General features: G+C 43.8%; 7 protein-coding genes across 15 annotated transcripts; 3 read left to right on the top strand and 4 right to left on the bottom strand.

Moving 5' to 3' along the window:
* The first annotated feature begins 5422 nt into the window (after positions 1-5422).
* Positions 5423-11325, top strand: traf3ip2a (TRAF3 interacting protein 2a). The gene is given in 11 exon segments (XM_029676984.2): positions 5423-5656; positions 6012-6028; positions 6193-6714; positions 8003-8150; positions 8396-8493; positions 8496-8600; positions 8847-8935; positions 9031-9099; positions 9847-9951; positions 10258-10332; positions 10463-11325. Coding segments are annotated over 10 exon segments (1374 nt in total). The 5' UTR covers positions 5423-5656; position 6012; the 3' UTR covers positions 10610-11325.
* Positions 11326-13605: 2280 nt separating this feature from the next.
* Positions 13606-68532, top strand: LOC115139499 (DNA polymerase zeta catalytic subunit-like). 2 transcript variants are annotated; one of them, XM_029676982.2, is made up of 32 exons: positions 13606-14562; positions 43101-43290; positions 43653-43727; positions 44584-44747; positions 46456-46588; positions 46784-46878; positions 47928-48032; positions 50036-50120; positions 52044-52189; positions 52636-52764; positions 52997-53231; positions 53494-53636; positions 53774-57632; positions 57834-58717; positions 59094-59182; positions 59444-59569; positions 59675-59867; positions 60016-60127; positions 60423-60538; positions 60732-60850; positions 61043-61161; positions 61343-61484; positions 61925-62169; positions 62282-62390; positions 62531-62737; positions 62862-62971; positions 63073-63187; positions 63319-63456; positions 63670-63860; positions 64518-64764; positions 65730-65945; positions 67341-68532. In XM_029676982.2, exons 1-32 carry the CDS (start codon positions 14424-14426, stop codon positions 67485-67487), a joined length of 9123 nt encoding a protein of 3040 aa, XP_029532842.2. In that variant the 5' UTR covers positions 13606-14423; the 3' UTR covers positions 67488-68532. The 2 variants fall into 2 exon arrangements, with proteins under 2 accessions (XP_029532842.2, XP_064882490.1); XM_065026418.1 differs by lacking the exons at positions 13606-14562; positions 43101-43290; positions 43653-43727; ... (2 more) ...; positions 46784-46878; positions 47928-48032 and adding an exon at positions 48113-48252.
* Positions 68533-70077: 1545 nt separating this feature from the next.
* Positions 70078-75525, bottom strand: mfsd4b (major facilitator superfamily domain containing 4B). The gene is made up of 4 exons (XM_029676981.2): positions 74517-75525; positions 73079-73247; positions 72502-72618; positions 70078-72384 (listed from the first exon to the last, which is right to left on the bottom strand). Exons 1-4 carry the CDS (start codon positions 74808-74810, stop codon positions 70973-70975), a joined length of 1992 nt encoding a protein of 663 aa, XP_029532841.1. The 5' UTR covers positions 74811-75525; the 3' UTR covers positions 70078-70972.
* Positions 75526-80788: 5263 nt separating this feature from the next.
* On the bottom strand, positions 80789-138041 carry slc16a10 (solute carrier family 16 member 10). The gene is made up of 6 exons (XM_029676978.2): positions 137441-138041; positions 97396-97540; positions 95993-96422; positions 83087-83230; positions 82404-82632; positions 80789-81142 (listed from the first exon to the last, which is right to left on the bottom strand). Exons 1-6 carry the CDS (start codon positions 137781-137783, stop codon positions 80901-80903), a joined length of 1533 nt encoding a protein of 510 aa, XP_029532838.1. The 5' UTR covers positions 137784-138041; the 3' UTR covers positions 80789-80900.
* A 1064-nt stretch (positions 138042-139105) lies between these two features.
* On the bottom strand, positions 139106-150053 carry rpf2 (ribosome production factor 2 homolog). Its single transcript, XM_029676980.2, has 10 exons — positions 149946-150053; positions 141980-142112; positions 141839-141876; positions 141565-141604; positions 141263-141344; positions 141075-141151; positions 140553-140652; positions 140218-140320; positions 139840-139984; positions 139106-139669 (listed from the first exon to the last, which is right to left on the bottom strand). Exons 1-10 carry the CDS (start codon positions 149966-149968, stop codon positions 139484-139486), a joined length of 927 nt encoding a protein of 308 aa, XP_029532840.1. The 5' UTR covers positions 149969-150053; the 3' UTR covers positions 139106-139483.
* Positions 150054-153444: 3391 nt separating this feature from the next.
* LOC115139494 (S-adenosylmethionine decarboxylase proenzyme-like) lies at positions 153445-181923 on the bottom strand. 4 transcript variants are annotated; one of them, XM_029676974.2, is made up of 9 exons: positions 181595-181923; positions 162308-162394; positions 157904-158030; positions 157612-157756; positions 157370-157475; positions 157081-157225; positions 156308-156400; positions 156060-156215; positions 153445-155910 (listed from the first exon to the last, which is right to left on the bottom strand). In XM_029676974.2, the coding sequence occupies exons 1-9, from the start codon at positions 181702-181704 to the stop codon at positions 155767-155769; spliced, it is 1113 nt and encodes a 370-aa protein (XP_029532834.1). In that variant the 5' UTR covers positions 181705-181923; the 3' UTR covers positions 153445-155766. The 4 variants fall into 4 exon arrangements, with proteins under 4 accessions (XP_029532834.1, XP_029532836.1, XP_029532835.1 ...); XM_029676976.2 differs by having other exon boundaries at positions 157370-157412; XM_029676975.2 differs by having other exon boundaries at positions 157612-157714.
* A 796-nt stretch (positions 181924-182719) lies between these two features.
* LOC115139493 (cyclin-dependent kinase 19) lies at positions 182720-259570 on the top strand. 5 transcript variants are annotated; one of them, XR_003865117.2, is made up of 14 exons: positions 182720-182991; positions 193955-194030; positions 220251-220361; positions 222542-222682; positions 235066-235123; positions 236252-236383; positions 243823-243966; positions 244217-244286; positions 244465-244537; positions 244740-244837; positions 245186-245264; positions 250207-250446; positions 252794-254109; positions 254236-259570. XR_003865117.2 is itself a non-coding variant. In XM_029676973.2 (14 exons), exons 2-14 carry the CDS (start codon positions 189715-189717, stop codon positions 252908-252910), a joined length of 1371 nt encoding a protein of 456 aa, XP_029532833.1. In that variant the 5' UTR covers positions 182902-182991; positions 189655-189714; the 3' UTR covers positions 252911-259570. The 5 variants fall into 5 exon arrangements, 3 of the variants coding, with proteins under 3 accessions (XP_029532832.1, XP_064882489.1, XP_029532833.1); XR_003865118.2 differs by having other exon boundaries at positions 252794-254113; XM_029676973.2 differs by adding an exon at positions 189655-189746 and having other exon boundaries at positions 182902-182991; positions 252794-259570.
* Positions 259571-268128: the final 8558 nt, after the last annotated feature.

The following is a 268128-nucleotide window of genomic DNA, read 5'->3' as shown; positions in this document are numbered from 1 at the left end:
GTGTTTTTATTGTACTGGTAAAATGCAATACATTTAGTTGACGTTTCGACACCTTCCACAGGGATGCTGGCCCATGTTGACTCCAATGCTTCCCACAGTTGTCAAGTTGGCTGAATGTCCTTTGGGTGGTGGACCATTCTTGATACACACAGGAAAATGTTGAGCGTGAATAAACCAGCAGCGTTGCAGTTCTTGACACAAACCGCTGAGCCTGGCACCTACTACCATACCCCATTCAAAGGCACTTAAATACATTTTGACCCTCTGAATGGCACACATACACAATCCATGTCTGAATTGCCTCAAGGCTAAAAACCTGTCTCCTCCCCTTCATCTACACTGATTGAAGTGGTTTTAACAAGTGACATAAGGGATAATAAGGGATCATAGCTTTCACATAGCTTCCCCTCGTCAGTCTAAGTCATGGAAAGAGCATGCATTTGCACTCATATACACTATCGTTCAAAAGTTTGGGGTCACTTAGAAATGTCCTTGTTTTTGAAAGAAAATAAAAAATGTTGTCCAATAAAATAGCATCAATTTGATCAGAAATTCAGTGTAGACATTCTTAATGTTGCAAATGACTATTGTGGCTGGAAATGGCTGATTTTTAATGGAATATCTACATAGGCGTACAGAGACCCATTATCATCAACCATCACTCCTGTGTTCCACTGGCAAGTTGTTAGCTAATCCAAGTTTATAATTTTAAAAGGCTAATTGATCATTAGAAAACCCTTTTGCAATTGTGTTAGCACAGCTGAAAACTTTTGTTCTGATTAAAGAAGCAATAAAACTGGCCATTAGACTAGTTGAGTATCTGGAGCATCAGCATTTGTGGGTTCGATTACAGGCTCAAAATGACCAGAAACAAAGATCTTTCTTCTGAAACTCATCAGTCTATTCTTGTTCTGAGAAATGAAGGCTTTTCCATGTGAGAAATGTTCAAGACATTGAAGATCTCGCACAACACTGTGTACTACTCCCTTCACAGAACAGCGCAATCTGGCTCTAACCAGAATAGAAAGAGTGGGAGGCCCGGTATACAACTGAGCAAGAGGACAAGTACATTAGAGTGTCTAGTTTGAGAAACAGACGCCTCACAAGTCCTCAACTGGCAGCTTCATTAAATAGTACACGCAAAACACCAGTCTCAACGTCAACAGTGAAGAGGCGACTCCGGGATGCTGGCCTTCTAGGCAGAGTTGCAAAGAAAAAGCCATATCTCAGACTCGCCAATAAAAAGAAAAGATTAAGATGGGCAAAAGAACACAGACACTGGACAGAGGAACTTTGCCTAGAAGGCCAGCATCCCGGAGTCGCCTCTTCATATATACACACTACCGGTCAAACGTTTTAGAACACCTACTCATTCAAGGGTTTTTCTACGTTTTTACTATTTTCTACATTGTAGAATAATAGTGAAGACATCAGCACTATGAAATAACACATGGAATTATGTAGAAAACAAAACATTTTTTTATTATATTTATATTATATATTATATCTCAAATTATATTTATATTTGAGATTCTTCAAATAGCAACCCTTTGCCTTGATGACAACTTTGCACAATCTTAGCATTCTTTCAACCAGCTTCATGAGGTAGTCACCAGGACTGCATTTAAATGAACAGGTGTGCCTTGTTAAAAGTTCATTTGTGGAATTTCTTTCCTTCTTAAGCGTTTGAGCCAATTTTTTATTTATTTTTTTACCTTTATTTAAGTCAGTTAAGAACAAATTCTTATTTTCAATGACAGTCTAGGAACAGTGGGTTAACTGCCTTGTTCAGGGGCAGAATAACAGACTTCTACCTTGTCAGCTCGGAGATTCGATCTTGCACCCTTTCGCTTACTAGTCCAACGCACTAACCACTACGCAAACTGCCGCTCCAAATCAATCAGTTGTGTTGTGACAAGGTAGGGGGTATACAGAAGATAGCCCTATTTGGTAAAATACCAAGCCCATATTATGGCAAGAACAGCTCAAATGAGTAAAGATAAATGACAGTCCATCATTACTTTAAGACATGAAGGTCAGTCAATACGGAACATTTCCAGAACTTTGAAAGTTTCTTCAAGTGCAGCCGCAAAAACCATAAGGCGCAATGATGAAACTGGCTCTCATGATAACCACCACAGGAAAGGAAGACCCAGAGTTACCTCTTAGTTCATTAGAGTTACCAGCCTCAGAAATTGCAGCCCACATAAATGCTTCACAGAGTTCAAGTAACAGACACATCTCAACATCAACTGTTCAGATGAGACTGTGTGAATCAGACCTTCATGGTCGAATTTCTGCAAAGAAACAACTACTAAAGGACACTAATGAGAAGAAGAGACTGGCTTGTGCCAACACCAGAAATGGACATTAGACCAGTGGAAATTTGTTCTTTGGTCTGGAGTCCAAATTGGAGATTTTTGGTTCCAACCGCTGTGTCTTTGTGAGATGTGTTGTGGGTGAATGGATGATCTCTGCATGTTTATTTCCCAACGTAGAGCATGAAGGAGGAAGTGTGATGGTGTGGGGGTGCTTTGATGGTGACACTGTCTGTGATTTATTTAGGATTCAAGGCACACTTAACCAACATGGCCACCACAGCATTCTGCAGCGATACGCCATCCCATCTGGTTTGGGCTCATTTGTTTTTCAACAGGACAATGACCCAAAACACATCTAGTCTGTGTAAGGGATATTTTACCAAGAAGGAGAGTGATGGAGTGCTGCATCAGATGACCTGGCTTCCACAATCCCCCAACCTCAACCAAATTGAGATGGTTTGGGATGAGTCGGACCACAGAGTGAAAGAAAAGCAGCCAACAAGTGTTCAGCATATGTGGGAACTCCTTCAAGACTATTGGAAAATCATTCCAGGTGAAGCTGGTTGAGAGAATGCCAAGAGTGTGCAAAGCTGTCATCAAGGCAAAGGGTGGCTATTTGAAGAATCTAAAATATAAACTATATAACTATATTGTCACGTTCTGACCTTTATTTCCTTTGTTTTGTCTTTATTTTAGTATGGTCAGGGCGTGAGTTGGGGTGGGCAGTATATGTTTTGTGTTTCTATGTCTTTCTATTTCTGTGTTCGGCCTAGTATGGTTCTCAATCAGAGGCAGGTGTCGTTAGTTGTCTCTGATTGAGAATCATACATAGGTAGCCTGTTTTTCACTGTTGGTTTGTGGGTGATTGTTTCCTGTGTCAGTGTTTGTGCCACGCGGAACTTTTTTCGGGTTTGTTCACATTTATTGTTTTTGTATTTTGTGTTCATGTTGAGTTTTTCTTATTAAAACATGGACACTTACCACGCCGCATCTTGGTCCGATCCTTGCTACACCTCTTCAGAGGAAGAAATCAGCCGTTACATATATAAACTATTTGTTTAAAAAAAAAAAAAAAACAGCAAAGGAATAATTAATAACCATTTATTGGACTTTGCTAAATGGGCATCCCAGGTATAAAAAAGAAAGTGATGTTGGTGCTATACTGAAACAGCACAGGTGAAATTGTATGTTTCCTAGTTCCAAGAAAACTATTATTGGAACCACAGATATATGATCAAGATAACAGCACAAATTCATCTTTATGTCCATGTCAATACATTACCACACAGTCATTTCGATCCTTACAGTATATAAGCCTTTCAAGGTCATATGTACACAAGGGTCACGCTGTTATCCTATGCTATCCTATTCTATAGAGACTTCACATGCGCATGTTTCAGGTAGTCAAAAAGCCTTTGTCTGTTATTGTGTTAGTAGTCATCATCAGACATACGATGCACCCGCATCACAATTATCAAGCGTGATCAAGATGTCTGACAAACCTGTTTCAACGGTGTTCCCCTTCCTCATTGAAATGTAACCTTAACAACATCCTGTTGATAAATAACCAACTCCAATCACAATATATCCATAAAGGCCCAGTAAAAAACAATGTTTTAAAAAATAAATAAATATAGTGCGCTTATTAATCTGTGATGTAACCCTTCTTGGTTCTTACCCATATATTGTTTATGTTTATTACACTGTGCTTATCTCTGTATCAATAATGTCCTCCCATCCAGCTATCCTAATGGGTTTATTGCAAGGATTACCATCTCTACTATTGCCTGGTACTGAGGATTAGGACTGAAACATGGAGGGGGCCAGTGTCTTAATCACTGTTCAGAAGGTCAACTACCCTTTGCTGTGCATTCTGGGGATCCCAGGTGTGTGTATATCCTATATTTTTTGTGCTGTTTCCTAAATCTATATGTGTCTGTGAGATGTTTCAGAACGTGAGTACATTTCATATACATTTCAAAGGAAATGTCACTACTCCAAACAGGATGCCACTGCTTTTCATTTCTTATTTCTCCGCCAATCTCTTCACGTTCTACATGATCTGCTTCCGTAACTGTGGGATGTCTGACACGGCCATCATCTACCTGAGCCGCCTGGGCCATCGTTGGACACCTCCTACCTGGTGTCAAGATTACCCGGCTGACCTGCGTGGGGCTATCATCCTGGTCTCCCACCTGGCCTCCGTGCCCATTGGCTGGACCAAGGTGATGACGCTGAAGAATTTCACCATAGAGGGGAAGAATGTGACTCGTCCCCGGTGTCACTACAGGGACCATATCTAGTCTACCGTCCTGGTGTGGGTTACTACGATCCTCTCCGGTGGTATCCCCATCACCCTGGTCATCATCTTCAACTCAGTGATCGGCCAGCACCTGATCAGTGCCAGCAGGTGGCTCACCAAGGAGGAGTGGCGTGTCATGCAGGGGTGGAGCACCAAGGGTGTGGTGCGGAGGACTATCTTCCTGCTGGGCACGGTGTCTTTGACCTTTGTGGTGCTCAGTCTGCAGCACTTCGTGGCCTACTGCATCCTGCACACCAAGTACAACCACGATTGGTTCGACAGGAGTGACGACAAGAGAGAGACTGGACTGTGACTGCCGCGACTGGACTCCAACTAAAGCCTCTCTACCAGATGCTAAGGCCGTTCTCAAATAAAACTCTCTGTTTACTTGTGAATATTATTATTTTTTTTTTTCAAATGCTTATTTTCTTGTTTTCTTCACTGGATAACTTTAGAGTTATATAACTTGAGCTTTTTTCTATATTTTGTAAGAGTTTGTCGGGTCGTTCTGTGTTTTTTTGTTGTTGTTGTCTTTTCTTAGCAAAAGCAGCTCATGAATGTTAAAAGCGTGTTCACTTTAATGGGCTGCACACTTTCCGTGAATCAAGTGCCCTCATGTCTGTAGGTGTGCTTTTACTATGACAACTCAATCCACTTTAAATGACAAGGTTCGCCCTGACTGGTTGCAGAATTCCTGCTCTGTTTTCACAACAACCTGATTGGTGGACGTGAACTGCATGCCCCACATTATTTGCATAAATGGCGAAGGGGGACTCCCTTGCTTTGCCAGCACTGATCTCTTCCTCTAGACAAAAATTGTGGGAATGTTTCCTATTCGCTCCAGGGCAGATTTGCATATAGAGGGTGGAATACACGGCTCTGACACAGATAGGAGCCGGGGTCAGGTTTAACTGTTCAACTTGACTGTAAATGGCACCTGTGCTGTATGTTTTAACTTGTTTTCATTGCTTGAAGTCAGGAGAATTTAGTAATTGACTTGTTTTTGCATTATTCCTTCACAGACACATTGCAGGTAAGTTAGTTGCTTGACTGGAGGACAAAGTTCACTTCCTTGGAATATACGTAATGTTTGGTCTGACTGGTTTTCGCTATGTATTATAGTGACTCTGTATAGCCAAAAGACAGCTTTGAGTTCTGTAGTCATAAGGGCTTTCCGTCGATCTGCTACATATCATAGCTTTCGTTTCTTTTCTTTTTTACCCGTAAAAGAGTTTGTTTCACTTGTGAATGCAGTTTTTCTAAAAAAAAGTGTTGCCAGGAATGTCATGTCATTCTGCTATCCACAGAGCTCAGCTTTCATTCCTGTTAAACCACATTTGTTTCTGTTTCCTTTTTACAAACAAATCTATCCCTCGTCCTGAGAGAAGAATGGACTCTTTCACAGGTACGCCATTGACAAATACAGTACACACTACCACACCTATCGAAAAGGAAAGTTAACCTTACGATAAACTCACTCTTACATATCACATCATTTTGTCCCCCTTCTTTACTTCTCGTAAATGGCTTAAGCTGAATAATATTGTCTGTTGTTGTTGTTGTTGTCAGATTCCTGTCGTCACAGAAGTATTCCGGTGGAGACAGATGAGTCAATGACATCATCAACGCTGAACCTAGCATTGCCCTTGGACTGTGGGCAGTGCTCAGAACACAGAAAGAGGCCAAAGGAAGAGGCCTGGTTTTCCCCTGAGGTGACCGTCAATGACGTAGGCCAGGTGGAATACCCCAAGGACTCCTGGAGAACCTCTACGGAAGACCCTCTGGGTAACCTTCGACCCCAGTTCAGAACCCCCTCCCTGCATCAGAAAGACTTGTTCCCACACACCCCTGACCCTGTCGACCTCAGGTTACACTCCTACAGAGAGAGGGCTCAGTGGACTGAGGATTTCTCTTTCTCTGGGATTCACCGGCGGGGAGCGGAGGGCTTCCCTGGTCCTCCCAGCTGGCCTCTACCTCAGGACTGTAACCTTGAAGGAGCAGAACACTTGGAGTCCCCTCTTTCTCTCAGGTCTGACTTAAATGACATCCACTGTGTCCCTCCGAGATACCCACCACACACGCCTCCTCGATGTAAGTAACGTGCTGTATATGACAACTGTATTCATATAATTAAATAGAAAAGATATAGATAAATTAATCCAAATGATACTGGAGCTGGGTCATTCCGCGAATAGAGTGCCTTTTTGTCGTCAGATTCCCGTCGTCACAGGAGTATTCCGGTGGAGACAGATGAGTCAGAATGACATGACCCTTTGATATTTTAAGTGGAAATGATGTACTATTATTGAATTTTAAAGCATTTTAAACCACATGGACATTTTTATAAATAATATGAATAGAGACTTGCTAAAGTGCCAAAAAAATGTCAAAGCAATTTATATTTATTGAACTGTCCTTCGATATAAACCACATGGACATTTTTATATATCAGATTTTTAAAAATTGAATATAGACTTGCCGAAATGCCAAAAATCAGAATTTTGAAAAGTCTGACTTTTTCTGACTGAACCCACTTAACCCCAAACGTTTGCCATGTTGTCACCATCATTGTAAAGCTCTGGTTATTTTGTTGCTTTGATAAAGTCATTTCTGAAGATGATTATTTAGTTTGTGTGATTTCTCCCTCGTTTTAAGGTCAACCCTGTTATGGGAACTGAACTCTCATTTTAATATGTTGAAACTATTTCTTGTTGAACATTGAACATCTAATAGTCAAATCAGTGTGAAGGCAGATGAGCTGGTTCTACTCTTTTCGGCCATTGGTGTTCTTGTGGATAAAAACTGTGAGTGTCAAGCATAACACGACAACCCCTGTTACCCATATATAGATTGGCTATAAATGTTTTAACGTTTTTTTATAAATATATATATATATATATTTTTTTATATATATATTTTTTTAGCTCGCACTCTATTGCCTGTTGAAAACAACATGCTTCCATTCCTTCTGTCACAATGGGAGTTATGGCTGATATAAGATAAAATTGTCACAGTCAACCCTGTTACTTTAATTAGCACTTTTCTTCATTTTAATTCTTGAAATGGGAAAGCATGTTTTTACGAAGGGGAACATTATGAGCTCTTTATGACAGCAAATAAAAATGAGGTGAAATAAAACTTTTTACATTTTTTTTTTTTACAGTTATCCCACCCAAAAGGCACTATTTTTTGTGGAAAGACCAAGCTATATAACATTTTCTGGGTCGTAGGTGATGCTTTTGTTTAGGTTGTTGTTTATATTGCTGTCTGAAATATAGCCTGGATGATCCACGTCCTATACTTCAGATAGGGATTATTTTAATTGGGAGCCCATCCAAGACAGGATGTTAAGAGCATGTCTTCTCACGTCCCTCTACAGGCCCTGATCAAGTGCACGGCAGGTGTCCGAGACTGTACACATGTCAGAAACCCGTAAATCAAACCTGTCCCCTCTATAATCGTCACCATTATAACCATCTTCACCCTACGGAACCTCAGCGGGAGCTTCAGCAAGACCCGCCATCCTGGTACACTAAATATCCCTATAACCTACTGGTCTAACATCAGATTATATCATTAGCCTAGATATCAAAACCAATTGGATTTCGCAAGTTCCTAGTGCTGCTTTGTTTACAGTTTAATAGGAAATGTTTGGTGGGGATCCAGTTTTAGCACTAATGTCTGCTGGTGGGCATTACAATATACATATAATTCCTGTTTTATGAGTGTTTGGAGCAGACACCCAAATCTTCTATACCGTTTCCCTCTCTAGGACTCACACGGCTCAAAACAGACTATATGGACAAGGAGCTCTAAAAGACCCCAGCCGGAATCTTCCTCAGCGTGTGGCCCTCCCAGAGAGGTGATGTCTGAGGTCAGTGTGGTGCCCTCTTACCCAGTGACCCCCGGCCAACCAGGTGGGGGAGGAACAGCTACACAGGAACAGAGGAAGACCATCAGTTTACCTGAGGAGTGCAGTAAGTGCATATCATTCTCCATCCCTCAGCAAAAACTTTATCCCCCAAAAAAATTATATTAAAGTTTATTGTTCATTAAACAGTGGATTTTCTGTGAATCAGAATAATTGTGTCACCTTATGGCCTTGGCTTGTAAGAGCTCAATATTAAGACTTAAAACCAAGTCTAACATCCACTGAAATGCAAATAGTTGTTTGAGTGCAATTAACATTCATGTGGATGCCATGCTTGTCTGTTTGATTGCAGGGAATGTTTTTATTACGTATTCTGTGGACACAGCCAGTGAGATGTTTACCTTCGTGAAGTTTCTGATAGATCAGGGCTTTAAACCAGCTGTAAGTTTGCAAACTGTATTTTCCATGGTCTTTTATTCAGAAATGTCCCAATATTTTAAACACTATTTTTCATACATAATTCCTTTCTCTGGCAGATTGACATTTTTGATAATGCAGTCAGAAGAATGGACATCAACAAGTGGATGGACACCTATTTAAAGGATGTATGTCTAAGCGGTCAGCATTTTTAGAGCATAAAATTGAGCTATTTAATGATGAAACTATACAGAAGCAAATGGGTAACACTTTATTTTAAGGGTCAGTAATAAACAATTTATGAATCATTACTCCCACATTTGTAAATGTAAATAAACGAATTCTTCACAAATCTATATATATATATATCCCATAAATATCCTGTGTTGTGTGCTTATTATTTTACCAGGTACTGCTGGAATGTCTACCAATGGCGTGCCCATCTTTTTGTGAGAAATTACACTGGTCACTCAACGTATTTATACAGCATAATTAGTGCTCACTTTAGATTAAAGGCTGCAAACAAAAAACATGTTACTAATGATTAGCGAATGGTTTATAAATGTAGGAGTAATGATTAATACATGGTGAACACCCACTTTACAAATGCCTGATGAACAGTTTATTACAGACCCTGAAAGAGATATTGCCAAAATCCCGAAGTACTTCTCCAGAGTCAGATAAACTTGTGGATACCATTTCTATGTCTCTGTGTCCAAGTATGAAAGAAGTTACAGCCAATGAAGGAAGTTCGAGGTAGTTTCTCGAGCCAATGCTAACTAGCATTAGCGCAACGAGCGCTGACGCTAGTTAGCATTGGCTCGAGCAACTACCTCGAACTTCCTTCATTGGCCTCATTGACAAAATCCTGAAGTATCCCTTTAAAACGAAGTCTCGTCAAAAAACTGAACTGACTATGAGATGCTGCGTTGCAGAAGTCAGTGCTGATCATCGTGGCCATCAGTCCTAAGTACAAGGCAGACGTGGAGGGATACGGGGAGGATGAGCATGGTCTCCACACCAAGTACATTCACACTCAGGTAGGCACTTATACATGCACGTGTAAGAATATATCAAATGAATGTGGGTAGCTACTGTCTTTTTTTATTATTATTATTATGGAGTCTCAAGATTAGGACAGTGAGACAAAAGGTTCTGGGCCTTGGCCACAGCCCCTCCTTGTCATGATGTAGCATAGGTATAAAACACTGCTGTGTAATACAAAGGGAAACATATACTGTACCACAGCCATGTATAGTTTATGTACAGTATGCATTTGATATGCAATGAAGACAATTCATAAAAGCACCAGGCGTTTATCTTTGAGCAACCTTTTCCCATTTTAGATCCAGAATGAGTTCATCCAGCAGCACTGCCTTAATTTCCGACTGGTGCCCGTATTATTTCCCACTGCTACCAAGGTGAGTGGATAGTGAGATGTTATCTCCATAGGGATAGGATTCTATAGTGTTGTGATATCCTGTTATATCCTCATGAGTCACTCACACCGTGGTGTAATGTTACCTATCCCAATCCTGTCTTGTCCTCCAGAGACATGTCCCCGCTTGGCTCCAGAGTACCAGGATCTACCGCTGGCCCCAGGATACCCAAGACTTGGTTCTCCGTTTGCTAAGAGAGGAACGCTACATCGCCCCCTCTCTGGGGAAAGAGATGACCCTCTCTATTCGGCCCCTCTGAGAACTGCTAAACTGCTATAGACACGTTGTTTCTCTGGTACGTAATTGACTTGGATGTTTATATGGCAAATGATTATAGCCTTTTTTTTGTGCGCAACTGAAATTGTGTGTGGGCGGAGGCGTGTAATTTAGCACAATTCTCAAATAACCACAAGGTGGCAGTATTTACTTTTTCACGTTTCAAGTCCTAAAAATGTGCTTGCTTGACATGTTAGGAGTTAATAGTTACGCCTGACATTGTATGGTGACTGTGTTCCTAATATTATGTGATCGGAATATATATTTTAATGGAAAGTAATAATGGCCTGTTGACTGTGAGGTTGTTGAATTTACATGCCACACTTTTTAAAATATCGTAGCCTATACTACGTAGTTACTACTGTATTACCCAGAATAGCACTAAACAATGAGCAATGTAAAGGTCTCACACTTCTTTGGGTTATAGCAGATAAATAGAACAGGATGTAAAGGTGCTTTTAGGGGCCCCTATTCATCCATGATTTAAGATCCACAGAGGGGCCACAGGAAGAATCTGTCACTAAAACATCAATCTTCTGCAACAGAGGGAGGGGCTGGGGTTCACACCTAACCTGCTCTTTTCACTTGTATTTTATCTGTGGTGGTTACATCATCCTTTGATTAGCCAAACAAAACTATTTTCTGTCAATAATGGCAATCATACTCCACTGTAAATAACAATAAAGTATTAAAATGGTTGGTACTGTATTTCTCTGTGTTATGAGACATATGTCTGCTATTCTCAAAAAACAGCCAGTTGTAAATGTCACTATCAGCCTAATGCATTCATTAACCATGAGAGCTTAGTTTCCTGCACCCATAAATCAGTTGCTTGTATGATTGTTCCAATACTTGCACCACACTATACAAAGCCTTATCTGGCCAACCCAAAGCAACCACAGGGTTTGGGGAAGGGGGAGATGAGATACTCTCCTGCAGGTGGCTTGGTGTGTGAAACTGAGCCTGTCATCTTATCAGTGAGGTGAGTGATTGATTAACCTGGGCAAACGGGGCTGTGCCTCCAGATTAGAAGTGGAAATTCTCCAACCATCAACAAGGATACAATTCCCTTCACAAGAGAGCTGTGTTAACTGCTGTATGTGAATACTTACCCAGAAATATATAGTTTAATCAGCTGTAGGCTATCCCAGATTGTGATGCATATGCCTAGCTCTCAGCAGAAAACTGCTATTAAAACAGACTCACCTCATTTTCACCTGCGCTGATTGGTTTCCAGAGAACGGGCCAAATCTCACTCAAGGTCAGAGCACACTCCCATTGACAGACGCTCCCACTCCATCCAGATGAAATGCTAACGGTACATTCTTCGTCATCAGGGACCCATTGAGTGTGGCTGTGTCCCCAGTCTGAGCCGAGTGTTCGGAGGGGTTTATGGGCCTTTCAGTGGACGAGAAAAGAGTGGGCTCTGCCCATCCACAACTACAGCCTGGTTTATTATGGAAATCTAGACGGAATTAAATTGACCAATGTGAAGCTTTAAAATTCTATGACAGGGCAGTAGAAAGTAAGTGCAAAAAAAAATAGGCCTATAATAATAAAACAGACCATATTTTTTATGCAGCTGTGGCAAATATTGTTGTGTGCCACAATGTTGTGTGGACTGACTGAAAGATCTTGTGGAATTTCTATTATGTTTGTCTATCTTGTCTTGTGGTAAATAAACATGATTTAGAACTAAGGGGAACAGGATTTAGGAACAAAATTGCATTCATATGGATGTAGGAATTATAGGGCCAAAATGGGGTACATTTATCAAAATATGGTAATTGTACTGTAATGATGTACTGTCCTGTAGTGAGGAACTTCTAGAAGTGTTCAAATAAGGACATACTAGAAAGTGTGTTAGAGCCAATCACAGCATAGTGAACGTTAAAGTGATCCAATCATGCACGAGAGGAAAGGGTCTCGCCAGTGTCGTTTGGTTACGCAGAATGTAAACATGCTTCGGGAACTTGTCTTGAGCATGTATAGTAGTAGTATGTGGAAGTTTTGTTCTATAAAAATGTTATTGCGAAAGTCATTGCAATCGAAATCAGTTAATTTCAAGAGCATTTTGTAAACGTTCCTCATTGGAAGGCGTCATTTCTATGGGTTTCTTTTTTAAAATAGTTTAGATCAGTGGAGTAGTATAATGAATTATTCGAGGACGTTAAGTCATTGAGGAGATTCGATTTTCTGGCCCGCGTTACCCCGGTGGATGGAGTTTGATTCGGGTCAAAAGTGATTGCATTGGTTTTGGAACGGTGCTTCCTCCCGTGCATGAGCCAAGTGCCATTCAAAACTCATGGCGAAATTCTCTTAAAACCAAAGTGAGGTAGCCCGAGGTTGATTAACCACGTGGAGTAATGAGGAGTCTGTGTTATCACATGCTAAAGTGAATGTTAAAAAAAAAAAACGCTTTATCTGCTGTCTCAGTAAAAACCAGTTTGAAAATTCAAACCTATATATATATATATTTTTTAAATAGACCTTGTATGTTTCTGGACGATGCGCCATGCTGACTTGTTAACAACATGACCGAGGGGCGCATATTTGCTGTTCTAATTGAGAAGGGCGTTCCTCCCTCGCCGCTTTTGCCCGCTCACGTCACGTGCCATATATTGTTGCACAGCGGCTCCAGTTAATAGAACTCCCTTATTATAAAACGGGTTGTTTGGATCCTGGATGCTGATTGGTTGATAGCAGGGAGCTATAGCTCCACAATCTCCTTATTCTCAGGGTAATGCCTATTAACCGTTCCATTAGATGTATCAATGCGCATCCACTGTCCCATAGCCCAGCCGTTCAATATTCACAACATTTCCCAACCAAATAGGAAGATTTAAAAAAGAAGAATACGATTTTGCCTTTCATACCCATGTCCCGCCTAAAGATTTGTAAACCAATTGAAAACCTAACTTCCACTTGCGCGCTTGTAAACGGACCAATGCCAATCGTGAAATTTAGGTGGTTCTAACAGCACAATTTGGGACTGGATCTGGAGTCTTCTGACCCGTGTTGCTGCAGTGTGTCAGTAGCGAGCAGCTAACCAGTAGCGGCAGAGACTAGGGGAGGGTCTGCCGGGGGAGGAATGGTGTTGCCTTTGGGTTAGTGTTGTGATCATATTACAGACGAGAGGAAACCTTGTCCGCAGTGCCACATTGGAAGCACACATGAAACCACTGCAAGAACAGCCACACTTGATTCTCTTCACAAAGCGTTTTTGTTTTCAAGTCAAATACGTGCAGGAAAATATTCTGTCTCCGCAGGAGAGTAACTCAACAATTGCCATTTTTCCCGGATGGATATGCGGTAGCAACACCCGGATTCGGCGAGTGGAGAGAAAGTGGTTTTGGTTTCGCTGGTTTAACTAGCTATGGCCGCTCGAACCAATGAAACGTCTCGTGGAAGCCCAGGATTGTGTTATTTTTGAAGGGACGGGTGGGCAGCTAGTTTCAGCACCGTACATTCAGAGAAGAGTGGACTATGTCAATAGTAACTGAATCACGGGGCACCTCCATTAGTTACGGTATGGTCCCCAGTAGCTGCAGCTCAGATTACTCTTCAGTTTCTAGCCTGCAAAACTAGGTGGAATATGGGCAACTCCGCGGGCTGCCTCGATAAACAAACAAACGAGACGTTGGTTTATTGCTAGGTCGTTTGTGTACACAACTGATTCCCTTTCGTCGGTTTCTACATTGTTACAAAGACAATTTATTCTTATGTTCCTAGATGTTGCCCCAGATCGTAATTTAGCTAGCGTAGTTGATTGAATCATTGAATCCAGCACAGCAGTCATGTTTGCTGTCCGCATCGTCACCGCTGACTACTACCTTGCAAGTCCCCTCAAAGACTTGGACGTCTGTTATAACGAATTCAGAGAAAGTGACGTGAAGAAAGTACCAGTGGTTCGAGTTTTCGGGGCAACACCAGCAGGTATGTTCATCTGGTTTTTAATATACGGTCATCCTCTGCTGCTTGGTACAGTACCGCCACGCGGTGCACGGATGTAACACACACATTTACAAAAGCAACCCAATTCAAAGTATAACAATACAGAAGCGGTCTTTTGAATGATGTTTAGTGAGGTGAGACATTGTAACAAACCATACACCAACTCGCCACTGTTTCCAGCATGCAAAAGCGATGCTTCACGTAGTTGCTGTTTTCAGTCTCGTGTTCCATTCCAGGGCTGTGGACAAACAGACAGACAGACCTTCACCACACCTACATCATCAGCATTTGGCACATAAACCCACTTTACGATACCTTCAATAAAATAAACGAAGTATCTTTTCTGTGCCCAACAACCTGAGGAATGGTGCCACAGCAAGTTGGAATCACAGCATGACAAAGTTTCTACAATGGAGGTGTGACTGTCTGTCTGATTTAACTGGTTTCCTGCAGCACTCACCGGAAAAGTGGTTGTAATTTCGAGCCAAATATGGAGGACGGGACGCGCTTTGCCTTCTGGTATGGCTTATGTTTTGGAATCGGACCACACAAGGAAATATGTTAATGTGTGGGTCAGGGTGTCAATCAAATGATGTCTGTTAGTCCCTCACATTTGCAACCCCCCCCAAAAAAAAAACTGGATCCCACTTATCATATCTACACTCAGACAATGTCCCTGCACCCCTCACTGACCAGTTTCATTACAACACTGTAGTGTAACGAGTGGATGTGGGTTGGGTTCACCGATGCCATGTAGACTTCCTTTTGCCACTTCTTTTTGTGTTGTGTGGCATAATCTGTTGAATCATGTTAATGCTTTCTAACCTCCAGGCGATTAGTCGACACGAGGTCACACTCCGAGAGGCAAGCACAGACCGCCGTCATTTTACACACGCATTTCGTAGCTCTGTATCCCGCGGGAATGTGCTCGGCACATTGTTTTACCCTCAAGGTATTGTGAGGCCACGGCTTTGAATAACAACACAACACGGCATCTGTTTTGGGATTAGCAGTGTGCATTGTTTTTACAGTAACTCTCCTGCAGCTCCACTGTGTTACTTGTGGCAAGCCTAAATCAGTGTTGGCTCAGTGTTTCCAATGTGCAATTGCGTCACAATATGGAATGCTTTGACTAGAAACGCAACTCCTTTATTTCTCCATTTTGAATAGCTTTTGCTGAAGTGTATCTTTAACACTAGAAGAGCCTACAGAGTCATATTGACTCGTTTACTTTTTAAATTGCTCTGCCATTTTTGTTTGTTGTCTTGACTCCCGTCCTTGACTTTTCCTAAGTAATATCACGAACACTTGTTATAAGCAGTTTTAAGAGGACAAGTCATCACACCCCACCCCCCCCCCCATCTGTCATTCACTGGCTGATGATGGCCCATCGAAACTTCACCTGAATTGTTTAATTAAATTTCACGTGCATATAATAGTCTAGCTTGGAATTTACACAGGAGGCAGGGAAATGAAATGCCAAAAAGTGGCCTTTTTTATGTCTTTATAGGAGAGCAGATTCTGAACTTTTGAAATCCCCTCAAATATATTTTTCCTTATAGCATTACTGCAACACTCAAAGCGCAGTAATATTTTTCAACTCCAAATGTGCCATTCTGTTCTTCTGAAATGCATTTTCTTAAATGCATAATGTTCCGTAAGACCTGCCCTAATAACAAACTAATAATGAATGATCTTTGATGGTGTTTATTTAATCAATTTTAACACTTGAATTGTGGTGTTTTTAGTGTTTTTAGTTTGTACATATAGCCAACACTTACATAAACTAATGAAAATGCTATTTTGTTCTTTTAAAGTAAATAAATGTTATTTCATATTCTAATCAAGCAATAAGGCCAGAGGAGGTGTGGTGTGTTTGTCCAACGCGTAGTGCCTGGACACAGCCCTTAGCCGTGGTATATTGGCCATATACCACAAACCCCCGAGATGCCTTATTGCTATTATAAGCAGGTTAGCACCATAATTAGAACAGTAAACAGACGTATAAGCAGGTTAGCACCATAATTAGAACAGTAAACAGACGTTTTGCATCCATACCTGTGGTATATTGTCTCGTATACCACGGTTTTCAGACAATCGGCATCCAAGGCTTTCTAGTGTTAAAAAGAATAGCCCGGAAATGGGTCACACAGACACCCACACGAAGGTAATACAGACATCAGTCTTGAATACATGCGTCAGGGCTGAGCTATAACACGTTGGGCATGTCTCTATTTCTCCCTACACGCCAATAAATAGGCTAGTCTACATTTATCTGTAATGCTTTCAAAGCTGTCATGTAACCTAAACACTGATCTCATTCTATGGGAGTTGCTGGACTAAAAAGTAAGTTGTGTGTTTTGCTCGGCTGCGTGTGTGTGTGTGTGTGTGTTTACATGCGTGGCCCTGTGTGACATGCACCTGGTGTTTCTCTAACCCCTCCCTGTCCTCTCCTGACACGGGCCATGTGCACAGAGCAGACACGAGAGACACACCATTCTGCCCTCTGTCACTCGACACCACACTTCCTGTTTTCACTTAGGCTGCTTGCTCTTCGTTGGCCAGCCCCTGAGGCCCAGTCCCGGCCCTAATAGAGCACAGCGTTCTAGTGGTGTGCTGCTGTCTGGTTGCACAGCACATGCTGTAATGCACTCCTCTATAGGCCTTCGCTACCTGTCTACGTCCGTCAGGGACCCATGTGCATGACGGAACGCTGGAGACGCTGATGTCGTTTCGTTTCATGGTTTCTGTTGCTTTTCCGCGCGCTCAATCGTTGCTCATTTAGGCCAAATGATAGTGCTTGGGCACAATATGCAGTGGTAATCAGTAATTCATTGCATATGTAAGAGGCCAGCAGCAGCCAGCTCCAGCAGCACTGGCAGGCTTGATTGAAGTTTCCATGCATGGTAAATACAGAGTCTCTCCCACACGGCTGGGAGTTGCAGTTTGCTGCAGTCTTTGAGCTCTGGCAGCATTGATCCTGCTTGATGTCTAGCAAGGCTAGATTTACTAGATCCAGCAGGCATTCTCACTGCCTCGATGCCTGGGAGAGGCAGCCAGGAACTGTTTTTTTTTTGTGTGTGTGTGTGTTTGTTTTGCTCGACTGTGTGTTTGCGTGCGTGTGCACGTGTTTGTGTGTGTGTGCAGTGGAGGGGAAACTTGCATGACCAATTGACCTGAATGAGGGGTCAAGCAGCGAACAGCGGCGAGGGATAAAACACGGGCCTCCCTCCAGCCCTCTCTCCTCCTGGCCCCTGCCTCCTTCCTCCCCCTTTACCTCTCACCAGGGGAACTCTAATGCTGTCTAAAGGAATTCCTCCTGGAACCATTAACAGGATAATGGGGGATTCAAAGACTGGGCGTCTCATTAGTCAAAAGGTCATTTTTCTTTTGATTTGCTACCTCCCTTTTTTTTATTTTATTTAAACATTTTTGGACTCTAGCATTCTGAAGATGTAGCCTGTGTTTCTTTTTTAGGCTAGTTTAACATGGATACGGCTATCCACTTATTTCTCATGTTTTGTAGCCACATGGCTGGCTGTCTTTTGTGGGCCTAGTCCCTTTACCCTCAGTTGAATCCATTCCCTTCCAGGCTCATTCCAATTTCGACTAGTTTTGATGCCAAGGGAGGAATGCCTTGCTCTGTGAAGAGAGGAGTTTGCTGTGAATGCAGAGAGCAGCATGAACCCTGGCCCCTGATAATCCTGAGGCTGTGATGTTATTGTCACAAGACACTGGGGCCCCGGGTCTTTTTTAAAAGCCCTTCCGTTGGGGGGTTTCCAGTGAAGACACACACACACACACACACACACACACGCCCCTCTCAGCCTGTCCAGGTCTCATTAACCATGAACAAAAGCCTGTCGTTCTTTTGTTTGTCATGCATTCCATCTCTTTGGGCTTTCCCTCCCTAGTACGTCAAGGTGGTCCAATCAGTGCCCCTCTCATGAGTAATGGGAGACAGTAATGGCACCTCGTTGTGTCTTTGTGGCCGTGAAGAAGCAGCTCCATGCCATGCCGTGTCTCTGTCGTAGGGGCCTCACATCAAGCCAGGAATTCCAGGAGTGCTATCTGGTTTCAAAGAGTTCCGCAGGCACATGATGGACTTTGAAAGCTTAGAAAACTCCCCCCCCCCCCTCCATGTAACGGGTGAAAATCAGTGAGGTTGTTTTTGTCCGTTGAATTCTTTAATACTGCCTTTATGGAGGATTTACAGTGCATTAAAGCTGAAGAATGGGCCCCACCCCTTTCTCTGGGTGATGATGACGATCACCTGCTGCTGCTGCTTCTAGCCTGTGGCTGAACGGTTACTGGGGGTGGTAGGTTTCTATCACAATGAACTTTCAATCTATAACTGTACTGTAGCTAATGCCTTTACCGCATAGCTGAGTTAGCCTTATAGCCTCACACATAAAGCAGAACGGAATAGTCTGTACTGTGGCCAAGGCGATATACCTTTTAGCCTTTACCCCATAGCTGAGCTGTAGACTACGTGCTTACTCTTAAAGACGCCAGCGTGCTTCAGTTCGGAGGGAGTGTGCTTGCATGCTCCCTCAAAAGACCGTCGCTTGATAAATGAGAAAAAAGCGGCAACAGTACTTTTTGTCCATTTTTGAGACGCCAGTAACACACTTCCTCAAAATAGTCTGTCGTTAATTTTGACGTTTTTTTCTGAGATCTTAGAGTCGCGCAATTTTTGCATCTAGCTAAGATGTTTGGTGCAGTGTTTCCCAATGAAAAAATGTGCATGAAAACAAGTCGTCTCTCGTTGAATGACAACAAAGACTTTATTGAAGAATCCTTACTGTTGACCAATCACCGACGAAGGGGCGTAGACTTATTTTTATTTTTACCAAAGTCCAAAACGAACAAAAAGGCCACAACGTCGTCATAATATATGCACAAACTCTTCTGAACTGTTTAAACTGGGAAGCATGCAGACACCTTAAAATCTTTAACCTGTAGCTGATCTGTTCTAGGCCTACCTTTTTTAGTCTGGCCTGTAGCTGAACTGTTCTAGGCCTACCTTTTTTAGTCTGGCCTGTAGCTGATCTGTTCTAGGCCTACCTTTTTTAGTCTGGCCTGTAGCTGATCTGTTCTAGGCCTACCTTTTTTAGTCTGGCCTGTAGCTGAACTGTTCTAGGCCTACCTTTTTTAGTCTGGCCTGTAGCTGAACTGTTCTAGGCCTACCTTTTTTAGTCTGGCCTGTAGCTGAACTGTTCTAGGCCTACCTTTTTTAGTCTGGCCTGTAGCTGAACTGTTCTAGGCCTACCTTTTTTAGTCTGGCCTGTAGCTGAACTGTTCTAGGCCTACCTTTTTTAGTCTGGCCTGTAGCTGAACTGTTCTAGGCCTACCTTTTTTTAGTCTGGCCTGTAGCTGATCTGTTCTAGGCCTACCTTTTTTTAGTCTGGCCTGTAGCTGATCTGTTCTAGGCCTACCTTTTTTAGTCTGGCCTGTAGCTGAACTGTTCTAGGCCTACCTTTTTTAGTCTGGCCTGTAGCTGAACTATTCTAGGCCTACCTTTTTTAGTCTGGCCTGTAGCTGATCTGTTCTAGGCCTACCTTTTTTAGTCTGGCCTGTAGCTGAACTGTGTGCCTTTTGTGTAGTATGAGGGGAGGTTTTTCCTGAGTGCTCTCTTTCCCTCGCTCTCTCAGATTTCTCTCTCTCTCTCTCTCTCTCTCTCTCTCTCTCCTGAGGTTTTTCTGTACAGTACACATATGCCCTTGCTGCAGCGCCTGGGCCTGGGTGATTGATGGCTTTAATAGCTCCCTCCGGTTCTACGGTGGCATTTTGAATGCGTCGCCACCGCCGAGGGCAGAAATGTGGGGCTGCAGCACTAGTCATTGTCCCTGCCATCCTTTTCTGTCGCCCAGGTGGAGTTAGGTGACACCCTGGTCTTTATACTGTAGGGGTGTACCCACCTAGCCCTCAGACTTCACCTTAGAAAGGTTTCAGTGAACAGAAAAGACAATCACAGCAAAGCCTTTATTTCAGTTTGTCAATTGACTAATGACTTACAGGGGAACATTTACGCTCATCTTTGCCAGGTGATTTGTTTCAGCTGAATTAATGGCAGAATTTTGTGGATCTGGTAGAAGGAGAAGGAAATGTCTGCAGTGCCTGAGTGAGATGGAACCTTGGTGGGGTGGCCACGTTGATATTTTTTGTCGGGCCGCATATCTGTGTGATGGATGGTGGATTCATTAGCACAGGGGAGTTGAATGTGACTACACAGCCACTGTAGCCTGGCCTCTGGGTTGCCTCGCCTCAAGGTGGGCTCGGCTGAATCTGAGACGGTGCTGCAGACAGGCGTGTGTGTGTGTGTAGGACTATGTGCTGTCGGTCTTGATTGGTGTTGGGCTTTCTAGTTGCGGTCTCCTCTTCCTCAGGCCTCCGGCCATGCCAAGGTCACTCCACCAGAGGGAGTCCAGGATCTCCCTGCCCCCCTGGTCACTGGATGCTGCGTCACAAATGGCAGCCTATTCCCTTTTTTTATAGTGCACCACTTTGGACCCGGGAACCTGTATACAGGGAATAGGGTGCCATTTTGAAAGCAGAAACCAGCCACCTCTCCTCTCTGGTACTGGCACCTGTCTGAGGAGCTCCACCTTACTACTGCAGGTGCCGCGCCATGCCTTGACGGTTCACCCAGCCTGCTCCGCGCCACTGTTTTCATCTCCCACCTTCTGACAGGCCACTGCTGGATGGTTAATTGTCTGAGTGAGCAGCTCTCTTCTGCGCTGTTTGATTATTGCTGGGTCTAATCAATAGGAGACACGCTGTGTTAATAACACACACAGAGGTGGAGGTGGCCAGCCGCGTCTACCGCTCGCTGCTGGTAAATCCGTCTGCTGGCTGCAAATCCCACTGACTGACTGAGCCACAGACATGCCTCCAGGCTGAGGGGAGGTTGACGTGACAGACAGACAGACAGACAGACAGACAGACAGACAGACGGGTGGACCGACCAGCCGAGCTCTCTCTACCACACCCGGGACCATAGCAGACATGGGACTTTGTCCTTAAACGCCTGCCCTAACCACATTATAGGCAGCACTAGGGGTGTGGGGGGATATCAGTGGGCTGTTGTTGCTCTCATCAGTAGGCCTCGTATGTGTATTCGGTCAGCTTTTTACTGCTGCCTGGCAGTGAGGTAATGCGATTAGTCCCTGAGTGAAGCTGGGCTGGATTACTTGCGTTGGTCGCTAGCGTCAGGCCAGGAAATGTCATTCCCGGTACTTTATGAAATACGCCTGTGTTCTTCTCGTTTGATGTGGAGTGCTCACTAACTGTGGGCTGTCTCCCTGCCAACGGTTGTGTTGGGATATTAAGTGGATTTGTGTTCTTTGAATGCGGGGGAGTCCCTAAAAAGCAGGATACTGCCTGTGTGGTCCCACTCTGGTCCAGGGAGCCCAGTGTTGGCACGTGGAGTTGGGTCACTTTGGTCCGCTGATGAGTGTTTCCGACCCTTCTTCTCTTCTCCGGGCTCTTTGTCCCTACGTTAGAGAACTGAGGGAGAGGGGCCCTGCTCGGGCCATTCAAGGCTGTCTCTCTGTTCCCCAGGCCACTCACTGTTGTAGGGAAACTGTAGTGTTTCAGGCAGATCTATAAGATCTTATTTTAAAAGAATGGAATCATTTGGCAGAGAACTGGAATGCTTTTGAACCTGTTATGCTGTGCCTTCAATCTGGATGTTGATAAAAACATACACACACACACACACACACGCGCGCGCATGGATTAAATTCTTTATCAGTAGGTCTTAGGTATCTGCCATTGGGGACGGAGAAGTAGGACTACAGCTGTCTGTTTTGAAGCTGTAGCTACGACAGGAAAGCCCTGCTTTCTGAACACTCCATTCTACGCTCCCCTCCTTGTGAGGACCCGCATCTCAATTTGCTTGTGAAGACCAAACGGCATGTCTTGAGATCAATTTTTAATTCCACAGTTCCACTGTACACAGTGTGTATGAAAGCAGGCTTATTAAAGGGGGATGGGGAATTCTGGCTGGCTCTAAAAATAGCCGGGCTTGTTTTTTTAAGTTTTTTTAAAGGCAACCGAGCTTGCTTCTTTCTGTTCTGTCAGTGCTGGAGGAGCACAGTGAGGGGGGGGTACATGAAACACTGAGATTCTGGGTCGACCAGAACGTAGTCTTCTGTTGCTGCTGTCTTCATTTTAGAAGAGATTCATGCCTGCCCTCTTTGTAAAAGGCATCAGTTTTTTTTCTTTAAGGGAAATGTCTAAACCTGTTCCCCATATCCCCTTTGTTCTCCTAGCTACCTTATTTTCCCTCACAGCACTATATCGGCTGCAATTTGGTTTGTGTGTGTGTGTGTGTGTGAGAGGGAGGAAGGGAGTCTCGCTCGTCTAATGCACCAATCACGCCTCCCCAACGCTGTGTGATGTGTGGCACAGAGACATGCCGTGAATATCAAATTTCGATGTGCTGAAAATGGGCACGCAGACCTGTTAAGGGAAAATGTCCTGTTGTCTCGCTGTGTTTTTATCTTGATCAGGGCGTCTGGACACCGGCAGACACTGGAGCGTAAAAACAACGTTGGTGACAACTCCGATTTGGATGTTGATGGCTGTTGTCGTGGTACCTTGCTCTTTCTCTCCCTCCCCTTCCTTTAATTCTCTCTTATCTACCTGTCTCTCACTCTCTCTCTCCCCCTCTTTCTCTCTCCTCACGCTCTCTTTTTCTCCCTCTCTCTCTCGTTTTGTCTCTCGTTTTGTCTCTCTCTCTCTTGTTTTGTCTCTCGTTTTGTCTCTCTCTCTCTTGTTTTGTCTCGTTTTGTCTCTCTGTCTCTCTCGTTTTGTCTCTGTCTCTCTCGTTTTGTCTCTCTCGTTTTGTCTCTCTGTCTCTCTCGTTTTGTCTCTCTCTCTCTCTCTCGTTTTGTCTCTCTCTCTCTCGTTTTGTCTCTCTCTCTCTCTCGTTTTGTCTCTCTCTCTCTCTCTCTCTCTCTCTCTCTTTTTGTCTCTCTCTCTCTCTCGTTTTGTCTCTCTCTCTCTCTCGTTTTGTCTCTCTCTCTCTCTCTCATTTTGTCTCTCTCTCTCTCGTTTTGTCTCTCTCTCTCTCTCTCTTTTGTCTCTCTCTCTCGTTTTGTCTCTCTCTCTCGTTTTGTCTCTCTCTCTCGTTTTGTCTCTCTCTCTCGTTTTGTCTCGCTCTCTCTCTCGTTTTGTCTCTCTCTCTCTCTCTCGTCTCTCTCTCTCTCTCTCTCTCTCTCTCTCTCTCTCGTTTTGTCTCTCTCGTTTTGTCTCTCTCTCTCTCGTTTTGTCTCTGTCTCTCTCTCGTTTTGTCTCTCTCTCTCTCTCGTTTTGTCTCTCTCTCTCTCTCTCGTTTTGTCTCTCTCTCTCTCTCTCGTTTTGTCTCTCTCTCTCTCTCTCGTTTTGTCTCTCTCTCTCTCTCGTTTTGTCTCTCTCTCTCTCGTTTTGTCTCTCTCTCTCTCGTTTTGTCTCTCTCTCTTTGTCTCTCTCTCTCTCTCTTTGTCTCTCTCTCTCTCTCTCTCTCTCGTTTTGTCTCTCTCTCTCTCGTTTTGTCTCTCTCTCTCTCTCTTTGTCTCTCTCTCTCTCTCTCTCGTTTTGTCTCTCTCTCTCTCTCTTTGTCTCTCTCTCTCTCTCTCGTTTTGTCTCTCTCTCTCTCTCGTTTTGTCTCTCTCTCTCTCTCGTTTTGTCTCTCTCTCTCTCTCTCGTTTTGTCTCTCTCTCTCTCTCGTTTTGTCTCTCTCTCTCTCTCGTTTTGTCTCTCTCTCTCTCTCTCGTTTTGTCTCTCTCTCTCTCTCTCTCGTTTTGTCTCTCTCTCTCTCTCTCTCGTTTTGTCTCTCTCTCTCTCTCTCTCTCTCGTTTTGTCTCTCTCTCTCTCGTTTTGTCTCTCTCTCTCTCTCTCTCGTTTTGTCTCTCTCTCTCTCTCTCGTTTTGTCTCTCTCTCTCTCTCGTTTTGTCTCTCTCTCTCTCTCTCTTTTGTCTCTCTCTCTCTCTCTCTCTCGTTTTGTCTCTCTCTCTCTCTCTCGTTTTGTCTCTCTCTCGTTTTGTCTCTCTCTCTCTCTCTCTCTCGTTTTGTCTCTCTCTCTCTCTCTCTCGTTTTGTCTCTCTCTCTCTCTCTCTCGTTTTGTCTCTCTCTCTCTCTCTCGTTTTGTCTCTCTCTCTCTCTCTCGTTTTGTCTCTCTCTCTCTCTCTCGTTTTGTCTCTCTCTCTCTCTCTCGTTTTGTCTCTCTCTCTCTCTCTCGTTTTGTCTCTCTCTCTCTGTCTTTTGTCTCTCTCTCTCTCTCTCGTTCTGTCTTTTGCCTCTTTCTCTCTCTCTCTCGTTCTGTCTTTTGCCTCTTTCTCTCTCTCTCTCGTTTTGTCTCTCTCTCGTTCTGTCTTTTGCCTCTCTCTCTCTCTCTCTCTCTCTCGTTTTGTCTCTCTCTCTCGTTTTGTCCCTCTCGTTTTGTCTCTCGCTCTCTCTCTCATTTTGTCTCTCTCTCTCGTTTTGTCTCTCTCTCTCTCTCTCGTTTTGTCTCTCTCTCGCTCTCTCTCTCTCTCTCGTTTTGTCCCTCTCGTTTTGTCTCTCGCTCTCTCTCTCTCATTTTGTCTCTCTCTCTCATTTTGTTTCTCTCTCTCTCGTTTTGTCTCTCTCTCTCTCTCTCTCTCTCGTTTTGTCTCTCTCTCTCTCTCTCTCTCTCTCTCGTTTTGTCTCTCTCTCTCCCTCTCGTTTTGTCTCTCTCTCGTTTTGTCTCTCTCTCTCTCTCTCTTCGTCTTGTCTCTCTCTCGTTGTCTCTCTCTCGTTTTGTCTCTCTCTCTCTCTCTTTGTCTCTCTCTCTCTCTCTCTCGTTTTCTCTCTCTCTCTCTCTCGTTTTGTCTCTCTCTCTCTCTCTCTCGTTTTGTCTCTCTCTCTCTCTCTTTTGTCTCTCTCTCTCTCTCTCTCTCTCTCTCTTTTGTTTGTCTCTCTCTCTCTCTCTCGTTTTGTCTCTCTCTCTCTCTCGTTTTGTCTCTCTCTCTCTCTCTCTTTTGTCTCTCTCTCTCTCTCTCTCTTTTGTCTCTCTCTCTTTTGTCTCTCTCTCTCTCGTTTTGTCTCTCTCTCTCTCTCTCGTTTGTCTCTCTCTCTCTCTCTCTCGTTTTGTCTCTCTCTCTCTCTCTCTCTCGTTTTGTCTCTCTCTCTCTCTCTCTCTCTTTGTCTCTCTCTCTCTTTGTTTTGTCTCTCTCTCTCTCTCTCTCGTTTTGTCTCTCTCTCTCTCTCTCTCGTTTTGTCTCTCTCTCTCTCTCTCTCGTTTTGTCTCTCTCTCTCTCTCTCTCTTTGTCTCTCTCTCTTGTCTCTCTTTCTCTCTCTTTCTCTCTCTTTCTCTCTCTCTTTTGTCTCTCTTGTCTCTCTCTCTCTCTCTTTTGTCTCTCTCTCTCTCTCTCGTTTTGTCTCTCTCTCTCTCTCTCGTTTTGTCTCTCTCTCTCTCTCGTTTTTTGTCTCTCTCTCTCTCTCGTTTTTGTCTCTCTCTCTCTCTCGTTTTGTCTCTCTCTCTCTCTCTCTCTTTCTCTCTCTCTCTCGTTCTGTCTTTTGCCTCTTTCTCTCTCTCTCTCGTTTGTCTTTCTCTCTCTCTCTTCTGTCTGTCTTTTCTCTCTCTCTCTCTCTCGTTTTGTCTCTCTCTCTTCTGTCTTTTGCTCTCTCTCTCTCTTGTCTCTCTCTCTCGTTTTGTCTCTCTCTCTTTTGTCTCTCTCTCTCTCTCTCGTTTTGTCTCTCTCTCTCTCGTTTTGTCTCTCTCTCTCTCTCTCTCTCTCGTTTTGTCTCTCTCTCTCGTTTTGTCTCTCTCTCTCTCTCTCGTTTTGTCTCTCTCTCGTTTTGTCCCTCTCGTTTTGTCTCTCGCTCTCTCTCTCATTTTGTCTCTCTCTCTCGTTTTGTCTCTCTCTCTCTCTCTCGTTTTGTCTCTCTCTCGCTCTCTCTCTCTCTCTCGTTTTGTCCCTCTCGTTTTGTCTCTCGCTCTCTCTCTCTCATTTTGTCTCTCTCTCTCATTTTGTTTCTCTCTCTCTCGTTTTGTCTCTCTCTCTCTCTCTCTCGTTTTGTCTCTCTCTCTCTCTCTCTCGTTTTGTCTCTCTCTCTCCCTCTCGTTTTGTCTCTCTCTCGTTTTGTCTCTCTCTCTCGTTTTGTCTCTCTCTCGTTTTGTCCCTCTCGTTTTGTCTCTCGCTCTCTCTCTCATTTTGTCTCTCTCTCTCGTTTTGTCTCTCTCCCTCTCTCGTTTTGTCTCTCTCTCTCTCTCTCTCTCTCTCGTTTTGTCTCTCTCTCTCTCCCTCTCGTTTTGTCTCTCTCTCGTTTTGTCTCTCTCTCTCTCTCTCTCTCGTTCTGTCTTTTTCCTCTCTCTCTCTCTCTCTCGTTTTGTCTCTCTCTCTCGTTTTGTCTCTCTCTCTCGTTTTGTCTCTCTCTCGTTTTGTCTCTCTCTCTCTCTCGTTTTGTCTCTCTCTCTCGTTTTGTCTCTCTCTCTCTCTCGTTTTGTCTCTCTCTCTCTCTCGTTTTTGTCTCTCTCTCTCTCTCTCGTTTTGTCTCTCTCTCTCGTTTTGTCTCTCTCTCTCGTTTTGTCTCTCTCTCTCGTTTTGTCCCTCTCGTTTTGTCTCTCGCTCTCTCTCTCTCGTTTTGTCTCTCTCTCTCATTTTGTCTCTCTCTCTCATTTTGTCTCTCTCTCTCGTTTTGTCTCTCTCTCTCTCTCGTTTTCTCTCTCTCTCTCTCTCTCTCTCTCTCGTTTTGTCTCTCTCTCTCTCTCTCTCTCTCGTTTTGTCTCTCTCTCTCTCTCTCTCTCGTTTTGTCTCTCTCTCGTTTTGTCTCTCTCTCTCTCTCTCTCGTTTTGTCTCTCTCTCGTTTTGTCCCTCTCGTTTTGTCTCTCGCTCTCTCTCTCTCATTTTGTCTCTCTCTCTCATTTTGTCTCTCTCTCTCTCGTTTTGTCTCTCTCTCTCGTTTTGTCTCTCTCTCTCTCTCGTTTTGTCTCTCTCTCTCTCTCTCTCTCGTTTTGTCTCTCTCTCTCCCTCTCGTTTTGTCTCTCTCTCGTTTTGTCTCTCTCTCTCTCTCTCTCGTTTTGTCTCTCTCGTTTTGTCCCTCTCGTTTTGTCTCTCGCTCTCTCTCTCATTTTGTCTCTCTCTCTCATTTTGTCTCTCTCTCTCTCGTTTTGTCTCTCTCTCTCTCGTTTTGTCTCTCTCTCTCGTTTTGTCTCTCTCTCTCTCTCGTTTTGTCTCTCTCTCTCTCTCTCTCTCTCGTTTTGTCTCTCTCTCTCTCTCTCGTTTTGTCTCTCTCTCTCTCTCTCGTTTTGTCTCTCTCTCGTTTTGTCTCTCTCTCTCTCTCGTTTTGTCTCTCTCTCTCTCTCCCTCTCGTTTTGTCTCCCTCTCGTTTTGTCTCCCTCTCGTTTTGTCTCTCTCTCGTTTTGTCTCTCTCGCTCTCTCGTTCTGTCTTTTTCCTCTCTCTCTCTCTCTCTCTTTTGTCTCTCGCTTTCTCTCTTCTCTCTCTCTCTCTCTCTCGTTTTCTCTCTCTCTCGTTTTGTCTCTCTCTCTCTCGTTCTGTCTTTTTCCTCTTCTCTCTCTCTCGTTCTGTCTTTTGCCTCTTTCTCTCTCTCGTTCTGTCTTGCCTCTTTCTCTCTCTCGTTTTTTCTCTCTCTCGTTTTGTCTCGCTCTCTCTCGTTCGTTCTGTCTTTTTCCTCTTTCTCGTTCTCTCTCTCTCGTTCTGTCTTTTTTCTCTCTCTCGTTCTGTCTTTTTTCTCTCTCTCGTTCTGTCTTTTTTCTCTCTCTCGTTCTGTCTTTTTTCTCTCTCTCGTTCTGTCTTTTTTCTCTCTCTCGTTCTGTCTTTTTTCTCTCTCTCGTTCTGTCTTTTTTCTCTCTCTCGTTCTGTCTTTTTTCTCTCTCTCGTTCTGTCTTTTGCCTCTTTCTCTCTCTCTCTCTCGTTCTGTCTTTTGCCTCTTTCTCTCTCTCTCTCTCGTTCTGTCTTTTGCCTCTTTCTCTCTCTCTCTCTCGTTCTGTCTTTTGCCTCTTTCTCTCTCTCTCTCTCGTTCTGTCTTTTTCCTCTTTCTCTCTCTCTCTCGTTCTGTCTTTTGCCTCTTTCTCTCTCGTTTTGTCTCTCTCTCTCTCTCTCGTTTTGTCTCTCTCTCTCTCTCTCTCTCTCTCGTTTTGTCTCTCTCTCTCTCTCTCTCTCGTTTTGTCTCTCTCTCTCATTTTGTCTCTCTCTCTCTCTCTCTCTCTCTCTCGTTTTGTCTCTCTCGTTTTGTCTCTCTCGTTTTGTCTCTCTCTCTTTTGTCTCTCTCTCTTTTGTCTTCTCTCTCTCGTTTTGTCTCTCTCGCTCTCTCTCTTATTTTGTCTCTCTCTCTCATTTTGTCTCTCTCTCTCTCGTTTTGTCTCTCTCTCTCATTTTGTCTCTCTCTCTCTCATTTTGTCTCTCTCTCTCTCGTTTTGTCTCTCTCTCTCTCATTTGTCTCTCTCTCTCTTTTGTCTCTCTCTCTCGTTTTGTCTCTCTCTCTCGTTTTGTCTCTCTCTCTCTCTCTCTCTCTCTCTCGTTTGTTTTCTCTCTCTCTCTCTCGTTTTGTCTCTCTCTCTCTCTCTCTCGTTTTGTCTCTCTCTCCCTCTCGTTTTGTCTCTCTCTCGTTTTGTCTCTCTCTCTCTCTCTCTCGTTTTGTCTCTCTCTCGTTTTGTCCCTTGTTTTGTCTCTCGCTCTCTCTCTCATTTTGTCTCTCTCTCTCATTTTGTCTCTCTCTCTCTCGTTTTGTCTCTCTCTCTCTCTCCCTCTCGTTTTGTCTCCCTCTCGTTTTGTCTCTCTCTCGTTTTGTCTCTCTCTCTCTCTCTCTTTGTCTCTCGCTCTCTCTCGTTTTGTCTCTCGCTCTCTCTCTCTCTCTCGTTTTGTCTCTCGCTCTCTCTCTCTCTCTCGTTTTCTCTCTCTCTCGTTTTCTCTCTCTCTCTCTCTCTCTCGTTCTGTCTTTTTTCTCTCTCTCGTTCTCTCTTTTTTCTCTCTCTCGTTTTCTCTCTCTCTCTCTCTCGTTCTGTCTTTTTTTTTCTCTCTCTCTCTCGTTCTGTCTTTTGCCTCTTTCTCTCTCTCTCTCTCGTTCTGTCTTTTGCCTCTTTCTTTCTCTCTCTCTCTCTCGTTCTGTCTTTTGCCTCTTTCTTTCTCTCTCTCTCTCTCGTTCTGTCTTTTGCCTCTTTCTCTCTCTCTCTCTCGTTCTGTCTTTTGCCTCTTTCTCTCTCTCTCTCTCGTTCTGTCTTTTGCCTCTTTCTCTCTCTCTCTCTCGTTCTGTCTTTTGCCTCTTTCTCTCTCTCTCTCTCGTTCTGTCTTTTGCCTCTTTCTCTCTCTCTCTCTCGTTTTTTCTCTCTCATTCTCTCTCTCATTCTCAAATTCAAATTCAAGCTGCTTTATTGGCATGAAAAACATTGTGTCAATATTGCCAAAGCAACAATGTATACAATATACATTGTAACAAAATAATAAATGATAGCAAATAATAATATAAAATGGTAGTAAATAATCTTGAATGTCTTCAAGGGAAGACATTTGCATATTATATTATTTCATAGCAAAGTTCAGTTCAGATTCCGACACCGTCGGTCTCCCTTTGTTCTGTTGACCGCCGTCGAACAAGGGTAGAACAAGGGTAGAACAAGGGTATCCATTTGTCATTATATTTAGAATTTCACAGTCACTCTCCAGTCCAGACTGCTTGGCAGTTTCTGACTAAATGAATATTTACGTTCTCTAACACTAAATGTGTGTGTCTTTTAATTGCCTGGATTGGAATATTTGGACTGCTTGTTAGTACAGAAGCGCCCAGGCTAATGGTCAACCAGCAGCATGTGTGGTCATACATACTGCATGATTGTGTGTCCACGGTGATGCTGTTCATTCCCTGTCGTGTGTGTGTGTCGTAAGGCTAGTCTACACACTTCTGTCAGACTGGGAGCTGCTGACACAGAGGATACCCTGCCCGCTGGTCACTCTTCTCTCTCTCTCCTCCTCCTCCTCCTCTTCTCTCTCTCCTCTTCTCTCAGGGCTTTACTGGCATGGGAAACATATGTTAACATCGCCAAAGCAAGTGAAGTAGATAATAAACAAAAGGGAAATCAAAATGAACAGTAAACATTACACTCACAAAAGTTCCAAAAGAGACAGACATTTCAAATGTTATATTATGTGCAAATAGTTAATGTACTAAAGGGAAGATAAATAAACATAAATATAGGTTGTGTTTACAATGGTGTTTGTTCTTCGCTGGTTGCCCTTGTGGCAACAGGTCACAAATCTTGCTGCTGTGATGTCACGCTGTGGTATTTCAATCAGTAGATATGGGAGTTTATTGAAATTGGTTTTGTTTTTGAATTCTTTGGATCTGTGTAATCTGAGGGAAATATGTGTCTCTAATATGGTCATACATTTGGCAGGAGGTTAGGAAGTGCAGCTCAATTTCCACCTCCAGGCTGTGTGCACTCTGCCCACAAAATGTCTTCTCTGGAGAGCTAGGTCTGCCTACGCTGGCCTTTCTCTCTCTGTTCTCCTCTACCCACTGTGCAATCTTTTCCTACAGATCCAATTTCTCTCTCTCTTCCCTAATTTCCCCCACGTCTTTTGTTCCTTTTCCCACAGCTACTCCCTCTCTTCCAGTGTCAGAGGTGACCTGTCCCTGCAGGTGTCATGTCACATTCTGCTCCTGTGTCCTGTTTAGGGGGGACCCCGGTCAGAATGTGACTAGGTCAGATATGCATGTGAGACTGCAGCTGCCCTCCCTGTGCTCTACTCTCCCTGACCCTGTCAAGTTCACCCTGAGCCACAGTCACATACCTGAAGATGCAGGGAGAGAAGTCATTGCCTGACGCTGTTCATTCCCTGCCGTGTGTGTGTGTGTGTGTGTCGTCAGGCTAGTCTACACACTGCTGTCAGACTGAGAGCCGCAGACATGGAGGATATCCTGCCCGCTGGTCACAGTCTGTGGCGCTCTTCTCGCGCTCTTTCACTCTCCCTTCCTCTCTCGCTTGCTCTCGCATTCGTTCTTTCTCTCGCGCTCTTCCCCTCTCCTTTGTCTTGTTCTTTCTCTCGCTCTTTCTCTTCCCGTGCTCTCCCTCTCCCCTTGCTCCCTCTTCTGTTCCTTTGTTCTCCTCTACCTACTGTTCAATCAGTTCCTGCAGATCCAATTTCTCTCTCTCTCTTCCTAATCTCCCCCCCACCTTCCCTTTTCCACAGCTACTCCCTCTCTTCCAGTGTCAGAGACAAGTGTCATGTCACATTGTGTTCCTGTGTCCTGTTTGGGGGGGGGGCTGGTCAGTGATGCGTGTGGGACTGGAGCTTCTCTCCCTGGCCTCTACCCTCCCTGACCCTGTCAAGTTCATCGGCCTCTCACCCTGACACCCCTCCTTCATCACCCTGACACCCCTCCTTCATCACCCTGACACCCCTCCTTCATCACCCTGAGCCACGGTCACATACCTGAGCTCCAACACGGTGGCAAACATTAGTGAAGATTCAGGGAGAGAGAGAAGTCGGTGCTTTCTAATCTGACTGGACAGGTCGTTTGGATGTGTGGCCTCTACCTCAGTGTTGGCATACTAGCATACTGCACTTCACAGCCCCCTCTCTCCACTCCATCTCCTCCTCTTCCCCTCCTCCAGTTGTCATCGCATCTACAGTGGGTTCTGTCCTGCTGCCCTCAGGCTGTTCTGGTCTGTCCTCCTCTGACGCTCCTCATCGTTAAGCAGAGTGCTTGGGTCTGTGGTCAGACAGATGTGGCTTTGTGTCTGGACTATGTGGGAATGAAGTCGCCCTGGTGGCAGAGTTCTTCAGCCTGCTAGTAATTCTCTTCCCCCTCTACTGTAGCTAGCGGCAGGGAAGGGGGGCAGGCTCAGAGGGCCACTGGTATTAGTGAGCCACAAATAAACATGGAGTAGGCGAGAGGACTGGACCACAATAACACACAGAGCGGCGAGGGAGCGAAGGTCAAACCACAGAAACCACATCCTGGTTCAGTCTGTTGGTCTCGGGACTGGGGTTCTGTGGACTTGCGCGTGTCACTGCGATGGTCACACACTGCAGTGCTAGTGAACCGGACTGTAGCCCCTCTCCGTCTCTCTTCCTCCTCCTCTCGCTACCGTTCTGTCATTCTATCCCGCTGATAAAGACACTCCCCGTGGAATGTTAGTCATTTGGCCTCCTCACCTCACCTCCTCAGTGTTTGTGTCTTATGGCTCACTTGCTGCCGTCGCTTCTTGAGGTGGTTGGACGTGCAGACTTTGATTGATTGAACATGTTTGTGTGAGCACAGCCAGAGCTGGCAGGACATCGATCGACAGGCTGCCGTCGCACTAATCGCACAGGTCTGGCAGATACACACACACACACACACACACACACACCCTTCTAGCCCACCTGATTAATGCGACTGGTTGAGACAGGTGTGCCGGGGTGCAGGTGATGCTCATTGAAAGGTCCTCGATTTGTCTCTCTCACCACGTCTGACATTGGGCAGCTGTGCAGCGATGACTCGCCCTGGATGAAGAAGCGTCCGTACAGGCATGTTGCTACGGCGACGGTGGTCTTAGTGGTCCAGCTGATGGACCTACTATCCTGCTTTTTCCTCAGTCATAGTATTTCCTTCCCGCTGTGGGACGTCTCTGACTGCTTGGCTGTATATTCCTGTTCCCCCAGGGTTGTTGTTGTGGTGTGTGTTTGTGTGTTTCCTCTGGAAATATGTGAATCAGTGGGGGAGAAGGTCACAGCATTTTTATGGAGAAGGAATGACAAGCTCCCTTCTGCTGACTTTTCACTCCAAAATGAAATGAGCCCAATAACATATTGTTAAAATTGTTTGCTAAAATCATTTTAAAGTATTGGACCATGCATATAGCTAGTGATTTTGAGGGGGGTGGATAGTTACATATCGGGATATCATTTTTGACGATGTATCATTTTGACAATATTGCAATATTATTTTTGCGCTAGTTGGCTGTACCTGCACCAAAACGCCAGTATTTGTCATTCATAGCTTGTTCTCCATCTTCTTTTTAAAATTGAGGCTAATTTGTTTTCAGCACTTTTGTTTCCATGACCGATCAAAATGTGATGTTCTCATGGTTCTCTCTCGTCCCTCTGCAGCAGACATGTGATGAGCAATAGGGTTGGAACATCGAATCGCAATAAAATCACAGTATCGAATCAGAATATTATATAGAATCGGGAGAATCTCAATACATATCATATCAGCAGCAAAGTATCGTGATAATATCGAATTGTGAAGTCCCAGGCAATTCCCAGCCCAACATATAGCCCATTCATATTATCAGGTATACCATAAGCAATTAGCATTATCACCTGTGGCCCAACTGATGCAGCAAAGTGGCTATAAATAAATATAATTGAAGGACCGAGTTGCCCATCTGCATTTACCCTATTGGGCTAATCATTAGCTAGATCCCGATTGTGATCTTTTTAAAATATTTTTTTTTACCCTTTTTTCTTCTCAATTGGTAGTTGCAGTCTTGTCTCATCGCTGCAACTCTCGTACGGACTCAGGAGAGGCAAAGGTCGAGAGCCGTGCGTCCTCCGAAACACAACCCAACCAAGCCACACTACTTCTTGACAAAATGCTCACTTAACGCGGAAGCCAGCCACATCAATGTGTCGGAGGAAACGTATTGGTGCTGTGGCGCCCGGCCCGCCACAAGAGTCGCTAGTGCGCGATGGGACAAGGACATCCCTGCCGGCCAAACCCTCCCCTAAACCTGACCCAATTGTGGGTCTCCCGGTCGCGGCCGGCTGCGACATAGCCCGGAACCCAGAATCTCTAGGGGCATAGCTAGCGCTACGATGCAGTGCCTTGGAACACTGCGCCACTCGGGAGCTCCCGAATGTGATCTTTTAACTAGTTAGCATCATATTGATGAATTTTATGTTCCAAAAAATTGCATGAACGTGGGGTATTCTGCCACCAAGGGTAAAACACTGTCTGTACTACTCCCAGATACCACATGTCACCATTCTCCCCTGAACACTTTCCCTGGTTGCCACTCTTGCTCAAAAAAAAACAACTAATTTCTCATCACAATTGAAGTTACGCCCTCAAAAATATATTTGAGGTATTGTGGTGTTTTTACCCCAAGTTACCCTACAATAGACACGTGTTACATTTAGCCCCACTCTCCCCTATGCACTCAGGAATAAAGTAGGATCTCCCTCTTTTTAGCAAAGGCCATTTTAAAACGTCTGTTTCTCCCGTCATTGCATTGAGCCTCGTTGTGCATGGCATTCACAACTGGAATACACCTCGAGAGGAAAAGCCTATTTCTCTCACTTAGCACACACAACAACAAGTTGTCTAGGTAAATAGATATACTATTCTACTATTGGGGTCATTTGTTTTTTTCTATTCTTTGTTTAAAGAGGAAAAGTCCATGTGGACTTCACTGTTCTCGGATCTTCAAAATATTATTTTGTGCGACGTATTTTTTTTGGCCTTAGTGGCAATGATTTTTGCCGCGGTGCCGCGCCACAGCTAAATGACTGCAGCGCAAACACTTTTATGTGCATGTGTACGTGTGTGCGTGCCCCTGCTTTGACACACCAGAGGGCATGGAGGCCAGTACTGTTAATCCGCTGTACCGGGATCATTAGTGCCATCATCACAGGGTCGATGGATGAATGAACTGGGGCCTGTTATCGCCACTCGTATCCCACACCGGAGATGGATGGTAGCGGAAGGGGGCCCCTGCTCACTGCCCAGCCACCTACATCTTCCACTAGGATGGATTCTCACAACATAGGCCTATACCCATGAGGTGTGGAGAAGAATGTGCTGTTGTGACACACTCCTCAGTCAGAGACCAAATAAAACGTGATATTGTATTCTGCTGTTTTTCCGTGGGTGGGTGGGTGGGTGGGTGTGTGTGTGTGTGTGTGTGTTTGTTTGTTTGTTCCCGCGTGAGGCTAGGTGGTTGGCCATCTGTTAAGACTCCTGCCTGGCACTGGTTGGCAGGGCCGTCTGGTCTGTTTGTTCCTCAACACGCTGAAGTGCCAGGGATGTCTTTACTGAACCCAGCAGGAGACCGCTTGTTCCCGTCTGGAGCTTCACAAAGAGTTCGAGGTGTTTCATGCCTCAGTCAGGACTGTAGATAAGGTGCTGTCTGGGAGCGATCTATGAATCCCCTTGCAGAGATTTTCATAGAGACTTTTGGGCCTTTGTCTGCCTCAGGACTGGACTGGGTACAGGACATGGGAAGGAACGACTGGGAATGCTGTAGGAAATCCCTCGCTGAGAGCCGGGAATCGACGTCCAGTGACTTGTTTGCTCCACTCTGTGCTCAGGAGTCAGGCGGTCTGCCAGGACGGGCCTTGGCTGTGGAGAGGGAAAACACAGCGCAGTCACAGGGAGGATTCTGCTGTCTGCTCCAGGTTTGGCCCTGGGACCACCACAGTCTCTCTCCCAGCATGAAGTCACCTCAGCCAGGGAGGCTTCTGGCTCCTAGCGATGACACAATGGAACCTGTGACACACTGAGAGTGTAAGGGAAGCATTTCACGGCTTCCCTTCCTATTGGAGGCCTGAGGACACAGCTGATCTGGGTGCAGTCCGTGGTGAATACGCCTGGTTAAACCAGCTGTTCAGTGTTCAACGAATGGAGAACGAGGCCTTACAGAACAGGGTGGTCAGTGAGTGAACAGCCGTTCCTGGTTTTACCACTCTGGAATCTCAGGCAGGACCGGAGAGGTTTTTGTGTCAGTCGTGTCGGACTCAGATCCGGAGGCCAACTGTGGAAAGCAAAGAACATGGAAGAGTGCAGAGCAGGAAGCTGCGGCAGTGTACTATTCTGAGTGAAAGCGGATGAGGTGCCCATAAAGAAACGCGCCTACCCTCACACCTTTGTTTATTCTCTAAAACAAAACAATTTGCATAGGCACTTTGAAGGATGTAGGATGTACCTAAATTGCAGTGTGTGTGTGATGGAGGGGGTTTGAGGAGGATGGTGTAAGGGGAGGAGGGGGTGGCAGTGGGCGGGTATCCAAACAGAGGGTAGTTAATGAGCAGCATCCTAACACACGCGTACACAGTCACACGTACAGTACAGGCTATACAGTGGTGTATGAATGGAGCACAGGGCTAGGTAGAGCTGTAAATAGATCAACATGCTCATCTCCTTGCTCAGCAGCCCCTGTCTGTGTCCTCTCCACCTCTGCTCTGCTCATCAGCAGACTCCCTCCTTGCAGCGAGGCAAGGCCAAAAATAGCAGCACCCCGCCTCGATGTCTGCCTCTCTCCTCCTCCTCCCAGAGTGTCTCTACCACACACACACACACACACAGGCACAGGCACAGTGTGATCAGAGTCTCTCCACAGCATGGCAAACACACTGTTTACTCCTCCTGCATGCCACCAAACACCACTTCATAAATTGCTGTCCTGGCAGCATTTCAATAGTCTCACCCAGGACTAGCATTACGTAGTGTCTGCTAGAAGACCTGTACACCATGCTGGCCAGTTATACTGAACAAAATATATAAACACAACATGGAAAGTGTTGGTCCCATGTTTCATGAGCTGATATGAAAGATCCCAGAAATGTTCCATACGCACCCAAAGCGTATTTCCCTCAAATTTTGTGCACAAATTTGTTTACATCCCTGTTAGTGAGCATTTCTCCTTTGCCAAGATAATCCATCCACCTGACAGGTGTGGCATATCAAGAAGCTTATTATAGCATGATAATTACACGGGTGCACCTTGTGCTGGGGACATTAAAAGGCCACTGTAAAATGTGCGTTTTTGTCACACAACACAATGCCACAGATGTCTCTAGTTTTGAGGGAGGGTGCACTTGGCATGCTGACTGAAGGAATGTCCACCTAAGCTGTTGCCAGAGAATTTAATTTCTCTACCATAAGCCACCTCCAACATCGTTTTAGAGAATTTGGCAGTACCTCCAACCGGCCTCCCAACTGCATACCACCTGTATGGAGTCGTGTGGGCTAGATGTTTGCTGATGTCAACATTGTGAACAGAGTGCCCCATGGTGGCGGTGGGGTAATGGTATGGGCAGGCATAAGTTAGACAACAAACACAATTTGAATTTTATCGATGGCAATTTGAATGCACAGAGAAACCGTGATGAGATCCAGAAGCCCATTGTCGTGCCATTCATCCCCCGCCATCACCTCATGTTTCAGCATGATAATGCACGTCCCCATGTCACAATGATCTGTACACAATTCCTGGAAGCTGAAAATATCCCAGTCCATCAATGGCCTGCATACTCACCAGACATGTCACCCATTGAGCATGTTTGGGATGCTCTGGATCGACGCATTTGACTGCGTGTTCTAGTTCCTGCCAATATCCAGCAAATGCTCACAGCCATTGAAGAGTGGGACAACATTCCACAGGTCACAATCAACAGCCTGATCATCTCTATGCAATGTGCTGCATGAGGGAAATGGTGGTCTGATCCACGCCCCTACCTTTTCTTTTTTAAGGTATCTGTGACCAATGGATGCATATCTGTAGTCCCAGTCATGTGAAATCCATCGATAAAAAAATTAAATAATAATTTAATTAATTTATTTATTTATTTTGTGTGTGTTATTATTTATTATTATTTTTTAGGGCCTAATGCATTTATTTCATTTGACTGATTTCCTGAAATTAACGGTAACCCAGTAAAATCTTTGACAATGTTGCATGCTGCGTTTTAATATTTTTGTTCAGTATAGTTTATAAAGCAGAGGCATACATTTCTACCCGCCCCCCCCCCCCCGCCCCCGCCACCAGCGGGCGACTGGAGTAAATCCCTCAGACTAGAGCGATGTGATTTAAAGTAGTCATTCGTCTCTTCTCTCTCTCCTCTTCCCTTCACTGCAGTCTCTGTTCTCTCCCTCCTCTTCGAACAAGTATTTTTCCCCTCTCTCTCGTGTCGTGGTGCAGGATCGCGTCTGTAGTGAACCCGCGGAACTGAACCGTCGCGTGAGATTCGACACGCGGACACCCTCCCTCTCCCATGGGTGGCTCCATGTGCCCGATGCAGACCGGAGACAGGCACGCCACATTGATATTCCCTCAACATAGTCCCGTTTCTATTACCCTGAAGTCTAATGTAAAGGAGCCCCCCCCCCCCGGCGTTTACTGTGATGTGTTTTAGAACGGCCGTGTGTCTGTGCGAGGAGTTATGACGCACCGCATTTAAAACTCATTAGAAGGACGGGAAGATAAATGATGGTGCAGATCTTTGCTAAGCAAGCAGAAGCTTTATTGATCGACAGTATCTTCATGCGGCACCCATTAGTTTGTTCCTGCCATCCGTCCCTTCTTCTCTCCATACCATACAGGGCTATGGGAAGATGTCTGCTCAGTCAGGCCGCTGGTGGGTTGGGCTGTGAGGTTCTCTCTCTTCTTTGTTTTGTTTGTTGTTGTTGCAGGTGCTCTGGCAGGGATAGAGGGAAACCGTGACTCTTGTGAAGCAGCATAATGGGTCGGGGGTTAGATTTGATGACGCCAGGTGCGTCTCTTCCTCAGACAAACTTGCTCGGCCTTTCCCTCTGATCGTCCTCTCTCTCTTACTCTGTTTCGCTCTTTCTTTCTCTCGCCCCCTCTTACACTTCTCTCGCTCGCTCTCTACCTCCCCCCTCCTTCCATCGCTCCCTGCACCCTCGTGCCCTGGCATTGAGACGGACGATGCAGGAGGCTCTCGCCAGATGTTGAGATACCGGTGTTGGGTTTCCGTAAACATTTCGTCTCCCCCGCTATCCTCCCTACAGTGTTAGGGGGACTCGGTACATGACCGGGCAGATATTATGTCCTCGACATGGGCTCAGGCTGTGTTAACGAGCCTCTCCTCCACGGTTCTCAGTTCTCAACTCCATTAGAACATCTTGGCCTTGTTTTCTTGTTACTGCAAAACTCAGTAGGTATTTTGTCCATAATCCACAGTCCCAATCCCTAACCAAGTTTTGTCCATGTTCTTTATTACTCTGGCCCAGAGGCAATAGAGGGGATGCCCCCCCCCCTACAGGCCCCCATCTAAGAGGGACTTGCCCTCCCCCTGCATCCCTCGCTCCCTCCCAGATTCCCCCTCACTCCGAAGCTACATTCATCTGTGGGTTGTGCCTCAGGGCCCAAATTGTACAGAGAGAAGGGTTCTATACAGCTCCACACTCTCTTGTTCTGTGTGACCCGGAGCTTCCTGCAATCAATCAGGTCCAGTCCAGCGAGAGCATGAATGGGTATTCATCAAGATGGAGGATCTGAGTGGCTAGTTGCGCACACACGTGCATGCAAACTCTCACACACATACCCCCCCCCACACGGGCTCATTTCCATATTTATTATAAGTCCTGCTGCTGCTCCATGCAGTGAGAGGGACTCCTATAGACGTCTGTCCTGTCTGTCTGTTCACAGACAGCAGCAGTGTACAGTAGCAGCTAGCAGGCAGCACTCCGACTGTAACTCTACAGTACTGACAGGCTGGAGCTGCTGCTGTAGTGCTGAGTCATTCAGACCCGCTTCCTGCTGCAGACCTGGAGGAGGAGAGGAGATGGAGAGAGAATCATCATCGCTGCCTCCGTGTTCCTTCCTGTAGATGGTTTCTATAGAGGACTCTAGTGCCCTGCTTTAGCATGGACAGCACCATTTGAGGACTTTCACCATTCTGAAGTAGTTAACTGGGTGGGAATTCCTATTTATACTTGTGAGCAAACATTCCAGAACTGCGGGTGGCAGTAATTCACAAACTTGGGCTTTATTGCTGTTCAAACAATGCACTCCTCCTGGTGGCAGTGTGAACTCTTTCAGTTTGTTTCCCAACTCGTAGAAGAAGAATAAAATGGACTACTTCAAAATTGAGACGTCCTCAATTGTGCTGACCATGCTCTAGCAGATGCCGTAATGGGACGGCTACAATGTTGCGTCCTCTATCTAACTCTATGATAGGGCCCTGTCTGCAGTAGCCCCACAGTCCCTTCTCTTGGTCTGGTCCTCCCTCCCATTAACAAATCAGGGAGCCCCGCTCCTGTCGGGGGGGTCAGGAGCTGACGGGTGGCTGGGGACTACTCTCTACTTAGACAGGAAGAGAGAGAGGGAGAGAGAGAGAGAGAGAGAACAGCCCTAGAGCCTAGACCTCAGTCAGACACAACTCCCTCTTTCATTTCCTCTCTCTCCTTAGTCTCTCTTACTCTCTTTCTTACTCACTCAGTCTCTCTAAGAGACCGAGAGAGAATCTCAGTCTCTCTTTCTCCCTTACTCGCTCTCTCCTTAGTCTCTCTTACTCTCTTTCTTACTCACTCAGTCTCTCTAAGAGACCGAGAGAGAATCTGTCTCTCTCTCTCCCTTACTCGCTCTCTCCTTAGTCTCTCTTACTCTCTTTCTTACTCACTCAGTCTCTCTAAGAGACCGAGAGAGAATCTGTCTCTCTCTCTCCCTTACTCGCTCTCTCCTTAGTCTCTCTTACTCTATTTCTTACTCACTCAGTCTCTCTAAGAGACCGAGAGAGAATCTGTCTCTGTCTCTCTCTCTCGGTCTCTTTTAGAAAGAGAGACTCTCACTTTCTATCTCAATCTTTCTCAGACTCTCTCTTTCTAAAAGAGAGACTATCTGCCTCTCTTTTTATCTCTCCCTCTCACTTTATTTTTCTCTCTCTGTGTGTCTCTCTCTCTCTCTCGCTCTCTCCTTTCCTCTATCTTTCTTATTTCCTCTCGCTCCTTACCGGCCAGCTGGGTGGAAAGAATCACTTGTTTATATTTCCCCGCTGTCTGTCAGGGGCTTGTGCTGCTTGCCGGCTTCCGTTACCTAGCAACTGCAGTAGCAGCTTCACCAATGGCGTTGGCTGTGTGTGTGTCTGTGTGTTACGACCGTGTTCACTAGCAAGGCACAGACACACACACACACACACACACACGTCCTCAACTGTACCTAGCCTACCTCACAGCTCCTTTTGTCTGCCCTCTCCGCCCCCGACTGGCTCTATGCCAGTCTACCTGTCTGTCTGTCTACTGTCTGTCTACCTGTCTGTCTGTCTGTCCTTAGAGAAGACGCACTCTGCCTAGTGCACTTTTCCTGCCTTGACTGTCTGTTTCTGTGGTGGTGAAAGGATTGGATGTCAGATTAGGCCGTTCTATGTAGACGTGAAGGGTGATCCGTCGGTCTGGTCTGCTCGCCTGGTTGATGCCCGTGTGTTGAAACTGAAAGCAATTCACACGCTGCGTTGTTTGCCACTGTCGTCTGTAAGGGGTTTCCCTGGAGGGCTGCCTTTTTTTGGTTGGTGCGGTCTCGTTTGCCCCCCCCCACCCACCTGCCTCGCGATGACATAAACCCTATCTGTTTCTCTGTATATTTTGACCACTTCCTGAGTCACCCTCTGCATGGTTGCAGAGATATGCAGGATGTCGTTTTTGCGCAGGCTGTTTTCTCTCCATGATCCACAACAACCCCTCCCCCGCCCCTCCTCAATTCCCTACAAAACGTGATATTAAGGGGCCGTGTGGCGTTCTCTGCGGGTGCGTGAGCAGATGGGGCTGACGTGTAGGAGAGGAGAGGCTCTGTAGGTGCTGGGGCGGTGAAGCTCTGTACTGCCTCCTCCTGCTGCCAGTCCTTCCGTCTCATCTGGTCTGCATGGTCTCTAGTCCCCGTCCCACAGCCACATGGTCCCTATTCAGAGTAGGATGGTAATCGCATTACGTATCTGACATTAGGCCTGGACTAGCCCAAACCTGAACAGGACAGCCAGCGAGGTCGAGATGGCTTGGCTTCCTTGTTTTTAGTTCTGTCACACACAGAATGTAAAAAAAAAACACACACTACACAAGTTCATGATGACCTCATTCCATATCAGCCCCCCCCCCCCCCCCCCCGTCAGCGTCAGTCTCCCTCCCCTCATGGAGACAGTCCCCCGTTGGTTAGTAATGACGGGCTTGACATCGTGGTGGCGTGCACTCGTGATTCAAGGCTCCTTTTACAGACCTTTTTGTTGTATTTCATCAGTCTGTCTGAGCAGGGCTGGATGGCGGCATCTCCACCCGCGGTTGGAAACTGTGTACGAGCTATTTTACTGGACCCCCCCCTCCTCTCTTTCTCCCCTCAGTAGAGAGGCCAATCTGTCTCCATTGTGTGCATGTCTAGTATTAATAGTATCTTAGTAAAATCAGTCATGTCACTGGCAGACTGCGTCACCGGCTGTAAATATGTTGTTTAAAGTCGGCACGCTTTTGCTTTTTGGTAAATGAACTATGAGTCGGACTACTACTTGAATCTTTAGTTTTATATCGCTGTATAATGCAGAGTGGCTTTGTGTTTTTGACTCTGTGCCAGTTTCATAGTTGTTCCTATGGGTTGAGGTAACCAACTTTTTGGGGGGGGAGTTTGACACAGCAGCTCTGCCACATGAACACACACCGTCTGTCTGAAGGACACGGCGGACCAACGCGAATGGACATCCTATCGCCTCTGACCACAGAACGTTGTTTGTTCACTTCCCGACGATTCTACACGCCGAATGAAGGACTAGCCTACCCTACCACTATCTCAACCAGAATTGACTCTCTCTCTTCTCGCTCTCTCTCGCTCTCTTGCTCTCTCTCTCAGGTCAGAAGACCTGTCTCCACCTCCATGGCATCTTCCCCTACCTCTATGTGCCGTACGATGGCTATGGGCAGCAGGCGGAGAGCTACCTGCGTCAGGTAGCCTTCAGCATCGACAGGGCCCTCAACGTGTCCATGGGAAACCCCTCCTCCAACACACAGCACGTCTTCAAGGTGGCACTGGTCTCCGGCATGTAAGTCTCTGCTCCCTCTCTTTTAGCTAGAGCTAGACCACTGTTCCTTAGTAGGGTCACTAAGTACACGGCGGAGGCTCTTTCTCAATTTGGTTTTCCTCCCATCTCCCACCTGTTTCCTCGCCTCCTTCATCAAACCTCATTTGAGGAGATGACCCAAGGTTCCTCCCCTAGGGCATTCTCCTCCTATGGGTTTTGAGTAGGAGGCGAGGAGAGAAGACACGAGGAATCAAGAAAAGACACATTGAGAACGGGGCAGAGTCTGAAGGCTTACATGTTCATGTTAGAAGGTGAATGGTAGGTGAAGTCTGTATTGTGTTGTTTTCCCAAGAGGTTCTTCTGACTGTGTCTCCCCCCCACAGGCCTTTTTATGGATACCATGCCATGGAGAGGAAGTTTATGAAGATCTATCTGTACAATCCTCAGATGGTCAAAAGGTGAGGAGTGTGTTCTACTTTTTTTTTGCCTCCGCTTGCATTTTGGAGCTGTAATAGCCTATATGTTAACATTCGCAATGTGTTCCTGTTGTTAGAGAGGGCTATGCTCTCTGTCTGTAGGCTAGCCTGTGTGGACATGACTATGATGCTCATTCTGTTGATATCGATCGGCCCGCTTATGTAGTACAGAGCTCTAGCAGTGTGTGTGTGTTTTAGACAGTGTGTGTGCGTTGAGACGGAGAGACAGAGCGACTGTGCGAGAGACAAAGCAAGTACGTGTCTGTTTTGTGTAAGAGAGAGAGAGTGTGTGTGTGTGTGTGCACACCGGCTGTTATTTAGCTGCTGAAGCTATCAGTCACTGTGAGTGGGAGCCGTGCTACTGCACTGATTCCGAGAGACGGGACAGAGGAGAGAGAGCGAGCGAGTGATACTGAGGGAGGAGAGCGAGCGAGCGAGAGAGAGAGTCTAACTGGCACACTGTCTGCTCCCAGCCTGACTGACTGTTATGAGCCCCTGTCTTGTTCCAGATCAATCACTGAATCAATCAACTCTCTCCGCTCTGACCTTTTAAAGGGGAACTGTCACTGTGGCCTACATTATTATTATTATGGATATTGGACCGGCCAAAAGACTGGCGGGAAGTTTCAAGTTTGAAAAGTAAAATTGCGTGTCGTCACAGTTTCTTTCCAGCGACTAGGACTCGGTGAATGCGTTTTTGAATGAAAGCATATCAACTCTGGAATGAAAGCCTCTCCGACTCAATCATTTTGGAACACACAGCCTTTTCTGGACGCGAAGAACATGCCTAGCGTACAACAACGTATCATCTAATGTAAAACTGTGTGTGTGGTTCCAGGGTGTGTGAGCTGTTACAAGGAGGCGCTGTGATGAACAAGCGCTACCAGCCCCACGAGGCCCACATCCCCTACCTGCTGCAGCTGTTCATCGACTACAACCTGTACGGCATGAACCTGATCAACCTGGGAGCCGTCAAGTTCCGCCGGAGCCAGCCGCTCAGAGGTAAGGGACGGGCAGGAATGGAGTAGGCTGCTTTAGGAACCTCGTCACAAACCTGTGATCTGGCTGAGTGGTGTTGCGGGACACTTCTCCTCTTTTTCTGTTGCCTGTTAGGTGTGGCTGAGGGGGGCGCAGTATGCCCAGTCATAACGGTCTAGAGCTATGACTTGGGGGGGGGGGGGTGTAAGAGAGGAAGAGCTGCCATGCTTTTGTCGTGGTGTATTTGTGTTCTCTACGATGGCCTTGAGATGCTTCGGGCAGCCGCTGTAGTTCTCGTTCTATCTCACACACACACACATACACACACAAACCATATCCTCCTAATGCATCCTGGTCAGTGTGTAATTTTCTAAAGAGTGGCTAGCAGATAACACCCTTGCTTTACAAAGACCTGACAGGCTCTCCGTTAAAGAAAGAAAAATGGAAAAAAGGTGGACTTCTTCAAAGATGACACCTCACCAACACACGGAAAAGCCCTTTAGAGAGGAAGAAAAGAGTGCGGGAGAAGACTGGAAGCAATGGGGTCCGTGGCAGACCAGAGGAATAACTAGCATTCTGGAACACTGCAAAAGTGATGGTACACAGAAGATCCAGAATAGAACACCCCCCCCCCCTAGATTCTGTCACCCGATCCAGGAGCCTGAAGCATATTCTTGGTACTGTTTTTCCACCTGAGTTGGATAAACACCCAGCCATCAATCTAGAGAAATGAACAGTGAGGGCTTGAATATGGATGTGTTTACCCGTGACCTGTTGAACTCAGGCTGTTGATTTGAACTTGCACTGTACATCGCTGTTTAGTATTAATATTACGTCCCACATCGCCTCTGCCAACCCGAAACGAAACCACAGACGGCTAGCCAAGCGGGGACAATCGATATCTCGTTGGAGGGCCGCGGCGGTCAGATTTCCTCCCGTCTTCCCAGGACGGGAACCTGTGACTCTCACTAGGCCCCTCGCAGTAGCAGGGCGAGAGTGGTAGAACAGGGGGACGTTTCACAGTGGGCTTGGAGGAGCAGGAAGGTTTCCCTCAGATCTGAGGGTTGAACTTGGCCTTGGCTTCACACTGCGCCCGATGGTTGGGAATAAAGCGGTAGATTGGCTACTTTCTGTTTGATCTTGACTAAGGCTTACGAAGCGCTAATCCCGGGCCGCGCTGAGCCGAGATGGGACAGGTATCTCCGCTCTGCAGTTGTCTTCATGCCTGAGCGAGTCTCCTGGGCCAGGGGAGGCAGAACCCAGCGTGACACCACCACGCATGGAAGGGTTAATGAATAGGCCAGGAACCCCCCACCCCCGCTTCAGATGAACAGGTTCTTAACAATGTTCACGCAACACTCTCCCCAGACAAAGAGAGGGCAACTTCCTGGATTTTGACGCAATCAATGGAAAATGGGTTGCAAAGAACCAAAAAGTACAAAGGGGCTGAAACTCTGATAATGTTCACCTGTTTATATTCTCCTTTGTACAACACCTAGTTGAAAGGGAGTTTGTAATCTGGGATCAAGTGAAGACGATGACAAAGGACCTGGGATTCTAGAAAGCTGTGTAGATCCAAATGAATTGGAAATACTGAGCTGGTATGCTTTTCTTTTTGCATTTTGCTCTATGTTGAAGACACAATGTCTGTAGACTGGTTTACCCCCCCCAAAAATCAATTGGCTTCCATCACATGTTTTTGTGTGTCTGTGTGCACGTGTCTCTTGAACAGAGGGATTTCCCCCAGATCGCCAGGGCTGCAGCAGGCCAGGAACCAGCCCCTTGAAGAGCCCCTGTACCTCCAGACTGAGCGACAGTACGCTGGGAGGCATGTTTGTCCGCTGGGAGGAGGATGCCATAGCCTGGTGAGCCACGCCAGCACAGACCGGCTCCAATGACATGCTGTGGGCCAATGCAGCGTTGTGTTTTTAGGTCTTGTCTGTACATTTCTGTCCGTGTAGGATTTGGTGTGTAATGTGCAATCCGTGTTGTGTGCTCACCTCTTGCTCTCTCGCTCGCCCAATCTGCATGATCTCCTTCTCTCTCTCTCTCTAATGCAGTTCCCTGGTCCTGGAGGGTGTGGAGAAACAGAGCACATGTGAGCTGGAAGTGGATGCCGTGGCTGTAGACATCCTCAACCGTCTGGAAATAGAGAGTAAGGACGGCGAGAAACTGGGAAACAACATATTTTTAGTCATATATAAAAACCGACAGTCCGACAGACGCACGAGGAGAGACTGAGGGAACGGGTCGGTTAATGAACTCCACTGCTCTGACTGTGCAACACAGTCGAGGAGCCGAAGGCTTTTCCTCGTCAAACCTTGGTTGCGTCTCAAATGGCAACCTATTCCCTATGTAGTGCACTACTTTTGACCAGAGCCCTATAGGAGCCCTGTATATAGGGTTCCATTTGGGACCCCTACCTATGTAACACAGATGAGCGATGGAGGCCTTCTCCAGATCAAACAGTCTGTCTCGCACCCCACTGCCAGGTTCCTGCTCTCCAGCACATCCGAGCGTTAGATCAGTGGCCACCCGGGCCAAAACAAACACTGTCCACTCACCCCGTCTCTCTGTAGTCTCGTCTTTCTCCGACCTTCTGTTAGGGAGGGGGAGAGAAACAGGAAGACTGGAAGAGCAGATTGAACTGGGAACATGAAGCAAAAATAGAGCATTCTGTTAAAAACATGCGTGAATATGCATCTGCCATTGGAATGTGTTCCCAGACCTTGTAGTATCTCAATCCAGTATCAACTATTTCTACAGTCTTTCTGCCATTCGTGATAAATGTTAGGAACAGAATGACACAGCAGAAACAAAGTGCTTGGTTGTGTTTTAGATTAGCTGTGCTCAGAATACGGAGTGTGGGAAACACATACACACACACACACACCATTATCTGGCAGAAAAGGGGTCACGCCAGGGCAGTCCACATATGTGCCTTCAGCAAGTAGATTTTCCATTTGCCCAAAAAACAGACATACAAACTCGCTGTTGAGAAGGAAATGGTTTGAGGAATGATTCTGATTTCGAGCTCTTGTCCAGTTTTGAGTGGTTAGTGGTGATCTGAGCTCTTTAACTTTGTGTGCGTCAATGTACTCTTTGAAACAAAGGCCCTCATTCAACCAACTGTAGATGGGAAATGCAGAGGCCCTCATTCAACCGACTGATCTATGCCGACACTGTGTGTGTGTGTGTGTGCAGATCAGATTGGCAGCAACCCTGGCCTGCAGGCCATCTGGGAGGACGAGAAGCAGAGGCGACGAGAGAAGAACCAGTCATCTCAGATGGAGACCCCACAGTCACAGGGTGAGTGAACCAGTCATCTCAGATGGAGACCCCACAGTCACAGGGTGAGTGAACCAGTCATCTCAGATGGAGACCCCACAGTCACAGGGTGAGTGAACCAGTCATCTCAGATGGAGACCCCACAGTCACAGGGTGAGTGAACCAGTCATCTCAGATGGAGACCCCACAGTCACAGGGTGAGTGAACCAGTCATCTCAGATGGAGACCCCACAGTCACAGGGTGAGGGACTGACGGCTATATACGTCCTCACAGCCCATTCCTCCATTAGCCACCACCACAGTTAAACTTCCAGCAGGTCTATCTACCTACATGCGTATCGGCCCGAATGTAAAAGTGACTGACAAAATAATGGAAACACAAACCTAATAGGGAGTTGGGCCACCACGAGCCAGAACGGCTTCAATGCACCTTGGCATAGATTCTACAAGTGTCTGTTGGAGGGATGCAACACAATTCTTAACATGAGAAATTCCAGCGTTTGGCGTTTTGTTGATGGTGGTGGAAAAATGCCTCTTCGGGCGCCTCTTCAGAATCTCTCATAAGTTTTTAAATTGGGCTGAGATCTGGTGACTGAGACGGCCATGACGTATGATATACATCGTTTTCATGCTCGTCGGACCGTTGAGTGGCCAGGATGGAAGTGCTTCACCATAGGTTGAAGGCGATCACTCAAAATGCCTGGCTTTTGCCTCTCTCTCTAAGGGGTTGAGTTGACCTAACCCAGGGTTCTTCAACAGGTAGATCGCAGCCCGCTTATGAGTAGCTATCCAATCAATTCTGAACGTACGTGCATTTTTCCATCACAAACTGTCATAAACAGCTGATGTCGACTCAAAAGCCACATTGACATTTTCCCACCCCTGGTTAGCCACTATTAGCTTAAAAAGCCAAATGTAACGCAATATCTGCTAACTAATTTACAGCAATATTGTCCGTCCTGTCTGTCTGGACCGTGCTTTTGTCTATCACGCCGTATGTAGTCAGTTAGCGTTGCTAATGACCACGTCTTTTGGGTTGAGTAAACAGGCTTTCCACCAAAACCTTCTCAATTAAATGTGAACTGCAAAGTAGGCTTGCCTAGCATGACTGTTTGTTTCATTTGGGTGGCCGTTGTTCTGCGAACTCTGCCGTGACATGTAACAGCAGAAAGGTCATTCGACGGACACATTCTTCTCTTGCTAGATGGGCAATTGAAGGGGAATTCCAGTTTTTCCAGGCTTACATTTATTTCTTCTGATGTGATTTAAGCATTTACTCAGAACATACATTTTTGTTGTTTCTCTATGAATATTTGTTATATTGAGTAGGAAACATTTTTTTTTTTTTTCAGAGAAATCCAAATATCATTTTAAGGGGCCTGTCATGCCAAATAATGTGTACTAACCATTATTGTACCAGATATATTGACAGAAAACACATCTCTTGTACACCAAAGACCCAGGGAAGGGTTACAAGTTAAAGAAGAGAACAAAAATGAGTCGCTTGGGTTATGTTTTTTAAAGTAGCTCTCATGCTAGAAAAGGTTGGCGACCCCCCCTGACCTAAACCATGCCAGGAAAATGCAGCCCCACACCATAACGGAGCCGCCAGAACATCTACTCAACTGTTTTTATTATTTTTGCTGTTACCTGTAAGCCAATGCCAGTGGAGGCTGCTGTGGGGAGGACGGCTCATAATAATGGCTGGAATGGAGCGAATGGAATGGCATCCAACGCTTGGCAACCATCTGTTTGATGTATCTGATACCATTCCAACCTATTCCCCTCCAGCCATTACCACGAGCCCATCCTCCCCAATAAAGGTGCCATCAATCTCCAGTGGTCTATGTCCCATATTATGTGCCATCTGCTTGTTGGTACATGCATGGACCAGGCAATAAATCATCTAGGCTCGTCTCTGTCACGATTCATGCGTATCTGAGTCTGACTGCTGTCCCGTGTGCATCACACATACATCAAAGTGTAATAATTGAACCTCTGCCTGCCGTTTGGTGCTCCTCCAGATCGTGGGTTTGTCGCCTCGACGGAGAGCGAGAGGGCCTTCATGCAGAGATTCAAGGAGATCCTGAAGGAAAATGAGTTTGATGTGTAAGTAACAACTTTCCCCCCCTCAAGCTTGCTGTCTTTAAGAGGGGAAATGGCTCACCACAAGAGTTTCCCATGGTCCTTAGGGTAACTTGACTGTTAGTCATCGTCGGACAAACAGTTGCTCAACATTGCGTAAGTGGATAGCTGTGCTCTGTTTGGTTTGGGAAGTTGAGGGGGCGGCAGGGGTGGTCTTTGAGAGTAAACATCTGCTGCTTTCAAGACAAGATGTCTACCGCCAGAGAACACATAAGTTGCGTTTTAGAGAGAATCTACATCTGGTCTGTCTTTCATTCTTTATGTTAAAGCGGCTACTTATTTCCCCCATGCCTTTTTGGTTAGTGTATTACTGTCTTTGTCTATATGAGATGGTGACTGCATGCCTCTTCCTGGTTCATCTCAACACTGTCAGTGGCTGGGCCAGAGAGGATGGGGAGGAGGGAGGGGGTTAGTCCAGGGTTGATGGGGTCATTGCTGTCTAATATCCCAGGGCTCTCCCTGTTCCCCCTCCTTGCCGAGCAGAAAGAATTTCCTGTTATAAATAAAAGTACAGTTGGCCCGGTGTGTGCTGTTACATCAGGTCCAGATGGCTCCTGCTCACAAAGCTAAGTTGATAGCAATGGGAGGAAAGCGGGAGGAAAGTGAAACGGCTCTATCAAAGGCCAGGCCAGTATGGGAGCAGTTTGGGCTCTGGCACAGGGACCCGTTTCCTCTCACGTGATGGAGCTGTGGCTTGGCAGCACTGTGACACACACACATTCCCAGATCACAACTCTCACTGGTTGGCTGGCGTTCTCTCGCATGTAAACACATTGTCTTTGATTTGAGTCTCTCTCTCTCTCTCTGTCTGTCTCTGTCTGCCTATTGCACATCTAAAGGTGTCCACTACTCTCTTATGTGCTTTTTTAAAGCTATTATTTAGTTGCTCTCTCTTTCTCTCTCTCTCTTACTCTCTCTCTCTTACTCGCTCTCTTTCTCTCTCTCTCTTACTCTCTCTTTCTTACTCTCTCTCTCTTACTCTCTCTTTCTCGCTCTCTTACTCTCTCTTACTCGCTCTCTTTCTCTCTATCTCTTACTCTCTCTCTTACTCTCTCTGATTGTTACCACAGGCAGGCAGGCTGTACTGTAGTAAGTCCAGACGAGCAGAGTTTGCAGAGGGGAGGAGGGAGAGTCGGGAGCTGAAATGTTTTAATCGCTGCAGGAATCTCCTGGCACCTGCTGGGCTCCCTCGTTTAGCCACCAAAGTCATTAGCAACGAGACTAATTAACACCAGATCGAGACAGTCGTGAGCACAGAGGCCCGTCTCTGGAGCCCCTCTGCACTCCTTCATCCGCCCGCAATAAGAAATGAGACGTACAGAATAGAATATTGAATTATTATTTTTTTGGGGGGGGACTAGTACCTGCATTGCTTGTCCTACCTTTTCCACCTTGCATATTTTTCAATATTTGGTTGAGTTGATAAGTAGTGAGTTGCTAAGCAATGCAGGGGTGCAGCACGGGAGAAAGCGGATGGCAGAGCCTGATAGGGAGAGGCATCTGGAGGAGAGCCCAAAGTACTGCTGGCCACCTGCCAGCTTTCCATTCATACCTCCTGCACACACACACACACTCCCTCTTCTCTTTCTCTCTATCCCACACTCTTCTCTCACTCGTTCTCCCTCTCTCTCTCTCTCTCACGCACACACACACACACACACATACACACACACACACACACACACACACTCTCCCTCCCTCTCTCTCTCTCTCTCTCTCTCACACACTGCAGCCACATCTCCTGATTAAGACAATAAGGATTGCTAATAAAACATGACTGCTGCAGCGCTTGGTCTCAGGGACCTCGTCTATGACTCAAGTAATAACCTTAGCAACAGTCTCCCTTTAAACGGTCTTATCACTCTTTTTCTTCTTTAAAAAAAATAGGACTCAGTCTGGGTCTGTGGATGACGCGGCAGAGCAGCAGGATCCATCCCCAGCTGAACTGTCTCTACACCCTGATGTCCTGACCCCAGACCTGCTGCAGTGTACACCAGCCAACCTGGTGGAGGCGCATAGAGGCTCCCAGACAGGTGAGCAAGGCGTCTCCCTCTGCCCACTGGCCCTCTGCTAGACTGTCTGAATGCCAGAGAAGGTGGATCGACATTCGTCCAAATGATATCCTATCACTCCTACTGTGACTGAATTTCAAGTGTGACACAGTGTTGGTCTACATTAGCCTAATCTGCTCGCTCAGTCTGCCAAGTCTCCCGTAGGACCAGTGGAAATGCTAGGGAAGCAAGGCGACTGGCACACACGGAGACAGAATGGAGTACGGCCGGGCCTCATGCTGAACCACTCACTGTGGCCGTGTCCCAAATGGCACCCTATTCCCTGTATAGTGTATGACGTTTGACCAGGGCCCATGGGGTTCTGGTCAAAAGTGGTGCCCTGTGTAGGGAATAGGGTGCCATTTGGGACACGGGGCACTCTGTTTGTCAGTAATGATAACCTTCTCTCCCTCTCTCCCGCCACTCAGACACTAAAAGGAGCCGTGGTAAAGACCAGGAGGAGGCCATTGTGGATGAGGAGGCCATTCTGAGTCTGTTGGAGAGCAGTCAGACCTTTCTCCCACTCTCCCAGAAATCCAACCACTCACCCATACTAGGTAGGCAAACATACTGCACTGTGTTCATCGGATATATGGAGAACAGCTTATTCTACTGCTCCTATGTCCTTTTTGTTTTTTGAAAATAAATCTGCCTTAAATCAACTTATTGTTTATATAGCATCTCCAATGGCAGTTTTTAAACTCCGGGACCTAGTTATAACTCCAGGCCATAAGCAGAGCATCCAAGCCTGGAGAGGAGTCACCTCCAAGGTATTTCTGTGTGTTGCAGACAGCAGCCAGGACCATGCCATGGTGGACCTGCTGGCAGGCCTGGAGGATGATGGGTATCGGGCGGCCCCTATGAGGCAGAACTCCCAGCATTCCCTGCCCGGGGGAGGGAGCGCTCACTACAACAGTGATGAGGAGGAGGAGGGGCCAGAGCTAGAGAGGGAGGAGGCAGAACTCAGTCTTCTGATGTCACAGAGATGGGACAGCGACCTTCCAGAACAGTCTTCTAGACGGAGGTGACCGATTTCTTATTTTCTTTCTTTACCTCCGTACTTCTTTGCCTTGCTCAATATTAACTTATTAATTACGAGTTCAATATTAACTCAATAAAAACACCTAATTACATAATTCTCTTGTTTCTTGTGTTGTCACTGAATTCACAATGGTAAACGGTAAACACTTTTGTCAGTCAGATGAAGGTCACCTGCGGTGAGCCGTGACTAAACAGTTTAAGCGATGCCTCATTGTTAAATCAATGTGTCTTATCTCCCTCCGTAGACCTGGTGTGAAGGAGGCAGAAGAGAGCTTCAGTGACGAGCCCCAGGACTCGTCAGATGAGGAGATGGAATGGAGTGGGAACAACTCTCTTTTTGCCAACCTCTCCATTCCTCAGCTGGACGGTGCTGCGGATGAGAACAGTGGTGAGTTATAAGAACGTAATATAGAGGATAAAGTGCAGCTAACACACATCGACGACACATCTCATTGACTCCTGCCTTACATTCCTGTCACTGTATCGAGATGTTATGTTTCCTCTCCTGTTATATTTCCTCTTTAGATTCATCGGTAACGGACAAAGGCTCCAGGACCCACTCGTCCCTCACCGTCGCCGATAAGATCCTGGGGAAGAGGAACCCCTTTCCTGGGGAGACAGTCCACCTGGAGCCCCCGTCTTCAGCCAAGATCCTCCTAGACCGCAAACACCCGGAGCACCGGCAAGCCCTCTCACAGGACACAGAGGACACAGCTGATAAGCACTTCCTCTCCCTCAGCCAACACAGTCATGAGTGTTCCACAGGGTTCAAGGTGAATAAAGAGATACCTTACATCCAGCCGGTCAAACACCCCATTCCCTGCAACATCGCCAACCAGGCCGAGGTCTCTCAGATCTGTGTGGACAAAATGGACGTCGTTCGGCCTCTGTACACCTACGAGAAGAAGACGATGGCTCTGGATGAGTCGGATCTGGACGTCTTTCCGTTCGGCAACGGGAAGATCACCCAGAGCAGGAAGAAGTACAGCAGCATCAAGAATGTGGAGAAGAATCGTCTGTCCATCCTGCAGAACCACAGGAGCTTCTCCCTGTGTTACTCTGAGCTGAGGAACTGCCCCAGCAAGACAGAGCTAGAGCTGGGTCAGAAAGACTGTAAAAGCCCCGTACCGAGGAACAGTATAAACCCAGCCCCCTGCCCCATAGAAGAGGACGAGCTCATTGCCTCGAGGGAGGGTGAGATGGGCCGAGGCAGCGAGGAGGGGGACATGGGCGAGCTGAAGATCCGGTACGAGGACTATCAGGAGAACAAGACCGAGAGGACCATAGTAGCCCAGCAGGAGGCACACTACAAGTTCTTCCCCAGTGTCATTCTCTCCAACTGCCTTACCAGGCCCGCCAAGAAGGTGGTGGGCAACAAGTTGACTGACGGCTGCGCCAAGCTAGAGCAGGCAGAGCCACGCAGGTCCAGGCTAAAGCTGGGCAAGAGGAGGTCGGCAGCAGCAGCCCAGAAAGCTAAAGCGAACGCTGGGGAAAGCCTAGGCTCTGACAGCCAAGTGGGCATGGCCTTAACGTCCATCATGCCTGCCTGTCCTAAGAGCACGGACACAGTGGCAAAGTCAGTCATAGAGGAGACTAGACCCACAGCACCACTCCCAGAATTGCCTGCTCCTGCCCATTCCCCTGCCCTGGCCACTTCCCCTCTACCAGCCCCTGTCGTGTCCCCTACACCGGCCCCAGTCCCTGCCTGTCCCACTGAGGCGTCTGTGGAGGGCAGGTTGGCCCCACTGCCTGAGCTCCCTGCTAAAGTGACCGGCGCCAAAGCCTCAGGTCTGCCTGGCAGCAAGTACACCCTGAGGGCCAAGCGCAAGATGAGCTACGACAGCAGCGAGGACGGGGAACACTCGGGCACCTCTCGCGTGAAACACCCTCTGGCCCTCCGAGACAACTACGTCCGCTTCAAAGACAACTATATCCTCAGCACGCAGGAACTCAAGTACCAGAAACGACGGAAGATGTCCAGAAAGGAGCCAAGGGAGCCACCCATCATCATCAAGTACATCATCATCAACAGGTTCAAGGGTCAGAAGAACATGTTGGTGAAGATGGCCAAGGTGAGTGCTGAGGAGCAGCGGGTGGTGCTCACACCAGACAAACTGGAGACGTACACTAAAATGGCCCCTCTCAAGTCCTTCTGGCCTAAGGTTCTAGAGTCTTGTGCGGTCAAGTTTCCTCTCAGTGAGCCCAAGGCTAATAAGAAACAGCCCAAACGAAAGGTTAATAAGGTCAACACCACCACCACTAAGAAAACGGCCAGTGGCCCACCCAAACCTCGAGTCCGAGTCAGGCAGGGGGGCGAGAGGCCTAGAAGGACTAAAGGCCTCAGGAAAGCCTCGACTCGGCCCTCTCTGCCGTGCCCGCGGCCATGTTACTGTGAACTGGCCAATGACCACGCCACTGAGTACTCTGATGTGATGGTGGAGTTGGGTTATCTGTCTGAGAGATCCCCTAGCCCCACTGATTCAACCCCACCCCGGTGTTGGTCCCCCAGTGACCCCCTTATGGAAGCCATGTCCTCTGATGGGTTGATGAACCCATTAAATGATCCCTGTCTCAGTTCTGTGTGTCAGGAAACCCCCCCAGAGTCCTTAGGCCGAGGTGTGCGGAACCGAAGCCGGACTGCTAAACCTAGCAGCCCAAGAAGACGGACTAAGTCTGCTAATAAGCTTTCGGCGGAAGTCAAAAAGGAGAGTGCCACGAGAAGGAAAAGTACTACTGGGACTCCACGGAAGAGAAAGAAAGATCTAGAAACTGTTGATGGGACGAGTGTGGGTGGTGACTCTACTAACACCACCACAAGAACTCGAAGGCCTCGTAGGAAGAAGCAGGCTGAACAGCCCCCTGTAAAAAGCAGAGACTGTGACAGTTCCCAGCTCCTCTTCCCAGAGGATGTGTCGCCTCCTACTGAATCCTCTTCAAAGGCCGTACCACCCTTTCAGCAGTCAGCTAACAAAACCAGCCAGATCATTGACGGCTCCCATGGGGTCACTGGCTCTAAATCCCTATCCCAGTTCATTGAACCAAAGTCCGAGAACTATGAGACCTCCATAATGGAGGTGAACCAAAGCTTTGCTCTCAAACTCTTCCAAACGCATCCAGGCCAGCTGCCGGGTTGTGCTGTGAAGGCAGAAACTACAGTTGATGAGTGCACACCCCCTCAGGTGAAATCCCCCATGGTGGGGAAGAGTAAGGGCGCCCCCAAATCAGGGTCCCCTCACTCAGGCCTTAGGAACGGGGAGGCCCTACCTGAGGATACCTCTGGCTTGGCTGTTCTGAAGAAGCTCCTGCAGAAGAGGCAGCAGAGAGGTGGTCAGTGCCTCCCAACCCAGACAGTGGGCACAGAGATCTCCTCCTCCACTACAACACAGCCCCCTGGCCCCACACCAGACCCTGCTGCAGCCAAGCCACCAAGAGCCAGGAAAACTCCGTCAGCCACCCCACGGAAACCCCGGGTCTCAAGAACTACAACTCCCAAGGAGAAGAAGCCCAGAAGCAGGAAGGGTAAGGCGAACTCTCAGCCGGAGTTACCTGTGAAGCAGGAGCCACCAATGTCAGACGACAGCCCAGTGTTCCTGTCAGACCCAGGCCTGGACAGCTGCTACTCCATAGAGGACAGCCTCTCCCCAGAGCTCCCACACAACTACAACTTCGACATCAACGCTATTGGCATTGGCAGCCAGACAGAGTTCTCCAGCCTGTACATGGGCAGCCAGTTTGTTCTGACCGACAAGAATCTGCCTCAGAAGTTCCTGAGTGACATCACCCAGGAGGCCATCCCTGCGCTGGCGCTGAGCATTGAGAAGAGGCCTGATAGGCTGTCTGGGTCTGGGGAGGTGCTCCAACGAAGCTTGTCTGGACCTCTGAGTCCTGACCTCTTTGACAAGCCAGAAAACGGTGAATCTGTCTCCAACCATTTATCTTCTCTGGATTCCGAGAGGTTACTGAGGAGCAGAGAGTGGGGAACGTCCCTGGGCAAACTCCACGGCCTCAGCCACTTCCAGGGCTTTCACTGTGAGAGGAAAGAGCTGCTGTTCTCTGCCTTCGACCCCGTCTTACCGCTGCCTCTGAGCTCTGCGTCTTTCGCAGACAACGAAGGATCACCGACCGGAGACTTACTGGAGGGGAATGATGCTTTGACGTCGACCACGGCCAGTAGTTCTCCGCGCTCGGTTAACTCCGTATCCCAGGTGAAGACCAGCAGCCAGCTCCTCAGGGGGACAGGAGGGGGAGCCCACATCCTCAAGCCCCTCATGTCCCCTCCCAACCGGGAAGAGATCCTCACCACCCTCCTGGACCTGGAGATGTCTGAGGCCACCTTTCAGGAGCCCTTCTGCAGCAACCCCTCAGACGCTCCAGGGAAACCCAGGTAGGACCACGAAGCGCTCATCGCGAGATTATTTGATTTGATTTACTTTTTAAAAGCACTTTCTGACAACTACCGATGTGAAAAATACTTAACGCATTTGTATTAATTCAAGGGTTAAACGCTACACACAATATATGTCTGTGACTAAGGCTGTGGTGAGGCATGATGTTGTACATCATTCAATCATTTTATCTTCTCCAGGGAGGTTGGTGGACGTAAGTTGACGGTGGAGACCAGGTTGGCCAAGGAGCTGGCTGAGTTCAACGGGGACCTATCCCTGGAGGGGCTACACTTCTGGAAGACTGCCTTCTCCGCCATGACCCGGCCCGGCTCCTCTCACACCCTGGGAGCAGAAGCCACCAGAGACCAGGCCCAGCTCAGCCCCTCTTCAGCCGGGGACCAGAAGGTCATCCTGCTGCCCTGTAGGAGCGCCCCCAGCCGCGAGCGCGTCCAGCTATGGCTGGAGGCCAGGAAACAGTACGAGCATCTGCAGAGGGGCAGGAGAGACATGGGAGCATTGGAGAGGGGAAGGTTAGAACAGATAAGAGAAGAGCAGCAAACTGACAGGACTGAACAGCCCACTCTGCTCCATTGTCCAGCATTGAAGGAAGAGGAGGGGTTTGAGAAGCCCTCCGATATCAGGACTCAGAGGGACAATCTCTCTCTACATATATCACCTGTTGAGGGGGTGGAAACTCAGGACAGCCCCAGAGGAGTGAAGCCTGTATCAGACATTAACACCAGAGACTCTGAGGAGGAGTGTTATGGTAAATCCATCTCTCCAGACTCGCCAGACCTACCGCCCTGGCAGCAGCCCACGCAGCCCAGCCCCTCAGGACTAGATGGAGTAGAGGTGGAGAGGAGAGGGTCAGATCTAGGGTCACCCTTGTCCCCCAGGCTCTGCACCTCCCCAGAGAGGAGCGAGGAGAAGCACTTCCTCAGTCCCTCTCCCTTGCCTTCCACGAAGAGCCGAGGGGACAGGGAGAGGACCAGCCCCCACCTTCAGCTCCACAGCACCCCAGTCCTCAGGAGACGCAGGTGCAGGGGCGAGTCGGAACCCGTGTGCAGCACCCCTTTGACTGAAGGTAAGCCCCATCGTTCTCCGTCCGCAGGCTGTCGGCACCTATCCCTCTTCATCCTGCCTCGGCCGCTAACACTAACTCCGACCGTGGGAAATGACATTAGCGATGGCATCCGCTATCCTTCCCGCCGTAAGCTTTTCTTTACTCCCAACTTTCTTTCTTAACCTCGGTGTGAAATTTTTATGGCTGCTATTAACGACTGCATAATTGACTAATCAAGCGTACCAGAATTGTTAATCTGTCACAGTCATTTATTGAATTAGCTTTAATAGGAGGAAGCCGCCTGCATGCAGTTGTTTTGTCCTCTGGAATGTCATTATGCGTCGAACCACCCCGCCAGCACCCCGAATTCATTTTGGGGGTTTCTGTTCAATCCCAGACGCGGAGTCCCCGTCTCAGAGACTGCAGCACAGGAGAGGGGAACACACAGACACCCTGAGGAGAGTGCTACTCACCACACAGATGAAGGTCAGGACAAAACACAGAGAATTTAAGCTCCTGTTCATTTTAGGCCATTCGCTCCAAAAAGCCTCTTTTTAAAAAAAAGAAATGGTAATGTTGGCCTCTATACCTTAATGAGCTATGTATGGTTTCAGAATATTGATGAAGAGCATCAGACAAGTAAATAACCCAAGACACTTTACAGATTTAGCTTTGATCATTTGAATCCGCCCCCCCACCTCCTTTAACGTGATCTGATTGTGCATTCCCCTCTACCTCGGTCCCCAGAACCAGTTTGCTGCTTTGAACGTTGCAAAGAAAGACAACTCTCAGATCGAGGGCCCCAGCATCAGCAACTCGTACGGCTTCAAAGTCAGCATGCAGAACCTCCAGGACGCTAAAGCCCTGCACGAGGTGACACACACACACACACACACACACACACACACACACACACACACACACACACAGAGTAGTGGTACAGAAGGAATGTGACATGCTTTTCCTTTTCGTCTGTAGGTGCAGCACCTGACGTTGATGAGCATGGAGCTTCACGCTCGAACCCGGCGGGACCTGGAGCCCGACCCCGAGTTTGACCCCATATGTGCCTTATTCTACTGCTTCAGCTCTGACGCACCCCTACTGGACTCAGACAAGACGCAGCTGACTGGGGCCATCGTGGTGGACAAGGACTGCCAGGACAGTGGCCAAGGTGATGCGGTCACTCCCTCAGTCCCTCCCGCCATGCTGTGGATGGATGGACCACACTTATCTGACCTGGCTTCAAATATTGCCATTGTGTACACGGTCATTGTGCTTGGATCTGAAAGAACAGTGTTTTGTGTGTGTGTGTGTCCCAGGTGTCAGAGGAACAGCACCCCTGCTGGTCAGATCTGGGGTCTCAGGACTGCAGGTCACCTACGCTGTGGATGAGAAGCGGCTGTTCCAGGAAGTTGTCACTCTCATGAGGAGGTACCGTATTGGCTCCTGTGGTTTTGACCTTGATCCTTACATTGCGGAAAAAAGGAGAACTGAAGCACACCAGTGGCTTTGATGGACATCTGATCGGTTGTTAAATATTTCGCTGGGTGTTCATGTTCCCAAGACTGACAGCGCATGTGCAAATTCACTGTTTTTGATTTAAATGTATGTTATACATATTCATGCCTTGTTTCCGTTTCTATGAAATCGTATCTTTTCTGATTTGTTGAGGCCACTGTTAAACACGTGTACTGTGGCTGTTAACATCTCTGTTCGGTCGTGGCAGGTTTGACCCAGACATGCTGGTAGGCTATGAAGTCCAGATGCGTTCCTGGGGCTACATCCTCCAGCGGGCAGCGGCACTCAACTTTGACCTTTGCCAGCAGCTCTCCAGGGTGCCAGGTAGGGTAGCACTCACCCTTGCCCTCTCTGCTGCCACAACACTGTATTGTAATAGTATTGGCTCTCATACAGAAGCGTCAAGCAGGTTTCTCCCTGACATTCTACAGCCAGCCGTTCCCAGTCAAAGGAGAATGCGGCTAGATGTCGTCTGGCTGCTCCTCCGTCGGGTGTAGTGACGTCTGTCTGTCCTCAGGTGACGCCAAGGAGAACCGTTTCGCCGCGGAGAGGGATGAGTACGGAGCGGACACCATGACGGAGATACACATCATCGGCCGCATCGTCATCAACCTGTGGAGGATCATGAAGACCGAGGTATCTGTTGCCGCCGCAGACATCATCTATCGCTTAGAATCGACGCTGCCAAACCTTTCCACTGTATAAATAATTCAAATCAACAGTGTGTAGCTGCAGATCATTTGGCTATGAATCGTCTCGTGTTGGTTTCTGGGGTCATTTGTAGGAGTTTATTTCCTTTTTAATTTGTATTTAATTTTTTAAAACCAGGTAACGTTGAACAACTACAGTTTTGAGAATGTGGCCTTCCACGTCCTACACCAGCGCTTCCCCCTGTACAGCCCCCGCACCCTGTCGGACTGGTTCGACCACAACACGGACCTGCACAGGTGGGCACCGCACCCACCTACCTTCTCTTTTTCACCGTGCTTACATTATAACCATCGTCACTCTGTTTGGTGATCAACTCGTCTATTGGTTTTGCATAGCGATTCAAGTTGAAACTGAATCAAGACCATGAAACGGGGTTGTTCCGTCTTGCAGTATGACTCTGTGTTGTGTGCCTGCCAGGTGGAAGATGGTGGACTATTATGTGAGCCGGTTGGGCGGCACCATGCAACTTCTCCAGCAGCACGACATCATCGGCAGGACCAGCGAGCTGGCCAGGGTGTTCGGGATCCAGTTCTACCACGTGCTCACCAGGGGATCCCAGGTCAGGAAACCAGCGGATCTCAGAAATGTTGGGCTATTGGCTGCGGTGTGGATTGGCACGCTGTGTTGATGTAATGTTTTGCTCTGCAGGCGCTGCGTTCTTCTGGTGTTTCGCTCACTGTCTCATGTCTTTATGTGGTTTGACAACTGCCTTTCAACTATAAGAGGAGTTAAGAAAGCATATCGGGACAGTTTGAAGTCCAGGAGGAGTTTCTGTCTGGCTCACTTCTACCGCCTCCTGCGGTAAACTAGAAGGTGTTTAGGAATTGGTGATGGTCAGAACAAGTACTACATACCACAAATTAAAGGCAAGATGATCAAGGGGAAACGAGGACACGTTTTGTCGAGACTGCGCTAAACCGCATGGAGTACAAGTTGTCAGTGATCAGTCTGAGAAAGTCCACTCTGCCCTCTCTCCTCATCTCTCTCCTCTCCCTGCAGTACCGTGTGGAGTCCATGATGCTGCGCGTGGCCAAGCCCATGAACTATATCCCCGTGACGCCCAGCATTCAGCAGAGAGCCCAGCAGAGGGTGCCGCAGTGCATCCCGTTGGTCATGGAGCCTGAGTCGCGCTTCTACAGCAACTCTATGGTGGTGCTGGACTTCCAGTCGCTCTACCCCTCCATCGTCATCGCCTACAACTACTGCTACTCTACCTGCCTGGGCCACGTGGAGAGCATGGGAACGTAAGACACATACATGCATACATACATGCATACACGCATACATTCACCTTCTAGTTTGGTAGAGTGAGATGTCAGTCAAGGTACAGAGACCGATCACTGTGTCATGTTTCAGGCCCGATGAGTTTAAGTTTGGCTGCACCTCCCTGCGGGTCCCCCCTGAGCTCCTCTACCAGCTCCGCAATGACATCACCATCTCTCCCAACGGCATCGCTTTTGTCAAGGTACAACTCTTCTGATAGGTTCACCTTTTCCTTATGAAAGGAAGGTGGGTTTTGCTGAAATAAATGAAACTGTTATGGAACTATTGAGTTTAACTCTGTCTGTCTGTCTGTCTGTGCCAATGTCTCTGTTCCCTGCTCAGCCCACGGTGAGGAAGGGGGTCCTGCCCAGTATGTTGGATGAGATCCTGAACACGCGGTTCATGGTGAAGCGCTCCATGAAGACTTACAAGCAGGACAAGGCCTTGATGAGGCTCCTGGACGCCAGGCAGCTGGGACTCAAGCTCATCGCCAACGTCACCTTCGGCTACACGGCCGCTCACTACTCCGGACGTATGCCCAGCGTAGAGGTGAGGGGTCACGCTAACATCTGGCACACTTACCCAAAACTCCATGATATATCTTTCTCTCCCCCCGTCAGTAACCTTATCTCTGCCTTTTTCTCATACGTATCTCCATCTATTGTCTCTACAGGTTGGAGATAGTATTGTCCACAAGGCCAGGGAAACCCTGGAGAGGGCCATCAAGCTGGTCAACGACACCAAGAAGTGGGGAGCCCACGTTGTCTATGGTGACACAGACAGGTAGGGACAAGCCTAGAGAGTGGGAAGCGTGAGGTATTGGGCCCTCGGGTTTTCGGAGGCTTCCTCTTTTTTTTCTTAACCTCTGCTTGTGTCTCTTCCAGCATGTTTGTCCTGCTAAAGGGAGCGACTAAAGAGCAGGCCTTCAAGATCGGCAACGAGATTGCCGAGGCGGTGACTGCTACCAACCCTAAACCTGTCAAGCTGAAGTTTGAGAAGGTACAGTCCTGCTCAGTACAGTATGAGGTTGCTAGACTGGCTGTCTGTATTGAAGCCCACAGAATGTATGTATGAGTGTGTGTGTGATTTAATAGTTTTTAATTCCTCTCTCTGTGTGTGTGTGATCCCAGGTGTACCTCCCGTGCGTGCTCCAGACGAAAAAGCGCTACGTGGGCTACATGTACGAGAGCCTGGACCAGAAGGACCCCGTGTTTGACGCCAAGGGGATCGAAACTGTGCGCCGAGACGGATGCACTGCTGTTTCCAAGGTAACCGGGCAAAATTTGACCGATTCTTCTGCCTTCTCCGTCTACAGCCTTCACAATCCTGCCAGATTTCTACTAGCAGCCCGTGTTCAGATGAATGCAAAGCGCACACATGGGAATCAGTTCTATACCATCACAGTCAGCCTGGTCAACGTGTAGAAATAGACTGGTGTCTGATATGCGCAAAACCCCCCGTCCGTCCGTCCGTCTCCCTAGATTTTGGAGCGTTCCATCAAGCTGCTGTTTGAGACGCGGGACATCAGCCTGGTGAAGCAGTTTGTGCAGCGTCAGTGTGTGAAGGTGCTGGAGGCCAAGGCCAGCATGCAGGACCTGACCTTCGCTAAGGAGTACAGGGGCAGCGGCTCCTACCGGCCGGGGGCCTGCGTCCCTGCTCTGGAGCTCACCAGGTACACCAACAACACGCCGCCTGAGGGGAGTGTAGTCCTACTGTGTGTTTATGACACGACGGGGTTGAATTGACAGTGGCATCTTTGAGAAATCTTGAGTGTGGATATGGCAATATGGCAGTGCCTAAATGTCATTGCATGTCTAACTAGTGTGTTTCTGTGGAGTGGCTTGTTGAAGTGTGTGTGTGTGTGTGTGTGTGTGTGTGAGACCTTCCTCTCCTCTCATCTGGCTGTGTGCCCTTTGTGAAGCCACTTACTGATTCCCCACAATGTCCATTGTCTGCCTGCACTACAACGGGCCTAGCTCAGTGTACTGTACCTGAGACAGTTGCCTAGCAACCCAGCCCATAATGGGTGGCAAAACCTGATTTCAGAGACATGGTTAAAGGGGAAAAATATTCTGTGTGATTCAGGAAATGTATTACAATTTATTATAGTCAGTAGTACTACTGCAGTACAAAAACAAGGAGCAAATGCATCATATTTTATTCAGATATTTGTACTTTGGTTTAAAAAAACAACAATTGTGATAAATTAATCAAATGAAATCTGAGTACTGTATGTATGTGTGGTCCTATACCACTGCACATATTTGGGGTGCTAGATTATAATGAAACAGCCATTCCAATGCTCTGTCCTGCCCCCCCCCCCCCCCAGGCGTATGATGGCTTATGACCGGCGCCTGGAGCCACGGGTGGGCGAGCGGGTGCCCTACGTGATCGTGTACGGGACGCCCGGCGTGCCCCTCATTCAGCTGGTGCGGCGGCCCCTGGAGGTGCTGCAGGACCCGGGCCTGCGCCTCAACGCCACCTACTACATCACCAAGCAGATCCTGCCCCCGCTGAGGCGCATCTTCCAGCTCATCGGTGTCGATGTGCTCAGCTGGTACCAGGAGCTCCCCAGGGTGAGGCTATGAAAGAGGGGTGGGGGGGGTTGTCGGACTCTTAAAATGTGTCTCCCTCTGGTCTCACAGCTCTTCTAGTTAGTTACTGGGATTCATCAAACCGATGATAGATCCATGCAGGAGAGAGTAGACGTTTGATGACACACACACCGACCACTGAAGCAGCGGTGGTGTTTTGAAAGCTTTGTCCGGACTGTCGTGCAGACAGAGAACAAAAGAAAAAAAGGGCTACACGTCGGGAATCAAATGAGACAAATATCCAATCTCGTACCCAAGTCATTGTTAGGCATGTCCTTTTTGAAATGCCAATGATTCCATCTAGTGGCGAGTTGTGTAAAGGACATGCAGATTTCATACTGTTGTCTCGTTAGCCTGCTTCAGACTGAAGGGCACGGAGGCTCTTTTCAGACCTGTGTTTCTCAACTTCAGTCCTGCTGTGCCTCGTTTTTGTTGTAGCTCCGGACAAACTCGCCTGATTCCACTTGTCAACTAATCACCAAGACCTGGGTGAGTTGAATCAGGTGCGTTTCTCCAAAAACGTGTACAGTTGGAAGTACTGCAGGATGGCTTTGAGCAACACTTGTCTAAAAGAGCCATGTCTCCCTTGCCCTTCGGTCTGAAGCAGGCTAACGACAAACGTGTGCGGTTGGGGGGACTGGAGGACTGGAGGTGGCAAACACTGTTTTCTAAAACAAAGGCCTGTCTGCGGGTTTTCAAATTGATTACTAATTAGTGACCTTAATTCGTCAAAGAACTCCCCTCATCTTGTTGTGTAGGTCTTAATTGAAAGGGAGAAAAACACAAACCTGCAGACACTAAGCCCTCCATGAAATTAGTTTGACACCAGTTTGAGGCAAAAATAGTCTGACCTGTCAAATAGTGAATGTCTTTTTTTTTTTAAATACCTTATTTATCACCAGAAATCTATCCTAGTCCATGGCTCTAGACATGTCCTCTGTCTTCAGGTCCAAAAGGCGTCATGCTCCATGGTGGCCCGAGGGGAGGAAGTGAGGAGGAAGGGGACTATCTCCCAGTACTTCACCACGCTGCACTGTCCTGTGTGTGACGAGCTCACCCAGCTAGGGGTGTGTGCCAGCTGCCGTGCTGAGCCCCAACGCGTGGCCGTCACTCTCTACCAGGACATGCGCCTTTGGGAGAGCCAGCAGGACCAGCTGCTAAAGGTGAAAGATCGGGGGGGGAGCACACCATTGGCAACTTACACTATATATACAAAAGTATGCGGACACCCCTGCTGGCAGGTTTATAAAATTGAGCATACCGCCATGCAATCTCCTTAGACAAACATTGGCAGTAGAATGGCCTCACTGAAGAGCTCAGTGACTTTCAACGTGGCACCATCATAGGATGTCACCTTTTCAACAAGTCAGTTCGGCACATTTCTGCGCTGCTGGAGCTGCTCCGGTCAACTGTACATGCTGCTGTTGTGTAGTGGAAACTTCTGGGAGCAACAACAGCTCAGTGGTAGGCCACACAAGCTCACAGAATGGGACTGGAGAGTGTTGTAGCGAGTAGCAATCGTCTGTCCTTAGTTGCAACACTCACTACCGAGTTCCAATCTGCCTCTGGAAGCAAATCCAGCACAAGACCTGTTTGAGAGCTTCATGAAATGGGTTTCCATGGCCGAGCCATCGCACACAAGCCTAAGATCACCATGCGCAATGCCAAGCGTCGGCTGGAGTGGTGTAAAGCTCGCCGCCATTGGACTCTGGAGCAGTGGAAATGCGTTCTCTGGAGTGATGAATCATGCTTCACCATCTGGCAGTCCAATGGACAATCTGGGTTTGGCGGATACCAGGAGAACACTACATGCCATAATGCATAGTGCCAACTGTAAAGTTTGGTGGAGGAGGAATAATGGTCCGGGGCTGTTTTTCTAGGCCCCTTATTTCCAGTGAAGGGAAATCTTAATGCTACAGTGGCATTCTAGACGATTCTGTGCTTCCAACTTTGTGGCAACAGTTTGAGGAAGGCCCTTTTCCTGTTTCACATGACTTGCACAAAGCTAGGTCCATACAGAAATGGCTTGTCGATCGGTGTAGAAGAACTCGACTGGCATGCACAGAGCCCTGACCTCAACCCCATCGAACACCTTTGGGATGAATTTGAAAGCTGACTGCAGGCCAGGCCTGAATGCCCAACATCAGTGCCCGACCTCACTAAGGCTCTTGTGGCTGAAGTCCCCACAGCAATGTTCCAACATCTAGTGGAAAATCTTCCCAGAAGAGTGGAGGGAGGATGTTATAGCAGCAGGATGGGGGGTGCAATGAGATGTTCGACGAGCAAGTGTCCACATACTTTTGGTCATGTAGTGTACCACAAGCCGATGCTGAGTAGTCTCCAAGCACTGTCTGCATTTGAGTTTTAGAGAGTCAAGAGTACAGTGAGATGGAAATCGAGCTAAGCTTAGAGTTGTATTTTTAGCCCTATCATGTAATATTAGAGGGATAGTTCACTCCAACTGGTTTGTGAGGTTCTTGTAGATAGAGCAGAAGCTATAAAGATTCATCAGTGTTTAAACTCCATTAACCAATCAACCTGTTTTCCATTTGGTCCAGATCTGTCGGAACTGCAGCGGCAGTGCGGAGCGGCAGGTCCCGTGTGTGTCTCTGGACTGTCCGGTGCTCTACAAGCTGTCCCGGGTCAACAGACAGCTCACCAAGGCCCCCTACCTCCGACAGCTCCTGGAGCAGTTCGGATTGTGAACGACCCCGTGGCCCACTGCGCAGCACAGCTACTCTGGTGCTAAAACCAACGCTGTCTCATCCAGCCGTGTTTCCCTGTCTTTTCCTTTTTAAATGGTGCTTTGATTGAACCCCGTTGGGTTTTCATGTTGTCCCGTTGTTATTTGTTATACAAGTATTTCTGCTCTAAGTGCAGACCGGCTGGGTTTGGGCCTCCTGAAGGAGACGAGGGAGTGGTTTTCAAGGGCTCGTTCTCCCTCGCTCACTGTGTCTTCATTAGCTGCTATTGGTTGGTTGTGATTGAAGCTGATGTTTTTTTTTTCTTTCTTCGGGATGGATGGAGATATAGTCTCTTCTGTATCATAAAGATGGCATTAACTCTTGACCGAAGAGGCCCCTACCGTTTTTATTTTGTAGGCGCTGTAGCAATTTGTAAATGCAAGACTTAAAAAGTCTGAACAGTATTTCTAAGGAGCTCCTTACGACGCAAAGGTTGACTAAAGAAAACACTGTTTAACTACATTTCCTTTTTTTATATCAAATACAATCTTTGGTAAATAGTTCTTGTAAAGTGCCCATTTGAATTATCTGTGCATCGGCATTAAAAAATGAAAACAAATCAACTAGTTTTTATGCATTTTGTTTGTGTGCCATTGTGTCTCTTTTAGCCTCAATTTGTCAGTTATGAAAAAGCATATTATCATTATACCCTGAGGCACTAATGCCTATGAAAAGAGGATGGGGAGTATTCATTTCAGTTTTTACTTCTGGGACTGTTGCAATACTGTATTTTGATAATTTATGGCAAGAGTATATATTATTTCCTTGTGCATATTTGTTTTGTACACATTTCTAATGCTTTCTCCATGTTAAAACAGCATATGTCATCTACCCATGTCAAGATGGATTATATTATTTCTCAAACAACTATACACAGGATCTGTGTATTTGTATAAATGTAAATGTACAACAAAAAATATGAAGGAAGTGTTTCTTGCTTTGTTTTTAATGGACATTGCTGTGGGTGGAGGTTGAAGATTGATATAATAAAACTCAATGTATTAAATTCTCTAGTCTTTGTGTTTTAGTATTTTTCATGGCTTTGATTTGTTTTAATACAAAAATTCAAAACGTGATCACACATCTGTATGGAAAAACTACAGATTACTAGACAATTCATCACAGCACAAGACTTAAATAAAAAAATGTTTACAGAAAAGTGAGAGAAAAAAACATGCTGTGTTCATGTGCTATCGGAAACTCTGGAACCTCTGAGATAAAATGAATGTAACTTATTTGTGTAGTGGTTCCCACTGGGCATACACTGGTTGAATCATCATTTCCACGTCATTTTAATTCAATTCTGTTGAACCAATATGGAATAGATATTGGCTGCCCCCAGGTGGTAAGGGTAGGTAACAACACATCTGCCACGCTGATCATCAACACATGTGCCCCTAAGGGGTGGGTGCTTAATCCGCTCCTGTACTCCCTGTTCACTCATGACTGCACGGCCAGGCACGACTCCAACACCATCATTAAGTTTGCCGATGACACAACATTGGTAGGCCTGATCACCGACAACGACGAGACAGCCTATAGGGAGGTTAGAGACCTGGCCGTGTGGTGCCAGGACAACAACCTCTCCCTCAACGTGATCAAGACAAAGGAGGATTGTGGACTACAGGAAAAGGACTGGGCACACCCCTATTCTCATCGACGGGGCTGTAGTGGAGCAGATTGAGAGTTTCAAGTTCCTTGGCGTCCACATCACCAACAAACTAACATGGTCCAAGCACACCAAGACAGTCGTGAAGAGGTCACAACAAAACCTATTCCCCCTCAGGAGACTGAAAAGATTTGACATGGGTCCTCAAAAGGTTCTACAGCTGCACCATCGAGAGCATCCTGACTGGTTGCATCACTGCCTGGTATGGCAAATACTGACCGCAAGGCACTACAGAGGTTGGGGCGTACGGCCCAGTTCATCACTGGGGCCAAGCCTCCTGCCATCCAGGACCTTTACACCAGGCGGTGTCAGAGGAAGGCCCTAAAAATTGTCAAAGACTCCAGCCACCCTAGTCCTAGACTGTTCTCTCTGCTTGCAAGCGGTACCGGCGCGCGAAGTCTAGGTCCAAGAGGCTTCTAAACAGCTTCTACCCTCAAGCCATAAGATTCCTGAACATCTAATTAAACTGCATTGTTGGTTAGGGGCTCGTAAGTAAAGCATTTCACTGTAAGGTCTACACTTGTCGTATTCGGCGCATGTGACTAATAAAATTTGATTTGATTTTACATCTTTGCCCAGAGGCTTGATTCTGATACTTTCTAAGTGGGAAACTCGGGAACATCTTTCTACAACGAGTTAGCAAGTCTAACATGTTTGAGTTGCCTAGTTCCAACTAGCACGTGAATGCGACATATATTCAAACAAAGGTCTGACAAAAACAAATGATTCAAAATTCCTATCTTTAACGGCTGATAATTCAAATATTTACTAAATATAAATATGACAAAGAAAATGACGTCTTTAGGATATCTAAAGGAAAAAAACGTTTAGTGTTGCACTACTGTGAAATCACTAATGTAACTGTTATAATTCATTACCAGCAACAGTGGCAAGGGGTTTTAATGTTTAAACAAATCCCATTTCCACCACAGCGTACAGCTTCAAATGATGTAGGAGTGGGGTAAATTATATTGCACTGTAAATCTGTAGTATTAAACATTTACACGTGTGTTAAACTAAACAGGTCCGATTACAGTCACGGACAATCAGACATCAACAAGTTTTTCTGAAGAGAGCCATGGCTCTTCTAGAATACAGTAACGTCTTTAAAGCACTTGGAGTAATGGCGCATTTCTCAAGACTAGAGCCCTTAGGCCGGTATTCATTCCGATCGCACTTTGTGACAATGCACAATTTAAGGGTAATTTCGACATATGCAGCATTGACTGTAAACGTGGTCCCTGAACGCGAGGAAATTGCCTTTAAAAAGGTACATTGCAGACAAAGCACGATCGGATGCAATCCTGGCTTTAGGATTGAATCCCGGCCTTACTGTTAATCCGATTGAATCGCGGGCTCCCAGGCAGAGTGTCAGAGGTGGAACTGCATTAGAGCTGTCAAATCCACAAGTGGCTCCCGGCATTATACCTAAAGCGGATATTGCCATTGGCTGCACGTAGTCGCATTAAGAGAAATCCCATGCAGCTTGTTTACAAGTTGTTTAGTGGAATGTGAGATATAAATCTACACTTCGATTAGGCTGATAGACATCCTAATTTTGTTTAATGATTTTACATTTGAGCGTCATTATTTCTACATAATCTACACTTTCTCGTTCTGGACTTCTAACATGAGTGGGACGAGTATGGCTTCGTGACAATGACCACGAGAGCAGCAGCTCCGATTTGACAGCTCTAATGCAGATACACCACCAAAACACCAGCTATGGGGGTGTCGGCAATCGCCGGTTAATGCTTGATCTAACTGAATCTAGCCCCTAGTCTCTCTTCTGCCGGTCCAGGGAACGCAGCAGTTTCCGTCTGGGTGAGTCTCCCTGGAGAGAGATAGAGTCTGAGAAAGAGGCCCCAACTGTTGGCTCTAGGGACTGGAGAGTAGCGGGGACAGATGTGGCAGTGGTGTCCCCTGATGTCCCAGCAACATCAGGTGGTGGAAGCCCTTTGTTAGGAGATGACAACGCTTTATTAGGAGATAAAGAGAGCGCTTTGCTCGGAGAAGAGAGCGCCGCTTTATTAGGAGAGATCATAAGGCTGGCGTCATCCATCTCGATGACCTCGAAGTCGGCATCATTCCACTGGTCGGCCTCGTCATCCTGCTTCTGTTCCCGCTGTTGCTCCTCTTCCTCATCATTGGCGCCCGAGTCCAGCAAGGCTTGGCGGTACTCGCTGTCGTCAGGCTCCATGTGGCTCCTGGTGCGAAGTGTCCTACCGGGGCCGCTGGGGGACGAGGCCAGCCAGAACATGAAGGGGAAGAGGATGGAGGTGATGGTGGCGGTGCCCAGGGCCAGGTACATTAGCAAGGGCTGATCATGGATCCTTCCCAGTAGGAAGCCCACCAGGGCGGGCAGCACCATCTCCCCCAGGGCCGCCCCCACCACGAACACCGCAGCAGAGCGCCCGGTCACCGTGGTGTACTGCTCCACCCAGGAGATGCCACTGGGGAAAGTGGTCGACATGGAGGCACCATAGACACCAGTGCAGACCCACAGGGCCACCCTGTTGCTGTTGAAGAGGGTGAGGAACAGGGAGGACAGGGTGCAGCCCACCAGGCTCAGTAGAATCATGGTGCCTGGGTGCATGCAGGTCGCAAAGAAGATGGCCAGGCCCCGGCCGGCAGCGAACGTTCCCCAGAACAGGGAGTTGAGCCCTGCTGCCTGGGCCTCGTCCATATGAATGTAATCCTTAGCATAGGTGAAGATAAAGGAGCCGTACGCCACCTCGGCCCCCACGTACCAGAAGAAGAAGACAAAGAGCATAGCGATGAGTGCGTTGTGGTGCTTGGACACCAGGGGTTTCCCTGAGGGGGTCTGGGCCCTGCCACTAGAGGGGCTGTGGCGGGCGTAAAGGATGAAGAAGACGAGGGAGACGAACAGGATGAAACCACCAATCACAACATAGGCCCACATGGACTTGAGGGTGCTGCTACTGTGGACGAAGCGAATAACCGTAGGAGAGGACATAGTTTGGGGCACGTGGTCTGTGACAGATGGGGAGGTGGAGTTTGCCACCGAGGCTTCCATGCTGCTGTTTGTAGCCACGTCCAGGTCCGTTCCAAACAGCAGCTTGGCGATGATGGGCGAGGCGAAGGCCCCAGCAGCGAAGCTGAAGTGCAAGGCCTGCATGTGGGGGCCAGCCTGATCCCCCCACGTCTGCAGGATCAGGACATTACCGCCTACCAGAGAGGACAGTAAACAGCGTCAGAGACATTCACTGACTACCACTTCTTGTACTGTGTGCAGTAGATACATATTTACTGTCTTAGAGATAAAGACTGTGAGATTAACTGCACCTGTATCTAGAAAGCCCATGGAAACTCCAATACTGGACATCAGGGCAGTGAGGAGAAGGGCCGTCTTAGAGAAAGGGATGGCAAACATCCCAAACGCTGTGACCAGCATGGAGAGGCCTGTGGAGAAGATACAGTGTTAGGAGGAGTGGGGTGTATTCAACCAGCATGCACCATATAAAAGTCATGATCACCCACAAAAACAACCATTGGCATTCTTTGACAAGCAAAGGTGGTGCATTCACTGTGCATACTGTATACTAATATAATAATAACAACAACAACAAATGCATACTGTATACTAATATAATACTAATATTAATAATAATAAATGCCATTTAGCAGACGTTTTTATCCAAAGCGACTTACAATCATGCATGTATACATATTTCGTATGGGTGGCCTGGGCAGGAATCAAACGTATGATCCTGGCATAGCTAGCGCCATGCTCTATGAACTCATAGCCTCACAGGACCACAATAATATCTTAGAGGTTAAATGTAATGTTTTTCAGAGCCAATGGACACCATGTATTTGTATTTTAGTTAAGTCTAGGTATATTTTAGTCTGTTAGACATACCCAGCAGCAGATGGCTGTTCATGCAGTCAAAGAGAATCCCGGACAACACAGAGCCGCCTATATAGCCCATCGAGCGGCCTACGAAGATGTAGGAGATGTTGCTGATGTTCTGGTTGACGTTGATGGCAAGGTCTTGAAATGTGGGGCCTAAGACAGAGATACTCATCCCCTGGAACACATACATAATAAACTAGTACACTGTACTACAGGCAAGTATAAGTAAGCGCATATCTCAGAGCTTTCTCCAAGTTCTTAGGCAAACAGTGGTTACATTTTTCTAGGATATATACAGTAATATTCTAAGGTTATTTTGAACTTTATTTGTGGCAGCCAATGTTAAATAATATAAAGTGTGACATTTTGGGGTTTTATTTCCCTTTCGGGAAGGCGGCAGTTATTCGAAATTGTACCTTTGGACAGGTGTCAAAAAGTAAAAGCTTAATTACTTAACCCCTATAGGATTGGTGGGTTCCCCGCGGGAAGGTTGAGCTCACGTAGGCTAATGCGATTAGCATGAGGTTGTAAGTAACAACAAAAAAATCCCAGAACATAGACATATCTGATATTGGCAGAAAGCTTAAATTCTTGTTAATTTAACTGCACTGTCCAATTTACAGTAGCTATTACAGTGAAACATACCATGCTATTGTGCGAGGAGAATGCACAGTTATGAACTTGAAAATGTATTAATAAACCAATTCAATACAACATTTTGAACAGAAATGCAATGGTTCATTGGATCAGTCATTTCAAAGATGTTACAAAAAAAATACAAAAATGTATTTGTATTATCTTTTACCAAATCTAATGTGTTATATTCACCTACATTAATTTCACATTTTCAACAACTTCAATGTGTTTGCTTTCAAATGGTATCAAGAATATGCTTATTATTGCTTCAGGTTCTGATCTACAGGCAGTTAGATTTGGGTATGTCATTTTTGGCGAAACTTTGAAGGGAAAAAAGGGGTGGAACCTTTTAAACCTGTTCTGAAGTTGAAGAGCTAGTTTTACAGCCATGAAATGCAAATCCGGCTCATTCAGAATATATCCCTAACAAACGCTCATTTTACCTGAGAATAAGAAAGTAACCATTGTCTTAGTATATGCCACTAACCACAATCACATAACTAATGAACAAATGAATGAATCTTGGAAATGCTAGATATTATCGAATGGGAATAGGAATAGTTACTGACCATGTGAGACTCATGTAAAATTAGATGAAGCTTTAAAACACGTACAGAAAACCTATATTTTAGTTTTAGTGAAGATATGGTGATAGAGAAACAACCAGAACAATAATGTCCATGTAAAACAAACCATGCAATAAAACCAGAGACCCTATTCAATTCTCAGATATCATATGATGACAGAATGGTTCCAATCCAGTCCCTTTGGCTGGCCTACTAGCCTAATCAAAAGCATTCATCATTACCAGGCCGAGGAATGACGCACAGAGCGCTAAGGTGATCATCCAGCTGCTGCAGCCTCCAGAACCGCTGGCCCTGCCACCTCCATCGATGATTTCAACCTCATCATCGAACTCTGAATTCGAACTTCTCTTCCTCCCTTTCATTACACTCTTCAGCCCTCGTCTCGTGTCTTTCCTCTTGTCAAACAGAGTATCTTCCTCTTGGTCATCGTTATCATCATCATCATCCTCCTCCATTCTAGCGAAACGAACATGCTTCTTTTTAGCAACAGGATCTCTAGCGGCCGAGGCAGACATGGTCGAGCTGTCAAATTATGGCTAACGTCTTTGTCTGAATCCTGCTAGTTGGCAATATTGACAAGTTTGCGCCAGCGCAGTTGGTAAACAAACTACGCGCACTGACCGGGTGCGCCTTCAGTGAACGACACGTTCTGAAATCCTACTCTGTTATAGAGATAAATATTAATGGCGTCTTTTTGTATGCACCAACTCCGCCATGGTTCGTTGTACAAAATGAATGGAGTTTTTGTAGGGTTTTTGGATAAATGCCGAAAAATAAGGTATGTGGTAAACACAGGCTTAGGATATATTATTCGTTTTGTTCAGCTAACGTCACTTTTTTGTGCATTTTTAAGCGTTTATGAAGAAGGAAAAAAGCACATAAAAGTCTTCATAATTTTTAAAGGTCATATTAACTGACTGATATTATCTCATAGAACAAAACGTCTCCTAAACCTGTGCTAACCTCAGACTTTATTTTCCGCCTTTACCCCAAAACCATATTATTTCCTCATTCATTTTCCCCATGTGAATGGCTGAACGAGCCAGAGGTAACGGATTTCCGTTTTTTAGGACTACAAGTTGGCGAGGTCGATATACCCCTTCGGTTCATTCTGTCATCCGGGAGAATGGTGGCTGCGGGTAATATGCCGCGTTCAGATGCTAGCCAGAACTAGGAAACTCGTTAATTTCTGACTTGGTAACTGGTTGTAGTTATACGAGTTTCCTAGTTTTTCGGCTAGTTATGTGAACGCGGCAAAAGCCTAATACCACAGTGAGACAGATATATCACCGGATGTATAAATGTGAAGCATCCGCTTAGCGTTTCCACTCATTACCAAATGTGGTAGTGAGAGGAAGCCCACTGGCCGGCAGTAGGAGAAGATGGAACGAGAAGGATTTTGGCTGACATTCTGCACATTTTCTCATAGATGAAACATTTGATCTCAATACAGTTTTCTGTTCCTAAAACTACAATATGTTATGAACAGAGTTAACAAAGTTTTGTAGACTTTGCAATAAAAAAAAATCGCGTTGTTTAGGAGTGCAATGGTGAATCGAGCACACGCGCACTTCAGAGGACGCGTTCCCTAACGGAAATATGCAGATATCTGCTAGAACGCGCCAATAGGATCTCGCTAGCTCGTGCTTGGCTCTGCCCACCTAGCTGGTTCTGCCCACTATGACTAATTTGTTCCCATTGGAAACGACAGTCTGTTGTCCATCTTGGTTCAGTTATACAAATCTTTGCTTCTACGATGTGGTTCCATGGATGATTGGCTCAACTGACGCGTGAGCGTATAGGAAGTAGTAGTCGTATGATTGAAATTGTCGTCGGAAACAAGGACCTCTAGAGGTTATAATAGAAATGACGTTTTCCTTACGAATATTTTGCAAGAAAAGGTCATTATACTTGTAAGAATGTCTACATTTACTGAAAATGTCTTCACATCTTCTGAAGATTGCCCTTCTATACAAATTGTATTTGTCACATGTGCAGAATACAACAGGTGTACCGTGAAATGCTTACTTAACTCTTTTCTTAACTTGCATTATTTGGTTAAGAAAACATTTACTAAATAAACTAAAGGAAAAATAAATGTATACAAGTAACACAAAATAACAATAACAAGGCAATATACATGGGGTACAGAGTCAGTGGCTGAGGTAATTTGTACATGTAGGTAGGGGTAAAGTGACTATACATAGATAATAAACAGCAAGTAGCAGCAGTATAAAAAAAGGCGCGGGGGGGGGGTCAATCCGGGTGACCATTTAATTAATTGTTCAGCAGTCTTATGGCTTAGGGGCAGAAGCTGTTAAGGAGCCTTTTAGGACCTAGACTTGGCGCTCATGTACCGACTGCTTGCCGTGCGGTAGCAGAGAGAACAGTCCATGACTTAGGTGACTGAGTCTTTGACCATTTTTGTGCCTTCCTCTGACACCTCCTAATATATAGGTCCTGGCCCCAGTGATGTACTGGGCCGTACGCACTTCCCTCTGTAGCGCCTTAGGGTCGGATGCCGAGCAGTTGCCATACCAGGCGGTGATGCAACAAGTCAGAATGCTCTCGATGGTGCAGCTGTATAACTTATTGAGAATCTGGGAACTCATGCCAAATCTTTTCAGTCTCCGGAGGTGGAAAAGGTGTTGTCGTGCCTTCTTCACAACTGTCTTGGTGTGTTTGGACCATAATAGTTTGTTGGCGATGTGGACACCAAGGAACTTGAAACTCTCAACCCACTCTACTACAGCCCCGTCGATGTGAAACGGGGGCGTGTTCGGCCCTCCTTTTCTTGTAGTCCACGATCAGCTCCTTTGTCTTGCTCACGTTGAGAGGTTGGGGTCCTGGCACCACACTGCCAGGTCTCTGACCTCCCTATAGCCTGCCTCATCGTTGTCGGTGATCAGGCCTACCACAGTTGTGTCGTCAGCAAACTTAATGGTGTTGGAGTCGTGCTTGGCCACGCAGATTGGCCATCTATACTTGCTGGCTTGCTTTGGCAAGAGTCTGACTTCCCTGTATGACAGACATGTGAGAAACATGTGTTAAGAGGAAGGATGGTCCAGTATTGACATTGGATTACAGCAAACACTTTGTTTTTCCAGTGTGTGTACATGCATAAAGTAGCTTAAATAAACCAGGCCCTATAGGTTGAGAGACATTGTTAGGCTCAAATTAGGAGGTATAATTTTCCCATGATGCAACTGGAGAGTGATGAATGATGAGAAACCCAAGAAAAAAAAACTTCAACATATCCTTACTTTGTTAAAAATGTACTTTAATTTCAGTTGTACATAGTACCATGACATATTACATATCATACAATCAAATTAAAACATTAAATAATGCAATAGAATTATGAAGGCAATTAGAAAAGCAATAAAATGATGAAATAACTACATAAAGCAAAGAGATTTTAATGATCAGCAATATAAAGTGTATTTGAAAGACATTTATATATATTGTATCTGTAAAGAAATACATATATAGTGTAAAGAAATAAACTATCTGTGAACAACAAAATGAGAGAAGAACAATGCACATAACATGGGGTGAAAGTGAAAGCCGCAAAGTTGATATTTTTTGTGACATTACAGTGTGGTAGAACTCTAGTTGCATTAGGCATAGATATACACTCGGAATTACACCTGTGAAGAGCAAAAGAGTTTGAATAAAATCTATATATAACCTGCATATGTAACTAGAAACATGTTCATTGAATCATTTCAAACAATATGCTGTTGAATTTGGACTTTAGCCACTAAACAAAAAATATAACATGCATAAACTAAATCTTTAAATTCTCTTCATAGGATCTAAAATACTGGGACATTCCCAAAAGGTGACAAACTTCTTTGGATGCCAAGGAATTCATTCAGTACGAGATAATGTAATGAATAATTACTAAGATGTGTATGGCAAAGAGGTATCTCAGTAAAACCTCCAGGGTACAATTTCAGGAATTTCTATTACTTGAGAAATTACCTGAGGCTTTCATCGGTGAATTGTGCAACTGCGTATGTCTAGGATGTAAAGTAAGAATAATAATATAGCAATTATAACTAAAATATTAACTTTGGTTAGAAAAACAAAACAAAAAATGTATCCGAAACATTCCTTGTGACATGGGTATTATCTAATTCTCACATCGATAGAAGAAATAATACATCTAAACTGGAAATTCAAAGCATAAAAAAAAAAAAACAGATCATTCCCAAAGCAAGATTAAAGTTCAAGACAGCAACTTTTTCTCAGAATTAATCATTTATTTGCATTTCCCTGGTCACAAAATTCCACCGAAGTCCCGTACTTCTCAGACAAACACTTTTCTGTGGTACAGATAGGCAGCAATCCCGTTCAGAGCAAACAGTGATGGCTAGGAAGCCGGAAGACTCTTTTACAGAGTCCCTCCTAATGTTTGGATATCGACTGTATAAAGACACACAGTGGAAGGGAAATATTGCCCAAACAACACGTGATGGTCATGTTTTGTAATGGTTTGAACTGAAAGCCTCTTTCTGTCCTGCAAATACTGTGTAGGACAAAACACTAGAAATTTGTATGACATCCGAGGTAGATTGTGTCTTGCCTTGGTGAAACCAATGACCTACAGAGCTGGATAGTTTGGATTTGGATAAGTTATGACTTTTCTGCGTGCTTAGTGGTCAAGGGATTGTCGAGTCAAAATCCTACTCTGTAAAAGTTGTGGGTCTTCAAGTTCTCCAAGAGCAATCTTTATAATTATCAATGATTGTTGAAATTCAGGAGGGTGATTTGAAACATAACATGTTTGAAAGGCCTAATAAAACTATCCTGAGGGTGGTGCTTTGGCAAATAGAATTGACCATAGACAAGCAGCCATTTTCTTTACATTTCAAGGGCACACCCAAAATAATCAAGACAAAAGGTTGTTTTGGTCTTCAAAACGTCAAATAATATGAGAAAGGAAAGCACCAATTAATTATGGCATGACATCAGCCGCTAAACAAATTCTAGAAAAAAATAAATACAAATATGAAAAATATAATTAAAACAAATATATTTTTCCTAATAAAAGGCTAATGAACTGAGCACACATGGTCAATGGTTAACTTGACTAATGGTCACATTTGTCAATGATTACATATCAAATATGGTGGACAGAGTGAGCCTACTACAATTAGAAGATATGAAAATATAACATTGGTTTACTAGCCTATATGTGCTGGACAAAATACTGCCATCAACAATAGAAAATCTATTCATAATTCATTCATCTCCGTTTCATGTCAATTACTCCTTATATATAATCAACACTGACGTTCATCCTTTACTCACGTTGCATAGTCAGACAAGCAGACGTTCCGTTTGAGAATCCTGTTCTGAGCTGCTATAAATTAATGATTACAAAATGACAATGGTGGTTCTGGTTCAAAAACACTGAAAAGGATTCTCAGGCACTGTGTACGGCGCATTCAAGTTATACTGTATCAGAGATACTATCGACTGAACACAGCCTCAGGTAAAGTCAGGCTTATTTCAGGTCCAGAGTACTGCAGCCTTGAGATGACGTTTCATATTTCATGGGTGGGACGCTGTAATTGTGCTTCAAGCTGCTCCCTTGAGGTGCTCAAGCACCTTCAAGTTGACCTTGAAAACTAAGACAATAGTAAGCCCTACAACCACTAGGAACTAACTACCTCCCCACCCATTATCTCATAAAGCTCTTCTTGGAAGTGATATTGTATGGTCAGGTCATACCTCATTACTCACAAATTCACTCTCTTAAAACATGCCAAGATTGTATCAATCCCCCACAGATCACTCTGTGCTATAAACTGACTTTTAAAAAGCAGCTGTTTCCCCCCCCCAGTTAAATTCTACTTAGCAGTAGATTCTTTGTTATACTGTTGTCAAGACAAGCAACATCTGTGTCCCAAACACACTTTACTTACCTATACTACTTATGGGATATTTTTTATTTATTTTTTAGATATATTACAGTTTCTTTTACCATATATGGTTAATTATATGTCCCTAGCATTTATTGGAAATATATATTTAAATCTAGTTTGTTTTTCTTTTCAAAATTCTGCAAAGCCTAAAAACTATATTCAAGCTTGTATTGAACATTTCTCGGCAATGACGAGAATGATCCTCAATGCCCTTAAAAAAAAATATGCACATTGAAAATGAGGGAATTTTCTAGCGAGGCTGGCCACTGCTTATTCTCATGTAAATAAGTAGTTGCAGACTTCAAAGAGCACCCAAGTAAAGCGTGCGTTCCCTTGTAAGAAATATTAAAGTGAGATTCTCATTTTCCATTTTAACCTTCAAGTTAATTCAACAGCTGCAAGATTGTTTTCCAATCAGATGCATAGCTCTTCAAGATCACCTTCATGTTCAATTGTGTTTGTTGAGTATCTATGTGTTTAACTGATATGTAGTATTACTTCAGCATTTGCCCCACATTCTCCTGCAAAAGAAGCCATTAAAATATTGTTTACACATACACGGGTCAATACATATTTAATCTATACTTGTTTCATACAAAAATATGAGTTCCTGCGAGTGAATATGAATATGTCAAGGTGCATCTTTGTTTTGAGTGTGTTTTGGGAGACTTAGATGACAGATTCGGGGGTTGCGGTCTTCACTGCTAGTGCATCTCCCTGACCCCCACTGTTCCTCTTGAACTCTAGCATCTGCTCCTGGGTGCCATCTTTGGCTGCCTCCTCCTGCTCTCTCCTGATACGCCTAGCCTCCACCCAGGGGATCAGACACAGCACAGCCCCACCGACGATAGGCGGGATACCAGCCAAATAGAAGGCCACGTCATAACTCCCCAGCCTGTCCCTCAGGAACCCTAGAGAGAGAAAGAGACATAAATATCTGGGACTCGTTCATCCATTATCATTTCGTGTCCTAAAGACAAGGAACAACCCCCACAGGTCAGCAATAGCATGCCCCAGTCCTGAGTCCATAACCCCATAACTTCAAACCACAGTGAACACCTTTATTTGGTCCTTTCAGATATAAAACAAAAAGGTAGGCTTATCTGAGCTGGGACAGAGTGATACCAAGTACCCACTGGGCAGAGACGTCAGTTCAACGTCTAGTTTTGATTTACATTTGGTTGAGTTGTCAACTAATGGGAATTCACAGTGAAAATTAAATAAATCATGTTATTGGATTTAGGTAAAAATTTGGGTGAAAAAAACCCCCAAATGCCCTTATGTTGACGACGTTTTGCAAATCCAATCAGTTTTCCACAAGGATTCAACATACATCGTTTTGGTTGAAATTACATGAAAACAACATTGATTCAACCAGCTTTTGCCCAGTGGTAGTGGGTTAGTGTATACCCACTCTTTTAATACAAAGAGCTGATTATTACTGGCTAGTGAAGACGGAGTGGATTGGGGTCAGGGATATTTAGGCCCCTCTGTCTGACCCCCCCCCGTTGTGGATTGTGGTTTCCTTCCCTTAACATCACTAGGTTGCATGACTTCCTGCATTCCCTGCTTCTACCACCCAGTGTCCCTCTCTTCCTGGAATGCTAGTCTATTTCAAAGAAAAAACCTGATGCCTTTTTTTGTAATACAGTGCAAACAGGTTGCACATGACTCATGTGGATATGAATGATATCTAAATTAGAACGAGATTAACATAAATGGACATCTGTGCAGTCAACATTCCAGTGGTGAAATGTATGCATCTTCCACAAGGAATAGAACTTCATAAACAAGTATCATATTCACAAGATAATGTCTCTACTCATTTCAAGTTGTAATTGTAGAAGGTGCAAAGTTGCCATGTTCTGAATCGATTTCTTTAGGTTCCTTTGTGTATGGTAGAGTATGGAGTGTTTCACTTTCACAGTTGACCAGAAACACCAGGTGGAACCAGAGGTTTATAGAAAAACAACTAAAGCTCAGAATCATACTCCAGGGAGAAATGTTTTACAGCGTCAAGCTAAATGCTAATATCTTTCAAACAGTACAGTCTAACCAATTCAGTGGCTCTATGATTGATTTCACTTTTTCCTGCCTCATAATAACTTTCCTATCCCCCCCCGGAAGATGCCATCTCAGACACGGCTAACCGGCTTGACTGCTTAACTGTACCTGCAATAGGAGGCCCCACGGTCATGGGCACAGACATCATGCCCAGCAGGAAGCCGATGGCCTGGGACACGTTCTGAGAGCCCACCAGCTCGAAGGCGATGGGGGCCATGATGCAGATGAAACAGCCGTCGAACAGGCCCATGAGCAGACACACCGCGATCAGCCCCCCGAACACATGACACAGAGGGATCATCATGGACATCACGCCGATGACCATAAACGAAGACACCTGGGCGGGAGGAGACCGGAGGGGATGTCAGAGAGCTGACATGAATGTGATGCACACAGCAGCATTGCTTCTTTGCATTAAATCAGAGTAATGGTTATGACATGGGGTTCAGGCAGGGTAGCCTAGTGGTTAGAGCATTGGACTAGTAACCGAAAGGTTGCAAGTTCAAATCCCGAGCTGACAAGGTACAAAATTTGTCGTTCTGCTCTGAACAGGCAGTTAACCCACTGTTCCTAGGCCGTCATTGAAAATAAGAATTTGTTCTTAACTGACTTGCCTAGTAAAATAAAAGGTAAAAAAAAAGCCTACATCTGAAAGGACACCCTAAATTCTACACATAGTAGACTTTATGGAGAGTGGGGTGTCATCGGGCCAGAAGTAGTGCCCTATATGGGGAATAGGGTATCTTAGACCTAGTCATGACCTGTGCAAGACCAAGGTTAGTAGACTTTACCTGCAGGTAGACTTTGTTAACTCCCTGTACGTAGTCAGCCACCCGGCCGAAGATGAGGCGGCCCACGCCGGATGTGACGCCGATGCACATGAGCAGAACCTCCTTGTTGGCGTCTTCTCCGAAGCGCTCCTCAACATGCTTCATCTATGGGACAGACGCAAAGGACACAAGCGTCTCGTCAGTACTCAGTCACATCAGAACACGGCTGCCACATGCACTTATGGCCGAATCAAATGGCACGTCTAGTGGAAAACAGACACAAAAGGCTAGTAGATGCTTACAATTGATCACTTTCTAGACGTCATAAGAGCGATGGGTAGATATATGGAACATAGAACAATGGTCTTGGCACATTGTGTTCAATGTGCTATAAGGAGGATCTACATGTTTGTGAGAGTATACAGTACATGTTTGTAGTTGTGAGTGGGGGGGGCAGTCTCCTCATGTTTCAGGCATACCCCCGAGGAGTCCTCCCTCTACACCACACCTTTTTCAGAAGTGGGGAAGGCAGGGTGCGCCATTCATACAACTCAGTGAAGCCACCACCATCTCCCAGCCGCCACAGTTATACATACAGGGCCTTCAGGAAGCATTCACACCACTTGACTTTTTAAAAATGTTGTGTTACAGCCTGAATGAAACATTTATTAAAATTGTGCTTTTGTATCGCCTACACAGAATATCAAAGTGGAATTATGTTTTTAGAAAAGTTAACAAAATTGAATAAAAAACTTAAAGCAGAAATGTCTGGAGTCAATAAGTATTCAACCCCATTGTTATGGCAAGCCTATAGAAGTTCCGGAGTAAAAATGTGTTTAACAGGTCACATAATAAAGTTGCATGGACTCACTGTGCAATAATAGCGTTTCACATGTTTCTGAATGACTACCTCATCTCTGGACTACCTCATATCTATAAGGTCCCTTAGTCGGGCAGTGAATTTCTAACACAGATTCAGTTAAAGACCAGGGAGGGTTTCCAATGCCTTGCAAAGGGCACCTATTGGTAGATGGGTACATTTAAAAAAATTAAATTGAAAAAAAGCAGACATTGAATATCCTTTTGAACATGCTGAAATTATTAATGACACTTTGGATGGTGTATCGATACACCCAGCCACTACAAAGATACAGGCGTCCTTCCTAACTCAGTTGCCACAGAGGAAGGAAACCGCTCAGGGATTTCACCATGAGGCCAATGCTGACTTTAAAACAGTTAATAGTTTAATGGCTGTGATAGTAGAAAACTGATGGATCAACAACATTGTAGTTTCTCCACAACACTAACCTAAATGACAGAGCGAACAGGAAGCCTGTACAGAAAACAAATAATCCAAAACATGTATCCTGTCTTCAATAAGGCACTAAAGTAAAACTGGATAAAATGTGGCAAAGAAATTCACTTTGTCCTGAATACAAAGCATTATGTTTGGGGCAAATTCAACACAACACATTACTGAGTACCACTCTTCAAATGTTCAAGCATGGTGGTGGCTGTGTCATGTTATGGGTATGCTTGCCATCGGCAAGGCCCAGGGAGTTTGTTTTGTTGATAAAAAGAAAACGGGAGAGCAAAATCCTAGAGGAAAAGCTGGTTCAGTCTGCTTTCCAACAGACACTGGGAGTGTGGTGCCTGAAAAACAACAACTCACTCAACATCAACAAAACAAAAAGGAGATGATCGTGGACTTAAGGACACAGCAGAGGGTGCACGCCCTATCTACAGCGACAGGACCGCAGTGGAGAAGGTGGAAAGCGTCAAGCTCCTTGATGTACACGTCACTGACAAACTGAAATGGACCACCCACACCGACAGTGTGGTGAAGAAGGCGCAACAGAGCTTCTTCAACCTCAGGAGGCTATATAAATTTGTCTCGTCACCTAAAACCCTCTAACTTTTACAGATGCACAATTGAAAGCATCCTCTCGGGCTGCATCCCCGCCTGGTATTTGAAATGCACCTCCCGCAACCGCAAGGCTCTCCAGAGGGTGGTGCGGTCTGCCCAACGCATTACCGGAGTCAAACGACCCACCCTCCAGGACACCTAAAGCATCTGAAGACCAAAAAGATCATCAAGGACATCAACCACCCGAGCCACTGCCCGTTCCCTCCGCTATCATCCAGAAGGCGAGGTCAGTACAGGTGCATCAAAGCTGGGACCGAGAGACTGAAAAACAGCCATCACTAGCACATTAGAGGATGCTGCCTATAGGCAGAGATATAGGCAGAGAAATTACTGGCCATTCTAAGGAATGGAACACTAGTCACTTTAATAATGTTTACATACAGTTTGAAGTCAGAAGTTTACAAACACTTAGGTTGGAGTCATTAAAACTTGTTTTTCAACCACTCCAAAACATTTCTTGTTAACAAACTATAGTTTTGGGAAGTCGGTTAAGACATCTACTTTGTGCATGACACAAGTAATCTTTCCAACCATTGTTTACAGACAGATTTATCTTATAATTCACTGTATCACAATTCCAGTGGGTCAGAAGTTTACAAACACTAAGTTGACTGTGCCTTTAAACAGCTTGGAAAATTCCAGAAAATGTCATCATGGCTTTAGAAGCTTCTGATAGGCTAATTGACATAATTTGAGTTGTACCTGTGGATGTATTTCAAGGCCTACCTTCAAACTCAGTGCCTCTTTGCTTGACATTATGGGAAAATCAAAAGAAATCAGCCAAAACCTCAGAAAAAAAACAAGTCTGGTTCATCCTTGGGAGCAATTGCCAAACGCCTAAAGGTAAGACGTTCATCTGTACAAACAGCATGCAAGTATAAACACCATGGGACCATGCAGCCATCAAACCGCTCAGGAAGGAGATGCGTTCGGTCTCCTAGAGATTAACGTACTTTGGTGCGAAAAGTGCCAATCAATCCCAGAACAAAGGAGCTTCTGAAGATGCTGGCGGAAACAGGTACAAAGGGATCTATATCCACAGTAAAACGAGTCCTATATCGACATAACCTGAAAGGCCGCTTAGCAAAGAAGAAGCCACTGCTCCAAAACAGCCATAAAAAAGCCAGACTACGGTTTGCAACTGCACATGGGGGACAAAGATCATACTTTTTGGAGAAATGTTCTGTGGTCTGATGAAACAAAAATAGAACTGTTTGGCCATAATGACAATTGTTATGTTTGGAGGAAAAAGGGGGAGGCTTGCAAGCCGAAGAACACCATCCCAACCGTGAAGCACGGGGATGGCAGCATCATGTTGTGGGGGTGTTTTGCTGCAGGAGGGATCGGTGCACTTCACAAAATAGATGGCATCATGAGGGAGGAAAATTATGTGGATATATTGAAGCAACATCTCAAGACATCAGTCAGGAAGTTAAAGCTTGGTCGCAAATGGGTCTTCCAAATGGACAATGACCCCAAGCATACTTCCAAAGTTGTGGCAAAATGGCTTAAGGACAACATTCCGTCTCTCACAGTTGAAGTGTACCTATGATAAAAAATTGACCTCTACATGCTTTTTAAGTAGGAAAACCTGCAAAATCAGCAGTGTATCAAGTACTTGTTCTCCCCACTGTATATGCTTTAATCACAATTCTATCACAGAGATCTAGGGTCAGTTCCTTGGACTTCATGGTATAGTTTTTGCTCTGACATGCACTTCTGTGATATTTAATGGCAGTTGGCATCCAAAATGTTGCATTACTGCCTCCAACTGAACTATAGTATAGATATATTACACTGTGATACAAAATGAGAAAGGGAAACCGGGAAAATAAAGAAATAAAATACATTTTAATTACCCTACCAACTAACCCTATATACTCAAAACCCATCACCTTGTGGCCTCCCGAGTGGCGTAGTGATCTAAGGCACTGCATCGCAGTGCTTGAGGCGTCACTACAGACCCGGGTTTGATCCTGGGCTATGTCATAACCGGCCGTGACCGGGAGTCTCATCGGGCGGTGCATAATTGGCCCAGCGTGGTCCAGGTTAGGAGAGGGTTTGGTGGAGAGGGCTTTACTTGGCTCATCGCACTCTAGTGACTCCTTGTGGCGGGCCTGGTGCCTGCAAGCTGACTTCGGTCGTCAGTTGAGCCGTGTTTCCTCCGACACATTGATGCAGCTGGTATCCAGGTTAAGCGGGCAGGTATTAAGGAGCAGTTTGGCAGGTCATGTTTCAGAGGATGAGACCCCCCCCCGACCAAACCCTCCCCTAACCTGGACGACCTGGGCCAATTGAGCGCCGACCTATGGGACTCCCGGGAGTGAAGCTGCAACACTGCAATGCTGTGCCATAGACCTCTGCGCCACTCGGGAGGCCAACGCCCGCGCCCTCTGATCAGAAGAAACTACAAACAAATATCAAAGTCCACTACAGGTTACCTTAATAACAGATTAAATTGATCATGTCCATTGTCAGGCTCGGGTTCAGAGTTCTTCACCACACCTTCCACCTTACTTAACTCTCCCCCATTCACTTACATTTAACCTCTAGAACTTGGTCTGATACACGGCTCACTGTTTGCACTTGACACCAATCTTCTTCAACACCCCATCGCCATCTTCCTCAAATTTAAATCCAACTCTGCTTTCCTCATTCTCTGCCACCTCTTATTTTCCTCCATTCCTCCTCAGCAATCCACCTCAGTATCCCTGTGCCAATATTCCTCTTCTCCCATCTTTGCTTGCGGCCCGATGGCATCCCAGAGCAACTGTATCTCAAAACGCTCCCGCCCGGTCTGTCTCTACCCGCGGCATGAGTCCTTGATCAGAGGCCCTACACAGGATACATTTAAAACTACTATGGATGGCGCTTGACAAAGCCCAAGGGATACCTGCAATAATGTCACAGTAATCGCTAACATGCGCTGTCAACTGTAGGACCTTATATAGACAGGTGTTTCTTTTTAAAATGTCCAATCAATTGAATTGGCTACAGGTGGACTCTAACTTGTAGTGAAATCAAGGAAGATCAAAGGAAATTGGATGCACCCGAGCTCAATTTGGAGTGTCATAGCAAATAGGGTGTGAATACTTATCTAAATGAGATATTTCTGTATTTCATTTTCAAAAACAAATGTGCTAACATTTCTAAAAACATGTTTTCACTGTTGTTATGGGGTTGTGTGTGTGTAGATGGTGAGAAAAAATATATACTGCATTTAATACATTTTGAATTCAGGCTGTAACAACAAAATGTGCAATAAGTCAAGGAGTATGAATACATTCTGAAGGCATTGTATCCCTATATAATATTTATAGCAGCCGCTGCAACTCCTTCTGCTCAATTCACAGGCAAAGCGAAAGCACCATCGCAACTATTGTGGGCTGCATAGTTGCGGTCGTAGTGTATCAGCATGTGAAATGCGGGCCAGATGTCGATTCCAGGCCTCTGCCGGCCCCTCCTACACGGGAGCACCAATCGGTGTGGCCCAGAGCTGGGGAGGCTGCCTGGGAGGCCCCGGCCTGGTACCTGGATCCCTGCCAGTAGCTGCAGCCTCCAAGGACACCAACACCACAACACACACCCCTTCCTGCTGCGTCCCAGTCAAAGAGCCTCTATTCCACCTTCAGTCTGGTTTCACGAGGATATAGTACTACAGCCCACAGACAACATTCCCTCTAGTCCACAGGGTGTCCCACTCCCTGCTGGCTCAGATGCCAGGCCTGCTGTGCTTGGCCATTATACTACCAAGCAACACCTAGCCCTTAAATACTGCTAGGACACCTGCTCTCAGGCTCACTTGCCTTTTACTTACTGGCCAGTGGGCACCATCCCTCCCTATCAACCACATAACCTTGGGGGATGTTGACTCTTTCCAAATGCCACCCTATTCCCTATGTAGTGCACTACTTCGACTAGAGCACTAGGGGACCCTGGTAGTGAATATATAGGGGATAGGCTGGCATTTGGGCTGTGTCCCCGTCTGTGATCGTGTATTCTATTATGTGGCCTAACCACGTGACCTACTGCTTACCGACGTACCACCCACCAGGTGTCCCAGGAACATCCCACCCTCCTTAAATAAACACCCACACTGACCAGCAAACAATAAACAACCGAGGCACACAAACAACAGCGTCAGTGAACGCTGACGCACGTGCATGCGAGAGAGTGTGACATTGCACAGACAAACCAACAACACAACCGTCATGCTCGATGACACACCCCCCAGGCACATACACAATGCTTGTTAAACTATCTGCAGCTCAGCCACTATTTTACATTTGTCATTTAGCAGACGCTCTTATTCCAGACCGACTTGCAGGAGCAATTGAGCCCTTGAGCAAGGTACCTAACCCCTAACGCTCTTAACCATTAGGCTACTTGCCGCCCTCTCCAAAAGCTTTATGATAAACCTTTCCAGGCCAAAACACTCTTCCCTCCAGCACACAGCAGCTGGTGACAAATGAGTTTGTTGTTGTCAAAGTGGTGGCAGTTAGTCACTGCCACTGGTGAGTTTAACAAAGTGGTGCAAAACCAACATCAAAGTAAATGCTGAATAAACTTTCCAATTTGATAAACAGGTTTCATGATTGAATGTAATTAGGAAGCACTGAGAACGCTAGCCTGCACTGCCTCTGGTAGGCTACCTTAACACAATCCCATGCACTGACTGGATCTGCTCCCGCCTGCCCCGTTTCTTTGCACACCAATGCCATCCAGACTTCACACATATCCTGCAAAACATACAGTTCAACTTGTCCTTGGCAATGCCTTTCCCTTTTAATCAGACCTCTAGGAACACAGTCGTACGTGGTGAAATACGCTATCTAATTCTCCAATATGTGAAATACCTGGAATAGTGTGAGAGGGAAAGCTTCTTCAGGACTTTAGACTCCCAGTCTTCAGCTGATAGGGGAGGGACTTGGCTACGGATGAGGGGGAATAGGCACACACACACGGACTGTGGCACTAAAGGGCTGGACTCCGCACTTTGACCAGAGCAGAGGAGCTGAGGGAAAACAGAATCGCTCAAATATCCCACTAGGATTAGCAGCTCTGTTAGTCCCTGCACACTTCAAGGTGAGCACTCCCTTCCTGAAAGGTTAAACAATCCAGCTGTTCCCCAGTCTTCCTGATGATATCGAAGCGTCGGGCTGGGCCCAGGGATGGGGCTGGACGCTGACAGGGCACAGGGATGGGGCTAGACACTGACAGGGCCCAGGGATGGGGCTAGGGCTAGACACTGACAGGGCCCAGGGATGGGGCTAGACACTGACAGGGCTAGACACTGACAGGGCCCAGGGATGGGGCTAGGGCTAGACACTGACAGGGCCCATGGATGGGGCTGGACGCTGACAGGGCACAGGGATGGGGCTAGGGCTGGACACTGGCAGGGCCCAGGGATGGGGCTAGAGCTAGACACTGACAGGGCCCAGGGATGGGGCTAGACACTGACAGGGCCCAGGGATGGGGCTAGGGCTAGACACTGACAGGGCCCAGGGATGGGGCTAGGGCTAGACACTGACAGGGCCCAGGGATGGGGCTAGGGCTAGACACTGACAGGGCCCAGGGATTGGGCTAGGGATGGACACTGACAGGGCCCAGGGATGGGGCTAGGGATGGACACTGACAGGGCCCAGCAGTGGCCCAGCCTGGGTAGCAGACTAAAGTGTTAGGAGAACACAGAGGGCTGTCCCCAGGAGAAAGTGACCTCCCTCCAATAACAAAGTAATCTCCTCCAAATAAACAGTGACCTACTGAGCCCCAGGACAGATCTCTCCTCTCCGGCTCTCCACAGGAGATGTTTTCCATCCTATAAATGGTATGCAATACTGGAATAATAAGACCTGTGTTTATGTAACTCCACCAAACCTCCCAGACATATTTACGGACTCTCCACAGACCACACTACTAAAGCATCTACCGTATGTATATTAGGGGATTGAATAACTGCTGTGAAATACTTTAACTGGTATGCATCCAAGCAATACCACACATTTGGCCACTAATATTTAGATCGAGTTGTCCTCCGTTTGGCCCCCCTGAGTTCTACAGAGACTCATGCTCTTCAGACCAGGGGATAACTATAGTTAATTATGCTTTGCGGAAAGTAAAACATTTCCCAGGTAAACAAAGTTACATTGGAGGTGACTACAACTATTTGAATACAGATCCCCGAAAATAAACTACTTTTCAAAACTATTTGAATACAGATCCCCGAAAATAAACTACTTTTCAAAACTATTTGAATACAGATCCCCGAAAATAAACTACTTTTCAAAACTATTTGAATACAGATCCCCGAAAATAAACTACTTTTCAAAACTATTTGAATACAGATCCCCGAAAATAAACTACTTTTCAAAACTATTTGAATACAGATCTCAGGAAGTGACTACTTTTCTGAAACTATTGGATTGGCTGCCTTCAACTAATGGCAGGGCTGTATCTGGAACTGCAGGTTGCACACACACACACACACACACACACACACACACACACACACACACAATATCCTATACCAGTCTGACACCCATATTTGATCTACACAATTCATTTCTATCTGAACATTCTATAAAAGTCCATTCTCCTGAATGTCCATTGCCCCAGGTGTACATCAAAGTCAAACCAATTAACTACTGCTATTTTGTAAAGATATTAAAAATAAGTTGACTAAACTACTTTGACTCTCAAGATGCCACTGGAAAAAAAAGATTGAAAAGCTGCATTTCATTTTAGAATACCTGAAGATACTGCAGAGTAATTCAAAGCCTATTGCAAACAGCAAGTTGGATGCTAAGCAAAAACAACTTTGAACCTCTTTGTCCATTTGTGGAAAAGAGCTCTTATTTTAAAAACACACTATACCAGGGGTAGTCAGCTAGATTCAGCCGCGGGACCATTTTTGTCAGAGTGGATGGTTGACCCCAAATAAGCACAAAAATAGATTGCATTTGAAAATAACAATAATTTCATACCTTAAATTACATTGAGACACGTTTACAACATTTTGTATTCGTGGAAATACTTGGGAACAGATTTCCTAAATACATTTTTAGCTGAATTTCTGGTGATTTTACAGTCGTCACCTGTTGCCGACCCCTGCACTAGACCATCTTTTTTTTTTTAAGGGAGAGTTTACTCAGAATAAGAACAAACATGATTTTTTCCCCCAGCTACCTTGACTGTAGTTGATTTAAGAAGGCAATTTTGGGATATTTCCTTGACACTTAATAGCCATATTTTGTTGCTGTTAGCATTCTCAGTTCTTGTGCCTGTGTATTACAACTGTAACTACTTGGAGCAACATTTTATTAGCATTAGCATGTTGTTACATAATACTTGTCATTTCATTTTAATTCCATAACAATGAGTTGAGAGTTTTTGTAACTACTGTAAAGTGACTGTTCCTTATTCCACTTACATAATAATTCCATTAGAAATTGCAATCTAACGTCCAAGTAACAATAATGTTGCTGTTGTAATAATCAAAGTCACAATACATGACGTCGAGTGTTCCAGTATTACCGCTCACTCATTATGAAAATATATTTGTTAGTTCATTTTGAAGCTGCAAAAATAGTCTATTCTAATGTTGGAGGGTGAATCCATGTCCCTCACGCATGTAATTCTAGACTATAAGCTATATTAAGATTCATATCTAAGAGCCCTCCAAAAAGTGCTTATGATCATGTATTTGGAAGGATTCAACTATTGTAGTTTTTGGTTATTAAATATTTGGAAGCACTCAAATACAAATATTTTTTCAAGGCACATATTCAAATTCCGTCAAACAGTATTTGGTTTTACGAGTTTTTCTGAGACCTGTATTTAAATATCAAAGAAAATAGTTGCCTTTCAGTTAACTCCATATTCAAGCTAGAGTACTTATAAAGTTGGTATTTTCAAATAAAACAACAAATTACAACCATCTTCCAGTCAGGTCTGAAGCCCTTTAGTTTTGCTTGTTATGTCATACAGTGACTGTGGGAAGAGACTACAGGCTCAGTCTTTGGTATACTGTGTACAGTAAAACACAGGACTAAACAGTATTCTATCTAGGACTGTTATGGCACCACAGATTAACAGTCCAGTATGTGATGTGTAAAAGCAGTGCTTGTATTTTATATATCTTTGTACCATTTGAAGACATTTAACATAAGCTGACAGAAGAAAAAACAACAACTGATGTGTGTGCATCTAAGTCTGACAAGCCTATATCATAGCAGCATTTCAAATTTTGACATGCAGTGTTCAAAATGAGTTGCTTTATGACTAAACGCTTATGATACGGTAACTCGGTTGAACTGAGCAGCAACAGGCCAAAGGTCAGGAGAGATGTTTAAAAACAACTCTCATGCCATAGGAAGGAAGGAAACAAGAACTCCAGCTCAAAAACAGTAACACAGGTCCTTGATGCCATGTAGACTTCCCCTCTCCTGACCTTCCACATTTGATAATGTGCCATTTTGTATTTGTGCTTGTGAGGCTTGAGATCAGGGGTCTCCAAACTTTTCTAGCACGAGAGCTACTTTAAAAAAAACGAAACATGTCGCAAGCTACTCATTTATTTTATAGCCTTTGGATAGGCACATTGTTCACTTCTCCCATACCTTGCCGCTCTTCCCCGGGTCCTGGGTGTGCAATATATGTGTTTTCTGTCTATATACCTGGTAAATAATAGTTAATAAACAGTATTTGGCCTGACAGGCCCCAGTAAAATTACCTTTAGTATTTTCCAGAATTCAGTTCTCCGTTTTATTTTTCCTGGGTTGGGATTTTTTTCTTCAGTTTTTTACTACTCTCAACATTGCAATTATTAATAGAGAAACAAGGAAAATGGATGTTCTGAGTACATGTCAATACTTAAATCAAAGCCTCCCAGACCAATGGCCTGGTGTAGGAGCTGTTGGGATCAAAGTAGTGGGAAGGGTTACTGGGATGTGTTGTATTCAGACCACTTGACTTTTCCACATTTGTTACGTTACAGCCTTATTCTAAAATGGATGAAAAAACTCAATCTACACATAATGACAAAGCAAAAACAGAATATTAGAAATGTTTGCAAATTTAAAATAAACTTATTTACCTAAGCATTTAGACTGACATTTAAATTGAGCTTAGGTGGATCCTTTCCATTGATCAACCTTGAGATGTTTCTACAACTTGGAGTCCACCTGTGGTAAATTCAAATGATTGGACATGATTTGGAGAGGCACACAACTGTCTATATAAGGTCCCACAGTTGACAGTGCATGTCAGATATAACACTAAGCCATGAGGTCGAAGGAATTGTCCGTAGAGCGCAGAGACAGGATTGTGTCCAAGAACTCAATCCTTCTTAAGTGGATGAAGTTTGGAACCACCAAGACTCTTCCTTGAGCTGGTCGCCCGACCAAACTGAGCAATCGAGGGAGAAAAGCCTTGGTCAGGGAGGTGACCAAGAACCCAATATTCACTCTGACAGGGCTCCAGAGTTTCTCTGTGTAGATGAGATAAGCTTCCAGAAGGACAACAATCACTGCAGCACTCCACCAATCAGGCCTTTATGGGAAAGTGGCCAGACAGCCCGCATGGAGTTGGCCAAAAAGCACCTCAAGGACTTTCAGACCATGAGAAACAAGATTCTCTGGTCTGATGAAACCAAGATTGAACTACTTAGCCTGAATGCCAAGCGTCATGTCTGGAGGAAACCTGGCACCATCCCCATGGTGAAGCATGGTGGCAAACATCATGCTGTGGGAATGTTATTCAGCAACAGGGACTGGGAGACTAGTCAGGATCGATGCAAAGTACAGAGAGATCTTTGATGAAAACCTGCTCCAGAGCACTCAGGACCTCGGACTGTGTGAAGGTTCACCTTCTAACAGGACAACAACCCTAAGCACACAGCCAAGACAATGCAGGACTGGCTTCGGGACAAGAAACTCTCCAAATAGAGGTGTGCCAAGCTTGCAGCGTCATACCCAAGAAGACTTGATGCTGTAATCGCTGGCAAAGGTGCTTAAACAAAGTACTGAGTAAAGGGTCTGAATACTTACATAAATGTGATATTTTTCCATTTTTATATATTTGCCAAAATGTCTAATAACCTGTTTATGCTTTGTCATTATGGGGTATTGTGTGTTTATTGAGAGAAAAAAACATTATTATCCACTTTAGAATAAGGCTGTAACATAAAATGTGGAAAAAGTCAAGGGGTCTGAATGCTTTCCGAATGCACTGTATATAGGGCTAGACGGTGGTGCAATTTCCTTTTTCACATTTCCCTTTTTTGTGAGTAAATGTGAGATGGTCCAGCGATGTTTCTGCTGTTAGGACTACTTCTGCAGCACATCTTGGCACAGTTTGTAGAAAAATGGCCACCCAATTGATACAAATAAATCATGATTTATAGTTCAGTGAGGTAAGCCTACTTTTGACGTTTACATTTCATTGAGAAGATTTTTGGGGAAAGTCTTACGGTCTACCCACAAGACGTTATCATTAGCGTCTCTAACTGGCAACATACGGCGTCAGAAACAAATGTGTGCACCAAACCGACAGAGGCAATATTGATGGAAATGTATTGGCAGATGTTACATTTTGGAGTTTTAAGCCAATAGAGGTTAACTAGGGGTAGGATCATGTTTGTTTTTTACAGTTTGGGATATACTTTCAGATTTGCTTGGCGAGCTACTCATAGGTGGGCAGCAAGCTACTGGCAGGGATCCCCTGCTCTAGATCTACTAACCAATAACCCCTGGCTATTACTGTCAACTGAGTTACCCAGAGCCAATGTCCAAAACACACCATGAGAGAAATAGAGAATATGATGGACAGTGGACACGGAAATCAACCCCACATGTTCCACACTGCCACGTTTGTATGCTGCGTTTCTACTTCTGTTATTTCTTGCCACATGTCAGTAACCTTTAACACAGCGAGACCAGAGTAACGAAAACAAACAAAAAAAACACACCAATAGTACACATCACCACTGAAAAACAACTCACCAGGTGAACGTAAGGCACAAAGTATCCGTAGAGAGCTGCCGGGATGCCGAAGGCCCAGATCCGGTAGCCCAGAGACTTCCAGATGTTGACGTTGAACACCTTGCTCATGGGCGGGCAGCGGCTGCCTGGCTTGTTGCTGCTGACAGGCTTGGGCAGCAGGGGAGTGTAGGTTAACCCAGCCAGCATGAGGATGAACATGAGGATGCTGAGGAGCCTCATGGTGTTCTGCAGGCCCACCTTCTCCAGCAGGCCGGACAGGAGGAAGGGCAGGGTGACGGTGAAGGCAGAGCTGCCGGCCGTCACAATGCCGTTGACCAGGCCCAGGCGCTTCTTGAAGTAGTGTCCCAGGATCACCAGGCTGGGCTGGTAGGCGAAGGAGCAGCCGGTGGCGAACACGATGCCGTAGGTGAAGTACATGGGACCCAGGGACCTGTGGGTTCAGAGAGTAGAAGAGAGACAGGATAGGATGGGAGTTCCCCACAGTCATGTTTATACCGGCTTAAAATCACACACACACAGGAAAAAAAAAAACAAGGCTCTATGCACTTGACTCAGAGGTTCTGGCAAAACAAGTTCTCAAGTCTGACTTGAACCAAACACCAGGGTGAAGATAATTGAGCTGCTGTGAACTTGCTAGCCTGCTAGCCTGGTCCAACACCTGGAGGGTATCAGTTACAGCCTCGCTCCCAGGGTGTGTACACTCACTATGCTGACAGTGTTTGTTTACTTCACAGTCCTCGTTTTTTATTTGAACCTTTTATTTAACTACGCAAGTCAGATTTTTACCTTGTCAGCTCAGGGAGTCGCTCTAACAACCTTTCGGTTACTGGCCCAACGCTCTAACCAAGGTTACCGTTAGCACATCACTAATCCTGGATAAATAGATCAGTGAGAGAGGTCAGGGGTGAGTTGGAGCTGATTCTAGGCCAGCGCTAATGACAGGTCTCTCAGAGTGCTACGATCATCAAGACAAGAGCGCTAATGTTTACTCACTTGTCACGCCACTGCGGGGATAAACCTAGATAAAACGCAGCTGTGGTATTCATTTATTGCGTTTAACAACACTTTCACTGTACTTCTACTTTCACCCAGTGATATGTGACCTGTAATAAATGTTCCCTTCATTTAGTAGACAGATAATGGTTTTTTTAAAAAGCTAGTTATTTTTACTACTACTACTACTACTACTACTACTACTACTACTACTACTACTACTACTACTACTACTACTACTACTACTACTACTGTAGTAGTGTATGTAAGTAGATTAAAATGGTTGAGAGTTTGGTATTGTGCCATCTCGTGAGAGGTCTAGAAATAGAGGACCTGAGAGCAGGCTGAGCTCCTGTACCACACAACACATCAGAATGGTTGATGAGGAGGGTAGCTATACAAGTACTGACGTGACGAAGGAGCTGGCCAGCAGTCCCACCAGGCCCACGGCGGCTCCGCCCACAGCTGTCACCCTGCAGCCCAACAAGTCTGTGAAGACGCTGACGATGGGAGAACAGAAGAAGATCATCCCCATGGAGAGGGAGCCCACCCAAGCTGCAGGACAGAGAGAGATATGAGGGTTAGGCTACGTGTTACATTACAGTATACGAACAATAAAAGGCCATATTTAACAGTTCACACAGGCTTTGTTGTTACATGGGAAATGTTGCTGGAGTGTGAGGTGAAGCGATGCACTCCTCTTCTCGCTGCCCCACTAAACAAACATTTTAAAAGTCAGGTTTTACGAATTATGAACAATGCATATCAACAAAGAAAAGAGGTGAGTAAGTAAAACCTTCCTCCATATAGGTTCATGTTAAGCTTTTAGGCTTATGTACACATATACCAGTCAAAAGTTTGGACACACCTACTCATTCAAGAGGTTTTCCTTTATTTTTACTATTTTCTACATTGTAGAATAGTGAAGACACCAAAACTATGTAGTAACCAAAAAAATTAATCTAAATATATTTGAGATTCTCCAAAGTAGCCACCCTTTGCTTTGATGACAGCTTTGCACACTCTTGGCATTCTCTCAACCAGCTTCATGAGGTAGTCACCTGGAATGCATTTAACAGCATTTTCATTTAACAGGTGTGCCTTGATAAAAGTTCATTTGTGGAATTTATTTCCTTCTTAATGCTTTTGAGCCAATCAGTTGTGTTGTGACAAGGTAGTGGTGGTATACAGAAGATGGTCTTTTACCAAATAGGGCAAGCACAGCTCAAATGAGCAGAGAAACGACAGTCCATCATTATTTTAAGACATGAATGTCAGTCAATACGGAAAATTGCAAGAACTAGTAAATTTTCTTCAAGTGCAGTTGCAAAAACAATCAGGCACTATGATGAAACAGGCTCTCATGAGGACCGCCACAAGAAAGGAAGACCCAGAGTTACCTCTGCTGCAGAGGATAAGTTCATTCGAGTTGCTGGCCTCAGAAACTGCAGTCCAAATAAATGCTGCACAGAGTTCAAGTAACAGACATCTCAACATCAACTGTTCAGAGGAGACTGCGTGAATCAGGCATTCATGCTCGAATTGCTACAAAGAAACGACTGCTAAAAGACACCAATAAGAAGAGACTTTCTTGGGCCAAGAAACATGAGCAATGAACATTAGACCAGTGGAAATCTGTCCTTTGGTCTGAGGAGTCGTGTCTGTGAGATGCAGAGAAGATTAATGGATGCTCTCTGCATGTGTGGTTCCCACGGTAAAGCATGGAGGTGGTGTGATGGTGCTTTGTTGGTGACACCTGTCTGTGATTTATTTAGAATTCAAGGCACACTTAACCAGCATGGCTACCACAGCATTCTGCAGCGATACGCCATCCCATTTGGTTTGCGCTTATTGGGACTATCATTTGTTTTTCAACAGGACAATGACCCAACACACCTCCAGGCTGTGTAAGGGCTATTTGACCAAGAAGGAGAGTGATGGAGTGCTGCATCAGATGACCTGGCCTCCACAATCCCCCGACCTCATCACAATTGAGATGTTTTGGGATGAGTTGGACCATAGAGTGAAGGAAAAGCAGCCAACAAGTGCTAAGCTTATGTAGGAAATCCTTCAAGACTGTTGGAAAAGCATTCCAGGTGAAACTGGTTGAGCGAATGCCAAGAGTGTGCAAAGCTGTCATGAAGGCAAAGGGTGGCTACTTTGAAGAATCTAAAAATGCATTTTTGATTTGTTTAACACTTTTTTGGTTACTTACATGACTCCATATGTGATATTTCATATTTCTGATATCTTCACTATTATTCTAGTGTAGAAAGAGTACATAAAGAAAAACCCTTGAATGAGTATGTGTCCAAACTTTTGACTGGTACTGTACAATCGATAGTTCTCTGCATTACGCTTCATTCCTGGGTTAATTAGTTAAGTGACTCTTTTCGTCCTCTGAGCATTTATCTAAACAAAAAAAATCTATATGTTTGGGCCCCCGAGTGGCACAGCGGTCTAAGGCAATGTATCTCAGTGCTAGAGGTGTCACTACAGACCTTGGTTTGATTCCAGGCTGTATCACACTACTGGCCGTGATTGGGGGTCCCATTGGGCCAGTGACGTCCGCGTTAGGCTGTCATTGTAAATAAGAATTTGTTCTGAACTGACTTGCCTAGTTAAAGAAAAGGTTAAAAAAATAAAATAAACTGACTGATCCTATGGAATAGACCACATTAATCTACACACACGACAGTCCTAAAGGAAGAGGATGAGTGACCTTAATATCTGAATCCTAAACAACGTATTAGAGAATACAGTAAACTAGAATTTTCCAGAGGCTTGATCTAAACATGTAGCACCACCCAGACCAGTAGTGAAGAGCACTAGTAGTAGGACAAAGGAGCAGGAAGTGAGAGAGAGGAAAGAGGAAGCACTGATCAGGAAAACAGTTGAGTCTTATATCAACACCAAATACACACTACATACCATGTCCTTCTAACAGATACAGAACAATAACCCTTACCTTATATAGCTTAGACCTATGTTACATCAGCCCTTTTGAATAATGATATTCCCGGATCAGAATTACCACCTAAATACATGTCAGAAGAGAGAACACACTGTGCAAAAACTGGTAGAATCCCCCCCCCCCCAATGTTTTTTTTATAATCTGATGACATTGAACCAACCTGGAAAACTTTTTGGATTTGCAAAAAGCCTAACTTTTCATTTAAATCCAAAGACATTGTGATTTTAGTTGACAACTCAATCAAATGTAAATTTAAAAACTAGACGAACTGACATCTGTGCCCGGTGTGGAATGTACCTATTCCTCTTGTTTACTACAGGGACTGACAGAAGGCAGTCTAATAGAGGTGTGAACAACAGTCCCGCCGGTCGTAGTCGACAGCTGCTGCTCTGCTTGTCTGATCTCTATCTGGGTCTCCGGCAGGCCTTAGTCTACCACCATGGCCATAACAACCCTCACTCTCGGATCCCTCCTTGGAATAAATAAACACAGCATGGAGCTGAAGAAATATTGTTTCCGGCCTTTATTCTTATCATAGGAAATAAGCAAACATGAGATTGGGAGAGGGAAAAACAAGCAAAGGCAGTGGAAGAACACACACACACACACACACACACAGGCAATTTCGTTAATGATTTTTCTGGTTCCTCCCCATTGTTTAAGTAAAGGACAGACCATTTACGGTAAATTGAGCCTGCTTTGATTGAACTCCAGTGCTGATATCTCTGATTCAAAACCCTAACCGATCATAATCTTAGGGCAACCCAAAAATAATTTGACCTGAATGTCAATCCCTGCCTTAAAGATGGATTCAGCAGTAGTGGGGGGGCAGCCACACTGGCCACCTCACCACTGGTATCCTTTATGTTGCAGCGCTGAGGAGCATTGTAAACATAATTCCCATCACACGTGCAATGGTGTCAGAGGGAGAGAGAAAAAAAACGGTGTTTGTTGTTGTTGTAATATCGCAAACAGACGTGGCTGTTTCACCATTACGGATTCCAAGTTTAAAGGTCTCGGATTTCGCTTTTCCATTCCACCCAGGGGGAAGAGCCTTGGTCATGCCTCAATTTATACTCCCCTTCTTTTCCTTTTGAAGAATCCCTCCTCTCTGCAGGCTGCCTGCTAGGCTAATTCTATTATTCCAGATTGTACAAATATATATCAAACTTGTGATGACAATCCGTCACAGTGCAAAATCACCGGTGTCGATAACGCCATAGATAAGACTAGGCCCCACATCAGTGAACGTGAAGAATATACACAAATCTTTCCGAGCTATCAAAAACAAGTCTACGTGTTGCTTGTCCTATGTTGCTCTGCATGTGCTCACTGCTCGTTGTTTGTCTGTATTGTTATTCTAATTGTTTTTAAATAACCTGCCCAGGGACTGTGGTTTAAAATTAGCCGGCTGGTTAAAACCGTCACTTTTACTGAAACGTTGATTAATGCGCACTGTCCCTGTAAAAATGTAAATACACTAACTCAAATCAAATGATATTGTCCTAAGCATGGAGGGTAACTACCAACAGATGTGGCAGTCTACAGTTATAACGGAGGAACAGATAACTTAACAATGTCAAGAGGAAACCGCTGCTAAGGAGATCTGAGCCTGGTACCAGATTAGCAAAACAGCGTAAACCAACGCAACAACAATACGAGCTGAGAAGACAGCAAAAACAAATATGGGACCAGGGGCCTCATTTATCAAGGCCCGTGCACACACAAAAATACTCTAAAACCTTGCATGTGCCAGTTTTCCTGCAAGGTTGGTATTTATAAAATGTTGAACTTGACCGGAAAGTGTGTGCATCTACCATTTATCAAAATCGCTCATTCAACAGCCAAACAAGATCGAGAGTAAATAGACCAGTAGCCTTGACAGGAAGCGTAGGCTACTGTATTGCTGTGCGATATAAGGAGTGCGGCATCATAGCCTGGACTATTTCATTTCAGAACCTATACCAAGGCAGATAGAAACACAATCATGTTCTGATGAATAAAATATTTAAAAAGTAGTCTTTTTGCATAGAAGTGTGGGCTGTGGTGTTTACTCTTAAGTTGTTTGAAAGGACAGTCGATCTTGCAGAACGCGGGGCCAGCGTAGGCGGCATGCATTTTTTTATTTGGAAAAGTCACTGCAACACTCCGCCTCGACAGAAATGTGATCAGATTTGCCATTGCGCTTTCTTTTAGGAACTATCATGGCCCAGTTACATCTCTAAATCATACAGAAAATGAGCAAGTTTGTGTTTCCATAAAAAGGTGAATGGAGGAAATTTTCCCAGGCGGGGTTGCAGTGCTTGTTCATGACCGCACAAATATAATATGGCTCTGATTTATGTTGAGTGCGACAATTAAATCCCAATCATTTGTGGCGCACGCAAATCCTAGAATCTCCATGTAGGCCCGAATTTAGTAATACATGTACTCACCGGTTGATAAATGAGGCCCCAGGCTAGTAAACAGAGTTAGTGCTAGAAGCAACCCTAGGGATGGAAACATAAGGCCACGACATTGGTTCTGTCACATTTACTGACTCAAAAGACTCAGTAGTGGGGTTAATAATCGTTCAGTTTGTGATAAAAGCAATATTTGCAGGATGTGCATAAAGATGACGTCATTGTTTTAGCACTATCCACCGAGTTTTTAAACTACAGAGCGCAACATTGCGTTGAACAATCTTTTTCAGTTTGCTGTCGTCTGGAAACAAACATTGGGATCATGTATGCTGTGCTAACGCCGATACAAAAAAATAATAATAAGGAAGAGCAATGTACAATACGGCAAATGTCGCAAACCAGGCATTTGTAGTAATCTCCGCTATTGGATCTACCCCTCTGCCAAATGTTCATCTGGAAATTTCATCTTATAGAGTGACCGGAGTTGCATGGGTACCTTGAGTGGGTTTATTGCAGAGACTTACATACTAAAAGCAGGTAGGAACATTCAGTACTTTAAGCTGCATTACATAGCATAGCCTGTTTGGCTACTAGGCTATTATTACATCACTCAGGCCGAGCTCCTTGCCTTCCAGGACCTCAATATCAGGCAGTGTGAGAGGAAGGCCCGGAAAATCTTTTTTTTTTTTTTAAATAATTTTAAAAAACACCAACCACCCAAGCTATAGAATTCTCACAGCAAGTCTGACACCACAAGGCTCCTGAACAGCTTCTACCCCCATGCCATAAGACTGCTGAATTGCTAACTAAATAGCTCCACGGACTTAGTTGACCTTTGTATTTTATTCTTGCACTGTCTCTATGCACACTCACAGGGCCCCAACACACTGAGACTCTAACACAAAACACTCACTCCAGTATCTGCTCACACACACATAATATGCTCATATTTACACTGGCTCTACACACACCCACTCATGTGCAATCATATACGCTGCTGAACCAAGATGGCGCCGAAGACCATGGCTGACATTTTACATTCTCCCAACCAAATTGTGCAGTTTTGTTATTTTTTTTGCATAACTTAATGTACATAATGTTGCTGCTACCGTCTGTTATGACCGAAAATAACTTCTGGACATGAGAAAAGCGATTACTCATCGCAGACTGGAAGACACCGTTTCCTTTAACGAGTCCGACGAGAAAGATATCCTGCTTTCACCGGAACAGGCCCAGATCCACGCCTTTTGCGTGAAGAAAAGATGCCAGAAAAGGGGACATAGATTGGGGATCCTTCTGAGATTCCGGAGGCGAGCGAGTGAACTCCCAATGCCTTCCATTCTTCTTGCCAACATTATTGCTAATGGTTAGAAAATAAAATTGATGACCTAATATTAAGATTATCCTACCAACGGGACATTAAAAACAGCAACATTTTATGTTTCACCGAGACATGGCTGAACGAAGAAACGGACAATATAGAGCTAGCAGGATTTTCCACCCACCGGCAGTGGGGGTGTGTGTCTTTTTGTCAATAACAGCTGGTGCGAAATGTCTAATATTAAAGAAGTCTCGAGGTATTGTTCTCCTGAAATAGAGTACCCTTACGATAAGCTGTCGACCACACTCTGTATTATTCGTAGCTGTCCATTTACCACCACAAAGCGAAGCTGGCACTAAGACCGCTCTCAACCAACGCTATAAAAACATAAGCAAAGAAGAAAATGCTCACCCAGAAGTGGCGCTCCTAGTGGCCGGGGACTTTAATGCAGGTTAACTTAAATCAGTTTTACCAAATTGTGCAACCAAGGAAATTGTGCAACCAGGAAAACATTAAAATAAATCATAGACCACCTTTAACCCACACACAGAGATGCAAACAAAGCTCTCCCCCGCCCTCCATTTGGCAAACCTGACCATAATTATATATTCCTGATTACAAGCAAAAACTAAAGCAGGAAGTACCAGTGACTTGCTCAATACGGAAGTGGTCAGATGACGCGGATGCTACACCACAGGACTGTTTTGCTAGCACAGACTGGAATATGTTCCGAGATTCATCCAAAAGCATTAAGGAATACACCACCTCAGTCATCAGCTTCATCAATAAGTGCATCGATGACGTCATCCCCACAGTGACTGTACGTACATATCCCAACCAGAAGCCATGGATTACAGGCAACATCCGCATTGCGCTAAAGGCAAGAGCTGCCGCTTTTAAGGTGCGGAAGACTAATCCGGACGCTTATAAGAAATCCTGCTATGCCCTCAGACGAACCATCAAACAAGCAAAGCGCCAATACAGGATTAAGATTGAATCCTACTACACAGGCACTGACGCTTGTCGGATGTGGCATCCGCGGATGTGGCACCCTGGTCGCATCCGCGCTTCGGTCTGCAGGTTGTATAACTTTTTCATTACATTTCATTACATTTCATTATAGTACAACGGTCTGATTTGTCTAATCTTAGCAATTTCCTCTTAGCTAGCTACATAGTCGTCGTTGTATCAAAGATAATTGCGTAATTATCGTATTTCGTCGTCTCCTATCTGTCGTCTCCTATCTGTCCAACACGTTCACCGTCTACCGTAGCACTGTAGTAACTATCACACTCAACTGAACGACTTGATTAGTGTAGTGTTAGCTAGCTACATAGCTAGCTACATAGTTGTCTTTGCTGTCTTCGTATCCAAGATAATTGTGTAGTTTAGAGTGTGTAGTCTTAGAGTGATTATCTTAATTCACCGAGGTTAGCTAGCCAGCTATTTTGTCGTCCTTAACGTAGGAGACACTCCTAGCTAGCCAATAGCCAGCCAACGTCTACTGAATAGAACTTTCGCATTCCGGTCGCATTCCGCGTCGCTCCACAGGTAGTATCACTTTTTCATTTCATTTCATTACAGTCCCAACGGTGTGATTTGTTTGATCGTAGCTAGCTACATAGCTAGCTACATAGCCGTCTTTGTTTCAAAGATAATTGTGTAGTCTAGAGCGATTTTCTAGGTTAGCTAGCCAGCTATTGTCGTTCTCCTAACGCAACGTAACGTAACCAACACTGCTAGCTAGCCAGCTAGCTCCCGATAAGCAGCATTGTAGAAACTTCACACTCAACGGTACGACTTGATTAGGGTAGTGTCAACAACGCAGCTAGCCTACCCCAGCAGTACTCTATCATTTTAATCATTTTAGTCAATTAGATTCTTGCTACGTAAGCTGAACATTCGAGACGTGTAGTCCACTTGTCATTCCAATCTCCTCTGCATTAGCGTAGCCTCTTCTCTAGCCTGTCAACTATGTGTCTGTCTATCCCTGTTCTCTGCTCTCTGCACAGACCATACAAACGCTCCACACCGCATGGCCGCAGCCACCCTAATCTGGTGGTCCCAGCGCGCACGACCCACGTGGAGTTCCAGGTCTCCGGTAGCCTCTGGAACTGCCAATCTGCGGCCAACAAGGCAGAGTTCATCTCAGCCTATGCCTCCCTCCAGTCCCTCGACTTCTTGGCTCTGACGGAAACATGGATCACCACAGATAACACCGCTACTCCTACTGCTCTCTCTTCGTCCGCCCACGTGCTCTCGCACACCCCGAGAGCTTCTGGTCAGCGGGGTGGTGGCACCGGGATCCTCATCTCTCCCAAGTGGTCATTCTCTCTTTCTCCCCTTACCCATCTGTCTATCGCCTCCTTTGAATTCCATGCTGTCACAGTTACCAGCCCTTTCAAGCTTAACATCCTTATCATTTATCGCCCTCCAGGTTCCCTCGGAGAGTTCATCAATGAGCTTGATGCCTTGATAAGCTCCTTTCCTGAGGACGGCTCACCTCTCACAGTTCTGGGCGACTTTAACCTCCCCACGTCTACCTTTGACTCATTCCTCTCTGCCTCCTTCTTTCCACTCCTCTCCTCTTTTGACCTCACCCTCTCACCTTCCCCCCCTACTCACAAGGCAGGCATAACGCTCGACCTCATCTTTACTAGATGCTGTTCCTCCACTAACCTCATTGCAACTCCCCTCCAAGTCTCCGACCACTACCTTGTATCCTTTTCCCTCTCGCTCTCATCCAACACTTCCCACACTGCCCCTACTCGGATGGTATCGCACCGTCCCAACCTTCGCTCTCTCTCCCCCGCTACTCTCTCCTCTTCCATCCTATCATCTCTTCCCTCTGCTCAAACCTTCTCCAACCTATCTCCTGATTCTGCCTCCTCAACCCTCCTCTCCTCCCTTTCTGCATCCTTTGACTCTCTATGTCCCCTATCCTCCAGGCCGGCTCGGTCCTCCCCTCCCGCTCCGTGGCTCGACGACTCATTGCGAGCTCACAGAACAGGGCTCCGGGCAGCCGAGCGGAAATGGAGGAAAACTCGCCTCCTGCGGACCTGGCATCCTTTCACTCCCTCCTCTCTACATTTTCCTCCTCTGTCTCTGCTGCTAAAGCCACTTTCTACCACTCTAAATTCCAAGCATCTGCCTCTAACCCTAGGAAGCTCTTTGCCACCTTCTCCTCCCTCTTGAATCCTCCTCCCCCTCCCCCTCCTCCCTCTCTGCAGATGACTTCGTCAACCATTTTGAAAAGAAGGTCGACGACATCCGATCCTCGTTTGCTAAGTCAAACGACACCGCTGGTTCTGCTCACACTGCCCTACCCTGTGCTCTGACCTCTTTCTCCCCTCTCTCTCCAGATGACATCTCGCGTCTTGTGACGGCCGGCCGCCCAACAACCTGCCCGCTTGACCCTATCCCCTCCTCTCTTCTCCAGACCATCTCCGGTGACCTTCTCCCTTACCTCACCTCGCTCATCAACTCATCCCTGACCGCTGGCTACGTCCCTCCCGTCTTCAAGAGAGCGAGAGTTGCACCCCTTCTGAAAAAACCTACACTCGATCCCTCCGATGTCAACAACTACAGACCAGTATCCCTTCTTTCTTTTCTCTCCAAAACTCTTGAACGTGCCGTCCTTGGCCAGCTCTCCCGCTATCTCTCTCAGAATGACCTTCTTGATCCAAATCAGTCAGGTTTCAAGACTAGTCATTCAACTGAGACTGCTCTTCTCTGTATCACGGAGGCGCTCCGCACTGCTAAAGCTAACTCTCTCTCCTCTGCTCTCATCCTTCTAGACCTATCGGCTGCCTTCGATACTGTGAACCATCAGATCCTCCTCTCCACCCTCTCCGAGTTGGGCATCTCCGGCGCGGCCCACGCTTGGATTGCGTCCTACCTGACAGGTCGCTCCTACCAGGTGGCGTGGCGAGAATCCGTCTCCTCACCACGTGCTCTCACCACTGGTGTCCCCCAGGGCTCTGTTCTAGGCCCTCTCCTATTCTCGCTATACACCAAGTCACTTGGCTCTGTCATAACCTCACATGGTCTCTCCTATCATTGCTATGCAGATGACACACAATTAATCTTCTCCTTTCCCCCTTCTGACGACCAGGTGGCGAATCGCATCTCTGCATGTCTGGCAGACATATCAGTGTGGATGACGGATCATCACCTCAAGCTGAACCTCGGCAAGACGGAGCTGCTCTTCCTCCCGGGGAAGGACTGCCCGTTCCATGATCTCGCCATCACGGTTGACAACTCCATTGTGTCCTCGTCCCAGAGCGCTAAGAACCTTGGCGTGATCCTGGACAACACCCTGTCGTTCTCAAATAACATCAAGGCGGTGGTCCGTTCCTGTAGGTTCATGCTCTACAACATCCGCAGAGTACGACCCTGCCTCACACAGGAAGCGGCGCAGGTCCTAATCCAGGCACTTGTCATCTCCCGTCTGGATTACTGCAACTCGCTGTTGGCTGAGCTCCCTGCCTGTGCCATTAAACCCCTACAACTCATCCAGAACGCCGCAGCCCGTCTGGTGTTCAACCTTCCCAAGTTCTCTCACGTCACCCCGCTCCTCCGCTCTCTCCACTGGCTTCCAGTTGAAGCTCGCATCCGCTACAAGACCATGGTGCTTGCCTACGGAGCTGTGAGGGGAACGGCACCTCACTACCTCCAGGCTCTGATCAGGCCCTACACCCAAACAAGGGCACTGCGTTCATCCACCTCTGGCCTGCTCGCCTCCCTACCACTGAGGAAGTACAGTTCCCGCTCAGCCCAGTCAAAACTGTTCGCTGCTCTGGCCCCCCAATGGTGGAACAAACTCCCTCACGACGCCAGGACAGCGGAGTCAATCACCACCTTCCGGAGACACCTGAAACCCCACCTCTTTAAGGAATACCTAGGATAGGATAAAGTAATCCTTCTCCCCTCCCCCCTTAAAAGACCTAGATGCACTATTGTAAAGTGGCTGTTCCACTGGATGTCATAAGGTGAAAGCACCAATTTGTAAGTCGCTCTGGATAAGAGCGTCTGCTAAATGACTTAAATGTAAATGTAAATGTGGCAGGGCTTGAAAACGATTACGGACTACAAAGGGAAACCCAGACGTGTGTTGATCAGTGACACGAGCCTACCAGACGAGCTAAATGCCTTTTATGCTTGTTTCGAGGCAAGCAACACTGAAGCATGCATGAGAGCACCAGCTGTTCTGGATGACTGTGTGATAACGCTCAGTAGCCGATGTGAACAAAACCTTTAAACAGGTCAACATTCACAAAGCCACTGGGCCAGACGGATTACCAGGACGTATACTCAAAGCATGTGCAGACTAACTGTCAATTGTCTTCACTGACATTTTCAACTTCTCCCTGACCGAGTCTGTAATACCTACATGTTTCAAGCAGACCACCATAGTCCCTGTGCCCAAGGAAGTGAAGGTAACCTGCCTAAATGATTACCGCCCCGTGGCACTCACATCGGTAGCCATGAAGTGCTTTGAAAGGCTGGTCATGGCCCACGTCAACAGCATCCTCCCGGACACCTTAGACCCACTCCAATTCGCATACAACAGATGACGCAATCTCAAAATCACACTCCACACTGCCCTTTCTCACCTGGACAAAAAGGAACACCTATGTGAGAATGCTGTTCATTGACTACAGCTCAGCGTTCAACACCATAGTGCCCACGAAGCTCATCACTAAGCTAAGGACTCTGGGACTAAACACCTCCCTCTGCAACTGGATCCTAGACTTCCTGATGGGCCGCCCCCAGGTGGTAAGAGAAGACAACACGTCTGCCACACTGGGCCCCTCAGGGGTGTGTACTTAGTCCCCTCCTGTATTCCCTGTTCACCCATGTAGTAGTGTTTCACACCGCAGTCAACACCATCATTAAGTTTGCTGACAACACAACAGTGGTAGACCTGATCACCGATAACAATGAGATGGCCTATAGGGAGGAGGTCAGAACTGGCAGTGTGGTGCCAGGACAAAAACCTCTCCCTCAATGTGAGTAAGACAAAGGAGCTGATCGTGGACTACAGGAAAAGGCTGGCCGAACAGGCCCCCATTAACATCGACGGGGCTGTAGTAGAGCGGGTTGAGAGTTTAAAGTTCCTTGGTGTCCACATCACCAACAAATTATCATGGCCCAAACATACCAAGATAGTCATGAAGAGGGCACGACAAAACCTTTTCCCCCTCAGGAGACTGAAAAGATTGAGTGTGTCCTCAGATCCTGAAAAGGTTCTACAGCTGCACCATCGAGAGCATCCTGACCGGTTGCATCGCCACCTGGTATGGCAACTGCTCGGCATCTGACCGTAAGGCACTCCAGTACATCACTGGGGCAAGGCTTCCTGCCATCCAGGACCTATACCATAGGCAGTTTCAGAAGAAAGCCCATAAAATTGTCAGACTCCAGTCACCTAAGTTATAGACTGTTTTCTCTGCTACCGCACGGCAAGCGGTACCAGAGTGCCAAGTCTAGTACCAAAAGGCTCCTCAACAGCTTCTACGTCCAAGCCATTAGACTGCTGAACAATTCACATCTCTGTCATATATCCTGATTATCCTATATACAGAGCTACCTATATCAATCCAGTATCCCTGCACATTGTAAATAATGGTACTGGAACGGACCCTGTATATAGTATTCTTACTTAATCATGTTCTTCATGTCGTTTTTTTTGTTCTACCTTGTTATTTTTAGTATTACATTGTTATTGATTACTGCATTGTTGGGGATAGAGCTTGCAAGAAAAGCCTTTCACTGTACTGTCACACTGCATAGAAAATTGAACACTATTGCTTAATATCCTGGAATCCCCTCTAGTTGTTTATATTCACTGTGGAAGTAAACATCCTGATTAAAATGTAAAAACATACTGACGTAGGCTAGGTGCGGTCAAGAAACAGGTTAAGGGCCACATTCAGAGGGAAGTACTGAGGTCCCAACTGAACAAACTCCTAGACATTCTGTGGACGTTCTAAGAGTCGGTCTCACATGGTCTCGGACATCATACCACTTTAGCCTACATTCTGTAATACATGGACCGAACTGAACAAAAACGAAGAGGAATGTCACAAAAGACAACAGGAAATTGCTGTCCCGTTTTCATCTGTGGGCTTTCCCCATTTAAAAAAGCATTTACACTTCAGACGAAGGGAAGAATTCCAAATTGAAAATGTAATATCAGGATGATGCTCTCTTTTCCAGGTGACATCCTGCTAGAGCCGGAGGCCCCAACCGTGCAGTCACTGACAGACAGACAGACAGACTCTGGTCAGAGCTGGTCTAAGTCTCTGTTCACTTCCTAGCCCCCCCCCTCCCTCCCCCTCTCCCTCTGCTGTGCTCGGAGACTGTGGATGGTGAACCCAGTGAACCCAGCAGCAACCAGACCAGACCTACCTTACCCCACGCCAAGAAACAATCCCCTCACACTCAGTTACCCTGGGCTTGCATCTCCCTCTTGCAAGTCTGCACTGTGCAACTAAGGAGGGCACATTGGACTTTTCAGTGGAGGTCAATGAACACTCTTGCTCAAAGAAATTTATAGCATCTAAATCATTTCCATGTGATTATTATGCAATTTAATTTAATGACTCCGAGTAGCAGTTCTGAGCAGCATTTCTTTTTTAAACTGTTTTTATAGATTTTGCTAGTATGGCAGTTATTCTGCTTACGCAAGTGCTGTTATTCACTGATTGAGCCCAGGACGAAAACAGGACGAAATATGTGTCCTTTTCACATGGCGAGTCTGTCCGTCTGTCCACCCTCTAGGCTCTTGCCTGGCAGTAAGCAGCAACATTAAGAGTAGCTAGCTGCACACAGTCTCTTAACAGGACGCAAAACGGTTTTAGTTCATGGAAGAGAGTGGCTAGGACCTGAATTGAGCAAATACACAAACAAAAAAACTCACATTTTAGACCATTAGCTGAGGGTTTGGCTACTTATTAACCGAAGTCAACGGAAAGTAACTACTAATGGCAAAGCAGAGAATCCAATATCACCACAGATGAATTCTCTTGATTCGTCAAACAAAAAGCCACTCATAATATATTCTAGGCCTAGCAACATGGAAACTAGCTAGGTAGCCATGGCATGAGTGCTTTTTTCAGTACAGGCCAGGACAGGCTTCCCCCGACACCAAACAACCCAGAGCTGGAGAAGAGACCTCAACCACACCTATAGGACTCTAGGTCGTAAGTGCTGAGAATAGAGATCCTTTACTCCTAACTGTATGAGTAAGAATAAAAGCTATGCATGAAGCCCCATAATAGTCCCACTTAGTTGACATATTTCGGACACCCTCGTGGATCGGTCCTAACAGTTACCAGCAGGTGTCTTGATAACAGAAAAATGCAGCGAGTCAGTGGTTCCTGCCACACATGCAATTGCATTGGAGTTGTTCAAATAATGTTTTGATATTTCTTCATGATCAAAACATGAATAATCTAGACTTACATGCAACAGTGTCTCTTGCAATTTTGAGAACGATATGCCTGAATACTTTAAACCACTAGGCTGATAAACCCATTTTGTTTCTTTGATTGTGTTAGATGAAAATGATACCTTTCAAACGTTGTACAGTATGCAATAAAGGCAAGTGACTTGATGCCTACTGTGCCAAAGTGATTTGGAGTTGTTAAACGGGAGTGACGTGTTGATATGTAATATGATCAAAATTACACTTTTAACAAGCATCAGAATTGGTTAAAATGAAATACAAAAGCCGCATGCCAACATATTAGGCCATAATTAAGAGTAGGCAAAGTGATCATGTCAGGCAAAAATGATAAACGTTTTACCATGGATGGACTGGCCATTGGGAAATTCGGCCAAATGCCAGATGGGCTGGGCCTGTCTAAATTGGGAGATTTGCGGAAAATGATCACCATTTCCCTCGAGGCAATAAATGAGCTGGTATGATAGCAATGCCAGAGACGATTTCTGGTCCCAGTCCGTCCCTGACCGTTGCAACATTTGATGTACAGTCACATTCACCGTGGTTGTCTGAAGCGTGCTATCGACGAGAGGTCACAGATTGCTGCAAATGATGGGGAATAACCAATGTCAATGAGCGTCGTCACTAACTTTCCTTTGCAGTATCTCAAACTGTTGTGATTACGAGCCGAGAAACCTTTAGGAGTTTATTTTACTCCTGGCTCAGATTGTCAGGGCATTGTCTTAACAACATTCTAAAACCTACTCTGAGCTGGGATTTTTGTTGTGGTCTTGAAACAGGTTTTAAAAGACATGTCTGAGATTCTTTGGCTCGTGGTTCAAATATGATTTAAAATAACTCCATTACGTTCACAAAACATTCAAAGTATGTATTGAGATATATTTTGATTTGAAAAGACAAGTAGTTGAATATTTTAATGCATTTGGAAATACTCAAATACAAATTATTTTAAATACCAGATACTCAAATACACGGATTTGAACACAGGTCCGTAACACACACTGACAACAAGTATAGTGTGCCATCCTACCTACACTGAGAGGAAAGCTTAGCTCACTTAGTTGAAATCGGAAGTTTACATACACATCAGAATAATAGTAAAGAGAATGATTTATTTCAGCTTTTATTTCTTTCATCACATTCCCAGTGGGTCAGAAGTTTACATATACTCAATTAGAATTTGGTAGCATTGCCTTTAAATTGTTTAACTTGGGTCAAACATTTCAGGTAGTCTTCCACAAACTTCCCACAATAAGTTGGATGAATTTTGTCCCATTCCTGAGCTGGTGTAACTGAGTCAGGTTTGTAGGCCTCCTTGCTCACACATGCTTTTTCAGTTCTGCCCAAAAATTGTCTATAGGATTAAGGTCAGGGCTTTGTGATGGCCACTTCAATAACTTGACTTTGTTGTCCTTAAGCCATTTTGCCACACCTTTGGAAGTATGCTTGGGGTCAATGTCCATTTGAAAGACCCATTTGCGACCAAGCTTGAACTTCCTGACTGACGTTTTGAGATGTTCCTTCAATATATCCACATAATGTTCCTTTCTCATGATGCCATCTATTTTGTGAAGTGCACCAGTCCCTCCTGCAGCAAAGTACCCACACAACATGATGCTACCACCACTGTGCTTCACAGTTGGGATGGTGTTCTTCGGCTTGCAAGCCTCCCTCTTTTTCCTCCAAACATAACGATGGTCATTATGGCCAGACAGTTCTATTTTTGTTTCATCAGACTAGAGGACATTTCTCCAAAAGGTACGATCTTTGTCCCCATGTGCAGTTTCAAACTGTAGTCTGGCTTTTTTATGTTGATATATGACTCGTTTTACTGTGGACAAAAAAATATACTTTTGCACCCGTTTCCTCCAGCATTTTCACAAGGTCCTTTGCTGTTGTTCTGGGATTGATTTGCACTTTTCACACCAAAGTACGTTCATCTCTAAGAGACCGAACGAGTCTCCTTCCTGAGCAGTATGATGGCTGCGTGGTCCCATGGTGTTTATACTTGCGTACTATTGTTTGTACAGATGAACGTGGTACCTTCAGGCATTTGGATATAGCTCCCAAGGATGAACCAGACTTGTAGAGGTCTACAATTTCTTTTCATGAAGTCTTGGCTGATTTCTTTTAATTTTCCCATGATGCCAAGCAAAGAGGCACTGATTTTGAAGGTAGGTCTTGAAATACATCTACAGGTACACCTCCAATTGACTCAATGATGTCAATTAGCCTATCAGAAGCTTCTAAGCATAATTTTCAGAGCTGTTTAAAGGCACAGTCAACTCAGTGCATGTAAACCTCTGACCCACTGGAATTGTGATAGATTATTTCACTTATAATTCACTGTCTGTAAACAAATGGTTGGAAAAATGACTTGTGTCATGCACACAGTTGATGTCCCAACCGACTTGCCAAAACTACAGCTTGTTAACTTGAAATATGTGGAGTGGTTGAAAAACGATTTAATGATTCCAAACTAAGTGTATGTATTGTTTATTTTACCAGGTAAGTTGACTGAGAACACATTCTCATTTACAGCAACGACCTGGGGGGAATAGTTACAGGGGAGAGGGGGATGAATGAGCCAATTGTAAACTGGGGATTATTAGGTGACCGTGATGGTTTGAGGGCCAGATTGGGAATTTAGCCTTGACACCGGGGTTAACACCCCTACTCTTACGACAAGTGCCATGGGATCTTTAATGACCTCAGAGAGTCAGGACACCCGTTTAACGTCCCATCCGCAAGATGGCACCCGACATAGGGCACTGCCCTGGGGCATTGGGATATTTTTTGACCAGAGGAAAGAGTGCCTCCTACTGGCACTCCAACACCACCTGGTCTCCCATCCAGGGACTGACCAGGGCCAGCTTCAGAAGCAAGCCAGCAGTGGTATGCAGGGTGGTATGCTGCTGGCTCTATATGTATGTAATGTAAACTTCCGACTTCAACTGTACATACTGTAAGGATCCAAACCGCAGCGATGCTAATCCAATAGTTTATAGGAGGGTATAGAATACCAAATCTATGAACATACGGTGCTCAAACTGTTTGCAAGTCGGACTATGGTTGTGCAAACACGTGACGAAATGGCTTAAGGCAGAAGCACCAATGATATGCTGTAAATCCGCCATACATCCAATGCCTCAACGGAAGGAAGACATACAGATCTGAAGCTATATAAAAAGACGCACCATCCCCAAGACTAGTCTCCCATGCAGTATGACTTGTACTACCACTCACCTGATATAAAGTGTAACCTAGCACAGAGTGATCGGGGGTTAGAGGGTGAAGGGGTAACAGTAAATCGGTCTTCATGTGGAGCTCAGCTCAGAGCAATTATACGTCTAGGTCTGTGGACGTTGAAATCAATCCCCCCCCCCCCAAAAAAATGACATCTGTGGATGACTGGATATTGAAATCAACGCCAGGGCGGACGGACCAAATTTCAACATCTATGGACTTCAGTGTCAGGTGGTGCTCACTGGGCAACAGAATGGGCTGGTTTCTACTTTCCCTAGAAAGATTACAATACCCCAGAAGTAGGTTGTGACGTAGCCCACAACTGCCTAAAACGCACCCTCAATTACACTTCAGCTTTGTCGACACAAAAAATAAAAATAAGACCCAAATCTTTTTGTTCATGTTATTACAACTACACAGGGGTTCGGGAGCATGGTCAGAGAAGTAGGCTAACTCCTATGAGGAGCTGCTTGGCTTGGCTGCCCCAAGTAACTCTAGCCGACCCGTCGGTCCGGACCAAGGCCTCTGTCCCTGCTCCTGGGTTTGATCTGGGGAGGCTAAGCTGCTTGATGTTGACAAACTGGCCCAGGTCCAGACCCGTCCTGCAGGGCTCACACATCCCCAGCCCAGCCCATGCTGCAGCCCAGACATCTCAGGATAAGCCCCAGTCAGGGCTCCATCAGGGGGGAGTAAATGGAGCACAGCGCCAGAGCAATGCAGCCTCAACACCACCAGCCAGCACAGCCACGTCGCATTATGATCAGCCTGTCGGACTAATTTTAGACCCATTCACCTCCGACTCGAAGGAAGACTGACTCAGAGATTGTGTACTGTAACTGTAGAACGACTAAGCTAAATCAAATCAAATCTAATTTTATTTGTCACATACACATGGTTATGTTAATGCGAGCGTAGCGAAATGCTCTTGTTACTCTACAGCACATATGTCAGAGTCAAGGCCCGCTGGCCACATCCGGCCCGCAAGAAGGTTTTTTACGGCCCCTGGGATGATCTTGATTTATTATTAGAACCGCCCGCAGCAAGCCGGCAGCCCGCAGATCTTTTACACGCACCAATACTACATTTCCCACAATGCAAAGGTGACTAGGCTGCTTCATTTCAATATTTATTGGCACAGCAGTCGTCAGCATCACAGTAAAATTAACTTTCAGATACCCATCAAAAATGGCAAAACGGAAGGTGGATACTGAGAACCGGGGTTTCAAACAAGGTGGGAGTCGGAGTATATGTTCACGAAGGTAGCTGGAAAACCTGTGTGTCTTCTGTGTGGAGAAAGTGTGGCGGTACTGAAAGAGTATAATCTGAGACGACATTATGAAACGAAACACGCGGACAAAAACAAGAATATGGACATGGAACAAAGGCTACAAAAGGCAGAGGAATTAAAACGAGGCCTCAAATCTCGACAGGCTCTGTTCAAAAAGCCAAATCACAAGGCCAGGCTGCTGTCAAGGCCAGTTTTATTTTGGCAGAAGAGATCGCTAAATCAGCCCGGCCATTTACGGAGGGGATTTCATCAAAAACGGCATGATTAAAGTTTGTGACGAAGTTTGCCCAGAAAAAAGGCAACTCTTTTTAAATGTGAGTCTGAGCAGAAACACCATTGCCGAGAGAGTAGACCAGTTGTCCATCAATCTAAAAGAGCAGCTTGTGAAAAAGGGAAAAGATTTTATTGCATATTCCTTGGCTGTGGATGAGAGCACCGACATTTCTGACATTGCCCAGTTGTCAATTTTCATCCGCGGAGTGGACTCCAACCCAGCGTGACAGAGGAGTTTTTGGCTTTACGTCCTATGCATGGCACAACTGCAGTGTAAATGAGATGGAGCTGCCTTGGGAAAAACTCCTGGGTTTGACAGTGTGGACACAGGAGCGGACTGGTGGCCAAGAGGAAAACGCGACAGGTGAGCTGACAGCTTATCATTGTATCATACACCAGGAAGCGTTGTGCGGTAAAGCCTTGAAAATGGAGCATGTAATGAGCATCATCCGCACAGTTAACTTTATCAGAGCAGGTTTGAATCACCGCCAGTTCAAGGCATTTCTGACGGAGTTAGAAACGGAGCATGGTGATTTGCCTTATCACACAGAGGTGCGATGGCTAAGCCAGGAAAGGTGCTTCAAAGATGTTTCGAGCTTCGTGAGGAGATTTGTCTGTTCTTGGACAGCAAAGGGAAAGACACAACACAACTCCGCAAATGTTTCTGTGTGAAATGGCTTTTCTGTGTGAGAGTCATCTGAATGCAATAAACTTGCAGCTGCAGGGTCGGGATCGTGTCATCTCTGATATGTACAGTACAGTGAAGGCATTTAAAACCAAACTGACTCTGTGGGAGACTAAAGAAAATTTGAGCCACTTTCCAGCTGCCAGACCATGAAAGAGAAGCTCACCAGTGCCGAGCACACAGTTGGCTGATAAAATAGGTATGCTTGCCGCTGACTTTCGATTTGCTGACTTTGAAGCACAAAAAAGCAGGTTGGAACTGCTCGGTAACCCATTTGCTGTTGACGTGGAAAGCTCACCACCAAACCTCAAATGGAGTTGATTGACCTCCAATGCAATGATGCACTGAGGGCAAAATATTGGGTGCTGCGGATTTTCCTCCCGTGCCCCAGCTGCGCATCCAGGCTGCTCAAACATGTTTGTTGTGTGAACAACTGTTTTCTTTGATGAACCTGTCACACAGAAGTAACTGCTGAACACCTCCACTCAATTCTGAGGATTTCTTCAGCTCAGAGCCTTACCCCGAACATTGATGAACTTGTGGAAAAGATGGGACACCACCAAGTATCACCCTCAACCTCAAACAAGTTACTGTGCAATCACATATTTAGAGTTTTTACTCAGTTCAAGTTTAAAAGTTAAAATTTAATATTTGTTTTCACTGCATGTTACTTCTCCTTAAACAAAGTGTTGTTTTTGATTAATAGATTTTTGCATTTATTTTTTTGTATTTCAATCCAATTATATTTTAAAAATATTTCAGTTGAGTGGATGATAGAAAATTGCTATTATTGTTTTTTCTTTGATTTTTGCTAAAATAGAAAATATAGTCTACTGATGGTGCCTTGAATACCGGTTTCATTTAATGTTCATGTTATGGGGATATTTATATAAAGGAAATTTGTCTTTTGTGTCTGTTGAAGAGCCATAAGAAAATATTGCTTTAGCAGTAGGTTCAATTAGGTTCACTAGACTATATGCGTCATTTAAAAAATTTTTCAATGAACATTCGAACAGTGTCACAGATTTGAGACACCCCTGCTCTACAGTATCTGTATAACAGAAAGCCTCTGGTGTCACAGAGAGACAAAGAGTAGACTGAGACTAACTGACTGGAGCAGAGATGTATCCAAGAGAGGAGGAGGAGAGTAGACTAGAGTAGGGGTTAATGGGTTTAACACACCAGGCTCCATATGTTGAGCATGTTTTTGAACATTGCTGGCCAGGCCCTGACGTTAAACGTGCCCCAAGGGGAGTTGGAGTGTAACGGCCACAATCCTGAAACAACTACAGCAGTTGTTAAAACCGCTCTCCCTTTACGTTCAGCCCACAAAATAGTATTTACTGCTCTAAGACACAGACGTCATGGAAAGACATTACACAGTGGCTCTTCAAGTCATGTCAGAATCTGAAGGGGGGAAAAAATCTCGATTCAGTCCAGAAAAAAAAAAAATCTGTAGTTTCCCTCAGATTCATTATTATAATGACCACGAACCAATAGTATTAAAGCAGTCAAAATCTGTGCCATTGTTGCCAAGGAAACAGGGCTCTTTGGGTTTGACAATGACCAGAGACAAGTCATCCCCAGTCCCCACAGACAAGCACGGTCTGAGAGAGAGCTATCAGAGAGATGTCATTACAGAACTAAACTAATCAGCCCATTTTATCTCACAGGAAGCCAGTCTCCATTTGGAGGAGGGCCAATATTGTCCAGCTCCGCCTGAGCACCTTGGTGTTACACTGACAAATGTTATAACACCCGGCATAGGCTGCCAGCGGCTCCATTCTCTCCTGTCTGGTGCTTCATTGGCACCGCCTCCTACCCACACACCCACCTCCAGGCCAGACCAGACCAGCAGTAATGAGAAAAGCCCTAATCATGACATTACCAGAGCTCCTAGCAATTACACCAATAATTAGAGCGGTTGGTTGGTTAATCCTCCAGCTCCCATGGAGGGCCAAAGTCCACTACTCCAGTCCACACCTGGGCCTCACTGTACACTACACAATCACAGACCTGGGTTCAAATACTATTTTAAAATCACTTCATTATAGAGGTCTCGATAGAGCTTGCCCGGTGCAATGGAACCAATAGCATAGTTACAAAAGGGCAAACCGTGTCCATCTGGCACTGCAGGAAGACTAAAGCAAAAGCTAAAAGTATTTGAATGACTTTCGATATTATTTGAACCCAGGTCTAATCTACACACTACACTGCACTTGCCTCGCTCATTCCCTCTCCTCTCTCATTCCCTGCCGGAAGGCATTACATTTGCCTGCTCTATAGGGGTGTTCAGAGCAGAGGGACTCTGTGTTCAGCACATGGTCAAGCATCTGATGACTCCTGCTGTACCCGTTTCCAAAGCACTACTGTAGGTGCTCGGTCACTAAAGGTCATTCGCTGGTGTCCCTTTTCCAGCCCCTCAGGCTATGGGCTGACGTCGACTATCATGATCAGGAAGCCAAGAAAAACCGGTGCTCATGCAGCCACTGTGTGCTGCTTCGCTTTCCGCCAGCGTGTTTACCTACTCATTCCCGTCATCTCCCAGCAACCTTCACCTAAACGCAGTGTCAAGCTTACTTGAGACTGATCAAATGCGCTGTCAAACATTAACCTGCTTACTGATCATCAAACATTTGAGGAGCTTTCGTCCACGTGTTCGTTTAAAAATGTGTGCCAACTGCCTATACCAACACTTTTTGTGCACGTCTCCGGTAGGCTATAGTTTGTCGCAGCCGTTTTTTTTTTTTTTAAGTAAAAGACAGATGCATTAAGTATTGAATTAAACCCTAGGGCCCACTAGAGCCATAGCTCGTAAATGTTAATCACCACTTTGAAACAAGGCTGGGAATGCATGTATTTTGTATGGCTGAGCTCAGGATAAGGAAGGAGACAGAGTTTCCTCTAAAACAACGCTTGATAAGATCCCCCCCTCCACCACAGGCAGACATGGAACCATTGACCAGTGTAATTTTATTTTCTTGAATTACATTATTTATTTTATTTTTTTAAATCACTTACCCTGTGTGGTCCGTTCTCAGACAGCGCCTGCTGTTGGCCTGGAGAACCTGAGCTGGAGACCCCCAGAGATGGAGGGAGTAATGGAGAGGAGGAATAGGAGGAGGAAAGGCCAAGCCCCACTCCACCTGGTTTCCTGTTCCCCCAGCAGGTCCGTGGGATCTCAACTGGGAGGAAAGCAACACTGTGTCCCAGCTATAACACTCAATGCAATGCACAGGACAGCTGGCAGATTAACCTGAGGAGGAACACTGTGCGTGGCCAGAAGGGACAGGTTTGGGATTAGGCCTAAAAACGTACATCTCGATCCCAGGCTGCTGCGCAATCCTAATTTACTTCCTCATTTACAAATGATCAGGAAAAAAAAATCACTTTCAGTGAGGCGTTCCTGTCGACCTGTACAGATGGAATGCCGTGTCAGAGAATTAGACATTTGCACAGCGTTATGCAATCTTAGTTGCGTCTGATTCATTGTTCATGTTTGGGGTCCATCGTACTGATTTTATGCTGGCGACGGGCAGCAGGTCAAGTATGGGTTTGGATTCCAGCAGGCCACTGGCTTGTCAGACCCTTCACGCTCTTGCCAGTCAAAACCACCAGGGGGCAGTCATAGCAACTATCATTTGCAGAGAAGCACAGTTTGATCTCACTAGGAGAGCTAGTGAAATAACATTTTTCTGTTTCAACCCTGAAAACTGGTCGATTTCACATCTAGAGAAAACATCGTTAGCAGCATCACCTCATCCGTCTGTGTCCATTTTTGTTTTCGTTCCATAGCAAAACAATATCAGCGTTATATGGGTGAACCCCTGTTTACTCTACTCTCTTCAGGTTGAACTCAGGTTGGGACTTTGAGCTGACGCCAAACTATTTTACAGCTACTCTAACATTAGGCTCTCCAAAAGCTTTATGAGTTTAGGCCTATAATAAAACACACCTGGCATTCTTTTAAGTTCAAGCTTAAATTGTCACATGCACAAGTAGTGGAATGCTTATAGTGCAAGCCCTACACAACAGGGTCGTCTGTATTCAATTAAAAAAAGCTATATACACAGGATTAGTGCCAGTACCAAATGTACAATGTGCAGGGATACTGGAGTATTTAGGAAGATGTGTACATGGAGGCAGGGATTAGGAGAAAGTGACTGGTAGCAGGATTAATAATAAACAGTATGTCAGCGGTATAAGTGGTGGGTGGGTGTGTGTGCATGAGTGTCAGTGTAGGCGTGATAGGCTGGTAGCAGGAATATATAAATACTGATGGCAATATACACAGTGCCGTCGGGAAAGTATTCAGACTCCATCATTTTCTCCACTTTGTTACGTTACAGCCTTATTCTAAAATGGATTAAATGCACCCCCCCCCCCTCAATCTACACAGTATCCTATGACAAAACAAAAAAAAACAGGTTTAGACATTTTTTCAAACGTATGAAAAATAAACAGAAATGCCTTATTTACATAAGTATTCAGACCATTTGCTAGGAGTCTTGAAATTGAGCTCAGGTGCACCCTGTTTCCATTGATCATCCTTAGAGATATTTCTACCACTTGATTGCAGTCCACCTGTGGTAAATTCAATTGATTGGACATGATTTGAAAAAGGCACACACCTGTCTATCTAAAGTCCCACAGTTGGCAGAGCAAAAACCAAGCCATGAGGTCGAAGGAATTGTCTGTAGAACGCTGAGACAGGACTGTGTCGAAGCACAGATCTGGGGGAGGGTACCAAAAAATATCTGCAGCATTGAAGGTCCCCAAGAACACAGCAGCCTCCATTATTCTTAAATTGAAGAAGTTTGGAAACACCAAGACTATTCCTAGAGCTGGCCGCCTGGCCAAACAGAGCAAATCGGGGAGAAGGGCCGTGGTCAGGGAGGTGACCAAGAACCCGATGGTCACTCTGACAGAGCTCCCCTGTGGAGATTGTTGTCATTAGGGAAGGTTATCCCATCTCTGCAGCACTCCGCCAAATCAGGCCTTTATGGTAGAGTGGCAGGACGGAAGCCACTCAGTATAAAAAGGCACATAACAGCCCGCTTGGAGTTTGCCAAAAGTCACCTAAAAGGACTCTCAGACCAGAAACAAGATTCTCTGCTCTGATGAAGCCAAGATTGAACTCTTTGGCCTGAAAGCCAAGTGTCATGTCTGGAGGAAACCTGGCACCATCCCTAAGGTGAAGCATGGTGGTGGCAGCATCATGCTGTGGGGATTTCTTTCAGCGGCAGGGACTGGGAGACTAGTCAGGACTGCGGGAAAGATGAACAGAGCAAAGTACAGAGATCCTTGATGAAAACCTCATGGCTTGGTTTTTGTTCTGACATGCACTGTCAACTGTGGGACCTTAGACAGGTGTGTGCCTTTCCAAATCATGTCCAATCAATGGAATTTACCACAGGTGGACTCCAATCAAGTGGTAGAAACATCAAGGATGATCAATGGAGGAGCGTTCAGAACCTCAGACTGGGGGCGAAGGTTCACCTTCCAACAGGACAATGACCCTAAGCACAGGAGCGGCTTCAGGACAAGTCTCTGAATGTCCTTGAGTGGCCCAGCCAGAGCCCGGACTTGAACCCATTCAAACATCTCTGGAGAGCCTCCCGGGTGGCGCAGTGGTTTAAGGCACTGCATCGCAGTGCTAGCTGTGCCACCAGAGACTCTGGGTTCGAGCCCAGGCTCTGTCTCCCGCAACCGGGAGGTCCATGCACAATTGGCCTAGCGTTGTCCGGGTTAGGGAGGGTTTGGCCGGTAGGGATATCCTTGTCTCACGGCACACTGGCAACTCCTGTGGCAGGGCAGGCGCAGTGTACACTGACCAGGTCGCTAGGTGTTTCCTCCGACACATTGGTGCGACTGGCTTCCGGGTTGGATGTGCGCTGTGTTAAGCAGTGCGGCTTGGTTGGGTTGTGTTTCAGAGTGCGCATGGCTCTCGAGCCCGTACGGGGTTCAAAAATAAAAATATATATCTGGAGAGACCTGAAAAATGCTCCCCATCCAACCTGACAGCACTTGAGAGGATCTGCAGGGAAAAATGAGAGAAACTCCCCAAATACAGGCATGTATTTGTAACGTTTATGACTACTTATGTAAAAATCTGTATTTTATTTTAGCAAAAATGGTGCAGTTGTTAGAGTTCCTAATGATCTAAGGGGCCATGCCAAATCTATTCAGCCTCCTGAGGGAAAAGAGTCACTGCTGTGCCTTCACAACTGTGCTGGTGTGCGAGGACCATGTTAAGTCCTCAGTGATGTGGACATGAAGGAACGTCAAGCTCTTGACCCTCTCCACTGTGGCCCCTAATAACTATTAAGTTAATTGTCTAAAATGCTCTGCAGTTTAGCAAACCAAATGCACATTTATTTTACTAATTTAGTAGCTGATTAGCTATCTAGCTAAGTGGTTAGCTTCTTCCAAAATTCAGCATTTTATTTTAACCTTTATTTAACTAGGCAAGCCAGTTAACAAATTCTTATTTTCAATGACGAATAGGAACAGTGTGTTAACTGCCTTGTTCAGGGGCAAAATGACAGATGTTTACCTTGTCATCTCGGGGATTCGATCTTGCAACCTTTCGATTACTAGTCCAACGCTCTAACCACTAGGCTACCTGCCGCCCCATTCGCTTGGAAACAGCAGCAAATCCCCTCCTGGATCAAGAGCCTTCCAGTCTAATATTTGTTTTGTGCGTGCAGCAAATTGTGTAGCATTTGAGTTACTGGTATAGTTTAGGTCAGAAACTGTAGAAGATGTTAGCAATGTGCTTGTTAGCATTTAGTTCGTATTCTCTATGGGATTTTACATGAAATTGTTAGCATTGCTAACCATCGGAATACAGAATGTCAGTGGGGTTTGAAACGGCGCCCTTGTGTTCAGTTTGCTTTTTGCACATGCCCTGAGGATACGCCCTGGAATACCACATGGCCATTAGTGTTGACATTAGTTTTTTTTTAAAGCCACATGCGTTGAGTGTCTGAGACGGTATAATAGGATTACACCTTGTTCCGATAGTGAGACTTCTTGTACGCGTTCATGTTCTCAGCCAACGTCTACCCTGAGAGCGGTAGCTTTGTCCTTTAGTTTAGCGTGCACCTCGGTGTTAATCCAGGGCTTTTGATTGGGGAAGCAGTGATCCTTCACTGTGGGGATGACATTGGTGATGCATTTCCTTACGAAGCCGGTGACGGTTTTCAGCTCGCCGATGCTGTCGGCGGAGTCGCAGAACATATTCCAGTCAGCACTAGCAAAACAAGTCTCACAGGATAGCCTCTGCTATGGTGGACAATTTTTCTATGGTGCTTCACAGGTACTTCCTGTTGGAGCTTTTGTTTGTAAAACAGGATGCAGAAGTATGGAGTCATGATCTGATTTGCCGGGGGGGGGCTTGTATGCTTGCTTGTGGGTTGAGTAACAATGGTCTTTATCGCCCCTAGCGGTGAAGGAGACTTGTTGATAGAAGTTGGGCATCACGTGTGTCTTAGTGAAGCAGAATAAAAATCACAAAAGCAGCCTCTGGGTGCATGGTTCATAGCCTTGTACAGTTCATCAAGTGCTAGCTTGCTGTTGTGGCCTGACTATACAAAACACCTGCTTTTTGCATGACAGACTGACCAGGTGAATCCAGCTAAAAGCTATCTCTTATTGATGTCACTTGTTAAATCCACTCCAAATCAGTGCAGATGAAGGGGAGGAGACAGGTTAACGGCAATTGAGACATGTATTGTGCATGTTTGCCATTCAGAGGGTGAATGGGCAAGACAAAATATTGACGAGCCTTTGAACGGGGTATGGTAGGTGCTAGGCTTGCCAAGAACTGCAACACTGCTGGGTTTTTCACAAATTTTCCTGTGGTTTCAAGAATGGTCCACTACCCAAAGGACATCCAGCCAACTTGACAACTGTGGGAAGCATTGGAGTCAACATGGGTCAGCGTCAATGTAGAATGCTTTCGACACCTTGTAGAATCCATGACCCGATTAATTGAGTCTGTTCTGATGGCAAATGGGGGAGGGGCATCATGTCCGAAAGCCATGTTTCTGAAAAACGGAGAATATTACAGCTAGAGCATCCCATTAATATAAAACCCATGACCGTAGCTCATCCATCTTATTATCAAGTGACTATACCAATAGAATGGAGGGAAGTGCTGGCCGGTTTTCCCTTCACCTTAGTCTCACAAGGACGCGCTCCTGCCTATTTTTCGACAGCGTTAACTCTTGGGTAGCCCAAAGACTTAGTCGGAGGTACACAAAGAGCCCAGGACAGATGAGACAAAGTCGACTCCTTTAGGGGAGTGAGAAAGAGAGAGCTGATGGGAGCCCAAACCCATTACACAGATGAAGGCCAGTGACCTGGCAGGGCTTTCGGCAGGGCTTTCGCTTATTGCTCCCCACTCCAACATCCAACGCTATGATAGGCTAATCAGGTTTCCAACTGTCAAGCTTCCCCGTGTTCAGCTTTGGCACTCTGGAGTTGTGTGTACTGTGTAGGGGAGTGAACCATGACGCCACGATACCAGACAAGCCTGGCTTCACTCTAATCTCACCGGAGCCTTATAGAGACAAGGAGAACATCCAAGACTGAAGAACATGAAGATTTATTTACTTTGTACAAGGTACGGAATTCCTCTGGAGTGTATTGTAAATGTGGTGAAATAAATCATGGTAATTCCTAAAAAAAAAAAGGGATATTTATCCACATTTTAGATTTTAAAATAATTTATCTTTTTGAGTGATGATACTTGGCTTATCCTCTGGGGTCACTGTTAGTGGGATATAAATGGAGAAGCTAGGTGTGGAATTAGGGTGACCACATGTCCTGGATTGTGCGGGACAGTCCCACATGTTGGCCCTTTGTCCTGCAACCAATCAATCATGTCCTGCATTTTATCAACAAATTAAAAAACGCCACTAATTTACGAAAGAGCTTGATTTGTCCCCGTATTTGTCAGACATTCCAACCTGCCTCTTTCGCAGTGACGTGGTACTTTTGACATACATACATATATCCTCTGACCAGTGTCTGTTCTTTTGCCCGTCTTAATCTTTTATTTTTATTGGCCAGTCTGATATGGCTTTTTCTTTGCAACTCTGCCTAGAAGGCCAGCATCCCGGAGTCGTCTCTTCACTGTTGACGTTGACTGGTGTTTTGAAGGGTACTGTAAATTTGCCCTTTGGTCTAGAGTCCAAATTGGAGATTTTTGGTTCCAGCCAACATGTGTCTTTGTGAGACACGATGTGGGTGAATGGATGATCTCCGCATGTGTGGTTCCCACCGTAAAGCATGCAGGTGCTTTATTTATCTGCAGAGATACGCCATCCCATCTGGTTTGGGCTTAGTAGGAATATCAATTGTTTTTCAACAGGACAATGACCCAACACACCTCCAGGTTGTGTAAGGGCTATTTGACCAAGGAGAGTGATGGAGTGCTGCATCAGATGACCTGGCCTCTACAATCACCCGACCTCAACCAAATTGATATGGGTTGGGATGAGTCGGACCGCAAAGTGAAGGAAAAGCAGCCAACAATTGCTCAGCATTTGTGGGAACTCCTTCCAGACTATTGGAAAAGCATTCCAGGTGAAGCTGGTTGAGAGTATACCAAGAGTCTACCAAGCTGTCATCAAGACATAAAATATATCTTGATTTGTTGAACACTTTTTTGGGTTACTACATGATTCCATGTGTTATTTCATAGTTTTGATGTCTTCACTATTATTCTACAATGTAGAAAATTTTAAAAATAAAGAAAAACCATGGAATGAGTAGGTGTGTCCAAACCTTTGACTGGTTCTGATATATAGATATCTATAAGGATGTGTTACTGGTGATGCTAAACACTTCTCCAATAGTTGTTGAGATCTGATATTCTGTGCAGAGCAAGTAGAGACATAGGCCAATGTCATATTGTCAGCCAATCACATTTGTCAAATCCTTTCAGTCTAAATTTCAGCTAAACGTGGAGACGACAGTTAACTACTTACAAAAAGTGTGCTTCTGATGAAGAGCTTCAACAGTAAGTCAGGAGGATACAGACAGCTCAAGAGGTATGCTAAGATATGCAGAAAAACATACATTTTTGATAATATCGTCATGCTTAATTCTATGGCTTTAGATTGCAGGATAAATCAGTTTCAGGTGTTTGAAAAACACAGGCCACACAGCAGCCATCTTAATGTACTGGGATTTCTGGGATGCATGACACCCCTGATCACAGCACACAGAAAAGGGGAGGGTATTTTTTTCTCTTCTACGTAAATATCCTTAACGATTATCGTAAAGCATTAACAACTACTGAGCTGTTGAGGCGAGAGAGAAATATTTACTACCTCATGACAGGATGATGAATACGAGACCACACAATATATCAGCAGAAAGATTACCCTGACTAACACTCAACTAGCAACTTTGAATAGCTCACTCGTGGCAGAAAAGCACAGAATAGAAGCCTGCTGGGAAATTGGAACAGTGCTCTTCCTGAGATCTTTAGTACTGGGGCAATGAGGGTGGCAACACCTCATCAAACCAACAGTAACTGGCCAGTACAGCCTAGCTGTCCCTGACTGCCCTCTCCTCACCACAGCACAGTCGAGACATACCTGCACAATGAATTTACATGTCCCCTTCCTGAGCGCCAGTATGGTGTTAGGATAATTTACTGTCAAGGGGCGGGTACTTCACACAGACACGCCATGAGTTTACAGACACCACCTGATCTGTGATCACTCCTCTCTCGCTATCCTCTCACAACTAATACCACTAGATTAGCTAGTAATCATTTGTTTATCCTTTTCAGTTGGCTAGTTGAATGGGGATCAAGTGGCGTTCATTCGGTTTTCACCAGGAGGTCTAAACCTAGGGCCAAAGCAAAGGGCTTGTACCACTGCCCTCCATTTGCAGGGGTAACCATGGACCATACTAATTGGATTAAAAAGGGGACTCTAGATTTTCATTTAGATGTCACAGCTCTGGGGAAATGTCTAAATGCCATGACGTCAGTTAAACTGTAAGTGGCAATGACCCACACTGATGACCAACTAACCTGGCCAGCAGTCAGGCTGACATTCTTGAAGGAGTAGTTTAGTTTGTGTGTTTTTTAAAAAGAAATCTAAGTGGCAACATTATATTCTATTTCCCTACGCAGAGCTGTGCAGGCCAGGGGTGTCCTTATAGTATACCGACACACCTGGCCTGTACAGCTAATTAGGGGAAATGGCTTGAGTCACATAAAATGGACACTAGAACATGCCATTTACACAGATTTGGTTGTTAGAAAGTTAAGTTCTCCTTTAAGACTTATGGCAAATGACCAAGAGAGGCTGGCATTGTTTTCAAAGTCCCAAAACCCAGACAACACCTTGATGAAAAGTAGTTTTTTTATAAGCAAACCTGGACAATAGTTAGGTTGAGGTTGAAGTTGAATCCTGAGGTTGAATGCCTTGCTCTTTTCTCTGGGTGTAAATATATTTATGCAATAAGTTACTCTTTAGCTAAATTCCCCTGACATGGCAGTTCAAGCTCTTTTATGGAGGTGCACCATAAATAGAAAAGGTAAAAGTACAAATCTAGTGCTATCTAGACCTAAGTCTATACACCAGTTATTTGACATCAGCATTGCTAGACTAGTTGTGCATTGCTACTGAATAGGCTATCAGAGAATAAACATGTTTGGAATTCTCTATCCACTTTAGTACTTTCAGGATGAACAACACAAATGTCAACATCAAACCATGTCATTATACATTCCAACCGGTCCAACCGAAATTAAAACAGGCCCTGTCCCAGCATGTAACTTGGTTGCAACTACCAAAAACGACCAAATATGCTTTCACACACATTATGCTATTCCCTGGTAGGAGCAGTGGTGCCTGTACTCTAAGCCAATATTTGCAACATTCACCCTGGCTTTCCTAATACTGTACCTAACTCTCAGTTCCAATCCAAACCTTTGTGTGTATAAACTGACATAGCCTAAGAGTAACTGATAGATGCACCCAAACAAACCACACACAAATAATTTCTTTAGTTGCAGTTCTGTAAACTTGTGTCATTAGTTGTACAACAAAAATGAAAATGTGGGGCCTCCTGAGTGTCGCAGCGGTCCAAGGCACTACATCGCAGTGCTAGAGGAGTCACTACAGACCCGGGTTTGACCCCTGGCTGTATCACAGCCGGCCGTGATTGGGTGTCCCATAAGGCAGTGCACAATTGGCCCAGCGTTGTCCGGGTTAGGGGAGGGTTTGGCTGGAGGGATTTAACATGCTCTAGCGACTCATGGTGGTGGGTAGGGGGCCTGCAGGCTGAACTCGGTCGTCAGTTGACCGGTGTTTCCACTGACACATTGGTGCGGCTGGCTTCCGGGTTAAGAAGCGCGGTTTGGCGGGTCATGTTTTTGAGGACGCATGACTCGACCTTCACCTCCCGAGCCCATTGTAGAGTTGCAGCGATGAGACAAGATCGAAATTGGGGAGAAAAGGGGGGTAAAAAAACAAAACTAATAATTATGTAAAGTATTGTCTGTAATATATTTTTTGCTACAGTTGAAGTCAGAAGTTTACATCAACTTCAGTTGGAGTCATTAAAAAACTCATTTTTCCAACCACTACACAAAGTTCTTGTTAATAAACCATAGTTTTGGCAAGTCGGTTAGGACATCTACTTTGTGCATGACACAAGAAATGTTTCCAACAATTGTTGACAGATTATTTCACTGGGTCAGAAGTTTACATCCACTAAGTTGACTGTTTCTTTAAACAGGTTGGAAAATTCCAGAAAATAAGGTTTACAAGCTTCTGATCGGCTAATTGACATAATTTGTGTCAATTGGAGGTGTACCTGTGGATGTATTTCAAGGCCTACCTTCAAAATCAGTGCCTCTTTGCTTGACATCATGGGAAAATCAAAAGAAATCAGCCAAGACCTCAGGAAAACAATTGTAGACTTTCACAAGTCTTGTTCATTCTTGGGAGCAATTTCCAAATGCCTGAAGTTACCACGTTCATCTGTACAAACAATAGTACGCAAGTATAAACACCATGGGACCACGCAGCCGTCATACCGATCAGGAAGGAAATGCGTTCTGTCAGGAAGGAGATGTGATCAGGAAGGAGATGCGAATAGTGCAAATCAATCCCAGAACAGCAAAAGGACCTTGCAAAGATGCTGGAGCAAACGGGTACAAAAGTATCTATATCCACAGTAAAACGATGCCATTGGTGTCAGCTAATGGGGATCCTAATAAGAATCATAAAACCTCCATTTCAACTGAACAGATGATAACGCTAGCATAATGGCATATATTTTACACCTCAAGAACTCTAGTCTACATGAACAATTGCAGGCTGGCCTGCAAGGAAACATCAAGGAGGCCCGAATACCAGTAAGAATGTATTTCATACAGAATTTCTTAGAGACCCATAGCTATCTACCTAAGCACATGAGGGCCAGTGCACCAAACTTTTTAACCCAGTCTGTGGCTTAAGATTACAGTTCAGTCACGCGTAGTGCCATAGAATTAGAGCACATCTCATGATGGCAAGTGTCCCATAAATTACCAATATAAGACGCATCAGTTAAGAAATACAGGTCGAATAAACACTACCAATATTTTTTTTAATTTTGCATGCCTTAGGCTAGTCTTTGTTCCTGAAAATGAGTTCATATAAATAAAATGCTAAACATTTATATATTATTGCAGAGATTCTTGAAAGTCTTAACAATCCTTGTCCGGCTAGGAAACTTTATCCCTTTTTATTTTATTTTTAATAGTTGAAAATAATTAAAGGATTTCATGTAGTTTCTTGCAATAGCCCTCTGACTAAATAATATCTCTCAAAACCTTGACTCCTAATTATATATTTTTTAAAATTACATTTGTTTAAAAATACATTTTAAAAAAGGGTTTTAGTCAACTCAGATTTGTATAAAATTGTAAATTAATCAGGAATGAGCAGGGTCAGCTATACCATAAGGACCCCTTCATCTCCTGATTGCATGTAGTAAAACAAGACAACGCATGGTCCTGAAAGACCTCTACTTTTGAGCGATTTAAACAATATTGAAATCACCACCATCCCAACCATAACCTGTCAACTCCATCTCCCTTATAGATTAAGATTGAACATTTTAACCATAAAACCTCATTTAAAAAAGAATGAGTTAAGAGTCATAAAGCAACTGAGGAAAAACAATTACTATGTAGGCCACTTGAATAATTAAGATAAATATGCAATTAGGCAACTCTGTAAAACATTAGCTCAGATTTTTTTTTTTAAATATATTATTTCAACTGTCAGAGTGCTGAACGATCTGATAGAATGGTTGTTTTTAAATTGTAGACTTTCAAATTAATAATTTTCCATATTTTACCATTTTTTAAATTTAACTTGCATGAGGTAAAAAATGTCAGTTTTGAGCAATGAGAATTCCTAATTCAATGGTTTTGAATATCTGTTGTCAACTCAGTTACCGATGATCGCTAATCCCACTAAAATCTATTTTTTGTCAATATTTGAATCACTGTTCTGCAACATATGCAGTGAGGGGAGATCCTTACTAATCACATCAATCAAGGACAAGGGAGGAGCAAAAACCCACAGACACTCTGCAGAATGAGTTTGACACGTGCTTTACATGGTGTGATTACTTATCTGATACTGTGAGGGCTGATACTTATTCCAAATATATATTTCAAATGTTATTAAGAAAAATATGTTTTTAAAAAGTTGATTGTCCCATCTTTCAAGAATCCCTGATTGAATAACAGCAAATTAAAATTGGTAATAGCGTATAGGCTTAAAAGTGCAACTACATGGTTGATTATACAGGTGTACTATCTTAAAGTGACCAGTTTCTCACAGCAGGAAGATAATCCTGCAACAGGAAATGTTAATTATAAGTACCCCTTTCCTTCAGTCAAATGACCTAGTGGAATAATATTAATATTTTTCATAACTAATAAACGTTTTATTTTTTGCCGCCAAAAACCCAGTGTTTCTATGTGAAACAGCGTTGTTATATTTGAGTCTTGTGTGATGTATACTAAGTGTAATATTGGGACGCAAACTCAAAATGTAATACATTTCAACTCTATATCTGACATGGTACAGGCCCATAACCATGTGTGGGAGGTGTATACTTTTGTTTCAAAGTAGATTTGTTTAAGACTACCAAGAAACACTCAGTGAACGTAATTTATCCCACTGCAGTAAAAAGTTCATGGATTTTTTTGTAAGAGTTGATACATTTTGAGTTAGTGTAAATCAAGTCTGAAATGTTTAAGTGGAAATGAAACTTTAAGCCTTTTTAAACATTGAATATACGCCAAGGTTGCGACAACAGTGATCCAATTAAGATACGATATCTGTAGTACTCTGAAAGCATCTCTTTTATCTCCCATCCAACCCAATTTTCCCTGACAGGTCATTGAGAATTAATTTACAAATAATGTCGTCACAATTCATCAGGAAATGAATTGCTTGGAAAATTAGGCCAATCTGATGGAGTTCAATACAATCATGTTTACCCTGTTACACGGAATTGATATGGTGTTTCACTATCTAAAAACACCTCACGGAAGGGACAAAGTTCAATTAGGGTGATTGATTGTGCGTCAATTTAAACTGGTCTTAATATCAACGCATCAGGTCATGTGAACGCAATGGGCCTCCCACCAACGGCCTTCCTTTGCACTTCTACTTAGGAGACTTCCTGACAGAGGCAGGTAGCATTTAGGTAGCAATTGTGCAACACAATCTTCCCCTTGAACCCCATGTTGGGGAGAGAAAGGACGTAAATGAATGTTGACCGAGGTCATTAGTCCAACTGTTGAGACAAACCGCACCTAACAGGAAATTGTCCAACTGGTGACTGGAGAGCCAACACCTTTACGATCTGAATGGATAGGAAGGGGTCAAGGGGCTCATGTTGGTGTATCAAGTTTATAGATAGGCCTAAATGGGTGTTGTCTAGGGTCAATTTAAAAAAGTCTACTTTACCTGAGTGACAGCTAATTTGAGGTCCCAGTTCATCTCAACACCATTGGGACCATTGAGTATGCTCGTGTTAACGTTGAGGTTTTAATACCAGTTAGAGATTAGCCCGGGTCTTCAAGAAATGGAATAATCTTTGGTATTCTACAACAAGATTATAAAATAAACTTCTTGCTATGTTTATGATCCATCTACTTCCAGAAACCCCATCCTATATGTTCCCCGTTACTTCTGAAATGTTCACGTTTCCTCTGGCAGCCAACCAGCAATCCAAAAAAGGCATACCCAGAGTCCGACAAAATATACATTATACAGTGCCTTTTGAAACTATTCAGACCCCTTGACTTTTTTCACATTGTTACGTTACTGCCTTATTTGAAAATTGATTAAATCGACACACAATACCCCATAATGACAAAGCAAAAACATGTTAAGGCATTTTCTAATTTATAAAAAAATTAAACTGAAATATGACATTTACATAAGTATTCAGACCCTTAGTACTTTGTTGAAGCACCTTTGGCAGCGATTACAGCATCAAGTCGTCTTGGGTATGATGCTACAAGCTTGGCACACCTATATTTGAAGAGTTTCTCCCCTTCTCTGCAGATCCACTCAAGCGCTGTCAGGTTGGTCAGGGAGCATTGCTGCACAGCTATTTTCAGGTCTCTCCAGAGATGTTCAATTTGGTTCAAGTCCAGGCTCTGGCTGGGCCATTCATAGACTTGTCCCGAAGCCATTCCTGTATTTTCTTGGCTGTGTGCGTAGGGTCTTTTTGTCCTTTTTGAAGGTGAACCTTTACCCCAGTCTGACATCCTGAGAGCTCTGGAGCAGGTTTTCATCAAGGATCTCTCTGCATTTTGTTCATGTCATCTTTGCCTTGATCCTGACTAGTCTCCCAGTCCCTGAAAACATTCCCACAGCATGATGCTGCCACCACCATGCTTCACCATAGGGATGGTGCCAGGTTTCCTCCAGACGTGATGCATGGCATTTAGGCCAAAGACTTCAATCTTCGTTTCATCAGACCACAGAATCTTGTTTCTCATGGTCAGAGTCTTTAGGTGACTTTTGGCAAATTCCAAGCGGGCTGTCATGTGCCTTTAACTGAGGAGTGGCTTCCGTCTGGCCAGTCTACCATAAAGGTCTTATTGGTGGAGTGCTGCAGAGATGGTTGTCCTTCTGGAAGGTTCTCCCAATCTCCACAGATGAACTTTATAGCTCTGTCAGAGTGACCTCCCTGACCAAGGCCCTTCTCCCCAATTGCTCAGTTTGGCCAATTGGTCAGCTGTAGGAAGAGTTTGTGGTTCCAAACTGCTTCCATGTAAGAATGATGGAGGCCACTGCGTTCTTGGGGACCTTCAATGCTGCAGATATGTTTGATACCCTTCCCCAGATCTGTGCCTTGACACAATCCTGTCTCAGAGCGCTATGGAAAATTCCTTCAACCTCATGGCTTGGTTTTTGCTCTGACATGCCCTGTTAACCTTAAACAGGTATGTGTGTGCCCTTCCAAATCATGTCCAATTAATTTAATTTATGACAGGTGGACTCCAATCATGTTGTAGAAACATCTCAAGGATGATCAATGGAAACAGGATGCACCTGAGCTCAATTTCAAGTCTCATAGCAAAGAGTCTTATGTAAAGACTTTTTTTATTTGAATACATTTGAAAACAATTCCAAAAACCTGTTTTCACTGTCATTATGGGGTTGTGTGTGTAGATTGCTGACGATTATAAATGGTTTTATCCATTTTAGGATAAGGCTCTAACATAACAAAATGTGGGAAAAGTCTAGGGGTCTGAATACTTTCCGAAGGCACTGTATGTGTTGCCAAAGGTTCCAGAAGCACCCCCACTGTCTGAGACCTGTATGTACTGGCAGTGTGCATAGCTGGATTATGTTCCTCTCAGGCTCTCCCTAGGTGAAACCTCTCTGACAACTGGAGAGGGACTACAAGGGAAAGGGAAAGGGAAAGTGGAAGGCGGGCGACAGCTGTACTTGAAGCACGCTGACGCAATCCCTGCTACTCATTTCAGACTGAGGAAGAGGGGGCGGGGGAACAATCTGAGTTCAGTAGGCCTAAGTATGGTACTGAAGAAAAACAATATAACAAGGAAATACATGACCAATGAGTGATTAGTTTGAATTATAATTACAATGTGACAATGCTTTGATTAAGTGAACGCTTTGATTGGTAGCTATCAGTTAACAGGATGTGATTCATCTATATCTGGATTAATAACAAATCTTCCTAATAAAATCAGAACAATGTCAATCTGAGGAAAGGGGTGATTACTGATTGCCTTATCAAATCTATGATGATTAACACTGCCAAGGACAGTGCATCTTCCCAGCTTTGAAAAGGTCAGTCTACACAATGAGTCTTAACACGTTAACCTAATCAAAGCGTGGAAAAATAGGATGAAATGACAGTGTAATTTATATCCATTAAAGCTGAGATCCCGAAAGGTGAAACAGCACCACCGGTCGACCCCAAGGCGCATTTGCTTTTGTTTCGTTGACTAAACAGAAGTGATGAGAGTAGAAACGGAGATTAGCAGTGTAGTAAAAACAATTGCAACACATATTCTGTTTGGGGGGGGGGGATCTATATTCGTTGTATGCAGTAATTACTTTGTTGCAATATCCCAAATGGACGTGGCCGTGTCACCATTAAGGATTCCAGCTGTAACTAACAGCCAAATGAGAACACAATCTTTCATGGGCCCTGCTCTTTTTTTAAATTTTATTTTACTAGGCAAGTCAGTTAAGAACAAATTCTTATTTTCAATGACGGCCTAGGAACAGTGGGTTAACTGCCTGTTCAGGGGCAGAACGACAGATTTGTACCTTGTCAGCTCGGGGATTCGAACTTGCAACCTTTCGGTTACTAGTCCAACGCTCTAGGCTACCCTGCCGCCCCTCTTTCATGAACATTTAATGAGTTTTGTATGCACCGCAAGAGCAGCACATTGAGACTGGAGAGAGAGTCAGTGGGAGCGGAAATATGCCCCTTGCCCTGTTCCTAGTAGTCTGTACATAGGCTACATGGCCATATGAAGGGAAGTATGCAGATAGCCAGACACACTTTTGCTAACATAAGCAGATGGATAAATGTCAATGATGTTATATTATGCCAGTGAGGGTGGACAATGATTTCCACCACACAATGAATCACTTTTACTGTCAGGGGCCGGTTGAGAGGGGTGTAAAGTAACAAACAAAACAAAAAAAGTAGAACAGATATGATTGTCATGCAACCCTGCACACCTGTAGCCACCTAAACGTAGGGGGGCACCGGGGAGCTGGACATGATTTACACAACTTTCCAAAATGAAAAGCTACAGTTGAATGAGGCCCGCTTCTAATCGAGACATGTAGTTAGTATCCACTGGTTTATATAAAATGATTCGGCACGCTAGCTGGCTGTTTGCGACTGACGAACTGTTATTGAAATGCCGGCCTAAACGAACCGTATGGAGCTAACGTTCAACGAATGACTTAGCCATGTGCATCGCACGCTCGACTCGCTGACTGACAGAAAACAATCTTGAGTTGAACGTGAGGCAACTGTATTTTGCATTAGTGTGGTTTTTATGCCGTTGCCTAATCAGAATGTATTTACGTGGCTTAGCCATACCAGGTAGTGCAAGAATGAATTTCACTTTATGAAGTGCAGCCAAAAAGGAGTACACATATTTGATTATGTATGCACTACACCTACTACGGTATTTGGCTACCTAGCTTGCTGTGCTCGTGTGCCAGCTACCCATTTTGTGAACTCACCTGTTTTAAACCTGAGGTCGTCATCGTTTGGTGAGCCGAATTCTTTCAGGAGGGACATGAACAGGATGCCAAAAGCGTTCTGGATCCCGAACACCGCTCCATTGCACCACATTGCAGCCAGCATAACCACCCAACCCCATCCTCCTTCTGGATGCACGAACTCGGGCTCCTCCACGGCCACGGGAACCTGCTCTTGGATGGTTCCTTTACTATCCCCGTTCTCGTTCTTTTCCTCAGCATCGTCCGAGCGCCTTTCCTCTGCTTTCATTGGTGTCTCCTCTGCAGCGACCGTTTCTTTACTTGCATCAGATTCAACGTCTGTCATGTTGGTACCTGCTGTCATTTCTTGGAGCGACTGTGCAGATTTTTAACACTGTCAAATATGATGACAGCAATATACCGGTAACTAGTCTAAATGGTGTGCCCTCAAGCTGCAGCCAAACTCAACTGAAGAGAATCAGATAATGGTATGTCCCAAATCGTGTCTATCTACAAATAGGAATACTTCGCATCTCCTTTCAGCGAATTGTTACCTAGAAGATGCATCCATTCAGAAGCAGAAGCCGTATTGAAAATGTCTACCACCAGCTCGCACTGTCTGAAGTGTAAAACACCCGTGTTGCAATATTGTATAAATAGATACACGGGGGGCGGGTTGTGCATACATTATGCCGGTATCTGTCGCTGATTGGACGCATTGCTGTATTTTTAAAGTATGACGCCTGAGCATTGAATAATCACTGTAGCGATTGAAAAATATGAAAAAAATACTTTCTTGAAGACAAGATCCAGAACACATTTATTTCACCTGGTTATAGAGATAACTTCTGCTTGCAAGGAAAAAGTTATTTTAGGAGTCTCAGAACTATAATTTGTTCCATAATCCCCAAAATGTAATCAATCCAGATTAATTTTACATACAATGGTGGTTAGGGAGGGGGCAATTACCTGTTTTCATAAGTAGCCTATTACCCAAAGTTTTCTGAATTATCCCCATGATCAGTAGGCCTATACATGATTAAAAAAAACGAAATCTAACACCTTTAAACATAACTTCCTTTAAATAAGACAATTGTACTATTTTTTGCTATTGATTTCAATATAACGCCATAGCCAACATAGCCAACGTGGCACAGTGGTCTCAGGCACTGCATCTCAGTGGTTCGATTCCAAGCTGTATCACAACCGGCCGTGATTTGGAGTCCCATAGGTCGGTGCACAATTGTCCCAGCCTCATCTGGGTTAGGGTTTGGCACTGGATAGGCAGTAATTGTAAATAACAATTTGTTCATAACTGACTTGCATAGTTAAATAAAGGTTCAATAAAAGAATATTAACTATGAATTTAGCAGCTCAATAGTCAAACAGTGACCTCGTGTACAAAGTTACATTTCTGGATGTTTCTGGGGATGGTTAACACCATTACTTCAGATTTCAAATCCACATCTGCCGGCAAATGTTTCATACCTGGAAGCTGACTGAATATACCAAGTTGTCTAATGTCAAATCACAGCTGTGATTTGTTCATAAGGAGGCAAATCTTTATACCTGAAGGTTTGTGGTGGCAGTGAAAAGTAAAATTTACTCACCAAAAAATGTTAAACATTTTTGAATGTACCAGAGCTAAATAGTCCATCTATGAAAAGAACAGCACGAGACAAGATGTACAAAACAAATGTATTCATTGAGAACTGTTCCTCGATGTACACACAGTTTAAAATACAGAAAATAAAAAAGTATTTTATATGAATGATTGCTAATTCAATGTTTTCTTATGCACCCACAGACTGCCTGCCATTCACACAAAACCTAAGCAACATCAGCAACAGAATGAAGACAATTTGCAAGGCATTAAAAAGAGATTGATTAGCACACCACCACATTGTTGTCTTGAAACATTGACAAACATACCTGCAGAAGGTAAACATGTATGTGGGGGTCATTCTTTTCATCATTGATGACAATTCTGAAGAAATAAGTCAACATCCACAGTTAACTTGATGACGTGAGCTTGTGAAATGTTCATTAAGGCCTGGGAAGACTTCACTCTACTTCAGTAGTTTTCAGGGACGTCTCTCCCACCACAACAGCAGCGGCTGCCGGGCCCCTCCTCTTCCTCAGACCCTTCATCTTACGTGTCTGGAGCTTGGCCAGATCCTGCTTCTGCATGTGCAACCTGCCAAACTTGGTACCAAAAGTATCATGGGATATGTTCTTCTTCTTCTTGGGCTGTAAAGAATAGAAATGACAAAGAGCAACATGAGCACTTCGATTGCCTTGAAGTTTCAGTTCAATTAAGACAAGACGTTTAAAAAGAAGCAATCTCTTGCGCCATTTTACATAGCGGCTGTTGAAAGAGCGTGAAAAAGATGTTGAATGCAACTAGACATTTTCCCTACCTTCAGAGCCTTGGGCTGTTTGTGAGCTGTCTTGTACAGGTCGTCTGATGCCAGGTGGGTTCTCCGCAAGATAAAGTCAAAAGAGGGCCCAATCTCCTCCAGCTCAATCCTTGGGGTCCGACATCCAGACTTCTTCAACAGAGATCTGGAGAAAACAAAGAGCTTTGACTAGTGATCATTTCAGGGGGGGTGAGATGGACGGTAGACACTAACTTCACAGAACGTGGTCACTTTTAAAAAGGGCCCATAGGGCTCTGGTGAAAGTATTACACTACATGGGGAATAGGGTGCCATTTGGGACACAGCCCGTATGTTATAATCTATCGGGAATAATAGGAGACACTGGTAGATGGTCCAGCTGCTAGAAGGCAGACATACCTGTAGCTGCGCATGTAGATTTTCCCCTCCAGAGCAGTGAAGTGCAGGACATGCTCCAGACCAGCCAGGCGCACTGAAGGCACAACAGGACCTCTGAAGAAGTCTGAATAGTAAAACAAGTTAGAGTAGAAAATGGTCAAGTGTCATTGACATGAAATGCAATGTTATTATAAGACCAAAATAATGGAGGACTTGGGAAGTGTTTATTATCCAAATATTTTCTAGTTAAAGTAAATGTGTTTCAACTAAAGGGGAAATCTTAACTGTAGGACTGAAATTAACCCCACAACAACTTAACACTAAATTCAAAAGTTTAGCTTTAGACTAAATTGTACCTGTAAGAAGGCTCTTTAGGCGTTTGTGTTCATTCTCATGGTCAAAAGCATCCCCTGCAAACACCAGCATTGGTTTAGTCCCCTCGGGACATTTGCTGCTCTGCAATGCATTGGAAACCAAACAAAGTTACAGGAGGAAAAGTCCAATAAATTCATCATATAAAAAAAGACACGATGAACACTAACAACTTACTTTGTTTACAATCCAAGTGTGCCTGTTCCAGCCATTAGTGTCTTGTCAGTAAAACTACAATTTTCCAAATTAAGTATTTTTAAAGAACGGGAAGACAATGTTTAGAGCGAAGTTCAGTTCTAGATTCAGGCCACCGGGAGAGACTGTGCAAGAGGTGTATTCATTTGGCCGATTGTAGCAGACTGGACAAAGACAAGGCGATGAAACACTCAGTGTTAATTAACTAAGATTCTGGCAGATTGAGAAGGTGCATGACACCACTGTACTAATGTTGAACAACACAACTATAACTTACATAGAAAATGTCTTAAAATAAAAGGAAACATCACCTTGATGTCACTTAGGGAGTTATACTTCTCAATGCCAAGCTCAATCATATCCAGCACATGGAAATCAAACAGACGACCTGAAAAAAATGAAATAAAAAGGTCAAACCCTTATCTGCTGTGAAACGTACCAGACACCTCCTGTAGAGCAAGGTCTCCATCTCCCACTGACAAAATACAAAAATGCTTACCAAATATGAGATTGTTTGGCCTTTTCTTGTTGTGTGAGCCAAACAAAAACAGAGAGCTATCGGTTTTCTTCGAGAAGAATTCCTGTAGATAAGAGACAAAATACAGATGATTGGAAAGCCTTACACTCTGCAGGGAGTGCTGATTTTAAGTGCTGTGAATACACTGCATTTTAAAATGATGCTAGTATGTCTACAGTGTAAAATACTGCTTTGACTACTAGCAGGTGAATGTTCAGTGTCCTAGTTAAACAAATCTGATATCAAGCGGAAATGAATTCATGCAACATATTTAGTTAACTGACCAATGATGTAGAATCCTCAAATGGCCTAGTTATATTTTTCCTGGAAGGAAAAACAACATTTGGATAAAACACACATCTCAAGTACCAGCAATTGACGGACTAGTATTTATTTATTATTTCAGTAAACTCAGTCCTTCATACCCAAGTATTAAATATCCACTTATCAATGACAGGGAAAAAATAAACATGATGAACACTAAATACAATACTTTCAGTACAACCAGTACAACCGGTTTTGTTTGAAGACTAACTTGAGTTAGAATCAATCACTTACTTTTTGTACAGTACAGCACTTGGTTTCTTCAGGGCATACTGGAGAAGAAAAAAACACATTGAGAGTTATCTAGCTGGCACTCTCAAACCTTGACAGTCTTCATGATTCTAGATGGGGGGGGTCGACAGTCAGAAAACGTACAATGTCTTTTAATGCCTGAGTGACAGTCATACTGGTGTTGCCTCCTTTCATGATCATGGCATTCTTGACGTTCTCTGTAAGCTTGGGAGCTCTGTTGTCAAGGAAGCGCTTAGCCCTCTTCGTCTTAGGTTTTCTGAGGAGACATTCGTTCAACAACAAAAGACACGTCAGCTATGGTAGACAGGGTCATGAGTAACACAGCACAGATGGTAGACAGGGTCATGAGTAACACAGCACAGATGGTAGACAGGGACATGAGTAACACAGCACAGATGGTAGACAGGGACATGAGTAACACAGCACAGATGGTAGACAGGGACATGAGTAACACAGCACAGATGGTAGACAGGGACATGAATAACACAGCACAGATGGTAGACAGGGACATGAGTAACACAGCACAGATGGTAGACAGGGACATGAGTAACACAGCACAGATGGTAGACAGGGACATGAGTAACACAGCACAGATGATCGGGCATCGCTCTTCCATCTAGCGAAATGCACTCAATCAACACTGTTTGGAAGTCTAGCTAGCTAGTTAACATTAGCCAACTACTTGCCCAATAAATAAGACTGCGATACCAATTATTGGTATACAGTCAAACAAAGCACTGCAAAAACGTGTAAAGTTCTCTCAAGCCAGGGTTGAACAAAATTACATTTGAGCGTGCTCTACCGCTTGTCTGTGAGGTTGGTCCTTATGTAGGTTTGAAATTTGAGACAATATCCACAGGAAAGTATTATTAAACTGACTTTTCAAAACGCTGATTTATATAACCTGGCAACTAGCCCAACAATGGACTAAATGTGCCTAACATTACTCCTTATAGTCCAAGTACCTTACAAGTTCTGTTTAGAGTGGAATTGGCTCTGCCAGCCATAACAGCCAAATAATCCATCTGAATGTGACTCGATTCTCAACTGTCGTTCAGTACTTTCATATCACATCAAAACACATTGTTTCAACACAGTTGCAGCCAACAGTATTTTTCAGTGCCAACACGTTTGTGGTGTCCGTTTACACAGGTGTTCGGCGACGCAGATAGCTAATTTGCACAGGTACGTTTAAGGGATGGGCAGTCAACATTTTTTACTGTTTGAGTACTGGCAGTACTCAAACAATAACAAAGACAAATTAATACAGTGGGGCAAAAAAGTATTTAGTCAGCCACCAATTGTGCATGTTCTCCCACTTAAAAATATGAGAGGGGCCTGTAATTTTCATCATAGGTACACTTCAACTATGACAGACCAAAATGAAAAGAAAAAAATCCAGAAAATCACTTTGTAGGATTTTTTATGATTTTATTGCAAATTATGGTGGAAAATAAGTATTTGGTCAATAACAAAAGTTTATCTCAATACTTTGTTATATACCCTTTGTTGGCAATGACAAGGGTCAAATGTTTTCTGTAAGTCTTCACAAGGTTTTCACACACTGTTGCTGGTATTTTGGCCCATTCCTCCATGCAGATCTCCTCTAGAGCAATGATGTTTTGGGGCTGTTGCCGGGCAACACGTACTTTCAACTCCCTCCAAAGATTTTCTATGGGGTTGAGATCTGGAGACTGGCTAGGCCACTCCAGGACCTTGAAATGCTTCTTACGAAGCCATTCCTTCGTTGCCTGGGCGGTGTGTTTGGGATCATTGTCATGCTGAAAGACCCAGCCACGTTTCATCTTCAATGCCCTTGCTGATGGAAGGAGGTTATCACTCAAAATCTCACTATACATGGCCCCATTCATTCTTTCCTTTACACGGATCAGTCGTCCTGGTCCCTTTGCAGAAAAACAGCCCCAAAGCATGATGTTTCCACCCCCATGCTTCACAGTATGTATGGTGTTCTTTGGATGCAACTCAGCATTCTTTGTCCTCCAAACACAACGAGTTGAGTTTTTACCAAAAAGTTATATTTTGGTTTCATCTGACCATATGACATTCTCACAATCTTCTTCTGGATCATCCAAATGCTCTCTAGCAAACTTCAGATGGGCCTGGACATGTACTGGCTTAAGCAGGGGGACACGTCTGTCACTGCAGGACTTGAGTCCCTGGCGGCGTAGTGTGTTACTGATGGTAGGCTTTGTTACTTTGGTCCCACCTCTCTGCAGGTAATTCACTAGGTCCCCCCGTGTGGTTCTGTGATTTTTCTCACCGCTCTTGTGATCATTTTGACCCCACAGGGTGAGATATTGCGTGGAGCCCCAGATCGAGGGAGATTATCAGTGGTCTTGTATGTCTTCCATTTCCTAATAATTGCTCCCACAGTTGATTTCTTCAAACGAAGCTGCTTACCTTTTGCAGATTCAGTCTTCCCAGCCTGGTGCAGGTCTACAATTGTGTTTCTGGTGTCCTTTGACAGCTCTTTGGTCTTGGCCATAGTGGAGTTTGGAGTGTGACTGTTTTAGGTTGTGGACAGGTGTCTTTTATACTGATAACAAGTTCAAACAGGTGCCATTAATACAGGTAACGAGTGGAGGACAGAGGAGCCTCTTAAAGAAGAAGTTACAGGTCTGTGAGAGCCAGAAATCTTGCTTGTTTGTAGGTGACCAAATACTTATTCTCCACCATAATTTGCAAATAAATTCATTAACCTGTTACTCCTACCCCCTACTTTTTTGAACATTCTGTTAAAAATCGCGCAACATTTCAGCGCCCTGCTACTCATGCCAGGAATATAGTATATGCATTTGCTTAGTCTGTGTGGATAGAAAACACTCAGACGTTTATAAAACTGGTTAAATCACTGCTGTGGCTTTACCAGAACGGCATTTACATCGAAAAGCACAGGAAAAACTGATCACTGAAAATGGGAAAATATATCCATGCGCTACTTGAACCCATTGATAAAGGTGAACCACAATTAATTAAACCTACAGCTTCCACACGGTGTCTAGAGTCTTGTCATTTCCCTTCGAGTTTTTCTTGGTCAAACACATGCAGGGCACCGTATTTCCTCAGGTCTAGGACCGGATATTTTCGTTGAGTTTCTAGCCGGACATTTTTCCAGACGGACAGCTAATGATCTTTACATCGCCTCCTGATGAATTTTATCGCTTATTAACGTTTACTAATACCTAAAGTTGCATTACAAACGTATTTCGAAGTGTTTTGTGAAAGTTTATCGTCGACTTTTTGAATTTTAAAAAATGACGTTACGTTTTGAAACAATGTTTTTTTCGTTTATCACACAGTCTACATATAACGATATCTAGGCTTTATATGGACCGATTTAATCGAAATAAAGACCCAAATAGTGTTTATGGGACATCTAGGAGTGCCAACAAAGAAGATGGTGAAAGGTAATGAATGTTTTCTATTTTATTGTGCGGTTTGTGTAACGCCGAAATGCTAATTATTTTGTTTACGTCCCCTGCGGGTCTTTTGGGGTGTTACATGCTATCAGATAATAGCTTCTCATGCTTTCGCCGAAAAGCATTTTAAAAATCTGACTTGTTGCCTGGATTCACAACGAGTGTAGCTTTAATTCGATACCCTGCATGTGTATTTTAATGAACGTTTGAGTTTTAACTAATACTATTAGCATTTAGCGTAGCGCATTTGCATTTCCAGAGCTCTAGTTGGGACGCAAGCGTCCCGAGTAGAAGCAAGAGGTTAAAGATCCTACAATGTGATTTTCTGGATTTTGTTTTCTCATTTTGTCTGTCATAGTTGAAGTGTACCTATGATGAAAATTACAGGCCTCTCATCTTTAGGTGAGAGAACTTGCACAATTGGTGGCTGACTAAATATTTTTTTGCCCCACTGTATGCCAGATGTTTACATAATTATGACATAACATTGAAGGTTGTGCAATGTGTCATGACTGTCCTGATCAGGTCAGGTTACAGGAGACTACAACACTACAGATTATCTCTCACACCCAACAAAAGAGGAGAGATCTAGGGGTATGAAGATGTGGGGTTTTTATGACCCCTCACGCCCATGGTAAATTTTTAGGCCACACACAAAATTCCTTTCTCTCACTATGGAGAACCAGCCTCAGAACATTAAACATGCAATAAAGGGACTTTGGAACAATGGTTTCCGTCAGCCACAATGGTGTTCATGACGATAGATGGAATATGAAAATTAATGTAATTTTTGTTTTGTTATTAAAGGTTAATAGATGACTTTATTACAAAAACATTGTAACTAAGAGTTTTCTCCGTACATGCTTGATGTTTATACATTGTACGTTGTGTGGAAAATGTCCAAATCAAACAATGTTTTGGTAAAGATGAAATGTGAAGTTAGTTGTCTAAAATTGGATTTGAGTAAAAATCTAGACCTTGCCGCTTAATTTGGTACTCCCAGAGAATTGCCCTAAAGGCGGCCACGCCCACTTCTGACCCGAGGGTATAAAACACGTGAGTTAAAAATGAACATATCAGACTAAGTGACCCGAGCTGCAGCCGAGGTCTTAAAAAGTCAACGAACCCAAAATGCAACACAAGGTGAAGACAACTAAATATTTTTCTTCTGCCCATGCTACGGATGAGTAGTTGTGTTTAAGCAGGTGAATTCAAGCCGGACCACCTAGCCTTCACTCTCCATCGAATCGTGGTATCTACACTGTTTCATTCCTACGCTGTGAGCTCTGAGCTGTCTGTCCTCGGAAGACCCCCATCAGAGCAAGGGCGAGGAATCAGACCACTAAGCCAAAAGGACACTGACATCGTGAGGACAACCAGAGAAGTGCGCCGGAGAAGTGTGTCATTTAGCAGCCTAAACGACCCACGCGGAGCTTCCCATCTGAGAACCCCAACGCGTAATTACATCATTATATTCTGACCCATAAGAGCGGCAGTTCGGGGACAGGCTAGGGTTAAAATAAGCATAGCTGACAAATGCACCAAAATGTATATTTCTCTCGTGTACTTTCTCTTTTAAATCCCCATTTTGGGTAACACGTGCCATAGTGTGTTGGCCCGTTATACTAAGTTCCAATCAATAGCCTAGACTGTGTTTTGTGTATCTTTTATCATAATTTTAACATTCTAGTGAATAAATAATCACCTACGATTGGTGTGGTATGAACTCATTGGTGGGACCCGGGTCCATGCAGATTCCGGATTATGCATGCGACGTTCAGAATGAGATTGTAGAGGAAACTGGTTAATTAGCGTCTGTTGTAAAAATCGATATTCTTCGAGTTAATTTGGGAAATAGAAACTCAAAACGAATTTCCCCATGGTGGCCCAGGTTAATGAGTTAATTTCTTGATTCGATTAGCAACAGTTGTCACCTTAACTAATACAACGTCACGACAAATGTAACAGCAATATTTAGACTTGGGGTTGCCACTTGTTTGATAAAATACGGAACTGTTCCGTATTTCATTGAAAGAAGAAACCATTTGTTTTTTTAAATGATCGTTTCTGGATTTGACCATATTAATGACCTAAGGCTCGTATTTCTGTGTGTTTATTATAATTAAGTCTATGATTTGATAAAGCAGTCTGACTGAGCGGTGGTAGGCAGCAGTAGGCACGTAACCATTCATTCAAACAGCACTTCCCTGCGTTTGCCAGCAGCTCTTCGCATTGCAATACAAATGGCATAGAGAAATAGTCCTATTTTGTGCCTGGAACAGTTATTGTCAAAAGAGTCAAACGAGTTATCATTTGAAACAGGGCTCAATTTGGCCAGTTGAAAGTTAGCCTACAAAGAAAAATATTTCTTATTTTCAATATACAAGACGTTCGATTTAGTTTCTAAAATAGAACACTGCGTGGTGATAAATTACAACCACGACATCTGTTTGGTGAGTAGACCTAGGCTTAACGATTGATGAAAATACGCTCTGTCTTTATCAAACCAATGTCATTGCATATTTTCAGTGTGGAACCTGTATGTTTAGGGGGTTATAGCATAGCTCATACCAATTATAAATGGCCCTAACAGTTTGCAAAGTAGCCTTTTGCAGAAAATAGACGGGATAATTATTCAAAAACTGCAGCTCGTTGGAAAGTAATTTGAATGCTCGAATGCTGGAAAAGTAATCTTTAGATATGTACTGGGGGGGGGGGGTTGTGCTTGAAAGGTAACCACAGGTCGTTTCCCCCCACAGGCAGGCCGAGCCTCGACATTCTATTACCAACTGGGCTATTACCAACTGGGACCATTGCCGAAAGGCCAGTCTCTTTGGCAATGACGGAGTGGAATGTTAGCTAAAAAGTCTGGTACACAAACTAGTTCCAAGTCGGTTCTATTCATGGATTGCGTCAGCAAGGGGCACCAAAGTGTCCTCGCGTTGTTAAGAGTCGCTAACGGTAGTTAGCATCTATGAATGGGTTAAATGGGCACATGCAAAAAAGCATGTAGGCCTACACGCCTGTAACATGCTGACCACAACGCTTGCATGTGTGTGCATGTTGATTTTGTCCACCCACACCAGACGCGATCAGGACACGCAGGTGGAAATATCAAAACGAACTCTGAACCAACTATAATGTTTCGGGGACAGGTCGAAAAGCATGAAATATTTATGGCAATTTAGCTAGCTAGCTTGCTGTTGCTAGCTAATTTGTCCTGGGATATAAACATTGGGTTGTAATTTTACCTGAAACTTACAAAGTCCTACTCCGACAACTAATCCACAGATAAAGGGGTAAAAGTTTGTTTCTAGTAATCTCTCCTCCTTCAGGCGTATTCTTCTGAATTTACATGGCGGTTGGCAGCCAACTACATGGGCATTAACACTACCAACTGGACTGGAGTGTGGAACTCAGTTCATCGTTCAATCACCCACGTGGGTATATGCTCCTAAAAGCCAATGAGGAGATGTTGATTTTGTACCCCCACCCCAGACACAGATTGAAATATCAAAAACGCCAAAACAATTATTTTCATTTAAGAACAGGTCGAAAAGCATTAAGCGCGTATGGCAATTTAGCTAGATTGCTGTCGATAGCTAATTTGTTCTGGGATATAAACATTGGGTTGTTATATGACCTATAAATGCACAAGGTCCTCTACTCCGACAATTAAAATCCACAGATAAAAAAGTAAACCAAAGTTGTTTCTTGTCATCTCTCCTCCAGGCTTCTTTTTCTTCTTTGGACTTTATGAGAGGTTGGTAACCAACTTTACAGCATTACTACAACTGACCAGAGTGGACCTAAATTCATCTTTCAATCACCCACGTTGGTATATGCTTCTAAAACACAATTGAGGAGTTTCGAGAGGCCGGACGAGCGGTTTGGTCAGCATGTAAGGTACACGTCGGATAAACAAAAGTATAGACACTTGATGGAAACACAAAATGTTGGTAAACTTCCCAAATCGCGAAAAAACAAAATATGCCAGACAATGTGGGATATTTGTGTGTTGGTAAAATAAATGTTTAGAGAAATTCCGGTGGAAACGTTTTATACACAAAAATGTATATGACCTTGTGTGGTCCTCCCACTACGATTATTCGGGAAAGCACGCTGTTTAAGGCTACAGATGAAATACATTATGTATTTAACAGGGTGGTGAAAGTGCAAGGTGACGAGCTTGATGCATCTTTCCAATAAATATTGAGGGTCTAATTCTAATGACCAGATACTTAGCTGCCGTTGAACAAAAAGAGTGCACGTGCCAATATCAGTGGGCACACTAGCTATTTAACGCAACATGGGTTCTCACATCAGCGGAGTTGCAATTGCGATGCATTTTTATGTGCACTGCATCATCACGCATAGCAGTTTATCCACAAATCAATGTAATGGAATAATCTACGGCCGTAAAATGCGAACCTTGTTTTATGCGGATTTCAGTATATTCGCATGAAAATCCGTCGCCAATTGGATGGAAACCTAACGTTAGATTTATTAGGCAAGCTACATAGCCAATGCTACATTGTAAGTTTCCTAGCAAGTGACTTCGTTAAACTACATAAATACTCTAAAGTCATAGTTTAAGGGTAAAAACCACATTAAGCATGACATACTTTGGTTGGTAAAACACAACTTACATTACTCCTCCGTATTGCTTCATTTTGAGGACTTCACTCGTGTGCTTGCTTCAAAATACTCCACGTGAATATTACAGCAGCGGAAAATGTCGCAGTTAATTTTGCGTCACATCCGTCGTCTTGTACAGTGGATACATGTGCAGTACTGTCATGTGGCCATTGGGTGACGATAGAGAGCTATAAACGCGTCGACGCCAGGGTAGAACGATTGTCCCCTTGCATTGAGGATTAAATTGAAGGCCGACCGTAGTATTGCAGGCATTGTTTCCAGAAATCAGGATCCCCATTATAGTGAACTGGATTTTATTTTTATTAAACCAGGTAGGCCAGTTGAGAACAAATTCTCATTTACAACTGCGACCTAGCCAAGATTAAGCAATGCAGTGCGACACACAGTTGCACATGGGGTAAACAAACGTACAGACAATAACACAATGGAAAAGGCTATACAGTGCGTGCAAATGAAGTAAAATTAGGGAGGCAAGGCAATAAATGGGCCATAGTGGCGAAATAATTACAATGTAGAAATTAAACACTGGAGTGATAGATGTGCAGAAGGTGAATGTGCACGTAGAGATACTGGGGTGCAAATGGCGATCTTCGTTGTCAATATTCGTGGATATTATTTTTTAGAACACAATCATGGTACCATTAATTGTTTATATTTCATCAGATGTGTTCTTGAACCGATTACTTTAACATCACAGATTACGTTATAAGTATAATGTAGTTGCTAATGTCACCCTCCAATTTGAGACACTCACGAGTGCAGCACTGAGCCTAGAGTAGCTGAAACTGCGCATGAAATGTTTCCAAAAACTCCAAGCTGAAATCACACCTGATCAAACGCGCCTCTGAGCAATCTCATATGAAACAATGGGGTAAAGTAATCGATGACTAAATGCATATTTTTTGGTTTATGCAAACACAACACCAACCAAACTCTCTGAACTTGTTTTCATTACGATTTATTTTAAATGTTAACTTTTGTATCTTAAATACATTCATGAAAGGTAATTTAGTATATATAAAATACAGGACATATTTCCGAGATCTGAAAAGGGCGAATTATATTAATTTAAATGCAAATAAATTGATAGTGTAGGTGCACATTTTAACCAATAGTGGTCCCCAGCAGACTTCCTTTGCCTGCATCATAATCGCCTTGCTGAGACTGCCTATCCTCTTGAGCAGTGTCTTCCAAACTCGGTCCCGGGACAATGTATTGGTTTTTAGCAAACGATATAAACCTGCCCCGAGACATAGTTAGTTGAAAGGGAAACGTGTAACTTCAAATGTTTATCAATTAATTTAACACTTTGAATCACGACCAGTCATGCTCCGATTTGGGAGGTCAAGCATCAGACCTGAGCCTAACACTTGCGTTATTAATGCCATATATATTTATTTATGTACATGTTGGATATTCTAGTTTTAGCTCAATTCACAGTGGCCTGGACATACTGCTTTACTTCAGTTTATGCCCAATGCTGATAAAAAGTCACACAGAAGAGTCGAGTCATCTTTATTTATTAAAGCATCAAGCTCATAGTACAGATATATTTAGCACATCTTGACCATCCAAAGTATAGCAAAATAATTAAAAGAACAGCAAAGTTTTCCCTTCAGTCCATCCTGTAAGTTCACCCTCACATCAGGGGAGGTGTTTGACTTTTCCCTTCCCCAGAAAACACAGCACAGGATAAAAATAAAAAAGGTAAGGCAAGAACAATTTCATGATCCAAATATATATATATATATATATTTTTAGAAACTAAGTTTGGAACACACTTAACAAAAACGGTTGGACAAAAACAAAATATGGTTGGTCCGTAGGCAAAATTGCACCCCCCCCAAAACAAATATAGCTTCTAAAAAATATGTTCCAAACCAACAGAACTAACCCATACGCAGATCACCAAGTCTAAATATGACTTCATCCAAAAACAGTAACCAAAAGTTAATTTTGTGAAATGTGCTGGTGCCTATTCCCTAAACCAGTCAGTCACTACAGCTCTTAGAACACACAAGGAGGCTGGTCACTACAGGCATAAGAATGACATTGCAGGTAAGGATAAAGCAAAGGTTGGTCCTCAAAAAAAAGAAACCATTCCAAAAAGCCAGACATGGAGGGAAGATATTCCAATTGTCAACTTTGCCCAGGGCCTTACATTAACTAATTCTAGTGGTCCCCTTGCAACGTCAGTCACAATTTTAGCTTCCTGGGGAGAAATGGTTGTCGTCTTCTACGGTACACCATCACACTACATGACCAAAAGTACAGGGACACCGCCAGACATCTCATTCCAAAATCATGGGCATTCCTATTCAGTTGGTCCCCCCCCTTTCAGCTTTAAACAGCCTCCACCCTTCAGGGAAGACTTTCCACTGGATGTTGGAACATTGCTGCGGGAACTTACTTCCATTCAGCCACATGAGCATTCGTGAGGTCGAGCACTGATGTTGAGCGCTAAAGGCCTGGCTCAGTCAGCGTTCCAATTCATCCTAAAAAACGGTGTTCGATGGGGTTGAGGTCAAGGCTCTGTGCAGACTAGTCAAGTTCAACTACACCGATCGACAAACCATTTCTGTAAGGACTTCTGTGCACGGGGGATTTGACATGCTGAAACAGGAAAAGGGCCTTCCCCCGTTGCCACAAAGTTGGAAGCAAATAGTCTACAATGTGACTGTATGCTGTTGAGTTAAGCGACCCCTTCACTGGAACTAAAGGGCCTATCCCACACCACGAAAAACAGCCCCTGGCCATTATTCCTCCTGTACCCAACTTTAGTTGGCACTATGCATTGGGGCAGGTAGCGTTCTCCTGGCATCTGCCAAACCCAGATTTGTCCATCGGACTGCCAGATGGTTAAGCATGATTCATCGCTCCAGAGAATGCGTTTCCACTACTCCATATTCTAAAGGCGGCAAAGGCCAGCCGATGCATGGCATTGTGCATTTTGGGCTTGTGTACGGCTGCGCGTCCATAGACACCCATTTCATGAAGCTCCCAACGAACGGTTCTTGTGCTGACGGTCCTACCTGCCTCTAGAAGCAACTCTGTAGTGAGTGTTGCAACAGAGAATATATATATAGATATATACAGATATATATCTCAAAACGCACTTCAGCACTCGGCAGTCCTGTGAGGTCTACCAATTCACTGCTGAGCCGTTGTTGTGCCTAGATGTTTCCACTTCACAATAACAGCACTTCGTTGACCAGCTCTAACAGGGCAGAAATTTGACAAACTTACTTGTTGGGAAGGTGGCATCCTATGACGGTGACACATTGAATGTCAGCGCTCTTCGTTAAGGCCTTAACGAAGAGCGCTGACATTCAATGTGTCACCGTCTATGTGTGTCTATGGACATTGTACAAACCTGTCAGCAACAGGGGTGGCTGAAATGACCGAAAGCACAAATTTGAAGGGATGTCCAGACTTGTGTATATAATGAGCCATTCTCTGGTGTTTTAAGAGCTTTCTGAACTAACGTGATCTTACAGTTCCTAACAGTGGGGCAACGCAGCACAGGTTACAACGCTCAGAAGTGCTAAAGGCAGGCCAGAAACGGCAGTCTTAAAATACATTTTTTTAAAACAGCAGAAATGTTCCCTATCCACCCCAGGTTTGTCAGCAAATTCAAATCAATCTGCATTCACTGGCAGGGGAAGCATCATGAATTTTACTGACCAGCCAGAGAAGACAATCCAACATCCTAAAAAATATATATATATATATTTTAAACATCAATATCTGTATAGTAACCATATAGATTAAGGCCTGCCTTCAGCACTATGGTGGCAAAGTAGATAAACATTAATCCCCACCCACCCGTTCAATAAAACACCAGGATGCTCCAGTCCCATCTACATGAGCTGATGAAACTGGAAGGTGATGCACATCACTCTACACAGGAGGAACAGGCCGCAGCACACTACACTGTCAAGCAATACAGAACTAGTAGTCACATGCACCACAGGATTTTCCCCCCATCAATGAACAAAGGGTATTGATTGTGCTCCAAAAAAAAACTGCAGGGGAGTCACATTTGGGACCAATTCACTGCAAAATGTCTGCGCACAATAAAATTAATTAAATGGTTTATGCAACAGTTGTGTGGAATGATCCGGGATCACCCTGGCATGCTCAGATTGGTGGGCCTCCATTGTGTGCTTACCGATTCCTGTATAGGGGGGGAGGATGTACATTGTTTATAAAAATAAATGCTTTGCTGGGCAACCGCTGCACTAAGCAGAGTCTGAGTCATTATTTCCATTCAGGGCCATACGGTGCAGCCAGGAGTGCCACTGTCAAGCATGGTTCTGGGGCCAGCTGAGTCTCACTGTGTGTTATGGGGAGACCTGCTGGACCGAGAGACAATGGCTGACCTTGCTGGACTGCAGAGGGCATTGTTCTGGCCCACACCACAGCGACAAGGTGACTATCGAGTCTCCTTGAGTCATTTACATTCAGATAAAGCCCCTCAACAGGCTCCGCTATTCTAAACATGCCCCTCAACATTCAGTTGGCACAGCCTTTGTTCTTACATGACTGATCTAGCGTCAAGTTTGGACTTTTTAAAAATAATGTATTCAATTATTAATGGATAAATGAAGTGTTTAAACCGACTGAGAATTCCAAGAACCAGACGCTTCCTGTTGGTGCAATATACTTAAGCAATAAGGCACAAGGGGGTGTGGTATACCGTCTGATATACCACAGCTTTCAGCCAATCAGCATTGAGTGCGCGAACCACCCAGTTTATAAATGTAGGAGCCTTGGTGTAAATGTAAACATGTATTACACATCCCATACCATGAAATACCAAACTTGATGTTTTAAATGTTCACTAATGCATACTGTTGCATGGGAAAAAGTTTAGCCTGTCTATTTGTGGACACATTCAACAGCTAAATTTATTGTCGAGGTGGAGAGAAGCATGGCTGACTGAACAAGGGGGGGGGGGGGGGGACCCAATTCTAGCAATAATTATTTTAGCTCCGGTGCAGTTTACAGCCAAGAACTAGATCACATTGCCCAGCAGTCAGCCTCTCTCCAATCCTCAGGTAGTGAAACACTGACAAAGGCATTTTGATTTAAAGAATTCATTAACTAGGTTGATGCAACATGACAAATAACATTATGGCCCAAAGCTCACATGTTGATCTTTGAGTGATTAGAAGCATCTTGAAATTCAATATGCCCCCAAAAATAATAATAATACGTTGGTGTTTTACGTTTGGGTACTGAGGAGTCCTGCTCGAGCTGACAACTTCTTAAAGTGCACTCACAAAAAGGACACTTTTGCAACAGATCAAATAAGCAGCAAATCAGTGAAGGAGGTGAGATTGCATTTCAACTTAAACATTTTTTTTAAATAGAAATCGGTAAGCACATAGAGGTAGACCCATCTGAGCATGTCAGGGCCCTGGACTAGTGGGCACGAAAGCCCTGTCTGTGGGGAATGAGGGGGGAGACCTGCAGGAAGGGGCCGCTGCACTGGGCCAGGCTGGACAGCCTCAAACAGAGCATGTTTAATTCCTCTACATGCACTTCAAGATCACAGCAAGAGTGCACTAGACTATCTAAACAGAAAAAATAACTTTCATGCAAGAGAGCTAAGTTATAGGTACAACAATGCATACAATTCAAACTAGAGTTTAAACTATTAGGGCCTGTGGCCTCGATGCCAAGAAATCGTGAACAATGGCAGCAGAGTGGAGTGGGCCTCTCCGCTAGGACAGAAAGGCAGCCGCAGGGGGTGGGCCCCGCGACGCAGCCGCCTTTCTTCTTACGCTTCTTTTTCATTCTTAAACCTCAACTTTGCTGGTTCTGCTGGCGGCTCTTGGCGTAACTAGTAAAGACAAAATTGTAATCGTTGAATTGGGCCAACTGGCGGTCGAGGCGCTTGTACCCCTCGAGTTTCTGGGCGGAAGAAAAGACACTGCGACATTTGGAGCTCTACAGTAAAAAAATTAAAAGATTGTTAAATGTTAAAGGTGAAAATTCCAAGCACAGTGAAGCCATATAGAGTCCATTATAAAGCACATTTCTGAAAAAGAGCCAAACATCCACAAGCAACAACGGAACCATTTTGAAAGAGAACGTACCTGGTTAACAAATAGCGTCGTCACAAATTTTCCTGGCTTAAACACGTCCACAACTTTCCTGACCAGATCATCGTAGGACGTCTGAGAGAGGTTGGTTTCAAAGCTGACATAGGAGAACTCTGGCTCCGGAGTGATGTGGATCGTCCAGTAAGTTCCCTGTAAGACAAAAGACATTGGTTTTCGATAATGTCCCGGGTGTATTTGTAGAGAAGACCCTGAAGACAAGACCATTGACAAGATGCACTTACATCAGTCTTCATTCCATTCATTGAGTAGCCACAAGGGTTGAACATTGTGGCGTCAATCACAGAACCTGGTATCAGGTCACGAATTCCACTCATCTGAAAAGACACAAAAATTGACTAATAATTGCACTACAAAACAGCAACTACTAATTGACTGATGAACAGGCAGCTTTACGATGGTATTTATCTATACAACAAGGGGGAAAATATTGCTAGTGGTGGCAATTGAGATAATTTGATATCGATATGAGCAAGGCATAACGCCATATTGATATATTCTTCCCATTCACCTACACAATTGGTTTTTTTTTATCCCTGCATGCACAAAACCCCTTCCACAGACCATCAACAATTGCCTGCTCATGGGACATCAGTTGATGAGCTTCCAATTGTATACCAACTGGTTCGGTAAGTTAGCAGCAGCAGCAGCAGCAGCAGCAGCAGCCAGCAGCAGCAGCAGCAGCAGCGGCCGCCCCCCCCCCCCGAACATTCACACCTGGCCCAATGGGGGCAATCAACTGGGCCAGCAGTCACAACTTCAGACACATGGAAGTTACATTTCAACTGCGAAAGTTATTTTTATAAAACAAATCCCGTATCAAAAAAAAAAAGACACCCCAGATATTTTCCATATTAGTACCAATCACTAGGGAAGGTCATTAGACAAAACCACAATAGATTAATGTCTTCACAGGTCCCCCTGAACAGTACCCAACTGAGTGAACCCTCTTAAAGGAATCAACAAATATAGAACATAGCTAGTCAGTGGGCCTTACACGAGTGACATCATTTGCAGAAACACCGTCTTTCATGAAGAACTGGTCCATAATTGCTGGCTCAAGGTCACTCATCAGAACTTCCAGAGTCTGATCCGCATGCTCGTTCTCCCAGAACTCTGGCAAATCCAGAGTAAACAGGTACCTGCAGGGAAACATGAACACATGCAGCAGCACTGGTCAGCGCAGTTAAAGTTTCACAACAGCAATGTCCACTGCATTATTCGTTGTCATTAATGGGACAGTATCTTGAGTATATTCCTTCAGTATGAAGTGTTGATGACCTTACCAGCAATCAGAGTTCAAACGTCCCATGCAGTACGCTGCTCCGTCTGGAAAAGAGAACCGCATGTCATTTCTTTCTCTCATGTGCCCATGTCTCATACTCTTGTCTCCTAAAATCAGTAGAGGATACAACAGCACAGCCTGTATAGCGTCGCCGACTCAACCCCATACATGAATTACCAGCCACGCCCATGGTGATTAGAGTACAAGAAAGACATTTAGAGCATGAGGGGGATTAGTACTTACTTGGGAAAATCTGGCTGAGAAATTCCACTTCCTCCTGGAAGTTCCGATGAGGGAACTCCTGATGGGTGGGCTTCATGAAGTTCTTACGAGAATAGAAGAAATTCTGTAGGTAGTGAGGAGATGGAGTTAGAACCTCGGACCTATCCTGTCCACGAGAACGTCAACACAAAACAAGACAGTACGACGATTACATGAGCCTCACACAAGGTCTTGACGCATTATATGGTTTATAAGCGGTGGGTAATTCTTGGTTCTAAGAAACATGTAGGTCATACGTGGGTGTCTCACTGACCTCGATGGCATCAAAGCCACAGTACTCTCTGGCCAGTTCCAGCAGAGGCATCAGTGCTTGCAGTAAGAGGGTGGTTCCACATGTCTTCAAAATGAAACGTCTCTTGGAGACAAACATGCTACTCTCACTGAAAAGAGAAAGTGACAGAAAGGGAAAAGGAAGAGAAGTTATACATCTTACACATGTAAAAGTTAAATATAGCCTTAAGCCTACATTTGTGACATGAACGCAACTGACATCCAATATTACCAACTGTATTCAGAAATTAAATTGACACATTCGTTTCCCCAGGTTTGAGTTTCTACAACTTCCAGTTAAGGTTGTAAGCCTTCCAGCTAGGCACCCGGAGAGTGTGCTTAAAGACACCATGACATGCCACCCCTTGGCCAGGCATTACTCTAGTGACAGCTTACAAATGATTCTATAGAGCAGGGGTATTCAACCATTACCCTACGAGGTCTTGAGCTTGTTGGTTCCATTCTACTTGATCATGAATTGCCCCCACCCGGTGTCCCAGTTCTAAAAATCAGTCCCTGATTAGAGGGGAACAATGGCAAAATGCAGTGAAACTGGCTTTGAGGTCCAGAGTTGAGTTTGAGGGCCCACGTAACAAAAAAAAACTTAAATGAAACGAGGTTCACGTCAAACTACCAGTGTAAACAAGGCATTAGTCAGACTACTTCTAGGGAGACGTGCAGGGTAATGTTTTTCTTAATAAGGAACAGTCAGTTGACGATAGCATAGCCAGTGAGACTATAGGAGTTGAAGATCAACAATCATGTTTTGTCTACTTGCAGTCAAGCAATCACATGTAGTCCTTTCCTGAATCATGACTATGCAGTTCCCATAACATCAACAAACAGTGGACAGCTGCCACTTCACTACGCAGCTTGCTCTGATCCAGTCAAGGTCGGCGGATCCACCACCTCCCTTGTGATCTGCGCGCTCTCTCAGAGGGTTGTAGGTGGGACCTAACCAGCAGGAGTGGAGACCTCGGGCCTTCACAACTCAATACACCCTTGTCCATTGGTCCGCCACAGCCAGATAGCAAATACGTTTTTATTAATGACCGTTACTAAAGGACTAAACACATTTTGGCCAAGGGATCCGAGGAATAACTTTAAGGTTTACTATTATGTTAATCGTCTGTGGTTCCCAAACTTTATATAGTCCCGTACCCCTTCAAATATTCAGCCGCGTACCCCCTCATGCACCAGGGTAAGCGCACTCAAATGTTTTTTTTTGCCATTAAGCCTGCCACACACTCACTACAATACACTTAAACATAAGAGCGAGTGGTCAAAAACCAGCTCATGGGAAGTGACAAAAGCTCTTAAAGGACCAGGGCACAAATAATAAAAAATGTTGCTCATTATTTAGCCATCTTATATATAAAACCTTATTTGGTCATCGAAAATTGAGAATAACTCACCCCAGGTTAATGAGTAGGGTGTGAATAACTCACCCCAGGTTAATGAGAAGTGTGTGCTTGAAAGGACGCACATAACGCTGCAATGTTAGGTTGTTTTGTAGAGTGTCGTACTTAACTTCAGTCTGTGCCTGTGTTTAGTTTATGCTAGCGAGGGCAGAGAATCCACTCTCACATAGGTACGTGGTTGCAAAGGGCACCAGTGTCTTAATGTGATTTGTCAAGGCAGAACACATTGAGCATCTGATGAAATTCAAGTCACAGAACCGCATGTTGCAATTTCAACGAGGCTCTCTTGTTCAGATAAAAATCGGTATGTGGTCTGGAGGCATGAAAGGGATAACGAATACAGTTGTGTCATCCGTGTTGGGAAAGTACCTGCGTAATTGCGCACCCAACTCTGGTGCATTGCAAGATCACAATTGATATTGTCCGTAAGCTTGAGTTAATTTGCACACAAAAATCATACAATGACGGAAAGACCCGTGTGTTGTCCTTTATGCAGGCAGAAAAGATCTCCAACTTCTTAATCGTCACCTCAATTTTTGCTGCACATTTAATATAGTTGGAGTCCCTGTAATCCTACGTTAAGATCATTCAGGCGAGAAAAATAAATAAAAAAATCACCCAGATAGTCCAGTCGTGTAAGTGGTCAGGACAAATGAAAAATGGTCAGTAGAGAAAACTAAGCAAGTCTCAATTTAATAGCTGTCAATACTTTGCCTCTTGATAAGTAGCACACTTCTTTCTGTATGTTGTAAAAGCATTACATGGTCGCTGCCCATATCATTGAATAGTGCAGAAAATAGACGAGAGTTCAATCAAGGGCCTTGCTTTAACAAAGTTAGCCATTTCACTGTAGTGTCCAAAACATATTTCCAGCTGTCAGGCATTCCCTTGGCAGCCAGAGCCTCTCGGTGGATGCTGCAGTGTACCCAAGTGGCACCGGGAGCAACTGCTTGTACACGCGTTACCACATATGTCTTTCTGTCATGGCTTTTGCACCATCAGCACAGATACCAACATTTGGCTACATGCAGATCAGTGGAATTCCCACGAGAGAGTAACGGTTAATGTGATTGGATGTTAAATTATTTGACGAGGCTACCTGTATTTGACATGGTGTTATTTTGCTGAACACTAGATGGTTTCATTTTTGGTAGTGAAATGAGGCTACAATTGAATTTCTGCATTTATTTTTAAAATCTGAATCACATTTTTGTTTGGCGTACCCGACGGCATTACGTACCCCAGTTTGGGAATACCTGGTCTAAAATATGTTCTTAACCCTGGGAAGCTCACAGCGATATTTGTAACCATCCACAGTACTCAACCAATTATAAAAATAAATTAAAAATGTTTTAAAAAATAGTTTCAACTCAATACTTATATTAATTGAAAACACAATGTAGAATATTAGCTTTATTAGGGTTTCCGTTAGAAAGTTTGACTGGCAGCATTTGAACGTTTCCAGGACATATGGATTGGGTGCTTAATGCGATTATGGCATCCACCCACAGTACTCAAAATAACAAATCACATTTAGATTACGGTAATGAATCTTATCAGAACACACAACCCAACAGTGTGAGTCCTTACCGAATTCCGACACGCACTTTGAAGATTTTAGATTAACTGTACAGGTTCACTTTTCCACAGTAACAAACAGCGAAATCACTAGCCTATCTACTATCCCACATAGTAGAAAAGTTGACCTATACTACTGGTATGCTTGTCGTTCTGTGCAAGAAAGAAATGGCCTACTCCAGACTGGGACAGTTGTGGAACGATAGCTCCCAAATTCATACAACCAGTACAGCAAAATAACTTGAAGGTATTGAGGCTGATCAGAACATTTAGCTTAAAAACCGTGATAAACTAGTTTCCACATAGCTTTGCAGCAATGCTCACACGGCAGTAGACTACGTGCACGTTGTGCCATAATGCAGTTCGATGGAAAAACAGATTTCAAAAGCGCACTGCACATGTGAGATTAAAATAAGCGAGTTCTGAAGAGCCAACAACTAGAGTGGGTCGTTAATATGACAAGGATTGTTCCTTTGGATACTGGAAAATTAAAGTTAATGTGAAAACAAATAGGACACGACAGAAATAAGCTACTTGTTTCAATGGCAAGTCTTCTAAAATAATTGCCTCCACGTTTATAGAAACTCATCGTCTCGGCTTCTTTGAAGCAACACAAGTACATAACTCATAATAAGAAGTAAAGTGTATGTAACAATTAACTATGCTTTTCAAAATGCATACTGCCCCCAGCGCTCTTCGCCTCGTGTTCTGATGAGCTGAAGCCTGCTTACTGTTGCCAGCACTTGAATGGTTAATGGGAAACTGCGCTCCAACTACCGGTGGAGAATGAATAAATAAACAAAGCAGCCATTTAAAATTGTGGCCATCAAAACCATCAACATTAAATTGCATTTAGGAAGGTTTCGCAATGATTAGTCATATAAAAGCATGTTTCACTCGCGCAGCAACGGGAACTGTAGCAGCAGCTCTCGCACTGTCTGACAGAGTCCCGCTCAAAGTTCTGTATCCATCTGTATGTGGTGTGATGAGAATCATAACGACTTAAGACATGCGCCAATTTAAAGCCACCAAACTATGCAAATTAACCTATAGACCGATAAGCATTTCCATCAATGGCAAAAAAAAAAAAGAGCATTGTTTTGCAATGGGTTCCCTCTTCTTCTGCCAGTTTTTTTAGTTGCTTTTTTTGGGGGCCAAAAGCTGGCACTTAACACCTGGGTTTGGATAAGACCCAGGCCATTAGGCCCTTCAGAATAGAGCCAGAGACACCCTTCACCCCAGGGGAGAAGACAGTTTCCATGCAGCCACTCGTAATGAGAAGATTACAGATGACCCAAATCTAATACCTGCCTCCTAATCTGGAAGAGGAAAAAGGTACGTGCCAAGGTGACAGTGGCAAACAGAACAGGGATCCAGTCGCTACTCACCTGAGTATATAAGCTTCCTGCTTGTCGGTCTTCGTCACACTTATGATCAAACAGTGCACATTCTCCAGAAGTTTGTCCCACTCAAACCTGAAAGACAAAAAAAAAAAAAAAATTTTTTTAACTGAAGTTAAACTTTTTCTCAATAAAAACCAACAGAGCCTCGTCTGTAGTTCTATTGCTAGTAGACTACATTAAAACAAAAACATTGAGCAACGCTAGGGCTGGGCAATATGGCCTAAAAATACTAAAAATGTATGGTGACTCACAATATACATCAAGAAATGTTCTAAATAAGCATCATTGTACAATTAAAAAGGTCAAATACACAGCATTTAAAAACAGTCAGCAATAATCAAATGAATTCAGGGCTTCAAGATATAAATAAATAAACTAAATAAACCTTCCAAAGACCAACACAATTAAATAAAAAATAGTTAGCTGCTTTTTTGTGTGCGATGTTCACTGATCTGGCTTGCAAGTCCATCTATGAAATTGCCCTTGTTACAAATTTAACTAGAACCATGCTTAATGCACTAATAATGCCTAACTTCTTGTAACAGGTATTAGGCTAAAGAAAATGAACAGGTCTCAACAGAAGGCCACGTGCTAGTGGTTAGCCAGCTAATCTTTATATTTCAAGTTCAGTGAAATGTATCAGTTTATGAAAATATTTAGCGAACGCCATGAGCGTAGCTAAAGCAAGGGGTTATAGCAGCACACAAGTAGACAACAAATGAAAGTCGACTTACAGAAGAACTTGAGGCAATAAAATATTTTCCGTCTGGTTAAACACCAGGGCTTGACAGTGTACCACTGGAGGTATCAGACCTTTGATGTACTCAATAGCCATTAGCATGTTTTACTCCTATACAAATGGTACCCTCAGGTACTCAAAGTCTAATTTCCTTACTAAAACAGGACCCAGGTCTTAAGAATGAAGATAGCCGATTTAAAAAACTGGAGGCCTCTAACACTTCAATGTTATGCCAAAATCCTGGAAAAATGCATAGTACAGAATTTAAAAGTCTTGTTCATCCTGATTAGTTTTTTTTTTTACATGGGCGATATACAACATTTACTTGAAACAATTGAACATAATGAAAAGACAACCGGTCTGGTCTTCCTTGCAGATTTTGAAAAGGTGTTTAATAAAGTATGACTAGAATTTATATATAACTGCCTGGATTACTTTAAGACAAATCTCTTATACAATGGGTTGAAGTTATGTACATCAACCCCAGATGAAATAATAATGGTTAATGGTTACTTCTCAGAAAGTATTGAGCTTTTACAAGGCTGTCCGTTGTCTCCATATCTATTTATTATGGCCATTGAAATGCGAGAGCCAAAAAGATCATGGGGTTTAAAATCCAGGGGATAGAAACAAAGGGTCAATGAATTGCCGATGACTAGTTATCTTAAGTCCATAAACTGGATCCCTGCAGTCTCATTGACTATCTTGATCAATTTTCTAGCCTCTGGATTAAAACCTAGTGTGTACCATATTATGTAAATAGTGTTTACCAATAAAATGGGCAGATGGTGAAGTAGACATACTTGGTATTCACATCTCAAATCTAACAAACTTTAAATTACTTTTAATAGAAAGTTAACTAAACTAGATAAGATTCTGCAACCATGGAGGTCAATACTAGCCCATTTGTCCCATCAGTTTACTTACTAATGACACTGCCTACTCCAGAAAATTATTTGTTTTTATCATACACAAATTGTATAATGATTAGGACTACGTCCTCAATGCACTTACTGATAAAGCCAGTGACTGATGGTGTATTCCTTTTAATTTATATATGTCATTATATTTATTAACGATATGAAGACAAGTGTCACATATGCAGTTATCAAAAATATATGGGGATATCTGCTCAATCCAAACAAACTACTGATTGCAGCACTACCACAAAAATGGAGGTAAGTGGAAAAGGGAGAATGTAGGGAACTTGTTTGCCTGCCATATATTAAAGAAACAAATAGGCTGAAAGGGAATAAATAGACCAGTTTCATCTGAGGACAAAAATGTTGACAGCTGCGCCATACAGGTTACAAACTAAATGTACCAAATCCATGGAACATGGTTCATGAACTGGTACAAAGAACTACACTTGATTCAATCTTGTCATTTTTATTTATTAACCTTCTTGCCACCAACAGAATGAGAGAAATACGGCATACAATCTCAACTCTGTAGATTGTCTCTTCGCACCAATCAACAGAGTATTTATTCTGGTATTGCCCCTATGTAGCTCGTTTCTGCTCACAGGTTTAGGAATGGTTCATAAGGAAAAAAATGCACTTAATATTAACCTTACAAATAGCAGTGTTGGACGATTTGGAAAGCCATAGTCAATAAATAATATACTCGTAGTATACTAATATACTCTAAACTACTATACTCGTAGTTTAGCTCATCTGTGGATACATTTTAGAAAAAGGTTAAAGAAAAAGTGTAAAACATCACAGCACAACTAATATATGGCACATGGAAACCAAATGAGGGTGATCTATGATGATAGGCTGAGGGGCTGAGGGTTGGGATTAAAGAGTTTGTATTCCTTGTGACTGTTTTACATAAGTACCATGTATGCATATGTAGCAACAAAAAAAAACTACGAAGAGGGGGGGGGGGGGCGGACGGACGGAAAAAAAAGTAGCATGCTCCACTCCTCACAAGCAGTGCTTTCGAAAAGTATTCAGACCCATTGTTACGTTAGCCTTATTCTAAAATTACAAACAATCTCAGCAATGTACACACAATACCCCATAATGTCAAAGCAAAAACAGGTTGACATTTTTGTGCTAATGTATTAAAAAGCAAATACCTTATTTACATAAGTATTCAGACCCTTTGCTATGAAATTGAGCTCAGGTGCATCCTGTTTACATTAGAAGTCTCAAGGAGGATCAGAGGTCGACCGATTAATCAGAATGGCTGATTTCAAGTTCATAACAATCGGAAATCGGTATTTTCGGGCGGCGATTTCACATTTTTATTTATACCTTTATTTAACTAGGCAAGTCCGTTAAGAACACACTCTTGTTTTCAATGACGGCCTAGGAACTGTGGGTTAACTGCCGTGTTCAGGGGCAGAACAACAGATTTTCACCTTGTCAGCTCAGGGGATCCAATCTTGCAACCGTACAGTTAACTAGTCCAACGCTCTAACCATTGCACTCCACTAGTAGCCTGCCTGTTACACAAATGCAGTAGAAGCCAAGGTAAATTGCTAGCTAGCATTAAACTTCTTTTATAAAAATAAAAAAATCACTAGTTATAACTACTAATCCAGTTTAGCAGGCAATATTAACCAGATTAAAGTGTAATTTCTCTTGTGTTTATTGCACGCAGAGTCAGGGTATATACAAGTTTGGGCAGCCTGGCTCATTGCGAACTAATTTGCCAGAATTTTACGTAATTATGACATAACATTGAAGGTTGTGTAATGTAACAAGAATATTTAGACTTGGGGATGCCACCAGTTAGATAAAATACCGAACGGTTCCGTATATCACTGAAATAATAAACGTTTTGTTTTCAAAATGATAGTTTCTGGATTCGACCATATTAATGACCAAAGGCTCGTATTTGTGTGTTACGTTATAATTAAGTATATGATTTGATAGAGCAGTCTGACTGAGCAGCAGCAGGCCCGTAATCATACATTCAAACAGCACTTGTGCGTTTTGCCAGCAGTTCTTCGCAAGCACAGCGCCGTTTATGACTTCAAGCCTATCAGCCTAATGGCCGGTGTAACCAATGTGAAATGGCTAGCTAGTTAGCTGGGTGTGCGCTAATACGGTTTCAAACGTCACTCGCTTTTAGATTTGGAATAGTTATTCCCCTTGACCTGCAAGGGCCGCGGCTTTTGTGGAGCGATGGGTAACAATGCTTCGAGTGTGGTTGTTGTCGAAGTGTTCCTGGTTCGAGCCCAGGTAGGGACCGTTACACTGGCAATACTATAGTGCCTATAAGAACATCCAATAGTCAAAGGTTAATGAAATACAAATGGTATAGAGAGAAATAGTCCTATAAATACTATATTAACTACAACCTAAAACCTCGGAATATTGAAGTCTCATGTTAAAAGGAACCACCAACTTCCATATGTTCTCATGTTCTGAGCAAGCAACTTAAACGTTAGCCTTCTTCCATGGCACACATTTTTACATGGCACATATTGCATATTGGCACATATTACTTTCTTCTCCGACACTTTGTTTTTGCATTTAAACCAAATTGAACATGTTTCATTATTTATTTGAGGCTAAATAGATTTTATTGATGTATTATATTAAGTTAAAATTGAATTGTTGTAATTGTCATTATTACAAATAAGAGGAAAAACCAAGCCAATGAGGTCGAAGGAATTGTCCGTAGTGTCAAAATAGGATTGTGTCGAAGGCACAGTTCTGGGGAGGGGTCCCAAAAAAATGTCTGCAGCATTGAAGGTCCCCAAGAACAGTGGCAGCCATCACTCTTAAAAATGGAAGAAGTTCAGAACCAAGACTTTCTACAGCTGGCCCCCCGAGCCAAACTGAGCAATCGGGGGAGAAGGGCCTTGGTCAGGGAGGCATCCAAGAACCCGATGGTCATTGAAGTCTCCACAGAGGAAAATAGATTCTCTGGTTTGGTGAAACCAGTAACTTTTTGGCCTGAATGCCAAGCGTCACCATCTGGGGGGGAAAACTGGAACCATCCCTACGGTGAAGCATGGTGGCAGCATCATGCTGTAGGTATGTTTTTCAGCAGCAGGGCCTGGGATACTAGTCAGGATTAAAGCAAAGATGAACAAAGCATAGTACAAAGAGATCCTTGATGAAGTACTGAGCATTCTGGAGCAGGTTCTCAGACTGGGGAAAATGGTCACCTTCCAACAGATCGACCCTAAGCACACAGCCAAGACAATGCAGTAGTGGCTTCGTGACAAGTCTCCGCAAGTCTGAGTATCCCAGCCAATGCACGGACTTGAACCCGATCGAACATTACTGGAGACACCTGAAAATAGCTGTGCAGCAACATTCCCCATCCAACCTGAGCTTGAGGGGACCTGCAGAAAAGAATGGGAGAAACTCCCAATACAGTTGTGCCAAGCTTGCAGCGTCATACCCACGACTCAACGCTGTAATCGCTGTCAAAGGTGCTTCAAAGTACTGAGTAAAGGGTCTGAATACTTATGTAAATGTGATGTCAGCTTATTTTTAATAAATTAGCAAAAATCTGTTTTTGCTTTGTCATTATGGGGTAGTGTAGATCAGTTAGTGAATTTTAGAAAAAGGCTATAACTTTACAAAATGTGGAAAAACAAAATGTGGAAAAGTCAAGGGGTCTGAATACCTTCCGAAGGCACTGTACTCTAAGGTGCACACAGGTGAGAAAGACAACCAAAAATACACCATGCAGACAAAAACACTCAAAATGATAACCTTGATTCTTACAGGCATGTTGCACAAAAACAAATTCGGATCGTCGCCCAACCCTAATCTAAGCTAATCATTTTAAGATTCCATAAATGGCAATTTTGAGTAATCATATTACCGACAAATTAAACGGACAGTGAAAGTGAGTGAAAACCATCAGAGCTGTTTGACAAGTTACCCCGCACTTCAATTTTGACCAAATCAACTTCAAAGAAAACAGACCAAGCTCCAGTATTATACTCATGGATTGAGCCGGGTCCAGAGCCCTGGCATTCCCTTGCAGGTGCTAGAACTTCTCAAATCAAATCAAATTTTATTTGTCACATACACATGGTTAGCAGATGTTAATGCGAGTGTAGCGAAATGCTTGTGCTTCTAGTTCCGACAATGCAGTGATAACCAACAAGTAATCTAACTAACAATTCCAAAACTACTGTCTTATACACAGTGTAAGGGGATAAGGAATATGTACATAAGGATATATGAATGAGTGATGGTACAGAGCAGCATACAGTAGATGGTATCGAGTACAGTATATACATATGAGATGAGTATGTAGACAAAGTAAACAAAGTGGCATAGTTAAAGTGGCTAGTGACATAAGAATGCAGTCGATGATCTAGAGTACAGTATATACATATGCATATGAGATGAATAGTGTAGGGTAAGTAACATTATATAAGGTAGCATTGTTTAAAGTGGCTAGTGATATATTTACATCATTTCCCATCAATTCCCATTTTTAAAGTGGCTGGAGTTGGGTCAGTGTCAATGACAGTGTGTTGGCAGCAGCCACTCAATGTTAGTGATTGCTGTTTAACAGTCTGATGGCCTTGAGATAGAAGCTGTTTTTCAGTCTCTCGGTCCCAGCTTTGATGCACCTGTACTGACCTCGCCTTCTGGATGATAGCGGGGTGAACAGGCAGTGGTTTGGGTGGTTGATGTCCTTGATGATCTTTATGGCCTTCCTGTAACATCGGGTGGTGTAGGTGTCCTGGAGGGCAGGTAGTTTGCCCCCGGTGATGCGTTGTGCAGACCTCACTACCCTCTGGAGAGCCTTACGGTTGAGGGCGGAGCAGTTGCCGTACCAGGCGGTGATACAGCCCGCCAGGATGCTCTCGATTGTGCATCTGTAGAAGTTTGTGAGTGCTTTTGGTGACAAGCCGAATTTCTTCAGCCTCCTGAGGTTGAAGAGGCGCTGCTGCGCCTTCTTCACGACGCTGTCAGTGTGAGTGGACCAATTCAGTTTGTCTGTGATGTGTATGCCGAGGAACTTAAAACTTGCTACCCTCTCCACTACTGATCCATCGATGTGGATAGGGGGTGTTCCCTCTGCTGTTTCCTGAAGTCCACAATCATCTCCTTAGTTTTGTTGACGTTGAGTGTGAGGTTATTTTCCTGACACCACACTCCGAGGGCCCTCACCTCCTCCCTGTAGGCCGTCTCGTCGTTGTTGGTAATCAAGCCTACCACTGTTGTGTCGTCCGCAAACTTGATGATTGAGTTGGAGGCGTGCATGGCCACGCAGTCGTGGGTGAACAGGGAGTACAGGAGAGGGCTCAGAACGCACCCTTGTGGTGCCCCCGTGTTGAGGATCAGCGGGGAGGAGATGTTGTTGCCTACCCTCACCACCTGTGGGCGGCCCGTCAGGAAGTCCAGTACCCAGTTGCACAGGGCGGGGTCGAGACCCAGGGTCTCGAGCTTGATGACGAGCTTGGAGGGTACTATGGTATTGAATGCCGAGCTGTAGTCGATGAACAGCATTCTCACATAGGTATTCCTCTTGTCCAGGTGGGTTAGGGCAGTGTGCAGTGTGGTTGAGATTGCATCGTCTGTGGACCTATTTGGGCGGTAAGCAAATTGGAGTGGGTCTAGGGTGTCAGGTAGGGTGGAGGTGATATGGTCCTTGACTAGTCTCTCAAAGCACTTCATGATGACGGAAGTGAGTGCTACGGGGCGGTAGTGCTCAACTAGCATACCTGGTTAAATTAAAAATAAATTAATAAAGGAGCATTGCACAACCCTGCGAGACCGGCAGAACCCCACATGAATGACTTGACTGCCCCTTTAGTGGTCACACTTCAAAAGGCTTTGGCTTTGTGACCTTTGGACAGGAAAATGTCCTCAGACCAGTATAGAATCCATTTGCAAAGAGCCTCCAGCTGTGTCTAACATTCAGTCCCCACCTCCAGGGCACAGATTTCTCAACTAGGGATCTCATGATACATGTGCCAATATGTTATGTATTGAGAATGTCACAATTGTGATTCGATACTGCGATTATATGTTCAAAACATATTGCTCACTAAATGTCTGCTGCAGAGAGAAAATGAGTTGAGCGTTCATGGAAACAAGTGCTGAAAAAAACAAGTTTAAATTCAAATCAGGAGTGTTCCTTAAAAAAGGACAACGCCGCCATTTTACTAAACACTTCATAACCAAAATGTTTCATTTTATGATTTCTGTTTACTGTTCAGTGCTGAGCAAAATCAGAAATTCCTTCTGACATTTTCAAGTAGAATCCCTGAGATGACCAACAATAATTGGACAGTCGTGTTCAGTGATCAAAATAACCATCTGTAGTTCTGATCATATTTGATCTTCCAGCTATATACACACACGTTTCTCTGGTCGTCTGTAATAACGTCCGGAAATATGCTTGAATACCTAATGATATTTATAGCCACCTTACTCAAATTTCAGGTCAATGCTCAAACTCCCATGATTCCATTCGGCGAAACCACTAACACCATAAAGGACCGAAGTTGACGCCTACAGTCATTACAGGCATTTGCAAAAGGCACATTTTCATGTTTACTTGCAAACTTCGTATTAGTTCCAAAAGACCTCCAGTGTTGAATGATTGCTTGGACAGTCACCGAGGCTGCATGCCTCTTGTTGAAAACACCGTTAAGAAGCAGGTTTAGATTCTTAGCTAGCATTAGCGCCAAATACACAGGCTGCAACACAATACATTCTTAAAATGTGTTCTAACAGGCCTACATGTCTGTTTAAGACAGTCGTTAAGATTACTTATTGCAAACACTTTTTTTGAGGGGGGGGCATGTAGCAGTCAGGGTAACTAGAAAATTAACCTATGCTAACCATAAATTACTGTAACCGTAAATTGGAATTATTTTCTTCGGGGCATGGACTCTACAAGCTGTCGAAAGCATTCCACAGGGATGCTGACTGCAATGCTTCCCACAGTGGTGTCGAGTTGGCTGGATGTCCATTCTTGATACATGGGAAACTGTTGAGTAGCAGAGTGAGTTCTGGACACTCACACCTGTGCGCCTGGCACCTACTATAACCAGTTTTAAAAAAGGGCCTTAACCTCTTCAGTCGACCCTCTACTTTTTTGAACATTTTGTTAAAAATCGCGCAACATTTCAGCGCCCTGCTACTCATGCCAGGAATATAGTACGTTCATATGGTTAGAATGTGTGGATAGGAAACCCTCGGACGTTTTTAAAACTGGTTAAATCACGACTGTGGCTATTACATAACGTGCGTTACATCGGAAAGCGCAGGAAAACCTGATCACAGAAAATGGAAATAAATATCCTTGTGCCACTTCCAGCAATTGTTAACAGTGAGCCGAATTAGATAAGACCGAGCATTCAACTCCCACAGCATCCCCATGTTGTCGAGAGTCTTGTGAATTTAATCATCTTTGATTCTTTGTTGAACCGAAAGAGGGGCACCGCTTACCTCCGGTCTCCGCCCAGATCATTCCGGAAGAGCTCTCTCCTGAAATTTTTTCCAAGACGACAGCTAATGATATTTACATCGCCTACGGATGATTTTTATCGCTTATTAACGTTTACTAATACCTAAAGTAGCATTACAAACGTATTTCGAAGTGTTTTGTGAAAGTTTATCGTCTACTTTTTGAATTTTAAAAAATGACGTTACGTTGTGAAATCGCTGTTTTTTTCGTTTATCACACAGTCTACATATAACGATATCTTGGCTTTATATGGCCCGATTTAATCGAAATAAAGACCCAATAGTGTTTATGGGACATCTAGGAGTGCCAACAAAGAAGATGGTGAAAGGTAATGACTGTTTTCTATTTTATTGTGCGGTTTGTGTAACGCCGAAATGCTAATTATTTTGTTTACGTCCCCTGCTGTGCTTTTCTGTTGTAGTGTATTGGTGCATGCTATCAGATAATAGCTTCTCATGCTGTCGCCGAAAAGCATTTTAAAAATCGGACTTGTTGCCTGGATTCACAACGAGTGTAGCTTTAATTTGATACCCTGCATGTGTATTTTAATGAACTTTTGAGTTTTAACTAATACTATTAGCATTTAGCGTAGCGCATTTGCATTTCCAGTAGAGGCAACAGGTTAAATATTTTGACATGCCAATTCACACCCCATGTCTCAAAGCTTTAACGTTTCACCAATAAGGGATCATAGCTTTCACCTGGTCAGTCGAGATATGTTACTAATGTTTTGTATAATCAATGCATATTCAACAGGACATTCATGCAAGCATAATATATTTTACAACCCAAAAGTAAAATTCACTCATAACATAAGCGATATATTTAGACTATGCTTAGTCGGGGCTTGATTGACAAAATGCACCCTGGGAATCTTAGTATGCTGTAGACGAGGGCAATACAGAAGCTTCAAAGTGGCAAAAACAAGGAATCACGCAGTGTGCCTAACAAAAACAATAGTGTATCATATCTTACAGTAGTGCATATATACACACACTAACTGGTAATGTGGCAGAATTGTCCTTTAAGTAATAGACGTCAAAAGAAGCTATAATAGTTAATCATCCATCCACCAACATCAATTTCCATGGTTGACATAAATTACCATTCTGCCTGTGCAAGCCTTGGGCAAATAACCCTAGCAACAAGAACATTGACGGCAATATCCTTTACAGGACCAGGACTAATTTCAGGAGTCATCAAGTTTGGGCCACTCATACTAGAAGCTTCTGGTAACATCCCAGTGCCGATCGAGTGGCTCTCAATGGAGCGCTGTATCAGCTCACATCTCAGTGTGACATGGACACTATAGCTATTCCTGGTGACGATAGACTCCATTCTTGCCTGGGAAACTTGCAGGAAAGGGAAAGCCAGGATAAACACAGCCAAATAAATGGGCACTTCAAACCCAGGGACACATGGCAAGTCTATCTGGGGGAACTATTCAAGTTTGCAACACCCTAATAGGTCAGATGAATAGGTGAACTTTCCCCATTAGAGGCAGCTTTCTTTGGTCAACATTCCTCAGGTCAGACAATAGCCCAAGAAATGTTGAACAGCCCACAATCTAACGAGGACAGAATTTAAGCAGTTACTCAGCCCAGAGAAAGTCAGCGGCTTAGGTGGGTGTGAGGTACAGATTCATGAATCAGATGCCCTTGCGGACTTATTTGGACATTGGCAGGCATCCAGCACCCCCTGATCCAGAGTCTGAGCAGTTAATCTTCCCTGGCTGTAGATTAATACCCGCTGTCATTCATTCTGTAAGCCAGACACTTTCCTAACCCAGATCTGATGATTATGTTCTGAAACAGAACTCCGGCTTTCCCCCAGTTTGGCAAGAGTAGCCATGAACCTTGCCACATAAGGATGGGGGCTATAATGTGCCAAGTAGACAGTGCACAAATACCCTCAAACCTGGCATGTTCTAATTTGATACGGAATATTTTCTTGATTTGATTAATACCAGTAGACAAGCTGTGTATTAGTTGTCAATTTCATACTGGCGCATACTCCCCTTGTCAACTTATCATCTTAGCCTACTTCCGAAAAGCCTAAGAAATTATTTTAATAGAACTAGGCCTAAGGGAAGGAGAAACATTTGCTTGTGTCTGACATATGCTGATGGCTCTGATTGACTGGTCTTTTTACATTGGGGGGAGCATTCTCTATAGGCCTATATGTCCAGTCAAAGCAGCGTGTGCAGACTCCAGCTAACCTCTCTGCGCACGGAACCCGGTAGCGGGATGAAATTCGACAATACGGTGATCGCTACATAGTCATATTAAACATTCATGAAAATACAAGTGTCTCACATGTTTCGAAAGCCTATAATCTTGCTAATCCAACTGCGTTGTCAGATTTTTTAAAAGGATTTACTGTAAAAGAATATGATGCGATTATCTGAGGATAGAGCCCCATAAAAAACAACTATTTCAACCAGCACAGGCATAACAAAATCACAAACTGCAATAAAATAAATAGTTTACCTTTGACCATCTTCCTCTGTTTGCAATCCCAATGCTCATCGTTACACAATGAATGGTCTTTTGTTTGATAAAATCCATTTTTATAGCCTAACACGAAACATTGTGAACCGCTTGTGTCGTGAATAGTCTCATTCCATTTGACAACACATTTGAGGTAAATACACACAAAACGTGACTTTTCCAGTAATGTTTGGTTTCATTGCAATCAACTCGTTTGTTTGTAACAACCAAACCTGATGGGTCATTTCGCGGGACGTATCGACTGAAAGTAACCGATTTGAAGACGACAAGTAATGACATCATTGTGCACCAATGATTTGCCCACTGTTTCGTTGATTGACTATTTTAACCCAATGACCACTGATTGTCTTGAAATCTAGCTGGTTCGATAGCCAATGAGCTGAGGTAAACGGCAATATGTAATGTTTGTGTTGGAAGACCAACCCATGTAGTAAACTCCGGTGTAAAGAGGTTCATTCGCCATTGACGATTCATACCGGAAGGAGCAACGCATGTTGCGCACAGCATCGTTTTAAAGCACAGCACATATTCAGCTGTTTATATATATCAATTAGTATGGCGACTAAGTCAGGGAAAGCTACATCTAAGTCTAGATATACAGATGTACACACAATTTTGGAAGAAATTGATCGAGGACGATTCATTTAGCGATTCCCAAATGGAGGAATATTTTCAGAACGGAGAGGACATCGTTTTGGACTGGTAAGTTCTTCTCATGTGAATGCTGCTGTAAATTCAGTCTCCAGACTGTCATGTGCTCAGTGTGAACCTGCTTTCATCTGTGAAGAGCACAGGGTGCCAGTGGCGAATTTGCCAATCATTGTGTTCTCTGGCCAATGCCAAACGTCCTGCACGGTGTTGGGCTGTAAGCTCAACCCCCACCCGTGGATGTCGGGCCCTCATACCACCCTCATGGAGTCTGTTTCTAACCGTTTGAGCAGACATGCACATTTGTGGCCTGCTGGAGGTCATTTTGCAAGGCTCTGGCAGTGCTCCTCCTTGCACAAAGGCGGAGGTAGCGGTCCTGCTGCTGGGTTGTTGCCATCCGACGGCGTCCTCCACGTCTCCTGATGTATTGGCCTGTCTCCTGGTAGCACCTCCATGCTCTGAACACTACGCTGACAGACACAGCAAACCTTCTTGCCACAGCTCACATTGATGTGCCATCCTGGATGAGCTGCACTACCTGAGCCACTTGTGTGGGTTGTAGACTCAGTCTCATGCTACCACTAGAGTGAAAGCACCGCCAGCATTCAAAAGTGACCAAAACATCAGCCAAGAAGAATAGGAACTGAGAAGTGGTCTGTGGTTATCACCTGCAGAACCACTAATTACCTATAATTTCCACCTGTTGTCTATTCAATTTGCACAACAGCATGTGAAATGTCTTGTCAATCAGTGTTGCTTCCTAAGTGGACAGTTTGATTTCACAGAAGTGTGACTGAATTAGTTACATTGTGTTGTTTAAGTGTTCCCTTTATTTTTTTGAGCAGTATATATATATATATATATATATATATATATACACACACACACACACACACACACAAACACATATCTGTTTATTATACCCGTTGATACAGGGCTCATATGTGAAACTATTCTAACTGAACATTATCTTTCAGTGACTCTGACTCCGAATGGGAGCCCCCAGTGCCAAGGTGTCCATCCCCCACTGAAGCTGGACCATCCAGCTCCTGCCACAAGTGGTGTTCATCTGCCCAAATGTATTTCTGCAGGCATGGATATGCTATGGCACCTGGCATCAGCAGCATAATATTGTGTAGAGGACTGAGGGTCTTACAAAATAATACTTTCAATATTTGGAAAGGTAAATATTTTTTCTTTCATGTTTTTTTCTCCATTTTTTGGGAGGGGGTGTGTTAGAATACCATTTTGGTATTTTGAATATAGTTATTCCATTCAAATGTATAACTTCACCAATTTGGCCACATTTGGGCTACTTGTGGGACACCCGGGTCACTTCATGATAAATGTCATGTAGCACACTCATTTTGGAAGTTATCATTCTGAAACTTTGCACAAGTACCTTTGCCCTCTTATATGTTTCACTGAAATAGTCCCCATCATCCTATCTGAATGTTTGTTTTAGCTTGTTCATTTTAAAGATCCAACAATAAAAAGAAAGACGTATGTTTTTTTTCATTGTATTATCTTAAACCAGATCTATTGTTATATTCTCCTACATCCAATTCACATTTACACAAACTTCAGAGTGTTCTTTCAAATGGTACCAATAATATGCATATCCTTGGTTCTGTGCCTGAGCTACAGGCAGTTAGATTTGGGTAGGTCTTCAGGCGGAAATTTAAAAAAGTAGGGGGGTAAGCTCTAAGAGGGCATTAATAGGAGTCAAACGCACCTGTAATGATTTAATCTTGTTTAAGACCTATTTTCAGTAGATTAGGCAAGATTATTTCTCTCATTACAGCATCCTATCTGAAGACCATTGGGCAATGCCACTGGAAAATGATTTAAGGGCTTAGTGTGAATTGTTTAGTGCGTCAAATTTGGATACATATTCTCTTTATTTGCAAAGGACAAGGAGGCATATACAGCTTTATTAGACTCCGCCATGCACCAATGTATCATTACGAAAAAGCGATACTCCCCAACCTAGCAATCTTCAATTTGTAAATTCAAATTTATAAGTAACAATTAAAATGCCATGATAACAAAGTGTAATGGCTGGTTTCAAATATGCTTCTTAATAAAAACCTATCCACGTAAAGTGTACAAACAGAATTGTGACCACCCTTTTTACATAGGGGTTTACAGGCCTAACAGTACAAAGTGTGCACACCTAACGAGTCAAGGGTTTTTCCTGGCCTCCACAATCTGGCCGACCTCAACCTAATAGAGCTGTTTGGGATGAGTTGGACCGCAGAGAGAAGTGCTCAGCATATGTGGGAACTCCAAGACTGTTGGAAAAGCATTCCAGGGGAAGCTGGTTGAATGCCGAGTGCGCAAAACATTTTTTTTTTTTTTTTTTTACACAATGGCGGCCTACCCCAGCAACGCTGGGCCAATTGTGCCCCGCCCTATGGGACTCCCAATCACAGCCAGATGTGGTACAACGAAAGGCTATTTTGTTTTGTTTAACACTTGGTTACTACATGATTTCATAGTGGTCTTCACTACTATTCTACAGTGTAGAAAATAGTAAAAATATATATATATATAAATCCTGAAATGAGTAGGTGTCCAAACTTGACTGGTACTCAACATTTAAACAAAATGGACACGAAAGAGAAAAACCAGTAACAAAGTGTAACGCTCTAGTGAAGTGCCACACAGAGTTAAATCGATTATGTGTTGTCAATATGAAGTGACATCTTAATTTGTGTACCGATTTAGTAACTAATAATTTCAGCCAACCAAGCATTCAAACAGAGGCATGGTGGAGGGCACATCAAGGAAAATCTAGATATTTAAGAGCAGTGTATGCCCTAATGTAGTGTTTGCCAAACTAAGGGTCGTGACCCCATGTGGGGCTTGCCTGAGATTAACATTGGGGTGCAAAAGAAACTGAAATAAAATAGCGCTTGGTTCATAGAACTGGGGTTGTCAGTAACCTCCGGTAGCCGCTAGATGCTCTTGTAATAACAGAAAACACCCGGTTTCTTGCTACAAACGTGGCTCGACTGGTTTAACTCTGCAACATGCACGAGTGGTTTCCGTCTGCAGCCCACAAGCCGAGTAGGACTTTCTTGAACAGTAGAACAGACTAGGGTTGTCTAGGTTCCAGACGTTCATATCCTCATTCAGTCCACACGGATTTACGTGTTATCGTCTAAGTACACAAGGGGGAGCCCAAAAAAACATAATCACATTTTGCATCCATTACCAGAATGCCAACAAAATGCTAATGGCGCGCAAAGACCGGCAAATCAGCTAACGAAGTTGTAGACATCCCCTCACCTTACTGGAGTCAGCGATTTCAGCCACACCCATTGGCAACTGTATAAAAATGGCTCACAGCCACACAATCCCCATAGACAAACGTTGGGAGTAGAATGGCCTTACTGAAGAGCTCAGTGACTTTCAACATGGCACCAGCATAGGCTGTTACCTTTCCAACAAGTGACTCAAATTTTTGCTCTGCTAGAGCTGCCCCGTCAATTGTAAATGCTGTTATTGTAAAGTGGAAAGGTCTAGCAGCAACAACGGCTCAGCAGCGAAGCGGTAGGCCACAAGCTCACAGAACGGGACTGCCGAGTACTGAAGAACGTAAAAATAGTATGTCCTCTGTTGCACTCACTATCACGTTGCTTCCAGATGCAGTTTCGAACATCAGCACAAGAATCTTTTGTCGGGAGCTTCATGAAATGGGTTTCCATGGTCAAGCAGCTGCAAACAAGCCTAATATCACCATTCGCAATGCCAAGCGTCAACTGGAGTGGTACTTCGGAGCAGTGGAAACACGTTCTCTGGAGTGATGAGTCACGCTTCACCATCTGGCAGTCCAATTGACAAATCTGGGTTTGGCAGATGCCAGATGAACACAACCTGTGCCAATGCATATTGCTAACTAAAGTTTGGTGTAGAAATGGTCTGGACTGTTTTTCATGGTTCGGGCAAGGCCCCTTAATTCCAGTGAAGGGACATCTTAATGCTACAACATACAATGACTATCTAGACCATTCTTTGCAGCATCAGTTTGAGGACGGCCCTTTCCTGTGTCAGCATGGCAATGCCACCGTGCTCAAAGCGAGGTCCATACAAAAATGGTATGCCGAGAGCGGTGTGGATGAACTTGACTGGATGAATTGGAAAACCGACAGCCAGGCCCAACTTCACTAACGCACTTGCGCTGGTGGTTGAATGGACAAACGTCCCTGCAGCAATGTTTAAACATCTAGTGGAAAGCCTTCCCAGAAGAGTGGAGGCTGTTTGAGGCGGGGGGGGCAGCGTCATATTAACGCCTATGATCTTGCAATGAAATGATTGACGAGCACATGTCCACACATCACTCAATTTTTTTTATTTTACAAGCAAATGACGAAAAGGTATGCATGCTTGTCTGGAGGAAGAACCATACTGTGTACACTGTCTGGAGTCTTGGAGCTGCAAGTGCAACGGGTCTGCCTGCTTCATGGAGAAGAGGGGAGGCGCAGACGGGCCCAGAACAGAGAAAAAAAGGAAATCAAGCTGCAGTGGCAGCTGTACAGGTAACTCATCCAAAGGGCTTTGACTTCGAGCACAGCAGAAAGCCAACACAATATGCCCCACAACCTTAAGCAAGTTAACCTTAAGGGTCGACCTAACATATTCTTTGTTTTTCCACACAGGAAAAGCTCAAATACGTAAGAAATGTAGTGCAGCGTTTCGTAAACACAGCTCTATAATGCTTTCTATTGTAATTTATGCTCCGCATCAAAAAAAGTTCAGTTGCATTTCTCATGAACGGGCATGCTATCAGAAGACAGCTGACGGATGTGTTGCTACAGACTATTTTTCTCAGGTAAAATGCGATTTTAACTTTACGCATTAACGCGACTACTTTAGGAAATGTAGCTGGTTATATTTTTTATGATAAAGATATGGCCAAGCATTGTTTTTAGCAAAAAAAGAAAAACTCATTTACTTGTGTGGCTGCCAGTTTAGCACTACTGTTGTCATTGACAAGCCACTCTGCTTAATGATTTATACTATTTATGACAAAACTATAGTTGCATGTCCCTGATCCCGATTGAGAAAAATAAAACACCTTTACCTTCAATATAAAATGCAAAGCCTGTGAATACACAGCTGGACTCACCAGTTCCTGCTTTCTCCTGCTGTGCTATTTACAAACACTTACTGGCTCAACTGTTCTGGGGAACTAACAAGCTTCATAATGTAAAATTATGTAAAATGAACACCCATCTGCTTAGTATTGCACAAGTTCACTTCGGGTATTTACTTAAAGTACAAATTTATTGAAAAATGTTCAAAAACATTGTTAGCAGTATTGAAAAACCATCACATGACTATTTCTAAATATCCTGGTACAGCCCAAGCTTAGACCAGGCACTAAAGCAGACTGGAAAATATATAATTTTACACAGCAGGTAATACAAAATTGCCTGTTCTGAACTATCCACTAACTGATGCATTTGTCACTTCAAACCATACTTCCTTTAGATCGAAACTGTCAAAAGTACACTCAGGCTAGTTTGTAAATAAATGTCACGCACCAAATAAAAAAAAAGCAAACATTGGCCAATTAAATCACTTTTTTACATGGGAGTTCTGAAATTCTCCAAATGTGATCATCACTGGGAGAAAAAAAAATTAAGTTAGTGAATCCCTGCCCTACTGTCTGACTTAGTCATACATAAGCCGTTTGCTGGAACTCCAAGAAACATACTCACACGTATTTAAAAACTAGAGCATTTCAATCATGTTAGTATGGTTGATAGATACACATCCTTTAACATATATTAGGGCAATGCAAAAAAATAAGGGGCTAATTTATGAAGTTGGAAAATTACGAGTGAGTATCATGAAACTATTATTTCACCATACCTGCACAAGTAATAGTAGCAAGATGGACTCCAGGTAACGTTAATGAAACTACTGGTCATTCATGCATTGAGTAAGTAAGTAACAGAAGATTAGTTTCTCAGATAACTGATGGGCAATCAACTCAAACTGATCATTATCCATTCATTATTTATTGTGTTTATGGTTTGAGTTCATTCTGCATTGCAGATGTAAAGCTTAAAAACAAAATATTGGCTGTCTTTCTGTTAAGTTGCCACAAGGCACGGCCCCAAGGCACTACCACATGCTTAGCATGATGCTAGGGCCCACATGGGTGACGCAGGAGAACAAATGAAATGGAAAATTACTAACCCTAGTTACACAATGACAACACAAGTAGAGTTGTAGATTTAGTCAGCTACCTAGCTTTTGACATAAGATACATTACTGCATAGAGATGCACGTGTACGTCGGTCTAACTCCAAATCCATGCGCAGTATGCGAAAAACCCGCGCAGTCAAACTCAACCCAATCGTACCTTTTCTCTTGCCTGGGCAACAAACAAAAAACTGCTCGATTTCAAATACGTAGCCAGCCGTATACCTTACATTGCATCAAGCCATATGTAGAAACATTTCTGAACATGTTAGAGTACAAAGATTTTTACTGGAGACCATGCTTGACAGTTTGATGAAATGTAACGAGACTAGCCAACATATAGTGAACCATCCAACAAAACAGGTGACATGGTTAACGTTAGCTAACTAACAACGATTGAATGAATGACTCAGCTAGCTACCGCGTTAGCAAGCGCCAAGCTACTACAGCTAGCGGTCGAATATGGGGGATGGTAATTCATTCGGCCACCACATGACATGTCAGTGAAAAATGCTATGGTGGTTTACGAGATAACTGGGCTCGTTGTCATTAAATAGACTACCTAGGAAGAGGAAGAAAACCTGGTTACGATGTTTTTAGCGCTTGTTGAGGGTTGAATCTACAGCCAGTTCTTCAGATGACGGATTGCTTGAGTCCATACAGTGCCACATGCTAGCAGCTTAGCTAACACGCAAAGTCAAGCAGACAGGCATGTATTAATCAAATCTTCACTCCACAAACCTTGGGATGGTACGGAGGTCCCCTGTTCCTTTATTCTCATCTTGCCGGGAGAACCACACCTCCAACAGCTTCTCGGTTCCCTCGAAGAAGTGTGCACCGTTCTCTTCCATCGTGGCACAGCAGACACCAATAACAGAAATTAAATGTAGGTTACGTTTTCAACTTAATTAGCTTGTCCTTGCTTGATCGTTATAATTTATTAAGTACAGTCCTTTAGCAATCCAGGTGTAATTTCTTGGTTTTACCGTCTTCCCTTTTACAGAGAATACTGTAGAGCGACTGCTAGCTAATATCACCGGCCATACTGTGGAAAGCGCAGAATGAGGACTGCACATTGATTTTATTCACCTAGCCTATCACGTCACCCTCAAGTTAGTCGAATCACATTGGCGGGTCCTTTCCATTAAGTGGCGATTGGCTGAGGCAACTGTCAGCATGACAGAAGTGTGTACATTGCTAATCTCCAAACATATTACAAAATGATGGTTATGCCGATTTACTACATGTACCTCTCTCATGTAACAGCTCAAGGCAATAGATGTCATTTGGGCGATAGTATAGTAGACTATTCCTCTAGCTGAGGCTACTTGAGAAAAAACTCACTTGATTATTTCTATTCAAAAACGTGTTGGAGACCTGCACATGTTGGGTCAAACTACAAAAGGGTGACACATTTGTTAATTTGAGTAGTATATAACACATGAAATGTTGCAACTGATCTCCCCCATTTTTTGACTGATCATGAGTATGCAAGTGCAGTAACTGCCCTTTAAGTCTCCCGAGTGGCGCAGCGGTCTAAGGCACTACATCTCAGTGCTCGAGGCGTCACTACAGACCCTGGTTCCATCCTGGGCTGTAATCACAACCGGCCGTGGTTGGGAGTCCCATAGTGCGGCGCACAATTGGCCCAGTGTCGTCCGGGTAAGGGGAGTGTTTCGTCGTCATTGTAAAATAAGAATTTGTTCTTAACAGACTTGCCTAGTAAAATAAAGGTTCAATAAAAACTCTCACGCAAAATGCGGAATGTAGTTTCACGAACCTTTTACTTCCATGTTGATAACTCAAGCTGACGTTTTTGTAAACTACCTTCCCCAGAAAGCCTTGCGTGCCAATTAGAAACGTCAACAGTGCCAGTGAACATTAAACGGAGTAGACCAAAATCCCAAACAAGGAAATGGTGGGGGAATAAAACGACAAGATTATTTAATTAATGCATGTAATAATTAATTTTATATATTATTGTAATTTAAGAAATATTTATGGGTTAAAATGGATTACGACTTCAAAACAAAGCTCGCGGCCGAACGAGAGAAGGTAGAAGATCTGTTCGAATATGAAGGTTGCAAAGTGGGTCGAGGCACATACGGGCACGTTTATAAAGCTAAGCGCAAAAACGGGTAAGATTCTGAACGTTATTGTTTACTCAATAAACTGATTGCAGAATGCGGTATGAAGACTATATCTCTTTGCACGTTGGACAGAGACTACATTTGAACCTCCCTGAGCTCTGCCAGTGTCTGTGTTTTTGTTTTCATGTACGCACTCACTCGCAACGGTCCTCCCCCAAAACAACACAGTGATGATGTTTATTATTTGACACCCTGTTCATGGTAACCCAGACTACTTTCAACATTAGTTATTTATATAAGCCTAATTTCGCCAGTAGAATCGTGTAAGCTATGATCTTGGTCAACTTGGCTAAGTTTTTGCTGCTTAAAATAATCATCATATTATTGCCAAGATCTCTCAAGAGCACTGACACAGTCGAACTCGAACTTGGTGCTGGAATGCAAATAAAACAAGTGTCACAGCAATGATTAGAATATACATTTTTGGCAAATACTTCATTATTATGGTTTTCTAATATGGATGAAATACTCATATCACACAATTAATCATTTTGTAAGTGTTTGCTGTTGCTGTTCCTGTTCCTTATTGACCATTTACTTTGCAAAGCGCCAACATTTCTGTGGGATCATTTTAAAATACATTGAAATTGTTTTTTTTTCCTGCACAAGCAAGTGATTGCTGTCTTTGATTCTCATTTGGGAACCAATCTCAAGATATGCCTGGAGCATAGACTTCTCTCCAGATTGGAGGGAAAGTGGAAATGTAGGCTATGCTATTTAGGTTTTGAGGGGGAGTAGATCACTATATAACACTATCATTAGCCTATACTGGACCATTAGGCCTATTAGCCCAATCAGATATGCATATAGGACATAGGAACTCATCTGCACTGATCAATCAATACTGGAGGTAATCCAGTATATCACCTCCAGTATTGATTGATCAACGTGATGAGATCCTATATGTCTATCTGATTGGGCCAGTAGGCCTAATAGCCCATTATAGGCTTATGATGACAAAAAAATTATCCCTCCTTTAGGAAAGTCAGTGTAATATGGAACTTTTGTCCATAGTAGCAGAATATATACTATCTGTAATAAACAAGTTGCAAAATGTAAATGTCAGTGCAGAGTTGAGGGTGTGGGATCGATAATTTGGCATAGGGCCTTCTGGCACAAGTCGTAAACTCAGCAAAAAAAGAAACGTCCTCTCACTGTCAACTGCATTGATTTTCAGCAAACTTAACATGTGTAAATATTTGTATGCACATAAGATTCAACAACTGAGACATCAACTGAACATGTTCCACAGACATGTGACTAACAGAAATGGAGTAATGTGTCCCTGAACAAAGGAGGGGTCAAAAACAAAAGTAACCGTCAGTATCGGGTGTGGCCACCAGCTGCATTAAGTACCGCAGTGCATCTCCTCCTCATGGACTGCACCAGATTTGCCAGTTCTTGCTGTGAGATGTCACCCCACTCTTCCACCAAGGCACCTGCAAGTTCCCGGACATTTCTGGGGGGAATGGCCCTAGCCCTCACCCTCCGATCCAACAGGTCCCAGACGTGCTCAATGGGATTGAGATCCCGGATTCTTCGCTGGCCATGGCAGAACACTGACATTCCTGTCTTACAGGAAATCACGCACAGAACGAGCAGTATGGCTGGTGGCATTGTCATGTCAGGATGAGCCTGCAGGAAGGGTATAACATGAGGATGTCTTCCCTGTAACGCACAGTGTTGAGATTACCTGCAATGACAACAAGCTCAGTCCGATGATGCTGTGACACACTGCCCCAGACCATAACGGACCCTCCACCTCCAAATTGATCCCGCTCCAGAGTACAGGCCTCGGTGTATCGCTCATTCCTTTTACGATAAACGTGAATCCAACCATCACCCCTGGTGAGACAAAACCGCGATTCGTCAGTAAAGAGCACTTTTTCCCAGTCCTGTCTGGTCCAGCGACGGTGGGTTTGTGACCGTAGGCAACTTTGTTGCCGGTGATGTCTGGTGAGGACCTGCCTTTACAACAGGCCTACAAGCCCTCGGTCCAGCCTCTCTCAGCCTTTTTCGGACAGTCTGAGTACTGATGGAGGGATTGTGCGTTCCTGGTGTAACTTGGGCAGTTGTTGTTGTTGCCATCCTGTACCTGTCCCGCAGGTGTGATGTTCGAATGTACCGATCCTGTGCAGGTGTTGTTACATGTGGTTTGCCACTGCAAGGACGATCAGCTGTCCGTCCTATCTCCATGTAGCGCTGTCTTAGGTGTCTCACAGTACGGACATTTCAATGCATTGCCCTGGCGACATCTGCAGTCCTCATGCCTCCTTGCAGCATGCCTAAGACACGTTCACTCAGATGAGCAGGGACCCTGGTCATCTTTATTTTGGTGTTTTTCAGAGTCAGTAGAAAGTTCTCTTTAGTGTCCTAGGTTTTCATAACTATGACCTTAATTGCCTACCATCTGTAAGCTGTTAGTGTCTTAACAACCGTTCCACAGGTGCATGTTCATTAATTGTTTATGGTTAATTGAAAAAGCATGGGAAACAGTCTTGTTCACAATGAAGATCTGTGAAGTTATTTGGATTTTTACAAATTATCTTTGAAAGACAGGGTCCTGAAAAAGGGACGTTTCTTTTTTTGCTTTGTTTATTTTCACGGAATGTGGACAATGCAAGTATGGGTGAGGGAGCGTAAAAAGGGCGGGACCAAAGTTGGGGAAAGCTGAACTTTATGCAAATACTCTGTGATATTGCAACGCTATTGACCAATTGAAGCTCACTACTGGATTGGCTGTTGATACTTATTACTACCTAGCCTGCTTGCTAGCACCCACATGGGGGCGAAGTTCGCGTGGCTACCTGAATTGTCATGTTATGTGGAAATTCACTGTAACCGAAATCGGTTGCATGCTGGTGTTCCGTTCCTCTCATTTCCCGCGAACCCCCCCCCCCCCCCCCCGCTTTTTCTTTCTTACAGGTAGTGTCAACTGTCATTCAAGTAGCCTGAGAAAAACAGCTGATGATTTTTGCACATATTGTGTATTAATTTATGTCATTTGTAGGCTTACTAATATTGATAGATAATGGGACTTTTCTATTTAGTTAATCAATATTCTGGATAGTGTCTCTGTCAAACTGAGACATAGTGTTGTTGTTGCCGATTTTTTTCAGTGACGCATGCTTTCAGGGGTGGTGCAGTAGGCCTGGCTGACGCAACTTAGGTGATTCACAGCGATGGAGAGCTGTGACACACTGATGTCAGAAGGATTTCGAGTTAGGTGTTAGCCAGACTTTATAGGCCTAGCCCAGGGGAGAACGGCTGGCCCCTCGCATTGAGGATTTCAAGTTGAAGGCTGACTGTGGTACTGCAGGCATTGTTTCCAGAAAACAGGATCTGCCATTATAATCAATGTGGAAATGGCAATCTTCGTGGTTAATATTTGTGGATCCATTACTTTTTTTTAAATCACAATCATGGTACCAATAATTAATTTTATTTCACTAGATGTATGTCCTTGAACCGATTACTTTAAAATCTCACACAGACAGTTATAAGGATAATTTAGTTGCTAATGGCAGCCTGCAGTACATCGATTGGCCTTCAACTTGAGATACTCAATGAGAGGGGGCAGCACTGAGCGAGCCTGCAACGTCACTGAATAATAGATTAATAGAGTTGACTTTTATATCCTGAAATACACCGTTAACTCAGGTGGAGGTTTTAATTCTGTATCTAATGATTGACAGATATCCAGCATTATTAATCCTGAGTTTAATCTATGTCTTAGTCTTGGATTATTCGATATTTGGAGATCTAAATATGCTGATAAAAAGTACTTCACTTGGAGTAACAAGGACATGTCCAGACAGTCAATAATTTACTTCTGGTTGATTTAATTCATTAGATAACACTGTAGTCAAGGTATCCATTGAACCATACATTCTTACTGATCTTAAAGTTATATCCTTATCTTTAAATTTTTATGTCTCTGACGTTAATAAACTGAGTCGGAGTTATTGGAAACTCAATAGTAGACTGTTGGAAGATGATCATTTCAAGATGGATGCCAAAAATATTATACAAGAAAATTGGACGAAAGCCCAACTATTTAAGTCTTATGGGAAATATTGGGAATTAATGAAGTATGAAATAAGACAGTCATGAAGAGAGGTAAAGAAATAGCTGAACTTAAAAAATTGAGGGAAGAGAAACTTGTTAAGGAAATACTTTCTCTAATCTCTATAGAGGACCTTGATGAAGTAGGAAAGGGTTTTTTTCCTTATTTTTTTCTTTAGAAATTGACTGAATATATGAAGAGAGCAAAAGGTGCATTTGTAAAATCAAGAAAGAGATGGTTAGAGGAAGGTGAAAAAAACCCACAAAATACATACAATTTAGAGAGAAATTCTGAATTTACCTCAATTCATAAGCTTAATATAGATGGCAAAGAAAATTAAAACTCCAAAGATATTCCAAAATATGTTTCACAATTCTATGGTAAATTTTATACCAGTAATGTCTGTCCTACTGGTGACATATCTGCCTTTCTCGACTCTGTCGAAAACTATGCAAAATTCATAGATGAAGACTTCCAAAAGTCTTGAAGAATTTATTTATATTAATGAAATAAACAAATGTATCAGCAAGTTAAAAGAGAACCAATCTCCAGGGAATGATGGTTTTATTAGTTCATTCTATAAATATTTTCAGGAGGATATTGTTGAATTTATTTAAATGTAATGTTTAAGGAGGCAATTGATTTAGGGGTCCTGCCTGTTTCTATGACACAAGGCCTCATTTTTGTAAAGCCTAAACCAAACAAAGTTCCAATGATGTTTGAAAATTGGAGACCAATCACATTAACGGAAAGCTACTTGCATCCATCTTTGCAGAAAGACTTAAAGGTATTGACCAAATCATTTATGATACCCTGTCTGTTTTTTTGAAGAGCTGACATATATGTAATAATATTCAACTAGTTTTGGAATTGATAGACTACAATGAGCACATTATGGAATATAGCTTTATTTTATTTGTAGACTTTTACAAGGCTTTTGATACAGTTTAACATTATTTTTTATTTTTGAGACTCTTCAATTTTTGGATTTTGGTAAATATTTTCAAGGTGTACAATAATTAAGACACTTTACAATAATAGTAACAGCTCTGTTAAATTATCCATGGAACTTCAAAGAAATTTGACATTAGACACGGAATTAAACAAGGATGCCCAATTTCTCCTTTCTTATTTGTATAGGTCACACAAGTTATGGCACTTCATATCAATAAGGATTGTTTTAGGAGTAGTCAGATACAAGATAAAGAGAGAATGTTCACAATTGGCAAACACCACAATTTTTTTTGAAAGATCATAATGAAGTCAGGAAAGCTATTGAGGGTATTAATGCCTTCTCACGTGTATCTGGTTTATCTCTGAATATTAGGAAATGTGAATTATTTGTGTTGAAAAGATGTGACTTAAACTCCGTATGTAACGATGTGATCACGTCTTGGTATTAAAGTTAGCAAAGATCAGAAAGAAAGGGACAACTTAAATTTCTCTCCTTTTGTAGAGGACATTGGAAAGAGATTTAACTCCTGGTTATTAAGAGATCTTTCTTTATCTGGATGTGTACTTTTGTCCAAATCTGAAGGTCTGTCCAGATGAGTTTATACCTCCCTTGCCTTGGATGTTCCTCTGTCGGTAACTAAAATGGTTGATACTAAATTATTTAACTTCACACGGAGGAATAAACCTAATTACTTAAGAAAAGCTGTAACATGAACCACCCAAAGTGAGGGAGGGTTGAATGCTCTGGATTTTAAAACCTCTATTACAGTCTTTAAGATCAAATGGATACAAAACTATTGAAGAAATAAGGATTGCATTTGGAATATAATCCCTAATTTAATATTTCAACAGATTTGTGGTCTAGAATTCTTACTCAAATGCAACTTTGATGTGCATAAAGGTCCCTATTAAGCTTGCTAACTTTTATAAACAAGTTCTTCTAACTTGGAACCTCCATGTACAAACCATTTTCCCCACATAGATATACAATCTGAAATAATAAAGACTTAAAATACAAAAACAAGCCTTTTTTTCCAGAACTGGTTTGACAACAGCGTTATCTGGCTTAAACAATTATTGGATAATGATGGACAACTATATGATTATCCAGAATTCATGAGAACACAAATGTTACATTCTCTCCTGAGGAGTTTCAAATAGTTGTTTGAGCTGTCCCTAAAGGTGCCATTCTTCTTTTAGGAGAATATAACAATACTCCAAGTGCCACTTTTGAGGATTTTGTAGCCTCAATACTGCTAAAAGGAATTTACATTTTTTAACTATAAATGTAATAACATGTATATAAGAACTCTGTCAAGATGTTACTATTGCATCTGCTAGAATATACTGGAATGCAGCCCAAGGACAAGTGAACTGGAACAAAGTTTCGTTGTTGTCTGGCAAATACTGTAAATCTAATAAGGTGAAAGAAGTATCATACAAACTCATTCATAAAATCCACCCTGTAAAGATCTTTATCATACACAGATTGGGAGTGTTCTTATGTCAGAAGATTTTATTTTAAATGAAGCAACTATTAATGTTAATTTGAAAGACTATTGTTTTATTTTGATCCAAATGATATGGACTCTGATTTAACTTTCATTGTTCTTTCTTTATTTTTCATACAGATTCTATATCCATAAAATGAAGTGGGTCGGAGAACAAACCCCTCTTCACGTTGTTTTAAGATGGAATTGAAATATTATTTTGAAAATTATCAGTAAGTGTAAAAACAGAAAAGCAATACTTACAACTTTTTTACAAATGGAAAATGTATAGTATCTCGAATGTACCCCTGTCTGTTAGGTTTATATACTATTGTTTGTGATTTTCTGTTTTTGTATTTGTTTTGTTCATAATAATATATATTTTGTAAATATATTTTTAAAAAGCAAGAGGTTGCAAAGCAACAGCATCAACTTCCGGGTAGACAGGCGAAGAGCTAGTATGCTCAACTGAAAGGATACCGTTCGTTTACACCAGTGGTTCCCAAACTTTTTATCGTCCCGTACCCCTTCAAACATTCAACCTCCAGCTGCGTACCCCCTCTAGCACCACGGCAAGCGCACTCTCAAATGTTGTTTTTTTACCATCATTGTAAGCCTGCCACACACACACACACACACACACACTATACAATACACATTTTTTTTTAAATTACCCCCTTTTCTCCCCAATTTCGTGGTATCCAATTGTTAGTAGTTACTATCTTGTCTCATTGCTACAACTCCCGTACGGGCTCGGGAGAGACGAAAGTCGAAAGCCATGCTTCCTCCGAAACACAACCCAACCAAGCCGCACTGCTTCTTAACACAGAGCGCATCCAACCCGGAAGCCAGCCGCACCAATGTGTCAGAGGAAACACTGTGCACCTGGCGACCTGGTTAGCATGCACTGCGCCCGGCCTGCCACAGGAGTCGCTAGTGCGCAATGAGACAAGGATATCCCTACCGGCCAAACCCTCCCTAACCCGGACGACGCTAAGCCAATTGTGCATCGCCCCATGGACCTCCCGGTCGCGGCCGGCTGAGACAGAGCCTGGGCTCAATACAATACCTTTATTAAACATAAGAATGAGTGTGAATTTTTGTCACAACCGGGCTCGTGGGAAGTGACGAAGAGCACTTATAGGACCAGTGCACAAATAATAATAATAATTTTGCTCTTTATTTAACCATCTTACATATAAAACCTCATTTGTTCATCGAAAATTGTAAATAACTCACCACAGGTTAATGAGAAGGGTGTGCTTGAAAGGATGCACATAACGCTGCAATGTTTGGTTGTATTGGAGAAAGTCTGTCTTAAATCATTTTCCACACACAATCTGTGCCTGTATTTAGTTTTCATGCTAGTGATGGCCGAGAAACCACTCTCACATAGGTACGTGGTTGCAAAGGGCATCAGTGTCTTAACAGCGTGATTTGCCAAGGCAGGATACTCTGAGCGCAGCCCAATCCAGAAATCTGGCTTCCGATTTTAAATTCAATTTTCACAGAACCAATGAGGCCCTCTTGTTCAGTAAATGGACTGGAGGCAGGGCATGAAAGGGATAACGTATCCAGTTGTTTGTGTCATCCGTTTCAGTTAAGTACCTGCGGAATTGCGCACCCAACTCACTCAGGTGCTTTGCTAAAGCACATTTGACATTATCCATAAGCTTGAGTTCATTTGCATACAATAATGGAAAGTCCTGTGTGTTGTTCTTGTTAATGCAGACCGAGAAGAGCTCCAACATCTTAATCATAGCCTCAATTTTGTCCCTCACATTGAATATAGTTGCGGAGAGTCCCTGTAATCCTAGATTCAGATCATTCAGGTGAGAAAAAACATCACCCAGATAGTCCAGACGTGTGAGAAACTCATCATCATGTAAGTGAAAAATGGTCTCTCAATTCAAAAACACGTGTCAATACTTTACATGGTCGCTGCCCATATCATTGAATAGTGCCGAAAATGCACGAGAGTTCAGGGGCCTTGCTTTAACAAAGTTAATCATTTTAACTGTAGTGTCCAAAACGTCTTTCAAGCTGTCAGGCATTCCCTTGGCAGCCAGAGCCTCTCAGTTGATGCTGCAGTGTACCCAAGTGGCGTCGGGAGGAACTGCTTGCACGCGCGTTACCACTCCACTATGTCTCCCTGTCATGGCTTTTGCGCCATCAATAAAGAAACCAACAAGAGCAGCAGCTACGTTTGGTTACATACAGACCGTTAGTGGAATTCCCCCGAGAGAGTAACGGTTCATGTGATTGGATGTTAATTATTTGACATTGTGTTGTTATTTTGCTGAACACTAGGTGGTTTAATTTTATTTTTGGCAGTGAAAAGAGGCTACTCAGGTGAGAAAAAAATCTCACTCAAATGTATAGCCCCGGTGGAAAATATAAATGGACTGTTTTAAAATGTGAAAAAAAATATATGTATATATTTGGCATATCCCTGACGGCATTGCGCATACCCCAGTTTGGGAATATCTAGTTTACAGTATACTAAAATGAACTAATAGTATATAGTGGGCTCCGGAGTGGCGCAGCGGTCTAAGGCACAGTCCCTGGTTCAAATCCAGGCTGCATCACATCTGGCTGTGATTGGGCGGCGAACAATTGGTCCAGCGTGGTCTTGGTTTGGCCGGGTTAGGCCGTCATTTGTAAATAAGCATTTGTTCTTAACTGACTTGCCTAGTTAAATTAAAAAAATAGTATGTAGTGTATATACTCATTAAGTATGTAGTATACAGTATGGGTATTTGAACAGAGAAGAGTCTCTATCTGCATATATGTGCATTTAGGAACATGAATCAGGATTGTGGCCAGATGAGTGTAGTGGCCATGTAGGCTTTTGTGGGGGTCAAAAGGTAGCCTGTGGACTGTGTGCGAGGCTTCAGCATGCTTCAGTTCGGCTGGCGGCTAGCGAACCAAACGAGCGTGCTCGCATACTCAAAAGACCTTTGCTTGAAAAAACTGAAAAAAAGTGTCAATAGTACTGTTTTCCCTATTTGAGATGCTGTAGCCAGTTCACTTCCTCAAAATAGTCAGAAGTAATTTAAGATAACTCAAGAAATCTGTCGTTAATTTTGACGTTTTTGCCGAGGAGATCTTAGGTGGCGCCATTTTCCACCTACAGTAACTAAGATGTTTGGTGCTGTATTTCTCAATGAAAAAATGTGCATGAAAACGAGTCGTCTCTCGTTGAATGACAACAAAGACTTTATTGAAGAAACCCTGCAGTTGGCCAATCACGAACGAAAGGGCGTAGAATTAGTCTCCCGAACGTCGGCTAGCCTCGAGGAAAAACATGTGTGGCCAACAGTCGAAAAAAAACTCACCGAAGTCCAAAACGAACAAAAACGTCACAAAATGTCACCGTAATATATGCACAATCTTCTTACCTGTTTCGGGAGGGAAGCATCCTTTATTTACCATTCGTATTATGTGGTGGAAAATAGCAAAAGAAAAAGCCCCCCCACCCTACAAACTCATGTTTTGTATTCTTGTTGTGCATTAGCATTTTCTATGACTAGACAGTCCACTGTGTTGTTCATGATTACAGTGTTGTTTACTGTGCATCAGGCAAGTTGGAGATGTCATGTTTGATTCAAAAAAACACATCCACTCACTATGGATTTGTAGTACAACATTTGGTCTCCATTATCCAAGGTTTTTCACCTTTTCACCAAAACCATTTTCTGCAATTGAACACGTTTGAAATAGGCTCAATAATATTTTCTGAAAAGTCAATATTGGGTTAATAAATGTTCCCCTACTACGAGGATACGGCTTATCTCAGATAATCAATTGTCCCCTGTATCGTAGTGTGCTGTATGTGTGCATACCACAATATGTCTCACATTTCTTCATTGGCAGGCACATCTCATCAATGCCTTTTCCCACCCCCAGCAAGTTTTTGCAAGGGCATAGGAATACCCTCAGAAAACAATGTCAAGAAAAAATCCCTCCGATTTTTCCTGACGCTGCATTTATTAAATAAAATCCTATTTGTCTTTGATCATTCTGATTCCGCACTGTTTGTGCTGTGAGTTCTGTATGTAGGCTATGGTTGAAGCCAGAGCGTGTGTTTGCATTGGGGGTTGAAATGCAGGGTGATTAGATAATGATGAGAGGCTGCACTCAACAACAACAGAGCACGCCCGTGGCGAGGGAATAGCTGTCTTCAGCAAGAGGATGTTGCTAATGGCAGGGATTCTACTGTTCCGTAAGAACACGTCGAGCAGTCCGTCTCCATCATTTCCATATCCCCTGTCCTCTCTGACTCGCTCATAAACACACAACCTTCAATAACCGATGCAGTATTTTATTCATCTATCTATGCTCAAGAACAAGGGATTTGTCCCTGTGTTACATTGCCAAAGAAATAAAGCTGGTTTGTGATGTCCTGTTTTTTTGTGTTTATTTGTCTGTTTCTCTGCAGGAAAGATGAGAAGGAGTATGCACTGAAGCAAATTGAAGGGACTGGAATATCGATGTCTGCTTGCAGGGAAATTGCTGTAAGTTAATATATTGCTTAAAGGCGCTGTATAGTTCTTTCTCCTACAATGTTGTTTTCCCTTCTCCTGTGTTTTCTCCTACAATAAGATATTAAGTGTAGTCGCTGCACCGTGCCATTTTCTTGACTTTAACCCTTTAGCTGGTGCTATATTAAAGAGTAAAAACCTAAGGATTGTTCTACTTTGTCTGTAGAGTGTATTCCTGTACTGATGTGCTTCTGGGATTGTAATAGCCCCAGAGTTGTGCAGTGTTCCTAATGGCATAAAGAATAGAGACATCACCATGTAAACATAATATATATATATAGGTTTGCACATTTTATGGCTCCCACACATCTACTGTATAGTGTTCAGGCCTCCAATGTGTTATAAACAATACAATATTTGCCTTTGGTGCAAAGAGAGAAACACACACAAACGAGTGCCCCTTGTGAAGACGCTGGCGTCCACCCAGCTCCTCCTTTCTTACACTCAGTGGTCGCTTACATTTTTCACTTGCTCTGCAGATTATTCCTAACCCAGTGCAAAGGAGAAGCAGTCCAAGAACACATGCTACACACAGGGTATATGCTATACACCCCCCCCGAGTCAGAGGGGATTGAGTGAAATGCGGAAGAGACGTTTTTTAGTTGAACGCATTCACGTGTACAACTGACTAGGTATCTTCCCTTCGCTTTCCCTACATTTTGTTTCGCTACACGGATGTGATGTGTCTGGGTAGCGAAGTAGAATGTAAGCTCGTGAGATCGGGATGGTTCGTACCAGGCTAGGGGAGCTGACTGGGATATGTTATGTAAGTTCCACATACCGACCTCTCTAGGTATGTGATACATGATCCACACAATATCAGAATGTTGTATGATGGTTACACTACTTGTTGTGGTGACAAACCTACTGTGTATTCTACCCACAATACAGTCAAGCTTACTCAGTGGATGATGGTTGGCTGCAAACTGTGAGAGTAGAAAGGATGTCAGAGTCAAATCAAATATAACATTTTTGTAATAGAAGTGGTAATATGCATAGTATTTGCCTGATATGTACACAATAAGATAATAGATAATGAATGTGTTGCATTTACAGATATAGTGGGTACTCACTGGGCACAGACGTCAATTCATCATCAGTTCCAGGTTGGTTCAACGTAATTTCATTGAAATTAAATGGAAACAATGTTGAATCAACCAGTGTGTGCCCAGTGGGTAGTGTGTGTATACTCTAGCAGCTGCGTTGACTTGGGGTGTGTTTGAGTGGTTATGGGTTGCTGTGTGTGTGTGTGGTTATGGGTTGCATTTGTGATTGTCTGTAAGGGTTGGATGTGTGGCGAGTCAGTGAGAATAGTCTCTAAAATGCAGATGGTCTCTCGCGTGAAAATAGTCTCAAAGGTACAGGTCTGTGTAGGGAGACCAGCTAGGGTTAGCTGTTCAGCAGTGTGATGGCCTGGCGGTAGAATTGAACAGAGGTACAGGCGTATTTTGGCTATAAGCCGCTGCCTCAGCTCTGACTGCAGTACTGCAGAAAGGGACTGACTGAATGACTGGATACTCCATCTGGACCTGTCTACTCCTGCTCAGCCCAAACTCTCACTATCCAACACTCATCATTCCCATCCCAGGAGTGGGGACACCTATGGTATCCTCTCCAGGTGACCCTTAACACTTTAGCCCCACATAGTGTTCAACCCATAGAGATCCTGTTTAATTACAATAGCGGCTAGATCATAAAACCTCAGCGTTTTAGAATGGGGTGAAAATGGCAGCCATATTTGTCAGGAAAACATCCAAACCAGTCTAATTGGAATGAATGGCAGAAGAGGCACAATCCGGCTTTTACTTATGTAGGAACATAAAAGAGTAAGGCCATGTGATATGAATGGAATGTTGGCAATTATTTTGAGAAATGAATGAAATCATTATTTAAACTGTCTGCCTAGCTAGCTAACAAACATACAGTGCAGATAAATTCATTAAATTCATTGTGTAAAAGAATCTTATCACAGCACTGGCAAACCATGGTTGACCAACACCCTGACCAAAATGGCTGACCTTTCATCATAAGATGGTTCATGTCCATTCTAGTATTCTAATTCCTCATTCTATGGTTCACCCACTCTGCTTTCAGAAGTAGCTATACAGGGAAACAATCATAGAATTAGGAATTACAATAGTAATTAAAATGGTAATTGAATAGAATATCTATGATAATTATGATAAATATAACAGAACATGAAGCTTTCATTTTAAAAAAAGTCTCAGCTCAAATTATACTATGGCAGCATTGCTTTGTTTTTCGAACCATCAGACGGAAATTCTGGCAAGGAATGTTACTAAAATTGTTCTGAATGAAAGTAAATATTGGTGTGTTTTGTTGGTGATCTGACCCAATATTGGGAATCTAGCTAGCGCGTTTAGCCTGTTCTGTTTGCATAGCACCCCTCTCCCAGTTTCTCTCCACAGTGGATCCTATCATCCTGGCCTATGACCGTGTGTAGCTGCACACTGTTAGTCGGTGTCAGGTTACTGCTCTGACTGTATTACTGCTCTGCTTCTCTCTCTCTCCTGGCGCCGTCCTCTAGTTTGTGCTACAGGAGACTGAATTGTCAGATGGCACAGAGTTCTGGCCAGTGTGCAATTTTTTCCTTCGTGTGATCTCTGATGCTTATTCATTGTACTATAAACTGATGGATTAGTCAGCCCTGTGTCACCACTGGCTGGCTTGCCCTCATGACTACTATAACTTGTAATGCTGTTGAAATGCAAACACGTTCCTGGAAAATTGCCCATAGTTAGTTCAATTCATGAATTTCAATCTGTTACTTTTCTTTTTGGTAGTGCTATGGGATTGACCCAGACCCTGCGGACACCCTCAGGAGGAAAGCTGCAGACCTGGGTTCAAATGCAAGCCTGTTTGTCATTTAAAAACACATTTTCATTAAATACTTACTTTCTTTGTATTCATGGCCCGAATCAACTGCTTCTATTGGAAGTAGGCCTATTTGAAAGTATTCCAAATACATGATTTCAAATACCAAACAGACCTGGGTTCAAATGCATGGGAGCATTTATTTGTATTTAAAAAAGTACTATGTTCAAATTAGCGCAATGAGAGTTAATCAGTTCTAAAATGTTAATGCACGTTTTTATTGTGATTAATCGCATTGTCTGTAACTATTCAAAATACCCTAAAAACATCTTGTACAAGTGGGAAATAGGACAAATAAAAGCACCCACCAAATTAGTATTATTATTATTAGATGAGCAGTCCAACAGAAGGCTCCCATCATCACATCACATAACACCCCGAGGGGTGCCTACTGAAGTTAAGAGCCACCAGAAATGGATTTGGCTCAAAGTCTCTCAGACCAACTTCGCTTCAACAGAACAATGGACTCTTTGTGTCACCACCACTGCAACCCCCCATTTTGTTGTGCAAACTGTGCTAGAGTTTAATGTTTGGTATGCCACACTCACAACTGACTGAGGGAGGTTTTGCTGCCATGTGTTATTGGTTTTGTGCATTCAAATGGCTTGAGGATCTTTTTTGCTTTTTCCATGTTGGTATGTCCCTTCAGAAGTTGTGGAAAAATCATTATGTGTAATACATTTTCAGAAGCGAATGTACAGTACTTTTTGAAATTGCGCAATCATTGGAATTAATTTATTTATTTATTCAAGCTTTTGCATAATGTAATGGCTAATGTTTCCTCATGAAACCAGATGACTGGATGTCCTTTGGGTGGTGGACCATTCTTGATACACATGGGAAACTGTTGAGCATGAAAGACCCAACAGCGTTGCAGTTCTTGACACTCCCAAACCAGAGCGCCTGGCACCTACTACCATACCCCGTTCAAAGGCACTTAAATATTTTGTCTTGCCCATTCACCTTCTGAATGGCACACATACACAATCCATGTCTCATTTGTCTGGAGGCTTAAATATCCTTCTTTCGCCTGTCTCCTCCCCTTAATCTACACTGATTTTGAAGTGGATTTAACAGGCGACATCAATAGAGGATCATAACATTCACCTGGTCAGTCTATGTCATGGAAAGAGCTAATGTTTTGTGCACTCAGTGTATGTTGATGTGTAGGCCTATTAATTGTATTGAATTAAGCAAGGTGTTGTAACTCATCTGCGTCAGAGGATCCACAAGTAACCACTGCACTGCCACTGAGCTGGTTGTTGAAACAGAGCTTAAAGCAGCTGGTTGCATAATGTACTATAGGCCAGTCAGTGGGGATTCAAGTTGAACCTCTCTCACCCCTTAAACCCCTGTTACACAGGAGACTATCTTTAGATGATACTGGGTAAGTCCTCAGGAAGTGAACTGACCTGTGGAGGCCTGTACTAAATAAAGGTGTGTGAGCCTTCCTAGAGAAAGAATCCTGCTCGCTTTCACTCTGGTCAGTCAGTGGGTTTATCCATGTCTGTGGTTGATGGGGTTTCTCAATCACCTTTTCTCTGTCGACTTTTACTAGATACAGCAGTAGCATTGTATTAAACATATCTTTTCGATGTGTCATTCTCCGTTTCTCTCAAACTCAGTCGGTGGTCAATAGACCTAGTGGTTTGGTGGTAGGCTTACTTCTCATAAGTGGGCTATTGCCGCTTATGGTGTGGCCTGAGGTCTGCCAGTACTTCTCACTTGTTGTCCAAAGGCTTTTTCGGCCCGTGACTCATGCAGAAAATCTGAGCAGTGTATTGGCACTGCAACCCCAATTTAAAACCCTGTTATTGTGAGAATCCTGGCATCCATTTCACCCATTCTACTTCGAGAGTCTATTTATAAACTAACAGGTGTGGGTGTGTTGTTGGTCCAATTTAGATTGACCCACCTCAAGGGTTGAAACATTGTTTGAAACGCGGCGTTTCCCCTGAAGCAAGTCCCATTTTTTTCTCTTTAGTTTTTTTATCAGAAAACGGCTTTTGTTTTAATACAATAAAAGGGGACCAGGGTAAATGTCCTTCAGACGAAACAATGACAACAGTGATTTGCACAAACATGTACTTTGTTTCACGAAAACAAGAGGGAGGGCCAGAGGGAAATGAGTGAGTGAGTGAGTTTTTTTATGTTGTAAAAAGTTTTTTTTTAAAGGCACTCTCAGGGGATCTTTCATCAGATAAGCCCACATTGGGAAGGGCGACACATTGGCTAAGCTCCACATTACGTCTTAACACTACGCCACGCAAAACCACACCACAGGAAACATTGGCAATCAGGTTTACTAGGGGACAGGGATAATGGGTCCCTCGACACAAGACACCTGATAGTGAATTTTTCTGTGAATCCTATGATCATGGATTCCCTCTGGGACCTGCTTTGGCTCGATCTCAGAGTAGTTCTGCTCTTCACTCCGTCAGCCAGACCCAGTCAGCTATTCTCTCCCATCATTCTAATCACTGTGCAAACATGACCATATTTTGGTTGTGTTTGCATAGGGAGGGGGTTTTACAGGCTCTCTCACTTGGTTTCCATGGATGAAATGAGAGTCAGTGACAGTGTGTCCATGCCGAGGAAGGTCTTTTTTTAGTACAGTAGCTCGATAGGGGAGACTGTTGTATGATTGGAATTTTGTTTCATATGAAGTTAAAAAAGGAAAATAGAGGTAGAAGCTAGCTTAATGATGATATAATTCCAATGGCCATTTTAAATTGAATTGCTCTGTGCATCTTTTTATGGCACACATTAGCCATGAGATGGGTTCTTCAGGGGAGTTATATTACGTACCTAAGAGAACCTGCGTGTGGGTATCCATTCTGTTCAAGAATATGCCGCTAGTAGCTACGCTAATCTTCCCCAGAGCCACAGACACCATGGTTACTCAATGACACAGCAGAGTCAGCAGGTTCTGGGCGACATGGAATAACAAGAGCAAATGGCTGGCGGCGGCACGAGCAGAGAGAGCGGAATGCTTGCCTTGCCTTCACTTTGTTCAGTCTCAGGGGAAAAGCTTGGCGTAACGGTCCTCTGTCCCAAACACACAGCAGCATGCCTCCTGGATTTATCGACCCAGTGCACTGTAGCCGCGTGAGGGAAGCCAGCGAGTTAGTCAGTCAGTCCTCGGATACGTCCACAAATAGCACCCTATCCCTTATGTAGTGCGCTTCTTTTTATTAGGGCCCATGTGGCTCTGGTTAAAAATGAGAGCACTATATAGGATGTCATTTAAGACTCAACCCAACTCAAGGAAACGCTGTTTTCTTGTGGGTCCTCTCACTCTCTTATTCCCCCTTTGCGCCAAGTCACATTAGTGACTTGTTTTGACTCTTGATCATTGAGTGTAAAACAAAACCCACATTGATCTAAACCCTTGTACAGTACCAGTCAAGTTTGGACACACCTACTCATTCCAAATAATGTATTGTGTCATTTCGGAGTCACTTTTGTTGAAAATGAGAATATAGTATTTTTATAAACACTTCTACAATTATGTGGATTGATAATATCATTTCAAGCATTCCGCATGAAGCTGGCTGAGAGAATGCCAAGAGTGTGCAAAGTTGTCATCAAGGAAAATGGTGGCTATTTGAGGAATGTGAAATATAAACTATATTTTGATTTGTTTAACACTTTTTGGGGGTTACTACAGTACGTGCTTCCTTGTGTGTTATTTCATAGTGTTGATGTCTTCACTATTATTCTACAATGTAGAAAATAGTAAAAATAATGAAAAAACCTTGAATGAGTAGGTATGTCTACACTTTTGACTAGTTCTGTAAATGTGACAATGTATCATGTGCTAATGACTGCCTAAGCTTAAATGTCCCTAGAAATGAACTGAATTGTTAGCTATTTAACTGTCCAAATGATATGTGGTGTTATTTACAGTTTATAAGGGTCAGGGGTGGTTAGTGGCATGAAAGCCAAAGACCTCGTGGATCCAGGTCATATGTAACCTGTTTTTAAAGGTGTATTGGCTGTCCTGGCCACAGAGGCTGTGCTAACGTTTGACCCAAATCTAGCCAGAGCTTTCCCTGTAAAAATTTTTTTTTTTTAAAAAGACACATTTTTCCCAGAACAGACCAAGGACTTGTTCTTGCCACACATTCACTATGAGGGTTCTGGTGAGGCTACATTGTTTTAAATACATTTTTCTTGTACTCAATTTGTATTTTCTTTCCTGTTATTGTTACTGATTTCGACAGACAAACAGGAAAGGTTTGAAGCAGGAAATGTGTACAATATTGGGATTTACAGCACGGTCACAAAAGATTGATGACACAAGACGTGTCTATTTTATGGATCGAGCAGATTGATAGTGCATAAATCGTGACCTTTTCATGTTAATTGCCACGCTATGTGTAGCAGAAAAAAAGAATCAGGGACACAAATCCAAACAAAGATGGCAACAACTCAGACCACGAGACAGCTCGTGCCCTGACTGCCCCATGTACCTGAGCATGTTGAGGTACTACCTTAAAGGGATACTTCGGGATTTGGGCTATGAGGTGCCTTATCTACTTCACCAGAGTTCCGATTAACATGTGGATACCGTTTTTATGTCTCTGTGTTCAGTAAGGAAGGAAGTTAGAGGTAGTTATGTGGAAGTATGTGTATCTGCTAGCATTGCCCCATCTACCATGGGGTATGAAATTATTGATGAATATGAGCAATAGTTATAGAATAAATAATTCAAATACTGAGCTATATTGTATATTATTTATTAACATAATTTACTATTCATTTATATTGGGCACAAAATAATCTGAAACACAACCAAAATGATCAGCAAATGCATCCAACAAGTTTGTAAAGGTACAACCTTCATGTAGTCATTGCCTGCTAAGAATTAATTAATTATAAGAATCTTTAGTGGTGTCAATAATTTGGACCCCTACCTTTTTGAGAGAAAAAATGTATTACTTGCTGAACAAATATCTTTCTCTGAGCAATTCTATTAGTATAAAATAATACTATTACCTTGTTTTTTTTGCATACAATATAACTCACAATTTTAATTATTTTATTTTATACAGTCATTAAATATTGCTCATCTTTATCAAGGGTGTCAATAATTTCAGACCCCAATGTTGATATGACCTCATCTTGACCCAGTCAGACTTTTTCTATACTACACGCAGTAAAATGTCCCCTGGGATAGCTGCCATTTTCTTCCTGTGACCGTGAGAGAGAGAGAGTGGATTACGGGCATCTGATTACGGCAGTGAGGTTTCACTAAGGCGATGCCCCCTGTAAAGGAACATGAACATTGACAGAGGCTGTCCTCTGGGTTACAGTACGTTGTTGTTGCACTATCCTCGCTTTACTCTTGTTCTGTGTTCTCAAATTCACTTCAGATTGGAGTGATTCTACGAAGGTCCAATCCCCTGTGATGGACTCACTGCAATAAGCTTATTGAGTCTGTGTCAAAGGGGATTGAGTATTAACCTGAAATGTTAAGATGAAACACCAGCACTGTTATCCTACTGTACTATATGCATATTCTGGAATTCCCCAGGATAAATACAATGTGTTGTTATAGCAGATACTGTTTGCTCTTTATCATAACAAAATGAACTTTTAGACATTTCGTAGTCATGTGACTGCACAGGATCACTGTTTTATTAGTTTAGATGAGTCTAAACAGTGCATACTGTTGAACGCTGTACTATGAGAAACAGTGGAGGCTGCTGAGGAGAGGACGGCTGATAGTAATGGCTGGAATAGAGTCAATGGAATCGTATCAACCACCCAGAAACCATATATTTGATACCATTCCATTGACTCCATTACAGGTATTATTATGTGTCGTCCTCCCCTCAGCAGCCTCCACTGATGAGAAACCAGATGTGTGACGGTCATGGAATGTTGAATGACGATTATCGGCCAGCCAAATGAAGCGGTCACCATACACTATACAGTTGAAGTCGGAAGCTTACATACACTTAGGTTGGAGTCAGTAAAACTTGTTTTTCAACCACTCCACAAATTTCTTGTTAACAAACTATAGTTTTGGCAAGTCGATTAGGACATCTCCTTTGTGCATGAGACAAGTCATTTTTCCAACAATTGTTTACAGACAGATTATTTCACTTATAATTCACTGTATCACAATTCCAGTGGGTCAGAAGTTTACATACACTAAGTTGACTCTGCCTTTAAACAGCGTGGAAAATTATGTCATGGCTTTAGAAGCTTCTGATAAGCTAATTGACATAATTTGAGTCAATTGGAGGTGTACCTGTGGATGTATTTCAAGGCCTACCTTTAAACTCAGTGCCTCTTTGTAGACCTCCACAAGTCTGGTTCATCCTTTGGGAGCAATTTCCAAATGCCTGAAGGTACCATGTTCATCTGTACAAACAATCGTATGCAAGTATAAACACCATGGGATCACGCAGCCGTCGTACCGCTCAGGAAGGAGACACGTTCTGTCTCCTAGAGATTAACGTACTTTGGTGCGAAAAGTGAGAATCAATCCCATAACAACAGCAAAGGACCATGTGAAGATGCTGGAGGAAACGGGTACAAAAGTATCTATATCCACAGTAAAACAAGTCCTATATTGACATAACCTGAAAGGCAGCTCAGCAAGGAAGAAGCCACTGCTCCAAAACCGCCATAAAAAAAAAATACAACTGCACATTACATTTCATTATAGTACAACGGTCTGATTTGTCTAATCTTAGCAATTTCTTCTTAGCTAGCTACATAGTCGTCGTTGTATCAAAGATAATTGCGTAATTATCGTATTTCGTCGTCTCCTATCTGCCCAACACGTTCACCGTCTACCGTAGCACTGTAGTAACTATCACACTCAACTGAGCGACTTGATTAGTGTAGTGTTAGCTAGCTACATAGTTGTCTTTGCTGTCTTCGTATCCAAGATAATTGTGTAGTTAGAGTGTGTAGTCTTAGAGTGATTATCTTAATTTACCGAGGTTAGCTAGCCAGCTATTTTGTCGTCCTTAACGTAGGAGACACTCCTAGCTAGCCAATAGCCAGCCAACGTCTACTGAATAGAACTTTCGCATTCCGGTCGCATTCCGCTTCGCTCCACAGGTAGTATCATATTTTCATTTCATTTCATTACAGTCCCAACGGTGTGATTTGTTTGATCGTAGCTAGCTACATAGCTAGCTACATAGCCGTCTTTGTTTCAAAGATAATTGTGTAGTCTAGAGCGATTTTCTAGTTTAGCTAGCCAGCTATTGTCGTTCTCCTAACGCAACGTAACGTAACCAACACTGCTAGCTAGCCAGCTTGCCCCCGAAAAGCAGCATTGTAGAAACTTCACACTCAACGGAACGACTTGATTAGGGTAGTGTCAACAACGCAGCTAGCCTACCTCAGCAGTACTGTATCATTTTAATCATTTTAGTCAATTAGATTCTTGCTACGTAAGCTTCACTTTCTGAACATTCGAGACGTGTAGTCCACTTGTCATTCCAATCTCCTCTGCATTAGCGTAGCCTCTTCTCTAGCCTGTCAACTATGTGTCTGTCTATCCCTGTTCTCTCCTCTCTGCACAGACCATACAAACGCTCCACACCGCATGGCCGCGGCCACCCTAATCTGGTGGTCCCAGCGCGCACGACCCACGTGGAGTTCCAGGTCTCCGGTAGCCTCTGGAACTGCCGATCTGCGGCCAACAAGGCAGAGTTCATCTCAGCCTATGCCTCCCTCCAGTCCCTCGACTTCTTGGCTCTGACGGAAACATGGATCACCACAGACAACACCGCTACTCCTACTGCTCTCTCTTCATCCGCCCACGTGCTCTCGCACACCCCGAGAGCTTCTGGTCAGCGGGGTGGTGGCACCGGGATCCTCATCTCTCCCAAGTGGTCATTCTCTCTTTCTCCCTTACCCATCTGTCTATCGCCTCCTTTGAATTCCATGCTGTCACAGTTACCAGCCCTTTCAAGCTTAACATCCTTATCATTTATCGCCCTCCAGGTTCCTCGGAGAGTTCATCAATGAGCTTGATGCCTTGATAAGCTCCTTTCCTGAGGACGGCTCACCTCTCACAGTTCTGGGCGACTTTAACCTCCCCACGTCTACCTTTGACTCATTCCTCTCTGCCTCCTTCTTTCCACTCCTCTCCTCTTTTGACCTCACCCTCTCACCTTCCCCCTACTCACAAGGCAGGCAATACGCTCGACCTCATCTTTACTAGATGCTGTTCCTCCACTAACCTCATTGCAACTCCCCTCCAAGTCTCCGACCACTACCTTGTATCCTTTTCCCTCTCGCTCTCATCCAACACTTCCCACACTGCCCCTACTCGGATGGTATCGCGCCGTCCCAACCTTCGCTCTCTCTCCCCCGCTACTCTCTCCTCTTCCATCCTATCATCTCTTCCCTCTGCTCAAACCTTCTCCAACCTATCTCCTGATTCTGCCTCCTCAACCCTCCTCTCCTCCCTTTCTGCATCCTTTGACTCTCTATGTCCCCTATCCTCCAGGCCGGCTCGGTCCTCCCCTCCCGCTCCGTGGCTCGACGACTCATTGCGAGCTCACAGAACAGGGCTCCGGGCAGCCGAGCGGAAATGGAGGAAAACTCGCCTCCCTGCGGACCTGGCATCCTTTCACTCCCTCCTCTCTACATTTTCCTCCTCTGTCTCTGCTGCTAAAGCCACTTTCTACCACTCTAAATTCCAAGCATCTGCCTCTAACCCTAGGAAGCTCTTTGCCACCTTCTCCTCCCTCTTGAATCCTCCCCCCCTCCCCTCCTCTCTGCAGATGACTTTGTCAACCATTTTGAAAAGAAGGTCGACGACATCCGATCCTCGTTTGCTAAGTCAAACGACACCGCTGGTTCTGCTCACACTGCCCTACCCTGTGCTCTGACCTCTTTCTCCCCTCTCTCTCCAGATGACATCTCGCGTCTTGTGACGGCCGGCCGCCCAACAACCTGCCCGCTTGACCCTATCCCCTCCTCTCTTCTCCAGACGATCTCCGGTGACCTTCTCCCTTACCTCACCTCGCTCATCAACTCATCCCTGACCGCTGGCTACGTCCCTCCCGTCTTCAAGAGAGCGAGAGTTGCACCCCTTCTGAAAAAACCTACACTCGATCCCTCCGATGTCAACAACTACAGACCAGTATCCCTTCTTTCTTTTCTCTCCAAAACTCTTGAACGTGCCGTCCTTGGCCAGCTCTCCCGCTATCTCTCTCAGAATGACCTTCTTGATCCAAATCAGTCAGGTTTCAAGACTAGTCATTCAACTGAGACTGCTCTTCTCTGTATCACGGAGCGCTCCGCACTGCCAAAGCTAACTCTCTCTCCTCTGCTCTCATCCTTCTAGACCTATCGGCTGCCTTCGATACTGTGAACCATCAGATCCTCCTCTCCACCCTCTCCGAGTTGGGCATCTCCGGCGCGGCCCACGCTGGATTGCGTCCTACCTGACAGGTCGCTCCTACCAGGTGGCGTGGCGAGAATCCGTCTCCTCACCACGTGCTCTCACCACTGGTGTCCCCCAGGGCTCTGTTCTAGGCCCTCTCCTATTCTCGCTATACACCAAGTCACTTGGCTCTGTCATAACCTCACATGGTCTCTCCTATCATTGCTATGCAGACGACACACAATTAATCTTCTCCTTTCCCCCTTCTGACGACCAGGTGGCGAATCGCATCTCTGCATGTCTGGCAGACATATCAGTGTGGATGACGGATCATCACCTCAAGCTGAACCTCGGCAAGACGGAGCTGCTCTTCCTCCCGGGAAGGACTGCCCGTTCCATGATCTCGCCATCACGGTTGACAACTCCATTGTGTCCTCGTCCCAGAGCGCTAAGAACCTTGGCGTGATCCTGGACAACACCCTGTCGTTCTCAAATAACATCAAGGCGGTGGCCCGTTCCTGTAGGTTCATGCTCTACAACATCCGCAGAGTACGACCCTGCCTCACACAGGAAGCGGCGCAGGTCCTAATCCAGGCACTTGTCATCTCCCGTCTGGATTACTGCAACTCGCTGTTGGCTGGGCTCCCTGCCTGTGCCATTAAACCCCTACAACTCATCCAGAACGCCGCAGCCCGTCTGGTGTTCAACCTTCCCAAGTTCTCTCCACGTCACCCCGCTCCTCCGCTCTCTCCACTGGCTTCCAGTTGAAGCTCGCATCCGCTACAAGACCATGGTGCTTGCCTACGGAGCTGTGAGGGGAACGGCACCTCAGTACCTCCAGGCTCTGATCAGGCCCTACACCCAAACAAGGGCACTGCGTTCATCCACCTCTGGCCTGCTCGCCTCCCTACCACTGAGGAAGTACAGTTCCCGCTCAGCCCAGTCAAAACTGTTCGCTGCTCTGGCCCCCCAATGGTGGAACAAACTCCCTCACGACGCCAGGACAGCGGAGTCAATCACCACCTTCCCGAGACACCTGAAACCCCACCTCTTTAAGGAATACCTAGGATAGGATAAAGTAATCCTTCTCACCCCCCTTAAAAGACCTAGATGCACTATTGTAAAGTGGCTGTTCCACTGGATGTCATAAGGTGAAAGCACCAATTTGTAAGTCGCTCTGGATAAGAGCGTCTGCTAAATGACTTAAATGTAAATGTAATGTAAATGTAAATGAGACCAAGATCATACTTTTTGGAGAAATGGCCTCTGGTCTGATGAAACAAAAATAGAACTGTTTGGCCATAATGACCATCGTTATGTTAGCAGGAAAAGGGGGATGCTTGCAAGCCGAAGAACACCTTCCCAATAGTGCAGCACGGGGGTGGCAGCATCATGTTGTGGGGGTGCTTTGCTGCAGGAGGGACTGGTGCACTTCACAAAATAGATGGCAATGGAAATTATGTTGATATATTGAAGCAATATCTCAAGACATCGTCAGGAAGTTAAAGCTTGGTCCCAAATGGACAATGACCCCAAGCATACTTCCAAAGTTGTGGCAAAATGGCTTAGGGACAACAAAGTCAAGGTATTGGAGTGGCCATAAAAGTCCTGACCTCAATCCCATAGAAAATGTGTGGGCAGAACTGAAAAAGCCTGTGCGAGCAAGGAGGTCTACGAACCTGACTCAGTTCCACCAGCTCTGTCAGGAGGAATGGGCCAAAATTCACCCAACCTTATTGTGGGAAGCTTGTGGAAGGTTACCCAAAATGTTTGACCCAAGTTAAAGAATTTAAAGGCAATGCTACCAGATACTAATTGAGTGTATGTAAACTTCTGACCCACTGGGAATGTGATGAAAGAAATAAAAGCTGAAGTAAATCATTCTCTCCACTATTATTCTGACATTTCACATTCTTGAAATAAAGTGGTGATCCTAACTGACCTAAGACAGGGAATTTTTACCAGGATTAAATGTCATGAATTGTTAAAAACTGAATTTAAATATATTTGGCTAAGGTGTATAAAGTAATCCCTCTCACCCCCCCCCCCCCTTAAAATATTTAGATGCACTACTGTTCCACTGGATGTCATAAGGTGAATGCACCAATTTGTTAGTCGCTCTGGATAAGAGCGTCTGCTAAATGACTTAAATGTAATGTGTATGTAAACTTCCGACTTCAACTGTATATTCAAAAGTATGTGGACACGCCTTCATATTAGTAGATTTGGCTATTTCAGACACACCCTTTGTTGACCGGTGTATAAAATCAAGCATACAGCCATGCAAGCTCCATAAAACAAACATTGGCAGTAGAATGGCCTTACTAAAGTGCTCAGTGACATTCAACGTGGCACTGTCATAGGATGTCAGCTTTCCAACAAGTCAGTTCGTCAAATGTCTGCCCTGCTAGTGCTGCCCCGGTCAACTGTAAGTGCTGTAATGAAGTGGAAATGTCTAGGAGCAAAAACGGCTCCGCCGCGAAGTGGTAGGCCACACAAGCTCACAGAACGGGACTGCAGAGTGCTGAAGTACATAGAGCGTAAATATTGAAAAATGGACTGGGTGGTTTTTCATGGTTCATGAAATGGCTTAACATGGCCCCAGTCTCCCAGTTCCAGTGAAGGGAAATCTGTGAAGCTGTCGAACACTACAGCATACAATGACATTCTAGACGATTCTGTGCTTCCAACTTTGTGGCAACAGTTTGGTGAAGGCCCTTTCCTGTTTCAGCATGAAAATGCACCCGTGCACAAAGGGAGGTCCATACAGAAATGGTTTGTCGAGATCGGTGTGGAAGACTGGAACTTGACTGGCCTGCACAAAGCCCTGACCTCAACCCTATCAAACATCTTTGGGATTAATTGGAATGCTGACTGCGAGCCAGGCCCAATTGCCCAACATCAGTACCCGACCTCACTACGGCTCTTGTAGCTGAATGGTAGCGAGTCCCCTCAGCAATGTTCCAACATCGAGTGGAAAGCCATCCCAGAAGAGTGAAGGCTGTTATAGCAGAAAAGGGGGGCACCAACTCCATATTAATGCCTATGATTTTGGAATGAGATGTTTGAAGAGCAGGTGTTCACATATTTTTTGTTAATGTGGTGTAATAACCTTCAAAATGCTGCCATAAAAATAGAATGAATAGAATGGTGGTCCCCCAAGAAGTAAAAGCAGGTAGTATAGCCATCAATATGTGCTGTGGTTTGTTGATTCAACCCAACTGACATTACAAAAAAGACATTCTATTGCATGAGCCACAGCAGTTAACTGAATGAACATAAACTCAATCTTATGTTCAAACTATTGCATCCCAATACCAGACAGCCATTGAGATTGTACCCATGAGTTTACCAGTCAAATTTCCAGGGTTAGAGGGTCCAAGCACGTTCTATTCATTCTATTTCTATGTGTGCTGCTGCTTGTTTCAGCAAGGAGCAACAATGTTTCATCAAGTAGTTAAGAGTCCATGTTACCGCAGAAACAGATTCAATGTCACGAATGTCTGCCCCGTCTTGAGTCAGCTGTTCGTTGACATAAGATGGGTTATTTTATTTTCATTACGGTCTTCATCCATAACCGTTGGTTACGCGGTTATACAATAACTGTGCCAGACCTACAAACCAGCATTAGTCTTGTGTGGGCGGCTAGTTCTTGTGGCTCTTTGAGTCCAGTCAGCGTGGCCAGCGGCCTGTAGTCTGCCTCTAAACCCAGGGCTCATTAGCACAATGCCATGTGATAACCCAGGGATTAGGCTGTGATTTAAACACAAACCTCAATAACCCTCCTCCTCATTTCCCCCATCCAAAAGCCAAATCAAACATGCTGCATACAATCACAGCATTATTCCTCCTGCTCTGTGTTCACTGTTCACCCCCCTCGTCGCTTTTTTAAGCTCACTACTGTAGTACTAGCCCGCCTTGCGGGTAGAACCGAGGGGGAGACTGTGTGTGCTTTGGTGTGTGCATGATATAGCACAAGGTCAATGCAGAGAGCTACCCCCACCTGGCTGTAACCCTCTCTGTCTGTGTCGGGTGGACACTCCGTGCCCTTGCCCAAACATCAGACTGTTACCATGGTTACTCCATGGCTATCAGTCTGAAGGATGTTGCTGGGGAAAAGACTCAATAGGTCTCTACAAGCCAGAATGTTGAATAAAATGATGTTTGAGGTGACTTTACCGGTTGTCCGTGCGCTTGGTCATTTTAGCAGCAGCAGGAGGTAGAGAGGGTATCCACGGGAAAGTGTTGTTTACCTGACTTTTTGTGGCACTGGTATGGTCTGTCGCTTATATTTTCAATCTCTTGATTCATTGCATGTGATGCACAACATGTAAACAATAGCCAAATGTAACCGAATTTAGTCGACCGAAGCACGTTTCCTCGCAACAAGCTGGAAGTGTGCAACCAGAGGCTCAGCCATACTGTGCAAGTGTTTGCGCGTGCGAATTGCATCAGTATGGAAACTAAAAACCAGAGGTACAAACCAATATACACACCAGTGTACTGAAAGTCGGGTTAATAACACTACTCTGTTGATATTTTATCTTAATCTTCGAGCAGCAGAAGGACAAACCACACAGACAACCGGTAGAGCAAGTTTATGTGTATTATTCCATGAGATTTCAGGCCCGGTGAGTAATCACATTAGCCCTATGGGTGAATAATTCATTCCCTGGATAGCTGGATTACGGACCGTTTCAGCTCTTTCTCTCCACACACACACACACACACACACCCTCCCCCATCGACATCGTAGTCTATCTAAAGGGCTCGATTGATTATGGATTCGGTTGTTTGTCCGAAAGTGCCTCCGCTGACAAAAGAAGCTGGGAGGGATGAATATGAAGAGAAACAAACAGCTGAGATTGTAGGAGTGTAATGTCATTATCTTAGTGCAGTAATACATTGTCATTAGTGTGCAGGAGTGCACTGTCTTTATGTTAGTACTGTAAAGTGAAGACAGACCTGGGGTGCTGTGTGTCTGACACAACTGTGCTGGGGCTGAGTTACCTGCGACAGTGGCGCTGGAACATCGGCTTTGGACCCATTAGTATGGCACACAGTGTTCAGTGGACAGACTAGAGCAGTTAACACACGCAGGGCCATCCCTTTTATGGAATAAATCCATGGAAACACAGCTCTGGGCTGGGCTGGCTGCATAACCTGATGGTTGAAGTGGGATGGAGAGTTCACAACGACAACACATATTCCCTCATCTGATTAAAGTGGTGTGGAAATCCCTCATGAATTTCAATCGATTTCAGTCTTCCTTTTTGTTTAATTACCATTTCAAATCAAATTTATTTATATAGCCATTCTTACATCAGCTGATATATCAAAGTGCTGTAAAGAAACAATGCAGGTGTAGAAGCACGGCATTTGTCAGTTGAATGAAGTCAAGCCCATGGTTTTTGACCTTTTATAGGTTAGGTGTTCCGGTAAGCCAGGGCATTATATTTTCTATCAGGCATAAACAGTAGGCTACAGCATGCAGGAAACCTGTTATACTTGATGCACCTAATTAGTGTCATTTTTTAAAGTTCATGACATTTCATTGAAATGATGTGGAAACAACGTTGAATTAGTGCAGTGACAACTAAAAGATACCAAAAAACAAATCAAATCAAAATGTATTAGTCACATGCGCCGAATACAACAGGTGTAGACCTTACAGGGAATTGCTTACTTACGAGCCCCTAACCAATGCAAATAGTCTGGGTAACCATTTGAATAGATGTTCAGGAGTCTTATGGCTTGGGGGTAGAAGCTGCTTAGAAGCTTCTTAGACCTAGACTTGGCACTCCAGTACTGCTTGTTGTCCGGTAGCAGGGAAAACAGTATTTGACTAGGGTGACTGGAGTCTTTGACAGTTGTTAAGGCCTTCCTCTGACACCGCCTGGTATAGAAGTCCTGGATGGCAGGAAGCTTGGCACTAGTGATGTACTGGGCCGTTCGCACTACCCTCTGTAGTACCTTGCGGTCGGAGGCCGAGCAGTTGCCATACCAGGCAGTGATGCTCTCGATAGTGCAGCAGTAGAAACTTTTGAGGATCTGAGGACCCATGCCAAATCCTTTCAGTCTCCTGAGGGGGAATAGGTTTTGTCGTGCCCGCTTCACGACTGTCTTGGTATGCTTGGACCATGTTAGTTTGTTGGTGATGTGGACACCAAGGTACTTGAAGCTCTCAACCTGCTCCACTGCAGCCCCGTCAATGAGAATGGGGTCATGCTCCGTTCTCTTTGTCCTGTAGTCCACAATAATCTGCTTTGTTTTAATCACGTTGCGGGAGAGGTTGTTGTCCTGGCACCACACTGCCAGCTCTCTGAACTCCTCCCTATAGGCTGTCTCATTGTTGTCGGTGATCAGGCCTACCACTGTTGTATCATCGGCAAATTGAGTGATGGTGTTATTTCGTGCCTGGCCGTGCAGTCAGGAGTGAACAGGGAGTACAGGAGGGGGCTGAGCACGCACCCCTGAGGGACCCCTGTGTTGAGGATCAGTGTGGCGGATGTGTTGTTACCTACCCTTACCACCTGGGGGCGGACTGTCAGGAAGTCCAGGATCCCGTTGCGTTGTAGAGGGAGGTGTTTAGTCCCAGGGCCCTTAGCTTATTGATGAGCTTTGAGTGCACTATGGTGTTGAATGCTGAGCTGTAGTCAATGAATAGCATTCTCACATAGGTGTTCCTTCTGTCCATGTGGGAAAGGGAAGTGTGGAGTGCAATAGAGAATGCATCATCTGTGGGTCTATTGGGGCGGTATGCAAATTGGAGTGGGTCTAGGGTTTCTGGGATGATGGTGTTGATGTGAGCCATGACCAGCCTTTCAAAGCACCTCATGGCTACAGACGTGAGTGCTACACGTGCAGTCATTTAGGCAGGTTACCTTAGTGTTCTTGGTCACAGGTACTATGGTGGTCTGCTTAAAACATGTTGGTGTTCGACTCGGTCAAAAAGAGGTTGAAAAAGTCAGTGAAGACACTTGCTAGTTGGTCAGCGCATGCTCGCAGTACACGTCCTGGTTATCCGTCTTGCCCTGTGGCCTTGTGAATGTTGACATGTCTAAAGGTCTTACTCACATTGGCTGCGGAGAGTGTGATCACACAGTCTTCCGGTACAGCTGGTGCTCTCATGCATGTTTCAGTGAGATTTGCCTCGAAGCGAGCATAGAGGTGCTTCCCTTTGTAGTCTGTAATGGTTGCAAGCACTGCCACATCCGACGGGCTTCCGAGCCGGTGTTGTACGACTCGATCTTAGTCCTGTATTGACGCTTTGCCTGTTTGATGGTTCGTGTGTGTGTGTGTGTGTGTGTGTGTGTGTGTGTGTGTGTAATAATGACAATTACAACAATACTGAATGAACAATGAACACTTTTTTTTTTATTTTAACTTAATATAATACATAAATAAAATCAATTTAGTCTCAAATAAAGTGCAATATGTGCCATGTAAAAAAAGCTAACGTTTAAGTTCCTTGCTCAGAGCATGAGAACATATGAAAGCTGGTGGTTCCTTTTAACATCTTCAGTCTTCAATATTCTCAGGTAAGAAGTTTTAGGTTGTAGTTATTATAGGACTATTTCTCTCTATACCATTTGTATTTCATATACCTTTGACTGTTGGGTGTTCTAATAGGTCATTTAGTATTGCCAGCCTAATCTCAGGAGTTGAAGTCATAAACAGTGCAATACTTGAAGCATTGCGAAGAGCTGCTGGCAAATGCAGGAAAGTGCTGTTTGAATGAATGGTTACGTGCCTACTGCTGCCTACCACCGCTCAGTCAGACTGCTTTATCAAATCATAGACTTAATTATAATAAACACACAGAAATACGAGCCTTAGGTCATTAATATGGTCAAATCCGGAAACCATCATTTCGAAAATATAACTTTTATTATTTCAGTGAAATACGGAATCGTTCTGTATGTTATCTAACGGGTGGCATCCCTAAGTCTAAATATTGCTGTTACATTGCACAACCTTCAATGTTATGTCATAATTATGTACAATGCTGGCAAATTAGTTCGCAACAAACCAGGCATATACCCAGACTCTGCGTGCAATGAACACAAGAGAAGTGACACAATTTGCCTAGTTAATATTGCTTGCTAACATGAATTTATTTTAACTAAATATGCAGGTTTTAAAAAAATATAGTTCTGTGTATTGATTTTAAGAAAGGCATTGATGTTTATGGTTAGGTACATTTGTGCTTTTTTCGCAAATGCGCTTTTGTTAAATCATCCCCTGTTTGGCGAAGTTGGTTGTCTTTGTTAGGAAGAAATGGTCTTCACACAGTTCGCAACGAGCCAGGCGGCTCAAACTGCTGCATATACCCTGACTCTGTTGCACAGAACACAAGGGATGTGACACAATTTCCCTAGTTAAAAGAAATTCATGGTAGCAGGCAATATTAACTAAATATCCAGGTTTAAAAATATTTACTTGTGTATTGATTTTAAGAAAGGCGTTGATGTTTATGGTTAGGTACACATTGGTGCAACGACAGTGCTTTTTTTCTCAAATGCACTTGTTAAATCACCCATTTGTCTTAGTAGGCTGTGATTCAATGATAAATTAACAGGCACCGCATCGATTATATGCAACGCAGGACAAGCTAGATAATATAGTAATATCATCAACCATGTGTAGTTAACTAGTGATTATGTTAAGATTGAGTGTTTTCTATAAGATAAGTTTAGTGCTAGCTAGCACCTTACCTTGGCTCCTTGCTGCACTCACGTAACAGGTAGTCAGCCTGCCACGCAGTCTCCTCGTGGTGTGCAATGTAATCGGCCATAATCTGTGTCCAAAAATGCCGATTAACGATTGTTATGAAAACTTTAAATCGGCCCTAATTAATCGGCCATTCCGATTAATCGGTCGACCTCTAGTATGTACGTACAGTCACTGTGGGGACGACGTCCTCAATGCACTTATTGATGAAGCCAATGACAGGTGTGGTGTACTCCGAAAATGCCATTGGAGGAATCCCATAACATATTCCAGTCTGTGCTAGCAAAACAGTCCTGTAGCTTAGCATCTGCTGCTTCACTGGTGCTTCCTGCTTTAATTGTTGCTTGTAAGCAGGAATCAGGAGGATGGAATTATGGTCAGATTTGCCAAATGTAGGGCGAGGGAGAGCTTTGTATGCATCTCTGTGTGTGGAGTATAGGTGGTCCAGAGTTAATTTCCCTCTGGTTGCACATTTAACATGCTGATTAGAAATTTGGTAAAACTGATTTAAGTTTCCCTGCATTAAAGTCTCCGGCTACTAGGAGCGTCGCCTCTGGGTGAGCGTTTTCTTGTTTGCTTATGGCGGAATACAGCTAATTCAATGGTATCTTGGTACCTCTGACTGACTGAGGTGGTATGTAAACAGCTACGAAGATAACAGATGAGAACTCTCTCGGTAGGCAGTGTGATCTACAGCTTATCATGATATACACAACCTCAGGCGAGAAATAGCTCGAGACTTCCTTAGATATAGTGCACCAGCGGTTATTTACAAAACAGTGTGAACACTGGTTAATTCAATGTTGTTTCCACATAATTTCAATGAAATTACATTGAACCAATGTGAAATGGACGTTGAATTGACAACTCTGCCCAGTGGGAACACATTGTGAATTATTGCACTGACAAGAGTCATTCATGTCATTCAAGGTTAAGACATGAACCTTGATAAATTACACTAATCAGGTGCATCAAGTATAACAGGTGTCCTACATGCTGGAGGCTACTTTTTATGCCTGTTATAAATCTCTCATGTCCTAGCTCACCGGAACACCTAACCGATAAAGAGACAAACCATGGGCTTGACTTCATTCAACTGAGAAAGGGAAATTAAACAAAAAGGAAGACTGAAATTGAGTGAAATTCATGAGGGATTTCCACACCACTTTAATCAGATGAGGGAACATGTGACTAAACATAGATGGCTCATTCATCACAAAACCAACTGATATTGCTAACTACTTTAATGACATTTTCATTGGCAAGATAAACAAACATGCCAGCAACAAACACTGACACTACACATGCAAGTATATCTGACCAAATTATGAAAGACAAAAATTATACTTTTGAATCCCATAAAGTCATTGTGGAAGAGGTGAAAAAGTTATTGTTGTCTATCAACAATGCCAAGCCACCAGGGTCTGACAATCTGGATGGACAATTACTGAGGATAATAGCGGGTGATATTGCCACTCCTATTTGCCACATCTTCAATTTAAGCCAACTACAAAGCGTGTGCCCCCAGGCCTGGAGGAAAGCGAAAGTCATTCCGCTACCAAAGAATAGTAAAGCCCCCTTTACTGGCTCAAATGGCCGACCAATCAGCCTGTTACCAACCCTTAGTAAACTTCTGGAAAATATTGTGTTTGACCAGATACAATGCTATTTCACAGTAAACAACCAACTTTTAGCACACTTATAGGGAAGGACACTCAACAAGCACAGCACTTACACAAATGACTGATGATTGGCTGAGGGAAATTAATGATAAAATGATTGGGGGGGCTGTTTTGTTAGACTTCAGTGCAGCTTTTGACATTATCGATCATAGTCTGCTGCTGGAAAAACGTATGTATAAGGGCTTTACACTCACTGCTATAATTTGGATAAAGAGTTACTTGTCTAACAGAACACGGAGGGTGATCTTTCATGGAAGCCTCTCAAACATAATCCAGGTAGAATCAGGAATTCCCCAGGGTAGCTGTTGTCATGACTGTCCTGACCAGGTCAGGTTACAAGAGACCACAACCCTACAGATTATCTCTCAACCCCAACAGAGGAGGAGAGATATAGGGGTCTGAAGATGTGGGGGGGGTTTATAAACCCTCACGCCCCTGGTAAATCTCAGGCTACAGACAAATTCCTTTGTCCTGTTACTATGGAGAACCAGCCTCAGCACATTAAACATGAAATAAAGGGACTTTGGAACAATGGCTTCCGTCAGCCACAATGGTGGTCATGACGATAGATGGAATATGAAAATGTATGTCATTTTTGTTTTAGTAATTAAAGGTTAATAGATTACGTTATTACGAAAACATTGTAACGTGAAGAGTTTTCCTAGTATATGTTTGATGTTTATACATTGTACGTTATATGGAAAATATCCAAATCAAAGAGAATGTTTTGGGGAAGATGAAATGTTAAGTTAGTTGTCTAAATTTGGATTTGAATCAAATCTAGGCCTTGCCTCATTAACTTGGTACGCCCAGAAAATTGCCCTAAAGGCGGTTACGCCCACTTCTGACCCAAGGGTATAAAACCTGTGAGTATAGAATTTACAGGAGGACTACGTGACCCCAGCTGCAGCAAGGTCTAAAAAAATAAATAAAAATGTTCTACCCAAGCTACGGATGAGTAGCTGTGTCTAAGCGGGTGAATTCAAGTCGAACCACCTAGCCTCCATCTCCCATCGAATTGTGGTATCTAAAGGGTTTCATTCCTATGCTGTGAGCTACAGAGCTGTCTGTCCTCAGAAGACCCCTTCCAGAGCAAAGGGTGAGGGAACAGACTCCTAAGCCCAAAAGGACACTGACATCAAGAGGACTCTCAGAGAGCTGCGCCGGAGTAGCGCGTCATCGAACAGCTGAAGGCCTACGCAGAGAATCCTCAGAGATCATCCCCACGTAATTACATCATTATATTCTGACCCATAAGAGCGGCAGTTTGGGGCAAGGGTTAGAATAGCATAGCTGACAAATTCACCCAAATGAATATATTTCTCTTGTGTACTTTGTTTTCTCTCTCTATTGAAATCTCCATCGTGGGTAACACGCGCCATAGTGTGTTGGCCCGTTATACTTAGTTCTAATCAATAGCCTATAATGTGTTTTGTTTATGTGTATCTTTTATCATCATTTGAGCTTTTTAGTAAATAAATATTCAACTAAGATTGGTGTGGAACGAATTCATTGGTGAGACCCGGGTCCGTGCAGATTCACGGGCTATACGACGTTCAGAACGAGATTGGTAGAGGCAACTTGTTAATTAGCGGCTGTTGTAAAATGGATATTCTGATATTCTTTGAGTTAATTTGGGAAATAGAAACTCAATAAAAACTAGTTTTCCCATGGTGCCCCAGGTTAATGAGTTAATAATTGCTTGATTCAGTTAATCTAGGATGGGGAGAAGTATGTCCATGGTAAGGCACTGTTCTGCCTTATAAACAACACTATCAACAAGGCAGGTCCTACAGGCCTTAGTTTTGTCGCACCTGGACTGCTGTTCAGTAGTGTGTTCAGGTGCCACAAAGAGGGACTTGGGAAAATTGCAGTTACCTTTAAGTACACAGAGAGCTAACATTAATGACATGCATGTCAATCTCTCATGGCTCAAAGTGGAAGTGACTTCATCATTCATTGTTTTTGGAAGAGGTGTATGTACAGAGCTGTCTGTTTTAAAATGCTAGCACACAGCTCGGACACCCATGCATAGCACACAAGACATGCCACCAGAGGTCTCTTCACAGTCCCCAAGTCCAGAACAGACTATGGGAGGTGCACATTACTACACATAACCATGACTACATTGATCTCTATTTCACATCAGGTAACTGATGCAAGCAGTAGAATCAGATAAAAATACACCTCATGGAACAATGGGGACTGTGGAAGAGACACACACAAAGGTACAGACACATGCATACGCACACATTGTGATATTGTTGTATGGTGGTATTGAACATTTTGTGTTGTGGATGTGTGGTGGTGTAGGGATGTTAAATGATTTACTGTTTTGTCTTTAGCTCATTCGGCACCAACATATTTCTCTGCCTTGGCAGCAACTAATGGGGATCCCTAATAAATACACATTTGATGATGTTGAAATGGTGCTGGAGTAGTGGGGCAGTTCCTGTTTTTTTTGTGACTTGCGGTAACTCTCAGGTTGTAAATCAATAGTTGTTTAGTAGTCCAAAAATGTCAAACATTAACTTGCTTGACCATGCTGTATTAAGTCATGTAACTGTTTGTTTGTGGGGAGGTGTTGCTCTCTGGTTTTATGATGAAACTAAGGTGTGGTTGAATTTATTCTGCCACTGTCTTATTATTGTGATTTTTTTCTTCTTCTTCGTCTTCTGATTGGCTTAAACCCAACAGATTATGGGGACATTCTATGAAAAGGGCTAGGCTTTATATTTGGGGCGACAGGTAGCCTAGTGTTGAGAGCATTGTGCCAGTAACCGAAAGGTTGCTAGATCGAATCCCCGAGCTGACAAGGTAAAAATCTGTCGTTCTGCCCTGAACAAGGCAGTTAACCCACTGTTGGGCCGTCATTGTAAATAAGAATTTGTTCTTAACTGACTTGTCTAGTAAAAATAAAGGTTAAATTTTTAAAAATTAAAAAATGTAAGTATTACATCGTTTTAACACTGTATACCACCATATAACATCATAAAACAGAAGCATAACGCACGCCAACTTGCTTATGGAAAGCCAATAGTTTGTGTCATGCCAGCCAGTGTGACTTGCTATTAGGGACACCAGCTGTGTCATTATATTGTGAACACAGGATAATTGTGAGTAGTGGACTGTTGCAAAGATATGTTCCTGGTAACAAAACAAACTCGTGTATGTGGATGGATGAACGGGTAGTAGAGAGTCTAATCTATTCTAACTCAGGAAACTTAATGTTTCCTGTTATACTTGATGTACCTGATTTACTGTCATTTTTCAAAGTTCATGTTTTAACCCTGAATGACATGAATGACTCGTCAGTGCAATAATTCGCAATGTGTTCCCACTGGTCATAGACCACCATTCAACATCTATTCCACATTGGTTCAATTTCATTTCATTGAAATGATGTGGAAACAACTTTGAATTAACCAGTGTGTGCACAGTGGGTTAATAAATGTGCATTGAAAGAGGTGTTCTTTGCTATTGGAGATTCATGTCACCTCTTGCTGTGTGTTCCAGCTGCTACGAGAGCTGAAACACCCCAACGTGATCGCCCTGCAGAAAGTGTTCCTGTCCCACAGTGACAGAAAGGTCTGGCTCCTTTTTGACTATGCCGAGCATGATCTCTGGGTAAGTGATTCATCATGACCGCCAGTTAGACAACCTGTTTTTGTTTGGATGTGTCATCAACCTGTTCTGTTGGTTGTTTCATCTTTGTTCTTGATGTTTTCCTGTCTGTACCATTTATGTATGTATGTATGTATGTATGTATGTATGTATGTATGTATGTATCTATGTACACTACCGTTCAAAAGTTTGGTGTAACGGTTTTCTGTATGTGAAGGAGAGTCAGACCAAAATGCGGTGTGGCTATTGCGATCCATGTTTAATGAAACAAAGTAAACACGAATCAAATACAAAAACAATAAACGTAACACGAAAACCGAAACAGCCTAATACTGGTGCAAAGTAACACAGAGACAGTAACAAGGACAATCACCCACAAAACCCAACACCAAACAGGCTACCTAAATATGGTTCCCAATCAGAGACAATGACGAACACCTGCCTCTGATTGAGAACCATATCAGGCCAAACATAGAACTAAACAAACTAGACATGTAACAGAATGCCCACTCAGCGCACACCCTGACCAACCAAAACATAGAAACATACAAAGCAAACTATGGTCAGGGTGTGACATTTGGAGTCACTTAGAAATGTTCTTGTTTTTGAAAGAAAGGCCATTTTTTTCTTTTTCGTTTTAAAATAACACCAAATTGACCAGAAATACAGTGTAGACATTGTTAATGTTGTAAATGATTATTGTAGCTGGAAACGGCTGATTTTTTTATGGAATATCTAAATAAGGCATACCGAGGCCCATTATCAGCAACCATCACTCCTGTGTTCCAATAGCACGTTGTGTTACCTAATCCAAGTTTATCATTTTAAAAGGCTAATAGATCATTAGAAAACTATTTTGCAATTATGTTAGCACAGCTGAACACTGTTGTCCTGGTTAAAGAAACAATAAAACTGGCCTTCTTTAGACTAGTTGAGTATCTGGAGCATCAGCATTTGTGGATTCGATTACCGGCTCAAAATGGCCAGAAACAAAGGCCTTTATTCTGAAACTCGTCAGTCTGTTCTCGTTCTGAGAAATGAAGGCTATTCCATGCGAGAAATTGCCAAGAAACTGAAGATCTCGTACAACGCTGTGTACTACTCCCTTCACAGAACAGCGCAAACTGGCACTAACCAGAATAGAAAGAGGAGTGGGAGGCCCCGGTGCACAACTGAGCAAGAGGACAAGTACATTAGTGTCTAGTTTGAGAAACAGACGCCTCACAGGTCCTCAACTGGCAGATTCATTAAATAGTTCCCTCAAAACACCAGTCTCAACGTCAACAGTGGAGAGGCGACTCCGTAATGCTGGCCTAGGCAAAGTTCCTCTGTCCAGTGTCTGTGTTCTTTTGCCCATCTTAGTCTTTTCTTTTTATTGGCCAGTCTGAGATATGGCTTTTTCTTTGCAACTCTGCCTAGAAGGCCAGCATCCCAGAGTCGCCTCTTCACTGACGTTGAGACTGGTGTTTTGTGGGTACTTTTTAATGAATCTGCCAGTTGAGGACTTGTGAGGCGTCTGTTTCTCAAACTAGACACTAATGTACTTGTCCTCTTGCTCAGATGTGCACCGGGGCCTCCCACTCCTCTTTCTATGGGGCGGCAGGGTAGCCTAGTGGTTAGAGCGTTGGACTAGCAGCCGAAAGGTTGCAAGTTCAAATCCCCGAGCTGACAAGGTACAAATCTGTCATTCTGCCCCTGAACAGGCAGTCATTGAACATAAGAATTTGTTCTTAACTGACTTGCCTAGTTAAATAAAGGTAAATTAAAATTTTAAAAAATCAGGACAACAGTTTTCAGCTGTGCTAACATAATTGCAAAAGGGTTTTCTCGTGAACATGTAGCCTTTTAAAATGGTAAACTTGGATTAGCTAACACAATGTGCCATTGGAACACATGAGTGATAGTTACTGAAAATGGGCCTCTGTATGCCTATGTAGATATTCCATTAAAAACCAGCCGTTTCCAGCTACAATAGTAATTTACAACATTAACAATGTGTACACTATATTTCTGATCAATTTGATGTTATTTTAAAGGACAGAAAATGTGCTTTTCTTTCAAAATCAAGGACATTTCTAAGTGACCCCAAACTTTTAAATGGTAGTGTATATTGTGAAACCTAGGTGTTTTCAATCTCTTGCTTGATACATTTCTCTACACCACTCCCTCTGATCTCCTTTCAGCACATCATCAAGTTCCACCGAGCCTCCAAGGCCAATAAGAAGCCCATGCAGCTGCCGAGAGGGATGGTCAAGTCTCTCCTATATCAGATTCTGGACGGGATCCATTACCTTCATGCCAACTGGGTGCTTCACAGGGATCTGGTGAGTAGAGCGTAGTATCAGTGTCCATTTATAGTGTTGCTACACCTGCTCACTGACACCTCAACCACTGATCAAATCAAATCAAACTTTATTTGCCACATGCACCGAATACAACAAATGTAGACTTTATCATGAAATGCTTATTTACAAGCCCTTCACCAACAGTGCAGATCAAGAAGTGTTAAGAAAATATTTATATAGACTGAAATAAAAAGTAATAATAAAAAGTAACACAATAAGAATAATGAGGCTTCCGAGTCAGTGTGCGTGGGTACAGGTTAGTTGAGGTAATTTGTACATGTAGGTGGGGGTGAAGTGACTATGCATAGATAATAAACAGTGAGTAGCAGCAATGCACAAAAGGGGGTAGAAGCTGTTGAGGAGCCTTTTGGTCCTAGAGCCTTTTGGTCCTCGCCGTACACGGCAAGCGGTACGGCAGTCTATAACCAGGGTGACTGGAGTCTCTGACAATTTTATGGGCTTTCCTCTGACACCGCCTATTATATAGGTCCTGGATGGCAGGGACCTCGGCCCCAGGGATGTACTGGGCCGTTTGACTCAACCCTCTGTAGCGCTTTACAGTCAGATGCTGAGCAGTTGCCATACCAGGCGGTGATGCAACCGGTCAGGATGCTCTCGATGGTACAGCAGTAGAACCTTTTGAGGATCTGAGGACCCATGCTAAATCTTTTCAGTCTCCTGAGGGGGAAAATGTTTTCTCATGCCCTCTTCACGACTATTTTGGTATGTTTGGACCATGATAATTAGTTTGTGATGTGGACATCAAGGAACTTGAAACTCTCGACCCGCTCCACTACAGCCCCGTCGATGTTAATGGGGGCCTGTTCGGCCAGCCTTTTCCTGTAGTTCACGATCAGCTCCTTTGTCTTGCTCACATTGAGGGAGATCAGTCTTCACTGATCTGTCCTTTTCTTATTGGTCATTGATCTGAACTGTGATACAGGCTGCTTTTAACCAATAGGATGCATGCAAATAAGTCACTTGTTTGCTTGCATATCTAAGAGCAGCAATGAGTGGTGTCCACTGCAACAACTATCCTAAAAGAAACCCTCTCGCCAACGAACTGAATCCTGTTATGTTCTGGCACAGGTGCTGTTAAATCCTTGTACACTTTATTATTAGAGTTTTAACGCCGTTGGCTGTGGAATAAAGTATCTCGGCTGGTTAATGTTTTCAATTCTACCCACCTACCCTCACCAACCGCCACCACCCAACCTGTACTCTAGCACCCATGTGAGATTTTCTCCCCCACGGTTTTCCCACAGTGTTTTCAGTGGCATGTATTAATGGATTCCAAGGGAAGCCAAGCTTTCCCAACAATGTGACTATGATTATTATTTTTTTTTCTGTCTTTCATAATTTTCCTTCAATTTGCCAGAGGCTGAATGTATCTCACCGGTGAAAGCTTGCGAGCAAGTGAAACAGCACACCTCTGTCTCAGTATATGTAGGCCATCTATCTGATGCAGTCTGGTCAAAAATAGTATGACATTGTTGCCACCCGTAGCATGGAATGCAAGGGAAGCCAGCCCTTGATAAAAATAAATGCTAAAATCATACATGCGAAGCCAGTTTGGATTTGGCTTCACACCAATCACAAGCTAAACGTTATTTACAGAATTGTCCTCCGGTGGCTAGCTAGCTTGCTAAAATTGTCCCTTTCCTAAATTAGCCATGGATGGAGATAGGAATTTGGACATATTTTTTTTAAAAAAATTTTAAAAAAAAAAATATATATTATCTGTCCTGGCCAATGATTATAATGGCGATTCTGATTTAACCATAAATTCATACATTGTGCCCCTGGTCTGAGAGGATGGAAGTTTAATACGTAGCTAGATGTAGTAGGCTAATAACTAGCTGGACTGGCACATCGTTGCCCATGAAAAGAAGTTAGGCTTGCGAGCAAGTCTTTTAGCCAGGTGGCCTAGGACAACAAACACTTTCAGGTTATGACAGAGTCATGAAAGAGAGGAGGATAGCATTGGAGTTTCTGGGTAAGTCCATGTTTTTTTTTCCCTTGCACGCACACAAATAAGTACCATGGACAGCCATATCATATTTTGCTTACGTTGATTGGACTAAGTTGTTTTTGGTATCTTTTAGTTGTCACTATATTAGACTAAACGGAGGAGATTAGATGATGAAATTTTGAAGTTGAAATTATGCTGGAGTAGTGGGGCAGTTCCTGTTTTTTTGTGTGACTTGCGGTAAATCTCTGGTTCTAAATCAGTAGTTGTTTAGTAGTCCGAAAATGTCAAACATTAACTTGCTTGACCATGCTGTATTAAGTCATGTAACTGTTTGTTTGTGGGCAGGTGTTGCTCTCTGGTTTTATGATGAAACTCAGGTGTGGTTGAATTTATTCTGCCACTGTGTCTTCTTATTGTTTCGGCCTCGGGCCTATATATCACGGAGGCAAGGGATAAAAACTAACAGGTTATAGATGAAACAGGACAATTATCACAACAGGTTGTAAATGCCTTTTATCCCCCCTGGCTTGGCTTCCTCAGTGATTTTACCCATGCACCACTGCTGAGTGTTTTCTGGAAGTGTTTTCTGAAAGTGTTTCTCTTATTTGGCTGTTTAAACCTCTCCTCCTTGCAACACTTATCGCTGCAGTTCCTTATTAGAAGCTTTTTTTTTTTGTAGATTGAGATGATTTTTTTTGCTCTTCTGATTGGCTTAAACCCAACAGATTATGGTCTTTCTATGAAAAGGGCTAGGCTATATTACATTATAACACTGAATGACACTGTATACCAACATATAACACCATAAAACAGAAGCATAACACACACACCAACTTGCTTATGGAAAGCCAATAGTTTGTGTCATGCCAGCCAGTGTGACTTGCTATTAGGAGCACCAGCTGTGTCATTACATTGATTATATTGATTAAAAACTCATCATGTATGTGGATGGATGAACAGGTAGTAGAGAATCTAATATATTATAACTCATTGATGCCAGCTGTTTGACGTTCACTCCCTGCACACTAATTGAGTCAGTCAATCGATGTGACTTCCAATTCATTCCGTCGCTGGAGAGGCAGAGGAAATCAGAGAGTGTATCTGCAAATCCCACAGCTACGGGAACCTTATAAGGTCTCCATCAAGTCATCCCCTCTTATGCAATCTCTCTCAGGTCTCCCAGATGACAGCGTCGTGCGATGAAGACCAATGCTAACTCACGTTATATAAATACACAGGGCTCTATCAATCAGGGCCTCAGTCACTGGGCCTACAACATCAGCCTGAGTCGGGTAATGCAGAGATGCAGTTAACAGAGCATGTATGTATTGTAGGCATACTGTTATTAATGGCCTGTAGGCCTACTGTTATGGTGGGGCTCTTTTGGAGTTGAAATCTGATTGATAACATTCAGAGGATAGTGGACCACGCTGTTGTTGATGATGGGGATTGCTAAGCAGTTTATGACATGGTAATAGTGGATTGCTATAATTTTGCTTAGAGATTCTATAGCATAAGCAGGTATTTAATGCCTGGTCAATATATGCGGTTAATGAATCATCCTGGATACAAAAGAACAGACAATGGACTTGTGTGTTTAATTTAATGTGTCTGACCTCAAACACTAATAGAGGCTTGGGGTAAGTCCTGCTGTAGCTGCGTGCCTGTTGCACAAGAAAGCCTTTATCTAAGCAGAGGCCAGGGCTTTCGTCAGTACTACACTCTCAGAAAAAAAAGGTGCTTTCTATAACCTAAAAGGGTTCCTCGCCTGTCTCCATAGGAGAACCCTTTGAATAATCATTTTTGGGTTCCATGTCGAACACAGAGGGTTCTACCTGGAACCCCAAAGGGTTCTACCTGGAACCCAAAAGGGTGCTCCTATGGGGACAGGTGAATAACCCTTTTGGAACCCTTTTTTTCTATGAGTGTACTGTACATGGTCATTTTTCTCATTGGATGTCCACACTCTCCCTAATCTGAGCATCAACTCTTCTTAATAACTATTTTCTTTGCCACAGGATTCATTTCTCAGTTGTCACTTTCTCTGTATTTTATTCCAAATAAGGTTGATGTATTGCAGTTTAATGTGCTTTCTCAAAGCTAGCACTTCCTGCTATTGTGGATAAAGGCCTGTGCAAATTCCACTCTCAAGCTGGTGGTGTTAGGCATTGGGATATGTGAGTATCAGTTTTGCACAATTAGTTTGTTACCCTTTTCATTGTGAACTTGTTCTGAAATATGAAAGTGTCAAGTTTGTTTTCTACTTCGCATTTTGCTACTCATTGAAAAATGCCACAATCCAGAGCATCTGGATATGGGGTGGTTTTCTATCAATTTTTACTCCACAGTAATGTTGGGGGAGGTGTGTTAGAGTTAGGCTAGAGGGGGGAGTAGTGTAGGCAGCATTCCTATATCTACAGCCACAGGGGTAGATACGAGTAACTGCATGGCTCCCTCCTCCGCTCACTTTGCCCGTTATGCAACATGTAGCCTTGTGCTGCGCTGCACAGCTGCAGAGAAACCAGTCTACCCTACCCCTCCTCTCCAGTAAGCCAAGCAGCCCCGCCCCCTGCTCCTGCCTAAATTATGTAACCCACAATAGCCAGAGAAGTTAGATCCCTTCCCCACCATGCTGACTGTAGCTATACTTCAAACCTGAATACTGCAGTAATTCCTATTTCTGCCAGAAACAAATGTTTGAGGTTGAAAATGCCTTAGACAGTCAATATGTACAGGCTGTAGCCACGTTACACTGAGAGTAAAGTCAGGTTTCAGCTGCAGCAAATGGATGTGCTAGGCTTCTCTCTCTCTCTCTCTCTCACACCTACCTGCCTATGGTGGCTCGTTTTCATGATTAATACAAGACGTGCCCTCTGGTGTAATGGACTGTTGTTCATAGCTGGAGGGATCCCTGGCTCCCCGTAGTCATGGAAATGTCAAGGAACAACAGCAACCACACACGAACTGAGAACTGTCCTTTTGTCTGAATATGGACTGTGTGTGTGCCCTCCCTAGGTCTATATCCCGTGTAGAGTGGGCTGTGGCAGGCCTGCGCTGTTACAACTCATGGCGCAGTGTGTAATGGTGTTCTGATAGTACAGTAGAGTGGTTAATGCTTGTGTGTCGAGAAAATAAACAGGTCATTACTTAATCATAAGATATGTAGGAAGAGGAGGAAAAAAATACTACAGCGAACGCAAGGACAAAGACACTGAATTAATAATGGCACTGCTGTATGGTTCCCAGTGCATGTAAAGATAGTGTGCCTCTGGCACTTGCTGGTCTAAAACAGGGCTATTTTTGACTGTTTTTTGACAAACTACATGTTTGTTTTTTTGTGAAAGACGGGCACATCCTTAGGGATTGAATTTTCAGACCCACGGAGGGCTTCGGGATATTTATTTTCCAGTCTTGACCCACTCTCATGAAACCTCCTTACATTTCTGGGAAGCTAAGCACATGTTAGAGTCTAAAACAATCCAAACTTTTGTGGAAAAACTCATCAGACAGCAATATTACCACCTCAATTCAGTGCTCAGTTGACTTTTTCATTGCCCAGTCATCCAATCTCTTTTTTTATGTGAACTTTTTGGTAATTATTCCTCACCTGTATGGAAATATGATCTAGGGTCAGTGAAATGAATTTCTTTAGTCTGAATTTCGCAGTACTTCCGGGTTGGAGCGAGCAGTCGCATACGCACTTCGGTCTGCAGGTAGTATAACTTTTCATTACATTTCATTACATTTCATTATAGTACAACGGTTTGATTTGTCTAATCTTAGCAATTTCTTCTTAGCTAGCTACATAGCCGTCTTTGTATCAAAGATAATTGCGTAATTATCGTATTTCGTCGTCCTAACGTAGCCTACACTGCTATCTGCCCAGCAGCTAGCCAGCTAGCTAACGGCCACCGTCTACCGTATAGCAGCACTGTAGTAACTATTACCCTCAACTGAACGACTTGATTAGTGTAGTGTTAGCTAGCTACATAGTTGTCTTTGCTGTCTTCGTATCCAAGATAATTGTGTAGTTTAGAGTGTGTAGTTTTAGAGTGATTATCTTAATTTACCGAGGTTAGCTAGCCAGCTATTTGTCGTCCTTAACGTAGGAGACACTGCTAGCTAGCCAACAGCTAGCCAACGTCTACGGAATAGAACTTAACAACCCGGTCGCATTCCGCCTCGCTCCACAGGTAGTATCACATTTTCATTTCATTTCATTACAGTACAACGGTTTGATTTGTTTGATCGTAGCTAGCTACATAGCTAGCTACATAGCCGTCTCTGTATCAAAGATAATTGTGTAGTCTAGAGCGATTTTCTAGGTTACCTAGCCAGCTATTGTCGTTCTTTTAACGTAACGTAACGTAATCAACACTGCTAGCTAGCCAGCTAGCCCCCGAATCAACAACGCAGCCACTGCCAGCTAGCCTACAAAGTCAACAACGCAGCCACTGCCAGCTAGCCTACTTCTGCAGTACTGTATCATTTTTAATCATTTTAGACATTTACATTTTACATTTAAGTCATTTAGCAGACGCTCTTATCCAGAGCGACTTACAAATTGGTGCGTTCACCTTAAGACATCCAGTGGAACAGCCACTTTACAATAGTGCATCTAAATCTTTTAAGGGGGGGTGAGAAGGATTACTTTATCCTATCCTAGGTATTCCTGAAAGAGGTGGGGTTTCAGGTGTCTCCGGAAGGTGGTGATTGACTCCTCTGTCCTGGCGTCGTGAGGGAGTTTGTTCCACCATTGGGGGGCCAGAGCAGCGAACAGTTTTGACTGGGCTGCGCGGGAACTGTACTTCCTCAGTGGTAGGGAGGCGAGCAGGCCAGAGGTGGATGAACGCAGTGCCCTTGTTTGGGTGTAGGGCCTGATCAGAGCCTGGAGGTACTGAGGTGCCGCTCCCCTCACAGCTCCGTAGGCAAGCACCATGGTCTTGTAGCGGATGCGAGCTTCAACTGGAAGCCAGTGGAGAGAGCGGAGGAGCGGGGTGACGTGAGAGAACTTGGGAAGGTTGAACACCAGACGGGCTGCGGCGTTCTGGATGAGTTGTAGGGGTTTAATGGCACAGGCAGGGAGCCCAGCCAACAGCGAGTTGCAGTAATCCAGACGGGAGATGACAAGTGCCTGGATTAGGACCTGCGCCGCTTCCTGTGTGAGGCAGGGTCGTACTCTGCGGATGTTGTAGAGCATGAACCTACAGGAACGGGCCACCGCCTTGATGTTAGTTGAGAACGACAGGGTGTTGTCCAGGATCACGTTCATCAGGATCATGTTTTAGTCAATAAGATTCTTGCTACGTAAGCTCAACTTTCTGAACATTCGAGACGTGTAGTCCACTTGTCATTCCAATCTCCTTTGCATTAGCGTAGCCTCTTCTGTAGCCTGTCAACTATGTGTCTGTCTATCCCTGTTCTCTCCTCTCTGCACAGACCATACAAACGCTCCACACCGCGTGGCCGCGGCCACCCTAATCTGGTGGTCCCAGCGCGCACGACCCACGTGGAGTTCCAGGTCTCCGGTAGCCTCTGGAACTGCCGATCTGTGGCCAACAAGGCAGAGTTCATCTCAGCCTATGCCTCCCTCCAGTCCCTCGACTTCTTGGCACTGACGGAAACATGGATCACCACAGATAACACTGCTACTCCTACTGCTCTCTCTTCGTCCGCCCACGTGTTCTCGCACACCCCGAGAGCTTCTGGTCAGCGGGGTGGTGGCACCGGGATCCTCATCTCTCCCAAGTGGTCATTCTCTCTTTCTCCCCTTACCCATCTGTCTATCGCCTCCTTTGAATTCCATGCTGTCACAGTTACCAGCCCTTTCAAGCTTAACATCCTTATCATTTATCGCCCTCCAGGTTCCCTCGGAGAGTTCATCAATGAGCTTGATGCCTTGATAAGCTCCTTTCCTGAGGACGGCTCACCTCTCACAGTTCTGGGCGACTTTAACCTCCCCACGTCTACCTTTGACTCATTCCTCTCTGCCTCCTTCTTTCCACTCCTCTCCTCTTTTGACCTCTCCCTCTCACCTTCCCCCCTCTACTCACAAGGCAGGCAATACGCTCGACCTCATCTTTACTAGATGCTGTTCTTCCACTAACCTCATTGCAACTCCCCTCCAAGTCTCCGACCACTACCTTGTATCCTTTTCCCTCTCGCTCTCATCCAACACTTCCCACACTGCCCCTACTCGGATGGTATCGCGCCGTCCCAACCTTCGCTCTCTCTCCCCCCGCTACTCTCTCCTCTTCCATCCTATCATCTCTTCCCTCTGCTCAAACCTTCTCCAACCTATCTCCTGATTCTGCCTCCTCAACCCTCCTCTCCTCCCTTTCTGCATCCTTTGACTCTCTATGTCCCCTATCCTCCAGGCCGGCTCGGTCCTCCCTCCCGCTCCGTGGCTCGACGACTCATTGCGAGCTCATAGAACAGGGCTCCGGGCAGCCGAGCGGAAATGGAGGAAAACTCGCCTCCCTGCGGACCTGGCATCCTTTCACTCCCTCCTCTCTACATTTTCCTCTTCTGTCGCTGCTGCTAAAGCCACTTTCTACCACTCTAAATTCCAAGCATCTGCCTCTAACCCTAGGAAACTCTTTGCCACCTTCTCCTCCCTCCTCAATCCTCCTCCCCCCCCCCTCCTCCCTCTCTGCAGAGAATTTTGAAAAGAAGGTCGACGACATCCGATCCTCGTTTGCTAAGTCAAACGACACCGCTGGTTCTGCTCACACTGCCCTACCCTGTGCTCTGACCTCTTTCTCCCCTCTCTCTCCAGATGAAATCTCGCGTCTTGTGACGGCCGGCCGCCCAACAACCTGCCCGCTTGACCCTATCCCCTCCTCTCTTCTCCAGACCATTTCCGGAGACGTTCTCCCTTACCTCACCTCGCTCATCAACTCATCCCTGACCGCTGGCTACGTCCCTTCCGTCTTCAAGAGAGCGAGAGTTACACCCCTTCTGAAAAAACCTACACTCGATCCCTCCGATGTCAACAACTACAGACCAGTATCCCTTCTTTCTTTTCTCTCTAAAACTCTTGAACGTGCCGTCCTTGGCCAGCTCTCCCGCTATCTCTCTCAGAATGACCTTCTTGATCCAAATCAGTCAGGTTTCAAGACTAGTCATTCAACTGAGACTGCTCCTCTCTGTATCACGGAGGCGCTCCGCACTGCTAAAGCTAACTCTCTCTCCTCTGCTCTCATCCTTCTAGACCTATCGGCTGCCTTCGATACTGTGAACCATCAGATCCTCCTCTCCACCCTCTCCGAGTTGGGCATCTCCGGCGCGGCCCACGCTTGGATTGCGTCCTACCTGACAGGTCGCTCCTACCAGGTGGCGTGGCGAGAATCCGTCTCCTCACCACGTGCTCTCACCACTGGTGTCCCCCAGGGCTCTGTTCTAGGCCCTCTCCTATTCTCGCTATACACCAAGTCACTTGGCTCTGTCATAACCTCACATGGTCTCTCCTATCATTGCTATGCAGACGACACACAATTAATCTTCTCCTTTCCCCCTTCTGATGACCAGGTGGCGAATCGCATCTCTGCATGTCTGGCAGACATATCAGTGTGGATGACGGATCACCACCTCAAGCTGAACCTCGGCAAGACGGAGCTGCTCTTCCTCCCGGGGAAGGACTGCCCGTTCCATGATCTCGCCATCACGGTTGACAACTCCACTGTGTCCTCCTCCCAGAGCGCTAAGAACCTTGGCGTGATCCTGGACAACACCCTGTCGTTCTCAACTAACATCAAGGCGGTGGCCCGTTCCTGTAGGATCATGCTCTACAACATCCGCAGAGTACGACCCTGCCTCACACAGGAAGCGGCGCAGGTCCTAATCCAGGCACTTGTCATCTCCCGTCTGGATTACTGCAACTCGCTGTTGGCTGGGCTCCTGCCTGTGCCATTAAACCCCTACAACTCATCCAGAACGCCGCAGCCCGTCTGGTGTTCAACCTTCCCAAGTTCTCTCCGTCACCCCGCTCCTCCGCTCTCTCCACTGGCTTCCAGTTGAAGCTCGCATCCGCTACAAGACCATGGTGCTTGCCTACGGAGCTGTGAGGGGAGCGGCACCTCAGTACCTCCAGGCTCTGATCAGGCCCTACACACAAACAAGGGCACTGCGTTCATCCACCTCTGGCCTGCTCGCCTCCCTACCACTGAGGAAGTACAGTTCCCGCTCAGCCCAGTCAAAACTGTTCGCTGCTCTGGCCCCCCAATGGTGGAACAAACTCCCTCACGACGCCAGGACAGCGGAGTCAATCACCACCTTCCGGAGACACCTGAAACCCCACCTCTTTAAGGAATACCTAGGATAGGATAAAGTAATCCTTCTCACCCCCCCTTAAAAGATTTAGATGCACTATTGTAAAGTGGCTGCTCCACTGGATGTCATAAGGTGAATGCACCAATTTGTAAGTCGCTCTGGATAAGAGCGTCTGCTAAATGTCTTAAATGTAAATGTAAATGACTGTATTAGCCCACTTATTTAGAATTTGAAAGAGGAGCCGGTGCCAGTCATTTGGGAGTGAAAAGAGACCCTCCTCGAGGGAGTCGTCATTGTGTTTGCAGATAGCGGTGTTTTGTTGTGTGTTTGAATAATAGAGCTCATTATTACTGGGGTTCCTATAGCAACAGCCCGTATTTGTTGAGCAGACTGAATCGTATGAGTTTGAGATTCACACACACAGACTCAGGGGACTGACAGAAAATGGAAGGATACATGAAGGATTCAAGATGAAATAAACAGTGGGCAGGTAGCCTACTGTTTAACTATAGTCATTGGAACAGAATGATGCACTCAATTGACGATTCGTTTTGGATGTGCTGTGTACCTTTTTACACTCAGACGACATGAATGTGCTGTATGGATAATGTATATTGAACAAAAATGTCAATGATTTTACTGAGTTACAGTTCATATAAGGAACTCAGTCATTTGAAATTAAATCAATTAGGCCCTTGTATATGGATGTCACATGACTGGGCAGATGCGTAGCCTAGGGTGGGCCTGGGAGGGCATAGGCCCACCCACTTGGGAGACTGGCCCACCCACTGGGGAGCAAGGCCCAGCCAATCAGAATGAGGTTTTCAACCACAAAGGGCTTTATTACAGACAGAAATGCTCCTCAGTTTCATCAGCTGTCCGGGTGGCTGGTCTCAGACGATCCCGCAGGTGGAGAAGGTCCTGGGCTGGTGTGGTTACATGTGGGCTGTGGTTGTGAGGCCTGACGTGCTGACAAATTCTCCAAAACAACGTTGGAGGCGGCTTATGGTAGAGCAATGAACATTCCATTCTCTGGCAACAGCTCTGGTGGACATTCCTGCAGTTAGCACACTCCCTCAACTTGAGACATATGTGGCATTGTGTCGTGGGACATCTGCACATTTTTAGAATTACCTTTTGTTGTCCCGAGCACAAGATGCACCTGTGTAATGATCATGCTGTTAATCAGCTTCTTGATATGCCACACCTGTCAGGTGGATGGATTATCTTGGCAACGGAGAAATGCTCACTAACAGGGATGTAAACAAATTTGTGCACAACATTTTTGAGAAATTATCTTTTTGTGCGTATGGAAAATGCTTGTGATATTTTATTTCAGCTCATGAAACATGGGACCAACACTTTACATGTTGCTTTTATATTTTTGTTGAGAATATATTGACGGGTAAATTATTAGATGAAGCAATACTATAACACGGAGGCCATTTTTCTTTGGGCATAAAGCTTTGTAGATGGTGAAAGTGAGAACATCACGGTAAACGGTTATTTGATGTATGTATGTATTCTGCAATTTGAATTGTTGGTACACAGACTGTCTGGCCTTGATTCTAATTTTATGTTTCTCAATGTTTCCGGGTTTAAATTGGCTAGGTGGTTCTGGTATCATGCAGTCAATCACATTGCTATACAGGGCACCATAATATCATGCCTTCCAAAAGCCCCAAAACACAGACTCAGACAGAGAACATTATTATGTCGTTGGAAGCAATGTCCCAAAGGCACAGGCATGCTTCACCGCCATGGTAGACCTTGATATCAACGATCAGTAGAATCATTGATGGAGCAATCTTTCACCATAATAGTTTGACCTCTTTTTTTGTGTCTTTGGCAGTATGGAGGTCAAGAGCGTAACTTTACATTCCATGTGGCATGCTCTGCCTCTGTTATTTGTGTGTTACACTGGTAATTGCCCAAACCTCCTTTCTAAAAGTCATTGGAAACGCATGGCATTTTTGTCTATTATGTGATAAACCTGTAAAGTGAATGTAACCTTATTTCTATGTTGTGTTTTCTTAGTTGGACTTGGAGCCTCTGAGGCTTCCCTGAAGGCTGAAGCACACGCAGAAGATAGTTGACTGTTTGTCTCTCTCTTCTTTAGAAACCAGCCAACATTCTGGTAATGGGGGAGGGCCCAGAACGAGGACGGGTGAAAATTGGTAAGATGGGCTAAATGTACACACTGAAGTCAGTACTCTGTAGATGATTGATGGCGCGGGCTGCTGATTCAGTGATTTTTAAAGGCTTAAACTTGTCAGTAAGTATGTTTTGTTGTCAGTAGATTGACAGAGATAATGTATGTGTACTTATATGATTTGTATTCACATTTGAATGGGAAATTAAATGTGATCAAAACAGCTGAATGATGTGACCGTAGATCAATGAGTTTGTTGACTTGACTGAGAGTACAATGGCTGTAGCGTTTCACCTTCAGCCAGCCTCTGAGAGGGTCTCTGAACACAGGGGGCAGGCAGAGGGGCTTTAAAATGGCCACATGACACTGATGACACTATTGCATAACCTACTCCCCAGTGTGACACTATTCTGGGATGATGTCACAGGTCTGCCGTGCCGGATGGACTATATTTATACCCTAACCCTGAGAGTCTAGTGTTAGTGCTAAGTTGTTATTATTAGAGTCACAGGACCCCCTTGGTGACCGCAGCTCAGGGATGCTTGGGTGTCGATGACCGCGTGACATCCACCAGACCACCAAACTTAACTTCGGGTCCTGCACAGACACAGAAGACTTACACCGAAGACCATAATAGGGAATTACCTTTCCTTAAGACTACAGAAACAAGAACTTCCCATGAGACTACAGATATAAGAGCTTCCCATAAGACTACAGACCATGACAGACTCCAGGTTCTGTGCAGACCTGGCCCATAAGATGACTTATTGACATAAACACCAGCCACACAGTATATTTTCATTGGATTTCAATCCAAATATATATAGATTTGATTTGAATAGCCTGCTCTTGTGAGAGAGAAGAAATTCAAGAGTGGTGGCTTTGACAAGTTATACATTGCCAACGATATGACTTGCTCAACAGAGCCAGGGATCATCCCTGATACCAAACACTACCCCCTTCGCGGAAATACCAGGTATACTTGAAATACTTGTGCTGCTAGTCACTATCAAGTCTCTTCTGATGGGGCTCTCCTGGCTTAAGACATGGAGAATAGAGTAGCCTTGAGTTGAGCTCGCCCTGTTTTTCATAGTCATTCATTCACGTTGATACTATGTTGTCTTTCCCCCACTGTATCTTATTCACCTTTTAGCTGACATGGGCTTCGCCAGACTCTTCAACTCTCCTCTTAAACCACTGGCGGACCTTGACCCCGTCGTGGTGACGTTCTGGTATAGGGCCCCTGAGCTGCTGCTAGGGGCCCGACATTACACCAAAGCAATCGGTGAGTAATTTGCCTTAACGTGAGAGGTACATGGAATCTGTTTCTGAACTCTATATTAATGTGGATGCTACCACGATTACGGATCAACATGATGATGAGTGCGTAATGATGAGCGAGCAAGTTACAGATGCACAAAGATCATGCCCCCAAATATGATATACAGTTGAAGTTGGAAGTTTACATACGATTAGGTTGGAGTCATTAAAACTCATTTTTCAGCGACTCCACAAATTTCACTCCACAAATGTCTTGTTAACAAACTATAGTTTTGGCAAGTCGGTTAGGACATCTACTTTGTGCATGACACAAGTCATTTTTCCACCAATTATTTACAGACCGATTATTTCACTTATAACTCACTGTATCACAATTCCAGTGGGTCAGAAGTTTACATACACTAAGTTGACTGTGCCTTTAAACAGCTTGGAAAATTCCAGTAAATGACATCATAGCTTTAGAAGCTTCTGATAGGCCAATTGACATCATTTGAGTCAATTGGTGGTGTACTTGTGGATGTATTTCAAGGCCTACCTTCAAACTCAGTGCCTCTTTGCTTGACATCATGGGGAAATCAAAATAAATCAGCCAAAAAAAAATGTAGACCTCCACAAGTCTGGTTCATTCTTGGGAGCAAGGTACCACGTTCATCTGTACAAGCAATAGTACGCAAGTATAAACACCATGGGATCACGCAGCCGCCATACCACTCAGGAAGGAGACATGTTCTGCCTCTTAGAGAAGAATGTACTTTGGTGCGAAAAGTGCAAATCAATCGCAGAATAACAGCAAAGGACCTTGTGAAGATGCTGGAGGAAACTCGTACAAAAGTATCTATATCCACAGTAAAACAAGTCCTATATTGAGATAACCTGAAAGGCCGCTCAGCAAGGAAGAAGCCACTGCTCCTAAACCGCCATAAATAAGCCAGACTATGGTTTGCAGCTGCACGTGGGGACAAAGATCGTACTTTTTGGAGAAATGTCCTCTGGTCTGATGAAACAAAAATAGAACTGTCTGGCCATAATGACCATCGTTATGTTTGGAGGAAAAAGGGGGAGGATTGCAAGCCAAAGAACACCATCCCAACCGTGAAGCACGGGGGTGGTAGCATCATGTTGTGTGGGTACTTTGCTGCAGGAGGCACTGGTGCACTTCACAAAATAGATGGCATCATGAGGTGGGAAAATTATGTGGATATATTGAAGCAACATCTCAGGACGACAGGAAGTTAAAGCTTGGTCGCAAATGGATCTTCAAAATGGACAATGACCCCAAGCATACTTCCAAAGTTGTGGCAAAATGGCTTAAAGACAACAAAGTCAAGGTATTGAAGTGGCCATCAAAAAGCCCTGACCTCAATCCCATAGAAAATTTGTGGGCAGAACTGAAAAAGTGTGTGCGAGCAAGGAGGCTTACAATCCTGACTCAGTTACACCAGCTCTGTCAGGAGGAATGGGCCAAAATTCACCCAACGTATTGTGGGAAGCTTGTGGAAGGCTACCCAAAATGTTTGACTCAAGTTAAAACAATTTAAAGGCAATGCTACCAGATACACTCAATTAATATGTAAACTTTTGACCCACTGGGAATGTGATGAAAGAAATAAAAGCTGAAGTAAATCATTCTCTCTGCTGTTCTAACATTTCACATTCTTGAAATAAAGTGGTGATCCTAACTGACCTAAAACAGTTACATTTTACTAGGATTAAATGTCAGGAATTGTGAAAAACTGAGTTTAAATGTATTTGGCTAAGGTGTATGTAAATTTACGACTTCAACTGTAGGTATGATATTTATGTCCCTGTGCTGCGTTTGTTGCCTTCCTTTTAGACAGTATAAAACAAATAAAACAGGGTTGGGCAAATAACTTTGAAACGTGTAATCCATAAACCTACTAATACATGAAGGAATCAATTCAAAACGTGCACATATAAAGAAAAGGGTACTTCAACCTTGTAATCATTCATTTTCTTAGAATTTGCTCTATATAATCTAATTATCAATATAATCAAACTAGGCCTATGATATTTCCCTAAATAGGCCTAGCTACTCAAACATCATAATTGGCTTTAGCGAAGGCTGTGCAGGTTCATTCATTTTCAGCACACGCTGCGTTTTTTAAACAGATTTTCACCGCTGTTTTGTCGGCAGTCTTTCCATCGATTGGAGGAGTATTAGGCTATAGTGATCGGCACCAAAAGCCTATGTAAAGTCTGTATCAATAGGCTACTAGTTGCATTTTTTTGAATATGAGAAGGAACTATGACTGACCTGCACTGCACACAGGAAAGTGTCCAGACAACTGTGAGCTGATTGACCAGTAGGTTAGGTATGAATGTTCTGAAAGCATAATCATTGGAATACAAAACCCATTGATCCCTTTTGGGCTATCAGCAGAACAAAAGTATTGTTGAGTCTGTGAGATGGTGCACTATTAACGGCAGTACCGCTTTATCAAATGTACATATTTTAGGCTGCGGCTGCGCCTGTGAAAATATTTTCTTTGGCAAACAAATCCAAAATTGCAAAATCGAATGCTTCTGAGTGAGAGTCACCTAACTTGCGTGTTTTTTCAATAGGCTATGCATAGGCTATTGACTTAGTTGTTGGATGCGCATTTGGTATCCAGCTGTTTCGTTTGGCCTAGTTATATTGTCGACCACCCAGGAAATATTTTTCTGAATGACAGTCAAGTGACAAACTGCAGTTGTGATAAGCCTATAGCACATGATGCAAAAACAGCCCGTGTGGAAACCGGTGTTCGGGAAGAATGTCCAGAATATATTTGTCTCGTTCGTTGTCAGTGACGACAGTTGTGATCCAATACCATTATATTTGTGTTGATTATCTGCTGTTGTCTGCTTGATTTGCAACAGGGTCTAGAAGATTTAACAGGGAAAGCATCAAGGTAATGAGTTCATGTTTTCATACGTTTCCGTGCGTCGGATTGGACAGTGAGTCTAAGCTATTGCGCGAACACCCAAGGAATGTTCCTTTCTGTCATTCAGGACATGTATTGACAACAGATGAGTAGCCTAGTGGGCTTATAAACAAATGATTTGGTGAATTTGGATGTTGTAATTAATGATGATGGTGATAACCCAGTAACAGATGGACTCCGATCCCTTTAATCATAGAGGGTATTAATTACTTTGTCTCTAAAATCACAATGTTTCCATTTCTATTGTCACGTGACACAGAATATTTGTTGTTGTTGAAATGATCAAATGACTGCCTTTTACCAGATCCAAATATTTTAGCATGAGCTCATAAATTCAGTAGCCTATGCCACAAAATATAATATTCTGCCCATATGAACTAATTGATTTTAGGCCATAGCCTAAAGAAGATCTAGCTATGTGATTGAATGAAAAGCCGCAAATAGACCAGACATTGTTTTCCATTCTTTAATAAAAGGCTCATAAACTGACGCAGGCAACTGAAACAGCTTGCTTCAGTTTCCTTGCCAAATTGGCTTAGAAGCAAACTCTGTATCTCGACAACGTTATTTACCATTCATTTTTATTGGACACAGCATAATCTGAAACACAAACAAAACAAACTGCAAATGCGTCCACAAGCTTGATGTAATCATTGCGTGTTAGGAATATGGGATTAAATACAAAACTAATTTCTAAACAGCAAAACAGATATGTATGAAAACACCCTCAAATAAAAGCCGACATTCTATACTGTCACCTCCTATATGTATGTGTACATATAGTATATATATATATACACTGCTCAAAAAAAAATAAAGGGAACACTAAAATAACACATCCTAGATCTGAATGAATGAAATATTCTTATTAAATACTTTTTCCTTTACATAGTTGAATGTGCTGACAACAAAATCACACAAAAAGGATCAATGGAAATCAAATGTATCAACCCATCGAGGTCTGGATTTGGAGTCCAAATCAAAATTTGTGGAAAACCACACTACAGGCTGATCCAACTGATGTAATGTCCTTAAAACAAGTCAAAATGAGGCTCAGTAGTGTGTGTGGCCTCCACATGCCTGTATGCTCTCCCTACAAAGCCTGGGCATGCTCCTGATGAGGTGGCGGTTAGTCTCCTGAGGGATCTCCTCCCAGACCTGGACTAAAGCATCCGCCAACTCCTGGACAGTCTGTGGTGCAACGTGGCGTTGGTGGATGGAGCGAGATATGATGTCCCAGATGTGCTCAATTGGATTCAGGTCTGGGGAACGGGCGGGCCAGTCCATAGCATCAATGCCTTCCTCTTGCAGGAACTGCTGACACACTCCAGCCACATGAGGTCTAGCATTGGGGCGGCAGCGTAGCCTAGTGGTTAGAGCGTTGGACTAGTAACCGGAAGGTTGTGAGTTCAAACCCCCGAGCTGACAAGGTACAAATCTGTCGTTCTGCCCCTGAACAGGCAGTTAACCCACTGTTCCCAGGCTGTCATTGAAAATAAGAATGTGTTCTTAACTGACTTGCCTGGTTAAATAAAGGTCAAATTAAAATTAAAATTGTCTTGCATTAGGAGGAACCCAGGGCCAACTGCACCAGCATATGGTCTCACAAGGGGTCTGAGGATCTCATCTCGGTACCTAATGGCAGTCAGGCTACCTCTGGCTGTGCGACCCCCCCAAAGAAATGCCACCCCACACCATGACTGACCCACCGCTAAACCGGTCATTCTGGAGGATGTTGCAGGCAGCAGAACGTTCTCCACGGTGTCTCCAGACTCTGTTACGTCTGTCACATGTGCTCAGTGTGAACCTGCTTTCATCTGTGAAGAGCACAGGGCGCCAGTGGCGAATTTGCCAATCTTGGTGTTCTCTGGCAAATGCCAAACGTCCTGCACGGTGTTGGGCTGTAAGCACAACCCCCACCTGTGGACGTCGGGCCCTCATACCACCCTCATGGAGTCTGTTTCTGACCGTTTGAGCAGACACATGCATATTTGTGGCCTGCTGGAGGTCATTTTGCAGGGCTCTGGCAGTGGTCCTCCTGCTCCTCCTTGCACAAAGGCGGAGGTAGCGGTCCTGCTGCTGGGTTGTTGCCCTCCTAGGGCCTCCTCCACGTCTCCTGATGTACTGGCCTGTCTCCTGGTAGCGCCTCTATGCTCTGGACACTACACTGACAAACACAGCAAACCTTCTTGCCACAGCTCGCATTGATGTGCCATCCTGGATGAGCTGCACTACCTGAGCCACTTGTTAGTGTTGTATACTCCGTCTCATGCTACCACTAGAGTGAAAGCACCGCCAGCATTCAAAAGTGACCAAAACATCAGCCAGGAAGCATAGGAACTGAGAAGTGGTCTGTGGTCACCACCTGCAGAACCACTCCTTTATTGGGGGTGTCTTGCTAATTGCCTATAATTTCCACCTGTTGTCTATTCCATTTGCACAACAGCATGTGAAATTTATTGTCAATCAGTGTTGCTTCCCTGCTTAAGCCAGTACATGTCCAGGCCCGTCTGAAGTTTGCTAGAGAGCATTTGGATGATCCAGAAGAAGATTGGGAGAATGTCATATGGTCAGATGAAACCAAAATATAACTTTTTGGTAAAAACTCAACTCGTCATGTTTGGAGGACAAAGAATGCTGAGTTGCATCCAAAGAACACCATACCTACTGTGAAGCATGAGGGTGGAAACATCATGCTTTGGGGCTGTTTTTCTGCAAAGGGACCAGGACGACTGATCTGTGTAAAGGAAAGAATGAATGGGGCCATGTATCGTGAGATTTTGAGTGAAAACCTCCTTCCATCAGCAAGGGCATTGAAGATGAAATGTGGCTGGGTGGCTTCGTAAGAAGCATTTCAAGGTCCTGGAGTGGCCTAGCCAGTCTCCAGATCTCAACCCCATAGAACATCTTTGGAGGGAGTTGAAAGTCTGTGTTGCCCAGCAACAGCCCCAAAACATCACTGCTCTAGATGAGATCTGCATGGAGGAATGGGCCAAAATACCAGCAACAGTGTGTGAAAACCTTGTCAAACGTTTTCTGTAAGTCTTCACCTCTGTCATTGCCAACAAAGGGTATATAACAAAGTATTGAGATACATTTTTGTTATTGGCCAAATACTTATTTTCCACCATAATTTGCAATTAAATTCATTAAAAATCCTACAATGTGATTTTCTGGATTTTTTTCCTCATTTTGTCTGTCATAGTTGAAGTGTACCTATGATGAAAATTACAGGCCTCACTCATCTTTTTAAGTGGGACAACTTGCACAATTGGTGGCTGACTAAATACTTTTTTGCCCCATTGTGTATATATATATATATATATATATGTGTGTGTGTGTGTGTGTGTGTGTGTGTGTGTGTGTGTGTGTGTGTGTGTGTGTGTGTGTGTGTGTGTGTGTATATATATGTATGCGTAACATTTGATCTCAAATCCAAAATGCTGGAGTATAGAGCCAAATTAAATCTTTTAGCTTCACTGTCCAAATAAATACACAGGAGAATGTACATCAAAAAGACATTCCAGAGAAGTTATTGTTTAACTTCATTATATTCATACCTAACACATGCTTCCTATTTTGCAACCAAAGCACAGAGATGAGATGGAAATTAATTGAAAATCGACCAGCACAGACAGACCAGTAGGACTTTGCTCTTTTGATTTTTTTACTCGGACCGTATTTGCACTTACAGTAATGAGAGTATGTCTAGCCTTTTGGGGGCCCTAAGCGATATTTGGTCTGGTCCGCCCCACCTCGCGGGCAAAACATTTTAGTGCCCCCCGTCTTGCCAGGGGATATAGGTGATATATAGGTGATAAGTTGATTTTGATTGGCCCAACCAGCGGAAACGCCTCCAAATGGTACCACCTCACAACGCCAAATATGAAGATATAACCAAGAGTGGCGCAGTCTAAACTGGCAACGGTCACCGCAAATTAACATTCTTATTTAATCAACACTGTCAAGTACAAATATAGTAATGTTATATTGTAGTGAACAATCTAATGATTCAATGTAATTTGTAATGACAGTTTTCTTTGCAATAAGTTTTGACATTCATTTGGTAGCACCCCTTGAATTGCCCTGTTTTTTTCTACATGTACAGCAGTGAATGAACGGCCTACTGTATAGGAATGGCATATGTTCCTCAATAGAGCCCCCCTGGCCGAGGCCAACAGGCCCTTCAGGGTGTCTGCCATCACAGATGCATGTAGCAGACCAACACACTGAAAGGCCCTAGGCATACACTACAACCGTCACATATGAGATGATATGAGTTTATGCACACGGTTGCAGATGTAATTGCAGGATACAGACAAATTCCTAAGATGAATTCTTAAGAGGAAACTCCTGCGACTGTCCAGTCTCCATTAGTGTGAGAGATATTCGGATACACCTTGGCAAGTTTAGACGAGTGACTTTTGTGTCCGTTCCTGCTAAGGTGTAGGCCCGGACCACTCTGTTTAATTGCTAACTGCTTGTCTATCTGATGCAGACATTTGGGCGATTGGCTGCATCTTTGCGGAGCTGCTGACGTCCGAGCCCATCTTCCACTGTCGCCAGGAGGACATTAAGACCAGTAACCCCTTCCACCATGACCAGCTGGACAGGATATTCAGTGTCATGGGCTTCCCAGCAGGTCTGACCAGCACACACATACACACACCTGATGAGACCATGTAGAACATTCATTAAGAACCCAGTTAGATTCTCACGGTCATGAAAGTCGTGACGTATTTTGGTAAAGTCCTCAACATCAACCTCGTCCTTCTCTTGTACTTGTTGTTGTACAATATGTACAGTAGATTACATTATCCTCCGAAGGCAGCAAGTAGAAGAATTGGTTTAAAGTGACCTGAAGTTTTGTCTGGTTTTTTGAATTTGGTCAGATAAAGATTGGGAGGACATCAGGAAGATGCCCGAGTACCCCACCCTTCAGAAAGACTTCAGGAGAACGACGTGAGTGGAGAAGGCTTGACATTCTGACCCTACCTGGGCTCTCTCGGCTCTCAAAAGACACCTGAACCCTTTGCACACATCGAACCTGAACCTTTCTCCTCAGGCTGACAGCCTTCTGAGACTATTCACTTGCTATAAGATGTCTGTTTTACATGTGCTGTGCTTCACCCATTCACAGGTATGCAAATAGCAGCCTCATCAAATACATGGAGAAGCATAAAGTCAAACCTGACAGCAAGGTTTTCCTGTTGGTAAGCACACTGTCTAGTAACCTGTATATTCTTGAACTGTAATTGCCAATTTATGGAGGGCATGCTACTGCTACCTTCATTTTCACTGGAGAGTATAAGATAAGGACCTATCTAGATATAAGAGCCGTAAAACCAATACGCCTGGCTGGCTGATTGGGTTTGCTTGGCACCAATAACTTAATGTTCATCCACCACTTTTCAGCTCCAGAAACTCCTCACAATGGACCCCACCAAAAGGATTACTTCTGAACAGGCACTGCAGGACCCCTATTTCCTGGAGGAGCCCTTACCAACCTCAGAGTGAGACCTCCTAAACTTTATTTTCCAGACTCGGTCATGATCATAGCTACCCTCTCCACACATGAACCCATTCACATCTTCATCACGAGAAGTCTGTTTGATAAACTAACAATGGAGGCCGTTGCTTCAGTGAACTTAAAACGGAGCACTTCCAAATCATTCCTTGAATTGTGATTTCATTTTCGGGTATGTTTAGAATTTCTAGATTCCTGTTTTTATCTTGGTCAGCCTGGTTGGGATTTGGTTTCTTGACATAGCTTTTTGTTATTTGTACACACCACACCCAGCTACTCAGTTATTTCACAAACAACTGATTGTGTGTATCCGTCGTTTCATTTTCTCCTGTAGTGTATTTGCCGGATGTCAGATACCTTACCCGAAACGAGAGTTTCTGAACGAAGATGAGCCGGAAGAGAAAACAGAGAAGGTAAATAGAGTTTTGGTGGAAAGGTTTGGGCTATAGACTAAAAGTGAAATACTAGGATATGCATCGAGAACCCCTCACAATTGACAATCCTTAGCCATTTGCTGTTATTAACAACTGCCATCATGCTGTCTAAAAATACCCAGAACACCTTAATCCCTTACACTCGTGGGAATTGGCCTACGGTGCATTCGGAAAGTATTCAGACCCCTAGACTTTTTCCACATTTTGTTACAGCCTTATTCTAAAATTGATTGAATTGTTTTCCCCCCCTCATCAATATACACACAATACCCCATAATGACAAAGCAAAAACAGTTTAAAGATTTTTTTGCTAATAAAAAATAAAAATAAAATTAAAAAAATAAAAATATATATATATATATATATATATATATATATATACACACACATTTACATAACTATTCATACCTTTTACTTAGTACTTTGTTGAAGCACCTTTTGCAGCGATTACAGCCTTGAGACTTCTTGGATATGACCTACAAGCTTAGCACACATATATTTGAGGAGTTTCTCCCATTCTTCTCTGCAGATCCTCTCAAGCATCAGGTTGGATGGGGAGCGCTGCTACACAGCTATTTTCAGGTCTCTCCAGAGATGTTCGATTGGGCTCTGGCTGGGACACTCAAGGACATTGAGACTTGTCCCGAAGACACTCCTGCATTGTCTTGGCTGTGTGCTTAGGGTCATTGTCCTGTTGGAAGGTGAACCTTCACCCCAGTCTGAGGTCCTGAGCGCTCCGGAGAAGGTTTTCATTATGGTTCTCTCTGTACTTTGCGACGTTCATCTTTGCCTCGATCCTGACTAGTCTCCCAGTCCCTGCCTACCTGACCAAGGCCCTTCTCCCATGATTGCTCAGTTTGGCAGGGCGGCCAGCTGTAGGAAGAGTCTTGGTGGTTCCAAACTTATTCCATTTAAGAATGGTTGAGGCCACTGTGTTCTTGGGGACATTCAATGCTGCAAAAAGAATTTGGTACCCTTCCCAATATCTGTCCCTCGACACAATCCTGTCTCAGAGCTCTACGGACAATTCCTTCAACCTCATGGCTTGCTTTTTGCTCTGACATTGTGTGCATTTGCACTGTCAACTGTGTGACCTTATATAGACAGGCGTGTGCCTTTCCAAATCATGTCCAATCAATTGAGTTTACCACAGGTGGACTCCAAGTTGTAGAAACATACTTTCCGAATGCACTGTATATAAATAGGGATACATTGAAATGTGTCTTACAGAAGGATTATGGAAAGCATATGCATAACCATGGTGGCAATGAAAAGGGAACAGTTTGGAGATTATTAGAAAGTTATTAGACTAAATGTGAGGCCAAAACAGTTAATCTGCCACAAGACTGAATCCAAACATTACGCTGTTGATTTTATGTGCATTTTTTACATTTACTATACATTGACGCATTTGAAATATGAAAATACTCTGTATACATTCAGTAACATAAGAATATTCATGGAAATGTGGGTAGGTGCAACATAAGACAAGAGGGAGAGTTCTAACTGGTGTCTCCAAGTGGCCACACACCTCTCTAGAGTGTGCACAGGTCCTACGTAATGCATTTTATGACTCAAAGAAGAGTCTCTCATAGCTATGCCGTTGAGGAACTAGAGCCAGCAGACTTGGTTCTTTTTCTTTGGAACACAGCCCTGCATCCCCGACCTTCACACAATTCCTGTTGTTGTTTACACGTTCCAAAAAACGGTCCATTTATAAATCATCATGTCGGCATCATTTCAAATTCCATTGCCAACATGTCTAGCTAAGTTACGCCTCTATATGCAAGTCCCTCTTGTTTTAAAAAAAACATTTTTTTAAAGGAACTCAGTCAGGCTTTCAGCTTACTCTTCAAAGTTGTAATAATTTTGAAATTGCAACTAAGTAGTGCATCAGCAGTTTCTCTTGTCATTGCAGACCTTAGATATCTCTATTTTTTAGGCCATAGATGTTCTCTTTTTTTTGGTGTAAATGTATATATATTTTTTTCTCCCTTTTTCTCCCCAATTTCGTGGTATCCAATTGGTAGTTAGTCTTGTCTCATCGATGCAACTCCCATGCGGACATGGGAGAGGCGACGATCGAGAGTTGTGCGTCCTCCGAAACACTACTCAACCTAGCCGCACTGCTTCTTGACACAATGCCTGCTTAACCCGGAAGCCAGCCACACCAATGTGTCGGAGGAAACACCGTACACCTGGCGACCGTGTCAGCGTGCATGTGCCCTGCCCGCCACTGGAGTTGCTAGAGCGCAATGGGACAAGGACATCCCTGCCGGCAAAACCCTCCCCTAACCCGGACGACGCTGGGCCAATTGTACGCCGCCCCCTGGGTCTCCCGGTCACAGCCAGCTGCATCAGAGCCTGGACTCGATGCCAGGATCTCTAGTGGCACAGCTAGCACTGCGATGCAGTGCCTTAGACCACTGTGCCACTCAGGAGGCTAGGCCATTGATTTTGTTGTAATGTTTGAGTCACTCAGATATCACGTGAACACACACAAGACATGGCAAAATGAGGGAAGGGGTTTGGGAACCACTTGCGTAAGACACTGCCTCCGGATCACATATACTGCTGCAGCATTGGCACCCGGGTCACATATACTGCTGCAGCATTGGCACCCGGGTCACATATACTGCTGCAGCATGAGCCTCCGGATCACATATACTGCTGCAGCATTGGCACCCGGGTCACATATACTGCTGCAGCATGAGCCTCCGGATCACATATACTGCTGCAGCATGAGCCTCCGGATCACATATACTGCTGCAGCATGAGCCTCCGGATCACATATACTGCTGCAGCATGAGCCTCCGGATCACATATACTGCTGCAGCATGAGCCTCCGGATCACATATACTGCTGCAGCATGAGCCTCCGGATCACATATACTGCTGCAGCATGAGCCTCCGGATCACATATACTGCTGCAGCATGAGTTCACATCTGATCCAATTTCATCTCTACTTGTGTCCTATGCACTAAAGGAGTGAGTGTTTTAGGAGAGGGGATGGCATGCCATGGGATAATAAGGACAAGCTGCACAAACAGCAGCAGCTGCACCCAGCACTCCAGAGGAGGTCCATTGACCTCTGGAAGTAAAGGCACTCCAGTTAGCCTGCCCCCTGATAGCACACAGTCTAAATAATGATAGGAAAATAAAATAAATTAAGTAAAACTGAATTTGTCAGGTGGTGGTCTATAGTTCATAGGCCACCGGTGGATGAGTGAGATACGAATCAAGAGGAAATTGCAGGCCTTCTCTGTCATACACTCTCGATGCATACCTCCAGGGCCGCAACTTTAACTGGGGACATGTGCCACCCCCCACCCACACACTCTGTAATTGCATTTTGCCCCCCCCAGTTTTATCATTGGAATGTGATACAAAACGAGGCAACGGTGTGCTTTAGGATAATGTGGACGCCTCCGAGTGGTCGGGTAGGCTGTTTGGGGTGTTTATCCGGGTGGATAAAATATATATATATATATAAATGTCACCCCCCACTTCTAAAACCAAAGTTGCACCCCTGCATATCTCACTAAGCTCTCTATGCATATCTCACTTAAGGTAAATCTCACTAATGTTGAGCCTTTCCTCTGATAGAAGGTAGTCTACAGGAGGCTTTATTTGGACAATAGTGTTACTGATCATGTAGGCTGGCTGGTTCTGGCATGAGTATCAAACACCATGTTATGAATATGCCAGACCATACAGAAAGTATGACACCGAGCCAAATCAGTGTATACGAGGTGAAAGGGAGTGCATGTGCGTACTACAGCCAGAAAGATACTAGTCCCCTCCTCACAGAGCGGTTTCTGCCATTCCACAGCCCTACATCACATTAGCAGCTGTTTTCAAGTAGGCAACACCTGATACAAGTGTTGCCTCAGAGCAGCCGTCATGAAGGCTGCAGGGCCTCTGCCAACCTGGGCCAAGAGGGTATGAGAGGGACTCATTGTTTTCCAGTTGTGTAAAAAGTACCCAACTGTCATACTTGATTAAAAGTAAAGATACTTTAATAGAAAATGACTCAAGTAAAAGTCACCCAGTAAAATTCTACTTCAGTAAAATTCTAAAAGTATTTGATTTAAAATATACTTAAGTATCAAAAGTAAAATGAAATCCTTATATTTGGAAATCCATGGGCACATTCAGACATAATTTTCAAACGAAGCATGTGTGTTTAGTGAGTCCACCAGATCAGAGGCAATAGGGATGACCAGGGATGTTTGGTTGATAAGTGTGTGAAATTGACTATTTTCCTGTCCTGCTAAGCATTCAAAATGTAACTGAATACTTTTGGGTGTCAAGGAAAATGTATGGAGTAAAAAGTACAATATTTTGTAGTGAAGTAAAAGTAGTCGAAAATAGAAATAGTAAAGTACAGATACCACAAAAAACGACTTAAGTAGTACTTTAAAGTATTTTTACTTAAGTACTTTACACCACTCTTGTTTTCCTGACCCCAAAGTTCACATGTCTCAGCCTTGTGGTTGTGGATAGGTTGAGAACACAGGAGGCTGCTGAGGGGAGGACTGCTCATAATGGTGGGAACGGAGCGAATGGAAACCATGTATTTGATACCATTCCACTCATTCCACTCCAGCCAGGTGCCATCCACCTCCTGTGGTTGAGAAGTGGTAAGCTGGGCTGGTGACAATGATGGATCAGTGATCCATTGTTCATTTGGCTGTTGTTGCACAGCAATGTTGCCTTGATGCCATTTTCTGAGTGAGCATTTTCCATAGTGACCTTATGTACATTGTGTATGAATGTCTGACTACACTGTTACTCAAAGGAATCTGTGAGTGTGTTGGTGCACAATGGCAGATTACAACATTACAACAGTTATACTCTAAGGAACCTGTCAGGGTGTCCTTCTCTAACTGAACACTTGCGTGTGTTTGTCCTCCATCAGAACCAGGCCCAACAGCACCAGCAGACGACAGCCCAGGCCCAGGCCCAGCAGCAGAGCGGCACCCAGCAAGCCTCCACCCAACAGAACTCTGCTCAGACCAACGGTAACACAGGTGCTACGGGAGCCAACAAAGGTGGAGGCCTCCAGCACGGCCAGGACCAGGGGCCCCCAAACAAGAAACCTCGGATCGGGCCCTCTGGGGCCTCCTCCGGCACTGGGGTCCACCAGTCCGAGTACCAGGTTAGAGTTTTTACAGCTTTACACTTATCCATAGTGTTACTGTCCATTTTGATTGAAAGGAAATGAAAGGCATAGACATTGCTTCAGTCACCAATGGTTGATCGCTTGTGGTTGTCTTTTGAGGAGCATGCCTACATTTATTATCTGGAGTTGAGATTTAAATGTGTTTAATCCAAATGTCAGCAAATGTAATTGATTCAAAATGTCAACATATGTCAATATAGGCCCTTGGGAGACCCGAAGGACCCAGTGCTTCTTTATTGATGATTTGACTAGAGAGCAAAGATATGTACAGAAGGGGATGTCAGGGACGTGCAACACTTGTGAAAAGACACAACAGCCTCAACTCAGACCAGAGCGGAGCATTGTGCTATCTAGTGGGAATACAGGTCATGTGATATCAGGATGATAGTGTCCTTCCTCTAGTTCGCACTAGCCTGCTAATGAAGGTGTAAGCAAAACATTGTGCTGCCCTATCACTGTTGTTCCCCGTCTTGACGCCTGCTCTAACTTTTGGCAGGGGGGTACTCTACAAGGTGTCAAAAGCTTTCAACAAGGTTGAAGGGATTATAGCTTTCACCTGGTGAGTCTATGTCATGGAAAGAACAGATGTCCTTAATGTTTTGTGCACGCAGTGTATAAAGTGGGTAGTGGAATCAATAGTATGTATTAGAACAGCAGAGTTGACTGTGTGTGTGTGTGTGTGTGTGTGTGTGTGTGTGTGTGTGTGTGTGTGTGTGTGTGTGTGTGTGTGTGTGTGTGTGTGTAAGGGTTGGATGTGTGGGTAGTCTGTGCAAATCATCTCTAATGTGCAGATAGTCTCTAAGGTGCAGGTCTGTGCAGGGAGATAGCTAGGTTTAACCTTTCAGCAGTCTGATGGCCTGGTGGAAGAAGCTACTCCGATACCGCCTGCCAGATGGTAACAGAGTGAACAGTCCGTGGCTCGGGTGACTGGAGTAGTGACTGATAAAGGGGACAGAGTGGAGAATGTGGTAGAGAGGGTCTTATTACGTATGAGGAAGGTGAGATAAAAGGTGACCTCCCTGACCTTGTCCGGACCACAACTGTAGTCTGTTCAGAGGTGTCTCCTGGCTTGGCCCGTGCCGTGTGGGGTGCTGCTTGACTGACTGACTGACTGACTGGGCTATATTTAGCAGGGGGCTGAGGTTGCATGTGGACAGCTGCTGGGCTGTTCAAATTCAAGACTCACCAGAACAGATGTATAAATATCCCCTTGCTTTCTGGATGGGCAGACCGAGTGGAACAGAGAGCTAGCTTGCTGTGGCGTCACATTCCGCGCCCTAATTTTCTCCTCATTGATCACTCTCCCCGAGGCTATGGTATCCCAATGTGCACCACTCGCCCCCCTGTGAGTGCGGATAGATAGACTGCTAGACAGGCGGCGATGTGTGGGTTGTAGTCAGAGATGTATGGGAGTATTTTTTTTTTTTACGAGGTCTCCATACTTCAGGAGTTTCAGCCACGTTCTGCTCCCATCCCCTCCACCCTCCACCCAAGCCCCCTGGGCCCCAGTCCAGCAGCAGGTCCTCAGGGCCACTCTGGTGGCTCAGAAGAAGGGTTTCTCATCAGTGACTTCTGCCTTTTTTTGTGTTGTTGCCTTTTTAGGACATTTGGCCTTAGGCCCAGTCTGAGCTGGTTTAGAGTGAGTCACGGTCCATAATCAGTCATCTGATTCAGAGCCGGCTTTCTTTATAGCTGTAGTATAAGGTGGGTGGGAAGCCCTTCTATTGATGTGGTGGCTCAGTCCCCCAGATGATTTATTTATTCAGACGAACAAAAGCAATCATAGGAATCATTGAGCAAAGTACAGAGCACAAAGAAACGGTCCTGTTTTTACGTGATGAAACAAAACAGGCAGCAGGTTTTACTCTGTCGCGTGATATACAGTATACTGTTTAGGATATAGAATTGTCATGGCACTGTAAAATTGCTCCGAATTAGGTTGGTAGTCTCTTGCTAATTCTGTTCTAAATGGGTGAGAAGTAGACCACATCTTTGGATGCCAAGTAAAAAAACAGTGGAAAGCCACAGAGGTATGTTGAGCAACATGACAGATCTGTGGCAATGCGTCATGCTTTTCTATAGGACTCATTCTTGATCTGTAAATGATTCAGCCAGCTTTACAATTGAAAACATTGCCAACAAAAGTCACTCCCCCTCCCGCAAGGTCTCCCAAGGTACAGTTATTGAATTATTTATTCTCAAACCCCATGCAAGGTTGAAATAGACAATGGTATTTTCCAGTGGTGCCGACTTGATAAATAATTAACGACAGGGGTCTCTAGCCGTCAACGGTTTACGGTTTCCTCTCCATTCTTTTCTCCAGCACTCCAACTCCCGCCTTGGATACCAAAGCAACGTCCAAGGTTCCACTCAGTCCCAGGGATACTCGTCGTCATCCCAGCAGAGCTCACAGTACTCCCACCAATCACACCGCTACTGAGGCTCGGAGAACTGCTCTCCAAATCAACAGCAGGGGCCTCTCCCAAACTTAACCCTCGACCTCAAACAAACCTTAGCATAACCTCTTATCTCCCTCATCCTGATCAGACCTCATCATGTGTCAGATCATTTCAACAACGCAACAGTCATTTGTCTCCTCCTTCATGCCAGCCTTACTACACAGAGTGACCCTGGCCTCACTTCCACCCAATGCCCTCACACTTACCGGAGGGCACTGCAATATGAAGGCAAACTCAACATAGGAACCAAAAACAAACCCTACCACCTGAGGGCATCGGACAAGATTTTCTATTATTATTAAGTGACAAAATCTGTTGATACTAGATTATGAGAAGGAAAACTCATCAGGTGCAACTTTGACTACACACGCCTACTACACAAAGACTACGAATCACAGCACTTACAAAAAAACATGTTCTTCAAGAGGAAGAATTGCAGCTCTGTTCATATATATATATATATATATAAATACTATATAGCACCTTTTTCTATTCATTTAACAAGACACTTTTTTTTTGCTTGTTTGCGAAGTGGAGTTTAAGTTTACTTTGATCGTTGACGTTTTTGTATTTGTTGTTGGATATTGACAAAGGAAAATAGCCCTTTACTATCATCACTTTCCTTCGCGGTACATTTATTTACCCTGGATATCTATGATATACAGATAACAATCAAAGCAAAAGAAAGAAAATGAGCCAACACTTTCCTGTTGAGAAACCAAGACAGAATCTCCTATTCTCCGGTTGGCTTGGAAATCACATTTGTATAAGAGAAAGTCTTAAAACTATGAAATACACCATTTATTTTAATCTTGTTATATTAATATTTAGGGTTTTCTACTTTTAGGCATTTTGTTTGTCTAGATTTGTAGTCTAAAAGTCTGCATTGGAAGGAAATGTTTCTGCAGCAAGTTATGTAATCTTTAATTGTCTCCAACAACTCTAGGTTACCGCCTGTCGTCAGACAGGTTACAACTACCAAGCTACTCTTTACCATGGGGTCGTGTCCACCAAGGAAACATTTGTCGGTGAATCTGAACCATCTCATTTCAATCCGGAAGTGTTTAAGTGTGTGAGGTGCCTCTTTGTGGACACCTTTGCTTGACGGATCTTACCACGGACACAGACGTCACCGAAGGTCACCGAAGGTGTGCGTCGTCATCATACTGGGAAGCCAAAAGTGTGTATGTTCCAGATACTGTTACTGCCTGATAGTTTTTGTTGTTGTTGTTAATGTAATGTTCTACATTTTTCTTCTCTCATTTATTGCCCTTTACAGTTTCAGTTTGTATTTTCTCTTATTCAGTCAAAGGACTGCACTGCTGAACGGATCTGCAAAGAGCTGGAACAAATTTGGGGTGAATTATTATGCCCCGTCCTCTTCAACTCCACACCGCTGGTTGCGCACTGAGTATAAACCAAGGCAGAGAAGTGGTTTCTTATAGTATTTATCCTTTGAAAACAGGTTGACTGGAACTGTACTGTTTGTGTGTGCCCAAACACACCGAGATAGACGGGACATGGAATAAGGCAGCCACTTTAGCTTGTTCTGTGACTGGTGAAGGGGTGTAGAAACACTGACATGTACTGGCCATTGAGAGAACTGGACATCTTTTGCAGCAATGGTGAAAATGTGTGATTTTTTATGTTTTTTGCGATTATTATAACGGCCTTTTGGGATGTTCGAAAATCATCAGCCATGTTCAACTGGTATATATTGATGATGATCAACACTGTCCTTTTGTTGCCAAAGGAGAGAGAGACGTATTCTGTTTTCTATCGTACAAATATTCACAGCGTCAGTACAAGGTACTGCCATGTATTTCCCAACCGATAGACTGCTCTCTGTGAAGCTGTTTGCTTCTGACAGTGATACTGCACAGATCGTCAGTGATGCATTGGTCTATTATCTCCGGCTCAGTCAAACAGGTTTCGAGAGCCCGTCGTATTGATAGTTCTGCTGTTGACCGCCATCTGGATGTCTCTCTCCTTCCCTCTCTCTCTCTCTCTCTCTCTCTCTCTCCTCACACATATCCGATGTGTTTCTCAGGACTCCCAGCTCACTGGATCACAGTTCCAGTATATCTTATGTGTGTTGAGGTGAACGCCAGAAGACCAGATGAGCAAAAAGGACTGCTCCTTGTTCAACATGAGTTCCTAACAGTCGCCCAGAATGTTTCTGCATGTCGGATTGACTGTTTCTTTGGTGTTGATACAATGTCAACGTATTGGTTCGGTTTTGAGTTTCTCTTTTCTATTTTCCCGATGGTCTGGTAGGCTCACAGGCCCGGTGGATTAATAACCCGCCTTCCCAGAACAGTGGTGTTTTCCTCGGGAACAAAACCAGCAGCTATTCAAAAAGGTTTTTCTCTCTTTTTTTTCTCTCCCTATGGCATGTATTTGAAGTATAGTTGAAGAGCATTAAGAATAAATGAGACGGTTTCTCAATTTTCATCTCCACACAAACGAGGTATCAAAAGTATTATTCATTGTGCGGCTCCAACAAACAGGTGATAGTGGGGTAAATAACTCTCAAAACAGTTCCTATGCAAAATCAAAGAGAAAAGATTTCACTTGCACCATGCTTCAGTTTTACTATGAAAGCATGCAGTTCAGTTATCTTATCTTATTGGGATATCCATTCCTTATTGTAAATCTAATGTTGAATATTGTAATTGAAGAAGGCATTCACTTGTTTCTTACAGCACTGTAAATTGTACTCTAAATTAAATATTGTTAAGAAAAAAATGCATATATATATATATATATATAGTATACATTATACAATCATATGTATTGTTTCCATATACAGTGCCTTCAGAAAGTATTCATACCCCTTGACTTATTCCACATTTTGTTGTTTCAACCTGAATTCAAAATGGCTGAAATATATATATTTTTTTCTTCTCGCTCATCTACACACAATAACACATGTATTTATTAGATTTTTATTTAATCTTTATTTAACTAGACAAGTCAGTTAAGAACAAATTATTATTTACAATGACTGCTAAGCCCTAACCCGGACGACGCGGGCTAATTGTGCGCTGCCCTATGGGACTCCCAATCACGGCCGGTTGTGATACAGCCTGGAATCGAACCAGTGTCTAGTGATGCCTCTAGCACTGAGATGCAATGTTTTTAGAAATGTTAGCAAATTTATTGAAAATGAAATACAAAAATATATCATTTACAAGTTCACACCCCTGAGTCAATACTTTGTAGAAGCACCTTTGGCAGCGATTACAGCTGTGAGTCTTTCTGGGTATGTCTCTAAGAGCTTTACACATCTGGATTGTACAATATTTACCCATTATTATTTTCTAAATTCTTCAAGCTATGCCAAATTGGTTATTGATCATTGCTAGACAACCATTTTCAGGTCATTCCATATATATTTTTAAGTAGATTTAAGTCAAAACTAACTCGGCCACTCAGGAACATTCACTGTCTTCTTGGTAAGGAACTCCAGTGTAGATTAGGCCTTGTGTTTTAGGTTGTTGCCCTGCTGAAAGATGAATTCATCTCCCAGTGTCTGGTGGAAAGCAGTCTGAACCAGGTGTTTTTGCCTATGCTTATCTCCATTCCGCAAATTTTTTTATATCCTGAAAAACTCCCCAGTCCTTAACGATTACAATCATACCCATAACATGATGCAGCCACCACTATGCTAATGAGAGTGGTATTCAGTAATGTGTTGTATTGGATTTGCACCAAACATAACACTTTGTGTTCAGGACAAGAAGTTAATTGGCTAATTTTTTTAGCAGTTTTATTACTTTAGTGCCTTGTTGCAAACAGGATGCATATTTTGGGATAGGTTTTTATTCTGTTTAGGCTTCCTTCTTTTCACTCTGTCAATCAGGTTAGTAGTGTGGAGTAACTACAATGTTGTTGATCCATCCTCAGTTTTCTCCTATCACAGCCATTAAACTCTGTAAGTGTTTTAATGTCACCATTGGGCTCATGGTGAAATCCCTGAGCGGTTTCCTTGAGTTAGGAAGGACACCTTTATCTTTGTAGTGACTGGGCGTATTGATACACCATCCAAAGTGTAAATTATAACTTCACCATGTTCAAAGGGATAATCAGTCTGTTTTTTTTCATTTTTTTTTTCATATACCAATAGGTGACCATCTTTGCGAACCAATAGGTGTCCTTCTTTGCGAGGCATTGGAAAACCTTTCTGGTCTTTGTGGTTGAATCTGTGTTTGAAATTCACTGCTTGACTGAGGGACCTTACAATTATCTGTATGTGTGGGGTACAGAGATGAGGTAGTCATTCAAAACTCATGTTGAACACTATTATTGCACAGAGTGAGTCCATGCAACTTATTATGTGACATGTTTAGCAATGTTTTACTCAAATGATTTTGGGTTTACCATAACAAATGGGTTGAATACTTATTGACTCAAGACATTTTAGATTTTTATTTGTAATTAATTTGTAAATATTTCAAAAAACATAATTCCACTTTGGCATTATGGGGTAATGTATCTAGGCCAGTGACAACAAAATCTCAATGGAAACCATTTAAATTCAGGCTGTAACACAACAAAATGTGGAAAAAGTCCAGGTGTGTGAATACTTTCTGAAGGCACTGTGTATATACAGTATATATGAATAATACCCATGTTTTAGAGCTTTCCTCTTCTTGCCTTAATGACGCATACCGTAAGCTAGATATAGACGGGCACCTCTGTCCAACAGAGCCTGAATCACTCTAATGACCAATCTACCATAAACCTGCTTGTCAACTTGATAGCTCCTAGTTTTTTTTCAAAGGAAATGATTCTCTCTAAAACATATGAAATAATGAATCTAGTTGGATACTGTTGTGATGCAACATTCAGTCTATAGAGCCCAGGGACTTTCTCTCACATCAGCACGAACTCCTCAGTTTGACAGGGTTGAAACAAGGCATTTTTTTAAACAATGTGGACAGTGCCTTTTTAGTGTTTATGTTTAAAGTTGCCATCACATGATGGGATGTTCAGGATTGTGTTTATTTCTCCTTGTCCTATGCTTTCTGATCTGTGAATACCTTTTGAGTTACATTTGAGTTTGTTTCTGTATTTGTTGTGTTGTTGTCATCTAAAATGTAGGATCTGTTATTTTCAAAAGGACCGCGAGCGGTTAAATATCAAGTTGGAGTTCAATATGTCCCGTCTCTAATTTAATGACTGCAAAAAGTACAACGTAGGCTGATTTAGCATTTTCTATTCTAATTAATATTGTCCTAAAATGCTGTACATAAACACACGTTAATAATTTCTCATTGAAACATTGATATGATCATCGTCTTTGAATGCACTGTTATTAGCTGAAGTATTTAGTGGTAAATGAAAAGTAGCTCATGTTTTGTTTAGACACTAAAGATATGGAGGTTGTATAAAAGTTCTATGCCAGACAAAGCTTTTTTAGGACTTCTTGCCTTTTGTGTGGACATCTTAAAGATACACACTAATAATGAATACACATATGAATGATAGTGCACCTCTAGGTCTGTACCTCTTCACGTTCCCCCTTTGCTAGTGTTGCATGTACCTCCCTTTTCCAATCCAGAATTTAAGCACTTATCCTCCCCCCCTCTCAACAGTCTGTACAGAAAGACAGACACTCCCATTTGCAAAGTGCTCCTGTGATACTTCAAAATGCCTTCTGAGAAGCTGTTTATAGGTCTCTTGTGCATGTGGTCGTGGTGCTCTCGGTCCTCCAATATGAAACCAATTTACCCATTTAACCAGAGCATGGGATTTCAAGTCTCACAGAAAGACAAAAAGCAACATAATTGTTTGTGCATGTTTACGTCAAGGAGCCCTCCTCATCTCTAAGGGGTACATCCCAAATGGCACCTTATTTACTACATAGTGCACCACTTTGGGATGCAGTGCACTACATTGGGACGCAACCTAAGTTGTATTAACACATGAAGTGCTCCACCATGTTGTGGTCCACATTCTCTTTTGGCTCCATGGCATGAGACAACCATGCTTTGCAGGTCTGGGTGTCTGTCAATTCTAAAACATTTTCTGTGTGTGTAAATGTGTGTGTGGCCACACAGACAACGTTCAAAATACACACATGGCCTAAATGTATTTTGTTTCCATAGCTTTCATAAGAAAGGCAATAGCACAGTGCAGGAAATAAAAATAAGACATTTATTCAGCTGGTTTTTAGCTACGTTGCCCTAATTTCACTGTACAAATGACTGTTAAATGAGAAAAAAGTCACGTATATTTATTTTAAACCGAGTGTACAAAACATGAAGGACACCTGCTCTTTCCATGACGCCGACTGACCAGGTGAATCCAGGTGAAAGCTATGATCCCTTATTGATGTCACTTGTTAAATCCACTGCAATCACTTTAAAAAGCTGCTGGGTTTTTCACGGTCAACAGTTTCCCGTGTGTATCAAGAATGGTCCACCACCCAAAGGACATCCAGCCAACTTGACACAACTGTGGGAAGCATTGGAGTCAACATGTCAATGCTTTTGACACCTTGTAGAGTCCATGCCCCGAAGAATTGAGGCTGTTCTGAGATAAAGGGGGGAGGCAACTCAATATTACGAAGGTGTTCTTAATGTTTTGTACACTCAGTGAATATCCTCTATTATAATAAAATCTATTTAGCTTCAGATAGCATGTCTGGTTCATTCCAATGTCCTGAGTTTGAGTGTAAACAGCTGTGTGTCAGTTTCTAGTGTGAGAGATGTGCCAGTGCCACACTGTCTGATATCTTTGTGTCATTGGATCTTATCCACAGGGCTTGTGGCATAGCAATTTATATCTATCTTAGTCTTGTTTTGAGCTGTTCTGAGCCAAATAATGTTAACTTGGATGCTTGGGTCAATTGGAATGCAAGGCTCAAATGGGAGGAACCAGGGTTGACATTTTACAGGATTTTTATTATCTTGATTTCTGGATATTGAAATACTCAACTATGGTCACAGTAACACTGATAGAGTACTACACCTTGCAACACGGATGAAGAATGTAGGTGGTGTTCTCTTGCTTGGCCACAGGGTGTCATAAGTGAGCTGCATGATTTTCCAGCTGCAATCCAGTCAGGTGGCATGATGGTCTATTTAATGGTCTGACTGGACTGTGTTTTGAGACACCTTAGTTTGTTCAAACATGGCTTAAAATATCTAAGCAAGTGAAAATGTAACAATATACAGTGTTTTTCCCGATATGACTGGTTTCAAATACATTTTATTCATGAAGACTTTCTATAGTTCAATATTTAAAAATGTATATTTAAAATCAAGCCCTGTCACATTCACTGTCTACACTGTGTTATGTATTTGCACAGGATTCGATGAGATGTGTCAAATGGGTGCCACATTCAAGGTCATTTTATTGTTTGGAAGCCACTGGAGACTACAGTGAGACCAGTGCAGGCAGGGCAAGCAATCATCAATCATGCAGCCATGAGGAACGGACCAAAGTGTGAACCAAATTGCACCCTTTTCACTTTATAGTGCACTACTTTATAGTGCATTAAATGGGGAATTAGTGTTCCATTTAGGACAGCACCCGTGTGAACTCCCAGGACCCTGACGTATTACTCGTCCTATCACTTAGAGAAGTGTATGAGCCGGAGGGCTCTCCGCAGAATGTATTAACACAGATGTGATCCCATTTGTCTCAAGGTGCCCCTCCCAAGTTGAGTTATTGTGCCACACCTTCCCATCACACACACACACACACACAGCCCTGCTTGCCTGGCGTCTTCCTACAGATTCTTTGTCCAGTGAGACTGAAAATGTCTGAGTTGCACAGCAGTGACCAACTCCCCATACAGCAGCCAAACACACTCCCTGGACACATGGGTCAAATTCCTCCTATTCGCTGTCTCATGACCCTGTTATAGAGGCTCAGTGGCCCATATTAGGCAGACAGACAGTAAAACACCTGTGTTTTCAGCCCCAGTGGAGAGGCTACAGCATCGGTGAAAGCTCTAAGGGAGTCACATGGGCATCAGTTATGGAAGTGGAGTCCACTGCTTGAACGCCGACTAAGGAATCATCTAAAGGGGAAAGGTCACCTAGTGAGACTAATTTTCCATCCTCATTTGGGGGAAGTTCTTGCTAGCCCTATGGGGCCTAGCTAGGAGCCTCAGGGAACATCCCAGGGGAGAGATGATGTTGGTTTCTGGTTGTGTGTCCTCTCCAGAAGAAGCCAGTGGTGGTTGTGAGTGTGTTCCCTCAGACCTCTAAAGGTTGGGAGAGAGGAATGCTGGGCTGATCTACAGAGGGTCAGGCTGACTGTGATGGGGGAGAGCAGCATATCTAGGTCCGGATCTCAGCCCTTAAACCACTCAACTCTACTGTTTAAAGAAGCACAGCACTGCTTGGTGGGTAGGGCTACGTTTGACAACAGAAACGTAAAAAAACACCCAATTAAGCTGCAAAGTCTTACAATTCATTTATTGGTTAAAACTGACATATGTACAAAGATTTTAGAAACCAGTTCACAACTGTTGAATTAAAACCCAAATTCATAAAATTGGATTTGCCTAGATATTTGGTCATATGTATGGGATAATCAACGAGGGTCTATGCGTTCTATGGAAAATACCGGAGTGAACTGACCTTCCACAGAGTTGCATTACTTTGCGGAGAGCGCATATAGCCCCGAGTTGATTATCACTTTTATACCAAATGTAACACATTTGCCGCTAGAATTGTGTTCAACATCCACTGAAGTAGCTAGCAGGTTAACTGCATAGCTATAGTACAATAGCTGCCGTGGTAAACAAACATACTTGGTAGTTTAGCTAACCAAACCATCAGTCCTAGCTTGCCATTATGAAAATCGAATTCAACAATGCCAACAATTTTTTCAATTCGACCTTTGCTCTCAAAAGCAGCTCAAACAAGAATGAACTATAGCGATTGAATACTGTGCATTATAGGGAATTATACAATGGGTGGGTCTAATCCTGGATGCTGATTGGTTTAAACCCCATTCCATTCCATTCAGTGTCAATTTCACAAGTTACCACCAGCTAAAGCTATGATGTTGAAATGCCTATTTACTCTGTTCCATCTGACTGCGCAATCCACTGACTATATATTGTGGAAGGATGAAATAGTATGAATCAATTAATAAAAAAATTTTTTTAATAAAAATATTATTTGAATATGTTGGTAACCCGTTATATTAAAGTAATAATGCCCTCAAAGACGTGTTTATAGGATATACTGGCACTGTATTATCACTTAGATAATGTACGCTCCAGAATGTCCTTCAAGACAATCAGAAACAAGTATTCAACAATGCTACACTATAAATTGTTATATTATTATAACAACACTTATTAGTAAGCATATAATTGCTTGTTTAGAAACTGAAAACCAATATGGAGCGCAAATTCTCCCTGTACCTATAATTACTGTCAGTGCTCTGTAAAACTCATAAAGGAGAATAACAGTTTCTCTGTGCTTAGAATGTCCCGTCCAACATCCCCTCATGCTGCTGATCCCTGAAGAGGACTGGGTAACATTCCTGTCCTCACTTCCCCATTCGCCTCCCCCTAAGACACACACACACACAACCCCTCCTGCCGCCTAAGTACGCTCCTCCACAAGCCTTGTTTCACACTTGTTAGTAGGAGGGAAACTATACCTGCTGCAAGGTCAGTGGACACTGGATAGGCACATTGGGCGCCTACAGTTTGCTCGGAGCAGAACAATGAGTGGAGACCCGCAACCACTGCAAACTAAATCACCACTGTTGACCCAAGACAGGCAGGCTGTCCTCAGACCGTGAGAAAAGCGCCTCTTTCCATGCCAGGAATGTGGGTGGCCGGCCTTGTTTCCCAGGAAGCCTATCTGAGGAGCGCGCTGCACATGCAGTGGCGTGGCTTTGTTTTGGTCTGCAAACAGTCTTATTTTTTGGCATGAGCTGCACTTTTCCTCCCCTCTTTCCCCCTATCAAGTTGTCACTGTGATAATCTATGTGCTTGAAGATCAGTACAGCATGTGCATGAGAAGGAAGGGATTTGGTAACAGTGTAAAGCTCCTTATGACATTCTGTGAAATATTCTTCACTTTGACCCAAGGCAAGGTGACGGCCAGGGAGTATGACCAGGGCCACCCCTTTCCCTCTTGATGTTTGACTGGGAGGTGCCAATGCACCCTGTCCAGTGTCTACCTCTATCCCACACATGGCACTTGGAGAATGAGACAAAGCCACTTCATAAAATTCCTATCCAACATAGTGTTATGTTTTTGGGAAGTTTAAAAAAGACATATATTTTGATGACTCATTGACTGCCCCTCCCCTTTGACATACACACTGAGTATCTCTGAGTCCTCACCCCCCATGTGTATATCATGCAGATCACATTCTGTGCAGATAGCATGGGCCACAGTCTGTGTTTTTGTGTGTGTGTGTGTGGGGGGCTTCCGGAGGGAGCAGTGGTCTAAGGCACTGCATCTCAGTGCTATAGGCGTCACTACAGACCCTGGTTCAATCCCAGGCTATATCACAACCGGCTGTGATCGGGAGTCCCTTAGGGCGGCACACCATAGGGCGGCACAGCATAGGGGAGGGTTTGGCCGGGGTAGGCAGTCATTGTAAAATAAGAATTTGTTCTTAACTGACTTGCCTAGTTAAACAAAGGTTAAAAAATAAATGTCTGTGTAAGACTGAGTGAGTGTGTGTGTGAGTCACTGCATTACGCAGACACACGAGATGCCATATGTTTCCACATAGTCCACTGAAGAACAAATGTGCCGTCCTTTTTCACAAGGAAACGTCTGTTTTTTCACTTACCCCACGTGTGGGTTAATGCAACCCAGTAAGAGACTCGGTCCACATCAATAAAACAACTTAAATGGGACACCTGTTTATGGTGTCTTGACAGACATATTCAACCATCCAATTTAACAGTGAGGGCTGAATAAATGACAAAGAACAGCACATACAGAGCACCCAGAAAGTGGAAACAGTAGTTTCACCCAGGAGAACCTGTCCTGTGTGTTTACAATCTCCTGGTAATGGAGGAGGGTGAACCCAGTGACACAGTGTATGATGATGTATTAAGTGTAACTCCCAGTCCTGTCATAGCTGGCCATCCATGATCCCCAATGGAGTGATGGCCGTGTTGGAGAGCATGACATCTGTGATGCATGGTGAGTAAATTGTGACTGACTACTAATAATGAGTCATTATTTATGACGCATAGTGATTTGTAAATCAATCAGTTGGCAGTTGAAGTCGAACAATGATACCGTATAAACACTCCCCTACAAAGACTGGTTGATTGCTCAGAGTGACCCCTAATGAATGAGTCACACAACCCTATCCACTTCCTCCTCACTCCCACATGTCTTAATTAACCATGACAGGTACCAGGAATGTTAAATCCTCACTTCCACTTCCCAGTTCAATTGGGGGAGAGTTGGCATGTCATTAAAGTTTTTGTTAACCTCTGAATAGTTTTGTTCCATCTCTGTAGTGGGAATGCTCTCACTCCATAATATAATGTGATGGTGGTAAGCCTAATGAGGAATGGGATGGCGATCAATAAGTATAGAAATTCACACAAATACCTACAGAAATAACACAGACTTACAGTAGAGTAAGTTATTTTTGTACTATATGAATAACCTCTAAATCCTACACCGAACACAGGGACGCTAGAACCTACAGTCGTTTTTTTTTCTTGCTCTACTGTAGGTCTCGCTCCCCCAGAACTCCTCTCTTCATGGCAAACACACAGTGACCACCCACATGTCCATACTGACCTCCCACTGGCTCCCAGCTCTATTATGGCAGTCCACCAGCTGTTATCATGGACATGCTGTTTAAAAAAATATCCAATCTGTTCTGTCTGTTGGATATCTTTTTTTGTCCATATTATGAGTGTATTATTATTAAGGTTGAGATATTGTTGTGGTTGTGTACTTAGCAATTGACAGTATTGCAGCGAACAGCGTAGCAGGGAAGGGAACAGCAGGTCGCTGACGTGAAAGGCAAACGCCCTATGCATTACGCCAATATAACTAACCCACTTGGTAGGAATTGTAATATGGCTCATATAGCGAGGATCGCTACACTTACCACTCCGAACGGGAAGGCACGTCCAAGTGCTTCGACTGCTCAGCCCACTCACACATGTCCCGGCCATGCTTTCCAATGGCCTCACGGACGCCATCCCACTTCTGACACCAATGTATCGAACAGCGGGGCACGGAAGCAAACCCAGGTAGCTGGCATGAAAGGCAAACTCTCTTTGTAGGGTTGTTCATAAAGGGGGGATGGGGGCGTTCTAAACTGACGTATGGAATTATTTTAAGATGGTCATACTATGGATTATTTAGCTATTTAATTTAGAATGTTAAGGTAGGCTCTCTCCCTCAGTTGCCTATGCACATCAACAACAACAAGATCAACAATTAAAGTTAGCCAGGGCTAGATGAGCTAAAAGCTAACGAGGGAACCCCTCTCAAACTTTTTCAGTCTTCAAAATTGCACTGATAAACGATAGTAGCTACTTCTCCCTTCTACATCTTGCCTGCCAATGCATGCCTGTCCAACACACGTTTTGACAACTGAATGGGAACTTGCCTTCCAGCCCATTTCATCGATGCCAAATCCATTTGATTGACAACTAAAATATATGTTAACTCTGGTTAACAGACGTACAAGTTGAGCATAGCTAGCTAGTAAAGTGATTCACATTTCTTGTTAGCTAACCAGAGGACGCCTGCATCTCTAGCTGTAGCCACAGAAAAACGATATGGGGGGAAAAGTCGGCCACTCACCCACTCCTCCAATGACAAATCACAGGAGGTTGGTGGCATCTTAATTGGGGAGGACGGCTCGTGGTAATGGCTGGAGCAGAATTGGTGGAATGGTGTCAAATACATAAAGCACATGGTTTCCATGTCTTTGATGCCATCCCATTTGCTCTATTCCAGCCATTATTATGAGCCGTCCTCCTCTCAACGGCCTCTATTGCATAACAACCTCCTAGCAGCTTGCTAGCTACCTAAGGTTCTGTGTTTTTAGCATGCTAAATAAATAGCCACATAAATAAATAGGCTAGCATATTAGCCACGTTATGACCGACTTGTGATCATTGCTCTGACTAATTTGAGTGTATTGACATTCCCAGCCTTAGTTAGCTACATTCGTCCATTTTTGTCCAAAATATTGAGTCATTGAAACTGAAACAGTGCACACTGAATGGCTAGAGAAAGCAAACAATGTACCAGGCCAGCTGTGATTTACAACCTGATAGCAATATTTGTTGGATCACAAATACATTTATTGAACTGCATCCATCTATTCCGCCAACAATGCCTTACTCTACGTCATGAAATGTTTTGTCAAATATAATCTATTTTTAAAATCTTATAAAGTAGATTTTGTAGCATAAACTGGGAATTGTATATTTTTGACTGATATTATGGTTGTCTGTTTGTTTCATATCTGCAAAGTAGTTAAAACACTGTCAGTTCCACTTGAACTCAGAATCAACACTAGACATGTTACAACGAAAAAGTCAATACTAGGTAAAACTGGCCAATTTGCTGTAAATTACACAATACACTGCTGGTTCACTAATTTCCTTTTAATCTCCTACTCTCTGCTCAATAAAATCACAGAAAATACTAATTTGAAAGTCAGAAATAATGGCAAATAAATCAACTATGTCAGTACTGTATATGTAAAATGATTAAGGGAATACCAGATACATGCACAAATATTCTCATAAAATGGGTCGTTTTAAACATTCTCACATCTTTTTAAATGTATCAGATTACTCAAACTCCTGATATTAAAGTTTAAACACTGAGGTAAACCCTAATGCTGAGGCACTATTTAAAATAAAGAAAAAAAACTACAATAAAAAAGATTACTCAGATTAAGAAGGGTTCTATGTAACCCTTCTTGCCGTTCGGAGAATGATTCAAGAACCCTTTCTTCTAAAACGTTTCTTAGAACCCATTGCCTTACAAAGAACCCTTGTTTTCCAAAAAGAGGTTATTCAGATGAAAACAGTTATTGGTAGAACCCTATCCCTCCGCAAATAACCATTTTGGAACCCTTTTTTTCTAAGAGTGTAGTCACCTTCAAAATAATTGACACCCTTGATAAAGATGAGCAAAAAAAGAGTATAAAATAAATAGTTACAATACTGAGCTATATTGCATGCACCAAAACATTTAGAAAATTATATTATTTTATACTAATACAATTCCTCAGAGAAAGAGATTTTGCTTAACAACTAATACTTTTTCTCCCAAAAGTATTGGCACCTCTGTTTTCAATACTTTATGCACCCTTCCCTTGCAAGAATAACGACATTGTGCATTTTTCTATAATGTTTAATGAGATTGGAGAGCACATTGGGATGTCTCTTAGACCATTCCTCCATACAGAACCTTTCCAGATCCTCCAGTCTGTGCTTATGGACTGCCCTCTTCATTTCAAACCACAGGTTTTCAATGTGGCTCAAGTCCGGAGATTGAGATGGCCATTGCAAAATGTTGATTTTGTGCTTGATCTCATTTTCTTGTTGGAAGATGCATTTGTGGCCAAGTTTCATCCTCCTGGCGGAGGCAACTAGGTTTTTGGCTAAAAAGTCTTGGTACTTGGTAGAGTTCATGATGCCGTTGACCTTAACAAGGGCCCTAGGATCAGTGGAAGCAAAACAGCCCCATAACGTTAAATATCCACCATTTTATGTAGAAATTGTGCACCAATATTGAATTTTAAAAGCATGTTATATTAATTGAAGTGCCCTTTAATATAGAACACATGGACAATTCAATACATCTGATTTTTAATATGAATTAACACTTGCTAAAGTGCCAAAATTCTGCATTTTTACATGTTCCTCTGTGCAGTCTCTGTGATTTCTCTGAAGATTTTAACCCACTTAACCCTAACATTTCTTTATTTTTGTATAGCCCTAGTTATTTTTGTTGCTTTGACCAAAATATAGAATGTTAATGCACATTGGTTTGGTGGCCATGAGGCCTTTTGTTGTTTTATTTTATTTATCAGAATATTTAGGGGTGCTGCTACAAAAACGATTAACCAGCCTGCTAATATTCTTATATTGAGATGCATGGGGCTGCCAAACTATTCCATAACAGTGCCAATAACTTATTACTTGTGAGAAAAAATATATATTACTATGAGCAATTCTAGTAATATAATATATACTTTT

Source organism: Oncorhynchus nerka, linkage group LG13 (genome assembly GCF_034236695.1).
Source record: "Oncorhynchus nerka isolate Pitt River linkage group LG13, Oner_Uvic_2.0, whole genome shotgun sequence".
NCBI lineage: Eukaryota > Metazoa > Chordata > Actinopteri > Salmoniformes > Salmonidae > Oncorhynchus > Oncorhynchus nerka.
The sequence above is the reverse complement of the archived record's forward strand: the minus strand, read 5'-3'. Positions and strand labels throughout refer to the sequence as shown.

Excerpts from the sequence above, each read along its gene's own strand:
- LOC115139499 (XM_029676982.2), top strand. The coding sequence starts at position 14,424 with ATGTTTGCTGTCCGCATCGTCACCGCTGACTACTACCTTGCAAGTCCC. Across the intron at positions 14,563-43,100 it reads TTTCGGGGCAACACCAGCAG|GTCAGAAGACCTGTCTCCAC; the intron begins GTATGTTCATCT and ends TCTCTCTCTCAG. Across the intron at positions 62,972-63,072 it reads GTCTATGGTGACACAGACAG|CATGTTTGTCCTGCTAAAGG; the intron begins GTAGGGACAAGC and ends TGTCTCTTCCAG.
- mfsd4b (XM_029676981.2), bottom strand. The coding sequence starts at position 74,810 with ATGTCTGCCTCGGCCGCTAGAGATCCTGTTGCTAAAAAGAAGCATGTT. Across the intron at positions 73,248-74,516 it reads GTGCGTCATTCCTCGGCCTG|GGGATGAGTATCTCTGTCTT; the intron begins GTAATGATGAAT and ends TATGTGTTCCAG. Across the intron at positions 72,385-72,501 it reads CATGGGCTTTCTAGATACAG|GCGGTAATGTCCTGATCCTG; the intron begins GTGCAGTTAATC and ends CCTCTCTGGTAG.
- slc16a10 (XM_029676978.2), bottom strand. The coding sequence starts at position 137,783 with ATGACAGCAGGTACCAACATGACAGACGTTGAATCTGATGCAAGTAAA. Across the intron at positions 97,541-137,440 it reads CGACCTCAGGTTTAAAACAG|CTTGGGTGGGCTCCCTCTCC; the intron begins GTGAGTTCACAA and ends TCTGTCCTGCAG. Across the intron at positions 96,423-97,395 it reads CTGGCCAGCTCCTTCGTCAC|GTCCCTGGGTCCCATGTACT; the intron begins GTCAGTACTTGT and ends CTGAACCCACAG.
- rpf2 (XM_029676980.2), bottom strand. The coding sequence starts at position 149,968 with ATGAAGCAATACGGAGGAGTAAT. Across the intron at positions 140,321-140,552 it reads CCTAAAGAGCCTTCTTACAG|ACTTCTTCAGAGGTCCTGTT; the intron begins GTACAATTTAGT and ends TTTACTATTCAG. Across the intron at positions 139,670-139,839 it reads AACAGCCCAAGGCTCTGAAG|CCCAAGAAGAAGAAGAACAT; the intron begins GTAGGGAAAATG and ends TATTCTTTACAG.
- LOC115139494 (XM_029676974.2), bottom strand. The coding sequence starts at position 181,704 with ATGGAAGAGAACGGTGCACACTTCTTCGAGGGAACCGAGAAGCTGTTG. Across the intron at positions 156,216-156,307 it reads TGAATGGAATGAAGACTGAT|GGAACTTACTGGACGATCCA; the intron begins GTAAGTGCATCT and ends TTTGTCTTACAG. Across the intron at positions 155,911-156,059 it reads CGACGCTATTTGTTAACCAG|AGCTCCAAATGTCGCAGTGT; the intron begins GTACGTTCTCTT and ends TTTTTACTGTAG.
- LOC115139493 (XM_029676972.2), top strand. The coding sequence starts at position 182,864 with ATGGATTACGACTTCAAAACAAAGCTCGCGGCCGAACGAGAGAAGGTA. Across the intron at positions 182,992-193,954 it reads AAAGCTAAGCGCAAAAACGG|GAAAGATGAGAAGGAGTATG; the intron begins GTAAGATTCTGA and ends GTTTCTCTGCAG. Across the intron at positions 194,031-220,250 it reads CTGCTTGCAGGGAAATTGCT|CTGCTACGAGAGCTGAAACA; the intron begins GTAAGTTAATAT and ends TGTGTGTTCCAG.